This window comes from Cupressus sempervirens, chromosome 10 (genome assembly GCF_028749045.1).
Source record: "Cupressus sempervirens isolate cs-2001-9-10 chromosome 10, ASM2874904v1, whole genome shotgun sequence".
Classification (NCBI taxonomy): Eukaryota; Viridiplantae; Streptophyta; class Pinopsida; order Cupressales; family Cupressaceae; genus Cupressus; species Cupressus sempervirens.
This window is the reverse complement of record NC_143127.1, coordinates 754,177,139-754,426,142: the sequence shown is the minus strand read 5'-3', so window position 1 is coordinate 754,426,142 and position 249,004 is coordinate 754,177,139. Positions and strand designations below refer to the sequence as shown.

Genomic DNA, 249,004 nt, shown 5'->3' with positions numbered 1-249,004 from the left:
CATCACAACATCCCCGAAACCCTACATACCCCCCTATCGAAGATCTGAAAAAAGGTCTTGTAGGAATTTGGCATTAACTACAGGAAATTCAAATCCAATTGACAAAGAAAAATCCATCTTGATCGAAAATGAGGAATGTGAAGTAGCATGGAGGGAATGCCAAGACCTCGACATCTTCACAGTTTGGACCGGTTCTAACGATGATATGTTTTTTCTCTCCAAATGGCTCGAAGAATATTGTCGAGGCCAGGTAAGTATATCCCATTTCTCTGATAATGTCCTATTTTTGAATTGTTCAGATCAGGCTATTAGAAATGAATTTGTTAATGTCTTTGAATGCTTCTTTAATGGGCACATTGTCAAGTTTATTAAATGGAGTCCAAATTTTAGATTAGAAAATGCTGAATTTGATTACCCAATGTGGTTTAATATTCAGGCTTTACCACTTGAATTAAACCAGATTGAGATTCTTAAATTGATTGGGTCTCTTTTTGGTAAGTTCATAGGGTTTGATGCATCATTTGAATATCATAATAATGTAAAACTCTTAATTATAACTAAATTTAAACAATCTTTGCATTTTCATAAGAAAATTTCAACAAATAAAGCAAGTTATGATCTTGATCTTCATTCATTCAAGGGAGAGATTTCAGAAATTTTAAAAATTGAGGGGAACAATGGTTTGGGGTATAAAAATATCCCCCTCACCTCATATTTTTGAAGTATGTTCCCCATGATTCACAAGCTAAGAAAGAAGATGGGTATAAGATATGCAAATTTTAGTTCTGCTCTGGAAAAAAGTACAGATGAGTTACAGAGAGATAATCAGTATTTTGATTCTATGAATTCAGAAGTAAATAAAGACGGTTCAACATCTATCGAAAAGGTGAATTCTATTATTATTCACAAAGAATCCTTGGATCTGATAGAAAAGGAGGAGGTACCAAGGAAACACAAATTGAAAAAGCATAAGAAAATCTTCAAGTGTGGAGTAGAGGAATATGATAGATAAAAAGTTGAAGACTATTGGTAATGAAATTGCAACAAATCTACATCAACATCATTCAACTAGTAATACACAGGATTTTAATTCGGCTATCAAATTAAATAGGGATCAGAAAGATATCAACAACAAGAGTGAATTAGACACTTCAAAAAAGGAAGTACTCAGTATAGAGGATTTGGCAACCGTGCAAAACAGGATACCAGAGGCTCAAGAAAAGGATGATATAGTAGAAGTAGAAAACTCATTACTTTTTGCCCCAAAGACGGATAAATCTAATGAAACCAAAATATCTCAGATGGAAGGACAAATGATACAACAACAGGTGTAGGTTATGGAATTTGAAACATTGACTCCCACCACAAATGGAAGCAGCTTCTCATCTAAATTCTGGCAGACACCGAGTGATAACATAAGTTCTCCATTTACTCTAGAAGATGTATAGCCAGAAGTTATTGATGGTGGTTTAAGAATAAACAGTGCCATTATTAAAGAAGTCCAGGATTTTTTAAACAAAGATTTGGATACAGAGCCTACTATGGAAACTCTAAAAACAGAAGACAAGGACCTATAATTATTATCTGAGGAGTTGATTTAGGTTTTTAGCTTTGAGAATATAAACAATAGTTCACATTTACAAAGGGAGGTTGTAATCCAAAGAATTCTTAAGTTAGGTGGCAAGAATCATTCAGCAGAAGACCTCAGAAGGGACATATTAAAGATAGAAATGGAGGATAATATAGCAAGACAGTCCCTGAATAGTGGCTTTTTAACAGAGACAGATCAAGATCTTATCAAAACTGAAGAATATAACATGGAAGAGCCTAGAATTGATTATTTGGAGCAACTGAGAGCAATTAGTCAAATTATCAAGGAACTTGAGAATGAAGAATTAAATAAACAAGAGGTCCTCAAGAAATCTCCTGAACATAGCCCAATAGATATTACTCAGTAGCTTGGGATTTATATGAATTGGGAAGGCCCGAGTTCTCCAAAATATGGTAGGACAAAAGGCAAAAGAGGCAGGAGATCTCTGAAGGAATTAAGAGAGGCAGATGGACAATGCAGAGAACAACAAAAGATTGATAACTTACTTAATGTTGGGAAGGGGAAGTGCCTTCCCAAGGCACCATGAGGATCATTACTTGCAATGCTAGGGGTTTAAATGCCCCTAGCAAAAAAAGACTCATCAAACAAAACCTTATACTTTTAATTTAGAAATAATTTTAATCCAAGAAACAAAATTAAGTAAGACAGAAGGGTCAAGATTAAATAAGATGCTAGGTTTTTGGGAGTCTTGCTTTTCAAAATTTGTGGGTGCTTTAGGGGGTTTAGGTGTTATCTAGAATCCTAGAAAGGTAGATATTTGTTGTTTAGAATTTAGTATTAATTGGATGTGTGTTAGTGTACAGAATCTTAAAGCAAATTTGAAATTCATTTTAATTAATATTTATGGGCCCACAAGTCATGTTGGGAAGAAATTGGTTTGGGATGAACTAAGCTATGTTTTCCTTAAGTACAAGGATCACAACATTCTGATTGGTGGTGATTTTAATACTATATTAAGCTTAGAAGAGAAAGTTGGAGGTATGCAACACCTCCCTATTTCGTCTCTAGATTTTAAGTTATGGATTGAAAAACATAGTACGATTGATATTCTATTAAATAATGGTACTTATACATGGAAAAATACAAGGAAGGACTTCGCTTATATTGTGGAGAAACTAGATAGGTTTTTTATAATTGGAAATTTTGACAATCATAATTTCCAATCCTGTATCCTACCAATAGCAGGTTCTGATCATTTTCCTGTATGTTTTGAGCTTAGTGAACCATCTAAACCTATTAGGAATCCATTCAAGTGTGAAAAGATGTGGTCTCAAGATTCTAATTTCATTGAGAATATTAGAAAGTGGTGGAACCAAGCTAAATTTGAAGGATCAAAGATGTTTTTCTTTATCTCTAAACTTAAATTTTTAAAAGAAATGATCATAAGATGGAATAGAGAGCATTTTAATAACATTTTCAAAGTAAAAATGGATATTGAAGAAAAACTAAAAAATCTTAACCTTGAGGTAATTAAATATGGTATGAATAACAAAAGTTATGCATTAGAAAAAGAGCTTCTCACGAAACAAGAAGCGATCCTCTCCAAAGAAGAGATATTTTGGAGGCAAAAGTCTCAAGAGAAATGGCTAGATGAGGGTGACCAAAATAAAAAATTCTTTCACAACTCCACCATTCACAGCAAATCTAAGAACAAAATAACAAGTATCACTAATCATTTGGGAGTTCGTACTGATAAACCACATGAAATTGCTGATATATTCATAGCACACTTTCAAGGGCTATTAAATAATTATGAAGGATCTAATATTGAGGTGTAAGCAAAAATGCTTAAATTTATACCTAAATTAATCTTTGCCAAAGATAATAAAAAGTTAAATAAACCAATCACTCTGGAGGAAGTTTGATTAGTTGTTTTCAAGATGAATCCAGATAAATCCTTGGGTCCTGATGATTTCCAGGCCTTTTTTCTTTCAGAAGTGTTGGGATATTTTGGGAGAAGATTTATGGAAAGCCATTGAAGCATCTAGGAATGGAGGAGTTTTATTGGCCGAAATATTTTTTTCTTTTCTCACCTTGATCCCTAAGAAGGATGGACCGGAATATCTAGGAGATTTTTTCCCTATTGCTTTATGCAACACAGTTTATAAAATCTTCTTTAAAATTCTAGCTAATAGGCTTAAAGGTCTTTTGCCAAAGTTAATTTCTGAAGAACAGACGGGTTTTGTCCTGGGAATATCGATTTTGGATGGTATCCTAACTATTCAAGAAACTATCCACTCGACTTCTAAATACAAAGAGGTGTGTATGTTCATGAAATTAGATATTCATAAGGGTTATGATATGGTTGATTGGCATTTTCTTTGTAAAGTTCTCAAAGAATTTGGCTTTTCTCATCAATGGATTAACCTCATTTTCAAATTTATCTCCACTCCTAATATCTCGATCCTCATTAATGGAACACTCGAAGGTTTTTTTGATATTTCAAGAGGAATTAGACAAGGTGATCCATTATCCCCATCTCTCTTCATCATTATGGCAGAAGAATTTGGAAGAGTGATTGTAGACGCTTATCAAAATCATAAGTTATTTGGTATCATAGTTACCAGGAATATTCCTAACATGACTCACCAAAAATATGCCGATGACACAATCTTGTCTGGCAAGAGCTTTTTCTCTGAGGCGCTGGGTTTTAAGGATCTTATTCGATCTTATATGGATGCCTTTGGGCAAAAGGTGAATGAAAGAAAATTAGAGATATTTTTTTGAATACTAATCTGGATATGGAAAATCAGATCTGCAGGATAATGGGTTATAACAAGGGGATTTTTCCGTGTAAATACTTAGGTATTGCCGTAGAGAAGGGTTCAAAATCTAGTAAAGTCTGGTCGAATACACTTGAGAAGTTGGATAAGAAAATAGATTGTTGGAAAGATAAGTGACTTTCTAAGGTTGGTAAAACTATCAAAATTAGATCGGTATTATCAACCATTCCTACCTTTCCTCTTTCCTGTCTCCCTCTATCCAGGTATATGTTATCAAAATTTGAGACAAAGCTTAGGAATTATCTATGGAAAGACAATGAAGATGATAATAAATTAGCTCTCATCAAATGGGGAGTTTATGTAAACCCTTAGATTGTGGAGGTCTAGGGATCAAGAATCTGTAGTGGCAAAATGAATCACTAGGTGCAAAACTTATCTGGAGGCTATACTCTGAAAGAGATCATAAATGGGCCAAGATATTTTATAACAAATATCTTGATCCTGAAGATCTGTTGTCTCTATTCAGAATGAAGAATTTTCCAAGAGGGTCAGAATGCTAGAATTTTATGGCTAAATGTCGTAAATTAATCTATAATTTCTTAACTGGGGATGTAGGGTTGGGTGACAAAGCTTTATTTTAGGAAGACTCATGGGATGGGTGCTCCGCAATTTCCTCCTCTCCACTATATATTAATCTTAAGAAAAAATTGTCCTCTGAATGGGGTAATAAAATTAAGGATTATAAGATTAAGTTTGGATCGGAAGGATCCTATGTATGGACATGGAGGCTGATGGATGGTTTAGGACTTGATCCAAACTCAATTAAGACTTATGAGAAGATTGTGACGAGTAGGAAGATTAAATAGTCTAAAAGACCAGATGAGCTCATTTGGGCTAGCTCATTAGATGGTAAATACAATGTGAAGAATGGATATAAGGCTTTGGTTCAGTCTCATAATTGGAATCTAGTGGAAATTCCCCTTAGACTCTGTTGGGATGGAGTATGTCTCCCTAAGGTAGGATTCTTCTTATGGTTGGTTCTCCATAAAAGGATTCTGACTGCTGACAGATTGGCTAAATTTGGTATCTTTGGTCTATTGTGATGTGTGTTATGCAAACATAATAATGAAGATTTATATCATCTTTTGTACATATGTCCGTACGCACAAGTATGCTAGGATTGGCTCTGGTCTTGTCTTGGGTGGTCTTCTCCTTTGCCTCAATTTTTCCCAGATTTCCTTTCGGGATGGCCTATTAACATATCTCATGGAGCTTATAGTAAACTTTCGATTATTTTTCCTTCCATTATAGCATGGGAGATTTGGAAAAAGAGAAATCGTCATGTCTTTTAGGACCTAGAAATGAATCTGGAATGATTATTATCTAAAATAAAAGCTTCCATTGTGGAGGTGTTGAATTCTCACCTAAGGAAATCTAGTAAAGAAGAGGGATCATTCTCTTCCTGGGACAGTCTTATGAAAAAGAATTGGCCAAATCTTATTAATCCACGCCTTGTTTATTCAAAGAGTAATAAGGAGACAAGAGCTAGTTGTAGGTGGGAACCACCTCCTCACAGATGGTGCAAGTTTAATTTTGATGCAGCTGCCAGAGGCAATCTGAGTGAGGCAGGCATTGGATGCATTATGAATAATGACTCTGGCAAATGGTTAGCTAAGTTAGCTATGCCTATTCCTTCGACTTCGAACAATTTGGGAAAAGTAGAGGCTCTAAACAAAGGTTTGCAGTTATGTCTTAGCCTAGGTTTGACTAAGGTCATCATTGAAGGTGACTCTCAAATTATTCTCAATTTTGTTAAGAAGCGAGCCACCCCTAATTGGGTAATTAATTCTAAACTAGATGAAGTTCTATTACTCCTTGACCGTATTGAAGATTCTCATATTTGTCATATCTTCCAGGAAGGAAACCAAAAAGTAGATTGGCTGGCCAATAAATGAGTAGATGGTGTCACTCTTTAGAGTTTCAACAATATATAGTTCCTTTGATTAATGCTTTATGGTGGTAGTATCAGATCTAGTTGCATTCTAAATACTATTATAGTGATCTTGGACACTATGAGTTATGTTTGTTAGGGTTAACTTCCCATTTTAGCTTCTGATTGTTGTTTTTTGTCCTACATTTTTACTTTGTTCTCATTTAGTGCTTGTGGCACTCTCCCTCTTTTGTCCTTTTCTGCTTTGTCTTCCTATTGTAGCTTTGCATATTTTGATGTTGACCTTATGTAACAATAGGTTATTTTCCTTAGCTTGGATCATTTGGTCTTAAAGGAGGTACCAAGTTACTTTTTTCATTAATATGCAGAACAAATGGTATGTTTGTATTTTGATTATTTAGTCTTTGAAGGTTAGCTTGATGCATATGTTCTCATAAGGCTAAGGTTAGGTTTATATATCTATATGGTGATGGTTCTTGGATATTTTTTAAGGATTTTCTTGTTTTATTTTATTAATATCTATCATGGGTGATTTTTTCTAGTCCCATTTAATTTGGTTCTAATTATCCACCTTAGTTCTTAGTATATCATGGTTATCTTGTAAGGTGATTTCATACATATTCTTTATTATCATTATCTAATCTTGGTGTTTGATTAGCCAAAGGAGGGTTTATCTCTTTAATAATGAAGGTTGCAAGCACTTCGATGATCCACGATTTCAGTTTTTGTGGTGTCGGATAAGCATGTTCATTAAATATAGCCAATCTAATGGCGATTGTTAGGGGTATGCCCCTCATTGTAATGTACTTACAACGATGTATTTTATAGAATAGGTTCTCACTGGGGTATGCCCCTTTTAAGATGTAATTATGTTAGGAATTTTTGTCCTGGGCTAGATTGGAGGTTTTCTTCTCCGTTATTTCCTACTGTGCCCATTTGAACAGAGAAAAGCTGTTGTAACAATTTTATTTGAATTAATAAAATTAATCAAGGCCCTTGGCCGTTTACAGATTTTAAAAATAATAAAAATAAAATAAATTTTTAAAAAAAAATTTAAATTAAAAATGATAAGAAATACTATTTAATTTGAAATAAAAATAATTATTGACCAGATACATACATAGAATTTTAAAAAATTAAACTTATTACAAAATTTATATTTAAAACATGAAATACTTTTCAAAAATCTAAAATACCAATATTCCTCTTTATAATTTTAAAAACATCAATAATTTTAATTTGTATAAAATAAATTTTTAAATCCTAACTAAAAATAATTGTAAATTACTTCAAATCTATTGTGTATACCTTATACATATTTTAGAACTTCCACGAATCTTAGAAATGCATTTCATGTATGCTTTATCTTTCTCTCAAAAAATATCTGAAATGATGCTTCAAACATGGCATTTTGATATTTGAATGATAAACATTGTTTTCTATGGTCGCGTTCCTATTTTAGATTCATAACTCAATACATTATTCACTCCTTGCACTTACATTTTTTTATAATATTTATTAAAAAAATGAATGTTATTCTTGGAAACTATTACCAACTTATAAAGTTATAAGTAATCTTATATTTTCCCTTTAATATGTCCTTTATATCTAACCAATTAGAAGAAAGCATACATCATCAATCACATTCTTTTATTATTATGATCATAGTAATTGTTTTATTAATTTTAATGTTTGAATAATATTTCATGACCATGTTATTTTATTACACACACACGTAATTAGAACTTATTTTCTTTATTGAATTTATTTAATATTTTATGTATTTTTAAGAGTCCTTTTATAATTTCACTTAGTCATGTCCCTTTTATATTTATTTGGTCATATATTTTGTTCTCAATTAGAACCTTTTTCTACTATGTTAAAAAATCAATAATATTTTTTCCTTGAAATAAAACCCTTTGATGTTTGAAATGTGCTATCCATTAGTTTTTCTAAATGCACAAGCTCTCCAAATAGAAACTCATTGTTAAGAGATAACACATGATTTGTAATGTTTACTATATTTTAATATTTTTTTTGAGAAAAATAAAATGGTCATAGTTGCATATCCATGCCCCCTTTTTTCATATTCTTTGGATCCATATACTAAGTTGCCTCTGTATATTGAATACTACTCTATAATGTAGTGCCTACCCTCTTTCACATCTTTTCTGGACATTGTTGTTATTATCAGACTTTAATAGACTAGTTGTATGTTGATGGTTTAGTGGTATTGTTTTGACACTATCAGACATTATGTTATGGATTCAGTGGTTATATGATGAGATCATTTAGATTTTACATTTCATGCATACATGATGATCATTATACTGTTTTCAGTTATTATTGATGATTAGATGGTTGGTTTATTATCTTATGTGTTTTATTATGGATACTTACCCCATACTTGCATGTGTATGGTGTGTGTGTTTTCTTATTGTATGGCGTTTCTGATGTGGTTAAGGAAGGGAGTCGTAGTCACCTACTTAGTCGAGATCTACACGATGCACCACTTCCTGCCATTGTCTGTTTAGATTAGCATTATATATATATATATATATATATATATATATATTGTATGTATATTCATGGTTTTTCTGTAGGTTGCAGGTACTGGGTATCGACTTCCCTGAATTGCTAAGATGAGCATACCCTATTATACTATCTCAATGATAAGAGAAGGGAGATAAATTCTCAAGTCCAAATCCCAAACCTTTAAACCAATTGTCCTCGTGTGGTAGGAAAAGTATCTGGATATCTTACCCACCGAATGTCTCGGATGACATGATTTGTGATTTTTAACCCTTTAGACTGATTTTGAGTGATTTTCTCTATGATGGGTTTTCATACTTTATCTTGGAGGTCTATGGTGAATTTTCTATTAATTAAGTCTTAATAAATGGATTTAATTAATAAATTAATTATTTGAAAAAATTAATATAAAATATCATGTTATTTGATATTTTGATTGTAATTAATTAAACGTGAATTATTGAGGAAAATGAATTAAATAAAAGAAAATTAGAAAATTAAAATTAATAATAATAATAAAATAATAATAAAGTAATAAATAAATAATAATAAAAGTTATAAAAATTAAAATGAAAGTTATAAATATTTAAATGGAAATTATATAAAAAAGTGAATTGGAGTTATAAGCTTGCATGAGAATTAATGCACTTTTCTATTTCTCATGTGTCAACAACGTGGAGGTTAGTGCATCAATTAAGCACATGGTGTCTACAACTCTATGGCTCATCAGAAAGGTTGGAAAAGACACATGCTTAGTTGGTGACACCTTCTAGCTGTTTCTAGAAGCATTCTAGATGTTTCCTGAAAGCTCTTTATATTCAGGCATTCCTAGAAGCTTAGTCATAGCGTTTGGAGTGCAATTGGAGCATTGGAGGATTTGAGAATTCTGAAGAAGGGAGCTTGCTCTGCGAGTTTTTTGAGGAAGAGCGATTTAGCATCAGAATTCGGGTAGATTCTTATGTTTTTACTTATGCTATTTCCGCATCATGCATTTCTTGTCTTCTTCGTGTCTTCCATATGTCTTCTGAAGAATTTCATAATTTACTGTGCATTCTCAATATGGGTAGATTAATTTATTTGAGAGTTTTTATATGCATGGATCTAAAAAAAAAAACACGAGGCTAGGGTTGAAATTTATAGTCAAACCCATTAGATTAATTATTGGAAATTTTTGGAGATTAAAGGTCTATGGAGGAATTCTGAAAATTGAAGTTTGTATTCATATATTGTCAATTTGTTTACACACACACACACACACACATATGTATATACGCTCATATGCTATGATATTTTAATTTTGTATGTATATATATATATGTATATATATATATATGTATATATATGTATGTATGTATATATATATGTATGTATGTATATATGTATGTACGTATATATATATATATACATATATACATATATATATATATATATATATATATGTATGTATGTATGTATATATATATACATATATCTATATTATATATATATATATATATACATATATCTATATATATATACATATATACATATATACATACATACATACATATATATACATACATACATATATACATACATACATATATATACATACATACATACATATATATATATATATATATATATATATATATATATATATATATATATATATATATATATATATGTATGTATGTATGTATATATATGTATGTATGTATATATATGTATGTATGTATATATATATGTTTGTTAAAAAACTAGATGACATACCCGTGGGCGGAAATGTTTTAATAAACATTTTTCACAAATGAAAATCGCGTAGTGATTGTTAAAAGAATAAACATTTTTAAGCATTGAGTCGGGGTGGGACGACACCTGCACCCCATTGCGGACGCAGCGTACCCCGTCGCAGGTACTACGACGACAGTGGTACGTAGTACCACTGATGCCGCAAGCCCTGCAACCGCAGGGTCCTGCGTACCGGCGGTTATATTAATAATGTGTGTGTTGTTTTAAAAAAAAAAGTTTGCCATATTCGATTTGGCATTAATTGAATTTGATTAAATCGATTTTGTCAAATGATGAATAATTTATATATTCATATATGTATATATATATATATTTTTTTAATAAATATATATATACAAGTATGTATATAATATGCAAATATAATTATATGTTTTATAATTATGAATTTGTTAATTGGTATATATCAAGGGCTCATGATTAAAATTAATTGTTTTATTAAAATGGATTTGGAAGGGGAACGTTTGGATTGAAATTATAATTAAAGAATGGATTTGTATTTATATATAAATGTTCCTTCAAATTCTTTCTCTTAACTTGGAAACATAAATTGAGATCTCTACATTTAAATTCAAGTTGTAAACTTAGCCAAACCAAAACGTGTGTTTACATTGTGTATTCTTAATGCTACTGTTTTGGGTTTTGGGTTGACTAGTGTTGACCAGTATAGGACGTTTACCAGAGGCTTGGGGGTTATGTGATTGTGGTGACATGATGATGTTTTAATCTCGATCTTTATAAACCCAACCATGGTTATGTGATGGAATGCTCTATGCATTGGTTGTGATTACTGATTGTTATAGTTGAGAATCTTATGTATGAGACACTTGACTTAACCATTATTTTGGTCATCGATCAGTTATCCTTGGTTTATTTTCTAGTCACCATGATGGGACTGTTATGTGGATTTATTTTGATGATGTCATGATGTGACATGTTTGACTCAACCATTTTTGGAGTCTTCGATCAGTATGATTGAGATATTTTGGTTATTGAGAACCATTGTATATTTGATTATCAGTGATACTTCAGTTGCCAATAGAGAGCTGTTGTGTTCATGATTTTCTATGGATGTTAGCTCATGGAGATTTGATGCTTTTATGCATATTTGATGATTTTATGGATTATCTTTTGTGATTTTGAGATTTATGAGTCCATGAGCATTAGGGTAGGATATCTGCATGTAGTGACGGGAAGTGGCTTGCAATGGGGGTCGGGGCCCTAAGAGGCTGCCAGGGTAACTCATTGTAAGTTGGATTAATAAGTGATAACATTCACACCTAATACTAACTGAATGAACCTAAAAAGATCAGTGTTTTGTTCTCACCCATGCCTTGAGTGCTTGTATAGGCTAGGATGGGAGTAGTGAGACGCATGGTTGCGACCTTGCATTCCGTAGTATGCCTCGTTAGTATGAGAGGATACTAGTGGCTGCATGAAATCAGTATGGATCTGTGGAGTTTAGCTAACTGCCAGGGTAACTTGTAAGTGATAATTGCGATGACACTTTCTCTCTTGCATAGTAGGTTCCTACATGTCATTGTGTGCCTCTGGGATTAGATGTCAGATTTTGTGTTTGGAACCTTTGAGTTAGTATACTTTTAGGATTCCTGGACTTATAGAGATTTGTGCTATGTGATTTTGATAGCTTGTTTGGGACTTGAGATTATCTCCTCAACACGGTGGGAGTGGACCACTTAGGTACCACGCGGTCGGGTGGTAGTGTAATTTCCACTCTTATCATTTTGAGATTCATTGAGCTGATGCGTCCTTCATGATGGTGGATATGTATCCTTTTTCATTGATGATTAGCATATGTTAGATGATGTTATCTTATGCTTTTATTTGCATGTTAGATTACTTCTACATATGATGTTGTATTTATTAGGAGTGACATTCCTACTATGTAATATCGATGATCTCTTCGATGATTTGGAATGTTACGCATAGAGGGATGGCTAGGATCCACGATGGTCTAATGATGCTATTGACGGTTGGGAGGAACCGTGCACTTAGTTTATTATGTTTGATCTTTATGATGGATGTATATGTTCTCTATGATGTTGTATCATGTGATTATCTCTACTTTGATGTATCAGATGTACCTTATTCTATGTATGTATATTTTTGAGCTTGTCATACCCTGTGACATGTACAGTGGATGAATGAGCATTTGAAATGTAGTGTAAAAACATTGGACTTAGCATTATTGTTTCATATGGATGTAGTACTTGATGGATTCATGTATGTAATTCAACGTTAAGGGATCTTGAAGAATGTAATCTGTTATTTAAGTTATGTTTACTTTCAGATGAACATTGCTATTGCTTCCATTATTGTGCATAAGTTATATGTGATGTTTACTTTCATGAAAAAAAAAATTGTTTCTAAACTTAGTGAAAAGTCTAGGTTAATTCTTTGGATCCCTTGGCAGGGCATTACATATAAAATAATTTTTTTAGGTTTCATTAACTCATAAGATTAATATATATCTTATTCTCACCCTCCACATTTCAAAAAGTTAAATTTTCCTTCTAAGTCAATAATTGACCATCTTGGTTTAGGTCTAGAAGTACACAACCAAATTAATTTACTTTTATTAATTTGAATTGGAAAATTGAACTTTTAGATAAGACAAGGAAACAAGGGAGATAAAGAGAGAAATAATGATAAATATATATGAGGAGATAGATGGATAGTGAATGGATAGATTGATAGAGAGAATTAAAGAGAAATAGAGGAATTTGGATATAGATAGAGATGAACAAAATGTACTCTATCTATCTATTAACTATCTATCTATCACCTCATATATCTTTATCACTCTTTATCTTGATCTCCCTCATCAACTCTTACTATTTCTCTCCCTATCATTGCCGCTTTCTTTTTTGAGCTCCTTTCATAGCTATCCTCTTCTTTGTTTATAATTTGAGTGTGCTTTCTTTCTTTCCTTCTTGTTTTCTTGGTTTGCAAGTTCTAGTTTCACTCATGTTTTTTTGATCTCATAAACATTAATTCTGAGATACTATAGGGGTCTGATTTAGCAAATGATATATTTTAAAGTTGACATTTTAGCTGATGGCTTATTTTAAAGTTCACATTTTAAACTTATTATAATGAATTTTGCTAAAAATGTTAAATAGTCAAAGTTGAGTTATTTTCCTTAGTATGTGATAATTTAGGGAAGTGTGTCAAATTGTCGGATTACAAGAAAGGTAAGTCAGTCAGCTATTTAGCAACTAACATAATTTAGTACATCCAGAGTGATCTCACATGTACATCAAATTATGGGGATCAACAAAATAATTATGTCCACAGAAAAGTAGGAGAAAAATACACACTCATAAATTGAGCATCACTGTTTCTGTCACAACCTATCTTATCATAACCAAATTAATTAGTATTTCATTGCCACTTGTATTTTTGTTTAAAAAAGAATTATAATCTCTTATAAAATTATTAATTAGGAATAATATAATGGTTGAAAAAAAGAAGAATCAGTTACATAACTGAGTATATAATCTTACAACCACTCCAATGGATGAAGAATAACATGAGGACTTCTCACATGGGGAAAAAGGTCTGGACTTTGCTCAATTAGAGTTGAAGGGGAACTCGAGGCACATGAATGAGCTAGAGGAGAAAACAACCTTCAAGAAAGGAATAGTGTTATATACCAAGTTTTCCTGTATTCATACTACTCACTAATTCAATTTCTTTAAGTGCGATTAAATGAAAAGATTATATTAGGTATACTAGATATGGTTTTTGATTATTGGCATGAGCATTATTGAATTTGAAATGGACTGCTTGTCAAGCATTGTTTCATGTGTAAGATTATCTATTTTAACCATCATTAGGAACCCTTGGGCATAAGTTTGTGCATTTTTATATATGTGGTATGGTAACAATGGTTAGAAACGTCTCACAGTAGTTCCATGGTTAGGATTTGTATTAAGATTAAAATACCTATCTAGTTACACCTCTGCATACTTTTGGAGTGCCTAGATTCTTATGAGAGAGGATATACTTGTGAATTCTTGACTCTTCCTTTTAGGAGAACATACAAATTGGGATTATAGACTAGCTAAATGAACCATACCTATAGATCCCAAGTTCATTAATGTGTAGTCTCTCACTATTCTTTTTGGAAATTTATTGTGAGTTGCATGAGCATTGGGTTGTAATGCCATATAATGTTGGTGTCTCTCATTTACTCACATGCGTTGTGATTCTGAATGCATACATTACCACCGCAACTTGGTGAATATCTTCTCCTATAATACTAAAAGGATTGTGATATAAATACTATCAATTGGAATGATAAAATGGAAAGTCCATTTACAAGCCAACATTTTTTAGTATGACTATTGTGTGAATAAGTTGTCATCCTTTATCATAACTTGATTTGAATAAGCTCTAGGGATCTTGTGCATTGATTTATTTTATTTATTATGTTTTATATATCAAGTGGTTGTAAATTTAGTAAGCTTGTCAATTATTACTCAATTATGTTGATGGAACCTTAAGGATTGTTGTTCACTTTTGATATTATCACATGTTGTTATTGTAGCAATGGATAAAATCTGTAAAGGGAATGGATGCTTGATTAGAATAAGTTATGAATGCCTATGTGTAGATAGTGCATATGAAATGATAATGCACATGGAAAATTATGGTTAAACTTTGAAATGCTTTCTATTTCCTTGTGGACAATGTTTACTTCATCATGAAATATATGAATTTCCTTAATTACACTTGGAGTATGATCTTTGTAAAATTCCTTCCTACACATGCACCGCTACTTTAAATTGGGAAATATTTTTAGAAATACTAGTATTCATTATGTCTCTTGCAATGTTGTTAATAACCTTGAAACATTCTAGTAATCAAATGTGAATAGCCACTATTAGGTGTTGATAGAAAAACTCGGCCTTGTGTCTGTGAACAATCCTTGTGAGGCAAAGATGTTGTGTTTCATTGGCCTTGATAGAGGTTGTTACATGATTATATAATTAAATGTAGGTATGAGTGGTGTTTAGAAATGTCTTATTATTTACTACATTCTCCTCAAATCCATTACCTGGAATGTTGGTGATTGGGAGTCAATTGAGATGGGTCATCTTTTAGTTATAAACTGTAACTTTATAATCATAATCAGAATTGAATTTGCTAATGGTGGCAATAAAATGTTCTTATAAATTGGGAATCCCTTAATGCCCAAATTGTAATATGTTATTTGTGACACACATCACAATTATTTTCTTGAGACTATTATTGAATTCTTGCACATGAGATGGCTTAGATAGTACATGGTTAGTAGAGCCATACTCCTTTTGATTTTATTAAGAAAAGTAAATTTAGATTACTTCCTAGTTGTTTGAAGATTAAATATGATAGATGAAATTAGTTCCTTAAAAATTCTTGTGTCCTTAGTGTTGTTTGAAGTAATCAGATTTAAACTTTTTAGTCAATGTTTTCCTTTCATACATTCGATTATGTAACCATTTAATTTTCATCTTACTTAACATATTGGTTGGATATATGATTTGATAATGAGAGGTTTTAATGCATAATTAAGTATATGGCTTATACTGATTCAGTGATGGTTCTACATGACCTGTTTGATGAAGCCACATTACGAATTGCTTATGATGCTTATCTCATATAATTCACATGAAATCATGATGATTATGGTGCGAATTGGAAAGCAAGGACAATAAATTTCCTTGGTTATGATAATATGGATGTTGACCTAATTATGAGGTTTTGTGAGTGACTAAGTAGTTGTGAATAATTTTAGAACAAGACTCATTTTAACCACATGATTTCATTACCACTCTTGGTTTACCTGTTTAGACTTCTTCGATGTCAGGCTGGGTATCTTTCATTTCAGGAAAGATTCTGAGGAAGCTTAATAGCTTTGTGGTAGGGTAGTAAAGCACTCCTACAATATTCTCGCTCTTGTGTTCTTAGATAGGTTATGGAGCTTGTATCAAAATGGTCGACATAATCGGAATCACCTTGATAGTCTAGTAACATAATTTTGTTTTCTTTTAGACTTGAGCATATATGTATACGTATCACTTTAGTTTAATTTAATGATAATTAAGCAACTAACGTTGACTAGTCAATATTCAAATGACTTTGACTCCTTGACTTCCGCATATTATGGTGATTGTTGATGTGGCATTGGTTTTGCAGGGGCAGTCCTTACAGTTTCCAATGAATATATATTGAAGCTGCGATGTATTCTGAAATTGTTATTTAACAATAACATTGATACATCTTGGTGTTTTTTAAGAAAGCAACAATAATACTTCACACAAGAATCTAAGTTATTAAAAACATTTACAAACAATACATGGCTCATTTAGTGAGACCAGGGGCATACTTAATCCATTCCTACTTTGTGAAACTCCACAATGGATAAGTTAAATTTGGAGATGAGCAATACAAGATCTTGATAAGTAGGAGATATTTTCCACAAGTCAAATTGTGATATTGCTATCAGGGTTTAATTGTGTAGTTTTTGAGTCAAACTGATTGACCGATATATCATGAGTAGTGATTCACACATGTATCACAATAAGTGATCTTGCTTTAAAACTTAGCCAACTTTCTGCCATTGTAAATATTTCTTGATGTTGGCTTTTTGCTTTTCTCTACATAATACTGCCATTGTAAATATTTCTTGACGTTGGCTTTTTGCTTTTCTCTACATAATACTGCCATAATATCCAAAAAGAAATCTTGCCAAAGTGTCTATAGACATTAAAAAAAAAATGATTATAATAATTAATCTTGAACCAATTAAGTTTTTTTAAAATAAAATATCAAGAAATGTACGTACTTTATAAGATTCAAAAATCGAAACTAGAATTTGTGTTCACTTTTAAAAAGGCTATCGTAGATCTTATGAATTTAAGATTTCTTTATAATAAAAAATAGGAATTCGAATTTGCGTTCCGTTTGAAAAAAGCAACCAACAGAGCGAGGGACGCGGGTTTCTCCAACGGATCAATTTTGGTATTCGGTATTAATATACGAGGCGGACCGGAAATGAAAATAATTCAAATATTGTGCCGAAAAGCAGCTTGCAGCCAAGGCTTTCATCAATAGCTCCCATTATATTGTAGAAGCCGCAGGACAAACCTATTCCCCTTAAATTCAAATGCCCGTGACAATGTAGACAACTTTTGCGATAGATGTCCCTGTAGTTTACCCATTGCAATAGGAATTTGCATCTGAAAAGGATTTTATGTTGCAGCAGCAGAACCTCAAATGAAGACGCAAACTAGGGTTAGTGGCGCTATTGTTAAATCTCTCGCTAAAAGTTGTCCTAATCTGCAGCTGGTCGTTGCAGGCAGGAACAACTAAATAGCTTACAATACTGGTTCATGAATTCAGATTAAACATAGAGTATATGGTAAGAATTGGGTTACGTTTTACTCAATATCTAGGTGGTGTTGTGGAAAGATAATGAGGGTTTAGTATGATAGAGGTAGACACTCCTAAATTCAGGACTAAATCCAATTCCATCTCAGCAAAAGGTAGCTTATATCTGGAGGATGTTCGAGTCCGGCACTTTTTCAGAAACTTTAATAGTACGGTTCAAGCCTACACTGCATTGCACAAAAGAGTATGTATAACCTCATCCAATATATACTAGGACACAGTAAATTGAGCTCAGTCGCTGTTTACAATTCTTGCACAGCAATAATGGCTATCTACAGCATCACGTACTTACCACAAAGAACCACAAGATATTGAATCACCGTGATTGAATTCAATTTATTGTGTCCCGGCACTGTTTACAATTTTCGCACAATTTATTCGGATCCGATGGTGCTTCTCCGTGGATTGCCTCATGTACTTGCAGATGAGGAAGGAGAGTTGATGTTTTCTACGAAGACCACCACCATTACCACCACCACAGGAGATCTGGATTTGGAATGGGCCGGAGGTACCACCATGGCCACAGTCATATGTTTGATTAGGGCCACCCTCGGTTTCAACCGATTCAGCATCTGGCTACTGCCCGTTTCAGCGGTAGTGACCAGATGCTGCCCTCTTCCTACCGCCTCGCAGCGCTGTGGATGCCATGCCCACCGTTAAAATTAGTCAGAAACATCTCAGCATTGACTCTTGCCATGTTGCTGCATCGATCAGTTTGAGATTAGAGGAGAAGCAAGGGAGATGCCATTCACGCTCATATACCATGCTAACTGCATGATTCCCTGGCTTGCAGAGCACAATTCTTGCCCTGTTTGCGGCCATGAACTGCCGGCACAGGAGGAAGTATATGGTCGAGGGCAGAGTGAGAACGGCATTGGTCCAACCCCTGAAGAGGATGGGGGCCTTTATAGGGCTTTCCTGCTGGTGGTTTTGCAGTTGGCAGATTCTGCAGCCCCCGGGATAGCAGCTGTTCCACAGATGAGTTCAGCTGCTCCAGAAATTCCTCTGTAATATTTAGAAGAGGGTTTGCTTCAGATTTGGGTATCAGAGCAGAAAACCAAGCTCAAGGTAGGCGCAGCAATCCTCTGTCTTTCCTGTGGCCATTTCAACTATCCACTGTCCCATAGAAGCCTTGTGGATGAGTTGGTAAACAGATTTGTCATAGAAGAATTGCCCAATGGAGTGTGTGTGGCAAACCGTTCACAACAGTTGGATAGGCCCTTGGTATGCGGCCTTCCTCTGCGTTTAGAGGGGCAGCTACCTCGTATGATGTACTTTTTAAAGGATTTTCAAATAAAGATTTAAAACTTCAAAATTCAAGAGAAAGTCATCCAAGACGAATGCACCATGCGCCCTTACGACCTTCTTTGGTAAACAGGATTGATAACAAGAGTGATCAAGGACTACACTTGAAAGCAATCAGTATTATCAAGAACATTTATTAACATTCATAAACACTCGCATAATACCATGAGAATGTCTACTACAACGCATAACAATTTTGATTTTAAAATAAGAAACCCAAAGTACATCTCATTTCGTTTCCTTGCACCAAGAAAGCAATAGAGATTTTTCAATTTCAGAGATAAAAAGTGTACATACTTTACAAAATTTATCCCTCAATCAAAATTTCAGCATAGTGTTCCCTTATTTTTAAAACCGAAAAAGTCCCTTTACAAAGCCAAAAGGTGTCCTTATATAGACATAGAGGTTAATAACTACCTCTTCGTGGTTAATAACCACCTCCGAAATACGCAATTTTGGAAAGTTAATTAACCTCAAGAAAATTAACCTATACAAGGAAACTTGTAAAAACAAAACTTTAGCTAGAGTTCCTAAAGATGTTTGCATATACAATCATTGATTCTTCTAGCTACTAACTCTATCTACCCAGACACAATTTATCTATCTCGGAAAGCCCTGTAAGCATCTAGGATGATCATCATTGATTCATAGTTCGGAATGAACATATTTTCCATCCTGAGTTTGGCTGTGAAGTATCTCTCTTGAATTTCTTCTGACTCCTGTCGATAGGCTGAAATGTTACAATCTCCAAGCGTGACTGCAACCAGGTTAAGCTTCATCATAGTTTCAGCATTCGATACACGGTTCTCTATTTCTGAATGAATCTGATCGTTGAAGGAATCAAGGAGAATTTGACAATCAACATTCTGAAGATCACTTACTGGCACTCCACCTGTGATAGTGGAGATTAATTCATCTGTACTTTTTGTTTTCAGTTGCTCCAAAGAAGCTATTAGCTTTTCGAACTCGGTGATCCCTTTGTTGATGTTGACCACCTTCCAACCGACACTTTTACTCCAGATGCGTGTTTGATTGTCGCCTGGATCAGCAATAATCTTCTCAAGAAGTAGGGTGCTCGTATCTAACTTGGCCATTCCTTTTAATTCATCAGCTACTTTTTGCCAGTTGGATTTATGTTCCTTGCTATCTTCCAGCTCCTTAGAAATTTCCTGTATCTGTGTGATGGCTTTCCCATATATCTCTTTCACTCCAGTTATAAGTTTTGAAGCATCTTCTCTCATCCTGTTTATCCAAGCCTCGAGCATTACACTATGTGACTTTTTTTGGTCGATTCTTTGAACAACAGTATGATCTAGAATACCATCAAGACCTGTTAGAACCGGTGGAGTGACCACGACTTGGGTATTAGAAGGATTGCTGATTGAATTAATATAAGCCGCCATCATCTGAACTTGTTCCTTGAGTTGCTCCTTAGCTCTTTTCTCTTCCTTTGCCCTTTGCAACATTTGGGTAGCAATCACTTCAAAATTCTGGAACTCTCTTTCTGCATTAGAAGGACCAAGATCAACCTTTTCTAGGATGAAATCTGATTCAGATGCTTCATCAACAGTCTTTTCAACTATAGGCTTGGCCAATTCCACACACAAATTGCCTGAGGTTTTATCAATAGCTAACCTGGACATCACCTTGGTCTTTTTCACTTTAGGAGGCTTTTGAAGAATACTAGAGATCATATCAAATGGAGGTGGAACCATTTGAACAACTTTCTTCCTCTTCTGAAGACTATCCTGGAACCATGAATGTGTAACTTTTGAAGCTTGTACGGCACCTGTTACATTTTCAGCAACCATCATTAAGCCTTCTGAATTAGATAAAGGGTCATCTAACTGTGTGATGTCTATTATGGGCATATCAGGAGGAGAAAGACTCAAGTGAGGAATCGCTACATCACGAGGGGATGTAACCGGAACATGTGATTCAGCAATTTGGGGACTTCTTTGGTCTTTTTCATTCCTTCTACCTTTCATTCTTGTCCTTTTTCTTTTGACTGCAAACTTATCTAGCTGATTCAAATCTTCATCTTCATCTCGAGCACCTGTATCCGGTTGTTGTATCTTCTCACTAGAAGTTGCCTCTGTCGCCATTCGAGACGATTCCCCTATATTACTTCTCCTCTCTTTATTTTGAGATTCACCAGTTGCTTTTTCGGCTCTGACTTTACTGATCCGGTCTCTTGTTCTTTTAAGAACATAGGAAGACCTCTCCTTCAAGCCTTTTAATTCAGGAATTGACCAATCAATAGGAGGGAGCTCTAGCAATTCAATTTTCTCATAATAGTAAGGATCGACCAAAGAAACCTCATCGTCATCTATGCTTGTCACATCAATGTCCAACTTGAAGTCTATTACCTGTCGTACTGTAAGCCGCATCCAATCTCTCTTCCTGACTTTGAAGTCATTTTCACAATCCTCCCAAAAGTCTTCTAGAGCCGGGAAGTGACCAAGACTGGGATTTAACTTTAATTCATTCACTGCATAGCCCTTACTGTCATAAGGGAAACGCATCGTGTAAGGATGCAAATTTATTGTGGCAATAGATCTTTCAATGTTCCTGGCATCTGATGCAATGTCACAACTATAGTATTCGATGCCGATAGGAAAAGCTATTTCATCTATCCTCCTGTTCCTGCAAAGTTTATTGATTTGACTAATTTGCCTGCACATTTCAATTAAGACTAGTTTATCATCAACAAATCTAGGTAACATCAGCGGACATCCATCATAGGCAGCTAGCCGGATATAAGTAAACTTCGGAAATTGTATAAAAACACTTCCATATTTTTGTACTTTCATCGCTGCTTCTGGTGAAATCCTGAGTCCAATGTTCCCCTGAATTTCCCTTACAGTTAGCATGGTGAACGCATCATTCACTCTTCTGAAATGGTGTAGGCTATTATCATACTGAATTTGAGGAAGATGATTATAAATGATGGTTGCGTCATCATAAACGCCCTGCCGGTTAAGTCCTGGCCAACTTTTAGTGCTTGCAATAGCATAGAAAAGGTATGAAGTCATATAAAAGTAGTCATTTTCTTGAAGTCCCATGAGCTGTCTATGCAGTGAGTCGCGGATAATTTCAGCCCAATCAATGTATTGTTTTCCTTCACAGACCATATTAATGAATAGAAACATCCAACCTTCGAACTCGTGTGAATCCCGAAGACCAACGATCCTACTCAACAAAGTTACCATGTTCGCCACATCTTCTTTCAGTGATGATCTGTGAATGGATTTGCCTAATTGAGATTTTCCTCTTCTTGGTTGGAAGAACCACGATCTTGCCACAGTATTTAAACATTGGGTTTGATTGGCAGTAAAATATTCCTTGGCAGTTCTCAGGTTAATGCTGGCATATTGCATCCTAGTGGGCAATCGAAAAATGATAGCAATAGAGGCGGGGTCTAGACGGACAATTGCTTCATTGTTCGGTGAAAGAACTTCTCTAGTGTTGGGATGATAAGCCTTCATGCACTCCAACACTAATTCTGGGCATTGTACGGAAATGGGATGTCCGCCTGCTTGAGCCAAACCACTTTCCAATATTTTTCCAGCTAATGGAGTCTTTTCTTCATTTACAAGAGATGACCAGAAGTCTTGAAGGCAGATACTTCCTAAAATGGCATCACCGATATATGGAAGCGTACTTCTTAAAACAGGAGCATAATCCGGCCTCTGGTACTTGTACTTCATGGTTTGATTTCCAATTTTTCTTTCAAATATGGTGGATGTCTTCAACCCCGCACTGCACTCTTTATTTCCAGCTGAATTTGAGTGACGTAATTAGTGAGGCTTCCATGGCTACAGGTTAGGAACGAGCATTTCATTTTGTCAAACATTTTGCATGCTTCCCTAGCACTCTATATGTTCTGTTTGTGCCCACCACCTTTTTTTTTATCTTGGCATTACGTCAAACAAATCAGGGGCGATCTCAGGAGCTGCTTGCATTCCTCGTTACATGTCCATGGATTTGTATTTTGTCTTCACCAATACCCGAGCTAGATAGTTCTCCATTCATGTTTGCAGATGGGCGCTGTCCACAAATTATATTTTAAATGACTTTAGGAAATTTGAAATCGTTATGGGGCTGAGTCAATATGTTATGCTTTGGGTCTGCGGCTGGTACTGTACCTGCGTATTTTCAGACTTAGCAAAGGCAGTATAAAATCGGGTTTTAATATCATACCCACTGCTCACCAGTTGACGTGTTGGTTAAACAAACCAAAAACGCATTTGATTCTTCAATGTATCCTTCCCTTGCGCATGTGGACATGAGCATAGACTCCTATAGTATCGCTCAAGCACTCATGCGTGAGGTTGGCTGGCAGCGTGATCATTTGATTAATCACATTAACCAATGTGCATTTGAAATTGTGCCACGTTATGGCCCCATATGGCTTACGAAATTTTGAAGCATCTCCCACTGTGAAGGAAAGCCGCTGCTGAAAATGACCCCAATAAAAGTAGAATCGTGGGTTGGCAAAGCGTTGAATGAGGTGGTGTGAAGTTGTTTGATAAACGTTCTTACCCTGCACTGCACTCTTTATTTCCTTATCATTACGACACCCTCTACACCAGCATTTGCTACAGCTGCATATGCACAGGTCTGAATTGTTTGCATTCCAATCTTCTATCCGGCTGTTGCATTATTAACAATGTTGCATATGTCACCTTAATAGGTTAATAACTACCTTATAGAGGTTAATGAAAACGTATTTTTGAGCGTTATCATTAACCTTTTGAGAGAGGTTAACGAAAACGTGTTTTTGGGTGTTAACATTAACCCTTTTTTTATGAGGTTAAGAAAAACGTAGTTTTGAACGTTATTGTTAACCTATTGGGAGGTTAGGAAAAACACGTTTTGGGTGGCGATCATTAACCTTTAATTACTTGAGGCTCAGGAGTCGGATTTCAGCGATTTCAAGTGCTGTGCGGAGCTGCTAACGAGCAAGAGACATGGAGGCTTAAAGACTCGCAAATTTCACAGATAGAATGCTCAATTTAAGGCTTAAAACCAGACAAGTTTTAAATATTAACCATGGCTCATAAAATTGAAACAAATTTTATAGTCGGGCAACAGGATGCTAAAATTATCTTCCCTCTTTTCTTCTATGAGATACTTTTGTTTCTTGAACAGTGGGTTTACTTATTTCTTTATCCTTTCTTTCTCTTTCTGGTTTATAACTAATATCCAATTAACTTATTTTGCAATGCCTGCTTACAATCAACAACCTATCACCTCAGTCTTGTGGACCACATCATGCTGATGACAACACCTCAAGCTTGGTTTACTATACTTCCGGTGTTCCAGCTTACAGAACATAAATCTCTAATATATGGAACCTAATGCTTGTATCGTCAAATATAGTCACCTACCTCTGTTGAACTATATTCATCTTAGTACAGTTTGGCCTTTTCTTGATTTCTTTCCGAATTGTTTCTGCAATATCTCAACTTATACTTCTGTAAATATGTCTAGGCATGCTTTGTTTCTCCTTAAAATTGGATATAGCTAACTCAATAGGGAGAAAGGGATGTGCATTAACATATATTTCTTTCAAATAAGACTTAATGTGTCTAACATACAAGTTGCACAAATGCAAATGTTTCCTACTATGATTTTCAGTTGCTGCAAAGTGGGCTCTTCACATGTCCCCCATCATTAGACTTAATCTTCTAGCTTTTCTGGGCTCTTAGAATATCCCACATATCAGACTTAGTCTTCTAGCTTGTCTAGTTGTTTGTGTATGATCACTACTCTAGTTTTAGCCACAAACCCAGTGTTTTTTTCATGTGTAGTTGGAACCTTTGGCTTTACTGATTTAGTTATTTTGTCCATCATCACTATTGTTTTCTCAGTGTGTGGTTAATTATAAAGGCATGTCACATAACAATGTTTTTTGCTTAATAACCAAAAAACTTTTCTATATGGTGAGTACCTGTAATTCCCTTCTAGTCCTGTGCAGGGATTCTCCTGAATGTCGCTCCTGTTTTGATTCCCATCATCAACATCTGTGAGTTTATTTTTCTTGCTTCAAAGGCAGTGTAGTCGATATATGGTGGTCTCAAAGGTAGAAAGCAGACCCAAAATTTTACAACTAGAAGAGTAGATGCACCAGGTTATATTATTGACTATATGAACGTATGTACAACTATAAGTGAGGATGAAGGGGTCAAAATCGAAAGAAGTGGTCTCAATGGAGAAATGGAGTGCGCCTACTTAATTGTCACACCCAGTCTTGATTTCCTTCCATGTGTACTTATTTTAGTTTTAAAATTTAATCCTGTCACCAACTTGAGGTCCTAGAATCTAGATCATAGCCTTCAGTACAGCCACATCATTTATGTTATTTGCCAAATCTAAGCTGTAGTATTATGTTATGTGGTGTATATACTGTAATAATGTTTGCATAATGATCATTATTTGCTTGATGAATTTCTAAAGAGAATGTGTGTTTTAAGTATATCATTTCCTCACAAATTCTCCAAAATTTATGTTCCCTGCTATTAACAGTGAAATTTCTAGAATTGTTTAACTAACTAGATAAGACTAAGAAAGCTGCATCACCTATGAACCAAATGACCTGTAGGATGCCTCTGTAAATCTGGCTGCCAATATTACAAGACTTATCATGTGGCAGTTGGGATGGACGGTTAAGAGAAAAAAAATTTATTCATGCACTACCTATCAGTGATGTTTCCTTTTTAATTTTGCTCTGTATAGTGCATTAGAGAGGATGAGCTCATTTATGCTGATCATTCGGCCCGTCTCATATTTTTGACTTTTTTAACAGATCATGGAAGGAAAAACAATCACAAGGCAGTGACTGAAAAAGGTTTTTTTATCATCATAAAAATAATTATACAAGAAGCCTTACCATTCACCTTTGCAATCAGAAAATATCTAGGTTCGATTCTCCTCTCACATATTCATTCTATCTTTTTATATATTTGTGATAATTTTAGGATTCCTCTGGCATTTAAAACTATATTTTTGTCCTTAAATCACTCAGTTCAAGCAGTAGATGAGTTTGACTAGTAATTCCACATCCTATGGTTATGAACATCAATCATTTTTTGCATGATTTACTTATTTATCTCTGAGCTTGGCAACTGAGGAAAATCTGTACCCTACTTTGAGATGCAGATTATTTGATAATGTATTCAAAAACTAGGATGCATTTTTCTCACAATATTGGTGTGTATGTTATTTCCTTAACAGTTTTCTACCTTTACTGTATTTATTCTTTGGACTGTCAATTCTTTTTTCACTTAATTACTATCATCAATGTTTGAAACAATTAGTAAATCCATCTAATTTTATCTTCTCTTAAAATTAGTACCTGGATTCTTTGTATGATTATACCATATTGGATCTAAGGTAGCTAAAACATCTCCACCTTCCATTACCCAATAAGACCTTGGAAATGGTTCCACCTGAAACTGGTGCCATACTGACTCTCAAAGAGAAAAGAATTGTAGTGGAAGAGGTTGTATTTAGCAAGGGAGAGGTGGGAACGAGAGAGGGAGTAAGGGATTGAATTTAAAGTAGTAGAGCAACTTGGAAAATAGAAAATACTGAAATAACAATAGGTTTGCAAATGATGAAATGGTGTTTCAAACTGCATAATGAAATGGCTTTAGCCTTTTGGGATTGAACTCTCTGTACTATATTAAAGTGACATTTGATATTTCATGGAACTTAAATGCTACATAACTAATTTTGTAGGATAGGCTTTGTTGCTAATAATTCGTCACAGTTAGATGTATAAATGATTAATCTGTCTAACATTTTGAGTTTGAGATTGCTGACCTTTTCTAACAAAGGATTTGAGCCATGATATGGTGATGAAGGTGTGGATCCCACTGTTCATATGGAAGGAGCATTCCAAAAGAAGAATAATGTATGGTTCTAGAAACTGCAATTTCTACTAAGATGATCATATATATTTTATTTTTAATCTCTTTTGTGTATGTCACTGATACTAATATCACTGTTTAACTTATTGAACTAACATTTTTCTCAAAATATTTCATTGAATTACTCTTTTTTTGCTGTTGCAACTTTCATTCTTAAAACTGTTGTGTTGTTTATCAGACAACTTATATAAATGTATGTGATAATTGGAGGTGTTAATGTCCAGCAAAGACTTTTCAGTGAAAAGCTGTAGCTGTAGGAGACCCTGCTACGAGCACACCATGGATTTACCCTGAAGCGATAAACTGTATGCTATCTGCAAAAGCCTTTCTTTATTTTTTCAAGATATGCACTTGATGAAAAACATCCCATGTCAGTAAAATTCATGGCTGCAGTTACTTACATACATTTGTGGAGATAGAAGCTTTAATTAGCATATGTTGTATTTCTTTTGTTCCTGCTAACTGTTTTGAAATCATAGATTGTTTTATGAGCTTTTAACCAAACTTGGTGTAATTCTTTAATTACTAAATTTTGTAGGAGTTGCTTAGAGCCTGTATTGACTGTTTAGAATAATATTTGGTCATCAACATAAAAAGTTTTGCAGTCTTGAGTGACCACTTAACTGGATTAATTTTAGAATTTTTTTTAAAAAGAGGGGTAAACGCTTTGACCTGGAGCTATGAACCAGTGAGGTCACAAATGGGGGACCTCATCCCCATTAGATTTGAACCTTGACAGCAAGGATAACAACTCAGCAACTTAACCATCACAACATGCCACTATTGGCTAGGATTAATTTTAGAAATTACCTGAACTAAAAAGACCAGTGTAACAGGGGTGCGCGCACCCGTGTCAAAACCTTGGTGCACCCGGTGCGGGTGCGTCATGCACCCGAGTACCCCCGCCGGGAGTTTTTCCGCCGCCGCACCCCCGCCGCACTGGTCAAGCACCTGGGGGGGACGCGGTGCTTGGGTGCTTCCTGGGTGCTCATGGGGTGCTTCCTGGGTGCTTCCCGGGTGCTTGCGGGTGCTTCCTAGGTACTCACTTTGATATGGCTATGATACATTATTATTATTTCATTGTTTCATGCTATTCGGCTCATTGCCATCATGAGCATCTTTATGATATATGATATTCATAGAATCATATTTGAAGAATGAATTTTGAATCTTGCAACTTGAACTAAGTTAATTTGTTAAATGGTCATTAGTAATAGTTATGAGGTTTCAAGTTTCAAGTTTGAACTTATGGTTTGTGAATCACATTTCAATTTTCTCTATTCATTGTATTCAACTATATTTGGTATGTTAATGTTATATAATATATTGAAGTATCAGTTCATAATTAGCATTTTCACTCATATATATATGCTATGCAACCCCCTCCCTCCACTCCCCCTCCTCCCTTACCCCCCCACCCCCCCTCCGCTCCCCCACCGCCGCACCCCCGCCGTCCCCAAATTGAGGCTATTTTTTTCCCGCACCCAAAACTCGTCTCGACGTCCCGCCACACCCTCGCGCTAGGGTAACACTGAAAAAGACTAAATTTTTTTTGAGCTTTAGTTTTCTTGGGTTAGTTGTCAACTAATTGGCAATTCCATCCATAGAATATGAAGCAAGTCATCTTAGATTTTGGTGGTAGGACATGAGCTACTTCAATTACCTTTGATTATCCTAAACTAAGCCAATCCCATGAGCAATCTCAGTTGCAGATTTCACAATTCATAGTTTACCAATATATGAGTGAATTCAATTGGTTATGATTTTATATTGAATAATCTTATCTTACGGGCCCAATCTCATGAGCGATCTCAGTTGCAAATTTCACAATTCATAGTTTACCAATATATGAGTGAATTCAATTGGTTATGATTTTATATTTCTTACAATTATTTTACCACCTATATTTCATAATGAAATACTGTCAAATCACTACAAAACTCAAATTGGTAAAAGATAGTCAACTTATAAGTCAAAAAGACATAGAATAGTTAGTGTAGAAGTATTTAGCCATGCATCAGTATTTAGTGGGCATTACTTCTTTTACCTTCAAATTCAAAATTATCACAAATGTCGACCAAAGGTCAAAGTCCTAGGCCAATACTTGGTAGGTTTGTGGTATGAGAATATGATGCAATTTCATCAAATGTATTGAAATAATCTATGAAGCCGGTTTCACACCCTGCAGCCCAGATTTGGGTTTGGGTTCATGCAGGTTTGGATTTGTGCTTGAGTTTGTTGTGGGTCTGGGCAGGGTCTGGGTTTCGAATTGTGGGTCCATTTGGGTCCTTGTTGGCACGAATCCGGCGAACCTTAGAGGACCCGCATCAATAGGGTCCAAAAAATGAAATAAAACAACTTAAAATAAATTTTTTTATGTAAACCTAAAAGGAGCCTCATGAAAAATATTTCACTCACCTAATTTCTCATTTGCTCTCACATTTTGGTGTACCAATTGTGCAAGTTTTAAGAGAATGTTGTAGAGATTGTTTGTTCCAATGATGAGGATCTAGATATGGTAGCAGCTGGGGATGAAACCATTGATCCCTCATTGTTATACCCATTTGACCATTGAAGGGCATTTGATACTATGATCATTGATAAACTATTAAACACTTTCCATTTCTCATTATGTTTCAAACTTTATTATTTGTTGAACTACGCTATGTTTTGAAATTTCATTTGCAATTTAGTAATTCAGTGCATGATTTTCTTTACAATCATGAACATAGATTAATGAGCTGATATTTAATGTTTATCTTTGACATTTGGCATTGATCAATGATCAAGCAACATATATTCATACTATGAAATGACAAAGTTTGGCAATTATGCACGTTTCTCTTGTTTTTTGGGTGCATATAATGCATATCTATATAGATATATCTGCTCACAAATCCACCCACGAACTCAAATGGGATTTTTTCTATGTTGCCCTAAGTTTCCGGTACGGGGACGACAAGATAGGTTTCCGAGACGACAATTTTTTTTTGGCAATTTTGGGGATGGAAAACGGGGACGGCTATATATATGTATATATATACACGAAAATTTTAAAATATACATTGAAATTTGCAAATATACATGTCATTCATATGAAACTAAGCACAAAGCATGTCATTGAAACATTATAGAACCATAACATACAACATTTGAATGCCATCTAGGAAATAATATCCGATTTTAGTACTCAATTGTCAAAATGCATATCAATATCAGCAAACAATACCATAATGATAAACATGATAAATCTGAAAATCTAAATCTAAATATGCCTAAAGCTATACGCCCAAAGGCTAGATGGCTGCCATAAAGTAATAAGTATCAATGTATCATAATCATGTTCATGTTCAACATAAAAAACATAACATAGAAAAATGAAGCAGACTGCTGGTCCTCTTCTGCCTCTACCACATTTGGAGGGGTGGGACCCATCTCAGCAACCTAGTGAGGAGCCTTAAAATTATTTTTAATATTCACGTTTTAATTTTTTGCATTAAAAAAATTAGAAAAAATAAAATAAAATTTGGGGACGGTTGGCCGTACTCGGTATAGTTGGGGGACGTCTAGGCATCTCCTTTCCGTATCGGGGATGGCCAGCTGTCCTTTTTTTCTCTAGATGTCCCCAAGTTTCGGGGACGTCCCCTGGTAATTTGCTTTTTTTGGGGACGTTCCATACCCGTCCTCCCATCCCTGAGACATCCCTGTCTCGGAAACTCCTGTATTTTGGCCAGGTACGTGTCCCTAGGGAACATAGGATTTTTTTTGTCCGAACCAACAAACTCGAACTCAAACCGGAATCCATCCAAATCGGTGACTTAGGAAATAATGCATTGAATGATGTAATGTTGACAATTTTGAGGAAATTAAGGGTTTAGATTGAGCCATGCTATTCAGCATGATCTAAGTTATTAATAATCATGTTTCCCAGGTTAGTTAGGAAAAATAAAATTAGGGTATTACAACTGACATATCTGGAAAACTATGATAGCTTGAGTATTGGTGGGATAATTGATAGATGACGTTGAGATGCAGACAATTTTATAAATGAAGGTATCATTGACTTCTTGAAAATTAGACTTGTACTCGTGGTTGTCCCTTGATCGTCCAATTCCTTCTTATTGTTCCACTTTAAATGCATAGTGGACTTTCCTTTTTGGTGTGAATACTTAGGGCTGGAACACATATTGCTTATTATATTGGATTCTATTTCAAATATATAGATTCAGACATTGGCATTAGGGATCATTTTTGTAGCCAGAGCGAATTACTTTATCACTGAAACCTATATATGCTATGAAGTACAGTGGCTTCACTTCTCGCAAGACACCATATCATGAGATTTTCAGAACAGTGCTATCAAGTACATCGTCTATGCTTGATAGATGATGTAATAAAGAAATAATTACTTCTTTGACCTTCTATTATATAGTTGATCTTTGACAACATTGGTTACTTCAACTAAATCAATAGGTTTCAGTGACAGGATTTGAGCTACTTCTATCACCTTTACTGATGCTTAACTCAGTCAGAAATCATTGTAATACCATAGCTTAGTGATACAAGTCTAGTTCCTTGAAGTGATCTCTGTTGTGATTTCATTTCATAGTTTGCCAACAGTTATGGGTGTAGAGGATCATTTATGATGTTGTATATCTCATAATCATTTTAGTGCCTATATTTCTTAATAAAATACTGTTGAATTACTACTACGGTTAAATCGGTAAAAGATAGTAAACTTATTTAGTTAACAGAAGCAGTGCAGTCAGTGTAGAAGTATTTGGCCATGCATCATTATTTGGTGAGCATTACTTCTTTGGCCTTCAAACCTCTCATAGATGTCAAAGAAAGGTCAATACTTGGTAGGCTCGAGGTATCACAATATGATGCAATGAGATTAACTAAATTGCAAATATGCTTTGAATGATTTCACTTTTGACAATTTTAAGGAAATTTAGGGCTGAGGTGGTAGTAACCATGCTTCTCAGTATGGATTATGGAATTGATGATCATGTTTACCAGGTAGGCTAGGAAACAGAATTTAAATTCCTCTGCTAGTTTTGAACCAATTTTACTTTTTCTGTTTTCTAGCATTCAGAGAATAGGTTTTGGGGGTCAGTTCAAGAGTTTGTTTTAGTTTTATATGTTTCTTGTGTTGCAAAGTTCACAAAATATAGACTAGAAACATTTCTATTGACAACTGAATTAACATACAACAATTGAACTTGAACATCAAATGAGTAAGCGACATCAAGAAATAGGTAATTCAATCTGGCCTTTCGTTGCAGAAAACAATTTCTTCAAATGCATCCAACAGTTTTGCTTTTATGCTTTCATTTTCTGAAGCTTGATAAATAGATTACACAGAAGCAACCATAAATTACACAGCAGCAACCATAAATTACACAGCAGAAATGTTTCTTTGAACTCTGAAGATAAATAGCCGCTGGTCAAATACCATAGATGGGAAGACTGTTCCAATCTCCAATAGCAATGTAGTGTCCTGTCTTTTGACTATTTCAGACCCTCTGTATTATCTTCTAACACCTCCACAACTTGTTATAACCTTGGGTTTAATTCGATAAATGTTTCAAGTCTTGTGTTCACGTTCGATACTGCCCCCAACATTTAATCTTTCATCATGAAAGCTGCTAGGAATACAGTTAAGAATAAATAAACCTCTATTTGGGTTAATTGCCTGTCACAGCATCAATATCAAATCGTCCTCACAAGTGTTCTCCAGTGCTTATTAACCATTAAGAAAAGCAATTCACATGTATGACATTCAAATGAGCTTGCCTAAAGCTCCCCAATAAAACAAAAATGAGATTTGTCTTTTGAAAAACCTCATGATTTTCATCAAAACTTCAATTGTTTAATGAGAGTCCAAGTTGGAATCTGAATGACTCTGCCTGTACCAGCTAGGATAGATAGTTGCACTACTGAAACTGACCTCTAAGAAGGTTTTTGTCTTTCAGGGTCTCAATAAAAGGAAAAAAATAAAACTACATAATACCAAATGAATATACAAATCTGTTTAATAATCTTGCTGGGAATTTTCCAGAAAATTCAATATAAATCACTTTATAATTAAATAAATCTTATATCCATCAGAAGTGATTTATTTTGTTATTTGAACATTTTTGGCACCTAAAATCACTCTATCAACATCCGAACATTTAAAACTTTCCTTGCCAGTCCCAATGAGCTATAACACTAAGGCGCTTATTAAATAAGCTAATTATAACTAAGCAACCTTTGTAATATAATTGAATGAAAGTCAATTATATACCTGATTTGTAGAAACAAAATTGAAATCTGACTGCACTAGGGTGATGCTGATGATGAATAATGAGAATTGGTCTTTTTAAAAATAGAGAGTCTCTTTCCAAGAATCTTGTTGAACATATTAGAATCCAAAAATAGCTTTTGAATGTAACACAGACCCAGAAGGTTAGTGCCAACTATAAGGCAAGAGAATCCTAAACTAGGGAGTTTACAGAGAAAAACAGGGTATTAATATTGACATAGCAGGAAAATCATGATAGCTTGAGTGTTAGTGTGATAATCGATGGATGGTGTCATAATGATGTTAATCTGTAAATATGATGATATCATTGACTTATTGTCAATTGAATTTTTACTCCTAGTTGTGTTTCTATCATAGATCAAAATAGCACAGAGAAGTTGGCGATATACCGACTTCTCACAAGAAGTTTCACCAGGTGAGAAATTACATGTTTTTTGCGCCAAAATCTCGGCTGAGAAATTTGAAACTTCTTGCTGAGAAATTGGTGATATATCGCCGAGAAGTTGCAAACTTCTCTTGAGAAGTTAATGTTTTCTCTTCCTAGATTTCCTACTCAATAGGTTCTGCATTTTGTTCATGAATTGGATTAGGAATTTCCATCTCCACATGTGGTTCGTTTTCAGAAATTGATATTCTGTTTTGATTCATGAAATCAATCTCCTTTACATGGATGAAGTGCAAGCTGAGAATGAGCCTAATTTGGTTTCTTTTTCTCATTTCCAACCTCCTTTCTTCTTGATCTTGCTGAAGTTTTTGTTGTATCTTATCTTTTATACTTTCAGCCTTCAGGTTTCTCAGCACTATAGGTTGCTTCGTCATCATTGGAATGATATTCTGTTTTGATTCATGAAATCAATCTCCTTTACATGGATGAAGTGCAAGCTGAGAATGAGCCTAATTTGGTTTCTTTTTCTCATTTCCAACCTCCTTTCTTCTTGATCTTGCTGAAGTTTTTGTTGTATCTTATCTTTTATACTTTCAGTCTTCAGGTTTCTCAGCACTATAGGTTGCTTGGTCATCATTGGAATAATGTGCTTCCATGTTTTCCATCAAATAATAAGGCAATATTCTTTTCCATCTGTTTGTGAATTTTCTGATCTACCCACCAATTGGTAAACTTGGTAGCGAGCTTCATTAATGTTGTCAAATTTATAAGTTTTAGAACTAGACCATTTTATTGCAAGAAGATCTTCATCTTTCTCTTCTTCACATTATAGATGGGTACAATCTCCATCAGCTTATAGTTGGTCATGTGTAGGAAAACGTTCAAATGTCTTGATTAAGTTTACGAATATTCTTTACCACATTCTCCTTCTCTCATATTCATCTTAGCTGAATTGGCCCAAAAGTCTTCAGTTACTACTTTGTGCTTGTCTTCTTTCCATTTACCACACCAATTTGGTGATAGAGATCAAAGTTGGCTTTGGACTTGCAAAAATGGAAAGCTGGCTTTACAAAGACAGTTTGCTACTTGTAGTTTTCTTTAGAGTTTAGAGTCTCTGACTACATCAACATTCCACATGAGGATGCAATTTTGTTACTTATTTCATTTATATATATCTAGATCAATTTGTTTGGTTTGTTTACTCATTGGCTAACTCATTAGATGCATCTACTTATTGACTTTTACAAATAAATTGCATTTTTATTTAAATTTAAGTCATTTTCCCAAGAAGTTACTGATTTATCTCCGATATTTGCTGAGAAATTTTTTTTTTGCCTTGCCGATAAGTGGCAAAGAACGAGATTTTATACTATGGTTTCTATTATTAAGATTTCTTCTAATTGGTCAACTTTAAATACATAGTGGATTGCGCCTTTTGAATTGAAGTCTTACAAACATTAGCATTAGGGACCATTTTGGGAACCATAGTGAGTTACTTCATAATTGAAACAAATATATGCTATCAAGTATTATGGCTTTACTTCTAGTAAGACATTATCTCATGAAATTTTTAAAGGAGTGATATCAAATACTACTATACTTGATAGATTATTTCATAAAGAAGTGTTGTCCTCAATTTTGACATCTCAAAATTGAGGCAACCCTATGCAATTTCTCATGGATTTGAAGGTGCACCCTCTTTGTTTTAACAATGGTAACACAAAGATGTGCCCCCCCTACCTTTTGCCCCATGTCTTACAGACGGGGACACACCGGGGGCTTGGGGACTTTGTGCCCCCGTACCCAATAGTGCGACCAGATTCTGCCACCTTCGTCGAAGAGGAGGGGATGTCCTGGTGTTAACTATTTTTTGATTCGACTATTTATGTTCAATGTTCGATGTTCTAATTCAATGTAATGTTCAAGTATTTATTCTTTTACATCTTAATATCTTATATTGCAATACATCCTCTCATAAATAGCATTTTAAGTACTATATGTATAGTATATACGACCCCCCTGTCCCTTGCCACCGTCCCCCCACTATCCCCAAATTAAGGCCCATCTACCCCCCTGTTGCCCAAAGCGGTGTAACTATGGTTTTAACGTATTAGTAAAGTATTATGAAGGCAATTTGTTATCCTTGAATTGTACTATATATAACTTCATTCGTGTGTTTATTTTGAAGGTTTCGATCAAGTTAAATCCCCAAATGTTTGTGAGAGAGCTTTTATTCTTTGGCTGCAAACTATTTTTTTTTGGGTAAACTTTCCCCTTTTTTGTTCATTTTTCTTTTTGTTGTAGTTAGTTTTAATCTTGTTTTCCCTTAGGATAATAGCCCTTGGAATTTTGCTCATTTCGAGCTAACTTAGGTTTGAAACATAAGTTGCCAATTTTGATTTGGATATTGATTTAGGTTTGAAATTCATTAGATTTTTTTTTGGGTTGGGTTTGAATTTGTTTTGGGTTCGTCCATACAAGCAAAAAAAAAAAAAAAAAAAAAAAAAAAAAAAAAAAATATATATATATATATATATATATATATATAATACACACACAGATGCAACAACAAATAAGCTTATACACCACTATGCTAATCTTAAAGCAACATAGCAAAATACATCACCACATCAATGTTTCAGTGCAAAACCAATAATGTCAACATTAATAATCAGCTATCATTGATCAAATATCATCAAAAACCATGAAACAACTCATCATCATTCTACTTTTGCAAAGTAGAAGCACAAAAAGTAACACTAGAGGCCCATTTAAGACCAAGGTTGTGATTGTTTCCGTATTGTAAGATTCACACATTAGCTATTATATTGGATGAATCAAAGAAAGAAGCTTTGGATGAAACTAGATGAAGCCAAGAAAATAGGGTTTGGATATAGAATTGTCCATAGGAAAGGTCTCTTTAGATTTTGTTCAATCCATAGTTTTCTATACATGTTAGGCTATATGCATGATATATGGTGTATTTCATACATTCCATATTAGATGCGTGTCACTTTTATACATTCCAATTCCTCCTCTCGAGTAGCATTTAATTCAAATTAAATATGATTAGTAATTTGAGTCTAATCATGTGCTTGAGTCTAATTTGGTAAAAAAAAACCTTTTGAAAAATTAAATCAAAGGGTGTTTTTCAACCAAATTTTCTCAAAATTCTTCGAAACATTGTCCGAGTTTCTTTGCTGGAAACCAAAGCTGCCCAAAAGTTGTCTAGATTTTGGTAGGGTTCCTCTCAGAGAATTCCCAACAAAAATCGGTCTCTGCAGCAGACTTTTGACAAAATTTGACAAGGACCAGACTTTTGAGAGAATTGAACCATAAATTCCTAGGTCTAGGATAAAATTTGGTAACTCAGCGTGAAATAGAGTTGTCTAGCTCAAGTTATAAAGAAAAAGATGGGATTTTTTAAGGTGACAACACGTCATGTTAAAAAATCCCCCAAACGTGGGTTTTATATTGGCAATTGCACGAAATTATCTATGATATATAAAGTGGATTTTGACATCTATGCTAAAATTTCAGCTCATTCTGAGCTGATTTGACCATAGTTTTTAATGTTTTATGAAAATTAGCCATTTAAAGTCTATTTTCATATTACTTTATTGAAAACTATAGTTATTTATTAAATTTAATTTTATGGGACAATTTAAATGCTTAAAAGCGGAGTTTTTATCATTCATGGCACATATCAACATGCAAAACACCTATTAAAAACCCATTGCCAATAAAATTGAAGTCTTAAATACACATAGGTGGATTTTTTATGGGCAATAACACATTTTAATATCACTTAAGCGCTTATAAGTGGGAAATTTGAATCCAAAAGCACATGTTATTATACTTTAAATGTCCATTAATGTATTTTTTGACTTGAATTATGATTTAAATGCATAATGGTGGGAAATTTGAACCCAAAAGCACATGTATTTTAAATAGCATGTGTTTTTGCATCTTAAATGAGGTGTTTGGGCATGCTAAAGCATATGGTGGAGTTTTTGAAGTATTTTAAATCTGATATATGTATCGGGCTTCATTATTTTGTTTTTATGTTTAGAACATATTAATTCAACTGCTGTGATCATTGTATTTGTCTTCTATTGTTTGAGTGTGTGTAATCTGACCTTTATTGCTGACACGATTAACAAATACCCATTTTCTGCGTATATCTATTTGTTGGATACTTTTTGATTTACAAATATATATTGTATCTTCCTGGTATGTAATAATATGCTTCATTTGTTCCTTTCCTGTATGCACTCCATCTGATAAATCACATAACATACTTGGCACACATGTGAATAGCATTTCCCTCTGCTGCATAGGATTGACTTCTTTAAATAAATTGTTTGTATGTTCTCTGTTCTATGTGCTTATATGTATTTCTTTTTTATATGACAATATTGCTTCTCAGAAGGCTTTATTATCATGGTTTTCTCCTTGGTTTGTGATTACTCTTGATGGCATCAATCCTTCGTGTATTGCTCATCTATTTCTGAAGTGGTTGTCCATATTTATCTGATGAATAGTCTTCTGTGGTTCTTAAACTTTTTGTATATCTCTGCGTTTTCTGTTAATGCATAGGGGAAGTTATCCTTACTTATTCAAACACTATATATCAAACATGCCTGCTCTTGATGTCGTCAATTTCCATTGACTGGATGGTATACCCCTGCTGTGTTAAATTGATTGAATGAGGTTTGGTATCGCAACTTCCATCATTGTGTATTCAAGTTAACACGAAGACTACTACAACTGTTGTACATAAATATCATAGAATATTCTCACTCCATATTGTTGTCAATTTAGATCATCCTCTTCATAGTGTTATTAATGATATAATACTTGATATATTTTCATTTCTCTACGTGCTTCAAGTGATTCACTCCATACTCCAAACTAATCAACTTCTTGCTCGTATTTTTCTCTGCTTTGTTACCATTCATATGGTGTATCTCTTTGATTGGATGTCTTCTCTGATAATACATTGAATGTATAATAATGATTATGTTGTCCCATTATTATTGTATTAAACTATTCTTCATGATATCAATGATGAGATCTAACAACCTTGATATCAATGACAATAATTGTAACCATATCTTTGAACACCTTCAACATCAATGACAATGTTTCTATCAATTACTTCATTAATACTAGAAGCTCATAATGATGGGGAATGTAAAGGCAAAAGCATGTGCATTTTTGCTCGTAATTTTCTCTGCTTTGTTACCATTCATATAGTGTATCTTTTTGATTGGATGTCTTCTCTGTTAATTCATTGAATGTATAATAATGATTATGTTATCCCATTATTATTATATTAAACTATTCTTCATGATATCAATGATGAGATCTAACAACCTTGTTATCAATGACAATAATTGTAACAATATCTTTGAACACCTTCGACATCAATGACAATATTTCTATCAATTACTTCATTAATACTAGAAGCTCATAATGATGGGGAATGTAAAGGCAAAAGCATGTGCATTTGCATTCTAAAAACGCATCTTTACTTTCATTTGAACTAGATACTCATGCACTGGGTATTGGAGAGAAAAAGCATGTGTATTGGCATTTAAAAACCCATCTTTACTCACTTTTACGTGTCTTTTTTAATCAAACAAGCTCGGGTTGCAATTCTTGAGAGGAAAACATGTGTTTTTGACTTTCAAAAACTCGGTTATTTTGGGTGTTTTCAACAAGAACGAGATTTTGGAGCAAAGAGTCACATGATTCATTACCAAAATTTAATGTTTTTTGCCTCCAATACTGTCGTTTTTGCATGAAATCTCTCAAGGATCAATTTTGTCTCATCAAAAGTGCAGATTTGAATGGATTTGGTCACAAAACAGCCCATTTAGGGCACGTTTTGCCCAAAAAGCACCATTTTTGGCCTCTTTTCATCATCAAATTCAAACGCTTCCAAGGTGAGTTTTTGGGTATTGTTGATCATTTGCAGCTTGTCCATCATTCTTTTTAAGTTGCGTTTGATGCCCTAGATGCCATTTCTAATATGCATTGCATCATATATTATGTACAATTGCTATTTTGATGCGTTTGTAATCTCCAACTTCCTACACTTGGTAAGCTACAAATTTTGACTCAAGAATGCATTCCTTTTGCAAAGATTGTGTCAAGATTTGAAGCCTATTTTAACTCTCACTCTTTCAATCATTCTAAATCCAACAATCTCTTGGATCTAATTCAGATTGTGCACAAAGATTTGAAGAGACTTCTCTTGTTTTTTGTGATGTTTCGATGTCCGAGTGTGTGTTCCTATTGAATGCTTGAAATCTACTTTACCAAATGTGCACAAGGATTAACTAGATAGGCCGTATGATATTTGGTAGTGTTACTGTGGAGGTCGTAGATCAAATTGGGGGACCATATGGTAGCCTGAAGGCCATATGGCATGAGGTAAAGGTAGGTCGTACGGTGGTCAAATACTCAAGCCGTATGATAGATTGTTACTGTACGGTATGTATGGGAGATGATGTCGGGAAGAAGGAGAAGGCCATATGCTAAGAAAGGGATGGCAGTAGATGCCGTATGGTGGACTGTTCTGGCCATACGGTATGGAGAAATGCAGGCCGTGCAAATGGGTTATGCTGTGGTATGGAAGATGTGTTGTGTGTTGCGGATCTCTAATGGAGTACAAACGAAATGTGGGCTCAGTCATGCAAGCAGAACTTATAGATCCAAAATCGTGAAATAAAGCCAAACAAGAGATTGAACATGAATAATCCTTCAATCAATAATTGCCACAAGATGGTGCTCCGATTTGCCAGATCCGAGCGAAGTATTACATGCAATGGAGTGAGGGTTGAATCCCACCGAAATTGGACAAGCCAAGTAGGGAAGATCTTTCACTTCCAAAATGACGGCTAATAGAGAATCCCAATAGGAATTCACAATACAAAAGAAATAATCCAAATTGCATACCTAACAACTACCTACATGCCGTGCTTAAATACTTGTCGGAAAAACTTTTCGAGGGTGTACAAAGATAGCTGACCACCACACCTACCTACGGAAACAATTAAATTAAAAATGGGTCCTAGATATATTAAATCAATCGGCCCATTAACAAGGTTTAATTAAATACATTTATTTCGTGACGGGGACATTACAGTCCTCTTGTCCCAAAATTTGCTTGTCCTTAAGCAAATGCAAACCCGGTGTCGCAAACATTCCGTAATCAGCTTCTTCAGTTCTGAGTCAGGTACTAAGTAGATCTTATCGCCGAAGTAAATGATGTCATCGATAACTTCGTATCTTTCATCATGTACACAGCCATCCATAGTGTTCTTGGAGTACTCGACCAATAGATGGGCCCGCCAATTATCCAAGGAATGGGGTAAGGTGTTGACTGCCATGTTTTTACTTGTAGTGTCTGGGATCAAATCATGTTTAAAAATGGCCTGCATCTTCTTCATTGTGACTTCCCTCAATCCTTTATTTGACATCCCTCTTAGCAACACCTTGCCATCTGTCTTGAATGAAAAGTCCATCCTTTTGAAACTTTGGGTGTACTAGTTAAGAGTTTCCAACCACTAGATGCCCAATATGATATCAGTATCAACCAAATTTATGACAAAGAAATCATTTGTCATGGTTTAGTTTCCTATGGAAATTTGTAGCTGTGGGATCACATGAGTGCAAGGTAACAAGGTTCCTCCTGCAACCTTAACCTCAAATACTCCATGCTCAATTGCGCACAAGCCTTTACTAGTGACCAAAGATGAATTGATGAAATTGAGTGTGGTGCCACTATCAATTATGATTGAGACTCATTTTCCATGAAGTGTGCCACAAACCTTGTGTAAAGTTTCTACAAAATTCTGTTATGAATCAGACTTAGATTGTACCTTCTTTATGCTGCTTGTAGATAATCTTCAATAATAGTCTTGAATGAATGAAGAGATATAATTCTGGAAATGTTTTCCACTTCTGCAAGTTGTTTTAGGGCAGTATTGATTAAGGAGTAGACTTGTTTCTTGTGTGTCCTTAAACTTCAACCACACCCTTATTAAATATAAAGATCAAGGGGCATGTCCTTACAAAGGACATGTCTCTTCTAAAGTCTGCTTTGACTCATCCTGTAATGCGATGACTTTCCATGCAATTATTAGTTTAGTCCTAAACAAACCAAGGTGATCAGTTAGACCTTAAACTTGTATTTCAAGATAGGCGCCGATATCCATAAGAGGATAAGACAATGACTTCAGATCAATATAAAGCAAGATCAGATTAGAATGATCTGCTGTCAGATCAACGTGATTGAAAGTTACAAAATTAACACTCCCTCTTAACTTGATAATCATACTGAGAGATATCATATATAGCAACATCAATTAAGATGAACAAGCAAGGATTGATACTCTATATCTATCTGAATCTTCTTAGCATGTGGTATCATTAAACACATCATATTACTAAACCTGTAATATGACATATCACTGATACTAGTGATAACAGTACTGCAAACAATACAATACACATGATAAATCCGAAGAATAATTAAATTCTTCATTTATCCAAGTTGTGACTCATAGGTACTAGCATTGCTATATCACAACATGATCCTGAGTTAAGACCTACCAGAACATAGGATAAACTCCGGAGAATAATAAAATTCTTCTTTTATCCAAATTGTGACTTATAGACATAGCAATGTCTACATCACAATGTGATCTTGAACTCATCTAGATCTTACAGTAGAACTCTACTATCTAGCACATTATCTAAGAGATCGTCATCTCTCATAATGTCGTTCATACAAGTGTTCATTATCTCAGAGATTGTCAGCGCTAAAATAATGAATACAAATGGTGGAGCCCATAACAATCAATAGCCTAGCAATAAAATTATTTTATTAATAATTTAAAGAATACAAATGAATTACGATTCAACCATACCAAGTCTTATCTTGAAGTGATCTACCTTCACTCGAGAGAGAGGTTTGGTGAGAATATTTGCTGTCTGATCTACAATGCAAATGTATTCTAGTTTTACAATATTCCTGTCTACCATATTTTTTACATAATGGTAAAGAATTTCAATATGCTTGGACCTGTCATTGAAAACTGGATTCACAAAAAGCTTGATGGAACTCTGATTATCACAATGAATAATCGTAGGATTCATGGCTTGACCAAATAATCCCACAAGTAACTTTCTAAGCCAAACTGCTTCCCGAGAGGCCATCACTACTGCAATTTATTTGGCTTTTGTGGAACTTTGTGCTACTGAAGACTTTTTTTGCATATCCATGATATCATTGCTGATCCTAAATTGAAACAAATCGTGAAGTACTTTTTCTATTCTTAATACTTTTACCCCAATCTGAGTCTGTGATTCCATGTAAATCCAAGTCAGCTTTTTCATATTTGAGCCCAAGGTTAAGAGTGCCTTGTAAGTATCTCATAATGTGTTTGTCTCTTTGGCTCACATATAAACTGACTTAAGGCGTTAACAACATAGCAAATATCAGGTCTTGTATTTACCAACTACATAAGGGACCCAATCATCTATCTGTAGAGAGTAAAATCTATGGAAGGTGATTCTGCTACTGCTTCTTTAAGTTTATGTAGATTAGTTTCCATTGGAGAAGACATAGACTTGCAGTTCCATATTCCAAATCTCTTCAAGATATCTAATGTATACTTCCCTTGATTAAGTATAATGCTGTCAGAATTTTGCCGTACTTCCAGTCCTAGGAATTAATGAAGGAGTCCCAAATCTTTCATCTCGAATTCTCTGATTAGATCTTTCTTGCATTGATCTATGAGATGATCATCACCTGTTATTAGTAAAATCATCAACATATAGTATCAAAATTACCATATCATCTTTATCCTTTTTATAATATAGATTTGGATCGACTTCTGTTGTGAGGTTTTCACACTATCGCCCCAAAATTTTGGGGACCGGTCCCCTTTTTTTTTCGATTGCCTTGGCAATTTTCGGTCTAGAGGTTTCAAATTTGAAGATTTCACGTCTTGGACACCTTCAGGGCCAGTGGGGAGAGGGTTAGATTTATTTTCACCCGGTTTCAACTTGATTTTCCAGAGCTGCCAATTTCATCCTTAGGCCGAACAAATTTTAAAAGAGCAACACTTGGCAGGATAAAATTGTAAGTTTTGTACTTATTTGAAAATTTGGATATAATTGTATAAATTTGGATAATTTTCAAAAAATGAGATTTTTGTTAAATTTGGTCTTTTGGAAAATCTTAATTATTTTTTTTGGTGAAGAAAATTAATTTTTGTGATGGTGAAATAAAATTGCAAAATCGATTTTTGGCTCTGGAACAAATTTTATTTTATTTTTGTCAAAAAAAAGCTAAAATTGCTTAGCAAAATCGATTTGGGTAAAAATTGCAAAAAAAATGGCTTTAATAGATAAAAATTGCCTTGAAAACTTTTTGCCTTTAATGAAATTGGTAATTTAATATTGAAAAAATGGCTTTTGGTTAGCCAAAATCCAAATTTAATGACGTATTAATTACTAAACCCCCATTAAATGGAAATATTTAACACCTTTAGGGCATTATTTAATTTCTTTTAGCAATTTAGAACTAATTGGCAATTTAAAAAGTTAATTTTCATCATGGCAAAATTAATTTTGGTTAAGTATTTAATTGTGGGCCATAATTTTGCATTAATTATTTGTTTTTCTTTCTCCCAAGATCCAAGAAGAAAGTTGGGTATAAGAGGAGGCCTCTTTCCCATTTCTTCCTCACTTCTCACTTCTCCTTCTCAAGGTGTTGGTGATTTTGCAAGAGCAGATCTGCACTCTTCTTGCTTGCCGAAATTTGTGGGAGCTGAAATTTGTGGAAGGCGAAATTTGTGGGAGCCGAAATTTTTGGAAGTTAAAATTCTAATTTTTTCAAGAGGCTGTGATTTTTGCCCTAGGTTGGGTACTTTTATTTGGAGGTGAATTGCATGATAAATTTTTGATTTGCAAAGGGATTTGAAATTCTTGAAAGTCATATCCTAGGTTCCGAAAAGTCGCTGTAAGATTATTGGTTAAGGTGAATTTTCATCATCTAGACTTGCAAGGGGTGCTTAAGCTGACATCCATCTTTCGTTCTAGTCTAAGGATTGCTCCGCTTGGTTCTTCTTGCCTTTTGGTCCACCACTCTACCATCCTGTAATAGGGCAACGAGCATGGAGGATGGTAGTGCAAGTAAGAATCCCAAACGGTCGAACACTAAGAAAGACAAAGAGGATATGATGCCCAAAACTTCCTTCTTCTCGAAAATGAAGAGAATAACTGACACCAATATCGCTACAGTGGACATGATACGGATGAAGGACAGACTAAAGGAAGGACAATCCCTTTTGGCTATAGGTAGAGGTAATTTCAAATCATTTAGAGTTGCAAGGGGTCCTTAAGCTGACATCCATCTTTTGCTCTAGTCTAAGGATTGCTCCTCTTGGTTCTTCTTGCTTTCTGGTCCACCACTCTACCATCTCGTAATAGGGCGACGAGCATGGAGGATGGTAGTGCAAGTAAGAATCCCAAGCGGGCAAACACTAAGAAAGACAAAGAGGATATGATGCCCAAAACACCCTTCTTCTTGAAAATGAGGTGAATAACCGATACCGATGGTGGTACAATAAAAGGATATACAAAAGGCAGTTGCACATCACAACCCAAGCGTCGACACTTCCATTTCAACCATGATGAGCAACGTTGAGGTGGCACTTGATTTTGAGGATATCAGAGAAGAGGATGTCAATGAAATAGATTTTGGATCGAGGTTGGATGAGTTGGGGAAGGTTGCTATCAAGAAGAAGCATTTGGGCACCCTTTCCTCTCTCAATGCTTTTTTTTGGATTTGAGAAAGAATATGAGAAGGATCATGAAAAGATACTACAAGCAGTAAGCAGTGCGGCGAAGTCAGTGGAACTTAGGGCGAAGCACACACCTTGTCATCCTATGGAAGAAGTTAATGAAAGGCTAGCTAAGTTCATTGCCTTAGCTAAGAAAATGAAAGAAAAGGGAAGATTTATATTAGAAGATCATTTGATGTAAGCCCAAGTGGCAATTTCCCTTTCTTCTATAATAGGACAAGTGTCTATTTCTAATTGGCCACCATTTTGGTGTCTTCTCATTAGTTGCCACTTTTTGCACTTTTTTCATTGGTCCATTGATGAGGTGGCATCTTCTCATTGGCTGATGGGGTGGCAACCCTAATTAGGGTTTTGAGGATTCAATATGGATCGTTGATCTTGTTTTGATCTCCACCGTCCGTTGTATTTCTGGCCCCTATAAAAGGCCATTTGCTCTCATTTGTAAAGTGGTTGGAGAAATTGTTGCGAAGATAATACCAAAATTGCTCTCTTTTTCATTGTTGCGGTTTACATGTTGATTAAGAACATTGGGTATTATTGCATGTTTTCTACTCCCACTTAGTTAGATTTCTTTCAAGTTGTTGAAGTAAATTTCATTTCAAGTTGTTTAAGTGAAAGTAAAGTAGATGGATAGTTGTATTTTAGCATTGGTAAATGTTTGATAGGGATCAATACTAGACCACTAGCATCCTAGCGGCTGGTTGGGAAGCTTTGTGTGGTAAGCTAGTTTATTATTCCTTTGAATCATTGCACCTGTGGAAGTAAGGCCGCTGGTCAGCTCTCATTAGGTTCGATCCCTGTCCATTTGCTAACCTTCCATTCATAGGAGTAGGAGTAGAATAGTGAGTAGCTGAGTAGTTGAAGTTTAGAGAGAAGGAAGTTAGAGTATGTCGAGTATTAGAACACATCCACTCACCTTCCACCACCATCACTTTAGCATCAACATCACCATTGGCAGACACTTCCATCACCATCACTACCATCAACATTATCTGCCACTCGCATATTTCACAAACCCATCATCATCTCCATCATTCCACCAAAGTTCAAGTCATCCTCGAATGAATACGTAAGGCCGCCTACATGATTACCAGCAAATCACATCGATAAAACTGAGCGAGTATCCAATGGTGTAAGGAACATTAGAGCTATTGCTTATGTCTCCATGAGTAATAACTTTTCAAGAGAGGAGTTGCATGTTTGATATCCCATATTGAATATTCGAATCCTAATATGTTATGTAAGTGATACAAAACTCGCATCAACAACTTCATTTTTGGAGAATCCTAAGCTAGTGGGATACTTATCAATTCTTTCATACTGAACTTGTTTAAGCCCATAGAGAGCTTTCTTGAGCCTGCAAACAAAAACTTTAGGATCATGAGTTTCAAATCCTTCAGGTTGCTCCAAATGTACCTCTTCTGTAATCTATCTATTCAGGAATGCTGTTTTTACATCTATTTGATGTACTTTCCATCCCTTCAATGTTGCAATAGCTAGGACTACTCTTACAGATGTGTATTTGGCAACAAGAGCAAAGGTTTCTTCATAATCAATCCCTTCTTTTTGAGAGAATCCCTTGGCTACAAATTTGGCTTTATATTTTTCAATGCTACCGTCAGCAACATGCTTTATTTTAAATATCCACTTAGGAGAGACAATAGATTTTCCTTCAAGTCTAGGAACAATTTCCCAAACATCATTCTTCATAATGGATTGGTATTCTTTTGACATAGCACCCTTCCAAGCTGTATGTTTAATAACATCTGAAACATTGGTTGGTTCTGATTTAGACAAATCATTTACGCTTGCTGTATAACTTAAAAATCTTTTGCATCTTTTGCTTTCTCTGATTGTTCCAGATGGTGCAACAAAGTCTTGTGCTTTCTCTACTGTCTTAATGGCCCAAAGTGGTTTTTTCTTAGAATTTTGAGTTTCTTCAAGATTAAGATTTTGAATTTCATCTTCAATTTCTTCAATGTTGTCCCTCCGAGGCTCAGATTCAATATTTCTTCAAAAATTACATCCCTATTAAGTTCAATATTTTTCTAACCACGTATGAAAATCCTATATGCTTTAGATGTTTCACTATACCCTACAAAAACACCTTTCCTCCCAGAGGGTTCTAACTTAGTTCTCTTTTCTTTTGGAACATGTATATATACTGGGCACTCAAAAATCTTAAGATGACTTATATTGGGTTTCACCTTAGTAAAGACTTCTTCAGGAGTTTTATCTCTAAGGTAGGAGTGAGGACTTATGTTTTGAATATAGACAATAGTACAAGACGCTTCTGCCCAAAGATAATATTCTAGATTTTGATCAAATATCATAGCTCTTACAGCTTCTATAATTGTTCTATTCTACCTTTTTGCTACCCCGTTTTGTTGTGGGTTATAAGGAACAGTATACTCCCTCTTAATTCCTGTATCTTTGCAAAATCTTTTAAACAAATCTGAGGTACATTCCCGTGCATTATCAATCCTAAGAGTTTTAATTTTATGTCCTGATAAGTTTTCAGTTAAGGTTTTAAATTCTTTAAATCTCTTCAGGATTTCTTCTGATTCTTTGCACTTTAAGAAGTAAATCCAAGTTTTCCTAGAGAAGTCATCTATAAAAAGTATATAGTACTAGAATCCTCCAAGAGAAGGAACAAACATAGGTCCACATAAATTTGAGTGGATTAATTCCAAAATATTGTCAGTTTTTCTAGTGCTATCATGAAATGGACTTTTTGTGTTCTTACCTAGAGTGCATCCTTTGCATATGCTTGAGTGATCTTTATTCAATTTAGGTAGCTGAGTAACATCTTCTCCATAGTTGATAAGGTTTTGAAATTTAGATGTCTTAACCTTTTGTGCCATATTTCGTTTAGATCAGCAGCTTCATGAATTAAGGCTTGAACAGGTCGACTAGGTTCTGAATTTAATTCATACAAATACCCTTTTCTTTGACCAATCAATTTTGCTTTCTTAAATGAGGAGTTCTTAGCATAGGTTATGACTTTACTATTCATGAATGCAATATTATGTCCATCATCTTCAAGTGTTGTAACCGAGATTAGATTCCTTTTTATTCCTGGTATATAGAGTACTCCTTTGAGAAGAAGAGAACTACCCAACTTTAGTTTCAAGGTGCAATTTCCAATTCCTTTGACAGAATGTGCTGAATTATCACCGATGGTGACTTCGCCATTAACCTTTTCTGATATAGAGTCTAGTGCTTCTTTGTATCCTGTAATATGTTGAGATGTTCCCCTATCAATCACCCATGCCTTATTTGAGAATTCATTTGATAGTGCCAAATACAATACATGATTCTCAGGATCACAGATATCTTCTTCCCTAGTAATGTTTGTACAGTTCACTTGCTGTTTAGAATTCTTAGGGCAATTAGATCTGTAGTGTCCAACTTTTGGCATCTGAAGCATTTTATTTTGGATAGATCTTTCTTAGGCTTGTCATTCTTTTGATTACCATTTTTTCTTCTTGAAGTGCTTCTTCTTTCCTTTATAGGAATTTGTATTAATAACATGAAGTTCTTAATCCTCAGTTTTCAATTTTCTCCCTTTCTTAAGTTTTCTAGATTCTTCTTGAAGACAATATCTCTTAAGTCTATTGAAGTCAGGAAGATTATCTCTGGCACTTACTCCTTGTACGAATTTTTTCCATGAAACTGGTAATCCATCTATAGCCATTAGTGTTAGTTCCCTGTCATTAATGATGGTTCCTATACTTGCAAGTTCATCTCTTAGACTGACAACCCTTAGGAAGTAAGAATTCATCGATTCTCCCTTCTTTATTTGTATATGATTTAGTTGTCTTTTTAGTGAGAGAAATCTAGTTGCATTGTTAATCTCATATGCATTTAGTAATGCATTCATCATATCAAATGTTGTTTGATGTTTCGTTAGCATGGGTACTATATCATTTTTCACTCCATCTAATATGATCTGAATGGATTTCCTATTTCCTTTACTCTAGATAGTTTTATGAGGTTCAACAATAGGTTGTCTGGATGCTGAATCAACAAATTGTTTTACATCATTTTCTTCAAGAATCATCATGATTCTGTATTTCCAAGCATCAAAGTGTTTTTTCCCATCAAATTTGTCCTCAAGTCTGATTGTGTATGCCATTGAAGATTGAAGAATGATGCTAGATATATATCAAATCTGATTATTTAATTTGCAGAGCCTAGGTTCAACTACCAAAGCTCTAGTACCATGTAAAGTTTTTACAAAATTCTGTTATGAATTAGACTTAGATTATACTTTCTTTATGCTTGTTGTAGATAATCTTCAATATACAATCTTGAATGAATGGAGAGATATAATTCTGGAAATATTTTTCACTTCTGCAAGTCGTCTTAGGGCAGTATTGATTAAGGAGCAGACTTGTTTCTAGTGTGTCCTTAAACTTCAACCACACCCTTATTAAATATAGAGATCAAGGGGCATGTCCTTACAAAGGACATGTCCCTTTCAAAGTTTGCTTTGACTCATTCCTTAAAGTTGATGACTTTCCATGCAATTATTAGTTTAGTTAAACTAACCAAGGTGATTAGTTAGACCTTAAACTTGTATTTCAAGATAGGTGCCGATATGCATAAGAGGATAAGACAATGACTTCAGATTAATATAAAACAAGATCAGATAAGAACGATCTATTATCAGATCAGCATGATTGAAAGTTACAAAATTAACACCCTAAAGATACCACTTCTAGGCATTGTAGTGAGGGTAGCAATGGAACCCCCCTTTTGTATTAGGGCATTTATTCTCTCTTGCTAGGTAATTTGAATTTCTTCATCAGTTGCTGTAGGTATTTGTCCTTCGTCGTCATCAAGAATCACCTCGATGTAATGAATCTTTCCCTTCCCAAGTCAGCGATGATCAGGTCCCCATGGTTCTTTGCATGTGAAAAAGTTTTTTCCTCCGGAGCTCTTGCCGACAATCTTCATCAAACTGAGGTTTCTTTTGAATTGGCTCCTTTTCTTTGTCTTCTTGTGTGGATGGTGTTGGTGTAACTGCGTGAGTTTTGGAGGAAGATGTGGCTATGTCATGAACCTTCTTAATAGCTTCGTTGAGTGCACAAGGGTTGAACCCTTTGATCCAACCTCTTAAAGGCTCTCTCAGCCCATCCATGAATAATGCAATTCGATGTCTTTAAGAGATATTTATGATTAATACTGAGAGCCTTTGGAACTCAGTGATGTAGTTGTTTACCATGCCCATTTTCTTTAGCTAAGCTAGATCTTTGAAGTTTAGCTTAGGATCCTTCCCATCAAAACAATCAATGAGTCTCTTAGTGAACTCGACATTAGAGGTTACTTGGTCGTGACTGAGAGTGACCAATCCATGATGCCACCACCCATGCACCACTCCTTCGAGATGAAGTGCTATGACCTTGATTGCTTCCTCTGGGCATCAAATTGAGATGGAAATAGGTATCTGCCTTTAGAGCCCATTACTGTGTGGTAATGGCTCTAGATCCATCAAATGGTGATAAGTTTACCTTTCCGATATTTCTCCTGAAATCATCATACAAATAACTGTGATTTCCCCTGCTAGAATATCTCATTCTTAGATCAACATAGTCTCTGTAAGATATATCACCTTCCATATTTTTGTTTTGCCAATCTTCCCAAAGTTTTTCTTGCATTTCCTGAAAAGTGGGCTCTCTTTCTTTGCGTGGTGCTTCCGTCCTTGGAAGGAAGATGGGTATCGAGGGTCGAGAGCAAGAGGGTTCAAAATTTTTCCTCCTTGAAATCGAGTCGTTGCTATGCCCATTTTGTTCTCTTGTTGTCTTTCCCTCGAATAATTTTTTTAGTGTTTCCTGCATCAGCCTTTGGGTTTTGTTGATTTGTATTTGGTTTCTGCTGAGCTCTCTTAAAAGATTCATGAGTTCTGCCATAGGATTCTAATGATCTGCCATTCTACCAATAGGGTTATTTCGCCTTCTCTTTCGAGTATAAACTTGCATTCACTTCCACAAGCAAGCAGAATCAAAAGCTCTGATACCACTGTAATTTTCCAATGTCCAATTGAGTGTGTGTTCCTATTGATTGCTTGAAATCCACTTTACCAAACTTGCACAGGGATTAACCAGATGGGCTATATGGCATGTGGTAGTGTTATTGTGGAGGTTGTAGATCAAATTGGGGGATTGTACGGTAACCTGAAGACTGTACTGGATGAGGTGAAGGCAGGCGGTATGGTAGATTGTGACTATACGGTATGTATGGGAGATAATGTCGGGAAGAAGAAGGCCGTACGGTGACAAGGGATGGCAGTAGATGTCATACGGTGGACTATTCTGGCCGTACGGTATGGAGAAATGCAAGCCGTATGGATGGGTTATGTCGTGGTACGAAAGATGTGGTGCATGTTGCGGATTGTTAATGGAGTACAGACGGATGTTTGTTTAGTCATGCAAGCAGAACTTACATATCTGGAATTATGAAATAAAGCCAAACAAGAGATTGGACACAAATAATCCTTCAATTAATAATTGCCACAAGATGGTGCTCTGATTTGCCAGATCCAAGCGAAGTATTACATGCAATAGAATAGGGTGAGTGTTGAATCCCATTGAAACCGAGCAAGCCAAGTAGGGTGTAATGTCCCCATTTTTAGCAGGTTCTTGCATTTGGCCAGGTTAGTTCACCATCGTGACCCTCGTGAGCTGATAGTAGGATTTGAGGGTCTCACTTGTGTGGTTATAGGCTTTTTAGTAGCCTATGGTGTGTTTTGGCTCTGTTTGAGGGACTTAATATTTATAGTAAGTCAATATGTTGGATCCGATGAGCTCAGTTGAGTCAGAGGAGTTGGAGGATGCTCTTAGTTTTTATTTCGGGCTTCTAGTTTGGGCTCCAAGAATCTTGGACGGAATATCTATTTATAGTAAGTCACCCATCAGGTTCATTCATCGTCTTTCATCATCAAGATCACTTTGGCATTGTCAGATTTTGATTATGATGCTTCTTCAGTTGTTTTTGCAAGACGGGTGAATTATTATTCATCTAAATACGCTGATGTTGCTATTTTTGTTGGTGTTGTTGGTTGGTCACCTCAGTATCATAGCTCATTGAAACCTGGACAAAAAGTTTTCAATCATGGGAACAAGAAACAATGGCCTTATGTGTCAAAATTTGAAGTTATGGTGGAAAAGGTCATTTTTGGAGCCAAAAGCAATTAATAAATTAGTTTATAATGACACTGTATTATGTTTTAATGTTGTGTGTGAGAAGCTTCTTAAGTGAAGTTCATTTGGGAAACTTTGTGCCATTTGGAGATTATAAATATGAGCCCATTTGATGAGTAAAGCATCCGATTGATTATTTTCTTTTGTTGCCTGTGAAGAGTTTTTGAGTTTGCCGATTTCTTTGCCCTTGCTGAAGTATAAGGGTTTGGAATTAAGAAGTGCCTGGTAATTCACAGCTGAGGTATTGTGAATTAATTCTAAGAAATGTCTTAATTAAATTATAGTATTTCCTGACTGTTATGTACTGTAGTTGGGAATTTCATTGTGGTTGGAGAATTTGTGATTTGGAATGCCATTATTGTCTACTATTTGGAGTGATTATAAGAGGAATGTACTGTGGCTGTCATCCTTTTATTTGACAGCGATTTGAGACTTTGTGGAAGGTTGCAATCAATTATTGGACAACAACCATCAAGTTTTAGAGCACTTGCGATTATAAGCAAGGAGCATCTATTTATAAACTTGCAAGTAAATTGGATTATTTCTTGAGAGCTGCGATTCATATTTCATCTGTTAGAAGTCAACTTCCAGGATATAGCCGGATAGGGGTTTCTACAGAGGGAAGATCTTTCACTTCCAAAATGGCGGCCAACAGAGAATAACAACGAGAATCCACAATACAAAAATAATAATCCAAATAGCATAGCTAACAACTACCTACATGCCATGCTAAAATACCCATCGGGAAAACCTTTCGAGGATGTACAAAGATGGCCGACAACCACACCTACCTACGGAAACAATTAAATTAAAAAGGGGTCTGAGATATATTAAATCAATCGGCCCATTAACAAGGTTCAATTAAATACATTTATTTCACGACGGGGACATTACATTTTTGGTTGAAAGAGGTAACATCTCTAGATCTGACCCAAATCTGCCCTAAATTTTTTAATTTTGCATGTCTTGCATTTTGTCGAACACTTTGCATGCAATTGATTTTTTGGTGTCTATTGATTAGTTTGGGGTTTGTTTGTTTAATGCCAATGATGAGTGTTTATGATAGTCAATGAAAGAAAATTCTATTCCCCATGCATTAATTCTTATTATAACTTGCATCAGGTCTGATATAGGTTTCAGACTCATCAATTACTCAGAAAATAACACAGAGTGACTTTAATGATAGCCAAAATCATGTACAAGATATACCTAGACATGAGCTTATTTGTATGATGGAAACAATGGACAAATCAGACCTTAAGGAAGTGAGAAAATTGTGATATTCCTGTCAAAATAAAGTATAAATAAACAACAACAACAACAACAATAATATAATATTATAATGTTTAATATATCAAAATATCCTCATATTAAATATTATTATATAAAAATGATAAAATGTAGTGTAAAATAGGGACGTGTTCCCCCACCAAAACCGGGCCACACTCGAGACAAGGGGATGGCGTCTTAGGTCGTGCCACCTCTGCCGAAGGCGGCGAGACATTCCCATGTCCCCTGTGGGTGTGGGGGGCATGTGCGGGGTGAGATTGAGAGGTCTCTTGCCGAAACAAGATGGGGTACATTAAAAAAAAAATGCATTATTTTAATATTTTTTGGTCATATTTTTGTTATAATGGTATGTGGGGCCCATTCCTCTCTCCTCATTTGTTCAAAAGCCTTCTATTCTTCATTTTTTTCGCATTTGCATTTCTATATCTAAGACATATATATTTTAAATTTAAAATTATATAATTTGACACTTTCATTTGCTGATGTTCAATGTTCATTGTTTGTCATTTGATCATGAATCATGATGTTCCAGTTCAAAACTTTAATGCAATGTTCAATGTTTAAGTTTTTATATCTTTATATCTTATATTGTATAATTGTAGTACATCTTTTCATAACTAGCATTTTAAGTACCATATGTATAGTATATACACCCCTGCTCCCCCCGCCACCCTCTCGTCCCCCGCCGTTCCCAAATCAAGGCCCTTTTGTCCCTTCGTCTCGAAAACTTGTTCCCCTGTCACACAGGGTGGTGTAACTATGATAAAATATAATATTTTTAATAATCATAATATATAAGTGAATATATTGTGCCTTATATATAATAATATTTATATTAAAAATATTATTAATAATCATTTATATATTATTATTAAAATAATATATGTTATTAGAATAATATATATTATTATAATTATATTATTTATATAATTATTAGTTAAGAAAAGACACAACTTTATAGAAAAAAGACTATCGATACAAAATATTAACATTGAGAAAGGACCATGGAGAGATTGAAAAATATGGAAGAAATATGTATAAAATCAGTTTGCAGACAGGGTGAATGGAGAAAATTAAACTTATAAATTAATATCCTGTTAGGGAACATTACAATTGGTACCAGAGCTTGATCCTGCCATCCTGAAATGAAGGAAGAAGAATCCAGAGAGCTCTAATATTTATGATGCATATATGCAAGTCCATTGCTTCAAGCGGCATACCAATAATGCAGTATATCCTAGCAAGGTGACAGTCCATATGAGAGGAGGAAACTATTCAGAATATAATGATTGGAAGACTAGGGGAAAGAAAATAGATTTCAAAACATGCTGTAATTCCACTCAGAAGGTTGAATCCCCTGTCTATATGCCAACGCATCCACTCAAAACTCCAATGTTTCTTGATATGATTACTTCAAATAAGTATTTAAAGGATATTTAAAATCAGTATTATATTTGAATGATTGCTCCCAAAAAGAGCATGGTTATGCAATTTTGAGCATTACAAAAGGAAAATAAAACGTGAATTTTGATTCAAGTCAACTCTTGTCTCAATCAGAGGAGCATCAGACATGTCATACATTGAGTATATAGAAGACTCTAATTATCTTTACAAGCTACCTGATATGTATCATGTGAAGGAATGAAGTCAAAGAGTATCTATTTTGAGCAATGATTTAAAAGGTGATACATCTAATAAAGTATTTATAAAGGAACAGGTATTGGATATTTTTTTGTCCAAACTGCAAAATATAAATTCAGCATACAAGGAAGAAATTTGATATTTATCCAGATGTTACAAAATAAATACAACCTGCTGAATTGTTGGAGGAGACAATTCCGTAGATTGGTGAACAAGTGTTATGGAAGGATAAGTGTAACCAATATTTAATTACAAACATATAATTTGACAATTACATTCAGTATGAGAATTGCACAATATTCTAAAACCAAACAGTGATAGCTACAGAGGGAGGTCAATAAATCCATGAGAATAAGATAAGTGAAATCATATTTAAAAAGAGGAAATACACATGGACGGGCAAAAGGAATGGAAAGAGACTTTATGAAATTATGAAGAGGGACCCTTCATTGTTCTGGCCATTAATGAATGAAATAATGTACAGAACATTACATGGGAAGGAAGATATATAAAAAATACGACACCTCACATATGGTAATGAAGGCACTATAGCTACCTCACTGTGCAGTGAATATCCCACATGGACCCCACAAGAGAAGATAGGACAAGGGAAGTATATATTTTATTGACTGCATCTGAAAGACATTCATTCTCACCTGAAGATGTTATTAGTAGTCTGGAACAAATTTACAAAGAAATGCGGTTGTGCTAAACATAATAACGTGAACAAGTGGTTCATAATTTTTAAGGTGTGCTAATGAACTGTTTATTGGGAGGTGGCTGTGTGTCTGCCCGATAAAGGACAAATCAATCAGAGTCTTCATTATATGATGGCTTATGTTAAACACAAAAGACAAGTAAAGACTTGCGGGACAGCAAACAAAAAAGGAGGTTACTAAGCATCAAGCTAGTATGTATAGAATTTGTCTACATGTGCATTGTTCAGTTTTGACCTAAAGTGGTTTCAAAATTGTATGTCTTGTCTTTATTAATTGGTTTCAGATTATATGTCAAACTTGTCAAACTTCCTATCTACATACTGGCGGCAGAAATTTGGTGGAGCATTACGTAATACTGACTTTTGGAGAATAGTATAATAAATCATGGCAGTGCATTTGTTAAGGCCAAATATATTGATGAGAATGCCACTTGTCACTGGCAGTTGTAATGCTCATGGTTGACCTGTGAGCAAACACACAACATTATAAATGCACGCCTTAATTCCTTTGAATGGGAGACTTGTCTTCAGTGATGATTTATGATGTATACTATAGAATTATGATCTAGAGGAAGCAATTTTTCAAACAGTAGAAGAGTTCACTGGTGTTCTAATGATGCGAATACAAAAGTCTATTGCGGGATGTACTTCTTCAAACTGCATTCTCTAGGGAAACAAAACAAAAAACATCTAAAAGACAGTTTGATATTGTTGTAATATTGATCATTGTATGCTTTGAGTCTTGTACCTACATGAAAGTTAAATGTAATGTTGATGATATAAAACAAATAACAACCATTTTGAAATCTACATAAATTACACCACCAACATAGAAGGAAAGACATGCATCTTTGAGGTAAGTATGTTATTTATTAATCAATTCATTTAAATAATATCTATGCTCAATTCCATTATAAAACCTAGGCTACAAGGGATAAATAGGGATACAATATGGGAAAGGCCTGTATAAGTCCAGCCAACAAGTTATCTTGAGATGGGTAAAGGATCGATGCCCTTGTAGGATGCCTTGAGGATTAACCAAGATGAGATCAAGTTTCCTTGAGGTTACTCCAAGATGGGATTAAGGGCTTGGATCCACATAAACATTGAGGTGAGGTAGACCGTTGAGTTTGGAGTCAAAGCAACCTTTTGCATCTTAGCATTCTTTCCAGACTAGAGCTAATCAAAATAGAACAACCTTTTCAATTGACATATAGTTTATTGCTTACCTATAAATGTAGCCTTGGAAGAGAAAATTGTGTATTTAGGGAGAGGCTAATGTAAATCCAACCAATTGGTTATTCCGAGATGGGTAAGGATCATTGTCCTTGTAAGATGCCTTGAGGACTTGTCCAAGGTGAGAATAAGGGCTTGGATCCCCAGGAACCTTGAAGTAGATCGTTGAGTTTGGTGCCTAAGCAATATGTTTACATCCTAAGTGTTCTTCTCGACTAAAGAATGATAATAAGTGCAAAACAAAACAAGCACCTCCCATGGCCCCCAAGTAGGTCACCTTGTGTGGAATTATGGGATTGGCTTGGAATAAGTTATCTTGACTCATAGTTTCTTGAACTTATACGTACACATATATACTAATAATCACTAATTCTATCCATGTCATGTCCCCTTTCTAGAATGGACATCAGAGATGATAGATTTAGCCTATCAAGGAGTCTCGTAGGCTAGCAGTGGTGTTTAGAGACTCAGTAAGCGTATACAGTGTTCGGATCTGGGGTTTCAGATAGTAGGAGGGCAATTGAGAGCAGTTCCTTAATTGTAGGAGTTTCTTACATTTTAGGAGGTGGAGATGGGTTATAGTCTTGAGTCTCTATGAGATCATTCTATGGTTTTAGTTTCAGGAGATTCAGAGACGTTCCTATTTTTTAGGAGTATCCCTAATTTTGAGGGATGAGACTATCAGTTATTTCAGATTATCCGACATCAGTCACAGGAGGTGACGAGTTCAGTTTCACCTTGTAGAGGTGTTTTGGCTATCAGTTTGCTATTTGGGAAATATTTTAATATATTTAAATATTCTCCTAAGTTAGCATTTTAATAATTTAAATAAGGCTAAGTTATAGCCATTTTGGAGAAATAAAGGTTTTTTTGGCCTCATCTAGGTGAATATCCCTTGGTGTAATAGCTCGTTGGAAAGGTCTTGAACTTTTCTAAATATTTCTCTTTTGACTCAAAGCATTTCGGTGAACGGATTTCTTTCTATTGGGAAAAAGGTCATTTTTCTGGATACTTGACCACTTTAAAAATGAGAAATATATTATTTTATAACCCAACGCCACATGGGGACACTTTTAGGGTTCGAGCTAAGTTTTGGTGGGTTATAAGGAGGTAAAGACAAAGTTCGAAGGCATTATTGACATATTACATCTTGGATTTGTGTTTTGGGCTCTGATTGAGCTTTCAGCATTTGGGACGCCAAACCCACTTGCTTTTCTTGTTTGGGACGTAGCCCCCAAAACAATGGTCTGGATTCTTGCAGTTAGAAGCATCTTGGAGATTGTGCATTGTTTCTTCTAGGGAACGCAATACTGAGTCAAAGTTTTAGTTGGGGTTTGGATATTTTACCCACGTGTGGGCACTTTGCAGCTATACGGCCGTGTCTGACAGCCATCTACTTTCCACGTACAACATTTGAGAGCTAAATTCTGGTCGTAGCTTCCTTCTGCGCTCATATTTCACCTTCACGCCTTCAGGTTGGCTTTATTCTTGGTTGTAATCATCTGGATATTATTGTAAATCTTCATTTGGTTATATATTAGGCGTATATTCAAAAAAATCTGCTTGAAGCGACTTTGCTTTAAATGTATTTCGAATACATTCTAAGAACTGGTTCATGTTATTGTATTTCTGTTATTACTTATTGAAAAATCATCAAAAATATAAAACAATCAAACCCTTCTGCAACTTCCGTCTAGCTCTGCAAGAAAATTTTAATAAATAGGAAAAACAAATTTAAAAATATAAAATTACAGTAGATTGGCGGAAGAGATCCATCAGGGATCTTTCAGTGGTATCAGAGCCTAGAACCTACCAACCTGTTAGAAAAGAAATCAGTTTAGTTATAGGCTAAGTTGCCGATACGGGTTTTGGTTCAGGTACAGGTATGGGGTTCAGGTACGCGGGTACGGCAATTTTTTCTCCCTTGTGGGTTTGGGTTCGTCTATATATGTGTGCATGCATGTATGTTAAAACATAGAAGTTAAAAATGTAAAAGAAAAGTGGTACTCATAAATTAATAATGGCCAACAAAGTTATAAATAAAATAATTGTATTACTGATATAGTTTCAAATTAAATGCATTAGCAATTGACATCAATCCGAACATGATCAACAAACATAACTATTGGCTGGCTTTTACAAATCTATCAACAGTCATGTCCTCAGATCTACAAATAAAATAAAGTCAAACACTGACCTTCAAATGAATCAAAGTAGATTGCTGTTCACTACTGACATAAACTAAGGGCATTACATAAAAACAATTTTAGATTGAATAATATTACCAAGCTGTTGCAAGAGAGTATTTAAAGCTGATAGAAAGAACATGCCAATGAACAAATCAGAAATACATACATAAACTGACCTACCGCCCTGGGGTACATTCTGGGTGCCTAGGTTCACTCTAGGTGCTTCACAGAAGGACCCAAAAAGAACCCATGAAGTACCCAGGAAGAACCAGTACCAAAAATGTACCAGTACCAGGACCCAGGCATAAATAGCAGAACCCGGTAACTGAGGTTATAGGTCAATACCATGGCTAGAAATAAAAATGGGTGCTCTAAGGTTTCATCTTCGTTAATAAACACAAGTAGGATGCCTTTTGCCAAGACATTCAATGTTGCAGTTATGAGCAGCTACCATCAGTATTGTTCTCTTCCTAAGGAGATACACAACCTCCATTCCTTTACAAAATTTATGGGTGTATCTGAAGCAGATGATAACTGGGTATCTACAAGCTCCTTTTAGCAGCAAAAAGAGAGAAATATTAAATAATAATAAAGAAGCCATTGGTCACAAATTGGAATAGATTACAATCAGGGGACAAACCATTAGAGATGTTGGAAATGTGACACCAAGGTGTAAGGCCTATTCTGAAATTTGCAACAATAGTTCAAATCATGAGGCAACATTTATTTCAAACGAAGGTAATGATGTTGATGATGGTATTCAACTTAAGAATGGGATGACAAGTTTAGTATGCAGGCAGTCTGATTTTGAATCTCATAGAAGCCAAGTTGAAGACTTCTTTGAGCCACTTCTATCTAAGCATGTGAAGAATCAAGATGGGGTGTTGTTTGATGATTGGAATGAATGCATGGAGGAGGCTCCCACAACTCTGATTTGGGGCAGCGATAGCTTACACCCTCCTTGTAATATGGTAACTCTTTCACTTGGGAATAGCCATGAAGGCCCGTATGCAAGTGTTGGCCATGAGGCTTTCTACGATAATACACTTAAAGGGGTCAAAAAATAACTAGAACACATCATAATAATTCTGAAGTTCATAACAACAGTGACACAACTTCGTTACCTCAAGATGTGGCATCCTTTGGTCAAGAAGGGAACAATGATTTCTATTCTATATTTGAGGGTACACATGGTGCAAGCATGGGACGTGATGATGGGAATGGTACAAGTCATCATAAGCGTGATTTTGTGTACTTTGGGGTAGATGATATAAAACATTGTCAAAGGTTGAATAAATATTGGTTAGATAGAGCTATGCAAGCAAAGATAATTGCTGCCCAAGCAAGACAACGTCTCCAAAGAGTCAAAGAATGCCATAATCAGATAGATGATGCAAGGAAACAAAGGGAATTATCCATTAGAACTTTATTTCTTTCAAAGGAAGAAGAGGCCAGTGTTGATTTGGATGGAACAACAAGTAATACAGAGGGTCAGGATTATTTTGGTGAGTTTGCACAAGAGAGTAATCCAGACATAGGTATTTCAGAGGCATTGGGTGATGAAACATCATGTCATGATGAGTCTGATTTCTTGGACCATACCCTAGAAATCAGAGTAGTGTGTACTCATAGTGACATTGAATCCCAAGATCGTGATTCGGTTGTATGTGCAGACACATGGGGAGCTGACAAGAGTGAGCATAGTGTGGTGACATCAGTTTCGTCATTGACAGAGGAGGTGGTCTTAGAGGTACAAAGTTGCAGTACTATAAAGGATACATGCATTAGTGAATGCATACTGGATACTCCTTACAGCGATGTACATGACTCCGACACAGTATTCTACCGTAGCGCAGATTTAGAGGTAGTACACATGCCTAAGAACTATCATTTTCAGACTCCTCATCGCTTGATTAGACAACTCAGGGTTGATGATAGGAGGGTAGACATAGTGGTTGAGCACTTTGATGTCACTTGATAGATGTTATCTACACTTAGTTGGAGTGCTCTTATGACTGATGAGTAGGATAGTGGAGGATTTTCCATGTCAGATTTCCATGCTCTTCATAAGGCCATGGGGATATTGAAGCAGGACTTATACTATCTGTGTTGCGATAGTGTGCTCCCATCTTTAGAGGATAGGGTTATTGATTGTAGGTACTTGACTCAGCAGTTTAGGAGGATTGGTTGGTGGGACCAGCAAATGGTCCAACATTATGTCAAGCGGTTTCCGACATGGGCTATCACATCTATATCACAGAGACTTCATCCGGGATCATGGTTACAGGATGATGTGGGTATTAGCAGACATGATGCTTTGGATGATTATTACTTTTGTGGTGATATCACAGTGGTTGCAAAGAGATATGGCATGATAGAGGTTTCTAGTTATCCTTGTTTATACCTGATGGATGGGTGCTGGTTCAGATGGTGTGGGAATCCTGGTGTTGTCTTGTTTGACGCCTTGTCTCATAGGGATTCCAATATGTTACCACCTTGGTTGTGGGAACACTCTCATCTAGTGTGGGATCCTGGTATTATCTTGTGCAGTGCATTTGATTGGGCGATCCTTGATGTGTTGCTTCATTTCACACACCTAGGAGTGTATATTAGAGTAGCGCAACAAGAGTTTGTTCATTGCTTGTGGACAAGCAATCTTCGAGAAGGGAGGATTGTCATGTCCCCTTTCTAGAGTGGACATCAGAGATGATAGAGTTAGCTTATCAGGGAGTCTCGTAGGCTGGCAATGGTGTTTAGAGACTTAGTCAGGGTATAAAATGTTCGGATCTGGAGTTTCAGACAGTAGGAGGGCAGTTGAGAGCAGTTCCTTAATTGTAGGAGTTTCCTACATTTTAGGAGGTGGAGATGGGTTATAGTCTTGAGTTTCTACGAGATCATTCTATGGTTTCAGTTTCGGGAGATTCGGAGACGTTCCTATTTTTTAGGAGTGTCCCTAATTTTGAGGGATGAGATTGTCAGTTATTTCAGATTATTTGGCATCAGTCACAGGAGGTGACGAGTTTAGTTTCACCTTGTAGAGGTGTTTTGGCTATTAGTTTGCTATTTGGAAAATATTTTAATATATTTAAATATTCTTCTAAGTTAGCATTTTAATAATTTAAATAAGGCTAAGTTATAGCCATTTTGGAGTAATAAGGGGTTTTTTGGCCTCATCTGGGCGAATATCCCTTGGTGTAATAGCTCGTTGGAAAGGTCTTGAACTTTTCTAAATATTTCTCTTTTGACTCAAAGCATTTCGGTGAACGGATTTCTTTCTATTGGGAAAAAGGTCATTTTCTAGATACTTGACCACTTTAAAAATGAGAAATATATTATTTTATAACCCAACGCCACATGGGGACACTTTTAGGGTTCGAGCTAAGTTTGGTGGGTTATAAGGGGGTAAAGACAAAGTTCGAAGGCATTATTGACATATTACATTTTGGATTTGTGTTTTGGGCTTTGATTGAGCTTTCAGCATTTGGGACGCCAAACCCACTTGCTTTGCCTATTTGGGACGTAGCCCCCAAAACAGTGGTCTGGATTCTTGCAGTTAGAAGCATCTTGGAGATTGTGCATTGTTTCTTCTGGGGAACGCAGTACTGAGTCAAAGTTTTAGTTGGGGTTTGGGTATTTTACCCACATGTGGGCACTTTGCAGCTGTATGGCCGTGCTTGGCAGCCATCTACTTTCCACGTATAGCATTTGAGAGCTGGATCCTTGCTGTAACTTCCTTTTGGGCTCATATTTCACCTTCACGCCTTCAGGTTGGCTTTATTCTTAGTTGTAATCATTTGGATATTATTGTAAATCTTCATCTAGTTATATATTAGGTGTATATTCAAAAAAATCTGCTTGAAGCGACTTTGCTTTAAATGTATTTCGAATACATTCTCAGAACTTGTTCATGTTATTGTACTTCTGTTATTACTTATTGAAAAATCATCAAAAATATAAAACAATCAAACCCTTCTGCAACTTCTGTCTAGCTTTGCAAGAAAATTTTAATAAAAAGGGAAAACAAATTTAAAATTATAAAATTACAGCAGATCAGCGGAAGAGATCCATTAGGGATCTTTCAATTGACGAAGTAAATTTTGTAAATCATCTTCTTGATTTTAGTGAATTGTAAGGCATTAATCAGGAGTGCATGTATTATGTGTCTTCGTTGTGTTCACTTCGTGTTTTTCATGCATTCATGTGTCTACTTTGTGTATGCTTTGTGCTTTCATGCATTATAATGTATACTCCATAAATCCCTTACATCTTCATGTATCCAAGTATATGCTTTGTATATTGGCTCTACAAGGAAAAAAAATTCTTGCTTGAGGACAAGCAAAATTTGAGAAGAGAGGACTGTTATATACCCATCAAAATAGAGAATAAATAAATAGAATAATAATAATATAATATCAATTATGTTACCTATCAAAAAATAATAACATAAATAATGTCTAATATATCAAACTATTGAGAATTAAATATTATTATATAAAAATGATAAAATATAATATTCTTAATAATCATAATATATAAGTTAATATATTGTGCCTTATGTTAATAAGATAATATTAAAGATATTATTAATAATAATTTATATATTATTATTAAAATAATATATGTTAATAATAAATTATATATTATTATTAAAATAATATATGTTATTTTTTATTGGTAAATAATATATGTTATTAATATAACATATATTATTATAATCATATTATTAATATACCTCTTACTTATGAAAAGACATGACTTTAAGAGAAAAGACTATAGATACAAAATGTTATTATTGAGGAAGGACCATGAGAGATGGGAAAATATGGAAGAAATATATATAAAATCAGTTTGCAGACAGTCTGAATGGAGAAAATTAAACTAATAAGTTGATATCCTGCTAGGGGATATTACAGAAATGGGCTGCAAATAACTTTAGTAATGACTGTTGTAAATCTGAGAACAAACTGGTCAAGATACAGCCTTTAAATTGCTCCAAAATGCCCTCCAATAGATGTCCAAAATTGGAAATGCAAGACAGAGCCCCAAGTCAAGCAACCTTTCAAAAGACATGTATTTTAAGCACTGAAAATGAATGCCAAAGATAGTTAATAGCAGATTGAATCTGAAGATGCAGATTTTTAGTCAAAACCATTCAAACCTTAGTCGTCACTTTCATTGAGAATTTGCCAAAAATCAGTGTAATGAAAAAATTATGAAACTACCTTTAAAATGGTTTAAAAAATGCCATTAATCCATTCGCCCAACTTATATAATTTTATAAAATTGTCTGAAGTCAAATTTGCAATGAAGTCATTAAAACCCTAGCTACAAAATGGGTAGTCCCTTTGACCCCCTTTGTGGTCTTGTGGACATCAATAAAGTTATCTTATTTAAAACTTGATAAAATGGTGCCGATTTTCTCAATGGTGAATCCCTAGTGAACTCACCTCACTCGAAGTGTCAACCTTCTAAAATCTAAGGATTTTTTCGTTCTTAGATTAGGCTGCTACTGTTAGTCCAGCAACAATGGAGAAATATCAATATTTTCAAATGCTTATGACATGATCTATCCAAATAATGGCTGACACCTTTATAACCACTTTTCCACAAGAGGTAGGCTTCAAATCCCATTATTGTTTTTAATAAATTTTCCTCTTCTTCAAGTGGACTGCCCAACTCTAGGGAAAACAGAATTTAATAAGATCACCTTTTGCTTTATTTTCTCTAAATAAAGTCACTTAAAGACTTTATTTGATTATTCCTAAGTTGCAGGGTTCGGATTCCGGTATGGATGTGGGTTTGAGATTCGGGTTCGAAATTCATCTAATTTTTTTTGGGCTTGGGTTCGGATTTGTTTTGGGTTCATCTGTACAAAAACATATGTTTTTTAAAAATATGTATGTGTGTATATTATGCAACAAAAAATAAATCCATACTTGAATCTGCTGTTAGTAAAGGAACGTAGCAAAAATACACCACCAAATTTATGTTTCAGTTCAATAGGACATTAATTGCATCATTTAGCACAACATACAACTTGATACACTTGCCTTGTCACATGCATGGAACATATGGGGACAGTTGGAGAATGAAAGGAATTGTCAAAAGATAAGTGCAGTTATCTGAATTTTCATTTTGTATTAGTTAGAGTATTTCTAACCAGGCTATATCAAAAGGTGATACAAATTTGAGGTCCCAGATTCAAACATATCATATTTTTTTAAAGACATTCCTCTATTATCATCAATTTATATGTCACCTACTGTCAATTTGGATTTCCTTTATAAGCAAGTTTTCATTTTCATACACAAATGCATAAATGACATATAAACATATTTTTTGGTCTTTTTAGTAGTCACGATAGGGTTGAGAGGTCAAAAAACACTTTAAAATGTGTAAAAAAAATGTTTCAAGACCAAATTCAGCCTAGGTCTAGACAACAAATTCTTCAAAATTTGCTGCAAATTCTGCATAGGTTCCTTTGACAAAATTTGCAGTAAATTCACAGCTCTGCACTTATCTTTTGACAGGGAATTGTCAAAAGATAAGTGCAGTTATCTGACCTTTTATTTTGTATTGGTTAGAGTATTTCTAACCAGGCTATATCAAAAGGTGATACAAATTTGAGGTCCCGTATTCAAACATATCATATCTGTTTAAAGACATTCCTCTATTATCATCAATTTAGATTTCACCTACTGTTAATTTGGATTTCCTTTATAAGCAAGTTTTCATTTTCATGCACAAATGCATAAATGACATATAAACATCTTTTTTGGTCTTTTTAGTGGTCATGATAGGGTTGAGAGGTCAAAAAACACTTTAAAATCTGTAAAAAGATGTTTCGAGACCAAATTCAGCCCAGGTCTAGACAACAAATTCTTCAAAATTTGCTGCTAATTTTACATAGGTTCCTTTGACAAAATCTGCAGTAAATTCACAGCTCTGCAAGAGAATTTGACAAGGACTAGACTTTGTACAGAATTGAACCAGACTTTGAGGGTTGCTGGAGAGAATCTGGTAACTTAGGATTATTCTTTATTCCAAGCCACTTTATTTTTTATAATATCATTTTATAACAAGTGACTTTGTTTCATAATATTTTTAAGAGCTCAAAATAATTATTTTTTTCTCCTCGACAAACAAAAATAATATTATTTTCTTTTATTTCTCCATATGTCAAATGTATAGAAATATATCTAGAAGTAGCAAAACATTCCCTATCCAACTCGATTAGCCTACGGGAGTGGCTAATAGACTGACCACACAAGATATTGAGGTCACTTCAGAAAAGGGGACATGACAATTTGTGTATGATTGAAAAGTTTCTAGTGTTAAGTTTTATGGATCTCTAATAGATAAAACAATTACAATGAAATGGAACTCTTACTTGTACTATAGAAGAGCAGAGTATGTCTTCAAATGATGATGATCTCTTACTCATCTGATTCAGTAGCATCCTTTTATAATTCGCTGAGAATCTGAATTGTATGTTGAATGAGATCTGAATGCTGTATGTTACTGCAAGTTAGATTTACGTAGAATATATTGGAAATAATAATAAGATAATACTTATAGATCGTTGGATCTTGTGATGCCGTTTATTGATTACATTCCTCAGCAATCTGCTCCCTTTAATATGTAGGCGGAGAGTCATGACCCCTGTAGAGTCGTGACTCCACATAGAGTCATGCCTCTTCGGTGGCATGACTAACTGCCCATTAGTTAATACAAACTAACTAAAGTAACGAGCCCGATCTCAATACAATTTAATGAGCCCAATAACTCATTAATGTGCCGATATAAACAGCGATTTCCTTACTGCTTTAATATGCAGTTAATCATACTACCGATAGGCAATGTTTTGCAAACATATATTAATCTAGACACACACACACACATATATGCATATAGATTTAACAATCAATAGTAACATTATATCTATTAAACATAAACACATATTAGTACATCAGATAAACATTATCTACTCTATTGATGCTAAAACATTAACACTCCCTCATTAGCAAGGGAGAAGTAATACACCATTAGAATTTCAATATAGAATACTTGATTGCTTTATCTGATATTCACACAATGAAACAACTATAAGTCAGATAACAAACATCACCATGTTATGAACACTATCATAATGTATATTATAATCTCTAATTATCTAAAACAATATCTATTCACAATGGAAATGTTACCTATGATCTCTAATTGCTTGAAGCAATGTCTAGAGATGTCCATAGTGATAACATAAAATTTCATGATCTCTAATTGCTTGAAGCAATGTCTAAGATGTCCATGAAAATTTGTTACTCATGATCTCTAATTGCTCGAAGCAATGTCTAAGATGTCCATGAAAATTTGTTACTCATGATCTCTAATTGCTCGAAGCAATGTCTAGAGATGTCCATGATAGTAACATGAGTTCGTTATCTATGATCTCTAATTGCTCGAAGCAATGTCTAGAGATGTCCATAGTAACAACATAAGATTTCATGATCTCTAATTGCTCGAAGCAATGTCTAGAGATGTCCATGAAAATTTGATTCTCATGATCTCTAATTGCTCGAAGCAATGTCTAGAGATGTCCATGAACATTAGTCACACATGATCTCTGATTGCTCGAAGCAATGTCTAGAGATGTGCATGGTAACATGTCTATTACTTACAAGATCGTCACCTTGTAAATAATTGCCTTCTGAATAAATATGTCCATGAAAGATTGTCACCTTTCATTACATATATGATGCTACTGAACAACAGAATAGAAGCATAAACTCATATAAATTAAAATTTAATTTAATATTCAATATTGCAAATTAATTATACCAAGTTTTTCTTTGATGTATTTCAACTTCACTTTAGCAAGAGGCTTGGTAAAGATATTAGTTGTTTGCTCATTAGTACAGATGTACTCTAGTTGAATGATTCCTCGATTCACCATATCTTAAATGTAGTGGAAAGGAATTTCAATATGTTTGGAGCAATTATGGAAGACCAGATTGGTTGAAAGCTTGATGCAACTTTGATTATCACAATGAATTACAACAGGCTTCAAAGGTCTTTTAAACAAATCTGCTAACAACTTCCGTAGCCATATTGCTTCTCTAGCACCCAAAGAAGATGCAATGTATTCTACTTCGGTGGAACTTAATGCAACTGAAGTCTATTTTTTGTTGGACCAAGAAACCATACCAGATCCTAGATTGAAGCAATATCCAGAAGTACTCTTCCGTTCCATAGAACTGCTTGCCCAATCAGAATCTGAATATACATAAAGTTTGATGTTGACTTTATCATATCTAATTCCCATTCCAATAGTACCCTTAAGATTTCTCAAAATGTACTTAGTTGCATGTAGATGTATCTTCTTTGGTGCACACATAAACTGACTTAATGTGTTAGTAGCATAGCATATGTCAGGAGGAGTATTATCTAGATACATTAAAGAACCAATAATTTGTCTGTAGTAAGTAGAATCTGTAGGTTCAGATTTTATCATATCATCCTTCAATTTGTGTAGATTTACTTCCATAGGAGTAGCTGCTCGTTTGCATTCCATCATTCCAAATTTGATGTCGATTGTATATTTTCCTTGATTTAGAAGAATGTAGCTATCCTGTTGCCAGACTTCTAATCCAAGAAAGTAATGCAGTAGACCTAAGTCTTTCATTTCAAACTTTGCTGAGAGTTTTTGTTTGCATTTCTTTTTGAGATGTTCATCACCTGTTATCAATAAATCATCAACAGATAACACAAGAATAATCATATCATCACCATCAGTTTTGAAATTTAAATTAGGGTCAACTTCATTTTTGGAATATCCTAACTTCAGTAGATAGTTGTCTATCCTTTCATACCAAGCTCTAGGAGCTTGTTTGAGACCATAAAGTGCTTTCTTCAATTTACAAACATGAGTTTTGCTATCATGAGTATTGAATTCTTCTGGTTGCTCGATACAAACTTCTTCTTCAATCTTGCCATTAAGAAATGCTGTTTTGACATCCATTTGATGTACCTTCCATCCCTTGGTTGCTGCAATAGCTAAAATGGTTCTGACTGAAGTATATCTAGCAACTGGAGCAAATGTTTCTTCATAATCAATGCCTTTTTTCTGAGAGAAACCCCATGCTACAAATTTGGCTTTGTATTTTTCAATGCTACCATCAGATGCACGTTTAATTTTGAACAACCATTTGGAAGAAACGATTGATTTGTTCATTGCTTCTTTCCAAGACTAATTTGAAAGTGCTTCTTTAACATTAGAAGGTTCTGTTTTTATAAGTTTAGTTAACAATGCAACATAACATGATTGTTCTTGTTCTTTTGCTCTCTCGAATCACTTCATTTGGTTCAACCTGATTTTCCTCTATCATTTTCCTAGCCCAAAGTGGCCTCTTTTTATTATTGACATTTTCAAAATCTTCATGATTAGACATGGAGGAAGAAGATGGTTCAATGTTATTCTCCCTCTCAATTTCTGTTTGTTGATTTTCATCTATTTCGGGAATAGATTCAAAAATGGATTCGTCACTATTTCTAGAAATATTAAAGGCAACATCTTCTTCAAATTTTACATCTCTGCTAATCTCAATTGTCCTTTGACCTGGAATGAAGACTCTATACCCTTTTGTAGTTTCACTATATCCAATAAATATCCCCTTCTTCCCAAAAGGTTCTAGTTTTGTTCTTTTCTCTTTAGGAATATGAATATAAACTGGACCTCCAAATATTCTCAAATGACTTAGGTCAGGTTTAATGCCTGTGAGTACTTCTTCTGGAGCGGTGTTCTCTAATATTGAGTGTGGACATCTGTTTGAATGTAAACTGCAGTATTAGATGCTTCAGCCCAAAAACAATAATGAAGGTTTTGATCGTACATCATTGCTCTGGCAGATTCAACAATTGATCTATTTTTCTATTCAACAATTCCATTCTGTTGAGGATTATAAGGTACAAAAAACTTCGTCTTAATCCCAACAGCAATGCAAAAATTCTTAAAAATATCAGAGATGTATTCACCTCCATTGTCTGACCTTAGAGTTTTAATTTTCTGTCCTGACTGATTTTCAACTAAGGCTTTGAACTCTTTGAATTTTGATAAGGCTTCAGTTGATTCTTTTAGTTTCAGAAAATAGATCTAAGTTCTTCTAGAGTAATCATCGATGAAAATTACATTGAAGAAACACCCATTCAGAGAAGGTACATACATTGGACCGCAAAGATCAGTGTGGATCGGTTCAAGTATGGATTTGGATTTGTGAACACTTTTACGAAATGATTGTTTAGAATTTTTACCTAAAGCACATCCTTTGCAAATACTTAAATGATCAGATTTTAGATTAGGTAAACCATTTACAATTTTTCCTATGGATAACAATGCTCGATAGTGAAGGCGACCTAGCCTCCTATGCCAAATTTTAGTGGAATTTGAAGTTTAATGACTAAGAGCTAAGTTTAGATTCTGATCATTACAAAGTTTATAAAGACTTCCATCTCTAAATCCAATGGAAATGGCTTTCTTAATATTAGAGTTCTTGGGCCAAGATAGAACTCTGTCTTCTTGAAATGTAATTTTGAAGCCTTGATCAGCAAGACCAGAAATAGAGACTAGGTTTCTCTTGATTCCTGACACATATAAAACATTTTTGAGTTGTAGTGTGATTCTTGAATTTAGTTGAATTGAACATGAACCAATTCCTTTAATAGGGTGAGTAGAGTTATCTCCAATTGTGACTTCTTCCGAGGCTTGTTCAGAGAAGGTTTCAAATTTGTCTTTGAAACCGGTGATGTGTCGAGATGCTCCACTGTTTATAATCCAAGTGTTGTGGTTAGAATTTAATTCACTTGAAAGAGCTAAGAAAAAGGCATAGGTTTCTCTTTCTTCTTTCTCTACACTTTCTCCTTTAATTTCCGCTAAGGCTGCTTGTATTTTCTTCTTCTCAAGGCAGAAGATATGAGAGTGACCAATTTTATCACATTTAAAACATCTAACTTTGGACCAATCACGTTGTTTGTTTGATTTGTGATTTTTGTTTGATTCCCTTTTGTTATATTTGAATTTTCCTTTCCTGTTTGATTTCACATGAGGTGCTTGAATTTCTCCCTCTTGATTTGCACTTAGACTTCTTGAGACTAATCTAGATTCTTCTTGTGTGCATTCATTTTTTAATAAATCAAATTTGGGAAGTTCTGGTCGAGAGCTTAAACTTCGGATAAATGTTTCCCATGATAGAGGAAGACCTCTTAGAGCTATCATGTTGAGTTCTTTGTCATCAACTCGATTTTCCATAGTTGCAAGTTGATCCTTCAGTTCATAAATCCTTAGAAAATATGAAGTTATGGATTCTCCATTTTTCATTTTTATATATAGTAGATCTTGCTTTAGAGTCAATAATCTACTAGTATTTTTGATTTCAAATGTATCTCGAATAGTGGAGAACATTTCGAATGCAGTCTTAAGACTAGATATGGATGGAAGAATATGATCTTTTACAGAATCTATTATGATTTTCATTGCTTTATTATTATGTCTTTTCCATGTTACATTTTCTAGTTCATTTTCAGGCATGGATATATTTGATTCAATGTATTCCTCTAACTCCATTTCTCTTAATATTATTAATATTTTAATTTTCCATGAAGAGAAGTTCGATACACCGTCAAGCCTATCTTCTAGTCTCACATGATTCACCATTTTAATAATATAATTTTTAGGCCCTTTTCTATAAAATCTGAGTTTTTAGATTTTAGATTGTAATAGTTTTTCTTATCAAAAAAGTTTTGATACCATGTTAAGTCTTATGGATCTCTGATAGATAAAACAATTACAATGAAATGGAACTCTTACTTGTACTATAGAAGGGCTGAGTCCAAGTTAAGTGATGTAGATACCAGGATTGTTCGGTAGATGAAAGATGTTCCAAGTCCTATTCCGGGTAGGGAGGGCCTTTCTCGTTAGAGATTGCATGGGGATAAAGTTGAGGTCCGAGGTTGGGTGGTAAAGCCCCTAACAATGTTTCACCTCTTCCCAAGTTGTCAGATGAACAACAGACAAAGAAAAGCTGTACATTCAATTGTTTGTTGGAAATAGGTAATATCACTTTTATGATATATATGCAAGAACGTAAGATTAATTGAGTTAATTCATTGTTACAGTAATTTTACACTTGGATGCGAGAGATAGAATTATGAAATGTTTTTCATTTATATGAATATCGAATATGAGCATATTTTCTAATTTTGAGTTATTACCACAGTTAAGTAATCAGAAGGAAAGGAGTGACACAATGGTATTTGAAGCCCTAATTGATTTAGTGGTAACTGGAACCCTAAATGATCCAATGGTAATTGATGCCCTAATTAATACCATGGTATGTGATGCCCTAATTTTTAATATACTGGTATTTAATCGTAATCATCATTTGATTTTGAGATAGTGGTTTTTAGATGGTAATCGTCATGTGATATTGTTATAATGGTATTTGTAGACTAACTCGGGTGGTTGTAGAAGCATCCCTAGTTTTGATTTCGATCTCAAATTTCATGGTATGTGGTTTTTAACTTCTACAGTAATTTTCATTGATGGTATTTTTCAGATCTTAGTTAAGAAATTTTGTTTAATTGGTTTAACCGTCAATCCCTTTTCATATGAACGAAAATTGATTTAACTAACTTCCTTTGAAGATGAATTAATAACTGTAATTAAGACTCAGGAAAACGAGATGTTACAAACATCTATTGCATTGGTTAGCCCAAATAGCGTAACTGAAAATTCATAATTGATGCAGAGGGTGTTACAAGCTAGGGTGGTGGTTGCACCAAATGCTCGACCTGTCAATGCTAGATACAACCACTAGACTTATAGCGCATAGGAGGCGGTTAAACTATGTCACGAATCGTGAAGGGGATCATTGGCAATCAGTCCAACTATCCCCCCCTCAACGTTATCTAAGGAGATTTGAACCTGTGACCAAGCTTTGATAACACTTGTTACAAGCTAGGGTTGCTATTGCACCAAAAGATCGACTTGTCAATGCTTGATACAACCACTTGACTTATAGAACATTGGAGGCAGTTAGGCCATGTCATGAATCTTGAAGGGAAACGTTGGCAGCTAGTCTAACAAAGGGTTTAGTCTTCCAACTCACGCAAACAATTCTCAAAGAAAAACTGTTCAAACTAAGGTCATAACTAGCCTTTGCCTTTCTTCACTAGTCTTACTACAACACACCCAACCTAATATCTCAACACCCCAACCTCAGCAACACCTTAAGGCTTGATACCCAACTTCATCCATCCAAAATTTGAATCAAATAGCCATTTCGTAGAGGTACAAACTGACTGGTTGCGAAACAGTGAAATTAGTCTAGTAGCCCTGCCAGGCCTGTTTTATTGAATTTTCTACAGACTTTCTCAAATCACTAGACAAACTAATCTGCTTTTCAGATACCCTTTTCGAAGTTATTCAACATTCTCCAAGGCTAAGTACCACTCCTTTGGATCAACCTGACTCTATAGGGCAATTTACTATTGTTTGAGGCCTAGTTAGGCCACTTCTACAAAGCAAATACTCTCAAAAGTTGGAATCTAAAACCCAAACTCACCCTGACATCTCCATATGTTACCAAACTAAGGATTTTGGGATTAGTTTTCCCAGATCTGTTCATTTAATAAGGTTTCAACCAAACCCTCACCAAATAGGCTCTACAACTGGGGCATCATCAAAACTAAGCCTCCCTTCACTTTCAAACCCAACCAGAGAAGGACTACTCACCATGCCTTCAACTTAACAAAACATAATCCATCATAAAATAGCACGCTTGTGTGGACGGATTGATCAATCAAATAACTGCCCCCCCCCCATTTAATGCACCTTATACACTCCAAACTGCACATATCCTGGATAATCACAAATAAACACCTTCACAACTGCATCAAGGATGTTAGTAACATTATAATATAATCATTAGAGGTCCACCCCACAAGAAACAACAGATAAATAAAGTGGGATGGTCTCAATTCATTTGAAATTCACAAAACTAAGAATTTCAGTGCTGTCTTCAGGACAGTCACGGAATCAGGTATCAAAATCCCTATAAATGTGATCAACTGGTTTTGCAAAGCATCAATTAATGCTATTACACCATTTGTCAATGAGTCCAAACAAATTCAATGAAGAGTCAATCAATAATGCATTCAAATATGTCAAAAATCTCTTGATTTTTCCAATTTGCTGTAACAGTCCGTACAACCAGATATTGATTTCCACCAAGACTCTTCCACTGCCTATTCCAATAAATTTTACATGCTTTATAGACCCAACAAAGCCTGTTTGAACTGACACAACTACCCTTTGGCTTAACAACCATAAAAGTGTTTAGTTTCCCAACTAGCTGTTGGCATTTAAATTCAGTTTTGACAATTTCCCTCCAAATACAAATTTAACCATTTTTAACCACTTCAAGGCAACCAAAGGCCTTATTAATATCCAATATGATGAAAAACACCTAACTAAAGACTCTTAGACCTAAAACTCTCATATTTCTATCATTTGGTCATATTGACCATTATTACATCTTTTAGGACATTAGGTCCTCTAACTCAACTATAAAAATTATCACATCTTGAGGTCATTTAAGGCTTGTTTACATCATTTCAGATCCCTTGGATCTTGTAGCACACATTCCATTCCATTTTCTCTTCTTAGGTCTGCAAGGATCATCAGGTGCTTCTGCACCATACTCACCCCCTTATAAAAAACACTTGTCACAAGAGTAAAAGGGTCTTGCTCCTCAAGCCACCTATCCTCCTAGACAATCCTCTGTTTCTTGGCTTCCCATAACACATCTGTTGCAATAACAATTCCTTGAACATTAGTTTGCAAAAACTTTTTCAGAAGCCCCTGCTTAGGACAGTCAATCTCAGACTGCTGCTGCACCAATTCATCTGTCTTTTTGAGGCCCAAATGACCCCTCACATCAGTCATCCGTGGAGGACAATCTCTGTAATTTTCCTGCACACCAATAGGACAGTCTATTGTCCCAAGTTTCACACTATACTTTACCATCATGTACTGCAGTTCTGCCCTTGCCTTTTTCCTGTCGTCAAACTGCTTCCCTTGATGCATACTGTACCTTGCTTTATTATTTTTTACCCCATTGTTCAACACTTTGTGTCCCTTTTTCCTGAGGAACCTACGAACACACTTTTCCCCTCTAAAGCAAATAATGTTACGATCATACAACTCGTCATCATGCAAAGGGGTAATGTCATGTCCCCTAATTAGGGTAATATAGAGGAATGAAATAAATAGTTTTAATTATTTTATATATATATATATATATATATATATATATATATATATATATAAAATTATTATAATAAAAATATATATGTTATAATCTCATAATTATTAAAATATGTTTAAATGATATAATATATTATTAAAGAATAAATAATAATATAGTATTGATAAAATATGTTACCGATGTAGTAACTGATAAAATAAAAAAGTCAAACTAATATTAATAAATAAAATAGTAATAATAATAATATAAAGTCAATAATGTTTATTATCATATTATGATATTGCATAATATATTAATCTGAGAATTAAATTTAATATTTAGATTAATAATCTAAATATATTATGTGGTATATGCAATAATATTAATATTAATATTATAATAAGAAATATAATTAATTGTATCTATATTATTCATATAATATAATCATATTAATGATTATATTATCAGTATAATACAATTATGAAGAGACACAACTTTTCATATTTCAAAATATATAAAGGAGTATTGAATCTCATGAAAAGATATAGAGGAGGATATCAGAAGAAAATATGGAAAATATATGCAGTCAGAATTATAAACTAATGTCTTAATCAGGGACATTACAGTCAACATAAATTGTTTACCATCTTTATGAACAATATAAAAATTAGCATACCCATCATGTAGAGTTCTCCATAGGTACTGCCAAGGCCTTCCCAAAATGATATAAAGACTAAGGCACTCCGTACATAACACGCTAGAAGACTAAGGCTCATAGTAGTCTATACTCTCCTACAAATACGCCTAAGATAAGTCATGGAAGACTCTAGAGCCATCCTCTCTCCTTGTGTTTGAGGCTGAACCTTAAGGGCATCCTCATTCTCATCCACACTCACATAATTTTCATCATCAAACTCAGATCCATCACTCCTAGCCTTAGGGTCCTGCACTCGGTCTCGTTGCGTTGTAGCCTCCTCGACTACCATCACTTCTGCCTCTGCCTCCCAATCCACTTGATCAATCCACTCCACATCTTCATCACTGAAGACAGCATCAACAATCTCTGTGTTCCACTTTGCATGTGGATCAACAGTCTTGAATACAATTGGTGATATATCAGTGCCCTGAATCTGTCTATGGAGAAGGGGAAGGTTGTAGTGAACAAAGACAAGATCATTCAATATTTGCATAAACAATGGAAATGCAAGTAAGTTTGTAGAAGCCTCCTCCAAATGCTTCCTTTAGCTCCTCTCAATACTTAAGTGCAAGCTACAAAGTTGCACAAACAATCAACAATCGATATGGGAGAGTCAACTAGTTAGGTAATTTCACTCTCAAAACCCCAATACTCTTATCTAACTCTTTTCTCTCTATCACAAGCATCAACAAAGGATGGAATGACCTTTTTAGGTAAAATAGATGTTATACAAAGCACAAACAATTCACTTAACCCTTTATTTTATTAGTATTTACACTTTATCAGTTATGCTGCTGGAGAGAGTCCAGAGCTCAGGACTCTGCGAGTCAGGAGAGTCCTTGGACTCGGCGAGTCAATGGTGACTCTGTCGAGTTCGAGGCCGGTTTGATGGACTTTGGCTCGGATTCAGTGAGTCTTGCTTTGACTCGCAGAGTCCCGGAACTATGGTTGAAACCCCTATTTGGCGGTAACGCAAGAGGAATGTCTTGAAAAACCTTTCTTTTTTGATATCCAAAATGGATTGAACTTTTGTATTCTAGGACTCCCTACAATACGAATGAAACATTTGACTACCCATACTATTTGATCATTTTAAAATTTTTGCTCAAGCCTCTTAGCTGAAACTTCCATAAGACCCTTATTCCCATGTTTTTGGTTCGGGTTTAGGGGTGGATCCACATACGAGAACCTAGTTCATGGATTCATGGATTTTTTCCCATTATGTTTGTATGGGCTAGCGTGTATATATATATATATATGTGTGTGTGTGTGTGTGTGTGTGTGTGAGTGTATATATGCATTATCTATACCAAAGAATAAGAGAAATATACAAAATTGAACACTAAATCATTTCATACTCTGAATCTATGAAGCTTGATCATCGATCAATGCCAAATGTCAAGACTCAAAGATAAACATTAGAAGTTTAAATACTTGATCATTGATCTATGCCCACGATTCTAAAGAAAATCATCACATTGAGCTACTGAATTACAAAATGAAAATTCAAACTATAATTAATTGAAGTTCGAAACAAGATTCAATGTTCATGAATCATGAAAAAGCTCATCATTGTTCAATCATCAAATGGTTTACCAAAAAAATCCGGATTAAAAGTAATAATAACAACAATTTTTAATTGAGTTTGGGCCTACTTATTTCAATTTGGGCTATGAGTCCTGGGGTCCACGCAGAATTCCGCCATGTCTACACAAGATCCCCCTAGGTCCATGAATCCGAAACTGGTTTGTATGCATGCCCATTTCAAGGGTCCAGGGTTCAAATCTAGTAACGTAGCCTTATTCAATAACTTGCAAGACTATCACCTCCCCATTATGTTGAAAGGAGAGTTCTATAGTTTGGTGGCTTGTAAAACTACTTCCATATCCATATTGACTACATAAAAATCACCCTTAATTTTGTACTCTCCCATTATTAATCCATCCAGGCAACCTTCTTGATGCATGATAGAATTGTTCCCCTTGCAACATTAACATCAAACCCTTCAATTTTCTCAGTATTCAATTTCAACTTTTCAACTACTTCATCAACATAGTTATAGGTGGCTCCTCAATCAATGAGAATCACTAGCTTTTGTCATTTCAAAACTCCTCCAAGATGTGTTGCAAGTGTTCCTCCGTAAACTCCTCCTTAGTGTGCTTGCTCCAGCTTTTCTACCTCATTCACTAGTTCAACTTCATTACTTTCTGAATCTTAATTTGAGGCTTACCTTTATATAATGTATTTTCCCTTTGCCTAGACATATGTGGTCCAACTGTTATGGTTCACGACATTTAAAACACAATTTCTTCCTTTCTAACTTCTTAGATACCTTAGTTTGACTTGGGTTTGGTGGTGGTGCCTTTAGGAAAGTGTTTAAAAAAAAGGTTTCTTAGATAGAACAGGAGGTGTTGCTTCTTGTTGTGAAAGCTATCAGTAGTCACTTAATCTTTCAAATTGGCCGGGTTGAATGCTTGGTTAGACCTTCAACAAAGAGAACAATAAGATGTCTTTGTATCATATAAGTTATCATCACTACAAGCTTCTAAAATTTTGCCACATAGAGTTCTACCTTTTTTCCCTTTTTCAGCATCTCCCTTTGCTTTCTCAACGGTTTACTTCTACCTACTTTCCTTGTCCATGTCTCATCCTCCAAAAAACACATGCGTGAAAGTTTTACATGATCCATAAACCAATAATATTGCATACAGATAGTTAAAAACAAGTCAGTGGTATAAGCATGCAATGCCATTTTTTTCAAGAAGTAATTATACGATGTCCTCCTATGGAGATATTAAATCTTCATGCAGATACATACTACCAGGATGCAATCAAACAAGAACTCAAAGAAGAGAATGATATCATAATACAACTTAATCTTAACATATTGCACATTGTAAGACTCAATTCAGCTAAGTAGAAACTCAATGCAAAGTATAAAGGCATAATGCAAGTGATATATGGGTATGTTGAGGATCATGGTGGGCCAAACTATACCCTTAAGTAGCAATCTAAAACCAGCAAATCAGGTTTATATCAACTTGACATGCAATTTTGAGCTAGTTATGAAAATTATATTAAAACATTGTAAGAATAAAATTTGTAGGAAATTGAATGTAGTTTCTAAACTACTAGGCCTTATCTGAAAATAATTTAGTCTTATTGGTCAAAAATATGTATTTTAATCAAAGTAACGTGAATCGGAATCGGCACGGTCGTTTCGAATCGTGAATCGGGAGTGAATTGCCGATGAATCGGCAAATTTGAAAAAACCCTTTAAATGTAAAGATTTAACAATTTAAGACTTATTTCATGCACCCTTTATTGAATATAACTTAAAAACACTATAACATCATCAAATAGAATCTAAAATACATAAACATGAAACATAAAATCCATCACATACGTAACTATGTTATCATTATGTACTAAAATGTAAATTGTATGCTAGCTGAAGTAAATAAAAATCAAATGATCATAATGATTCAAATCATAGAATCAGTAAGATGAAATCATGAAGATCTATAAGACATCAAATCATAAATGTATGTATAAATCTAAGATGAAGATCCATGAAAGTTTGAAACATATGTCTATCAGTGATTCAGTATCACTATCAATATCTATACAGTGTAAACAAAATATAAAAACAAGGCTCCAGCTCAAGCCTCATCATCCTCATCATCATCCTCATCATCATCCTCTAGCTCTGCTGCAGCCTCAACCTCAGCCTTTGAGTATCCAGTTTGCCTATGAGAAAGGCGTGTAAGGTAGGTCCTAGAGGACCGTTGAGCCATGTCCCCTGCATGGGCAATGGGCTCACGAATAACATCGCTAGGGCCTGCATCTGTGCGTGCGCGTGTGCGTGTGCGTCTACCAATGCCTGAACGTGCTCTAGCTGCCTCCTCTGCCCTGGTCACAGCCTCGGCCTCTACATCCACTTGGTCAACCCACGCGCGGTCTTCCTCAGTGAAGACTGGGTCCATGGTCTCTGTGATCCACTCTGATTCTGGATCAATCTCCTCCAGAATGATCGGAGAGGAGTCAGCGCCCAAAATTTGTCTGATCCTAAGATGAAGGTTGTAATGAACAAAGGCAAGATCATTCAACCTCTGCACTGTCAACCTATTTCTCCTCTTCGAGTGGATGTGCTCGGACATGGACCAACTGTGCTCACATCCAGAAGTGCTGCTCGGTTGACTTTGAATGCGGATGGCAATTTTTTGAAGGTTTGGGGTTGTGGCCCCAAACATTTGCCACCATCTATCTAAAATAAGGAAAAAACAAAAACACTTAGTCTCATTTACAAATTACAACTCTAAAATTAATGCATTATATAATCAACTTTAAGTTTAGAATCTAGATTCATGAACATTGAATATATTATTTAATTTTTACCTGGCTGTAGTGTTGTCTGAGCATTTATGGCCATCCTGCCAGAGAAAAGTGGCCCCTCCTTATTGTTGAACTGGTCTAGCTCAACAATCGTAGCAGCGCTATTTTCATCGCTACTCAATCTCTGAATCACTGTGTATAAGCCAGTGAGAACCTCTGCATCCGCCTTGAAAACTCAGGACGGAAACGAAATGCCGGATTCAGATAGTAAGCTGCTGCGTGGATGGGTCGATGGAGCTGATTCTACCATCTCCTATCGATGATGTCCCAAATAGGGCCATACCTCTCCTGCACTCCTGCATATTGGGCTCTGATGGCCTCCTTGGCCCTATCCATGCCCTCATAAATGTAGCCCATAGAGGGTTTCTCCCCATCAGCAGTTCGTAGCAAAGCTACAAGGGGCTCAGTGACCTACATATAAAGTAAAACAAAAAATTTGAGTCAAAACTTAAATATAAAATAATATAACTTAAAGTAAAAGCAAAATACTAAATGTTAAATTGCAATAAATTTACCTTAAGGATTTCTCTAGTGGGTTTCCAAAAACCATCCTCATCAAACATGCAATCCGCCACATCTAACCCTACAGTGGTTGTAGCATAGGAAGAGCAAATCCACTCCTGCCCAACAAACATGCTCCTCAATCCATCCCTTGATGTCAACAAGGACTGCAAGGTGATGAAATTCGAGGCAAACCTTGTGATACTTGGGCAAGCTAACTCCTTGCCTTTTGTGTACTTCCTCATTGTGCTAAGGACAAATGCATGATTATAAATGAATTTGCATATGTTTTTTGCCCTCTCCACACATGACTTGACAAACTCAAGTTTGCCAATTTCCTCCAACATGAGGTCAATGTAATGTGCCGCACAAGGGGACGAAAATATGGTGGGGTGCCTCTCCATCAAAAGTTTACCTACAACAATTTTAAGTCAATTAGAAACTCAAATTTCAAAATTCAAATAAATTTATTTTCAAAACTTGAAAAGTTAAAAGTTTACCTGCTGCAACATAATTTGCTGCATTATCCGTCACCACCTGGATCACATTTTGTTCCCCCACCTCTGCTATAACTTTCTCAATAGCCTCACATAAATATGTGGCATTTTTCACATGTGCGGAAGCATTAATGGATTTTATGAACATGGTATATCCTACAAGTAACAAAACAACGAATTATAATATTAAATGGATCATTAACGAATTAGCATTCAACAAATCAAAATTTACAATTATGTATGTAGGAAAGTAGAATGATCAATCACCTCCACAGGCTACAAGAAAATTGAGGAGTGTTCTATTCCTCCTATCGGTCCAACCATCAGTCATGATGGTGCAACCCTTTGCAATCCATTCCTTTCGGTTCTCCTCGAGGTCAACCCTCATGTCCTCTACCATCTCATCCAGGAGGTATCCGCTCAACTCAGTCTCAGTTGGGGCTTTAAACCCCAGACCACAAATAACAACCGCATCTATCATATTCTGCCAATAAGGAGCCCTATCACATATAAAAGTTTAGATGTCAAAGACTCAAATTATAAAACAAGTAGATATAATTAAAGTTTTACTTTTACTTTTAATTTTAACTTTAAAGAAAACAAAGAAAAAAGAATCAATTACCTGGCTGCAATAAATGGAATGTTGCAAAAGTACCAAAATTTGCATATCTCTTTTCTAGCAGCATCATGAATCTCCTTGTTCAAACCCATGCCCTCAAGCGTGGGTTGGGAACCAGGAGTAGTGCGGGGCACAAAGTAACTATCCATTCTGTTTTTCCGCACTCTAGGCTGCAATAGGTTGATGTGGGACTCTGTCTCAGTATGTGACCGACTAGCACTAGCACTAGCACGAGCACTAGCATGAGCAGAAGAACTAGGATAAAAAGGAGGCCTAGAAGAACCCTCTCCAACACAACCTACGGATGCGGAAGCTGATGCAGATGCAGATGTGGATGCGGTTGCGGATGCGGGAACATGGGAGCCAATACCCCTTAACCCTTCAACTTGCATTTTCCTCTTTGCTTTGTCTTTTTCAATTTTTTCTAATGCCATTAAGCAAGTGCATTTTGCCTCAGGAGTTTGGTGAGTGCAAACTGTAACATCGTGTCTAGGTATAGCAGCAATGTGGAATTTCAATCTATAAATACCCCCGGAAGTTATTTTTTCTTTACAAAACATGCATTTTGTTTGATATTTGGTTCTTCCAGGAAACTCTTCATTATATTTCCAACATTCATCTTTTTTACCCATTGGAATTTGCGAAAAACGAGAGCAAAGGCTGCTGCAATAAAAGAATTTATGTAAAATATCAAAGTTTGAAGCTAATAAAAATTAGAAAACAACAAGCCCTAGCTTGCAACTTAGTAAAAATAAAGAACATTCAAGATTTACACTAAAATTCTTGAAAATTATAGAAATTTAACAAAAAACGCATAATACACTAAAAATTTTACAAAAAATGCATAATACACTAACATGGAAGAAAAAAATAAGCACTTACCTTTTGCAAATGAGTTGAGGAGTGTTGATATTGGCTCCTTAATGCTCCCAAAGCAATTGATGGGCTCCCCAAATGGCCTGCTGATCTCTTTGGTGCTCTTCCTTCTTGCCGGTTGGAAACCTATGGCTTTTCTTTTCTCTTTTTCTCTCTCACTTTTCCTCTCTTGTACTCATGCTTAACAAATAGAAGGCCCTTTAGGGTTATAACAAAGAGAATAGGTCAAAAACAAAATGAAAAAAACAAGTGATTTTTTTAAAAATTTCAACTTCCCTTTTTACATGCCACGGGCGATTCATACCCGATTTTTACAGGCGATTTTGGCGATTTTTACATGAATCGCCTGAATCGGCGATTCAGGCGATTCATGGCCCAGAAATCGGCGATATCAATACACGATGCAAAAAAAATCGCCCAGCATGAATCTGGTCGCGGAATCGCCGATTCGGGCGATTCTCGTTACTATGATTTTAATGCAGTAGTACAAAAATTTCAAAACATAAATAAGTAAGTGTATGTTTAACTGCCTTAATCACAATCATATAATAATACATTTTTATAAGATTCTAGATATAAGAAGTAGACTCATGCCTGGATGTGACACATATTTTTGGATATTTTTATTCCAAATTTATTTTTATGAATTTTTTGCTACAATGTTTAAAGAAATAAAAAAGGCTCGTGTCTGACCACCTTAACTAATTCAAACATTACCAATTTTTTTAAAATTATAGTAGGTGAAGCATAGAATGTGACGTACCTTTTGAATTTCAAAAATGTTTTATGATTTGAAAGTTATAGCCATTTTTCAATCAGTATGTAAATCAACACTATAGATATTTTCATTTAAAAATAAGTAATAATTACTTATCAAAGTCATATTCTGACAACAATTATATTGCTGGAAAGCTGAGAACATCCTTAAGAAACCCTTTATGTATTAACAACTTCGGTCATATTAAAAGTTGTTAGGTACCTCCTCGAAGTTTGGAAGTCACCTAAATGGGGAAAAATCATGTTTTTTGAGTTGATCAAGGAGATTTGGTGATTACCAAGTCTAATCGGATATTTGATATATCTCGCCTAAATATGTAAACAAATTGAAAATGAAGGGAGGGGATTGAAAGTTGAGGAAGGGTTCTCATTATCCCCTCCATGATCCATGTGAGGTGTTATAACTATTACTAATGGTATTTTTGTTCAAGTGTGTTATAATATATTTCTATTATATTATATTCTATTATATTATAATATCTTATATTATATTATAATATGTTATACTAAATTATAATATATTATAAATTAGATTCTATTCTATTATATCATATTCTAATATTAAAATAAATTATATTAGATTATTTGATACAACATATGTCCCTAGGGGTCCTGGGAATCCTAGAGACATATGTTGTCATCAAATGTGTCGAAAGGGGTCATAGGTTAACCTATGACCCATTTTGACACATACGCTCAATTAGAATATGTCTCTATGGGTCTGAGGACCCTTAGGGACATAGGTTGTGATGAAATGTGTCGAAAGAGGTCATAGGTTAAGCTAAGACCCCCTTTGAACCATACGATCAATTAGAATATGTTCTAGGAACACATGTTGTCATCAAACGGGTCAAAATGGGTCATAGGTTGAGCTATGATCACTTTTGACCTATACGATTAATTAAAATATGTCCCTAGGGGTCCTAAGAACATATGTTTTCATCAAACATGTTGAAAGGGGTCATAGGTTGAGCTATGATTCCTTTCAACCCATACAATCAATTAGAATATGTCCCTAGGGGTCTTAGGACTCATAGTGACATATGTTGCCATCAAACATGTCGAAAGGGGTCATAAATTGAGCTATGACTCCTTATGACACATATGATAAATTAGAATATGTCCCTAGGGGTTCTAGGACCCGTAGAGACATATGTTACCATCAAATGTGTCAAAAGGGGTCATAGGTTGAGCTTTGGCCCCGTTCAACCCATACAAATTAGAATGTCCCTAGGGGTCCTAGGACCTGTAGGGACATTTGTTGTCATCAAATGTGTCGAAAGGGGTCATGGGTTGAGCTACGACTCCTTTCAACCCATAAAATCAATTAGAATGTATCCTTAGGGGTCTTAGGACCCCTAGGGACACATGCTGTCATGAAATGTGTCGACCCATACGATTAATTAGAATATGTCCCTAGGGGTCCTAGGACCTCTTTGGACATATGTTGTCTTCAAATGTGTCGAAAGGTGTCATAGGTTAAGCTATGACACCTTTTGACACATATGATCAATTATAATATGTTCGTAGGGTTCCTAGGACCCCTAGGGACATATATCGTCATGAAATGTGTCGAAAGGGGTCATCGGTTGAGCTATGACCCCTTTCGACACATAGGATCAATTAGAATGTCCCTAGGGCTCCTAGGACCCTAGGAACATATGTTGTCATGAAATGTGTTGAAAGAGGTTATAGGTTGAGCTATGAACCCATTCGACACGTACGATCAATTAGAATGTCGAACCCTTAGGGACATACGTTGTCATGAAATGTGTCGAAATGGGTCATAGGTTGAGCTATAACCCCTTTCGACCCATATGATCAATTAGAAGCCCTCAGGAGATATGTTGTCAGGAAATGTGTCGAAAGGGGTCATAGGTTGAGCTATGATCCCTTTCGACCCCTATGATCAATTAGAATATGTCCCTTGGGGTCCTAGGACCCCTAGGGACATATGTTGTCATGAAATGTGTCGAAAGGGGTCATATGTTGAGCTATGACCCCTTTCAACCCATATAATCAATTAGAATATGTCCCAAGGGGTCATAGGTTGACCCATACGATCAATTTGAATATGTCCATAGGTGTCCTAGGACCCCTAGGTGATGCAGAGCCACACCTTGGAAAACTCAGGAGGAATCAGTCACTCAACTGAGTTGCTTCAAGGGGCATCTACAACCTTCAGGATCACACACTAAAATCAGATTCAATAAACAAAACTTTGAAAATAAAATCCCCCAAAATTTCTTCTTGCTGCCTCCGGATAGACCTGCACTCAGATATGAATAACTTTCGAACCAAAAAAGATTTACTCAATCCAACCATTGAGATTTGGCGTAACTAGGTTTCAAACAACATATAAATTTTTTAGAGAGATCCAACGGTTCAAACCTGAGATATTGACTACGCATCAGAGTACATTTTTCTGCAAAACATTGCTTCTTGCTGTCTCTAGATAGACTCGTGAACAGACATGTATAACTTTTGAACCAGACAATATTTTCTCAATCCAACCATTGATATTTTGCGTAACTAGGTTTCAAAGAACATATAAAAATTTGAGAGAAATCCAACGGTGCATTTGGGAGATATTACTGGATTCTAAAAATCATTAAAAACTCCACCTACAAACTAAAAAAAACTATTCTAATTTAAGATCCACACACCTGGTCCTAGGTGGCTATATCTGGAGAGCTTATCGAACTGCTACTCTAAGTATGCCACCACATGTAGGACGTTATTACAAACTTCAAAAAGTAAAAGCATTTAAAACATAACATTAAATTCCCTATTACATTTTCAACAATGTTGCCTCTTATAGCGTTTTTCTTCTCTACCACTGCAGCATACTCCCCTATGGAATGAATCTCAAGTCCTCTTGAGATGATGTGCTGTAGAAATGAATCTCATTCTTCTTTCGAACTTTCCAATTTCTTTGAACTAGGATGAGCATAATATCCAACTTCTCCACCTTGTAGCTTTGATTCTTTAATGCTGTAAATGTCACAGAAAATTCTCCAGCACGATTCACTATACATGAAATCTGCATCCCTGCATAAACATTATTAGAAGAAAACATATCATCAGCATTAAGATTATTTGAGTTCTCTTTTTGAATATGAGCTTCCTTATACACCATGTAATGTGCATCATATCTATCTTCATCAATAGTACCCATAAACTTATCTGCTTCTTGACTATCAACCAGTTTCACATCTTGAATCTTAAGAATCGTATTTATCTCTTCTTCCTTTATTAAACATTTATCAGCATCTTGATCTTCTGTAGTAATCTCACTTTCAAATATCTCTTTCTTATTACAACTTTGCTCAAGAACAATAACAATATTGCACTCTTTCCTTTCTTCTTCAAGTTGAGTTTCCATACTACCGCCATGCCTTTTCTATTCTCCTACAATGGCTGCAAATTTTTCCCATAAATCAGATTCTTCTTCAGAACTTGCTGTTACACATTTCTTAGCTTCATCTTCATGCCATTCCTCTTGACATTTTTCTTCATTATGCATATTTAAGGCTTCATCAGTTGCCTCCAAAATCTTTTCCATAGGAGTACCTTCCAACATTGTGCTCTTCTCTATTTCCAAAGGACACATTATTGTTCCAATCACAAATTGTTCACACTCAAATCCCATAGGACTTGTCTCATTACTGCTCTCACCAATAGTTACTTGCTGCACTTCTTCTTTCTGCATTTTATTTTCTCTCAATTTAGCTTCATTCTCATCAAGTTTCCTTCTCAAACTTTTTATTTCCTCTTCTATCTTGCTTACCTCTTCTTTTTGTTTTCTCATTTCTTCTTCCTCTCTTTTCTTCCTTTCTATCACTTCCACCTTCAAGTTTGAAGACTCCATCTCTGAATTTTCTTCCTCAGTCTGATTTTCAGCATCATTCTGTAATTTGTCTTTGAGTACCGGAACCAGTGCAAAGAGTGGGCTCTTCTTTTCTTTCACCTCTTTCAAGAATTCTTTCTTACCCATCACCATAACTTTGGCTTCTGCAGCTTTGGATTCTTCTTGACTTGGCTCAACTAGAGGTATCAATTCAATGACCTTTCCATTCTTTGTAATGGTATACGTATTCTTCAATCCATCATGATGTGCCTTGAGATCATATTGCCAGGGTCTGCCGAAAAGTAAATGGCATGCATCCATATTAACAATATCAAACAATAATCTATCCTTATAGGCTCCAATCTGAAATTCCACCCAAGCTTGCTCTTCTACTATAGTCTGTTGTCCTTTATTTAACCAAGATACTTTGTAAGGATATGGGTGTTGTATTCTTGGTAGCTTTAACTTTTCCACCATTTCAAGAGACACAAAATTTTCTGTAGAACCAGAGTCTACCAGTACCTTACAAACTTTTCCCCCAGATTTACAGGTAGTTCTGAAAATGGACTTCCTTTGTGGTGGTTCTTCTTTGACAGGCATTTTCAACAGTGTTCTCATCATAAGTGCTTCCCCCTTTTCTGGATAACCATAACTGTCTAAATCTTCTTGTAAATCCGCTTCTTGTGCCAGGTGTATTCTTCTTTCACCATGAGTACTAGAGCTTGCTTTTGCTGGACATTTGTGTGCCATATGACCTTCCTGATTACAGTTGTAGCATCTTATTGGTCCATTTGTCCTTCCTGGTGATCTTCCTCTGAAATTTGGCCTTCTACCTGTGAAACTTCCTCTGAAATTATCAAACTTATTATCTTCATTATGCATCTCCGTTTGTGGCTGAAAATTTGGACTCCTTCCGCTAAATGTACCTCTTCCTCTGAATGGTTGTCTTTCTCTGCCTCTGTTATTATTTTCTTGTCTCCTTTTGATTTTCTCTTCCACCTTTAAAGTCAACTGATAGCACTTAGCTACGGTGTTAGGACTCAGCAACTGCAACTCTTCTTGTATGTTCATCCTCAAACCATTTAGGTATCTTGCTACCTTGATACTCTCAGGTTCTGCAAATTTTGACCTTAGACTTAACTTCTGAAATTCTTCTGTATAAGTACAGACATCCATATCCCTTTGTCTGAGATTCTGCCTTTTCTGATGCAACTGTACCTCATAGTCTTAAGGGAGATACGTCTCTCTTATCATTGACACCATCTTCTTCCACGAACAAATTTTTTTTTTATCCTCCTTTACCCTTTCTTCTTGCACAAAATTCCACCATGTAAGGGCTGCTCCCTTCATTCTGGACTTAGCCAACTTAACTTGCTGCGACTCTGAAACTTTCTCACATTCAAAATGATTCTCTAAGGCTTCAATCCATTCCAACACTAATTCAGCGTCCATCTTTCCTGTAAACATAGGTAACTCCACGGGTTTTCCTCCCAAAGCCTTTAAAGCTTTAAAAAATGGCTTCTCGTTCTCAGATATTCTATCTTCTTCACTGTCGGGTACGTCTTCCTCTTCTTCCATTTCTTCTTTCATTTCTTTCTTCTCAACTATATTCTGCATATATTCTAACTTACTAGCTAGTTCTGCCACTATCCCCTTCAACTCTCTATTCTCTTTCTGGATAAGTTCTTCTTGCTCCTCGACTTTCTTCACTAACTCTGCATTGGTCACCATCTTGCTTGACCCTATTGAGGAATCTTGATCAGGGGCGTTCAACATATAACTTCACAACCTGCAACTCTCAAGCTCTGATACCAAAAATGATGCAGAGCCACACCTTGGAAAACTCAGGAGGAATCAGTCACTCAACTGAGTTGCTTCAAGGGGCATCTACAAGCTTCAGGATCACACACTAAAATCAGATTCAATAAATAAAACTTTGAAAATAAAATCCCCCAAAATTTTTTCTTGCTACCTCCGGATAGACCTGCACTCAGATATGAATAACTTTCGAACCAGAAAAGATTTACTCAATCCAACCGTTGAGATTTGGCGTAACTAGGTTTCAAACAACATATAAAATTTTTAGAGAGATCCAGCAGTTCAAACCCGAGATATTGACCACGCATCAGAGTACATTTTTCTGCAAAACATTGCTTCTTGCTGTCTCTAGATAGACCCGTGAACAGACATGTATAACTTTTGAACCAGACAATATTTTCTCAATCCAACCATTGATATTTTGCGTAACTAGGTTTCAAAGAACATATAAAAATTTGAGAGAAATCCAACGGTGCATTTGGGAGATAATTACCCATGCACTGAGACTAATTTTCTGCAAACATACCGAATTCGACCCAAAACTAAAACTTTTAATCTTCTGCAAACTATCAACTTGTTTCCAGTGAGAAGATAAGAAAAATCCGTTCAAAACTCAGACCATCGAAAGCTTGCACAAAGACAAAATAAAAAAAACATTCCATATCTCTCCAAATTCGATTCATGTCTTACATAGCCGACTGGCTTTCTTTTAAAACTGATTTTCTTTTTCCTATTAAAGGATGTGAAACGTTTTCTTCTTATTTTAGAAAAGAAGAATGTCTTCTATCCAAAATAAGGATAAGAATCTGAAACGTTTTTCTACCAATACTAGACAGTCGTTTTCTAAGTCAGGAATATTCCAAAAACTGCCTACTACCTATTATTGGATTCTAAAAATCATTAAACACTCCACCTACGAACTAAAAAAAACTATTCTAATTTAAGATCCACACACCTGGTCTTAGGTGGCTATATCTGGAGAGCTTATCGAACTGCTACTCTAGGTATGCCACCACATGTAGGACGTTATTACAAACTTCAAAAAGTAAAAGCATTTAAAACATAACATTAAATTCCCTATTACATTTTCAACAATGTTGCCTCCTATAGCGTTTCTCTTCTCTGCCATTGCAGCACTAGGGACATATGTTGTCATGAAATGTGTCGAAAGGGGTAATAGGTTGAGTTATGACCTCTTTCAACCCATATGATCAATTAGAATATGTCTCTAAGGGTCCTGGGACCCCTAGGGACATATGTCATCATCAAATGTGTCGAAATGAGTCATAGGTTGAGCTATGACCCCTTTTGACCCATATGATCAATTAAAATATGTCCCATATCTTGTCATTAAATGTGTCAAAAGGGGTCATAGGTTGAGCTATGACCCCTTTCAACCCATACGGTCAATTAGAATATGTCTTTAGGGGTCCTAGGACCCTTAGGGATATATGTTGTTATCAAATGTGTTAGGAGGAGTCATAGGTTAAGCTATGACTCCTTTCAACCCATACAATCAATTCGAATATGTCCCTAGGGGTCTTAAGTTAGGAATCCTAGTGACATATGTTATCATGAAATGTGTCGAAAGGGGTCATAAGTTAAGCTAAGACCCCTTTCAATCCACACAATCAATTAAAATGTCTCTAGGGATCCTAGAACCCCTAGGGACAAATGTTATCATCAAATGTGTCGAAAGGGGTCATAGCTTAACCTATGACACCTTTTGACCCATATGATCAATCAGAATATGTCCCTAGGGACATATGTTGTCATCAAATGTGTCGAAAGGGATCATAGGTTGAGCTATGACCCCTTTCAACACATACGATCAATTAGAATATTATAGAATATAATTCATATTAAATGTTATAATATAATATAATATAATATTATATTAAAATGTAAAATAATATAAAATAACATATTTTAGTATAATATATCATATTATAATTTAATTTAATATAATAAAGTATAATAGGAATATATTATAACACACTTGAACAAAATTACCATTTGTAATACTTATAACACCTCACATGGACAATGGAGGGGATAATGAGGACCCTTCCTCAACTTTCAATCCCAACCCTCCTTTAGGCGAGAGATATCGGGTATGATACTCGATATTGTACTAGTGAACTTTTAAAAAAATGTGATTGTGGTCCCCTTGCCTGAGACATGCAAAAGTTTAATCGCATTTTCACAGGTTTTTAAAGTTTTGTAGGGAAAAGAGAAAATTTGGGGCCCATACTTTCAGAATGTGGTCCAATCAGTTGATTAGGCGTCCTGAATTGCTTACACTATGGGGAGTAGGAGTAGGTGAAAGTCCAAACGAAAGAGGAAGGCGACGAATGAAGGAATTGAAGAATATAGCACAAAATATAGGGAAATCCATCGTAAAAAGAGACAAGGTATGTTAAATCTGAATGAGTTCGAGCCCGTAACACTAGTTTCCAATGAAGATTATGTTGAATTTGATAATATGAATCAAGTTAATTTTGTGAATGACAATGTATTAATTGAAGAGGAAAAGGGAAAACATAACAATTGAGAATGATAGTGATAATGTTGCAAATGAACCTTACATGTCTCCTCGTTACAATCAAAATGAGGTTCCTTGTAATGAAGAGAGACAAATAATAGACCCTAAACCTGGTAGAACAACAAAGTGATTTTTTATTAATGAGGCCATTTTGAGCACATTGGAAGGGAAGAGATCACATAGAATGGTTTGGTTGTGGGCTTCAAGACTAGATGAACAGTTTTTTGGCAACAAGACATTGGTGGAGCAATGCCAACTTTTTGTGCAATTGTTAAAGATGCAAAAATCAAGACATGCTATCGAAATTGAAAATTCGTGTGAGCAAGAAAATGGAGAGAAATGCGATTATTGTAAAGAATCTTTTCAGTGCTCTCAATAGCATAGGAAAAAAGCGTAGGGAAAAGGACAAGACAACTGCGCGTAGGATTATTACAACTTCCTTGTCAAGTCATCATTTGAGGAAAGCGAGATTTATTAGACAAACTTTTGTTGACTTAAACATAAGTTGTATGACTTTTAGTAGAACTAGTTCAAAGAAGAGAGAGACTTGACGATCCTCTTCAATTGATAAGTAGGAGATAATTTCCACAGTAAGTCAAATTGTGATATAGCTATCAATTGATGAGCTTAAGGGGCTTTCTAATGAATGGTTCATAAGGCACAACACTTGGTGAAGGTTTTGCAAATGGGGTTGCAAGCTTTGGGTTTAAACATGGAGGAAACTCTGTAGTTAAGCGCGCTCAGGCTGGAGTAGTACTGGGATGGGTGACCTCCTAGGAAGTCCCAATGCTTCACCCCTGTGAGCATCACCTAGATCCAATGAGTGCTAAGTGTTCCATTTATTCTCATTAGAGATGGATTCATTTTGAATCACTACTCATGAAACATGGGTCAATGAGTTTGACTCAAAATCACTCAGTTAAATCCTAATAGCAATATCACGATCCTCTTGAAACTGATGCATGGGCTTATTGTCACAGACTTCCACATTTTGATAAGAAACTAAGAGGGTGTGAAGGAACAAATTGCACAATTTTGGCACTCTAGCTCAAGAGTGTCACCAAATGCAAAGGATGTTTTGAAGTTGAGAATTGGCAATAAAGATAGTACCTCGCATCCAAAACATTATTCGAAGGTAAGTCAAACAATGTTGTTCAAATAGTTTTGTGAGACTAATCCAGCATTGCATATATCACAAAGGGCTTTTGAATCAATGAAGCCATTTTATTGTGTGCCTCTTAAGATTCAAAATACATGTTGCAAATATCATGTTGAGTTTTCTATGCACCATGAAGTATTGTACTCTATCTATTCTGCCTTGCATACAAACAAAATGTTGGAAATTTGTGGTGCTACTTGCCTTCCAAAATCATCAAGATCGTTACTAGATCAATTCTTATGTCCTAGAGATGATGGTTGTTTCTTTTATAGAAATGATTTCTTAAATGAGAAGTGCTTACAATGTGGCGGTTTATCAAAACTCTTGACATGTTTGCATGAGGGTGCGAAGATAAGATAAGATAAGGTAATATTAATAATGTCTAGTGAAAGACCACAAAAGTGTCCGAAAAAAAAGCGAGAAGCAAGAGGACCAAATGGTGTCTGAGAAAAAGTGAGAAGCAAGAGCACCAAATGGTGTTCGAGAAAAAGTGAGAAGCAAGAGCAGAAAAGCCAAGGCAAAGAAATTAGAAAGACTTCAGTTTCAAAGAAGGTTTATGAAACAGTGAAATACACATTGAAGAATAGAGGTGAAGGCTCTAGATGTGAGTTGGTTGCAAAACAAATTTGTGTGTGGTTGATTTTATTTCGGATTTCAAGGAAAATATTTTTTACAAGTATGCAAGGCATAGTCATAGGTTTCAGTAGTTGGATCAACAATTTAGAATGTGCAGGGACACTTTCCCCATTGGCACTATTATATCAATTGTTGACTTTGCAGATAACTATACATTACAATCCCAAAATGAGACACAATTTGAATATTACAACTCCATTCAGATTGTTATTTTTGTCAACATAACATATAGACATGCCCCTGATAGTGCGAAAGATAACCAGAAGATAATCAAAGAGTACCACTTTTATATGAGCGATGATAGATCTCACTCTCACGAGTTTGTCCAACATTGTTTCGAGAATTATTTTGAGTTCTTGCAAGAACATGATATTGCTATGGATAGACATCTTAGTTGGTTAGAAAATTGCACAGGTTGATTCAAGAATGCTCGATTTTTTTATTGGTTGTGTAAAATTCATGTAAAGATGGCTGAACCTCATATTTGGAGCTTTTTTGAGTCTGGACATGGGAAAGGGGAGCATGATGGAGCAGGGGCATGGGTGAAGTGAGCTCTAGTGAATGAGCAAATGAAGATTTCAGCAGTAGAACTTCTTGATTCTCATGCCATAGTTGATTGGTGTACATTTCCATTATTACAGGGGGGGACTCTTGATTCAGTAGTGCGTAGATTCTTTTGGTTGGTTGAGGAGTGATCCTTAGCTAATAGATTGGATTGTGCTACAATCATAGATTCTTCAAAGATCCATTCATTCTGTAGCTCTGATTGTAGTACATGGACCATTTGGACATGACAACTAGCTTGCTTTTGTCCTAGTTGTTTTCAGTGTGATTGGGATCATTGTGAGTTGGGTGAGTGGGTGGATATATGTGCTCCACATTATCTTACTCCATTATCACTCATGCCCTCTATCAGAAATGATGACATGGACAATTTTGTTGACCATAATCATCTATCAGATTTGCTTCAGCAAGGGCTGGTGATGCAGTGCAAGGCAAGAGAATCCCTAAAGGAGATGTCTTAGCCCTCGACAAATAACCACACAACGGAAACAATATAACAATGCAAGATTTGATACCAATTCACAATACTTTATTAATAAAATAACTGTTACATGCAATGCGCCTGGTTGTAAGGCCTTCTGGGTTATGGCCAAATACAATAGCAATTATAATAACAGTTCTGCAAGATCCCTCAAGATCCAACCCAAAACCCAAGCTAGTCCAGATCCACACAGTGGTAGAAATCTCCACGGAAGATCTAAACTTGTGCTCGTAAACCCACCAAGCAATCTCCTTGTTTTCCAAGCCTCAGCTACTAGCTCTTCTTAAAGTTTGCTCCTCTACCACATCCTCTTCTCCAAGTTGGATGATTATTGCCTTAAGACTCCACAAAACCCCCTACTTATACCCAACTAAGCCACAAGTTGGCCTAGTATGTTAAAAATTAAATAAACCCTTGCATTAAATGCACATTGAAGCCACAAGTCGGCTTACAACAGAAATTAAATACATACGACCAAATTAAATGCCAAGGTCGGCTTAAACTAGAAACCAATCACAAACAACTCGGTCGAAGCAGAAACCAAGACATGGACGGGCATCAGAAAACCATTGTTGAGTATTAGCAAAACCACCAACCATAGCCGAGCTCACACAAGCATCGCCAAGCACCAATATGTGCCGAGTCCTCTAGCAACCGAGCCCCTTTATTGACTGAGCTACTCGGTCAATATTTCAACCAAGCATCATCGAACCATGCAATATAAGCCGAGCTCCCAGTGTATGCCGAGTATCTTTACTAACCAAATGCCACCAGGAAATGACCAAGCAATGCTTCTCCAACCAAGCACCTCGGTTAACACTGCAACCAAAAAACTACTTAGTAATGACCAAGCCACACATCTTCTTTAGCCGAGTCCCTAACTCCAAGGCCAAAACACCCCAACATGCAGGATTGCCAACTACCCCAAGATGCTCTTGCATCAACAGATCTTTGCATTGGTTGCACCACAAGGGAATGATGAGAAATCAGATTATTGGTTAACGCTTTGTGTAAGAGGTAAAGAAAAGCCTGCACAATTGATTACAGACGATGATGGTTTCACATATCTTACTGGTTCATTTGTTGTTGCTGAAATATGGTTGTGGACATACATGCTTAGAAAGAATGGAATTCCTACATTCAAAGACTATGACAAGCACAAAATAATTCTTATATATTCACATCTTATTATAGCGGCAAATGTGAAGTTGTTGAAGCATCAAGGAAGACCAAAAGTAAAAGAACTTTTTGCTATTAGTAATGCTGATCACAGAGCCCTATTGGAGACCCTCAAGTAGAGAATGACCCTTTAGAAACACTTCACTAGATAATACTAACTCACAACAAGATTTCATATGTTCTTTATATGCTCTAAATTTAGTTTCATATGTTAATTATATGCCTTTACTTGTACTTAATAGTAAATGCCTACAATACTAACATTTACTATGATATATATATATATATATATATATTGTAAGGCAAAAGTAGTGAACCACTATATAAATATATTATAGTAACTGGTTTAGAAGAGCTCCAGAGGGAAAGAACCAGAAAGAAAACCCTCCTTTGTTACTCATAAAGTACAATATGAAAAATTCTGGATAAAACCAGAGCATCTCAAATCTTGACCTTATAAATGGTCACACAACTTTTCTATGCCAAAGACTACAATGAACTTTAATCAAGGCATATCCTTATTGAAACCTAGAGAGCAACACTTCACAAGTTACCATTAATGAGCTGTCTCAATGCTTACACCATTTAGCACCTCATTTACTAGAACCATCTCACTTCCTTCCATACAACAAAAAATACTGTCTGAAAACTGAACACCAATCTGAAATGTTCATGAAGTTGAGGAAACTTTCTTAATCATACAGCCCACATAGATCCATAAGGAAGAGGAAGGTGAAGATCCAAAAGGATCCAAATCATACCATGCTGATTCCCACTGTATACAAAAACCCAAGCTGAGCATACAAATTGCAAAATTTAAATGTGACTGCCATTTTCCCAACAAATCTGACTGGCAATACCCAACAACAATTGTTGATCATATTCTAACCAGACATTAATCTGTTAAGAGCAACCCATATGTGCCACAGTTTTAATGATGAGAAGAAGTAGAGTGGGAATCCAGTTGCTGCTCCAAATTCACAATTTGTTCTAGTCCAGGAAAGTCTTTAACAGATAGATTTGCACTAGTTGAATCCACATATAGACCATTGGCACCCCGATTTGCCAAGAGATCTGCAACAACATTACTTTCTCTAAAGACATGGGATAAATGACAAGCTTCAAATGAATCTAAAATGCTCCAAATATTGATCAACACGTATCTGAATCTCCAATTAGAAATATTTATGTTAATGCATGCATTAATAATAATAGTAGAATCACCCTCCACATGCAGTTTGCCAATGTTCAATTTCTTAGCTAACACAAGTCCATTGGATAATGCATATGCTCTTGCCAACTATTGGTACTTGGTGGTAATGGAAGACACTTGAATGCTACAATTTTCCCCATGTGATTTCTTAAACACATACCACAACCCGACTTCCCAGGATTACCTTTAGAAGAGCCATCAAAATTAACCTTTATAAAGCCAAATGTTGGGGGCTACCATTTAATAGTGGATCTATCCACGCCTTTGTGGGCTGAAGAAGAAGCCATGAATGGAGGGATAACTATATGCCTCCATTCTTTAAGCAAAGAGTTATCCCACTGAGTAAAATTGTAATTACGAATCTTTCCCTTGACATTGAACAAACAAGTGATCAACATCTTCCATCATGACATAAAATACATAGTAAAGGTTGAGATATATATAGTCTGTGAGGTCTCTCACTGGTTAGAATCCTTTTTCAAAGAGCTAGCCACACAAAACATCTTGCCTTCGGAAGAACCACTTTGTTCTAGCAAAAAGAAAAAGCATGCTTCCTTTCATGAAGTTGTTCCGTCAAAGTTAAAGCCCTATAACCAGCCTTAATATTGTATTCCCCGCTAGTTGAAGTGCCCAAATCAAATCATCCTTTTTATTTTTGAGAAATATCTTACGATTTGATAGAATTTTGGAAAAACTCAATTTCTGATCCTTAGAAATTGGTAGATCAAATGGGTCTTTCCAAATGTAGATCAAATGGGTCTTTCCAAATGACACTGCCTGAAAATCTCCCAACCGCAAGTACATAGTCAATTAAAGAAACCCCCCGGGCGGCTTTGGTAATCTCAACATCAGATAATTCATTATGGGCAATAAGAGGACGAAAACCAGACCAAGAACCTTCCCAAAATTTAACCGATTCACCATTATTCACTTCCCAAGATACTAAGTTTGTAATAAGCACTCTTGAAGATACCAAAAAATTCCACATTGCTGATCCATTTGGAGGATTAGACATTGCTAAAATTCGAGTGAGGTCATGATTATCTAAATATTTTCCTTGCAAAATCTTGCACCATTTTCTCTCTGGTTTCCAAAACATCTGCCATAGTAACTTAGCTCTGAAAGCAACATTCCTCTTACTTAAATCATGCAAGCCAATTCCTCCTATATTTTTACCAGTTATCATTTCCTTTATTGATACCAAGGGGATTTTTTTCTATCAGTCAGGTTACTATTCCAGATGAAATCTTGAATTAGTTTTTCAATTTGTCTAATATTACCAGCTAGGGCATTAAGGACTGACATAGTATAATTTGGTATGGAAGGTAGCACTAATTTAACCAACATGATCTTTCCTGATAATGACAACCATCTATATTTCCACGAGGAAATTTTCCTCCTAATTTTATCCACTATTGACTTCCAAAAGATGGCTTTTCTGTCTCCAATAAAAAGGGGAATACCCAGATATAAAGATGGTAATACTTCCTGAGAAAAGCCTAGAATACGAAGCAGCCTTCGGGTAATTGCTTCATTAGTGAAAAATATATAAACTTTTGACTTGTGTTCATTAATCCTTTGTCCAAGACAAAGTTCTTTTGATTTCTTTCGCTTCTTGGACAGAGGCACGGCCAAATAAACAAAGTATCATCTGCGAATAATGAATGAGTAATAGCAAAAAATGTGCCCTCAATTGGTATGTGCCTGATCAACTCCCTCATTATACTAAGCCTCAGTAGCGTCATTTGCTAAATATCTACAAGCAGAAGTGATAGACAGACCATCCCATGATAAATTAACTACAACACCCAAAACCCTCTTATACTGCAATTCGAATAAAAGTTCAAACAAGATTTGAGTCTACCCCACTAGGAACACCTGATAAGAACTTGAGAGATTTTAAATACAACGAATGCTTATTTTGAAAAGGAGGCAGAGGATTAAGATTCAAAGCCATTCGTTTTGAATCTGAACTTATCTCCATTAAATTTAAAGAACTTGGAATTACCAACATTGACTGCTCAGGTACTTGGCCCTGGAATGATATTCCCTTGGAAGTAGATTTGCAAATTTCAGGATTTGAAGAATTATCATTACAAACAACTGTTTCGTTTTGCCAACCCTGACATTGATAAGTAAAGCGACCCAAAATATCCTCATGCAATTGTACAATAGCAACATCGTCAATTTTAATTGGTTGTCTCCATGAACCCCAATTTGTTTCCATAACTAACTCAGATGGTAAAAAATTGGTCAATCGAAGTAGAATGCAAACTCTGATTGAGCGACTTAAATCCTCAAAAGGAAGCAAGTCATGTTTCAAAAATATCCCCAACTTGTTGGGTATAATTTTCACAATTTTTGGATCCCTGTATTCAACTGGTAACCAAGGAAGGGATATCCAAAATGGCATATAGCTACAGATTACTGGATCAGGGAAGAAATGTCATATCCCCTATATGAAACCCTAATTTTAATAATTAATAACGATAATAAGATGATATTTTTAAATAATAATATTATTTATAGTAATAAATAATAATATGTCAAATCTAAATCTATAAATTAATAATTAATTTAATGATAAATATAATAGTATAAGATAAGACATACATATAATCTGGAATATCTCATGTTTATAATATTGTATCTAATTATATTAACACAATTACACTTCCCTTAAGAGTCCTGACCACTGAGGCATTCCAGTGAGATATTAAGGAACAATCGTGAGGCTGGGAAGAAAGATGAGGGATTATAAGGAAGGAGATGACAGATAGAAGAGAAGCAGACTTTGTATAAGGAACTAAATATCTTGCAAATAAGGGAAGGAGCGGCCAGATACTGAAAGAAAAGATATAAATATTTCAGAGGGATGGGTAAAGGAAGATAATAAGGGGAAAAGGAAGAAATCATAGCAATGAGATGTATGAAAAATATATTACAAACAGACATGAAAAACCAATCGGAAGGCATCAATATACGATCATAAAATATATCTGTACATTACCAGTCGCAGCAGAAATACATCTGTAGATCACTATTCGAATGAGAGAGATACTGAGGTACAAAGTAATACTGAAAATGAGACTGCCTGTTGTTGTGAGGTATACACGTGATGTTAGGCTGTCCATTCCAACTACTTCCCTGTCACTATCTATGTGGATACTCAAGCGGAGAATGCATGAAGAACAAATCAATGAAGAATAAAATAATAGTCGAAGAAGAGCTAATGACATGGAGAAAGGAAACATTGAGAAGTCAATAACAACAGATAACAATCAGGATAAGACTAACATATATATAAGACAAGCACAAGTAATACGCAGGCCAAGAAATCAAAACAAACATCAAAGTGAGAGCAGATCATCTTTAATCACTGCTTACGCAGAGTAAGCAGAAGTAAAAATACAAGTAAACATAGATACTAGCAAGTAATATTGAAGTGAAGGAAAGTGAACTGATTGAGAGGAATAATGAGAAGTTAATAGGAAGAATCCAGTGCATGTGTGACGAGTACGGGAGGAGTTAAAGCCAAATAAATATTAATCCAACACTAGTCAATCTATGGAGCATGACAGTAAACTATAATCACCAATATAGAACTATAGGAAATACTGAACATCAATTGAGACTCACAGATAAACACCAGATAACGAGGGCCTTGATATTCATAATAGAAAATTATTAGTGAATCACAAACAGAGAAAATCAAGGATAGACAATGGTAGTAGAAAAAGAACATGGTCTAGTTTAGGAGCACAAAATTATTACTAAAATGTATATGATCATAATGCTAATAAAGGAGATTCCTTCATCATAATGGTATATAAGAGGAGAACTTTATAGTTCTCATAGAGGCCAAGTCAAAACTTGGTAGAGGGCATCCATTTTTGGATGTCGAGCTTCTCTTGGAGAGAGCTCTGAGATTAGAGGGCATTCTAGAATGAATGTCGGGATTCCTAATAGGAATTCTAGAGAGAGATTTGTAGAGAATCTCTTAGAGGCAATATATATATTGTAGTGGTCAAACATATGCATATGTCAGAGATAAGAGACTTGGTAGAGGTGGGATCTCTACCAAGTAGTGTTACTAGAGATCCCAAAGAGGCCTAAGGGAGAAGCTCTTTTTATGACAATTACCTAATTGAGACATAGTTCTCACCAGAGGGTTAGGTGATTGGAGAAAGGATCTCTCTTGAAGGATTAGGAAGGGTAGTTGGGGTAGTATTTAGATTAGTATTTACTTAAATCTAATGTTTTTAATATGTTTTGCATACAATTTTCGATATTGTACTGACAAATGGTTGCAGGTTACAGCGTTCGAACTTACAACGGAAAATGGGGAGATTACAAGAAATTAGGCAACCATGGAATTGTAAAGATACCCGACCCTTTAGAGAACCAACTTTTGCATTTATGTACACCATCTCTATAAGTTTTAGATTGAAATAGTGTAATGAAAAAGTTGGCCTCTGAATCCAAAAAATGTATTTCCTTGACCCCTGCCCATTTTAATTTGGCCCACTGTAAAAGATCATTAATATGCAAGTAAGAGTCACGGAATTTACCTAAAAAAGCTATTTCTTTAAGAAGTGATACATGCGGCAAGAGCAAATTATCTGGAAAGCAAATCATATTCCTCAACTTTGTTTCAGCAACACGTCTTGCTGCTGGGTTTGGATTTGGATTGAAGGGGGCCCTAAGCCTTTCTTTCCTAGTTACTAAATCTTTAACAGAATCATTTCCCAATACATACAAGGCAGCGAAATACCATTAGAGATGGATAAGAGCTTTGGTTGTGCAATCCGCTTATGTTTCATTGGGGGAACATGGGAGGATATATCTCTCACCTCAACAAATATGTCTATAGAGACCATTGGATCATTAATTTTCTCAAAGGCCACTGGAGTACAAGGAGGGATTCCATAGCAAATGTCAAATACCGGTTTCTTGTTATGATTTGGATTGAAGGGGGCCCTAAGCCTTTCTTTCCTAGTTACCAGATCTTTAAGAGATTCATTAACAGATCTCAAAGGCCACCGGAGCACAAGGAGGGATTTCGTAGCAAATGTCAAATCCTGGTTTCTTGTTATGATTTGGATTGAAGGGGGCCTTAAGCCTTTCTTTCCCAGTTACCAGATATGTCTATAGCAACCATTGGATCATTAATTTTCTCAATGGCCACTGTAGTACAAGGAGGGATTCCACGACAAATGTTAAATAGTGGTTTCTTGTCATGATGAGAATAAAACCTATGAGCTTGAGTAGGATACTGTTTAAGATCTTTCCTCCCATATTCATAGATTTACCTATCATAAACACTATTTTTCCTTCGCCTCTAACAGTCGATCGATTTGCCTTGAACTTTTTTTTTTTCTTTCGATCCTTATCCCTCCAAAATTGAAACGGTAATATACTTTGTTTTCCTTGAGCCTTATGCCCTTGAAGTCTAGTATCACGAACATTGTGATTAATACGCTTCTCATGAATCAGCCTTGGTAATGGATCACATTGCTTTGATGGTGCGGTTTTACGGTTGAAAAGGAATTGCTGCTGTCCATCTTTATTGCCAATATCATCTCCCTTTTGAAATCCACCAAATTCAGTTTTCTTGGAGTTCTCATCGTTCTCAAAAGAACGACCCCACCAAACATTACCAATCTTGTTAAGATATAGCTCCTTCCCACCATACAATGGCTGAATCTTTTGTGCCCTAGAATTATCAGGCACCTCTTGAAACTCTTTCGATCCATATGAACTCGCAATATTGACCTTCGACTCCTGAAAATGAAATCTGGGATTAAGAAAAAAAGGTTTAGCCGGTTATACAATAGCCTTCCTACAATAGCCAGTTATACAATTTGCTATCAACAAATTGACGCTTCCCCACCATGTTCCTTTCTGTAAATGTGAATTTCTGAAACTGTCTAACATTTTTCGCATCTTCCTCCTTTGGTCTCATTATTGCAACTGAGCTCTCCTAATTTAATAAATAATTGCCTGTAACATTATAATTAAGTTCCCTATTTGTCATCTATGAAATTTTTTTAACTTTTATTTAATTAAATAAAATTATACAATCCCTAGCCCTATTATCGAGCAAAAAAAGAAATAGTTAATAATTAATTGTATTGTAAATTTGTGAATTCATTAGAGTGTAAGTATTTACGCTTGTGATATAAAAATAAATAACATTCCAGATTTCAAGTGCAAAGGAAGCGAACTATAGAGAAGAATATTGGATAGGAGAATGAAAAGCAATGAAGGAAAGTGAGAAAGAATATGTAGATAGAGAAGAGCATTCTATTTGACGTAGCGAAGGAAGATAATTATAGCTACAAACTATCAAACGATAGTTTTGAACAATTTTTTAGGGCTCTTGAATTAGATTTGGCCATTTCCATAAGAAGATTCAACATTTGGGTAAATTAGAAGTTTACTACGATATTGAATTGTAGGTTTCTTCAATAGTAGTCGTGCATAAAGATAGAAATAATTTTAAGGAGCGGAACAGAGACAATTCTATGATAGTTTAGTCTTTAGGCGTTTTGGTAGTTGTGTACATATAATATGGTTATATCAATGATATACACAAGGACTTTACTATGCACAACGATGTACATTGCGTACCTTATGTTCCACATACATAACTTTGTACGACAAAGATATACTCATATTTATATCATTCAGTTGTAATTATGATGAAACACTTGAAATGTTGGAAATATGAACTCATTGATTTATTATATCTAAGGTTCACTAATCTGTGTTTTCATATTAAATAAATTAATAATAAATTCTTATGGACATCTATGTAACCATTTAGCCTAATAGTCCGTATTGGACAAAGGTTGATCAAAATGGTTAGAGTAGTCATAGTCATTAAATAACATGGAGGGAGCATAAAAATCATCTTTTTAGTTCATCTAATTAATATTGGTCATGTTTACAATGTTCGAGTGAACCTGAGTGATACCACTCTTTCGACCACGGAGAGCCTAAAACGTTCGCGAGCACCTCAAACCAGAGCATCTCCAAGGTGCCCTAAGCACGTTTGGGTTGCGATCTTTTGATGCTTGTAACTTGAAACTCGTGAGGCCTATCAAAGAACTGTGATATTGATGCCCACAATAACCTCTCTTAGTTATGGGAGATTCAATTTTGTTTGAAATTGGCACAATGATCTCGGTCAATGCCAAACCACAATGTTCCTTAGTGAATTGGTGCACCAAAGCACAACTTTAGAATTGTTCATCATGGGATTGTTTCGTCGGCGTCATTAGCTCCGGATGGATGTGTGAACTTCAGTGACACTACTGTTTCGATCACGGACAACCTAGAAATTTCGCAAGCACCCCAAACCAGAGTGTCTCCAAGGTGCTGTAAGCACGTTTGGGGTGCTATCTTTCGACGCTTGTAACTTGGATCTCATGAGGCCTATCGAAGAATTGTTAGATGCTAAAGGACCATGATATCGATGCCCACAATAACCTCTCTCCGTTTTGGGAGACTCAATTTCGTTTGAAATTGGCATAGTGATCTCGCTCGATGCCAAACCTCACAGTGTTCCTCAGTGAATTGGTGCACCGGTGTTCAAGTTTCAAACCATTCTTCGTGGCATCGTTTCATCAGCGCCATTAGCTCTGGATGGCTAGGTGAACCTTAGTGACACCGCTGTTTCGACCACGAAGAGCCTAGAACGATCGTGAGCACCTCGAATCAGAGTGTCTCCAAGGTGCCCTAAGCATGTTTGGGCTGCGATCTTCTGACACTTGTAACTCGGAACTCGTGAGGCCTATCGAAGAATTGTTAGATGCTAAAGGATCGTGCTATCGATACCCACAATAACCTCTCTCAGTTTTGAGATATTCAAATTCGTTTGAAATTGGCACAACGAACATGGTCGATGCCAAACCTCACAGTGTTCCTTAGTGAATTTGTGCACTTGTGTGGAACTTTCAAACCTTTGTCATGGCATCTTTTCATCGGTGCTGTAAGCTTTTGATAGCCGGGTGAACCTTAGTTATACCACTGTTTCGACCACGGAGAGCCTAGAACAATTGTGAGCACCCTGAGTCAGAGCTTCTCCAAGGTGTCGTAAGCACGTTTGGGCTACGATATTCCAACTCTTGTAACTCGAAACTCGTGGGGCCTATGGAAGAACTGTTAGATGCTAAAGGACTGTGATATTGATCCCCACAATAACCTCTCTCAATTCTGGGAGATTCAATTTTGTTTGATATTGGCACAACAACCTTGGTCTATGCTTGCAAATACCCTGAACTAGAGTGTCTCCAAGGTGCCCTAAGCACATTTGGGCTGCAATCTTTGGATGCTTGTAAAACGGTGATATCGATAAACTAATACTAACTCAAAGGCTAGCTAAAAGTGTACCGATATGGCTCTAAGTCCTTTCTTAATCTATAAAAGAAATCTTTACTATTGGGGCTCAAAGACTTCTAGAAGTAAAGTATTCTAACTATTTTGTGAATCAAGAAAAAAATATTAGCTACAGTCAAAGCTTCTAGTCTTGATATTTCTACAATCGCTCTGAGTCAAAGCTCCGCCTCCAGTTGCTTCTTAATTCTTTTTATACTCAATTATCAAGAACACAAGATCACATGAATCAAAGATAACATATGCAAATCATAGACAAAGCTTCCAATTCACACAAGTAACAATTGCACTCAATCAAAGTTTAGTTTCAATTGCTTGTTGGTATTCACTTTTCTATCAAAACAATGCTACACAATCAAAGTTTTGTTGACACAATTTCTCCAGAGCTCTCTTGCATACAAAATAAAAGATGATTTTTACAATGAGAGAACACTCCTTTATATAGGCTCAGGAGTTGAGAAAAAGATGGAGGAAAAAGTGAGAACAACTCAACCAACTTTGACCTAGTCTAACTGGAAGAGAAATTATTGGATTACATGTAACTACACATGCAATTTGCATTACATGTAATTACATAATTCCATGCAATGCATCCTCTTTGATCTACAAACAGAAAAATAAAAATAAAAACAATCTTAAAGATTGTTCTTTAGTGCCTTGAATTTAATGACGACGTTACACATTGTAGGAAGATTTGAAATATCCATTGTCTTTGATATTGCCTCTATTCTTATTGCATCTGCATATGCTAATTGCACAAGTTTTGGAATTTGATGATAAGTAATCTCAGAGATGCTTGGCTAAAGACTTGTGTAGAACAAATCTATTCATTGTATGGGTACTGAAATCATCAGAATCTAAATCAGCAGTGACTTTGATTCTATGTTACCCTTGGTTTCCAGGACGGGGGGACATGGGGACAGGGAAACGGGTTTCCGGGACAGATTTTTTTTTCTTGGAGCAGGGAACGGTAGGGGACAGCAGTGGGAACAGCTATATAAAAAGTAGGGAAAATTTAAAATATACAGGGAAATTTTAAATATTCATATAAAAATATAGATAACGCATGATTATATAAATTATAGAACCTTAACATATAATGTTTGTGTTAAATAATTTAACTTTAGAGTTCACATGAGAGTGGAAATCAAACAAATTATCAAAACTGAAACATTAATTTTATGGGACAGCCAAGGGAAAGGTTTTCGGAAGTTTTCGAGTTTCCAGGATAGGGGGACGTGGGGACGGGGTTAATTTTTTCCGGAAATGCATCCCTGGGTAACATAGCTTTGATTGTATAGTCTGAAGTCATCCTTTTAACTGTAATCAAATTAATGTGTTTATCAAGAATTTGACATCCCATTTTCTCTAAGTCATATGTGATTCCTTTTTCTATTGCCTGGTAGTCTCCCAGACTTTATTGCAACTTTGTCATGAGCTTTCTTAGTGTCTCCTCCTTGTAACCAATGAGCCCATGACATCTATAAAATATTTCACAAGATGGAAGAATGTCACATGTAACCATGACATCTAGATCAAATTTAGCAATGTCATCCTAGTCATTAAGAATTCCTTTCAAAGCGTCAGTTTCTTGAGTCAAAGAAGAAATCAAGTTTTGTTCCATTTCATCCATGTTTTTGATATGCCTAAGGACTTTAATCGTATCTGTAATAGCTTGAACTCCTTCAGAAATGATTTCTCCTATCCAAGACTTAGCAACTTCTACTATCCTTCTCTCTCTGGATGTCTGAGACACAATAAAAACATTTTGCGAAGATTGTTGCTGAATAACTTCATTTAAATGAGCAACCTCCTGCTTGAGCTGATTTTTCTTTTCCCATAATTCATGATTGCTTTTTGATGGATTGGCAAGTGTATCTTGAGCATCCTGTAAGCATCCTAGTCTTGACTACTTTTCGATCTCTACCTTGGTGAACTTGTAATCCTAATGGGTAAGTTCTTCAATAGGCTTGTCCACTAGTGGCTCAACAACCTCTAAAAAATCAACCAAGATCCTTGAAACAATCTTACCTTTCAAAGATTTGGACTTAGTTTTCTTAAGATGAAGGTCATTTGGGGTATGAAAAACTCTCTCCTTTTCATTGTAATTCTACTCAACCAAGCAGGTAAACTGAAATCCTCACTTACGAAAACAAGTGCAATAGGGACAATTGGCATTGATCTTGATTGTATTTTTGTGGTGACCGAGCAAGATTCCATTTGCATAGCTGAATTCATAGGTGCATGATGAGAAGATTCTGTCATGAACAACTCAAAACTTGTTATGGATGAATCAAGTTGAGAAACTTGACCTTCTGTGAGAGTTGGAAAATCCTTGAACACATTCTCCAAATGTTCACATTGCTCAACTATTAAGATGGTAGGGGCTACTTGAGATATAGGAAAAGTCGATGTATTTACTTCCGAGGCTGGGATGGAAGGCGTGAAAAAGTGGAGAAGGAATCCACATCATCATTTATCACACTTAAGAAAGGTGTTTCCTGCATAGATGGCTTCTGAGATTGTGAAGGCTGTGGAGGAGAGATAATCATGACTTCGCATTCCTCTTCTTCATCCTCTTTATTTAGTTCCTCCTTAGATTCTTCCTCTGACTATTGAACTAGTTTAAGGGTCTGAGATGATTACCCTTCAACTTGAATTTGAGAGATTTCTTTACATCAGAAGAAGCATCACCTTTACCTGTGATTTCCAACTGTGACTTCCTTCCAATCGAAACCTAATTTCGAATTAATTGAGACCTTTAATTTTCAACCACTCATTAGTGTCTGCCAAGATGGATTGAAAACGATCCATGATAGAAGTACTTTCTTTTCGTTGCCATTGAATAGGAAAAGGGCATCGTCTATCAAAATCAACTTGATGATATTTTGGATCAAGAATATTGCCATCATCTTCAATATGAAAATCAGACGGGATCTTGAGCTTATTAAGATCAATGATTTGCTGCAAAGTCAATCTGCAGTAATCCATTCTCATTATATCCAATTTTGACTGCATATCAATCCAAATATCTTCTATATGATGAACATGAGTAAATGCCCTCTTGATTTGATAATTCATCTCTCTATAATCAAAATCAAATCTAGCTTTGAATCTCTTCAATGTGAGCAACTGAAGTTCTGCTTCCATGGCTTTTTCTTTGTATACAAAATTGATCATATAACGAACAATTACCAGGGGTTTGATAGAAGAAATACCAAAGTCGAGTCTATGCAGAGAATGCTGATTAGATCAAACCCCCATGAGTTGTTTGGCCAACTCCATAAGAATGACCTTGTTAGTGACATACCTAGGTAAGGTATATGGCTCTCCTTTAAAGTACCCAACCCTCAAATAGGTAAAGGTTGGAAATTGGATAAAGATACAACCATACTAATTTATTTTATCCCAAGCTTCATCAGATACCCTTTTAACAAACAATTGCCTATCAAACAAACACCAAAAATGTCCAATGAATGCATCCTGAACTCTTCTGTAATGGTGCTTACTATTTGTCAGAGTAATCTGATAGCAGTATTCCCAAACTAGAATTTGGAGATGATCTGCCTTGATAGAGAGTCCAGAAAAAGATCCCATAGCAGCAACAATATAAACAAGGTAGGAATTCATTTAAAAAGGTGCTGAAATTCCCACATTAAGTAATTGCTCACAGAATGCAGTGCTGATTAGTTCTCCCCAAAAGATGTGTTCTTTGTTATTCATGATTTGAAAAATAAATTTATAAATCCATGGTTCAAAATCACTGGATTCTTTAAGACCACATACTTTGCTAAGAAGAGTAACTAAGTCGTTGTACTCTAGCTTAAAATTGGATCCATGAATAGTTTTTGGCCATCATGAGAAATTATTGCTGTTGGAATCCAACCAATATAGATTAACATGCTTCTGATAATTTCCCTTATTCGCATTCCAAATCTCCAAAGATGACTCTTTGGTCAAATCCATGCACTCTGCACTCTGCGACACTTTGAAAATCTGCTCAATAACCTTTTGATCAAGGCTTATACTAACATCACCATCAACATCCTTGATGGTTTTTGACTTTGGACTGAAATGCTTTGCACATCCAAGAACAAACTCTGGTTCCAGAGCAGCCATGGGAAATGTGGACACCAAATGAATATTACTCCTTTTGATGCGTTTCGTTTCATGACTAACAGGAGCTTCTATCCTTAGTAGGAAATCAGTCATGTCCACATGCCCGATGTTTGTATCTGACACATTATCAAGAATGGACGTGCCTAAGATGAAGTTGCACGAGCCAACTCTTTATCATATTGGTATTTCATTTTACCTTTAGATTTTGACGGTGAGGGCATCTCTTGTGCTTGTGCTGCAACATGAAAATTCCAAAATGTGAACATATCATCAGAGGAAATTGCCATAAAACATTGATTCTTGATCAACAACAAAGGTTCAAAGTATGGATTAGACACTTCGAAGATCCAATGAGATGATCTCAAAAAGAGACATCATGCATATGTAGAGGATGGAAAACGGTTGGTGGAGAGAAAGAAAACATGAAGTGGGAATGAAAAGTGACAGATATGCTTTGAGACATGAAAGTTGAGTGCATGGAAAGACATGCAAATGAAAATTTTTGACTTTAAAAAGTGACTTTGAGTCAAAAATGGGTTTTTAAGATGTCATTGCACTAAAAGTGAATTTCATGTATATGTGACATGTAATGAGGAATGGGAAGTGAGATGACATGTGAATGCGGATGGAAGATGAGCCTACATGTAATCACATGTAAAAGATGAGATGCAATGCATTATGACATAGAAAGCGAAATTACATGTAATTTTCTCATGAAGTCTAATTGCATATGAAGAAATGAATGCAATGTGCTTTAGCATGAAATGGTAAATATAGAATGAAATGATGCACTTGCACAAAGAGGTGGAAGGTGAAGTGAAGTGAAACATGCTCAAGTTGTTGGGAAAGAACTTGCAACTTCTTCAAAATGAATAAAAACGGAAACGCAAACAAACAAAACACAAAAAAAAACATAAAACATACCTTTGGCATAAGACTCAAACATGTCAACAAGCAAGCTACATCAATATGCAAACTCGAATTTGGAATTTGGGAAAAAACTAAAAGCACGGAAATGAAACTTTTCATAATTTTTAAAGGGAAAATGCACTTTTCATGACATCTATATCAACAAGTGTGTAATGTCAAGCTAAAAAATGCATAAAATCAGCAAGATAAGCATGAATTAATTGGCAGTAAGGAAAATGTCCACTTGATGATTATATGCCAAAAATGAAGGAGAAAGAAACTCCAACTTTGAAAATCTTGAAACAAACTTAAATTTCTTCAACCTTGCAATGATGAATATAATTAATGAGCTGCAAAAGAGGCATTTTTCATGTCCAATCCTAAAAACGTGGTCAACAACCTCCAATGAATGTAGTGTTTTTGGCAAAGTGCATGTGTAGAACCTGTTTTTGATAAAAAACGTTGTTTCAATAGGGCATTACATGCAGCATTTTTCACCTTACAATGCAAAAACGTGAGCCTCAATGGAATAAACAATAATCAAAACTCCAAATCGACTGTTTCTTTGGCAAAAAGTGGGTTCTAATGGCCCAAATCTGAGCATTTTTGTCCAAAATGTGGTTTCAAATTGCATTAAAAGAAACGCTTTTTGCAAGAGAAAACAATGCCTAAAGCATGAGAATACATGGAAATACAAAACTGCCCCTAGAGGAGAAGATTTCAAGAGTTTTCATGGAGAGATCTGGTTTCTACATGCAAAAACGTGGATTTGGAAAGCATATGCATGGGTCAGTTTTGCCCTTTGATGCAAAATCAGGTTCTCAAGAGGCAATAACATGTATTGACAAATTCAAACTCACTCTAGAGGTGCATATGCATGTTTTAGAAAGATGTCTTTGGCTTCTCTTTACTAAACGCACTCTTGAGGTGCATATGCATGTTTTTAAAAATATGCATATTGGTAAAAAACGTGGTCTTGGGATGCAAGAGCTCTTTTTAAAACATGTAAATGTGCTGGCCTTTGTTGAATGCACTCTTCGAGTGCATATGCATATTTTGAAAACATGAAATATGCTTGGCGCATTCTTGGGAGGTCATTGCATATTTTGAATCAAAGGCATTTTCATGCTTTTGGTTCAAAAGCTCACTCTCTAGATGCATTTGAAATATGCAAATGGGTGTAAAGGTTAAATTGCACAACTTAAGTGATTTAAATAAGCAAATGTTCATTTAATTTTTGAAAAAATATTACTTTTTAGGCCATAAATAATATTTACACTATATGTTTTATCATATAACATGCAAATATTATTTAAAAAGTAATATTTATTAGGTTGTTTATATTCAAAACTCAAAAATTAAATTAAACTATATAGTTTATATAGTGACTTAAGTGAAATAAAAAAGCAACTCGACTTAAAAATATAACATAAAGTGCTTTATAGTTACTTTAAGTGAAAAATCAAAAAGTAACTCAACTTAAAAATATAACATAAAGTGTATTTAAGTTATATTTTTCAAAAAGTGAATGTCAACTTCAAAATATAATTGTTACTCAATTTTCATACATGTTCAAATAGAGTAAAAGCATACATGTTTAGCACTCTCAAGTTGTATTCAGAATTGCAAAAAAGAAGCATTTTATTCATTTTGAAATAGTATACAGTGTTTTTTGGTACAATTGATGTTTACAAGCGAGGAATGAAGATGCTCAAAGTAAATTTTCCTCACACATTTGACTGTGAGAGTAGTCTCTATCTACTGATATATATTCCTACTCTACTGAAATGAATAACGTGAAAGAAGAATAAAGAGAGGAAAGCTCATGGGCATTGGTCATTGCTTGTAATGATTGGTCGAGTTGCATCCACTCGCGTCCATCTGTTTGATGCCTTGAACCGCATCCTTTCCATGAATTTGATCCCTGCATTCATAAAGAAAGATAGGTTAGATCTAATGGATCTAAGCAATGCTAGTACTTCACTTCACCTCACATTCACAGTCCTAACATGCTACTCATCTTAGCAAACTAAAGACATACATCAGGAGAGAAAGAGCACAATCATGAACAAAAGCTTTAAAGGAACAAGTCATATTTGATTTGAAACCTTTTTTTTTTTAATATAAAAAAGGTCAAACATTAAAGGGACAAGTTGAATAGGCTTGAAAGCGTTTGTTTCAGACAAAGTAATAGGGCTGAAAACATCAAGTTGCAGAAGGAGAATAGTGCAAGGTGCTAACAGGATGAGTTAGAAATGTAAAATAAGACTACACTTAAGAATAAAATATTCATGTTTGTACAACAGGAAAGAAGTATATGGAAGATATGAATAAAGTTTGTTGATGAAGCTAAACATATATGTTTTAAATCAGATTGATATACACACTTTACTCATTATTGCTGTAAGTTTGAAAACTTAGAAGCTGTCCAATTTTGAAGTAGACAAATATAAAAGAAAGTTTCTTCAGATTTTTTACAATTTGCAATAGAAATAGGAATATGGCAGGAATGTTTCAGAAGATCACGAAAAAACTAAATAGCCATTGTATTTAAAGAATGAATTTAAAATCTGAAACAACAGGTCTTGGCTGAAGAAAGAAAAATTTTCATACAAGGAAACCAGAATGCTACAAGAATCATTAATGTGAATTTCGTAATAGTGATCATACTAACAGAAGAAAATCAAATCTGAATGAAGGAAATAGGATGGAATTGAGGCACTCACGTGTATATGTGTCAATACCTACAAGTGCTAATAAACAAAATTGAAGTTGAATTTTTGACCTTTAACCTCCAATAACAAAAAGATTTGTTACAAATAATTGTTGGTTGAACAAAATGCAGGTCTAAGTTTTGCATCAGCAGAGGAAGAAATATGGACAATCCAGTCGTTACATTCCAGAAAAGGGTAATTGAAGAAGAAAGCGTGAAATTCACAACATAAGTCTCTTACAGAGTGATTGTATGTATAATACCAGTAAAACAAAATAATTTCTATATTGGTTTATTATTCAAACAACAGATAACAAGAGATAAAGAAACTCACAACAATTATGGTATTCATGGCATAGAAGAGAGATACAGTTTTAGAACTTGTGGCATTTGAAGTAATAAAAAAGAACAATAGCAACTGCACAAACGTCCATCTACAAGTCACGAAATGGAGAAGTCACTAGAAATTCATGCCATAAACCAGCAGGGAAATGAACCAATAAAACCCCATTTACAACTAGGTATTCACGGCTTGAATTTCATAGTAGCTCATTATGAAATCTTACACATATAAAAACCCAAATCTGAAGTAATGATAGAAGATCACACTAGTCACAACAGAATAATGTCCATGAGCATCAATAATGAAGGAAATGGAGTCACGGTAGGAGACCCAAAAAGCAAAATGGAGTCACGGTAGGAGACCCAAAAAGCACAATGGAGTCATGGCAACCATCAAACTAATCTGTGAGGAGAATGAGCATGGAGAACAGTGGAGTGATGGCGAAAAACGTAAGGAAAAAACCCAGAAATGTAGTAACAGCCAACAAATATTGAAGGAAAAGGAGTCACGACATCATAGAAACTCGTGCTTTGAAGTAACAACCGAGCACTCACAACAAAAACCCACAAAATAGTAGAGAAACTCACGACAAACGTCAAAACAGCCCAGCACATAGGAGAAATGCAACCACACCCAGGACAAGAAGGAAAAACTCCAGTTTCCTGTCCATGGTGAGAGGACAACAACAAATATGAAGCCATGGCAGAATTCAATAGCTGAAGTTTGCAAATTTCCCCAAAACAATGGTGTCTAGGGTTTGAAGACTTGCGTTCCAAGAAGAATCAAATCGAATAGATAGATAAAATGCCTTCTTTCATGAATTTCTTGCTTTTTTAATGTTATATCAAATTACATGAAGATTTTGGGTCCGCAAGTCTTCCTTTTATAAGGGAGTTGTAATTTTATTAAAGTTATAGTGTATAACTTAGCTCTAAAGTCTATATTATTGTTTAATTACAAACCTTATTGCATTGTTATCATTTTTATAATAATTATTAATTCAATTGATATTTGATAAATCAACTAATTAATAGTAAATATTAAAATGCAAAGGTCGTAAAGTGGAAGATTAAAATCATAAAGGAAAGACAAATCTAAGACAAAGCTATTTTTAGACTAAGTGGAGAGAAGAGGAATGTGCATGTTTAAAATGCCTAAGTTCGAAGGTGGACGTTCAGTGACTATTTTTGGATTTGCATTTCAGACTTACGACTTTGGAGTCAATTATGGAGCTATTTTTGGCATTTTCAATCTTCTTGGACTTGTTTGCATGCATGTGTGGTCAAGGTACAGCTTGGAGTGCATGAGATATATTTTTGGAATTGTTAGGCTATTCTTATAAATAGTTAACCCATAATTTCGACCCTCACTTGCTGATTTTGTGGGAAGGTGTTGTTGAGTTTGTTATTGTTATATACCCCTCTTGTTCAGATTTTGGGGGGTTTAGATTTTGAGAGGAGAGAGATGTGCATGTGATATTCATCCTTGGTATCATTTTCTCGATTGTTTCGAGCTATTATGCAGAGATATTGTTATTTGGGCCTTTGATTGTAATACAGTTTTCATTGGATTCAAGTTTTGGAGTGAAGGATTTGGTTGTATGCTTTGTGGTGATTGATGTTATTTAGTTGTGTTTTATTGATAAACCTTTTAAATTATGTCTCATTTTGTATCTCCCATGTTTGATATCTGTTTTCATAGGTTTTGAGATGTGTTTTTTTATTGATATATTCGATTTTGATTAATTTCCTTTCGTATATTCATATTCTAACCTTCTCTTAAAATATTGATATGAATTATCAGTTCTTTCAAGCTTGGTTGTCGTGATTATCTATCGAAATATTTCATTGTGTTGCGAGTATAACAGTGTTTTGTGTTATCAATTCTGGTGTATTACCTTAGTTTTCATCATTTAGGTTTTCATTTTTCAGGTTTATCTCTACCCTTTTCCATACAAATTTCACGTCTTCATTAGCATAGGTGAGATACTAGATATATTAGACAAGAACCGGCCTAGATTCCGGAGGTTCAATCAGGTCATATGTTACCCAGAACCTTTGGTTGATCCAGTGTTTCTCCAAAATTGCTAAGGGTTTTAGGACATAAAGCAAATTAGGGTGCAGATTTTGGAGATAACAATAATATGATATTTTAAATCATGCAGTTGCCCCTGGAAAGTCCACCTTTTGGACACTAAAATGATCATATCTTTTGACTTCCAACTCCGATTAAGCCCTAAGATATACCGAATCAAAGGGAAAACTGAAAGCAATAACTTGAGCAAAACCAAAGGACTAAACCAACAAACATACACTCAAAAATGAGAAAAAAGACGTTGAAGGCATCAAAAGTCAAGCATATGTTCGACAAACAGAAAAATGAAAAAGACTTGATGAAAACCTTTAGTAAAAGGGTTCATTATATCAATTGGGGTCAATTGATTGAGCAATGTTATCCAATTAAATAATGAACTAAACTTAGAGAAATGCGAAACTAAGTTGAAAAGTTACCTACTTTTTGTGGTGACAAATGCAGGACAACAAACCACCAAGCTCTTAGCTTGGTTGTGGCAAAAGTAACTCCCTTGTTTCCAATGTGGCAAGAGGGAGCTACTCTTGACACCCTTGGAAAAAGTTCCCTAAAAGCTAATCAAATGAAAGCATAACATTCGATATCATAAGATTGGATTAAATCATGAGAATGCAATGCATGCTCCAATACAATAAAAACAATATATATCTATGTATATATGAATATTTGTACTTATGCATACTTATATATGTTTATATATTCATGAGTACATAGAGCAACATAGACCAAATGCTAAAACATCGCATTTATATTTTTGCAGGTGGATACATATTTTATACATGTATCTATTATATATACATATAAACAAAAAGTATGAAATGCAAGGATAGTTAATTAATGATTACTAAGGTTGTTATTAAAAGTGATAAGGCAACCAAACACTTAAGACAACTACACCTCCTTGGCACTTAGCTACTTGTTATCTCTTGAAATTACACCCTCATTAAATTTGACAATAATTTAACATTTCAAGAGAACAATGGAAACACTTCTAAGCTGTGGGTGAACTATAGAAGAAGTGAATCTCTGGGTAAGGCCGGCTCCTAGCTTTCTCACACTGCAAAAACTATTGATTTTCTAGGAAAAGGGGAGAAAATAGATAGCTTAATAGGAAAGATGAAACTGAAAACTAAAACAAAAACTTTATACGAAGGTGAACAGCTTCATACAGACACTTAACCTCAATTGCAAAGAGCGAAAAGTCACAACTTATTATGGATCCTTTGTGCATAAATATTTCATTAACAAGTATGAATGATGCAAATACTATCAAGGAAAAATGATTTTCACAAGTTAGCATTTAAAACACTTCTACAACACTGCTAATAACTTGCACTAAAAGTCACTTGCAGAAAGATGAAGGTAATTGAGATAGAAACTACAAAACAAAATGCTTAAAAAGAAAAAACATTTGTAGTTCTTGTTTCATCAATCACATGACATACTAAATGCAATAATTAGTAGGATTTAGAACTCTGCAAATAGAATAAGACCTGTTGAATATATCGATTTTAAATGCAAATGAGTTACAAAGAAAATGATGCCAAAAAGACTAAGGATAGAGAAAAATAACAATCACTAAGTCCTCTCAAATCACTAATCAGAACTGAACTGAAAATGAATTCAAAACTCACTTAAAAAATCACCAACAACCCTTGGGGTCAGATGCTAGAAAAAAGCCTAGAAAAGAGGGCCTAGAAACTTCCATAATAAAGTTCCACCCCTGAAAAATATCCACTAAGTCATAAACACCCTTATGACTCACTCTGAACTGTCCACAAAACACTCCAACTGGCCATGAAGACTTCTTAACTGACAAGACAAGGTCAAACTCGACCTGTAGCCTCCTACATTCCCTGCACATGTCTTCAAACTGACTCATAACTCACAACATCCCAATAAATGGAAAATTACACGTCCTTTTATCTTTTAAATGCATTTAAAAAAAAAAAAAACAAATTTTAAATAGTTTATAAATACCATTAAATAGTTTATTTTCACGAAGTGATAATACATTTAAAGATATGACTTAAGATAATTTCCTAGGACTAAGATATTAAAACCCCCCACACTGCAAAAGTTTTAAACAAGAAACTTAGCTAAAATAGATTAAAAATCCCAATCAAATTCCCCGGATTCCAAAACTTATGAAATCCGACTTGTGGGCTCATTTTATCAACATTGAGTTTTCAAACCCAACTCATTTTGGCATTCACGAAGGTTGGAGAAGCTTCCTCGGCTAGGGTTTGAGGAGAAAGTTGCAGCGCATTTCCATGATATTGAGACATATAAGGTTCAGCTGCTACTGTTTATCTGATTCTTTCATCTTCATTTGCTGTTGACGGCTCTTTGCACTTGATATATCGTTTCCTTTTGTTGGAATTTGAATAGGCTTTAACTATTGTTATTTCCTCAACAAGTTTATAAATCTGGAAACAACATTAACACTTCAAATTTGGTATTCAGCCGCTTCATTAATTCTCATGCGGCTTTGGATCTTCTAATTGTTTTTGCTTTAAAAAATCTGAAGTTTCTTGTGCCGCCATTAGTGAGTTTGATGGTTTTCTCTTAACATTGCCTTTTCCCTCAGTGAGTTCGTGCCTTCTAGAGATGCCATTAGTGTTTGAAATTTGTCATTTGGCTGCCACAACCTTCTAGCTGGTAAGATTTTCCTCAAATGCAAAAAGAATTGATACTTTTCTAGGTTTAAAAAAAAAAAAAACTGGCCATGGCTTTGGAGCCTGTACACGTGTTCTTCCTTTTGCATTGTATTATTTCACCCATATCTATGTGGGTTTTCTCCTTCATTAGCTATGATATTTCATGGCTGTAGCTTTTGTCATTTCTAGCTGTATTCTGGAGTTGAAATTTTGATGCCGTATCATCCTAGAGGGTAAATCTTATACGATTTTGGAGATTCTTTTGACATTTCAGGTAATTTTTCGCTTATTAAATTCTATTATTCTCCTTGCAAATTTGTGACTTCTATATCATTTTCGCTTGCTAGAATTTGAATAGGTTTTAACTGTTGTTAATTCCTGTTTCTAAATCTGGTTACTTTAGAACTTGACGATGTCCCTCTGGTGATTCGACCCATAGATTGAAGTGTGGAATCTAAAATTATTGTTCTCTGTCCATTTTGGTATCTGATGATATATCAAAGAACTCAGAATTTATGACTTTTCCGTCTTTACTTCTGTTTATTTTGTTTCCTTTAGCTGTTGTTTATATCCCTCTCAAATTCAGTATGACTCATTTACTGTTTTGTTTCTCACGTGATGATATTAATCATTTATTTTCAGATATATTGCTTCGAATGAGTTTACCAAAGATTATTTTTCACAAGAAAATTTGTTAGGATTCAAACTGCATGTCTGGTCTCCGATAGACTATCTTAGTATCCTTGCTGGATTGTTTGTTCATGGATTTGCTTGCTTTTATTGCTTTATATTTTGCTCAGATGTCCATGAGTGTACTATTATCACCTGTAACCTTCAACCATTTCTATGCGGTTTCCCATGTATGTCTCTTTGCATTGGGTTTTGATAATCATGTAGCCTTTCAGTGTTTTGTAGGGATGGCACACTTTGTGAAAACTGTTATCAACATATTATTTTCCATCTTCCTTGATGGTAGGTGCATCTCTCTGCATATAATTTTGATTGCAAGACAATGTTTCTAAAGCTTGCTAGCGTCCATCCATTCATAATGCAAGATCAGCAATTTTATTTCCACTTTTGCCAAGACTAGTAGCACCTTTGACAGTATTTAGATGATCTGAGCAGTCTTCTTGATGCAGACTTGTAACTTGAATAGGCTTCCTCTTCTTTTTATTTCATTGGTTGCACTTGATCTTTAAATGTCTGATTTCCTGTTTGTTACCATGTGTATATTTCATTTCCAAGTTGATTCTGAAATATTGCAGCTAACTGTAATGTTTCAGACTGATGTAAATCTGTCCCTTTGATATCCTTATTGTACTTTCGATCAGCTTTGATGCTCCAATCTCTTATAAGCATGCCGGGCTCAATAACCCTTGTGGGAGCTTACGGTTATATCCATGTACTTTTTAAGAGATCGGATGCTGTATAGGAAACAAACATGTTAGGAAAAATAGATCAGGATTTTGTTTTTTGGAGTTTTTATATGTAAATGCATGTGTGGGGCAAGGGGTGAGCTCGTTTGTCATTGCTTAGATCATTTTGATCTAACTCATTTTTTGCATTTGTAGGATCTGGAACGGGAGCATGGAAGGTTGGAACAAAAGAAGCGAGCGTGTGGGCAACCAGCAACAAGAGGGTCATTCCAGGCAATGGCTGGCACCTATGAACCCTTTTGCTTTTGCGTTATTTCTTTCTTGACTTGCATTTATATGTAAAAATCTGATTCTAACTTATTTTTTCTTACTAGTTAGTTTCATGGCTTGTGTGAAACACTATGGACATTTAATAAATGAACTTGCATTTTCAGAAAAGCATGTAGTACTTGTTTTATATGTTTCTTTTTTGGATAATGCTTTTCGTCATAAAATGTAATCCATTAAGTATGAAATATCAAGTGAAATCATTTCAGCAGCACGACCTTTTTTTTTTGAACTGATAGGTCAAAAAGATAACACTACTAATAGCCCCTCTTAAGGAACTGACAACATTTGTGGTTCTAGTTTGGATTACATTCATGATTTGTACCATTTGTTTGTGCCCTCCTACGTTGATGATATTCTTTCCCCGCTTGCGAGATGATTCACCTCTTGCATCCATTGACACAAGTGGATTAGATATCCATGTCATTGATATAATCTCAACTACCAAGCTAATCATAAATTTGCATCAACGATTCATTTCCTATTTCCATATGAGATAATATTATTTCTTTTATAACAAAATATACTTTGGAATCCACATAACCAAAATTAATAGAAATTACATTTCTAATCTCATTAGAAAAGTTTATGAACATAATTTAACTGAAATCCACTTACCTACCAAAGTCACATTTCACAAGAATTAGTTATCATGGTTATAAAATATTAGGGTAACAAGGAAGGGTGGTAAAAAGTCGAACTTGGACATATTAACATGGGAGAACTTGATTCCTTGCAGATGACTAGGTGCCACCTCAACATGCTTATTTGTCAATGTTTGTTTCAACACCAATTCTTCATCCTCCCCACTTCATGTTTTTTTTCTTTATCTTCATCTTGCACATGCTGATGTTGATGTTGTCACTTGCATTGTTTGTTCACCATCATCTTCCATGCAATCATTTTTGTCTTTGAATCTGATTTGCACCCAATTTTTGCCCTAAAATTTTAAACTGATTATAGCCGTTGAACCAAATTATTTCTTCATGTTCATATGAAATTGAATTAGTTCATTATAGCCATTGTTATAAAATGTTAGTTATAGCCGTTGCTTATTCCTTCATGTTCATGTGAAATCGAATTAGTTAATTATAGCTGTTGTATCGATTTAATTATCATATGAAATTAAGTTAGTTAATTCTAGCAGTTGTATCAATTTATTCCTGATCATGTGAAATAGAGTCAGTTAATTATAGCCGTTGTATATATATATATGATGAACAAACTCCTAACAGTCATTTGATGATTTTAAATTAACAATTTATAAATCTTGAATTGATGTCTTGGCAAGAATGTTGTTTTGAATGATTACAGGATGAAGATCGGAGAGAGGGGAAGCATTGTGAAACAAGGTCATCAGAAGGAGATGGTTATATGGTTCTGTCATCAGAAAACGACAGGTTTGACGTAAAAACCATCCTGGCAAGGTTATTAGGACTTGACAACATATTTCATGGTGGAACCGCATGAGTTATAAGTAAAAACGTTATAATAAAACAATGTAAAATAAACATAAGATTTTACCTTTAAGAATTATCAAATATTAATATCATTTAAATATTATTTTATACTCTCAAATATGATCATATGTAAATAATACTAAAGTGACACCATTACATTAAAAACATTAATGCAACGATGCCACTTTCCATTACGTACACATAAACATAATTAAGAAAATAAAATAATTATAAATAATATTAATTATTTAAAACCTTTTCATCATCTTTTCCTTCTCAAATTTTCCCTCCTTTCTCTTCTTTATTTCTAGCCGTTTTGAATAAAGATTTCGAATATGATCTTTGTAACTGATGGTAGCCATAAAGTTTGGCTCATGTCTATAATATGAAACCTTTAAATGTATCTCGGCATTCATTCCTATCTTTTGGCATTCATTTTCTGCTCTCGGCTTTCAAGCCATTTTACTTTCGAACGCTTCCTGCTAGCATACAAAATAACTTGCAGTGGCAACAATGGATGTATACTGAGCTTATGGCTGAGTGATCTTGCCGCGGGTTGAAGAACTCACTCAACACCCGAGCCACTTAGTAACAAGGTAGAGTCACGTAAGAAATTTTATTGCGTTTCATAGAAACTGCTTTTCATTTCTTCCATATTTGATTTTGAATATGCAATCGCTCCTGTAGCAGATGTATATGTTCATCATCTTTCATTGCAAGTATGTCGTATTTTCTTTTATGATAGTGACTATGATTTGTGATTGAAGCCAATCGTTTTTACATTTTCAGTCTGCCTTTTTATTAATAGTGAAGTAAGACAATGATTGAAGTCGGCTATAATCTTTTCAAGTTCATTATAACCTTCTAAAGATCAGTCGATTGCCATAGCAATGTTCTTATTCAAGTCTGTTATTCTTTATAATATCCGAATATGCAACTTTCTGAATACTCCTTGAAAGGCTATCTTCTTTGATAAAATTTATTATGCAATTTGATATAATGTTTGATAACTGAGATGCGCTAATAAACCAGAGCACCGAGGAGTTCACCAGGCTAAAAGCCAGAATATGGTGAAGAAGGTGCAAAGCATATAAGTAAAGTTAATTTGAAGACACCACAGAATCACTGGCTTGATGGCCTGAATATGGTGAGGAGGTGTAGATGAATCTGTAAAAAAACAAGAATGATATCAGAATCAAATAAATAATAAATTAATTAATGCATTAGCTCATGCAAGTTCCACATGTGAAATATGTTGTCAAGTTGAGTGGTGGAGATCGGGTTGTGAACCCACAATTTAAAATCCTTGGCCAGGGTGGAATTAGGCAGACTTGCCAGAACAATTGATCTTGTTGTTGTCCAGACGCTTCAATTATTTCGTTGAATAACTGTTGGGACCTCAACCCATCTGGATACTCTGATTGCTGGATCAATGAACATTTCAAGCTCGACCTTAGGGTAGGGAGGGCTGTTCTCTTAAGTTAGAACCTGTGGGGATAAGTAATGGTCTGCGGCTAGGAGGTTAAGCCTATGTTAATGCTTCTCCTCTCACCAAAGCTAGAGCTTGGACAACCAATAAAGAAAATCACAAGATAAACTATATGTTCTTTAACCTTTGTATGTTAGTTAATGCTTATCAAGTTGAAGATCTTTTCCTTTAAAATTAGTTGCTACAGCTACGAATATTTCAGTTTGAAATTCCTGGCAAGAATGTTTGCTCTCTCTCTCTCTCTCTCTATATATATATATATATATATATATTCTGCTGAAACCTAGAAGTAGTTGAATGATTACATCTGATATTTACTTTAGCTGATTAAGTAATTTAATTATGTTTCAATTTGTGTTCTTGGTAAATTCAGCATTGTAATTAGATTTATTTCAGTTTATATAGCCGTTGGAAATCTTAGTCATGAGATTAAGGGTTAGAAATCAGTTAGTTTAAGACTGAAATTAGTTAGTAAAAATCCGTATGTTACACATCTTGACTTTCCTTATTCCACGAGTATGTATATTTGCGATTTGATCATCACTCTTGGTTGAGGTTTTCGAAAAATTTGGATATACAACATTGATCATTTTATCAGTAAGGCAAAATGTAAGCAAGGCACCTCATAATCCTTTCCTCTACATCATTGAAGTTGTGATGTCCCTTTTCCTTCATGTTGCTGGGTCCTTCCTATTGATCTTAGATATTGAGATAGCATTTCTCCAACTGTCGATCTTATTCACTTTCCTTGCTCTTTGAATTCCCCTTCATGTGTTTATTGACTTAGGCCATTGCACTTGTATTTCCAGTTTTGGTCTCCAATCTAACCTTCTTGCTTGATTGATAAACCACTTGCGACTTCTCTGTTGATGTTTCCATGTTGACATTGATGTTGTAATCATCTTCATGCATGAAATACTCGACCTCGAACATCATCCTTGTACATGAGAAACTCAGCCCCATGTCATCTTCTTGATTGCCATCTTCATTTTGAAAACCATCTTTTTGTACCTCTTCTATGCATCAACTCTTGGAAAATAAGAGGAGCCAATCTTGAAAGGAGCCAATCTTTGAGTACTCTAACACATTATTTGTAAATTCATCCCCTAGAATCCTTGACATCCTACTTTCAACGTATTGGCCTTATGAAATAAATTTTTGTTTTTGTGATCTAATTTCTGATTGTTGTGAGTTTCATATGCCTTATTTTTGTTTGATATTGCTTTAACACTTTCAGAAAAAGCATACTTCTGACATAATTTGCACTTTTTTCAATCAGAACTTCACCTTTCCATGATGGAATTTAATGATTTTACCTGCTGGAACTTTCAAATATCTCCGAGCTTTACAAGAACATACCCAGATTTCGGATATAATTTGCACCATTTCATACATATGATTAGAATACCTTGCCTTTTTCTGAGTTTAAGCAATCTTGTCCTCCTATGACTATTGATAAATGGCTAGACACAACCTTCAAGTTCTGATTTTTGTCTTTGCCGTTCTGACTTTGGTCGATTTGTCTTGTAATTTGCACTAGATTGTGATTGAGATGAAGGCATATTTTAATGTCCTCTCTTTCTTAGCGTTTAAGTAATGATCATCTTGCTAACCTTTCTTGTTTACTTCCAAAGGCTAGAGCAAATTTAATAAGGCAATAAGATGAGAATTAAATATGAAGGGCAAGAAGCTAATTGTGATTGAGATGAAAGCATATTTTAATGTCCTCTCTTTCTTAGCGTTTAAGTAATGATCATCTTGCTAACCTTTCTTGTTTACTGCCAAAGGTTAGAGCAAATTTAATAAGGCAATAAGATGAGAATTAAATATGAAGGGCAAGAAGCTAACTCACAAGTCCTATTAAGTTATTTTCATGCCACTTTAAATGATTAATGGAAGGGATTTAATATTTTATGTGGAAACTCTATTGTTTGCATCTCCTTTACATTCCCAACAATGTATTTGCATCTCCTTTACATTCCCAAAAGGCTGGCTTTCTCAAACACTTAAACATGTGAATTAATATCACCAAACAAGCTGACCTCATAGTATGTTTCAATTTCACTTAATGATGGCGATTTCATTGTTTAGTTTTCCTTTTGTCTTTTGAGGGGTTGAAATTCTGACTGTTGTTAGGATTTTACATTGAGTGACTTTTGTAAGCCTTCAAGATTGGGTTGAAAATCAGCTACCTAGACGGAATTTTTTTAAATGCAACTCTTATTTTCATTATCTGTTTGGAAATTGATCCAATTGGGGGTTGGGATTTAGACATTCATTAAGGATTTTCATTGAAACTTTCCTCAACGAGGGGTTCAAAATCCAATCCTTATTGGAAATTTTTCTTGTGTTTACAATTGCATACGAGGATTGAAAAGGGGAGATTGGAAGTTCACCTTTTGCTAGGATTTTGATTTAATTGGAATTTTCCATGTTGGTTTGGATTTTCATCAAGTTGAATTGGAATTTTCATGCTTGTTCAGACAACTTTCTATGTGCTGGTCAGAATTTGATGCTTGCTCAGAATTCACTCACAACTAGGGTTTGAAATCAGAGGTTTATTTGAAAACTTCATGGAGATCAATTTGGAAATCAAAGGGTTGTTTGGATAAGTGCTTAAGATTTGGTCGGATATTTGATAAATGTTTGGAATTTTTCCCAATATAGATTGGCCTTGACCTTGCTTAGGAACTTTCATCACCATTTAGGTTGGATTTTCACCATGCCTTGGGATTTTCCCTCAAATGCAAATCGGAAATCGGGAATCTGTTTGAATAAGCCACCGAAGCTAGATTGCGAATTAGGTATTCTTTAGGACAATATGCTTCATTTAGGTCAGAATTACATGCCTTATTAAGACAACACCTCTTCTAGGTATGAAATTAGACATCTGATTGAAACTTTGCCCTTACAATTATCTCTTCAAATGTAGATCAGAAATCCCATTTTTGTTAGGAATTTTGCTTAAGAGTGTAACAAACGGATTTTCATAACAAAATAAAGGCGATCTAGAAAGAGTTTTCCTCATTAGATTATTGAAAAAATATACTGAATTCCTTTTCATGGGCCATTAACTGCTTTTAACTACCGACAATTAACTAAATTAACAAAGCTCAACTGAAATAACTATATCAATGTTCAACTGAAATAATGAATAACTGTAATATCTATAATAACGATTAACTAAATCAATTGCAACAATGATCAACTGTAATAACTATAATAACAATTAACTAAAATAACTGTAACAATGATCAACTGTAATAACTATAATAACGATTAACTGAAATAACTGTAACAATGATCAACTGTAATAACTGAAATAACGATTTACTATCTTTCCATACATATAACTAAAGTAAATGCTTAACATGAAAAGAAGAAGAACATACAAGTAATATCCGGTGAGTCTTTAGTTGGTTGTGCAAGCCTCAACTTTCGGTAAGAGGAGAAGCATTGACTTAGGCTCTACCTCCCAACCTCGGACCATATTTATCCCTACACAATCTATTGATTAGAAAGACCCTCCCTACTTCGGGATCGGGCTTGGGATACTTTTAGTCCAGCCACCTAAGCATTCTGGTGTTTAGAATGTCTGCATAGTTATGGACGAACATGTCTGAATAACTGGCTCTACTAACATCAAGTGATCATAGATGGCAAACATGCCTTAAAATGACCTTGGCCAAGGTTTTCTGATGGGTTGACTTACCCAATCGCCACCGCTCGACTTGACAACAGGGGAACAATAATATGGACGAGCATCAGCTATTAAATGAAATTAATTTAGATTTATTGTATCATATTTGACTTTTATTTCCATATCATTGCAGATTCCATCTTACCTCTTCACCTTTTCCATGGCTATACAACCGGTGAGTCCTAGGTGCTCAGATCTCAGAGCAATTGAATCTGTCCATTGATTCTCAATTGATTCATGAATATTATATGTTTCTAGCTTATCACAATCTGTGATTTGAAGAATGTGTTCTTTAAGACTTGCAGATAAAAATCATTTGATTGTGATTTCCAGTGGTATAAATAAATCATGATTTCATAACAAGGTTACTTTGCTTTTATTTTGCTATAAACAACTCTAACTTAGAGAAGGTCTAACCTATGATATTAAGCAAGATGTTTTGCATCATGATATAAACTGTAGCATATTGCTATATAAATTGGATTGCTGTAACAACTGATAAAGAAATCATATTGCAATGTTGGATTTTGGATAACCACATAACCTAGTATAATCTAAAAGAATGGAGTCTTGCTGGATGCTCAACAACCCGCCTCACTTTTAACAGAAAAGGTCTTGAATGCTAGTTCCCAGTATGAATAATGCTTATGATTTCAGCAGAACATTAGTATAACAAGGAAATTGTGGAAGGAAAACAATGCAATGGTTACTAGATGGTAACTGCAGAGATATCGGGTGCTATGAAAAAATGTGGTCGGGTAAAATGGAAGAGTCGGGTGATAAACAAGGAAGTCGGGTGATGGGAAAATCATGGCTTTTGCCTCTCTTGACTTCATAATATAAAGAGATTATATGTCTCTTTGGCTTCCAAGAAGCTGTAACATAAAAGAAGAGACTTAGCTCTTGGACGTCAAATAAATTTGCTAAGTGTTCAATCGGTTTCTAGCAAGAAAAAAATGAATAAATACGGAAAAAGATGGAAGGTTATAAATAAAAAATAATTATGGTTTATATCTATCTACATGCACATAGATATACTTATGAGGTGGCATCATATTATTATTAAAAAAATAATATTATGGCGTCACTTTATTCTTATATCTGTGTCTGTACATAGGTATATATTATAATGATGTGGAGAAAAGATCAATCAAAAACCTTTGAGGTACGTATTATTTTGAATTAAATTAATTTATGTTTTAAATTGTTTATTTAATAGCTCATGCGGGTTTGTCAATTGTATCCTGAAGTTCAAGTCGCTAGGTCCTTACCAAGGCAATTTAAGGTCATACCTGTCAACCTGATAATTGGACTAAGCTAGTATCCCATTCTGTTGATCCTATTTAACAATGCTTCCCCCCTTCATCTTCTCCTACAATCACCCGTCCAATATTTCCACGATAATAACAAGTTCCATAATAATTTTCATAATAACATTTAATATAGATAACAAATTTAATTATTAACCATAATTCCAAAATCAAGCAACTGCTAAACATCACATGACAAATAATGGATAATGACCATCTTTATTAAACAGTTAACATAATGAATACAATGGATATAAATAACTACTTACTTCACATGATTATGAAAGAAAAATCCATTCAAGCTAATGGCTATGAATAAATTTAAAATTAGGTCAAAATTTGGGATGTAACAAAGAGCAGATCAAAAATTTTAGTCATTTCACAAGTGTTTGAAATTTTTCTTCAAAGAAGACCAGACTTTCACTACTTGTTAGTATTACTCCTTAAAAGGAGGTCAAATATTCACTCCTCACTTGGAACATTCATTGGAATCAGATCAGAAATCAGGCATTTGTTAGGAATTCGTTCATAACTGAAATAATATTCCTTAAAATTGTTTGGAATTCCTTGCAAGACTGGGTGGAAATTAGACTCATGTCAGGATAAATGCTTGGGGCTGAACATCAAACTCAGCCTTATACAGAAAAAAAGGTTGGAATTTCTATGTTTTCTTGAATTTCTTATTGAGAAAACTTTATCATGTCTAAGAAATTCATCACAAGATGGCCAGAGATCCCTCTTTTGTTTGGAATTATTATTGTCCTTTTTACCGGATTCCTGGATTCTCTCAAAATGTCGAGCAAAGTCAGAATTTTGTCACAAGGATGAGTGCCAAGAAGCGATTGGAAATCTCGTGGTGTTTAGGAATTGTCACAAGGCAAGTTAGTATTTTCACACTTGTTTTGATTTTCATCCAAGACTGAATGCATTTTCTTGATACTTAAGGAATCTAATAAAAAGGAGGTCGTAAACAAGAAAGGACTTAAGGAATCTGATCGAAAGGACTCATCATTCCCCATTTTTCTCAAGGGACCAATTTCTCACATCATGCAGCTATAAGGTGTCCAAATTTTGTACCTCATTCACTTAAGACTTGTAAAAATCGATGCCAAGCTAAGATTAACCTAAGAAAACCACTTTAAGTACGAAGCAAAAAGAGGCGGTCCCTATTTGCAAAGGGGTGATGTGCAGAAAGGTCACAGCAAATCATTGTCCAGTGAATGGTTGCCGCCCCATTTAATACCTTAGTTTCTTTACTCCTGCTAATGATCCTTAATCAAGTTGTTGCTTCTTAAGTTTTTCTAATCGCTATTTTTGTACATCTCTGCCTCTTATTAATTGTTAAACTGCTATTTCTAGTTATTATATTGTTGGCATCTATTCATTTACTAATCGTGTTTCTAATCGTTGTTCTCTGGACTGATTATTTCTAGGATATTGACTTATGCTCTCCTCCTTTTAGAATATTTTCCTTGTTTTATATCTCCTCAATGTACACTTTGCCCAAGGGATGTGACTCTTCAAAGATTGGTGACTACTAAGAGATGTCCCTTGCAAATATAATTTTCCTTTTGGAATTAAATTTAAATGCAATAACAATGATGAGGTCAGCCCACACAAAGGCTAATTTAGATGGTGCCAAATTAGGGCAAGGTAGGTTCATCATACTTGCTACAATTATCTTTCCTATGTTTGTATTTATGTAGCTGTGATTTCTTTCAGATAAGCGGGGCCATGGCATTCCTCGCCTCCCAAAATTGTTCATCCTCAAGTAGTGTTTGTGTTCATTGAATCCAACTAAATCCTTAGAGTTTTAGGGTGTAATTAGCTTTTGTTGTGCAACAATAGAATGTAGAATTGCCATGGTTTGTAAGGTTCTTTTACTCCTGTTTTGCATTACTTTGTAAATGGTTAGGTTGGCCCAATGTTTTCTCATCATTGGAGGCATCTCTTAGTATAATGGCAAAGACTTATCTATTATGATGAGAATTAGAATCATGAATTGTTGTTGTTTTTTTATAATTGTTTGTCTTCTTTCTTTAGACACATTGTATATGATCTCATCTAGCTTATTAAGAATAATTCCCTATTTCTTTAATGGGTAAACGATTCATTACTTTATAATGGAATCTCTTCATAGGTGGTAGGAATTGGGATCTCTTCAGAGGTGGTAGGAATTTACTAATACTATTCTGGATTTAACGTATGTTTTTGGCACGTTCATACCAATATATACAGCTAAAAAATAGAATTAAGTTTAGAATGTGATGTACCAAAACATATGCTAAACAAAACCATTGCAAATATCAATTTTTGAAACGTATCATTCTAATTTAAATTCTGGTTTTGTCTCCAAAAGATCGAGCTAGAATCTCACAATAGATAAGTTCAGAGTTTGCTAATCAACAGCTTAGGTTTTAAAAATATCTGAAAGATCAAATTAGAATCCCTAAACATTTTGGCATTTAAAAACACAAATCCCAGATATGTACCAACAAGAGATTTGTTTCAGAATTTGGTTCCAATCATTTCGCATCTGGAATTGCCTAGAAAAGGCTAATGATTCAGCAACTTAGTTTAGGATCATAAACATGTGTTTTAATTTCTATATTGTTGGCTGACCACATTATTTATTATTAATGGGAGTGTGAAAACTAGGAATTCATTCATTGAATTCCCTGGTCTGTTTGGTAGTTATATCCTAAGACAATTGAAAAGTTCATGATTTTGACTGTATAAGAATAGTGATAGATTACTATGTTCAATCATTTTCTGAACCTTGAGTCAGTTTGTGGTAAGTATTGTTTAGGGTTAGGAAATGTAAGAGATCTTGCTACCAAGAATATCAATTTCAACCCTAGATGCTGATTTACTTTTCATTATCTACTTTTCTTGAAATATACATCTAGCATATAATGCATGAAGTATACACATGAAATCATTTAGTGCATAAATCATTAAGTGTATACATGAATTCACTTAAGTTACAAGGCATACATGTGAATACACATATTGCACAAGCATGAAATATACACAAATACACTTAAGTTATGAAGCATACATGTAAATTCATGCAGTGCACAAAGCATGAAATATACACATGAATACACTTATGTATAGTTACATCCCAAATCTTGGCTCAATTTGAAAATGATCATATAGTTATTGAATTTCATGTGAAATCAGTTGACAAGTAAAATTAGTTATGATAATGTGAAATAGTAAGATTGTTAATTGTTATATTTCATATGAAGTTGGCATGCTAGTTAACCGTTATGATGATATTTAATGTTATCTTAGAAAGTTGGTTACTCAACATGAATTCATGGAACGCAAAATGGTGGTTTATGAATAATAACTGTTATTGTAATTATGATTATATTGAGGAATATGATATTATCATGGAGAATTTCTTCCCTGCAGGAGCACATCGAAGGGAAGGAAGCATTGCCAGAAAGGAGTTGGGAATGGGGGCACTACCTACAATTGAGCAAATAGGTGAGAGTCTTAAACCACTACGACTGAGGATGAAATGGCTAAACAAGCAAGAAGTACAAAGGATGATCGTGAGCTCCCAAGTTAAATTAAAAACATTATTAAACTCAAATAAGAAATATTTCCTTCTTTATAGTCTCAATGTACCTTGTTATGCTATCATGTCTTAGCATAATACTATCATGTCTATATTCATATTTGTGTGGGTATAAAATGTGTACGCATGTGCACACACATATATACATATATGTATGCGAATCCTAATATTTGGTGTATACATACATACATACATATATGTATGTATGTATGTATTTATGTATGTATGTATGTATACATAATTACATATTAAGGCTACCCATACAAGCTTGAAAATAAAAGGTGCGACATTATTATACTAAGGTTTATTTGATTTTGTTATTGCCACCCTTGTTCTTTTGCTTTCACACCTTGGTTATGATTCTTTCTCATTAATTTAATTACCTTTAACGACTACCCTTATGTTCCATCACCTTTATGGCATCGGTCAATACTATTTTCTTACTAAAATCTGCATTTGAAGATTGTGCAACGTTTCCTTGCCAACCTAGTCTTGGCGTAACTGAGCATGCCATGATGGTCTTTACCTTTCTTGGCCACTCTTCTAATTGCATTATATATGCTCTCCCCTACCGCTCGGGCGTTCCCTTCTTCTTTACACATTTTCGCACGACGGTTTCTTCTTTGTTAGCTGTTTTTCCTTTGCTTGATCTCAAGCAAGAGGGTGGATATAAGTCAAAAGTTGTGTTTTGTTTATGCCAAATTTGTGAATTAGTTCACTGTTACACTTTGGATGTCATTGGAAGTTTGAGAGCATATGAGTATACTAAATTCATATATCCCAAACCCTGCCAACTAAATCAGGTCATGCTCTTTGTTTATTTGCAGTTCATCATGCTTATGTTTGAAATCTGAACTTGCCATTGCTGCTCAGAGTCGAGCCATTTTTATTTAATTAAAAATCTATAGTTGGATGTAATAGTTTTCAATGCATTATTTTGATTTCAATATGCTCTATGTGTGATAAATTCTAAATTCAAATTTCATATGATTTGACATGAGTGCTGACCCATACAAGGATATAATTAATATATCCCTGAGATGGGATACTGCTCAATATGTTTTAAATATTGATCATAATGCAAGTATAATCCACTTATGATGCCATAGACCAAAACTAGCATGAAGGATGACAAACGTATAAGTATTTATGAAACACAAATCATATTATGAATCTCCCAGGTAAAGAGGACCAATATGGTCGAGATGAGGGGAGAGAGATAGAGTTAAACAATCCCACAATGGAAGGAAGACAACCAATAATAACATTCAAATTCGGTAACCAATTTAGCTCATGGAAATCCTTGTATGGATTCTTGTTGTCAGGTTGAGCGGTGGGCCTTTCTTGATTGAGATTGTATGGAGATATTCAAGGTTCCGCAGTTGGGAGGTTAAGCCCTTGACAATACTCCTCTCCACCAGATGCCAAGACATGCACAAGGCAGAGATAAAATATGCATTCAAACATCTGCTAGTATTTGATATTTTACTTGTATGAATTTGAAATTACAAGTTGAAGATATGTTAGATTGATTAATATCGTTGAATCGGTTATTCCCTTCAGTGAAATTAGTTTCGTCTTCAATGTAATTAGTAAACAATTAAATTAGTTGATTTCCAATTGAACATGAAATGTATCTGTATGCTTGAGATAGGCTTACTTGATGGATGTTATAACTGTCCTTTTATGTGAATAACGAAAATGAACATATTTTTTAATTATATTTTATTGCCATAATTAGCAACGGGAAAGAAAAGGGATGATACAATGTTATTTGATGTGCTAATTAGTAGTGGTCATTGTGATACAATGATATAACTCTAAGTTACTGATACGTTTGGGAAAGAGTGGGATGTGGATGCTGATGCATTCTGGTGCACGAATGCAGGAGGATGCTGCTAGGAATCTCATCCTTCTCCTGTGGATGCACACAGGGTGCTTGTGAGAGCATCTGGAGAGCATCCAGATTCTTTGAGTGGCCAGTCATTTAAGTGACTTCATAAAACATGTGCTTAATATGTTTTTTAATTTTTTTTAACTCCTATTTGCCTCACAACCCTAAAACGGCCCTAAAAAGGGCCATTCATTGCCCATTCTTCCCACTTTGTTTGGAGTTGGGCTCTCATCTCATTTGGTCTCCATTGTGGCATTCTGAAAGCGAGGTCATTAGTTTTGAAGAGGATCATTCATAGGGTATCTATTGAGCTTCCACAAAGGACGATTGAGCATTCGATCCATTTCATGAGTTTTTTTAGTTATTTTTTTTAGATCTTCATGAATTTTTCAAGTTTTAGAAGATTTTTCCAAGATTTTTCATTTAAAAAGAAATGATGGAATAAGTGTAGCCATCTTTTTTTAGTATTTTTGTATTGTATATTTGCACTTGTATGTTTCATGTTCATAGTTTTTAAAAACATTTCTAAGTTAATTTTTTCTATTTTCTTATGAGATTCATAGTTTCTATTGTGCAAGAAAGGCCACTATTGATAGTCAATGTTTAGCAGCAGGGCAAGAACGAAGTGATAACTTCAATACTGATGTGGCATCTCCATTATGGAAACACACTACAAGATCATCATAGGTTTCCGGAGGTTGGTCATACATTTGGAGATGCAATGTATGTCACAGTAAACTATTCAACAATTCATATTCTCGGGTCAAAGCTCATTTTATGGGCCCTACTGGTAAAGGAATAACATTGTGCAAGGGAAGTAAAGATGGAAAAAGGTTGAGCGATGCATAGTTAGCCGAATTCATAAAAAAACAAGAGGTTGCTGATCATTTAGTGAGCAAATAAAAAACAAGTTTGTACAAACCTTCATCTACAAAGAGCAAAGTGAACATGCCCACTGATCATGTTGTATCCTCCAAACATCCATTCTTGGAAGTGGGAGAGGAGGATGATGAAGTAGAAGTTATTACCCGCAAAAGAGGTTCGTTGGATCAAGCATTCAAAATGGAGGCAAGAGAGATTATTGATGAAGCAATTGCACATTTCCTTTATGCCAATGGTCTTCCTTTCAATTTGGTAAGATCGCCATATTGGAAGGACATGGTTGCAACCATCCTTAGAGCACCAACTGATTACATTAGCCCCGGGTTTGAAAAGGTGCGTACTACTCTTTTGTAAAAAGAAAAAATTTCTATAGACAAAGCTCTTTAACGAATTAGGACATCTTGGAAAACTTACGGCATATCTATTGTGTCCGATGGATGGAAAGACACAAGAAACTGATCACTGATAAATATGATTGCAATGTCCCCCAAAGGGCAATGTTTTTGAGGGCTATTGATTGTGAAGGACAAGTTAAGGATTCACAATTCATTTCTAGAATTGTCATTGAGGCAATAGAGATGGTGGGTAGAGAAAATATGGTCCAGGTGGTCATAGATAATGCCACAAATTGTAGGGGTCCAAGTGCTTTGGTTGAGTCTTGATACAACCATATTTTTTGGATACCATGCACCGTACACTCTCAACTTGGTCATGCAACAAATTGACATCCAAATAGATTGGGTGAAGCAAATATGCCAAGAGGGAGAGGAGATACAAATGTTTGTGACAAACCACCACATGTCACAATTTATATTCAGAGCATTCTCCAAGTTGGAGTTGTTGAAGGTAGATTTAAAAATGTAATTGCTTAGGTTCATTTATTTATTTATTTGGAATAAGTTTTATATTCATGTTTAATTATGAAATTTCTTGTTTATAACTTCGTTTTGTATTTGATGTCATATTGTCAAGTTGCTTATAGGTTGTTGATACTAGATTTGCATCTCATACTGTTGTTTTGAAACAACTCCTCAAGATGCAATCAGCACTGGGCCAAATGGTTATTTGTAACCAATGGGCTATATAGAAGGCTTCAAATTTAGAGAGAGCCTTAAAGGTCAAGGGTATGATCTTGGATGAGCATTGGTGGACTTGTGTGCAATTTGTATTAAATTTCACCAAGCCTATCATGACTATGCTACACTTTGCAGATGCACCTTGCTTGGGGGATTTGTACGATGGCATGGACACCATGGTAGAAAGGGTAAAGCTTTCCATACAAGCACATGAGACTAACCCCATAGAATGTGATGCCTTGTGCAAAAAGGTAGAGGATGTCATTCATCATTGTTGGGAGAGGATGACTAGCCCATTGCACCTCCTTGCATATGCCTTATGTCCAAGGTGCTATAGCCAGGAAATACTTGCTATGCCAGCTAGAATTGGACCATATGTGGATGAAGAAGCTGCTACTGGGTGCTACACTGCATTTGCAAGACTTTTCCCACATGATGAAATATACAAAATTTTGAGGCAAGAATTTGGCTTATTTGCTTCATGATCAAATCTTACTCCTTATGCAATAAAGGACCAAAATGACATGGGAGCTATCACATGGTGGTACATGTATGGTCAACCATTCAAGCATCCACAACCCCTTGCAATCAAGATCCTCTCACAAGTACGTTTTCATTTATTTATTTATTCAGCAATTGTGTTCTACACTTTAGTGTTTAACATTCTCTAATTTGCTTTCCATTTGTATTTTAAATTTTAAATTTTTATGAACACTATTTAGGTTTCAAGTTCTTTTGCTGAACGAAATTAGAGTACATACTCCTATATCTATTCATTGAAGTGCAACTCGTTGAGCTTAAGGAAACTTGAGGACCTGGTTTATATACATACTAACTTGCGTCTTTTGTCATATAAGGAGAATGGATACAAGGAAGGGTCAACCAAGCTTTGGGATGTTGCCCCTGAATGTGCAAACTTGGATGCAACACATTAGTATCTTACTGTGATGACAGATGATGATGTTGATAACATCATAACATGTGCATCTAGCACAATTGGAACCATGCATGGTTTAAATGAACTTGCAAGTGTTGCAACAGGAGGAGATGATGAGATTGTGGATTTGTTTGAGAACCCTTATGACTCTAAATGACTGAACTTGATTTGTGAATCTTGATCCTTGACCCTTGATTGATCAACATTGAACCATGAACTATGTTTTGATTTTGTAATTCGAATTGCATTGAAATCTTGAACTTGAGTAATTTACCAATTAGACATTACTGTTATTCCAATTTGATTATGATAATGATTAAATGAATGGTTTATTTTTGTATGTTTCTTGTATTTCTTTGCATACATAAATTATAGTTGACAACTTTACATATATAAATAAATAAATAAATAAATAAATAAATAAATAAATAAATAAATAAATAAATAAATAAATAAATATATATATATATATATATATATATATATATATATATATATATATATATGGACGCACCCAAACACATCCAAAATCTCCCAAAAATAAAATCCACGCATCCATGCGTCAACACTCGCATGAACATCAGAATTGGAATCGGTAACTTAGGTATAACTTTTGTTCACTATGTAGTAAATGTAGACTAACTTGGGTTTTGCAGATGCTGACCTAGGGGGATTTTGGTTTTGGAATTTAGGGTAAATTGAAAATCCTCAATTTAAATTTATTGGTGATGCCTTCAATTCTTAGGTATGATTTGTCACTTAAACTGATTGTAACCTTTAATCTCTCTCGTGTGAACATAACTTTTAAAACTGCCTTCTCATGAATGTGAATATTTGTATTTTGATGTTATGCTAGTTGTTAGCTAAGATGCGAAAAAAGGGGTTGTTACATATGATATTAGAGCTCTGGGTTCGACACTACATCTTGGGCCCAACACTATTCTAAAGGGGCTAAAAATGTAATGTTGAATGAGATAGGATGAATATTTATTTTGAATAAATGAATAATTTATAATGTAAGTTGGAAAATCATACCAGATATTAATGAGGAATTACAAATTTTTGACTGATTATCTTACTCTTGATTTTTTTTGAACACTGGAAATTCTCTTACATGAGCTATCGGTATGAGAATTGAACTAAAAATATTGCGAGTGTCTACATGAGTATGATAGTAATATGGAATTGAATATCCCAAAAACATAATCAATTCAAAGTGATGCTGAAGTGGGCACAGGTACGGTAGAGTAAACACAAATGAGTGTGTATTTTGCTTTTGATTTTATGATATCATGTAAGCATTTTTTCTGAAATCATTGAGATATAGGAATCATAGACCTTGATTTTGATCATGGCTTAGATTTCGAGACAAATATGAGACGAGATGATTTCAAGATGCTATATATATTATATATTTGGAATATTCTCGTAGTGTTTAAAATTGTAGACCTCATCGAGGACGATGAAACACAAGGGGGAGGGTATGTTACATCCCAAAGTTTGGCTCAATTTTAAAATGATCATATAGTTGTTGAGGTTTCATGTGAAGTCAATTGACAAGTAAAATTAGTTATGATCATGTGAAATGAGAAGATGGTTAATCTTTATAATTTCATATGAAGTTGGCATGCTAGTTAACCATTATAATAATATTTAATGTTACCTTGGAAAGTTGGTTATTCATCATCAATTTATGAAAACTGAAATGGTGGTTAGCTGTTATGATGGTTTATGACTAATAATTGTTATGGTAATTATGATTTTATTGAGGAATATGATATTATTATGTAGAATTTCTTCCTTGTAGGAGCATGTCGAAGGGAGGGACGCATTGCTAGAAAGGAGTTGGACATGGGGCCACCACCTACCATTAAGCAAATAAGTGGGAGCCCAAAACCACGACGACTAAGGATGAAATGGCTAGACAAGCAAGAAGTATGAAGGATGATCATGAGCTAACCAATTAAATTAAAAACATTATAAAACTCAAACAAGAAATATTACCTTCATTATGTGGATGAGTCTTAGTGCACCTTGTTATGTAATCACGTCCTAGCATGATAATATTGTGCCTATATTCATTCTTGTGTGTGGTATAAAATGTGTACGTGTATACAAAAACACACACACACACACACATACATATATGTATGAAAATCCCAATATTTGGCATAATTTACACACACACACACACACACACACATATGTACTTGTATACAAGCCTACAAATTAAGGCTACCCATACGAGCTTGAAAATAAGAGGTGAGACATTATTATGCAAAGGTTTATTTGATTTTGCCAATGCCACCTGTTGGTTATCAAAATCACTGATTAGAAACCTACGAGCCTTGCCTGCTCGATGCTAGGTATCTAATTGGTTTTGGCCAACGTAACAGGAAAAACCTCTGCTCTTTAGGTTCCGGTGGACCAGGGCCTGTTTACCCAATTCAAAACTCGGATGCAAGATGCATTGTAGCGGATTGCAAAACAAATTCCTTCAACTGGCAAGCGTTAAGGAAAACCTCTAGATTTGTGATATATAACTTCAAATTTGGATTGTTTATTAGAATTGTATTTTGCTGAAAGAAAAAATATTAAAATGATTGCTTAATAAAAGGTCTTTAAAGAAAGAAGATGAAAAATTGCCAGCATTCGATTTATGTAACTTTGAACAAATTCATGACCAGTGTCAAATTCCAATTGGGTAATAGAGTCAAATATATATATATTTTTACATACAACTTAATAATATTGATAATGTAAACTTTTCTTAAGAATTCACTAATTATGATGCCACAAGCTGTTATATTTTAACGTATCTCAGACCTGTCTATTATGCTTTAACCATTGATGGACACAATAGATACAAATAACAGGAAAGAATTTATATCTTATGCTATTTTGTATTTGTCAGATCTGAAGAACAATAAACAACTTAGTGTGCTTATCAAATTAGAGAATTATAAACAAACAAATGATCAATATTACAAAGGACGAACTATATGTATTCCAACTCTAAAACAATAGAAATCCTTGCTATTTTTATTTGATGGATAAACTATACTGAAGAGACTTAGCTTCCTGGAACTCTTTTCAGCACAATAAGGTCCACCAAATGTCTGAATCAGTGCTTAAAAGATTACAATCTCTATGCTTGTTTCAGAAATCCAACTTCTCCTTTAAAATAAAATGAATTTCAAACATGTATGCGTAATGATGACAAAGCTCTTGCCTTTTCCTTTTGAAAAAATGAATCCTGTCTATTCTATCTCCCTTTTTTCTTATTACATCTTATATTTATAAGGCAAAAAGGGGTATCGGTTTCCTTCCAAATATCGCACCCCTTCATAACAATTAACTAATCTATGATAAACACAAAACTTTAACATAATTTAATCCTTCCAAAAATCAACTGGCGGTGTCTATAGTTTCCACGGCGCACTCAGCTTGAAAAATCTTAATCTTTAAACCTTTGGCGTAGCCTTTACTCCTTGCGTTTTCCTTTCTTTCGACTTCATTCCGAATAATAGCAAGGCGCAAGTATTCTGATGAGAATGAATTGCTTTGGTGGAAGCTTCCTTCACGCGTGTACTCCCTGTCGCTAAAATATTGGGCAAGCCGAGTATGAAGATCCCTACCCTAAAGTGATGACCAAACTTCTGGATCCCGCAAACATGCCAATATTTCCAGCAGTGCCATCTATAAGAATGTGAAAGCTCCCAGGATGCTACCAAATACGTTTTATACAGCAACTTCATTCGCATAAGTCTAAGGATTTCCGTGCGTGTTCACTGATTATATTCTCCAAATAGTATAACACTCGGCCCAGGCATTTCGTGGCTCCAAACTGGAAGGGCTTTTCTGCTGCTACATGGTCCTGCAGTCTCAACACTCCTGGTTTGGATAGACTTCTCAAACTGCCTCTCAAAAATCTGCGAGGATCATTCTATGCATTAATTACATTCCTTCAATGGGACTGTATCAACCTTCCTCTTGTGAACCCTGTATACCTACAACCAAAACATAATAACATTAAACATGTAAAATATATTAATCAAATCTCCTATCATTGCAAATCTCCCTGCTCCAGCATCTCAATCTTATCCCTTGACTTTGGCTGGAAATGTACCACCACACTATACAGAAATATTAGCACCTTGCTCCCATTTACCATATGAAAAATCTTATATCAAAATGTTTGCTTTTGACAGAAAAGAATAAACTCATGGTTGGATGATAGATATTATGCAGAGTATTAATAGTGTCTTTCCCTTTTTGACTGCCAGTTACGAGAGCATCCAACCCGTTACCCCCGCATGACTAGGTAACAAGATGAGGAAGATGAAAGAATCAGAAAATAGAATATCACTGTAGATGTCTATGATATATTATTATGACTGTCCAGAAATAAGAAGGCTTCAACATCTTGGAGATGCGACTTGGTTGAACTAAGGCAGTGCAAGAATTTGCAGAAGGCAATAATCTCCCTACTAATACCTCTGGTGGCTGATCATTCAAATCTTTCAAAATTCTGTTCAGAATAACTCACATAGAAGAATATTCAAGGTTTAGAAAATAAAAGTTCTGAGTTATATAAACTTCCAAACTCTCCCATCATCATATTTATTATTCTTTGCTCAGCAAATTCCTGTCTGCTCCTGATTTTCTATCTGCTATGTCATGCTCACTTCCTGATAATTTCATTCCATATTATATTGATCATATGTAGAGGCAACTCCATTGGCATACAACAATGTGCATGAGACAGATACTCATGAAGAAATATACTCAAACAAATGGAGATTTTGATTTTGTGAATCAGGGTTCCATTAGTGGCTCTTGTTGGGGACGTATGCTCCCTGTGAGCATAACGAGATCTTAGTTATCTCTGGATGAGCAGACCTGACGACAAATTAAAGGAAATCAGTTTGTGGATTCACACATAAAAATCTAAAAAAAGAAATGAAACAAAAGAAAGGAGGAAAAGAATAACAAAGAAAAGTAGAATAGCTTCCCTTTCAAGTTTACTGAAAAAATGGTTTGAGATACTGTCCATGAATTGGTAATTCCTGAATATGACCATCTGTATTCTGCAAAAGATAAGATTGTTCTCCTGCTTTATCAGAAATAATAAATGGTCCGAGCCATAAGGCTTCGAACTTTCCATGCTTACCTTTGTCTTGATCCCTAGCATTCCATTTTAAAACCCAGTCTCCTACCTTAAAAGATCGGTTAGAAGATTTTTTATCATGAAGAAACTTGACCTGCTGTTGCTTACTTATATTTCGCTCTTGCGCTACCCTTCTTACCTCATCCAGCTCAATCAAAGCATTTAATCTATTTTCCATAAAATTAACATCCTCTAATTGCTCTTCGGTAACAAATTTGTAAACAGGTAACAAGTTATTTAAGGGAAGCTTGGTCTCTTTACCATAAACAAGATTAAATGGAGAGAAACTTGTTGACTTCTTTACCGTGATTCTGTCTGCCCATAATGCCAAATTTAGCTTTGAATCCCAAGTGCGTTTATTATTTTCTAGCATTCTTCTGATAATCTTCAGAATGTTTTTGTTGCTAGATTCCGCTTGTCCATTACCTTGGGGGTGATATGGAGATGAGTATGAAACTGCAATACCATACTTCCTGCAAAACTCAAGAAATTCGTTAGACCTAAAACACATACCATTATCTGCTACGATTTTTTGCGGGACTCCAAATCTAGTCAAGATATTTTCCATAAGAAATTTAATAACCACTTTGCTTGTTGACTGCCGAGTAGGTATAGCTTCCACCCATTTAGTAAAGTAATCGGTGGCTACTAAAATCCAGCTATGTCCACCACTTGACTTTTCACTTATTTCTCCTATAAAGTCAATCCCCCACATTTGGAATGGTTCTTCCGCTTGTATTGTCCTTAATGGGAGAGCACCATCATATTTTAATTTACCGGAGAATTTTTGACAAGCTTCGCATTTTCGAATATAGGAATGGCAATCCTTGAAAAGTTGAGGCCAGTAGTAACCTGCTCGTAATATCTTATGTGCTGTAGTCCTTGCAGAGAAATGACCCCCACAAACCCTTTCATGTATTTCCTTAAGAATAACCTCTGATTTCGCAATATCTAAACAAAACAATAGAATCCCATCCTGATTTTTCCAATATAAATCACCCTGAATTAAAACATATTTTGCAGCTTGTAACTTAATGGTCCTTTTTTGATTCTCATTCAAATTATCTCTACATTTAGTATGCTGCAAATAATACACTATATCTGTGTACCAAAGGCATCTCCCAATACTAACTTTAGCGTGTTCCTCACTAATTTGGTTGACCTGCACAACCTCTAAATTTGACTCTGCCATAAGCTTAGCTAGACCCTGCCCTCTAACTAATTTGGTAATCTGAATGTCCACATTGAATTCTTGGATTTGATTTATCCAATGACATCGTCTTCCAGTGGTTTCAGATTGTCTGAATATGTCTTTAATGGCAGCATTTGACACATAGGCGATAACTTCAACCCCTACTAAATAAGGTCGAAAAGATTTAATTGCTTTAACCAAAGCATAAGCCTGTTTTTCATTTATATCATAATTCAATTCAGCTGCTTGTAAACTCTTGCTAAAGAACGCAATTGGTTGCTCATATCCTTCATCGTTCTTTTGTAGCATGACCGCGGCTATGGTATGGTAAGAGGCAAATGAAAATAACTGGAACGGCTTCTTAAAGTCTGGAGACTTTAGAACTGGGGCTTCTTTGATAGCTTGCTTTATCTTAGAGAATGCCCCTACACCCTCACTATACCAAGCAATTTTTGCACCCTTCTTAAGCATCTTAGAAACAGGTTTAACAATTTCAGCAAAATTAGAGACGAACCTTCTCACAAAATTTATTTGCCCAAAGAAAGATTGGATTCCCTTAGTCGTTTTAGGTATCTGAATGTTATCAATGGCTGCTACCCGTTCGGGATCAATTCTAACCCCATCCTTGGAGACAATATGACCCAACAATTTCCCTTCAGTTACCCCGAATTGACATTTTTTAGGGTTCAAAGAGATTCCAAATTCAAGGGCCCTTATGAAGGTCTTTTCTAAATGCTTACAATGGTCTTCTGCTTTCTTTGAATAAGCAGTAAGGTCATCTTGGTAGACAACCATGATCAAGTCAATCAATCCATCGAAAGCAACATCCATTGCCCTTTGAAAGGTAGCCCCTGCATTCGTTAACCCAAAAGGCATCCTAGCATAGACATAAGTACCCCAAGGTGTGGTAAAAGCAGTCTTAAATTGTTCGGATTCTTTCACTTTGACTTGATTATAACCCGAGAATCCATCCATCATAGATAGTAATTCATTACCGGTTACCTTTTGTAATAAAATCTCCATGTTAGGTAATGCATAATTGTCCTTAAGGGAAGATATATTCAAATTTCTAAAATCTATACATAACCGTATATCTCCATTCTTCTTTCTAACTGGGACTAAATTCGAAACCCATGTAGAATGCCTTATAGGCTTTATAATTCCAGCGTCTCTTAATTTGATGAATTCATCTTTCATTTTTGGAGCTAACGTTGGATTTATCGGACATTGTCTTTGTCTAAATGGTCTGGCATCGGGTTTAAGAGGTATTTCATGCTGAAACAAATCCTCCCTATATGCTTTAAGCTCATCATAACTCCAAGCGAAGACATGTCTATATTTTCTTAATAAAGCAACTAAGTCAGCCCTTATTTTTGATGACAACTTCTTCCCTATGTAAACCCTTTTGGGAGAACTTTCACTTCCCAAATTTATTTCCTCGATTTCATTTTGGATTTTGGTAGATCTGCTATTTTTTGGACTTTCTTTTTCGTCAAAGATTTGTTCTAAAGCAACTAGACCTTTTGGTATTTTATTGGTTTTTAATTGCATTATTTCCTTTCCAAACAATGTTTCCTTACCGTCTTCTTCTTCTATGTACCCATTCCAATCAATGAATTGATTTTCATAATCTTTCTGGCAAGTCAAAAATTTAACGATATCGTTATCGTCCTCAAAAACTTGCCAGTTTTGAACATTGTCTGGTATAGAAGGTCTATTTTTCATTTCAACCTAAATAACTTCATCAAATGGAATATCCATCTGCCTAATAGCCAGATTAGCCATTATATCAGCTAGGTAATTGGTTGATCTATTGACCCATTTGATTGAAAAGGCATCAAAGAATTCTATCAAATCCCATACATAGTTCCAATATTGTTTTAATCTCGGGTTCCTAGTTGAAAATTTATGCCTAATTTGTGAAACAATTAAATTTGAATCCCCTAAAACAGCAAGCATTTTAATCCTATATGCTTTTGCAATACCAAGACCAATGACTAACGCCTCATACTCAGCAATATTATTAGTGCATTCAAAATTTAGTAACAAAGAAAATTTAAAAGTTTTACCCAACAGCGAAACAAAAATAACACCAACCCCATTTCCTTCCTTACTACACGCGCCATCAAAAAAAATTTGCCAAATATCATTACAATTTTCTTTTACATAGATTGAAAATGGATCAACAATCTTAGAAGTAGATTTGGTTATACTTACTTGGAAGTTGTCCATGTCCGAATGACAAAAGTTAACCTCGGGATCCGAAATGTAATCTTCAACCAAGTAGTATGACTGGGGTTCCCTTTCGATTCGTATTTCCTTGCCTCCCAAAGGTATGGTAGCATAAGACATATCTAACTGCACATGACCTCCAACCAAATTTGACCATTGCCTAGATAACAACATACCATAATTTGTTGATATTTCAACTACTGTAATGTCAGTTCTGTATGATATATGCGGAAATGATGGAAAACAAAATTCAACATTTTTAATTATTCCAACTACAAGTACAGATCTGTTATCCATGGCATAACATTTTCCAAAAGGAGTATCAACTTTAAGTCCTATTTCCTTCATTACATCAGCAGACATAATATTGACTGTTGTGCCAGAATCAATCATACAATTTTTTACCAATTTATTGTTTATCAACAATGTTAAATAGAAAGGGTCTACTTGATTTGTCCTCTTATTTAATGTTGTTCATAGATACACAATAGGTGTTTCTTCATTATTTTTAACATCATCCTTATTGTCAATATCTTGCACACTAGACAATATCTTCACAGTTTCCTGCCTGTAATCAGAAAATTTCATCATATCCATTAGAGGCACAGTAATCTTTAATTGAGATAAAGCATGACTCATAGAACTATGACAATCAGATATTTTTTTGCCATTAATTTGCACAACTGGTTGCTTGGTAATTTTATAAGTTTGATTACCTTCCTTTTGTTTGGTTTGAGCTTGATTTTCAGGCTTCTTAGACGCTTCAATCTGCTGCTGATTCCTAACAAATATACCAGCAGGAGTCCCTTGATTAGCATTATTTTCTTTATTCCTTCTTTGATATGTATGTTTAGCGTGCTCAACTGCTGCGATAGTATAGGCTCTTCTTTCTTCTGGCGTTAATCTACGAAAGGTAGGATTGTCTTCCTCATCCGAAAAGATTTGTTGAGTACATTGCTGCTGGTTAGAGCCCCTATAATAATAATCAGCATTATGATCTTCATCCTCAAAATCATCTTCATCCCTTCCCCATATTGGTTCAGATGATATTGTGTTGACTACGGGTTGTTCCTCATTTTGATTTCTTTCTTCAAAAATAGCATGTGCAACGATACAATGATTAGGATCGTGGGACAGCCTGCACGCATCACACCATGGGCCATCATCAACAATATTCACTTTCTTCAAAGGATCAGGTGTATCTTTAGCATGAGTTGGTCTCTCCGGTTTTCCATCCTTCCAGTTTGTGTTATAAGGCATATCATGTAATCTTACTCTCACATTTCTATTAAAGGGTGGCCTCTCACTTCTACCTTGTTTGACTTTTATCTCTTTTAACATATCCATTATTTCTTTGAGTTCATCCTTCTTAGGATTTTTTGGATTATATAATTTGGGAAGAAGATGGTCACGTCATACGAACTGAGCAATGGAAATCTTTACAATTATCTCCACTACTATTCCTACAACATGGTTATTCAGATAACTTTATTAAAAGATATGAAGGCAAGAGAGACGTTTGAAAGAAAAATAGGTTTTATGCTAATGAGTTTGTTTCATGTGCAGATACAAGTATGAAGTTTAAGGTTGTTGAAGGATCTTGCATAAATTACGCACATGAAGCCTTTCGACTAAATCATGTAGAAGCCAAGACTGAAGGACTGAGGAGGCTATTTAAGGGACACACAAATTACAAGCATGAAACTTTCTGGTCAAATCATGTAGAGGTAAAGACTAATGACACGGGGAGATTGTTGAGGGGGCATACGTAAATTACAAGTATGAGACCTTCTAGTTGAACCATAACGAAGGTTTGAAGACAGCTGGTCTATTACTGTTTAGCAGGAAAACACCCCTGAGAGGTCACCAAAAATGGTACCAATTTAACATACCTCTTAAATTGCTATGTTATGCTTGCCTTTATACTAAGCTGAGTGTTTTAAGTTGATGAGCATACATATTATAGAATGGAATGGATGTAGAAAGTAAAGTACGAAAATCAGTAAACAAGAAAAATTGATCATTTTTATTCGAGATACAAGCACCAAAATAGTAAATTTTATTGAAATATTCAAAACTGTTTTGATAAGGTACAAAGTGTTCAAATTTTAAACAATACTTAATACTATGCATTCAGATACTGCACAAGCATTCTCAACTCCTAACATAATGTCTGAATAAACACACTTTATAAACATAAAAGTACTGATAAGATAAAGGGAAAAGCCTCCATTGTTTGAATGGAAGAATCATTGTTTTGGATGTTGAAGGATTGAGTCCGCATCTCCATCTTGGAATAGACTTGGAAAAATGAAAGAAGAAGAGGGTCAGTTCATACGAACTGAGTAAGGGAAATCTTTCCAATTATCTCTACACTACTGTTCCTACAACATGGTTATTGAGATTACTACATTAAAAGATATGAAGGCAAGAGAGATGTCTGAAAGCAAAACAGGTTTTATGCTAATGAGTTTGTTTCATGTGCAGATATAGGTATGAAGTTTTAGGTTGTTGAAGGATCTTGCATAAATTACACGCATGAAGCCTTTCGACTAAATCATGTAGAGGCTAAGACTGAAGGACTGAGGATGCTATTGAAGGGACACACATAAATTACAAGCGTGAAACCTTTTGGTCAAATCATGTAGAGGTGGAGACTAATGACATGGGGAGACTGTTGAGGGGGCATATGTAAATTACAATTATGGGACCTTCTAGTTGAAGCATAACGAAGGTTTGAAGACACGAGGAGATTGTCAAAGGGACATACACATGTTACAGGTATGAAACTTTTCAATCGAATCATGGAGGAATTGAAGCTTTATAATTATACAGGTAGGGAATAAAGACCTTTCAGCAAGCATAAAACAGAGACAAGAACATATAACTTCCAAGTTTTCTTTTCAAATTCAGAATAAGCAAGCATTTTAAACAATCACGGCATATGCATCAGGAGAACATTGCACAAGATGCATTTTCCAAAATAAGCAAAATAGGCAGCAAGCTACAGGTGGAGTCAAGCATTGATCGACAAGGTTGTAAAGAGAGGAATGTGAATATGAAAATAAAAGTGCAAGGATAAATACAATTGTGAATTGGTGATGGTAAAGAAACAAGAGTATGAGTTGCAATCAAGAAAATACAGTAATATTGCGGGGCGTATTTTGGGCAATTGAGAAAGAATTACGACAAACGATTTTTGGGTTATGACCAAAATAGGGTGATTTAGGTAGTTATGCAGGCAGAATCCGTAGAAAAATAGCGGAAAAGGAGATATCAATGTTTTATGAGAGCATCATTTTCTGAATTTTACATCTGTTTGTAATAACATTCTATCATGATTATTGAAGACAAATACTAGCAAATTGAATATCTACTGGAGAAGTTTCAAAAAGCAATGATTTTATACTACATTGTCACAAAGGAGGAACATTTCATTTATATATTTGTTAGGATAACATGTGTGTGCATGACTAGAAGAGTACAAATTCAAAGATCTATGATATATGCTAGCAGAAATCAGATAATTGGATAAAAAGAATCTGCAGCTATAAGTAATTTATGAGTTAAAAATGCAAATTCAGATAAGATAGATGAGTAAAACAAGGATAAAAGACAATGTAAATGCCAAAATGTTGTAAAATATCTCCAGATTTCTAAAAAATAGAGATTAAATCCACGACTCAGTTAAAAACCAGTAAACTACAAAAGAGAGCTTCATGTTTATCAAATAAAGAACTTACAGCTACTTGGAAAATTCATGGCAACTGTAATATTACTAAAGTTTGAATGCATGGAGTTCACACCAGTAGTCTTAAAGATGAAATGACAACAGATTCATGGCATCCAAGGAGTCAAACTCAGTAAGAAGAAGTCATCCAAATAGAAACCCAACATCCATGTAAAGCAGTCATGAAGATGGGGCCATAGAATGAAGAAAACTGCAATAGCTGCTCATGTATCAACAACCCAATAAAACCCTCAAGAAGAAGAAAGAAGTCAAGCACAACACCCAGCAAGAATGGAGTCTAAATGTCAATAGAGCCGGCCATGAAAGAAGCTCACGCCCAAAACCAACATAAATGATGACCATACAGCTTATAGAGAAAATGAAGAAAAATGACGTCCAGTCAAGAAGAAAGCATGGAGAAAATCATAGGACCAGCAGATATGGCGGCTAGGGTACTACTCCTTTTCCCTTTCTTTCTTCCCCTGGAAAAAAAATGCATCGAATGAATGACTTTCACCTTTGTTTTGATTTTTTGAAAATGCTTAAGCCTCATTTGATATTATTTCGGGTCTGCTGTTAGATGGTAAAGTTAAAAATCGTTTATTAAACATATTAAAACTATACTCATTGAAGGTTTTTTATGTTAGTAAATAGTTTTATTATTTATTTTGTTCTAAACTATATAAATGGGAATTATTATGAAAATTAATTGATTTATTAATTTATCAATTAATTCATTAATAGTTTATACTTTGGACAAAATAAAATAAAATAAAAAAATAAATAATTATTATTTGCATCAATCATGTAATTGATGTGAATAGGTTGATATTTATAAATCAATTTGTTAATGTTAAGTGAAATGCAATAATAATAATTAAATAGGGAGTTAAGGTGAGTTTCAAATTTTTAATGCCTAAATGCAAGGGGAGAAGTACAATGTCTATTTTTGAACTAACAAGTCAAACTCTAGATTGTGGAGTCAAATATGGCGCAGTTTTTGGAGGCTAAGGGCTGTTTGAGTTTCCCATGTAGTGATGAAGCACTTTAGTGCTATTTGTGATGATTTATAGAGTAGTTAAGGCCAGTTTTGCATGCAGTTTATTATGGGAGCTTGTTTTATGCATACTTTGCATATTTTTGAGGATTTTTACATGATACATTTTTGGGTTCATTATGAGATCCGAGTTAGGGTTTTATGCATGATTTTCAGGAGCTAAAGGCAGTTTTCCAGTTATCTATCAGTTGGATAGGTGGTTGAGAGTAATTTTCAGGGGCTTCTTCATAGTTTGTATCATTTTTGACTTTGTTTTCTAAGCATGATCTTGAAATCCGAATTAGGGCTATGAGCTCTATTTATCGTACATTCATCTCATTATGAGGGATCTTCTTTCAGATTCAGATTTTTGCGCATTGTAGATTTTGAGTTGATTGTAAGAGCAATTTTGTAGCAGAGGTTTTTCAGCATTAGTCATATAGATTCAACGATTTTTCTCATTGATTGTCGTGCAATATTGTGGATTCTTTACTTTCATGTTGTGTTCGCCTTCATTTAAGTTATATTCCTTATTGCAGATTTGAATCTTGACACATGTGATTACAGGTCTTTGTTTGTGTCCATTGTTCTTTTTGCAGAAAATTGGTAAAGTTTAGGTTTTCCTTTCAAAGCAGAAGATTCTGGTCCTTGCATAGAATCACTTTTGTAGTTGCGTGTTTGTCTGAGTATTGTGAATCAATTGTGCCTTGCATAATTTGTGTTGATTTGATTAAAGTTACATTCAAAATCATCGATGTATCAGCTCATTTAGGTTAGTGTTTATTATTGGTCATTCACTTCTCATTCCTTATGTCGCATATAATTTAGGTTTTAGGTGATCACTATTTAGGAACTGACCTAGCTTCTAGAGATTAATCGCTCGTTTTAGGACAACCCACCACCCAAGAGAGTTTCCATGTTTCAACAAGATGGCTAGATTCTGAATGTTGCTATAGGTGCAATCCTAATTCACAACAGTTTTCTGGCACGCCCAATGGGACAACGAACTGCTTCACAGTTCTCTGAATTACAATATTTTACTGCTGTTTTGGTATGAACAACAATATTTCAGCCTTTTTTAAGGTATTTTATTAACACTTGGCGACTTTGTTTTGAAGGTTTATTGCAGATACAGTTGCAATTTTGGTGATTCTCTTAATGAGAAGAACTCCCAGAAGGTGAATAAGAGGAAGAAGAACACCATTGGTTACAAGAGGAAGGTTTGCTTCACCATCTGGATGAGATTTTTTAGCATTTGAATATCTTATAATTGAATATCAGCCAGCAAATTCTGAGGAATCTGAGATAGCTATTGAAAATATTAGTTTTCTTGAAGATTTAAGTGTACGTGATAATTCTGAATCTAAAGTACCCATTTTTGAGGAATTACCAAAAGATCAATTTGTTTTTTCAGCATCTACAAGTGGTACTACAGCTGCTGTTAAAAGTTTGAAAACGTATTAGCGAAAGGTAAATCAACTTGTCCAACCCTTATTACCATTTATAGTACAGCAACAAGTATCACCAGTTCATCAAATGATCCGAAATTTTCCATTTATAGTTTTTAACACTGACAGCTCTTTAGAAATTACTGCTCATCATGATTTTCCACCAGCAACATTGAAAAGTGTACCATATTTTACTGGTGAAAATCACGTTTCAGCAGTGAAGCATATCAATGTTGTAGCTACTCTTTGCGGATTACATCAAATTCAATATGAGGATGTGGCCTTAAATTTATTAGCAACCTTTTTTAGAGGAAAAACATTAATTTGGTTTAGAAGTTTAGCGGTAAATTCAATTGCTTCATGGGACACATTGGGAAGCTTGTTAATCAACAAGTTTGAAGATAAGTCTAATAATCTCTCTTTGGTTGAACAGTTGACTACCATCAAAAGACATCCTAATGAGCATATTTCTAATTTTAACTTTCGTTTTTAGCGAACTTGGGACAAAAATGCAGCATCTGTTAAACCTTCTAATGATTATGCATTCTTATTTTATTTGGAGGCTTTTAATAGTGATATTTGAATTATGATAATCTATGGGAGGACGTACTTTGCCTGATGCATTTGATATTGCTGTAAGAGCTGAAAACAACTTAATACAAGCCGACAAGCTACCTCCTAGGCCTCCAATGCCTTATTCTACAGAATTACAGCCAATTGTACCAATTGTTATACCACTGTTCGCTATAATTCCACTTGTACCAGCATTACTAGCATTTAATGTGCAAGTTGCAGTAGAAGAACACACTACTACAAGTCCTATCAAAGAGCTAAAAGAGAAGAATTTGGACTTAATGGAGAAAAGTGATAGCATGATGTGAACTTTGTAGAGTTATGAAAATGAAATAACAAACTTGAAAAGGCAACAAGGTCAATACAATAGGAATAATCAAGCTTCCTATCAGGAAAATAGGCAATTCAATCAAGCTTCAGGATCAAACCAGCAAAGACAAGCTCAAGGACAACAAAGAAACTATGGTCAAAGAGCTAACCAACCCTACAATTATGCAACTCCTAGTAATTCTAAAGAATTGGTAGTTGTTCCTCATAACAACTATGCACATAATGAGGAGTGATGCAATACTTGTAACACTGGTTATTTTTGGCTTGATTGTGTGCATGTGCTTGAGGCAAGAAGACGAGATGTTCTTAAAGGACAGAAAATAACTACTCAAGGAGAAGTTCATCATGATCAAGTGCATCAACAAGGTAACCCGGATGCTACTTTAATAAATTTTAACGAAGATGAAGCTGTTATAGCAGCAAATTTTGATTAAAACCAAGTTTGGAGACCTGTCTCAGCGGGAACAAGGTCAAAGCCCCAGGCTACAAATGTGCAACAACGAGTTGATAAGGCAAAACAACAACAAGTTAACACTGATAACACTCAACTAGGACCTTGAAATGTGCAAAAGATGCAATATGTGCCAAAAGGACAACAAGGATAGCAAGTGCAAGCGCAAAAGGCAAAATTACAACCATCACAAAAACAAAAGGAGTTTGTTGTACCAAAAAATCAGTCTGAGATTAGTACACAAAATTTCAATATCGTTGAGCATTTGAAGAAGACTCGTGTTCTTGTTTCCATGTGGAATGTTTTAGCACTCCCAGGTCAAAAGGATATGTTGTAAGAAACATTACAATCACTTATCTTATCTGATAATGCTTTAGCATAGCAAACTCCTAGAGTTCTAATGGCTGCAAATGCTAGTACGTTACAACAACCATCCAAGATAGTTAAACCATCACCTTTTTACGTTATAGTCATAATAGGCAAGTACCTTGTTCATAATTGCATGATAGATTCAGGTGCTACTAGCTTAGTTATGCCAAAGAAAATTGTTGATAAGCTAGGCCTTAAATATGAGCCAATTAAAAAGGAGGTAGTTCAACTAGACGGGACAACTATTGAGACAATTGGAGTTATAAGGAACATGGATTTAACCTTGCATTCTTGTCCTAGTTTTTCAGTTCCTATAGATATATACATCATTGACTTACCTCCCTATTTTTCCATATGTTTATCACATGATTTCACTACTAAAATAGGGGGTTACGTGTTTGTAGATTGGTCTCACATGCTTTGCCGCTCTAGGTATGGTATTAAGATCACAATTCCATCTGAACCTATTGCTAAGGATTGCATTGAACATAATATTGTTACTGCTGAAAATGAGACAACTATTTTATTTGATCAAGAGGAAATTAATGTTGTTCATGAGTCCAAAATGCAGATAGATGATGTTCTTGACATATTATTAGATGAATGGGCTGTTGAAAATGCTGAATTACAGAAAAACAGGTTGAAGAGCCAAGTTTGGGCAAATATAATATTCATGAAACTACTGATTTTTTGCCAAATGTCATGAAAGGTGCAGATTTAAGTTCGAAACAACAAGGTAATGATGTTAGGAAATTATTTTTTGATGGTTCACGTAGCAAAACAGGTGCGGGAGGAGGTTATATGTTGATTTCACCAGCAAATGAAAGGTATTATGCTTCTTTCAGATTTACTTTCAGCTGTATTGATAACATTGCTGAATATGAAGCACTTGTAAATGGATTAAAATGGGCCACAAAGCGAGGTATCAGTTGCATGCAAGTTTTTGGTCATTCTGAGTTGATTGTTAACCAGGTTAGAGGCATCCATGCTACTAAAAATGATCTGCTGAAAAGTTATAAACATGTTGTGTGAGATTTAATTGAAGGTTTTGAAGCATTTAATTTACAATTTGTACCTAGAAATCAGAATAAACATGAAGATAGACTTGCTGCAATTGGTGCACAATATGATATACTGAAATCAGTAAAAATAAAGGAAATACTCATGTTAAAGTTATTATCAGGCCTGCTGTACCAAATAATGCTGAAAGTTAGCAAGTTTTTGAATTTAATCAGCATATTGTTAATTTTTGAAGAGAAGTTGAGTTTTCTTAGCCTAACCAGCAGAAACTGCAGGATCAATATCAGGATCAGATTATTCAATTAAGGACAAATAAGATGCCTAAGGGTTTAGTAACTTTAGAATCCATTTTTAATACTAATGATCAGTTTAAAAAAGATAAATCCAACTTACAGATCAAGGAAGAATACTATGAAGAAATTGAAGTTGCAAAGGATAAAAGGTTGAAACTTGGAAAGGTATGTACTCCTGAAGAGCGTCAAATTTTTGTAAATTTATGTCATGAATTCCACGATATTATTGCTTGGAATTATTCAGATTTGAAGGGTTTTGATCCTAATATTGCTCAACATAAAAAGTTAGAACCTCTTATGATGAAAGAGCTGGATAAGTTAATTGAGAGCAATATTATATTCCCTATCAAGTATACTTCTTGGGTTTCAAATTTGGTTCTAGTTAGGAAGAAAAATGGAGAAATCAGATTGTGTGTTGATTTGCGTGATTTAAACAGAGCTTCATTGAAATATAGACATCATTTTCCTTCAATGGAACAAATTTTACAAGTGGTTTCAGATTCAAAATGGTTTTTATTGTTGGATGGTTTTTCTGGTTATAATCAGATTTTAGTCAAGGAAGATGATAGATTTAAAACAACATTTACTACCAAGTGGGGAACTATGACTTATCAGAAGATGCCATTTGGTTTATCAAATGCAGCTGCAACTTTCCAGAAAGCAATGGATAAGGCTTTCTTGAACTTAATGTACAGGTTTGCGCTTGTATATCTTGATGAAATTTCTATTTTTTCAAAGAATGCAGCAGATCATTTTCAACACTTAAGGGTGATATTTGAGAGATGCTAGGAATATGGTATATCTTTGAATTCAAAGAAAAGTGTTTTTTCTGTTCATGAGGGTAAACTAGTAGGATTCATTGTTTCTGAATAAGGTATTACTATTGAACTTGAAAGAGTAAGTGCAATTCTCGTTTGACCACTTCTAGCTCATAAAAAGAGACTTCAAAGTTTCTTAGGTAGAATTAACTTTGTAAGGAGATTTATGCTGAATATTGCTAAATTACTAACACAATTAACAACTATGCTAAGAAAAGGTATGGTTTTCAGTTGGACAAGAGAAGGTAAACGTAGTTTTGAGCTGATAAAAGAAGCATTAGCTGCTGCCCCTACATTGTTAAATCCAGATTTTGCGAAAGATTTCATATTATATGGCTATGGAAACATTGATTCCATTGTTGCCATGTTAGTACAACAGAATGACGAAGGTTTTGAACAATCATTCGCATTTTTCAGTCAAGGACTTAAGGATCATGAACTACATTATACTTTTGTTGAGAAACATGTTCTTGCGGTTATAAGAAGTTTGAAAATGTTCAGACTTATGCTTCCAAATAATAAGATCAAACTAATGGTTGCTCACCCTTCTGTTAAGGATTTCCTGCTAAATAAAGAACTTAATACTAAAAGAGCAGGTTGGATCACAAAAGCAATGGAATATGACATTGAAATCAATGTAACCAAGCTGGTAATAGGCAAAGGTTTATGCGAACAGCTTGTTGGAAATGGAGATAATAATTTAATTAGTGATGATGATGCTGTTTTGGCCTTACTAGATGATGAACAACCCACTGTCCACAATATTCAGAATGATTATTTAAAGACACATTTTTGGGTAAGAAAGTGTAGGCAATGTTCAATTTTTGCTGGTAAAGAGAAGTTAGCAGCGTTGCCCTTGCAGCCTATTCAGGTGGACCAGCCATTTATGAAATGGGGTCTAGACTTTATTGACATCATTAATCCACCATTAAGTGCACGTCATAAGTGGGTGTTGACAACCACTAATTATTTTACGAAATGGACTGAAGCGGTAGCTCTTAGAGATGCGAATGAAACCACTATTTTAAATTTCTATGAAGATTTAGTTTGTAGATTTGGTATACCAGATTCAATTATTTCAGATAATGCGCTTGCATTCACAAGAAATAAAATTGCAAAATGGGTTGTCAAAAAGGGCGTGTATTTGAATACTTCATCAAATTACTACCCACAGGGTAATGGGCAAGCTGAATCCACTAACAAGAATCTGATTTGTATAATAAAGAAGACATTAGAAGGGAATCAACGTTCTTGGCACGAAAAGTTGAAATCAGAACTATGGGCTGATAGAATAACTCCTAAAAGATCAATTGGTATGTCTCCTTTTACAATTGTTTATGGTAAAGAAGCTAGATTACCTATCTCATTTGAATTTTCAGCATTAGATTTTATGCATCAGTTAGACATGATTGATGAAGAACCTATGACTGTAAGGCTGGCTCAACTCACTGAATTAGAAGAGAAAACAAGAGGTGCTTTGCAAAAGATTGAGCATCATCAAGCTCAAATGAAGAGAACGTTTGATAAGAAAGCATCTCCAAAAAATTTCCAGCTAGGAGACATAATATTAAAATGGGATGAATTGAAAAGTAGACCTGGAAAGCATACAAAGTTCGATGCCATGTGGATTGATCCGTGGGTAGTACACCACACAATGCTTTCCATCTATCTACACTTGAAGGAGAGGAGTTGGGAATCCCGGTTAGTGGAATTCACCTCAAGCAATGCTTTCAAGGTATTTTTCAAATTTCAATAAGTGCCTTCGCACAATAGAGTAGAGGTGTGATTTAGTTTTCAGATTTCAATAAGTGCTGTTTGAGCACATTCAGATTCAAGTTTCAGTATGTTAGTTGTTAGTTGTTAATAATAATACTGGAAACTACAACAAATCATTATCAATCTGCCATAAATACATGAGATACACATGACATAAAGCATGGAATAAATTCTGATGCCTTGAATCATACATACTCCATGGGTTCATAACAGATTCATGATGACATGATATAGTTTTCAGCCATTCAACTATAAGGAAATCAGCGAACATTCAGGCATATTGCTGGTATAAATTATTTTTGAAATACTCTCAGAAAAATAGCAAGTATAAATTCTAATTTTTAAATTATAGTTGACTTGAATAGTATCTTGACGCACAATAGTGATATGATGTATTATGCATCATCATACTAAACTGATATAACATTGTATAAAAACATGAAAATACTAAAATAATAGGAGGTATGGTCACTCCAAGACAACTGGTATATCACCCTAGTACAATCATAAATGAAACTCTAGATTACTATTATGATGCAAGGTACAGATTCAAGTTTAATAGTTGAAGTTTTATAGTTGTTTTCAATAGTTTTTTCAGTCAAATCTGCAAGATGTCATAACAGGCAACAACTATTAGCCCTCACAACCAGGATACGATTGTTATGCTACGGAAAAGAGATCATAAAACGAATCCATATTCATCTATTTGCTATGATACAACTCCATCTTGGTTATTAAAACAAATAGCTATGGGATCCTATAGCAACTTACAGATTTGTTTTTAGTTTTCAGTTTCAGTTTCAGTTTCAGATTGGTGTGGTGAGGTGTGTTTATTTCAACAATGATTTTTAGTTTTTCAGTTTCATAGTTTTCTAAATTTTTGAGAAGGTTCAATTTTCTAAATGTTGAAGATAACTCTATGCCCTATGGATTTGTATAAGACAATTGGTCTATTATTGTTTAGCAGGAAAACACCCCTAGAGGTCACCAAAAATGGTACCAATTTAACATACTTCTTAAATTGCTATGTTATGCTTGCCTTTATACTAAGCTAAGTGTTTTAAGTTGATGAGCATACATATTATAGAATAGAATGGATGAAAAAGTAAAGTACAGAAATCAGTAAACAAGAAAAATTGATCATTTTTATTCGAGATACAAGCACCAAAACAGTACGTTTTATTGAAATATTCAAAACTGTTTTGATAAGGTACAAAGTGTTCAAATTTTAAACAATACTTAATACAATGCATTAAGATACCACACAAGCATTCTCAACTCCTAACATAATATCTGAATAAACACACTGTATAAACATAAAAGTACTGATAAGATATAGGGGAAGACCTCCATTGCCTGAATGGAAGAATCGTTGTTCTGGATGTTGAAGGATTAGTCCGCATCTCCATCTTGGAATATACTTGCAAAAATGAAAGAAGAAGAGGGTCAGTTCATACGAACTGAGCAACAGAAATCTTTCCAATTATCTCTACACAATTGTTCCTACAACATGGTTATTCAGATAACTGCATTAAAAGATATGAAGGCAAGAGAGATGTCTGAAAGCAAAGCAGGTTTTATGCTAATGAGTTTGTTTCATGTGTAGATACAGGTATGAAGTTTGAGGTTGTGGAAGGATCTTGCATAAATTACACGTATGAAGCCTTTCAATTAAATCATGTAGAGGCTAAGATTGAAGGGCTAAGGAGGCTATCGAAGGGACACACATAAATTACAAGCGTGAAACCTTCTGGTCAAATCATGTAGAAGCGAAGACTAATGACATGGGGAGACTATTGAGGGGGCATACATAAATAACAATTATGGGACCTTCTAGTTGAACCATAACGAAGGTTTGAAGAAATGAGGAGATTGTCAAAGGAACATACACATGTTACAGGTATGAAACCTTTCAATCGAATCATGGAGGAATTGGAGCTTTACAAGTATACAAGTAGGGAATAAAGACTTTTCAGCAAGCATAAAACAGAGACAAGAACATATAATTTCCAGGTTTCTTTTTCAAGTTCAAAATAAGCAAGCATTTTAAACAATCACGGCATATGCATCAGCAAAACATTGCACGAGATGCATTTTCCAGAATAAGCAAAATAGGTAGCAAGCTAAAGGTGGACTCAAGGATTGATCAGCAAGGTTGTAAAGACATGAATGTGAATATCAAAATAAAAGTGCAAGGATAAATACAAAGTGAACTGGTGATGGTAAAGAAACAAGAGTATGAGTTGCAATCAGCAAGAAAATATAGTCATATTGCGGGGTGTATTTTGGGCAATTGAGAAAGAATTAAGACAGACGATTTTTGGGTTATGACCAAAATAGGGTGATTCAGGTAGCTATGCGGGCAGAATCCGTAGAAAAATAGTGGAAAAGGAGATATCAGTGTTTTATGAGAGCATCATTTTCTGAATTTTACATTTGTTTGTAATAAAATTCTATCATGATTATTGAAGATAGAATACAACCCTCATGGCATGCACAACAACAAAAGAAATGCAAGATGATACAGGATACTAGCAAATTAAATATCTATAGGAGAAGTTTCAAAGAGCAATGATTTTATACTACATTATCAAAAAGGAGGAACATTTCATTTATTTATTTGTTAGAATAACATGTTTGTGCATGACTAGAAGAGTACAAATTCAATGATCTATAATATTTGCTAGCAGAAATCAGATACCCGGATAAAAAGAATCCGCAACTACAAGTATTTTATGAGTAAAAAATGCAAATTCAGATAATACAGATGAGTAAAACAAGGATAAAAGACAATGTAAGTATCAAAATTTTGTAAAATATTTCCAAATTTCTAAAAAATAGAGATCAAATCCATGACTCCTAGTTTAAAACCAGTAAATTGCAAAAGAGAGCTTCATGTTAATCAAATAAAGAACTTACAACTACTTGAAAAATTCATGCCAACAGTAATATTACTACAGTTTGAATGCATGGAGTTCACACTAGTAGTTCTGAAGATGAAATGACAATAGATTCATGGCATCCAAGGAGTCAAACTCAGTAAGAAGAAGCCGTCCAAACAAAAACCCAACAACCACTTGAAGGCAGTCATGAAGATGGAGCCATAGAATGAAGAAAACTCCAATAGCTGCTCACATATCAACAACCCAATAAATCGCGCAAGAAGAAGAAAGAAGTCAATCACGAAACCCAGCAAGAATGGAGTCTAAATATCAACAGAGCCGACCATGAAAGAAGCTCATGCCCAAAACCAGCAAAAATGATGACCATATAGCTCACAGAGAAAATGAAGAAAAATGGTGTCAAGTCAAGAAGAAAGCATGGAGAAAATCGCATGACCAGTAGATATGGCGGCTAGGATTCCACCCCTTTTCCCTTTCTTTCCTCCCCTTTCCAAAAAATGCATTGAATGAATGACTGCCACCTTTGTTTTGCTTTTTTGAAAGCCCTTAAGCCTCATTTGATATTATTTCGGGTCCGCCCTTAGAAGGTGAAGTTAAAATTATTTATTAAACATATTAAAACTATACTCATTGAAGGTTTTTTATGTTAGTAAATAGTTTTAGGTTTTATTTTGTTCTAAAATATTTAAATAGGTATTATTAAGAAAATTAGTCAATTTATCAATTAATTGATTAATAGTTTATACTTTGGACAAAATAAAATAAAATAAATAAATAATTATTATTTGGATCAATCATGTAATTAACGTTAATAGGTTGATATTTATAAGTCAATTTGCTTTTTTTTTGGATTGGTAAATGGCCAAGGCTTTGATTATATTTATTAATTCAAATTACTAATTTACATCCGCCTATCTCCATTCAAATGCGCACTGGTAGGAAAGAACAAAGAATAAAACCTCCAGTCTAGCCTTGGACTGATGTCCTTTATTATTACATTTATAAATCAATTTGTTAATGTTAAGTTAAATGCAATAATAATAATTAAAAAAGGAGTTAAGGTGAGTTTCAAAATTTTAATGCCTAATGCAAGGGGAGAAGTTCAGAGTCTATTTTTGAACTGACAAGTCGAACTCTAGAGTGTGGAGTCAAATATGGAGGTATTTTTGGAGGCTAATGGCAGTTTGAGTTTCTCATGCAGTGATGGAGCACTTTAGTGCTATTTTTGGCAATTTATTGTGTAGTTAAGGCTAGTTTTTCATGCAGTTCGTTATGAGAGCCTATTTTATTCATAATTTGCATATTTTTGAGGAGTTTTACATGATACATTTTTGGGTTGATTATGAGATTTGAGTTAGGGTTTTATGCATGATTTTGAGGAGCTAAAGGCAGTTTTTTAGTTATCTATTAGTTGGACAGGTGGTTGAGAGCAGTTTTCAGGGGCTTCTTCACAGTTTGTATCATTTTTGAATTTTTTTTTTCTAGGCATGATCTTGAAATCCGAATTAGGGTTATTAGCTCTATTTATTGTACATTCACCTCATTATGAGGGATCTTTTGGATTCAAATTTTTGCGCATTGCAGATTTTGAGTCGATTGTAAGAGCAATTTTGTAGCAGAGGTTTTTCAGCATTGGTCATATAGATTCAGCAGTTCCTTCTAATTGATTCTCGTGCAATATTGTGGATTGTTTACTTTCATGTTGTGTTCGCCTTCACTTAAGTTATACTCCTTATTGCAGATTTGAATGTTGATAGGTGTGATTACAAGTCTTTGTTTGTGTCCACTGTTCTTTTTGCAGAAAATTGGTAAAGCTTAGGCTTTCCTTTCAAAGCAGAAGATTTCGGTCCTTGCATAGAATCACTTTTGTAGATGCGTGTTTGTCTGAGTATTGTGAATCAATTGTGTCTTGCATAATTTGTGTTGATTTGATTAAAGTTACATTCAAAGTCATCGGTGTGTTACCTAATTTAGGTTAGTGTTTATTATTTGTCATTCACTTCTCATTCCTTATCTCACATATAATTTAGGTTTTAGGTGATCACTATTTAGGAACCGACTTAGCTTCTGAAGATTGATTTCTCGTTTTAGGACAACCCACCACCCAAGAGAGTTTCCATGTTTCAATAGGATGGCTAGATTTTGCCTCTTGCTATAGGTGCAATCCAGATTGACAACAATAACTAAGCGTGCTGTGATGGTCTTTATCTTTCTTGGCCACTCTCCTTATTGCATTATATATGCTCTACCCTGCCACTTAGGCGTTCCCTTCTTTCTGTTGGGTGTACATTTTACAACCGACAGCTTTGTGAAAATCTAGTTGCAAAATGTGATGAATAGCCACAATGCATGAGGCAAAGTCTCTCTTACCACAAAGGTAAGGCTCCCCTTCTCATTGTTCCTTGGATCAACTCAAGATAAGAAAGAAGTTGAGTGATTTGTAAGGGATGCTACCAATATTCTTTCCTCTTATTTTTCAGGAAAGAATCCACTTACTCGCGGAGCGAGTAATGGGTAAGATGAAATCTCTAACCACACTTCTATCTAATAGTTGGAAACGGTGATACCGATAAACCAACACCAACTCAAAGGCTGATTGAAAGTGTACCCCTTTTGCTCTAAGTTTTGTTTGTCTAATTTATAAGAAAAATCACTACCATTGGGGCACAAAGACTTCCAGAAGTAGATGATCTCTATTCTATAACTTAGTTTTAGTTTTAATCTATTTTATAGGAAAAACCTCTACCATTGGTGTGCAAAGACTTCTAGAAGTAGGAAAATTCTAACTATTTTTCGTGAATTTGAGATGGTAACACAAGCTATAGTCAAAGCTTGTAGTCTATGTATTACCACATTCGCTCCTAGTAAAAACTTTGGCTCTGATTGCTTCTTAACTCACTATGCTCTATTATTGAACACACAATAATAACATGAATCAAAGAAAATAGGCATAAACTATAGTCAAAGCTTCTAATTTGCTCTATCACAATTGCTTCCATTTAAAGCTTTGAAATTTGTACTACACAATCAAAGTTCTGCTTGCACAACTTTGGCAAATCTTTCTTGCATACAACAAAAGATGATTTTATAATGAGAGGGCACTCCTTTATATAGGCAAAGGAGTTGACAAAAAAAGTGGAGGAAAAATTGGGAGCGACTCAACCAACTTTTACCCGGTCAAACTAGGTGAGAGAAATTATTGGATTACATTTCATAAGGATATGCAATTGATTTTCTCCAACTACAAATATGAAAACTAAAGAAGGAAGAAGACAAAAGAGAGTTGAAACAATCGTAGGGATTTTTTGAAGGGCCTTGTACTTGAGGATGCAATCTCGGATGATCACATGATTGGGAGTTCCTGTATTTCGTGCCATTGTATTCACCTTGATAATCATGGTGTTGTGTCTTTTGATAGCCTCTAACTCTCTTTGATGAATTGCTCCCTGTCATTAGAAAACTTGATGTGACCAAGCTTTTTCCTGTTTGAGTTGTCATGCATTATCCTTTATAGATTGGTGGATTTTGAAGTCTCTGACACTTTGAAAACCTTCTTGATGGTGTCCAGATGTAAACTCTGAACAATTTTCCATCAACACCTTTAACTTTTTTTGTTTTTGTGAAGCAAAGTTCTTGGCGCGTTCTTACAAGAACTTAGGTTCTTAGACAACCAGTGGAAAAGTGGAGACCAAATGAATTTCTGCTTTGTTTGAATCAAAGCATATCTTCTTGATAGGATGTCTCTATTCTTTGAAGAAGTTTTGACACATCTTGAAGAGTGTGCCACTACATGAAGATGAAAGAATCTTCCAATGAGATTGGATCTGTGAAAACTTTGGGATTTGAGTTTTAATGACAAATCCATGAGGAATGAGTGTTTGAAGTATAGATTAAACACTTATGGAACACATATGATAACTGGAAATGAATCGGAAAGCATAAGTAGTTGGGTGGAAAAGGTCAAAATCAGACTCTCAAGGGTGAATTGTGTGTGGGAAAAGATGGGCTTTTGTGGTTATGGCCAAGAATGAAAGTTGGGATGTATATTGAAAGGCTGAAATGCGATTTAGGGAGATGAAAGCATGTGGGAGAAACATGAGTCCTATGTAAATTTTTTGAGAAATGAAGGCTAGGCACATGGGAATGTGTGCAAATGATGACTTTTGACTTTTTAAAGAGTGGCCTTTAGTGAAAATCGGGTTCTCTGGATGCAATTACATGTAAAGTGATTTACATACAATCGCAACTTGATGTGAACATGTAATTGGGTTCGGAGGGTAGAAGTGCGTGTGAGAATGAAGAATGAGATTACATGTAGGTGCGCATGGAGGATGGGATTACATGTAAACGCATATAGAGAATGAGATGCAATGTGCTATGATATGTAATGATGGATGTGGAGTGAAATGATGCATTTGTATGAAAAGGTAAAAAATGGAATGAAGTGAAATGCACTTAACTTCTTGGGAAAGAACCGACAACTTCTTCGAAAAGAAGAAAAACAAAAAAGCAAGAAAATAATCAACGAAGAAAAGCACAAAACAAACACATACCTTTGGTCTTGGACTCAAACATGTCAACAAACAAGTTGTTCTCATATGCAAATTCGAAATTGGATCTTGGCAAAAATCCAAGCATGTGATAATGAAGGTTTTCATCTTATTTAAAGAGAATTTTCACTTTACATGACATATATTTGGACAAATGTGCAAAAGCAAGCCATAATATGTAAGAAAATAGCAAGATAAACATGAATTAATAAGCAATGTTGAAAATGTCTACTTACTTGGAGATCAAAGAGCCAAAAGTGGAAGATTAGTAGGTTTAAATAATGAGTCTCCTCCAAATTCAAATCTTCAACCAACTATTTTTGCTTCCTCCAGACTTGCAAATAATGGATGGTAATGAGCAATCAATGAGGCATTTTTAATTTGTAATGCCAAAAATATGTTTTTTAAACTTTGATTATTCAAGGCGTTTTTGCAATCTTCATATTCTTGAGACAATTTTTTGGCAAAAATGTGGTTTCAATTTGTAGCGTGAATCGTTTTTGGCAAAGAATGTCAAAAAAGTGATCTCCTAAAGCAATAGAATGCATCTAGGCTGAAAAAAGACCATGCATTGGTGGTTAACGCAAGCTGGAAATGCCTGAATCTGGGCATTTTTAACCAAAACGTGTCCTTGAAAGGCAATGAAGACAATGTTTTTGCAAGGAGATTCAATGTCTAGAGCATAGGAATACATGGAAATGCCAAAACAACCCTCTTGGAAAGGATTTCATGCCATGAATCAAGCAAAACTGAAGATTTTAACCAAAAAAGTGTTCTTGAGGAGCAAATGCATCGACGTTTTGCACTAAGAAACCAAAATTGGGTTCTTAGAATGCATTTGCATGTGTCTCAAAGGTAAAATAACATTCTAGGAAGGAGATTGCATGTTTTAAATTACATGTATTTGGCTTCTGTGCAAATCGTATTGTTGGAGTGCATTTACATATTTTAAAACTTGCATTTAAATGATTAGATGCAAATCGCACTCTAGGAGTGAGAGTACATGTTTAAAAAATTCGTCAAAATAATCCTATAGTGCAAAATGGCGCTCTAATGGGGCATTGCATGTTTTAAAAAGGCTTAAAGATGCACATTGCACCTAGGAGACTTATTGCACATTTTAAAATGCATGCATGTACATGTTTAAGAGTTTTTAAAATGCCTTTTAAGTGCAAAATTGTGGTGTCTAGAGGCATTTACATATTTACATGTAGAGAGGTTAAAAGACATGCAATTGCACAGCCTAAGTGATCAATTAAGAACGTCTAATTATTTATGAGAAAATATCACTTAATTGGACCAAAAATAATATTTGCATATGAGAATCAACATATTATGAGAAATGCTCTAGGCGTTGAATCTCATTGCAAAAACATTGTCTTCATTGCACATTTTAAAATGCATGCACGTACATGTTTAAGAGTTTTTAAAATGCCTTTTTAAGTGCAAAATCATGATCTCTAGAGGCATTTACATATTTACATGTAGAGAGGTTAAAAGAAATGCAATTGCACAACTTAAGTGATCAATTACGCACATGTCTAATTATTTATAAGAAAATATCACTTAATTGGGCCAAAAATAATATTTGCATACGAGAATCAATATATTATGAGAAATGCTCTAGACATGGAATCTCATTGCAAAATCGTTGTCTTCATGGGCTTTCAAGGGCATCTTTTGGTTAAAAACGCCCAGATTTGGGCATTTCCAGCTTGCATGAATTTGAGTCGATTGATTGATCAGTATTAGCCAATTAAATAATGAACTATCTCAGAGAAATGCGAAACTAGTTGAAAAAGTTTTGTACGGTTACCTACATTTTGTGGTGACAAAATACAAAACAACACTTTAAACATTTTTGCACCATAGACTCTTCCTTGTTAGTTGTTTTGCCTCTGCTCAATCTCAAGCAAGAGGATGGATATAAGTCAGCAGTTGTGTTCTGTCTATGCAGAGTTTCTGAATTAGATCAGTGTTACATTTTGGATACCATTGGAAGTTTGAGAATATAGACGTATACTAAATTCATATATCTCAAACTGTGCCAACTGAATCAGGTCACGCTCTTTGTTTATTTGCAGTTCACCATGCTTATGTTTGAAATATGAACTTATCGTTGCTGCTTATGGCCGGCCCATTTTATTTAATTAAAAATCCATAGTTGGATGTAATAGTTTTCGTTGCATTTTGTTGATTTTGATATGCTCTACCTGTGATAAATTTTGAATTCAAAATTCAAATGTTTTGACATGAGTGCTGACCCATACAGGGATATAATTAATATACAGGGATAGTGCTCTATATGTTTAAAATATTGATCAAAATGAAAGTATAATCCACTTATTATGCCATAGGCTGGAACTAGCATGAAGGATGGCAAATGTATAAGTATTCATGAAACATAAATCATAATATGAATCTTCCAGGTAAAGAGGACCAATATGGTCGAGATGAGGGGAGAGAGAGAGAGAGTGGAATAATCCAACAATAGAAGGAAGATATAATCAGTAATAACATTTAAATTCAGTAACTAAGTTAGCTAATGGAAATCCTTGTATGGGTTCTTGTTGTTAGGTCGAGTGGTGGGTTGTTACTCTGGCATCAGGTTGCTTATTGACTGGTTAGTGGTGTCCTAGGCCTAATTCCAGGGTAGGGAGGGCATTTCTTGATTGAGATTGTATGGGGATATTCAAGGTTCCGTGGTTGGGAGGTTAAGCCTTTGACAATGCTTCTTCTCTCCACCAGATGCCAAGACATGCATAAGACATAGATAAGAAATGCATTCAAATATCTGCTAGTAACAGGTATTTACTCTTATGAATTTGAAATTACAAGTCGAACATATGTTAGATTTATTAATATTGTTGAATCAATTATTCCCTTCAATGAAATCAATTTCCTCTTCAATGTAATCGGTAAGCAGTTAAATCGGTTGATTTTCCAATTGAACATGAAATGTATTTATATGCTTGAGATAGACTTACTTGATGGATGTTAAATCTATCCTTCTATGTAAAAAAACGAAAATAAAAACTTCTTTTAATTATATTTTGATTGCCATAATTAGCAAGGGAAAGACAATTGATGATACAGTGGTATTTGATACCCTAATTAGTAGTGGTTTTCACAATACAGTGGTATAATTTTTGTGCCCTAAGTGGTAAATGTGGACTAACTTGAGTTTTGTAGATGTTGGCCTAGGCGGATTCTGGTTTTGGAATTTAGGGTAAATTTAAAATCCTTAATTTAGATTTATTTATGATGTCTTCAATTGTTAGGTATGATTTGTCTATTACACTTATTGTAAGCGTCAACCTCTCTTGTGTGAATGGAAGTACAAAGCATACATGAGGAATGTTCTCATGGAGTGAACATGCTTAAGTCTGTCAATTGTGAAGCAACCACAAGGCATACACGTAAAAAGTATGGAATGAAATACACGAGTAGGAATGCTTATGTTAGAAACGAAGTAGTTAAGGGGCACATTCATATAGAAATGCGATGTTTACCTATTTGAATTTATTTTTGACCTATTCAAGAAAAGGGTTGAATAATAAACCCTAATTATATGGCGGTTAAAGTAGGTTTGAATTGCAAGCTAGCAAGATTATGGTCTGATATCAATTGTGATGTCACCTTCCTAATTTGCTCCGTATAGAATGCTAGAGTGGGGTCTTTCTCACGCACAACAAACCTTATCTACCCAAGAATGGAATTGATGCACTCATAAACCTCTTCAAGGCTAGGAGTATTTGCATCTCCATATATAATCGCCTAGAACATTGGACTAATGATGGAGACTATGAAATATATTGATAACACCAAAAATCGAATCCATTGACTATACTATAAATAATAACTTGCCAACTACATTGGTGCCTAAAACAAGCTTTGTAAAATAGTGAGTATTAGAGAAAATTACCATATCAACTTCAAAAAGGGATATTAGACATGTTATAAATAATGGAGGTTAAATGAACATCTAACATTGGCATCTTGCTAGCTAATTTTTCTCCAAAGGTTACCTAACCCTAGAAATACACACTAGCAAAATGGTAGGAGACATTATAGTCTATCATACCCAAAATTACTTGTGCTAAGTAATGTCAATACATATGGTGCAATATTTGCACATTCTCCCAAGTTGCAAGACCAAACCGTACTATCTAGACCAATTATTGCAATGGAGGGTATAATATGAAGAAGGTGGAATTTGTAACATGTTGATGATACTCTTTTTTCTAAAGGATACAAACAACATTGCAAAATATATTTACCAATATATATATATATATATATATATATATATATGGTATAGAAATGAAAATTGCGACAACAAGAAACATTATATTGTTATTGGTTCCTATGGAATGAGCCTCAAATGGTCCCACAAAACATATGTACAAAATGAGAAGGAATGGAACGATGTGGGCTTTTTTAGAAAATTTTGATAGTTTAGAACTCCCTATAGGAGCAAGCTAACTATCCAAGGAGAAGATGGATCAATCACAAAACTTGGCAGAAGATGCAATGAGGTAGCTCAAAAGACTTGAAGAACCCCAAAATGGCACAAAGAAAATGGAATTGCTTCTCTTTTTAGTAGTATGAGAGTCAAGGATGACATGAAATGATAGAGGATTCACTACATACTTGGAATTGGTAACCGCAACCTGTTGTATATAAAACCAATTATTGTATATAAAACAACTGTGGCTAAGGTAGGTAATACTATAGGCACTTAAAAACATGTGGAAGTCATTTCCAAAGGGGTAAAACAAATTTTGATGAGGTGGGCATTTTTAGAAAATTTTGATAGTTTAGAATTCCCTATAGGAGTAAGCCAACTATCCAAGTGAGAAGATGGATCAATCACAAAATGTGGTAGACGGTGTAGTGAGGTAGCTCAAAGACTTGAAGAACCCCTAAATGACACAAAGAAAATGGAATTGTTCCTCTTTTCAGTAGCACGAGAGTTAAGGATGACACTAAATGGTAGAGGATTCACTACATAATTGGAAGTGGTAACCACAACATGTTGTATATAAAACCAATAATTAAGCAAGAGAGAAAATGAAAGAGAAAAAGAAGGTTTGAGCAATTACTATTGGAAGTTGAACAACTGCACTTAAGGTAGGTAATGCAATAGGCACTTGGAAACATGTGGAAGTCATTTCCAAAGGGGTAAAACAAATTGCAGGATTTTAAGAAGCGACTAATGGCGACTACCATATGTAGGGAGGAAATCTCATTTACAGAGAAAAGACAATAGTGCACATGCCTTTAGGAGAATGTTGAATCATATGTAAATATAGAGGGGATATGCTATAAGAGGACCACTTGGCCATACACAGAAAATTGGGAAAAGCGGTACGAGTATAACAATTGATTATACATTTAGTTATTTCATTGGACATGCTCATTGGTGGCATAGATTTTGTACATCAAGCAGAGAATAGAAAAAACTAAGACATGGGAGGAAGTAACAACTGTTCTACATATATTTTCCTTTAGTCCAGACCACTAAATACATTCCACAGTAATCAAAATAAAGGAGATTGCATTTAATTTGAAACTAGATTATATGATAGAATTATTGGAGCCCTTATCTCCACCCGGGAATAAGAAGGCATATGGAAGTACCACAAATGGTTAGACCAAGGATCAACCAAAACAAGCGAAAAATGATGTTCAATTCAACAAGAGATTAAGGAAAGACATGACCTAAACATAAAGATACATCATGGAGAGAGGGAGATGGATGAGTCTATTGAACCCAAAGAGAAGTAAAACAATAAACCAATCAAATTAAGGGAAGAAAATGTCTTGAAAAAAATGAGATCCATCTCTAACAGTACCTTAATTGCTTTTTGTACTTCATCCTTCTTGCAGTTAGGATGCTTATAACGTGTTCTAATGACCATTTTGCACTTTCTTACAACTTTATTACATGCCCGATCCCCCTCTTTGGGGTGTCATTCTAGGTGAATACTCCCTAATATAGTGCAATTTTTTGATAGAAACCTCCAAATGTCAAGATGGTAACTACTCTTTTTCTGATTTGAAATAGTAGAAACCAAGGCATTACAAGGAAGTTTTCTGCCCTCTCACCTTGATTATGACTAAAAGATCTTTCCATCCTCTTAAGTGATACTACAATGGCACCTCCATTTGATATTCCTCTTAGTACTATCCTTTTTGCCCACTAGATTTGAACCTTTTCTCTAGTTTCCACAAGTTGATGGAAAATTACACAAGATAAAACATACAATGCATTCCTAATATCACATCGTTGTCTCCAATATTGACCACATAGAAGTCATCATTTAACTCACAATTCCCCAAATGTATGATTGGATTAGTAATCTTACATGTACAAGGAAGCTTTTACCCATCAACTTTCATTATTCTAAACCCATCACACCCCTATATTTGCAAGCCTCCCAATGTCAATCAATCTTATTACTCATTGTCCCTGTATTATACCTCTCGCCTTGAATGCGATTCCTTTTTGGGCACTGGTGTGTTGTGCAATGGTTCCTTTATGCTTTGGCTCCATGCCAAGATGAATTCTCATTTGCACTACCCTCCATATCAGACTGATGATCTCATGTTTTTAATTATGATTCTCTCTTCCACAAAATTACTTCAACTTCTTGGCTTTTTCTTTCACTTTGCATTTACGAGAAGGGTTCCAAGGATCTCTATAGTGGAAGCACACTTTTTCCCATAAAGATCATTAAGCTACTCACTATCCAATCTATTGGTCTCATCATGTGTCTATTTGATTCCCTATGAAGATGTTTGTCAACATCATTAGATAGAGCTTCTTTACCTTGGACACATCATCAGTGTAGAGGGGGTGAGAGTTGATTCTAAGAAGATCTAGGTTATTCTTAAATGGTCTACCTTTACAAATCTCCCTCAAGGGGTTCTTTGGTCCATGCAGGTTCTACAAGTGGTATCTCACAAACAACTCCACTTAAGAACTTGACCAAGAAGCAAGCTTTTGCTTGGTTTGATTTAACAAGAACTATTTTGAGCACCTCAAAGAGTTGATGTCTACATTCTTTGTGTTGGTGATGCCACATTTCTCCAAGCCTTTTGAGTTGGAGAATGAATCCTCAAGAGAGGGCCTTACAAGAGAAACACTCTATAGCTCTTGAGAGGTCTAGGGAGGACTTACTCAATCCATAATAGAGAGATGTTGGCTATCATGCATGCCTTTGCAAAATTATGTAATAACACCAAAAATCGGGAGAAAACAATTGAAATAAAAATTGTAAATAAATACTAAAATATATATTTTTGGCAATAATAAAATCTATCCTTTATGATTTTAATCAAAATGATAGTAAATAGACAATAAATAAATAAATAAATAAAGTATAGAATGAGTCAAGCAAATGGTATAAATATTATTGTAATAATTAATATATCATTATAATATATTATAGATTTCAATATAAAACAACCATTAATAATTGAAATAATCTACAATTATAAATAAACAAAATTAATAAATATATTAAACAACAAACTTATCGACTCAAGTAAACATGTAAATATAATAAATAAAACCATTATAAAAACATTCTTTTAACCATGCTATCGAATGCAGAAATATGGATCACGGCCAGTCCCGATGGTCGTGACTTTTGGCGAGCAAAGATATTTACATATTGGGATCAAGGGAAGGAGAGGAAGGAAAAAAAGAAGCACGGATGAAGGAAGACAAAACAAAAGGAAGTAGACTCCTAGCCAATGACATATACAAAGATCCATCTTTGAATAGTCTACCTCACTTCTTCACCACTATAGGGATGACGGATAGAGCAGGACGTGGAATAAAATGGCGAAGATTAATTACATCATCCAGGGTCGCCAAACATTTAAGCTCAGCCAGGAGCAACGTAGAACCTCAAGACGCCATAAATATTTCGGGAGAACGCAGATGGGATTAAAGAAATACTAAGGATAAAGAATGACTCTCAAATTTACAATGGCTATGGAATATCAAGGCAGAGATGAAATATCTCTGAGAAAACCTCTAGTAGTGAGGACCAAAACATATTCATATGTTGTTATGAACATACCAATGGTAGTTCTTTAAGGCTTAGAAAGAGAGAAATCTCTCCTAAGAAGGATGAATGTATTTGATCAATCATTCATAAGGCTTAACGAGAGAAATCATGAGATGATGGCACTTAGTGGAGAGTCGTTCCATATTGGAACCACAGGAGGCCCTCCCGTAGGAGCTGAGTGTCGGATCATGGCCTCTCCTTAAGAAGGGGAATTAAATTAGGGGATAAGATATATGTTAGATTTCCTTATGTTTAATTAATAATAATAACTTTTGTGTACTAACACCTTTGCAGGTCCATCTAAACTAGAGAATTTGCAGATTTCTCATCAATCGCACGACCAGGGACATTACAAATTAAGACCATATTTAATTGGCATCTTAGACATTAAATAATGATGAACTAGAAGGATCTTAGAAACATGCAGTGGAAGAGGTTAGGAGGCTACAAGAATGCAATTTAGTTGTTGATGCACTTTTTAGGAGGCCTCACTTATGGTGCATGAGCATCCTTGGGTTCATGGTAGTCTTGCATCAACGAAAAATATATCCTTTTAGTTTGTTTTTGTGTTTTCCATGACATTCTTTCGATTTGGCTTATTGCTATTGCAAACCCCATGGAATGTTCTAGACATTATGTTTTACCTTAGTCTAGGTTCGCAACTCAATATGATACATTGCAGTAGATATTTCTTAGGTTCTTTCTTGGGTCTGTGTCTTCTTCACATTTAATGAATAGTTTGGAAGAAATGAGAAGCACCCCCAAGGAGGTAAAAGCAAGAACCAAAAACCAAAATCTTCAAATTTTAGGAGGTATATCCCTACTTGTTTGATTGTTCTATCATAGTAACTCCCTCTAAGCATTTTGAAACGCCCAAACTCAATAAATACCTTACCACCTATTAATTTGAAGTGGGAAGAAATGCGAAACTCTCTCAAGGAGGTAAAATAACACACCAAAACTAGAATCTTCAAGTTTTAGGAGGTACGTTCTTACTTGTTTGATCGTTCTATCACAATAACTTCCTTCCCCAAGCATTTTGAAATGCCTAAACTCTATAAATACCCTTGGGGAGGGGAGATCCATTGCACATATAAAAGAGCTCTAAATGGATTGCCAAGAGGTTAACTACAATGAAAATTTCCTCATGTGCCTCTTCCCAAATAATCTAGGAGGGTCTGTTTTAGTATGGTTCTACAATATCCCATATGACACGATCACAACATTTGCAGATTTATCACAGAAATTTGTGTGCCAATATGGACATCTTGCAGAGGACAAATTCTCCCTCTTAGATCTTTACAATGCCAAGCAAAAAGGAGATGAAATCTAGCTGATTTCCACCAAAGTTAGAAAACCCTTGATACTAGAGTTGCATGCACGCTTCTTGAAAAACAAGGTGTTAAAATATTTATTAACTAACTCATTACATGTGTATGAATTGTCTCCACACATGCAAAAAATCAGAGACAAAGAATTTTACATCGAGATGGGTCTATTAGAGTATGGTACAATCAAGCATTACAAGAAATCACACCATGATAAACACAATTGTGACCATGAACAAGAACAAAAATGCTTTGACTATTGGAGCTACATACACCATACACGTCCATGTTGTTGTTGTTGTTACTAAGCCACTTGTACTAATATCTCAACAACCCACCTATAAACAACAAACCTTCAATAACAGCCAACACCTTTGGTAACAATGTATCAACAATGAGCACCTACTTACCAATAGCCAACAAACCAAACAAATGCAATATCTGTCACTTGACGATAACAAAATAACCGTTTCCAAAACACTCAAAAGAACACTTTCACCCCTCTAGGTGAAACACTAGATGTTACTTTCCATAGAATGGCCAATTCCAATCTCGTTGTGTACCCGCAAACTTAGTGTTTTGACAAGTCAACACCCAAGCTTGTATGGTATGAGGAGAACAAATATTGTGATTATCACTGTGTTAAGGGATATGCAACCGCAAAGCACATGAAACTCAATCAGTACATTCATAACCTAATAGACCGTAAGATCACTATTGATCCTCCTACACAAACCTCATTCATTGTTTGCTTGCAAATATAGGAAAATGTGTTTCCTAAACACAACAATAGCAAAGGTCCTATTAACCTTGGTCAACCACAAAAAGATCACAGAAAGAAAAAACAAGGTGACTATAGTGATGGTGAGGATTACACTATATGCCACACTAACTATGACAAATTTGTTAGTTGCATCAATCAAGTCGAACTCACGATAGATGTAATCTATGTAAAAGGCATAGATTATCAATGTGCAGTCACTACTCTATGAGGGAGGATATTTATTGTCGGTGTTATCACTGCTTCTTCCTTTGGTGCACAATATAACCTCTTGGAACGCCTTGGGAATACGCTTGCACAAATCTCTATCTTGGATCTTTGCACATCATCTGTCCTTCAAAAGATCCTAAACAAAGACCTTTAAGAATCACATGTCCTACATATATCAATGTCACTCCATTTCAAAACCTTGTGTGACATCTATTTGCATCATATATTGTTTTTTTCAAACCTTCCAACATGCCATCTATTGATCCTTACAACAACCTCCCACTTCGCATTTGCCATAAAATTGGTCATGATAGCTAATGATTCATCCCTAAGCCTATATACTTTGAAGTTTATAAAATATGTGGGGTATAGTGAAAGAAATATCATGCAAGGGATCATTACTATTAAGGTCTCTGATAGTTTGGAATATACCTCTAGAGGTACCATTTTATATTCCATCAAGTTGGGCGTGATGGTTTAGGACACAATGTGCCTCGTTGATATTGTCTTCCCCTACAACATCCTCCTTGATCATCCTTGGATTTATTCAATGAAGGTCCTTCCCTCCACACTTAATCAACATCAAATTTTTGCATCAAGGCACTAAAGTCACTATTCACTCTAATCCACAAACTTTTGCATGCTACCGTGCTTTGGAGTCTTTATTCCCCTACTCAAGCCATTGCCTAGGAATTGACGTTGGCACTACTTTTGCTAGTTTGTCTATATCCCAACAAGATCTATACACCATCCTTGCATCCACCCTCTCTTCTATTAAGATCAACATCTTGGGTTGCGGAGAAGACAACCTACCAGGCACATTTACAATTGGGGCTATACCCCTTAATAGATACATTGGGGGGTATTATGTAAAGGCCCACAAGAAGACAATGAACCCCAACCTAAGAATCTCGGCTCCTAGACATTACTATTCAATATCATTCTAAACAAGAAAGAGATGAAAATGGATATCAACCAATGGTTACACAAAGATCCCCCACCTAGAGAAAATCAAATCCTTGGCTACTTTGACAACAAATATTAAAAATCACAACGGTTAGCCATTAAACAATGGAACCATCAAGGTGGTGGTCTAGGCCACGAAGAGAATGGGATGAAGGACCCACTTGAAGCTCATCAATAATTAAGGAACGAAGGCCTTGGATTTGGCCAAACCCCGAGTGTGGACACCAAAGTGCCCCATAGTTACCTCTTAGATAGCCCAAATGACACATTTGAGATTGAAGACATCCCTATAGAGAAAATTAAGAAATCTATTTCGACCTCAGCAATTATGTCCTCAATCAACTATCCATTAACCTTATAGACCTTCCTCTCATTTATCCCAAACTCATAGATTAGGACCAAGTATCACATATATCGCTGAGTTCCAAGCGAGGGAAAGGTCCTAAGATTCATGAGGGCAACAACACAACACAAGAACCGTGAGAAAGATTCTACACATGTCTACAAACTATACTCGAGGGCATATTTGGGGAAGACGAAGTCTTTAACCACAAAAATAAAATAAAAGATCAAAAAGAACAACATGAGTCTTTTAGTGAAAACTCCTCTTTGACACTTTTTGACTTTGAAAAACTTAAAACAAAGGGTGTATCTTCTGATGAAACTTCTCTGAGACGCTAGAGGATGAAGCTCTCCTCTCCCACTCTTCTATGACTATGAATTTGAAAAGTCATCCATCATGATCAAAGAGACAAATCCTTTCAACTTGGGAAGAAAGAGTATTTGAGGATCACATATATAGCAACATCATTGGACAAGGGAGACGAGGGTGAGCAAATGAACCTTTTCTAGGAATCCACTATCAACTTTGCATGCTCTTATTATCACATGCTTGGATTGGACCCCAAGCTAGGGGTTCATCATCTTGTTGTTGATCTTAACTCTGAGCTAGTTAAGTGGAAACTCTACAAGATGCATCTAAAGGTGGCTTTGTTAGTTAACGAAGATCTAGAGAAACTCATACAAGCCAAAAGAATTCGCACCATTGACTATTCAGAGTGGATTTTTGACATAGTTTCTCTATCTAAACCGATAGAAGAGATCAAAATATGAAAACTTTTGGGATCTCAATAAGGCTTGTTCAAAGGATGACTTTCCCTTACCAAACAGTGACATGCTAGTGTACCTCACTACTAGACATGATATTCTCTCTCTAATGGACAACTTCTTTGGCTATAATTTGGTACACAATTCAGAAGATCAATATAAGACAACATTTACAACCCAATTGGGTACCTTCTGCTACAATATGACACTAGAATGTAGGGGCTAGATACCAGAGAGCCATGATAGCCATATTACATGACATGATCCTCAAGACCCTTGAAGATTATATGGACGACATCTTGGCTAAATAAAAAACAAGACTGGATCACTTCAATGTCCTAGGAAATATATTTGATTGCCTTCACAAGTATGGGTTAAAGTTCAACCCAAAGAAATGCATCTTCAAAATCACATCTGGAAAGTTCCAAAGATGTAGTGTATCATGGATAGGTATAATTATTTACACCAAGAAGGTCAAAGCTATAACATAGATGCTTGCTCTCAAGATTTTGAAGAAGTTACATAGTCTACTAGAAAAGTTACATCCTGTTCGAATATTCATCTCACAACTTGTAGATAAATGTTAGCCATTTACGAATTTTCTACGAGAGGACACCTATTTCAAATGAGATCTTGTCTGCTAATGTAGCTTCAAGAAGATCACAAAATACCCAGTCAACTTGCCCATCCTCATATGACCTATGTTAGGGCGTCCCCTCATCTTGTATATCTTAGCTATTGCCATAGCATTGGGGGCACTTCTTGCTTAACGTGATTAGTCATATACTCTATTAGTCATACTCTTGTTTGCTATGAGCTCAACTATACACCAATGGAAAAGCATGCATAGCAATGGTCTTCATCGCTTAGAAGTGTTGACACAACGTTCCCAGTTACATAGTGAAGCTAATCTCAAAGGCAGATCTTCTCAAGTATCTACTCTTTCTCACAACCCTTACAAGCCGTATGGCTAAGTGTGTCACGCTCGTCAATGAGTATATTTAGTACATAGATAGAAAGTCAATCAAATGACAAGTAATTGTAAATCAATTGGCTAAGGCACCTTTGACAGATGTGTATCCCTTAGTCATTAAATTTATAGATTAAAATTTATGCATGGTGGAGGAAAGCCTCCTTAGAAGCTATATTTCGATGGATTATACAAAAATCACAGATTAGGAGTAGGGATTCTATTTGTCAATCCTCAAGGTGACTACATCCGAAAATCATTCAAGTTACGCTTCCAATGCACAAATAACATTGCAGAATACGAGGCTCTCATCTCAAGATTTAGAATGACCATTTAATGGAACATCACAAAGTTACAAGTGTTTGGTGATTCCTAACTTATTATTAAACAAGTCCTAGATGAGTTTTATACATAGGATGACAAGTTGTTTTCACACAGTGCATTGGTAGACAAGATGAAAGAGCATTTCCTGAGCCTACAGTTTATATAAGTGCCATTATTATAGAACAAATTAGAAGATTCAATGGATTTTATTAGATCGATTCTTGAAATCCATCAAGATGCATCACAATATGAATTTTCAATGGAGTAACTATACACAGCCGCTTATGAGAATCTTGATGCTAAGATGGCGTAAGTCTTGGGTTGTTCTAAGACCCCATGGTACCACAAAATTCCTGCTTATCTAAAAAATTGTATCATGTCACCCATCTCACAAACACACAATGCTAGAACCTCATTTGTAGAACATCCTGCTATACTCTTGTACCCAACACCCTATGTTGTTGAGGTTATCACAATAACCTCTCTAAGTGTTTAGATTCAAATGAAAGCACTTTTCCTTTATAAGAGGTCCACACTGGAATTTGCAGTACTTATAGTAGTGCCATGGTCTTATAAAAACAACTTCTCAAATGAGGATATTATTGGCCTACAATGGAACATGATGCCTATGATTTTGTCAAGAAATGTCTACCATGTTAGAAACATGTAAATTTGATTCACTCTTCAACACAGGACTTGATCCCATTGCACCACCATGACCCTTCTCATATTGGGGCTTCAACCTCGTTGGTAAGATCACTCCCCTCTCCTCAAATGGACATAAATGCATCATCTCTGCTACTAAGTACTTCATCACAAATATATGTAAATCCCTATATGAGTAATTGCATCTTGAGAACCCATTTTTGGCTAAGGGTCACTCTTTAAAGGTCAAATTTTTCATGTGCTCAAACATTCGTTCCTCAAAGCGTATTCATAAGACCACACTTTTACCTCATGTTTCCAACTTCTCAGGTCGTATTTCAGCATTTGCATATACCTTTTAAGATCAATACACAAGAATATTTGAGTATTTAATCCATACTCCAGGCATATTGTCCTTCATTAAACCTTTGTTGCTGATCAAGAATCAACATTTTTATCGAAGCGATATCCTGTGATGATGTGTTTACATTTTGGAATTTTCATGTTACAGCACAAGCACAAGAAACACCCTCATCCAAAAAATCAAAAGGAACAACGACATATCAATATGACAAAGAGTTGGCTCATACAACTCCATCTCAAGTCACGTGTATTCTAGATAATGTGTCTGATACAAAGATCATGCATGTGGACATTGCAAATTTTGTTGCAAAGGATATAAGTTCTTGGCAATCATGAGATGAAATGTATGAAAATGAGTAATATTCTTTTGGTGTCTACATTCCCTATGGCTGCCCTAGAACCATAATTTGTTCTAGGATATGCAAAGCCTTTCAGTCCAAAGTCTAATACGATCAAGGATGTAGATGGTAATGTCATCATTAGCCTTGATCTTGAGGTTATTGAACAAATTTTCAAAGTACTGTAGAGTGTAGAATGTGTGGATTTGACAAAGGAAGCATCTTTGGAAATATGGAATGAAAACAAAGGAACTTATCAGAAATATGTTGATTCATATTGGTTGGATTCTAAGAGAAGCAATTTCTCAAGATGGCCTAAAACCATTCACAAATCTAGTTTCAAACTGGAATATAAAGACTTGATTACCCTCCTCAATAAAATATGCAGTCTCAAGGATTCTAGTGATTTTGAACCATGGATGTACAAGTTCATTTTTCAGATCATTAATAATAAAGAACCTATATTTTGGGGAGAGCTTATCAGTGCTGCACTTTCTGAGCAACTACTCAATGTAGGGACTTCAACACCATTCTACATGAATTTCTACCTTGTTTACATCACTATTGCTGTGGGGTATTTTTCATGACTTTCAACCAAAGAAGACCGTTGTCAAGTTCTAGTCTGGGAGTACTATGATAAAGTTACCTTGAGAAATAGTAAATATCACTGTAGGAGAGTCCAAGATGCATTTTTTGGACATTTGTTTATTTGATAAACAGTTGTTTGTCAAAAAGGTGTCTGATGAGGCCTGGGATAAGGTTGGAATTTGCTATCGGCAGAATCATTCTAATGGAGTTTGCCAGGCAACTCATGGAGGTACAGTCTAATCAAAACTCTCTGTAGAGGCCAGGTTTTGATATCACCTTTGCCAAACCTTTGGTAATTGGTCATTACACGATCATTTCAGTCTACAAAGCTAAGGCCATGGAAGCACAACTTCAGATGATTACATTGAAGAAGTTCAAAGCTAGATATGACTTTCATCACCGAGGGATGAATTCAAGAATTAAGAGAGCACTCACTCATGTTCATTGTATAGAATGCATTTGGATTGATATGCGGATAGAGATGGATATTATGAAGATGGACCACAGGCTAACATTGCAACAGATTATTGATCTTAATATGCTTGAAAGGCTATTTAATCTCCAATTTGAAGATGATGGTAATATTCTTGGTCCAGAATATCATCAGGTTGGTTGTGATAAACAATGCCCTTTTCCCATACAATGACAGCAACAAGAAGGTGCTTCTGTCCTTGATTGATTTCAATCCATCTTGGCAAACACCAATAAATGGTTGAAGATCAAAGGTCTCAAAAGGGTGAATCCCAAGATGGGGGTAGATTGTGAAAGTTTTGGTCTACTTGGAAGGAAGTCATAATTAGATGTTGTAGGCAAAGATGGTGCATCTTCATCAGATGTAAAGAAATCCCTCAAAGTTCAAATTGAAAGGTGGAAAATGATTTAAATCATCTCAAACACCTGTACAAGCTCAAGAATCAGAAGGAGAATCCGATGAAGAACTTGATAAAGAAGAGGGGGAAGAAGTCATATCATATCTCCCTCGCAGCTTACACAAACTCAGAGACCATTTATGTAGGGAACACCTTTTTTTGGGTGTAATAGATGACGATGTGGATTCATTCTCCACTATCTTCACACCTATCCTGACATGAGAAGTAAATACATTGACACTTCCTATATCTTCAGCGGCTCCTCCCATTTTAAAAACTGAGCAATTTGAAAATTTGGGGAATGTGCTTGAGGATTTTCCACCCCTCACGAAAATTCGATTTTCCCAACTTGATACTTCCATGATTGGTTTTGAGTTGTTTATGACTGAATCTTCCTATCATGCACCCTTGAATTCAGCTGTGCAAATTGAGTCATGCATAGTCACAATAGAGATACAATTAGGATCAATGCCTATGGTCACCACTGCACTTGTTTCCGTGGATGAAAGTTTCAATTTGCTTGCATGGTGGAGAAAGATTACGATGAAGAGAAGAAAGGTTGTGGTACCCCCAGGTAACTTTCCTGTTAAGAAAACTAAGTCTAAATCTTTGAAAGATAAGATTGTTTCTAGAATCGTAGTTGATTCTGAGAAGACTAAGTTTGTAGAAGTTGCTGAGCCATTGGTGGACAAACCATTTGAATAATTGAATAGTTCTGGTTACAAGTGCACCAAAGTTGAAATTGGAAAGCCATCAAGACTAGGTTGTTCACAAAATGCTCAGAACGCACTTGCCAATGTATCAAAGAGTAATTATGAGTTATGGAGAAGAAAAGTCAGCTCGAACGAGAGGTTTGTCATTTAAATGAGTTCGTTCAACAACAATCCTGACAATATGCAGTTGTTACATCCCAAACACCTAGAGAAAAGAGGATGGTAGAAGCCGCAAAGTCTTGGTTTGGGGAAGTCATTTCTAAAGGAATACAAGCCATTATAGATATGGTCAAAGTCCTTGGATGTATTAGAGATATGGAAGAAATGTTACATGATTTGATTACATCTTTGAGTCGAGAAGCTAACACTCTAAAAGAAATTCTTAGTGTTTGGTATGAGATTGCCAAATCTAATTTGGACGACATGGTCACATGGGACATTATTCCATCTTGTGAAATGTTCTACAGATGTCACAGACTCATGGGTTATTTAGGAAGAGACACTAAGAAAACTTGTAACAAAGTTGCAACCAGTCTTAGAAGATTGTCAGGCAATAGAGATTGGAATCATGTGCGACTTTAGAATATATAGTTAGGGTCATTGCTTATTTAGATTCTAAAGATTTTGGTTCTCATATAATGAATAAGTTTGCTTTGTACAAAATCCTTAGCAAATCACTTACATGATTCTCTCGTGACTAATTCCAAGGTTGTGAAATTAGCATTGCCAATGCAGTAAGAATATAAGCTATATCAAAGAGAATGGAGATTTCAGATCTTCCTATAGTGTGTGATGTCATCATCAAATTGAAGACACTAAAGAACAATCTTTAAGATTAATATTTGTTTTCTTATTTATGTTTGTAGATTGGAGGGTATGTATTGCATGAAATTATGTAGTTGCATGTAATACGATTTACATGTGCTTCCAATAATTTCTCTCATTAATTAGAAAGGGTCAAAGTTGGTTAAGCTGCTCCCACTTTTTGCCCCTTTTTCTCAAATCCTTTGCCTATATAAAAGAGTGTCCCCTCATTGTAAAAGTCATCTTTTATTGTATGCAAGAGAGCTTTGGAGAAGTTGTGCAAGCATAACTTTGATTGTGTAGCACTATTTTTAAAGGAAGTTGGAAGCTTTGACTATGATTTGCATTTGTTATCTTTAATTCATGTGTTTTTGCATTCTTGATAATTGTGTATAAATAGTTAGGAAGAAAGAGCCAAAGCTTTGTCTGGGAGCGCTTGTGGAGATATATAGACTAGGAGCTTTGACTGTGGCTGGTATCCCTTTCTTAATTCACAAAATAGTTAGAATTCTTTACTTTTGGAAGTCTTTGTGCCCAATAGTAACAGTTAGTCTTATACCGTAGATTAAGACCAGACTTAGAACCAAACTGGTACGCTTTGAGCTAGAGTTAGTTTATCGGTATCACCATTTAGAACTATAGATAGAAGTGCAATTCAAGGTTTCATCTTGCCCATTACTCACTTTGTGGGTAAGTAGATTCTTTCCTGAAAGCTAAGAGAAAAGAATATTGGTAATACCCTTTCAAATCTCTTAACTTCTTTCTTACCTTGAGTTGAATCAAGGAATGGCGAGAAGGGGGAGCCTTCCCTTTAAGGTAGGAGAGACTCTATCTCACATGCTGTGGTTGGTCTACCTATTTTGTGACTGGATTTTACTAAAAACAGTCGGTTGCAAAATATCCACCCAACAGTTTTTTGGTGACTTTGTTGGGGATATGAACGCATTTTGAAGCCGCTTGCATTCGTTTGAAATTCAATTCATTGTTCTGATTGGCATTATAGGTTATCACATTGACAAGTTTTGAGCGCATATATTCAAGTAGAAAGAAGGTTGATAGTTCATCAAGTTCAGCCGGATCATTTTGGGCTCAACAAGCTCGCTTTGATTTTCTTACAAAGTCCCTTCTCTTTCCCACACTACAAGCTACCCTCCTGAAAAGAAGGCTGCTATACCAAGTGAAGATTCCTAGTTTTTCCTCAAACATCTTATTTCTGCTGCACAGCTAAATCTTGCTACTCATACTACCCATACCGAAATTATCAATATGGCTGCTAGTCCACAGGGAGCAGCTTTTGGTCCATTAAATCTTGTAGCACCCTTGCATGCATTACCTCAAAGTTCTCGTAAGAAGTTTTCCAAATTCTATTGGGGTGGAAATCAACACCCAGATGAGCACATTAAAGCTTTCTACATTGTTGTAGGAGTGTTTGGCTTTCTACTGAGAGCTTACAAGGTATAACAGTTGATTTGTTCTACAAGTTGGAACCCAATTTCATCATGGATTGGGCATCTTTGTAGACCAAGTTTCTTGAAAGATTCAAGCCTGTCGAGGATGAGCATACTCTCCTAGCACAACTCACGCAAATGAAGAAAGAAGCAAATGACAGAATGCGAGAGTTTATTGCTAAATTCAATAAATTAGCCAACCTAGTTCTTGCTGCTTCCTAACCTAATTTTGTGAACTTGAAGTATTTTTTCATCAACACTCAACTTCCAGAAGTCATCTTTTTGCTGAGAAGAGCTGCTCCTGCAACTTGGACTCTTGCACAATCTCTCGCAACTGAGATTGAAGATGATTTGATACTTGCAGGAAAAATTCGTAGAGGTTCCAACTAATTTAAGAACAAATCCTTTTCAGAATCTTCTTCATTGGGCACTTTTGATTCACTAGTATAGAATTTAGCAAACAAACTTCTTGAACTTAAAAAACAAATATCACAAGGGTCATTTGGAGCTCCATACAAGGATATTCCAAGGCGACCATATCTTAATGTTGCAAATAATAATGCAGCCAAAAACCAGAATAAGCCTCCTCCGGAGAGGCTTGCACTTGAAGCACCACCAAGTAACTCGACTGCTAGTTACTTTGAAGCTGATCCAATTGGTGAAAATCAAGAAGAATATCCTTCTGAGCATACCTCTTCTCTATATCATGAAGATCACCAAGAAGCTGGCAACTCTACTATTGGGTACATGCAATACAATGATGAGGATCATGAAATTAACTTTGCACAAGCTTGTGTGGTTAGGACGCATTCACAAACTAGGGTTGCTCAACAACAAGAAGAGGCTGAAAAGAAGTTGGATGCTCCTCAAATGCCCATCACCATTGCAAAGAGGGGAGCAACTCTACCAAGCCTACCTAATGATCATCTCTCTAATATAGGATGAATTATGGATGACTAGGCTGCTCTTGAGGCCACACCTGTAGAGGAACAAGTAGCACTGGTTCTCTTTCTCCTCGCCCTTGTTCAGTCTACCCATTTGTTAGTTCTCTCCAAAATTTTATCCATTAGTTTCATCAAATTGTCAATTGTTGGGCCTTGTGGGGGAGTAGAGACAGTAGGCGTACCCTTAATCTTCTTCTCATATGTGGAGGGAGTCAGAGCAGTACCATCAGCCATTATATCATCAACATTAATATTTACATTGTATAGCCGAATTTTTTCAATTGTAAGCCTAGAGAAGAACTTCTCCTTTGATTGAAATTTATATGGCAATCCGCCCAATAGTCTTCAATGTTTGTCAAATGCTTAAAGCTTACACCGAGCTGCAAATTGTTCTTTATATAGTCCGCTGGATCAAAGTGGAGTTGTATAACTTCGTAAAATTGCATCTTTTATTTTCTTTCGAAGGCTTTGATTAAGCTCTTTGCATCTAACCTGGATGCACATGAATACAGTCCAACAGTGATCATAAAAGGGATCCCTGCTTTTCTTACAGCTCCACGTAAGTTACTCACCTCCAAGATCTGCCTACAAAGCTCCATGAGCACAATTCTATCATTAGGGTACCTAGGCAACCTCCATGGGAAGTCATCAAAGCCAACTATTCTCAGGTATGAGAAAGCCAAGAACTGGATAAAACAACTTCCAAATTGGATAACCGTGAAGATGGCTTCAGGGGAGAATCTCTGCTCTGAGCATCCTTGCAATTCTCTGCATAGCCTCATAGTGAAGGAACCTTTAATCTTCACAAACTCCTCATAGATTTTATCAAGTTGCAAATAGGGATAGAAGTCATAGACTTTAATCGTTTCATCATATTCCTCAACATGAGGCAGGCCTGGCCACAAGTGATGGGTTGCCAAAGTGTATATAAGATATAAATACATATAAAACTGCTTGAAGGCTTGGGCTGAATTCAACCAAGTAGTAATTTAATCAGAAATTATCTAGGCCTAGTCTATGTACTGCCCATATGCACAGATTGCTTGCACCAAGAAGAAATGGTGCTCAATGAAGTTCTAGACTTCTTTTTTTCCTCTTAATCTTAGTGGAAGGGCCAAGATATATACAATCTCTCTTTTCAAGTTTGTGTGAAAGAGGGTCTTCGAAACTTTGTTCTTTTTGCTCCTCGGGGACTAGAACCAAGCTCCCATGAAAGTGAGCAAGAAAAAGTTTTCCGACATCTTTATTTGCTTGGTCTTCGGGTCGTAGTGTGTAATCCACTCTTGAATCAATTCTAGTGCCTAGATTGCTACTGAGAACCTTGTGGCCTCTACCAATCCACTCTCCTTTAGCTTCTGAGTAATTGGGTGAATAGGTTGAGCATTCAATCTTCTGTGCAACTCACCAAGATTATAAAATCTAAGGGAAGTATTAGTGGAGCTCTTCAATTTACTTTCAAGGCTATGCAAACGATCATAACCAACCGTTCCAACTGTCATTGCTATAATTGATGCTTAGAGCAAGAAGAAATTCACACTGAAATGAAAATGCACATTGCAAAATGGAGAACTGCGATCACCCACTTTCCGATCTTTATGATTTTCAAATTTGATTGTTGGGCTTATATTTGATCTTTGGCTTCAAATTTCCAGGGTTACACAAGGAGTGACCCATTAAATTAGGAATGACTTTTAGTAACATAACAACCGAATTCGCCATTAAAATGGTAGGTTAACGGTTAAGAATGACATCATTTTTATCAAATCTGCTTTTAACAGAACTCTGTACAATAGATCTCATAAGATTTGTGTTTTTAAACCTGAGGTAGTGAGTGATTTACTTTTCCAATTTCCTTTGTTTATCAATCTTCGAAAAATACCTTCTCTATGGGGGAAATCCGGGATTATGTCAGGGACATATCAACTGGGCTTCCTCTTTGAGCGACATAATATGAGCATCTCCATAAGAATATTCCTTCTTTTTGATCAAGCCACCACCGAAAGTATACTCTTACTTCGCTTGTTGGAGGAGAAGCAGTTGAAGTGCTTTTTCGATTGGAGACACAACAGAGGTGTAACTTCAATAAAGAGAACAGTCAGCCACTTTTCTTTAGGGAAACTCAAAAGATGGTTCTCTTCCACTCATAACTCCTTCAAGAACCTCCGAAAAGAAAAATCTCCACATGCACGCCCCATGGACTTAGCCGAATTTGCACTCTCCAAGAAAATGGAAAATCACAGTCGCTAAAACCAGGGCACACCAAAACTTCTTCCTGACAATGTTAACATTTAGTCTTTTCTTCATCTTGGGGAAGACTTAGGAACTTCATGTGCTTCTAGCAATCTACTCCTTAAAATCTTTTCTTCATATCCCTTTAAAACCTTGCGGCTAGAATAACTTTCCTTGGTATTTCAAAAACTCCTTGGGAGCACTTTGCCTCTAGGCTGAGGAGCAACAGAGTAGGTGAAACTCTGATAAGGCGAACACTTAGATAAATCTTGATAAGCTGAAAGAGATTTTTCTCTCTTCTCATAGGGGAAGATGGTCAAGGACATTCCCAACCCACCTAGGACAATAGAGACCATGACGCACTCGAATTATGTGAATCTCGCACATTTGATCAGAGGGGGAGCTGGAACAGTGGAACTCCAAAATCTCGGGTAAAGAAGGAAAAGAGGAAGCTGATGAGAAGAGAGCATCCTAAGGGAAAACCTAGACTCGAAATATAGAATTATTTGGATTGACTAGATGCCAAGCATGGAGCTTAAGAGATGGACAAATATAAAGGCAACGCAAATGCATCCAAAGTAAAACATAAGTCACAAGAGAACATACTCCGAATGCACCGAAGTATTAAGTAAATAACTAGCACCAACCTCAAAAGTGGAAGTAGAACATCTTTGTACACCTGTCTCCAGCAGTGGTAAAGGTAGCTATGCCTCCCAACCACATGGTACCTATATGCCGACATCCGCCATGCTTAAGGAGATAATAACCCAACTATAATCATATAACACAATCACCCTTGGCTAATGCTCATGCCAAACAAAATATGATACCAACATCTATATGATCATGGAGACAATGTAGTACATCAGGTCATGTTAGACCCACTAAGGATAACTATGTAGGGACTCAAGTTGAGTTTGAGTTGCTTGGCATTAGAAAACCCAAGCTATATATGGTGCAGAACGAATCCCTCAGGAAACCATCACACTGTATCCTTACAACAACTTTTGCAGAAGACTGCAGAATGAACAGATAGATTAAAATAATTAAATCAATGATAACATTTCCATTAAACTATTAAATCACAATAAGTGATTACTTCATCGACTACACGGACTTCTAAATACATAGACACTTCACTATTCTAGTTACAAATGCATAATGAATTTGGATTTACCAATTAACCAGAGGGTTTATTATTCAATTAAACATGATACATCGCCCATATAGGGACGACAATGGCTCAGTATGAACAATCAAATCACTAACTTCATGTGCCACTGCCAGGGATATAAGTCCTGCACAATAAACAACCCAATAAGGTGTAGATGCACGATAATAATATAACAAAAGCAATAGTATGCAAAATCGTGTAAATAATCATTTAATTAGTTTCATTAATATAATCTATTGAAATCATTCATTTGCACTATAATAAAAGTTTACTGCAAGAATGATGTAAATATTCTTAGCATAAGCACATCATGATAAATCCAACAATATATATTGATAATCCTTAACCATAATCTCATCAATCAAGCATAAGCATAAACAACCAGCTAAGGCAACAATAATCAAACCACCTCAAGGGTGTAGACCACTCACGGGTTACAATCATGATCACTTATGAAGCAAGAATATCAAGGTTGCATCCATCAAGATGACTTAAAAAAAATCAAATGGGAGAGGCACTACATGCATGGAAGCATATTGAGACAACCTATAGACATATTTGGTGAACTTCATGTTGTGTGCATGCCATGAATAATGGACTCAAAGATATGGGAAAGAGCGACTAGATTAGAGGAGTGGTTAATGATGGTAGAGAGGTGTAGATGTTTATCTACAATCATCATACTTAACATGTACTCTTCATGGGCTTTGCGAAGGAGGTGTTCCTAAAACCAATTGAGAACAAGTATGCCTCATTACTTTCTCCTAGAGAGAATTCTTGAGTTTCAAGAGCCACTACAACTTATGGTTAGGACACATGAATGGAAATGGTGGGTAGAGTCCAAAATAGAGGAGGGGAAGAGGGTGAAAGAGACAGTAAAGAGTGACCAATTTTGGGCTGATGCAAGATACATAGTCTTCATTATTTCTCCAGTTTTTGAGGTTATGGTGATGGAGATTCACCTACACTTGGAGAGGTTTACAAGTGCATCAATTCCATGTTTGGTCAAATGCAAGCTATTTTGTGTGAGAGGGACCCAACTCTAACATTCTATATGGAGCACATTGAGCCTATCATTCGCTGTAGGTGGAAAAAGTTGAACACTTCTTTGTGCATGGCTTCCTATGCGTTGAATCCTAAGTGGTACATTCCCAGTCTTGGTGAAGTTGCATCACTTTAGGATGATGAGGTGAAGGTCATGTTCTTCCGATGCATTGGGAAGATGTTTGATGATGAGACTAGTGCTTAGATTTGCTCATAATGGATAGAATTTTGCACTCTCACAGGTGATTTAAATTTTTAATTCAATATTCATCACTATTAGTATCTAAAGATTAGTAACATTATAAAATGAAAATTTTAATTAATTAATAATTTTACTCTTGGGTATGTTTACGAGACATGACATTATGTTTTAACTTATCTTCTAAGATATTCTGATTTGGCCAAATGGATCTTAGAACTATGGCACAAAAGCATCCCAATAGTAGTTGCATTTCTTATTTTCACAGAGATCACTGCAAATGTAGTTGCATTGTCCTTTTTGGTATTTGCTTTCCAATGGCAGCCATCTCTCTAATATAGGATGAAGTATGGATAGACATGTCCCTTTACAGGACATGTCTATTCATTAGTATTTAATTAATATAATGACAAATACATATCTCATATATATATATATATATCTCACACTTATATATATATATATATATATATATATATATATATATATATATATATATATATATATATATATATATATATATATATATATATATATATATATACATATATATTTGCAGTATAGTTTATCCAACTAAAGCTACCAAACATTAACAATCCCTCTTAGCTAGGGGCATAAACAAGATATATACACTATGAATAACATATTGCCTCAACATAAAAAATGGTGTTTGGAATGTCAACTCATTTGACTTTCTAGTTTCCTGAGTATCAGCTCATTTGATATTTGAATGTCAATTCATTTGACATTTGAATGAAGTTATTGTAAGATCATCACCTTACAATAACTTTTGTAAATACAAGTGATAATCATTTGGAAGTCGTCACTTCCTCATGATGTACACAGGTGATAGGCCCATAGAGTTATGAACAATATTCATAAAATTAGAACCCTCTTAACTGTTTACAATTTATTGATCATTGGAGAATCCTTCTCCACATGATCTACTTCCTTTGAGTCAATACGTCTGAGATCACTGAAGTTTGACAAAACCATATCCTCTATCCACTCTCTCTCTTTCATGGTTGCATCTAATGAAATGTCAAGCTCCCTCTGAATCTCAATCTTCCTCTAAGTCGTAAATCAATTTTCATTTTTCCTTCAATAACATTCTCGAGAGAAGATCAAGGCAAATAGCTTTTATAGTAATAAAAATGATCTTTAATAATTATTCTTAATAATATTATTAGTTGTAAGAATATTATAAATTTGATTCTATACTTAATTCATGATAAATTTATTCTATTCTATGTAGTTATTATTAATCTGCACCTTACACGATATAATATATATCGTGGTCTTTAACTTGACCAAATTCCTTTTTTTTATATAAAAGAAGTGCCTAAACTTAATACTTACTTGTATCATTTCCTCTCCATAGAGGAATCGCTTTTATGATTGCTAAATATGTATAGTTTGTAGATAATATTTTATTTTCATATTAATCTCTATGTGTTTGAAATTCGCAAAGGTGCTTGTATGTAATGAAATAACTTGCACAAATAATATGAAATATTATATAAATACTTGATAATAAGTGAGAGTAACAGGCCACTTCGAGGGGGCAACCTCCAAATATCTCCAATGAGAACACACTTCACAATATGATCTTGAAATAAGACTCACAACCTCCTATATATACTTAACTATGCTTAGGTTGAATAGACACAGCCCTACATAACACCTAGGCCAACCTACCTACCTAAATAATAATATAATAATGATAACATGATTTAATTAAGGATTAAGATAGCCACAAGTTGACTATTTATAACCCTATATACACCAATATTAAGGGCATAGCATGCCCCCTCTCTTGGAAGAAGCATTGTCCTCAATGCTAACCAAGTGTGGATTCTTTTGAATGAACTCCTCATCCTCCCATGTGGCCTCTTCAACTAGTAAGTTCTTCCATTGGATGAGATATTGAGTGAGGGTTCTATTCCTCAGCTTCTTCATGCGTGTTTTAAGAATGCACTTTGGTTCCAAAATTATTCTCCCTTCTTCATCAAGCTCTAGTAGCACTGTTTGAGTAGGAATATTCTGCCTAATTACCTTCTTCAAACAAGAAACATGAAAAAATGGATGTATCTTTGTTGATGGTGGCAACTCAAGCTTGTAGGCAACACTACCAATTTTTTGCATGATTTGGTATGGTCCATAATTTCTTAGAGCCAACTTATTATTCTTTTTTTGTTGCTTCATTGAGATTTGTTTATAAGGCTGCAATCTCAGGATGACTTAGTGCCTGACTTCAAAATTTCTTTCACTACGATGTTGGTCCGCTTGTTGTTTCATTTGATTCCGTGCCATAGCTAAATTCTCCTTGAGTCCTAAAAGTACCTGTTGTTGATGAAGCAAGTGGTCCTCTACTGTCTGAACTCTTGGTGACACCTTTAATGATGATGTGATGGAAGGAGGATGATATCCAAAAAGTGCCAAAAATGGAGACATTTTTGATGAGTGATGAAAAGAAGTATTATACCACCATTTTGCAAGAGGTATTTAATCTACCCATTGAGATTGTTTTTCTGAAGTGAAACAACATAGATATCCTTCCAAACATTTATTAACAACCTCAATTTGCCCATCCGATTGAGGATGGTATGAAGAACTGTGAGCCAATTGAGTACCCAAACATGAGAATAAATCTTTCCAAAAGTGACTAGTAAAGATAGGATCACGATCACTAACAATAACCTTAGGTGTACCATATAGTGTTTGGATATTCTCCAAGAAAACTTTTGCCACGATACTTGCTGTAAAAGGATGTGATAATGCAATGAAATGTACATATTTAGTGAGGCGATCAACTACTACCATGATGACAGTATGACCTTTAGATATGGGAAGCCTTGTGATGAAGTCCATGGATACCTCTTCCAAATGTTGGTTAGGAATAGATAAAGGCTACAAGAGACCTGGTGTCTTAATTGTTTCCCCCTTATTTCTTTGACAAACCAAACACTTAGCCACAAATTTTTGAACATCACCTTTTAATCCTTCCCCCAAAAAATCTTGCTTGACTCGATGATATGTCTTCAAAAATTCTGAATGACCACCAATTGGGGACTCATGTAGTTCTTTGAGAATCTTGTGTTTAAAAGTGGAAATCTTGGAGAGATACAAGCGCTCTTTATACCAAAGAATATCCCCCTTTAAACAAAACTTATTTGAACTACTAGGGTCACTTTTTATTTTCTGGATGAGATTACTTGTTGCAACATCATTTTTCCACTCTTCTTTGGCTTCTAAGACTCAATTTTCTTGTAATATTGAAAGGGCACAGAATAAGGCTATTTTTTTTTCATCCTTCCTGGAAAGTGCATCAACCACAATATTTTCCTTCCCTTTCTTGTGTACAATTTCAAAGTCACATCCCAACATCTTAGTGACCCATTTTTGTTGCTCTTCTGAAGATAGTCTTTGTTCCAAAAAATATTTTAGGCAATCATGATCTGTCTTAACCTTGAAGTGTCGACCCATTAAATAAGGCCTCTGTTTTTTAATTGCATGAAGGGTTGCTAGCGTTTCCTTCTCATAAATAGGTTTGAGTTGATTTTTACCTTTTAATTGACAACTCTCAAAAGCAATTAGTCGATCTTCTTACATGAGAATTGCTTCTATCCCATTTCCAGAAGCATCACATTCCACAATGAATTCCTTAGTGAAGTCTGGAGTGGAAAGCACTAGAGTTGTACACACAGCCTTCTTCAATTGCTCAAATGCTACATTAGCAGACTCATTCCAATGAAAAGAATCCTTTTTCAATAGAGTGGTAAGGGGTACTACTATATGACCATAATTCTTCACAAATCTTCTATAGTACCCTGTCAATCCCAAGAAACCCCTCAGCTTCTTAATGGTTTTTGAAATAGGCCATTCCATGATAGCCTTAATTTTGTTAGGGTCCACCTTTACTCGTTCATGTGAAACACTGTGTCCCAAATATCCACCTCCTTAAGAGCAAAAGCACACTTGGATGGCTTAGCATAGAGTTGATGATCTTCGTGTAATTGTAATGCTTGATCTACATGCTGCAAATGTTCTTCCCAAGTCTTGCTATAAATTAATTTATCATCAAAAAACACTAACACAAACTTTCTCAAGAACTTCTTAAAAATGGAATTCATCAAACTTTGGAATGTAGATGGTGCATTGGTAAGACTGAATGGTATCACCAAAAATTCATAATGACCCTCATGAGTTCGAAATGTTGTCTTGCAAATATCTTCCTCAATTTGAATTTGGTGATAACTCGATCTAAGATCCAACTTGGTAAAATACATAGCTCCATTTAATTCATCTAGAAGATCATTGATGACTGGAATAGGAAACTTATCTTTAATGGTGTACTTGTTGAGCACTCTATAATCTGGACACATGCGCCAAGTTTCATCCTTCTTACGCAACATCACAATAGGTGAGGAGTAAGCACTTTGGCTATGCTTGATAATTCTTGCCTCGAGCATTTCCTTAAGAATTTTTTCTATCTCACGTTTTTGTATGTGTGGGAACCTGTAAGGCCTGATGTTTGGTGGCTAGTTCCCTGGAACTAGTTGTATGGCATGGTCATGATGCCTCTTAGGAGAAATTCCTTTAGGCACATCTCCAAGAATCATTGAGTGACGATCAATCATTGCTTGTAAATTTGGATGAGTAAGAGCATTAGATTGAGAGACTTCTAATGAGCATAGCTGGGCCACAAATCCATCCGCTCCTTTCTTAAGAAACCTTTGCATTTGATGAGAGCTTACCATCTGTGGGAATTTTGCCTTCAATCCCCTTAGCTCCATTACCTTTCTTTTTGATTGAAATCGCATGAATAGTTCTTGGAAGTTCATCTCAATTGTTCTCAATGTTGTAAGCCATTGTACTCCCAAAACAATATCTGCCGCACCCATGGATATCGCATACATTGGGGTGTCAAGTTGATAATCTCCCATGGATAATTTGATGCTATGACATTTCCCTAAATAACTAACTATGCCCCCATTTGCAATCAAAACTTGAAACTCTGGGGATGGATATATAAAACAATTTATAAGAGTTGCCAACTTTTTGTTGATGAAATTATGAGTAATACCTGAGTCGATCAACACTATTACTTTCTACTTCTTTAAGAAACCCACTACTTTGAGAGTTTGTGGTGTACTGAAACCTGAAAGTGCATGACAAGAAATGATTGCTTGAGAATCATGTGATTCCTCACCTGATTCCCTATCGTCCTCTGATATTGGCTCATCCTCTTCTTCCTCACTTGGACCTTCAATATAAAACCTTCTCATCCTGTCTTCATATGATTGTCGCTGCGTGGTCATTGAAGTGATTGTCTTTTTAATATTAAGGACGACGGCTCCTTTACATAACTTTGCACATACTTTCTCATATGGTGTCTTCACAGTTGCCATATAAAAAATGATTCCTTCTATCCTAAAAGACAATTTGTAAGATCATTGTTCTTCTTGAATCGGGCTCCATCAAACTTTATATGTAGTTGTTGGATGACTTTGTTTTATCATTGTATAACATGGTTCATATTTTGTTTTGATACCTTGTATTTCAATTCCACTATAATATATCACTGCTGAAGACATCAATCAATTACTTTTCATCTTGCTGCTATAAATTGATAGTTCTTCACTCACCGCATAGAGGTTACATGTCTTTTTAGTCGATTCTCTTGTACTTTTGTAATATGCTGATGTAACTAAGATATGCTGCATCTTTTTTTATTTATATCTTTATCAAAACATAAATATTGCTATTATGTTTATTAATAAAAGCGCTGCATGTATATTAAATGACACGTGTATCTGTTCAGTTTTATCAATCTGTGTAATGTCCCTTCCTATCAAAGTCCTCTGTATCACGACATGATATTGGCAGATACTGCTACAACTATATGAATATGAAATTATTTTTTTAATTGATCTGATTTCATTTGTATATTATGATTTAATATTACATTGTAATTAAATTATATTCATATTATAATCAAGTAATTGATATGAAATATTACATCAATAATTAATTAGATATTATTATATATATTATTTTATTTAATTTATTTATTATTAATTTATTGTATTTAATTCTTTATTATTAGATTTTAATTTAGAAGGTGGGGATATCACAGTCGTAAGGAGACAACTGATGTAATAAAATTGTTGAGTATAATATAGGGCGTTGAGATGTAATCTAAAGATATATCCTTTTCCTCGAATAGATGTTATTCAATCTGATCATCCTCGTATGCCACATGTTCTAAATATTGATCCCTTCTGAATACTTCCTGAGAGATGTCTTTGGAGATTATATCATTGAGAAATATCTACATTATCGATCAATTAATTGGAGCTAAATGAATGAGATAGATAAATGATATTGATGTGAAGGCTACTACATCTTTCATGCCTGACAATGGGGGTTACTTGTACACATTGTGTAATATGTGGTGTGTGACTACTGATTTGACTATATTCATGTTTGACATTATCACCATCCCTTGCTATGCGATAAATGAAGACCAGATTTGCAAATAATTTATCTGATGTTCAGCATCTCTTTCTATTATCTTCCTTCATCATACTAGTTCTATATATTCCTCCCAATTTTTATACCTCTTTTTTTCCATCATACTCCGCTCTAGGTAACCTGTAATTTCTCCCCTAAGCGTATGGACAATAACTCTATGTATCTTATACAGGATCTCTAATTTGTATGAATTGTGCTGGAACTTCCTTCTGAATTGTATTCGCTTAGGTGCTAAAACCGAGTTTACTCTCCACTAAGGTTCCCGTTGGATTCCAGATGTTATTATTCTCACAGCTTCACAAAAGTTATATTATCAATTTGTGTTTTCTTTGACAGTATATGAAATCATACGATGTTTAGTTCTTTAAATTTGCAGCATGACTCTAATACCATGTTATTTTCCCTGAGATCACTGCAAATATAGTTGCATTGTCATTTTTGGTATATGCTTTTCAAATGACAACCATCTCTCTAATATAGGATGAAGTATGGATAGACATGTCCCTTCACGAGACATGTCTATTCATTAGCATTTAAATAATATAATGAGAAATAAATATATCATATATTAAGATATATAGTAAATCTCACACTTATATATATGGTATATATATTTTCACTATAGTTTATCCAACTAAAGCTACCAAACATTAACAGTGGTTGAAATGCCATGGCTCACAGAGGGCAAAGATTACCACACTAGCCACCCGATTCATTTCTCAAGTTCGCAGTTCCTCATCTTTATAACCTATTTGGGTTTTCTTGCTTGCTATTTCAGGTTTCTAGTTCCTCAGCTTTAGAGAGGAATTGGTCTACATACAACCTCATCCTCTCTCCTAAGAGGAACAAACTTATCTCTAAGATAGTGGAGAAGCTAGTTTTTGTACATAGTGCCTTGCGTATGGCAGAGCTCAAGACACATGGGTACAAAGAGAGCCCAACAACATGTTGGGATGTAGAGCCAAAGGATCGAGCTCAAGTTGATGAGGATGAGGATGCAGCGAAAGCTGACGTAAGGCTGGCTTGTGTTCCTTTGACAAATCTGGACGAGGAGGCCTCAGATATTGAGTCTAGTGGTTCCAATGACAAGGACTTTGGTATTTGAGATGATTAGTCATTAGAGGCATCCAATTGACACATTTTGTCATTTTGATGTGTTGCTGATTTTAGATTTTGACATTTTTACATTTGTAGAACTTTGTAGTTCTGAGTTTGTATTCACTTTGAGTTTGATACTTTGATATTGATCATGATTCATTATATCATGCCATGATACTCTCGTTATTCAATTATTGTGATCATGATCATCTTTAGCCTTTATGATACTTAATATTTACTGCATATTTGATTACTATGTTACTATGTTTAATGTTGCCACGTTCAGTGTTGAATGGATTTTGTTCGTTTTGCAATTTTGCTATGTACAAACTTCAAATATCTTGTATTTGATGTATTATACTCAAACATCTTTTCATAATTAGGATTTAAAGTTATACATCTACAGTATGCAGTCCCCCCTGCCCCTCCTCGCCCTTCCCCCCCAATACCCCTGCCACCATCCCAAAATTGAGGCCCTTTTTTTCCTGCACCTGAAACTTGCATTGCCACACCCCCGCACTGGTTTTACAATGAATATCTTCTTGTGTTGAACTCAAAGCGCAGGAGAGGAAACCCATTCTCTTAAGAGTTGATTCTGAACTCTTCATAGTTCTATTGATATATTGATTTCACTTGCTAGATGACAACCCGGACCTTGTAAGTGAATTTGGATTCTAGGAATTGGAGATGCAATTTTGGGATCCAGCATGTGCTCGAACAAAGAACCTTCTAAATTATGTAATTAATTATTGGATCCTTTTTATTCTCTTTTAATGTAGAGAGAAGTAAATTAAATTAAGGGCCCAAAGTAATGCCTACAAAGATAAATCTAACACCCTCATGTTACATCCAAATTATGATTTCAAAAATTGAAAATTTCAAGAGCAGCTTTCAAGGATGAAAACACTTACTGGCATGTTTTATAGGATGAAAATATTTTGGAAATTGTTGCTTTGATCAGGGACAAACTCCTCATACTTTCACGATTAGCTAGTTGCGAATTCCATAGGCCTATTGGGTCAATTATAAACTTCTGGATACAAATCCGAGTTGGCAAGAAATTTCCTTGATTTGGACAGTGCCATCTATTGGAATTGTGTGTGTGCGCATGTTGCACAGTCAGGTCATTTCACCTTTATTACTGAATAACATCACCTCATTTACTCATTTTTTAATCAGATTGTATTTGTAATGGTTTACAAACTGAAATTATTGTTTGTTTAGCATTAGTTGCTCTACCTTCCTGTACTTCATATTATACATATGCGATCTGATTCTTGATTAATTTTTTGTTACGTACTTAATGGCAAAGTCTCTTTCTGGGGTCTAATTGAGAAATCATTCATTTGCTTCCACCTACTTACTCCTATTACTGGTTCCTAGGTACTGTAGTCTAGATTAATAAATTTAGTTGCAATTAGTACATGTTGCTGTCTATTTTTTGTTTTTGTTTTTTAATGGAGGTCTTTCACAAAATCATTTTGGTCAAGATCCCATCCTTTTTCAATGTCAGAGGCTTACATTTAGCGAGACTTGATCCTGGTGGGCTCTTTAAGAACCTTTCAACTTCACCAATAGACCAAGGGCCCATTGTCAGTGTTGTCATTTTAATTAATATATTTCATAAAATAATAAAACCTTAGTAATTTATATACCATCTTTCTATTTATTTTTCTGACAGCTTGTGCAAGGGTTATTTGACACAAACTACATTTTAATAAAGTTTGCAACTGTCCCTGAATGTTGTGTTTGACACACTAAACTAGATTATATTTTGTGTGAATGGTGTGGCTGTTTGAGAGTTATCTGCATAGAAATTTAAATTAGAGTCAATATTGTGCCATTCATGATGTCTTCTGTTACAGACTAAACATGTTTATACTTATTTCACAGGCATTGACACTCTATAAAACTCTATTGTAGCCTGCATTAGCTAGGGTCTAGTTGGACTCGTCTCAACTTATTTCTTAGTATTTTTTTTTTTTAATGAAGTCATCTATAAGCTACCAATATATGATTTTCCTTTCACAAATTCATGTGGAAGTCATGCATGAAAATATGCTTATTTACCAACATCTAGATGACTGAAGTAATTTTATTTCTTAGTATTTATTTTATTTTATTTTTCATTAAGTCATCTATAAGCTACCAATATATGATTTTCCTTTCACAAATTCATTTGCAAGTCATGCATGGAAATATGCTTATTTACCAACATGTGTATGACTGAAGTAATTTTACTTATGTAACCAAATAAGTACTCTTGATGCTTAATTTTCAATTGGACCTGTCAAGGATGGAGACACTTGATCTCGGGAGGAAAACCTCTCGAATTGCTGTCTTGGTTGATGCCAGGACCCCTCAGACCAACTATAGCTTTTGGATGCAATTTATGAGCCAATTCCAACAAATTTATAATTATTTATCTTCCAAATTTGAAGATTGACAAGTTGATGCTGCGCCATGTCATTGCAATCAACCCTACCAGTTGCAGTGCAGTTAGTTATCAGTTGCACAGTTTTTTAAAATATTAATTGAATATTCATCACCCAACTTTCTGTACGTTATCGAATTTTGTAATTTGGCGAGTTATGGTAATTGTGATATTGGAGAAGGTCTGAAATTAATTATGATCTAATTTTCCATTGGACGCTGTCAGTATTTGTCACTAATATTTTCTGGAGTTGTACAGCCACTTAACACAAAGTTGTTTTCTTCTTGTAAAGAAACAAAATTAGAAATCAAAATAAGAAGGGGAAATCGGATCCGAATTATTCTTATCCGCAGGTTATGAAGGCTGCAAGTTGGGTGTGGTGCGTAGATTTCAATACTGCCCCAGAGCCCATCATCTTTTTCAAGTTTTATGTTATTGCTTCCATGTCCCTTATCATTACCTATGAAAAATTAGATTATTTTGGATTCTCTCTGGCATAGTCATGTCACCTAATGCTAATGATTCTATGGTGGTTGTTGTGTCAGATAAAGTTTGTCTTACTATTAAGGAAGAGTGCATTTTGTGAGGCTTAATTTGAGCTCTGATGGTGGGCTGGAAGAGTGCATCGAGTGCTATCTAAGATGAGTATTTGTGGAACTTTGTGATTATTCTTAAGTGAGAATCATGGATACAATATAATGTTCAATATATTTAAAAAAATGCTGATTTTTGATTTGTTAAATGTTGGAATAGTTTTTCATTACAATATGAAAATAAATCTAGTTTTCTTTTTTCATCTTCAATTTTATCATGTCTTTAGAAATTTCATGGTGGGAATTGACATTAGCTACGAAAAGGCCATTAAAAACAAAGCTTTATGAACTTCATAAAATTTATGAGCCACAAGAAGATGAAAAAATTAAAGATTTAACATTTCTATCATCGCAAAAGTAGGTACAAATCCCAATTTGAGGGGTTTTCAGATATTGCAAGATTCACTGTTGTTATTGTTTCATTTCATTTTTCTTTTACTTCATCTTATTTTAAAACAAATTTTGTTGTATTGAGTTAAATGAGAGATTTTTAATTCCTTCCAAGGAAGAAACTATTGTCAAGGACAACATAAAAAGTGATTAAAATTTTCTCAAAGGACCAATCAAAATAAACTTTTTGTTTTTGATTAAGAAAAATAGGTTTTAAAGGGTGCCTGAAACCCTGTATAAAGCTTAAGATTTTCAATAAGCATAGATGCAAAAGTACAACAGACAAAAGAGGAACTGGTCACCCCTCAAAAAAGGGGTAACCACGGTGACAGAAAAGCTTATCACCAGCCAAAACAAAACATCCAGTTAGGAGGCCAAAATTCGAACAGAAAGATCGGCCTCCAAAAAACCAGGCACTACAGGGGAGCTCATGATTTGCCCTTTGGTTTAGAGCCTCCCTTGCATGACCAAAGATTCATTTCTAAAGGAGGAGCATAGGGTTTAGATTTCTTTCTTTTTACCGTAGTCCAACCATCGTCCACCTTTGCTACCTCAGCAATCTAATCCCCAGAAGAAATTGAAGAGTGGAAACCAGAGGAAGCAGAAGCAATAACATTCTCCCTAGGAGAGCTTGTAGACAATTGGTCCCCAACAGGAACAGGAAGAGCAATCGATATAGGGGCAGGGGCAGGAGAAGGAACAGGGTCCAGACCAGAAGTTCGGACTTCCTCAGCGACCACTGGCACCGAATAATCAACGGTAGGGTGAAAGTCATCCACAGGTTCGGGGGACACATCCATGTTCTTAAGCACTGTATAGTGCTCAAAAGAGGTCCCTAACCACCAGGAAGTTGGTCGCCTTGATTTGGTCTTCACAACAACACAATAAGCAACAATGTGACTTGTCATGTGACATTTTTTTGAGCAAAAAGGGATACCTTTGTAATCCAACATTTGGATCCAGAAGCCCCGCAAGGAGGCCAAACAAATCTTCTCTGGAAGGCCCTTTGAGACATCCATCTCTACAAGAATTTGTGCACACGTCAAGTGGAGAACATTAGAAGTGTCCGAGTCCACATAAAAAATCACCAACAACATCCCCAATAGCTTCCAAAACAAAATCTAGCCAGAGATGCATTGGGAGATTCAAAAGTTGGACCTAGATAGGAACCTTGTTAAAGGATTCTGTAAGTGAATCAAAATCCATATGCCACGGTTTGGCCATAAGTGGATATCTATCCTGCCATGAAAAACTGTTATCACACAATTGTCTTCCTATCTTTAGCACTTGCAAACTTTACTATGAAGAATCCTTTAGCATTCGGAAAGATTTGGATACCATGGTCTAAAATTGGTTCCGAATGCTTGGAGATCCAAGTATGGAGATCAGCAAGAGAGGGCCAAAAACTCCAAAAATGAAAAATAGCAACGAGAGAAGAGAACTCTTTTGCCGTATTGAAAATATCATCAACTATTTCTTGGTCTAAAAAAACCTTACAGGGTTTGAGACACTTACAGGGGAAACTTCACAGGGACAAGAAGGTCCAAAAAAAAAAGTGGCATGAGGGACAACACCATGTAGACCAGTTTCAAAGGCAGCCACGTTAGCAAAGGAGGCAGTCCTACCCCCAGAAGACACAGGGGAGGCTAGCCTAGGAGACCCTGCAACATTGGGAAGAGCAACCGAAGGAAGAAGGGCGGAAGGAGGAGAATGAGCGTCGACAGGAAATTCAGGTGGACAAACCCTTACCCCCCAGAAACTGACGTTGCAATTGATGAATCTGCAACATGCTCAGCGGCTTGCACAACAACAATAATGGAAAGATTTTTAAATTTGGTTGGAGGGCGCCCAAACAAGGAGGGTGGAACAATAGAGATGAGAGCCATGATGCCACATAAAATAAACCTTTTGTTAAGATGTATCTTCTAATTACTATTTCCATTAATAAAGTTGCATATTCTTTAACAACCATATTAATTAATTTAGACATTTTTGTTGTTCATTTATTGGATGTAGAAATGGCTTGAGGAGGTGAAAGACGGTGAAAGAAGGTGAAAGACAATCACTATTTTAACATTTCTTCAACAAACGATTCAAAAAATAATTAGCGACATCTTTAAAAAATAGGTTTATGCGAGTTTGAACTTGATGTTTAGTTACATCCCTATATAAATTAGGGTTGTTGGTAGCAAGTAGTTTGAAATATTGTTCATACACATTCAAATTAATAAGACAATGTTGACACTGTTGCAAATTCCTAAAGCCATCATTTACCACTCACCATGGCTTGCTGGCATGTTCCTTTGAAGAATACCGTCTATGAGTGTGAATTTGTGTAGAATTGCATGATGGGTGTTTGTAAGAACCACGTCCTACTCAACAATTGCCACATCATACAATTGCTAGAAATGAGGAAATAAACAAGTAAAACTCTAGTTTGAAAAGTCAATAATTAGGTCATTTGTTATTATTAGGGATTAATAATTTGTTTACCACAACAAAATATAATTACATTGCATTATCTAAGATTCTGACCTACACATCATCCATCCATAAAAATGCATGATTAAATAAATACATTAAGACCATTATAGATACTTTAGCCATTGTACACAGTTACATCATAATGATCATCAAAAGATGATTGTTTATATTACATCAAAATTACAGCTAAACATGATGCCTCCAACATGTGTCCATCTGTGAGTCTTGGTCTCCAAAGCCATTGGATGTTGTCCATCCACTATTTGAGACAAGAATGTGGCCTAGGTATTTGTACCACGTCAACCACGAAGTCTTTAGTTCCCCCAAGGTCCTTGCTAACACGAAGAATGCCCTGACCTTGGCACAAGAAGCCTAGCAACTTGGAGCATACTACTTTCCACATATGTCTAAGTAGCCTAATCATAAAATATGGTAGGGAATATAAAATAACAACATATCTAATCATATGTAGTGAAATCAATAAAGCATATTTACTCATATGCAATGAAATAAATAAAGCATTTCTACTCATATGCAATGAAAATAGAATAATGACATATCTACACATATAGAGTAAATAAAATAGCTTGGCCAAGCACTTTTATGAACCAGAATTAGCTGATAGAAGAAACGAGACATACTAAATCCATTCTAACAATACGTGTGGGTAGAGAGAAACAAAGCATTTAGTATCTATCACTAACCCTCCCATTTAAAGCCACATTACACCCAACTATAAGGAAGTTTTGTTGGAAGCATGAATGTCGATGATACTTCTATGGGGGAGTATTATAGAAACATGATTAGATCATTATCATGATGATATGTTAAATTCATGATTGTATTTGTCATTGATGTCAACATAGCAGTTTTCTATTGTATTTGACAGAAGAACAACATAAAAATCAAGTTGGTAAGGACAGATCGTTGAGCATTTTCACTAAGCGAGCTTAAAGCGAGATACTACTAAGTGTCTAGTATATGTAGCTAACCTCAAAAGCATAAGATATTAAGTTTGGAAGAAGTTATGCAAGTTTTGGTGAAGACTGTTTTGAGATAGAGTTTACAGAAGCATGTTCTGGTAAACTTGTTATATCTCTTAGCATAATTGATATTTTGAGAAGTTGAAGCTAAAGATGTGTAGAAGACATTCTAGAGAAGACGTGGCTAAGCTCGCTCGTCATATTGTCACGTGCATGGAAAGTTATTCAAGTTTCAAGGCGAAAGATCAATGTTATCACTAAGTGTAACATGTTCTTAATGAGTTCCTATAATAATTAATTAAGAAGGTGTAATAGCTGACTCAAGGAATTATTTTATGGATTCGGTATAAAGGAAGAACATTTTCCTTTATCATGGATGAGATGTATGAACGATTGCAAGAAGCACGAAGAGTGGAATGCAAAGATAAGCAGAGCAGAGTGAAGTTGGAGAAAATTTCATTGTCGAGGTTTTATTATGAGATCCAAGGTTTTATATTTGGATCTGAGGTCTATGACCTAGTCTACAAGGTTAGTCAGTGATTGGTCCGGTTGACAGGACAGAGGAAAGAGGTTAAAGCACAATACAAACAATTATTTTGCAAGGAATAGTTGAGAGATCAGTTGGAAAGTGAATTTAGTGATCTTGCCCTAGAAGCTATTTGGAAAGTGGCTCCTTCTGCCTTCTACAACTACTAATAGAATTGGCACAATTCCTAATAGGGTTGGAATCTCCTAATAGGTATCCAAAGTCTCCTAACAGGGACTCATATGTACTAAATGTTGTAATAGACTCTTAATAGGGCCCATCCTCTAACAAGGAATATTTATATTAGTACGTCATCTTGTGGCCATCATTCCCACCGAAGTTTTCCTCTGATCAAGGGTTTCCTTAGTTAACAAATATGGTGTAATTGTGTATGTGCATTTTGCTATGGTTGCTATTTACTTTGATCGAATGGTTAAGATTAATTAAGGTTGATAATTGTTTTAATTGGATAATTGATTCACCCCCCCTCTTAGTTATCTTGGTGGACTATTATTTCCAACAATTGGTACCAGAGCATTAGGTTCGTGAAGATAAAGTTTAACAACTTTAGAAGATCCATGGAAAACATATTCAGAAAGGATAGTCCGAAGTTTGATGGAACAAATTATGATGAGTGGAGGATAAAGACGAGGACACATCTGCTGTGTATGGGTCCAAGATATTGGATCTTGACAAAATCAGGAAAGACAATTATTGCTGAAAGTGCTTTGGAAACTTGTATTGAGGAAGAGAGAGAACTTTTCATGTGCGACATGAGAGCTAGAGAAGCACTTCTTAAAATTGAGTACAACCAGGTAAAATCACTTAATATTTCTCATGAGATTTGGAAAGCTTTGGAAAATAGTTTTGAAGGTGATGAACATTCTAAGAAATTGAGGCTAGAAAGCTGGATTTGTGCATTTCAAGATGCTAAAATGATGGAAGAAATCAGAAATCACTGCAGGTATCTGATCTCAAGGAGGACCCAAGGAAGATGATGAGGTGATCTTGAAGATAGTGAAGAGCTTAATGCCATCATTTAAGCAAGCAATTCAAATGATACAGTTGTTGATCTCTTGTACCAAAAATTTCACAAATGAAACATTACTTGGGAGACTTGAAGCAGTTGAGAACGAGCTTAGACAATCCAGAGAATTGACCAGAACAGAAATAATTTTCAGTGCCCTAAACATTCGACCTAGTTTATCAAGGAGCACAAGTGCTAGAGGAGATTTTGCTAGTAGTTGTAGATCTAATGAGGATAGAAAGATAGAAGGAGGAGTAGCCCTTCTAGTAAGCGGAGGAAAAGATGGTAAGAAAATCTTTAAATGTTGGACTTGTAATGAGTTTGGTCATTATGCATCTAAGTGTGCTAAAAGAGAGAAAAAATATGAAGGAAAATTGAAACCTAGAAGAGATAGAGATTGTTTGTATGCAAATGAAGAAGATGATTATGATGAACAAGTAGTAAGTGCTAGTGATGATGAAATAGGATTTGTAGCTATTAAAGAAGAAAATTCAGAGAAAATGTTTGGTATCACAGGTTGAAAAAGAAATATTATTGAATAATCGATAATGGTTGTTCACATCATATGACTGGTGATATGAACAAGTTTGTTGACTTCAAAAGTCGTGATGGAGGCATTTTCATAGTTGGAAACAATGTAGCTTACCATGTTAAAGGTATTGGATCTATAACTCTTGATGGTAAGACTAACACTAAGGATGCATATTTTGTTGATGGTTTGAAATACAATCTTTTGAGTGTTGGATAACTAGTGGATAAAGGTTATCAGTTGCAGTTCACAGAGAAGACATGCATGATTAGAGACAAAGATGGAAAGGTAATTGGAATAGGAACCAGATTTAGAGGTAATGTATTTTAGCTGAATCCCACTAAAATGACATGTTTGGTTGCAAAGGTAGATGATGGTTATGGCATAAGATATTTTGTCATATGAACTTTGACAACATTGTGAAAACTAGTAGTATGTTTGCAGTTAGAGATTTCCCTAGGATTGTAAAGCCTACTAACACAATTTGCAAGGAGTGTGTACTGGCAAAGCATACTAGAATTTCTTTTTCCAGCAAGAAGTTTACTACTACAACAAAGTTGGAGATTGTACACACAGATCGTAGCAGTCCCACAAAGACTAAATGATTCTATGGTGAAAGGTATTTCATGATTATTGTTGATTACTTTTCTAGAATGATGTGCGTTGCATTTTTTAAAGAAAAATATGAGGCATTTGATAAGTTCAAGATATTCAAGAATAGAGTTGAGAATGAATCAAGTATGAAGATTAAATGTTTAAGATCAAATAGAGGAGGAGAGTTTACTTCAAATGAGTTTAACATCTTTAGTGAAGCTAATGGAATCAAATGACAATTTTTAGCTCTAAGAACCCTTGAACAAAATGACATTGCAAAGAGAAGAAACAGGTCAGTAACAAAAGTAGTAGGAGCTATGTTAGTTGAGAATGATGTATCCAAGGTGTTTTTGAGAGAAGCTATGAATGCAATAGCCTACACTATGAATAGAGTGCAAGTTAGGAAAAACACAATTAAGACCCATTATGAACTATGGTTTGGTCACTCACCTACAGTTAAGTATTTCAGAATTTTTGGTAGCAAATGTTACATCAAAAGAGATGATGATGTTGGTAAATTTGATGCTAGAAGTGATGAAGGTATGTTTCTTGGTTATTCATTGAAAAACAGAGCTTATAGATGTTATAATCTGAGAACTAAGACTATTATTGATAGTACAAATGTAAGATTTGATGAGAAATTTAGGATACAAGAAAGAGTAGTTGACTACAATTCTAATGATGAGAATGTTGTTACTAAACCAAGGAATGATGAACTATTTTTTGATACTAATAATGATTTGCAGAATGAAGGTGAGCAAAGGTAGGAACAAAGTTCAAAACCTTCAATAGAGCTAAGAGTTGAGATAACAACTCCTACTTTTGGTAAGAATATGACAAAAAATCATCCACTAGAGCAGATCATCAGAAGCATAGATAAAGGTGTGATGACAAGAATACTAATCAATGAAGAACTTTGTCTAATATCTCAAGTTGAACCAAAGAATGTAGATGAGGCATGTAAAGGTGACAATTGGAAGCAAGCTATGAAAGAAGAATTGAATCAGATAGTGAAGAATAAGACGTGGGAGTTGGTCCCCATACCAACAGACAAGAATGCGATAGGAGCAAAATGTGTATTCAAGAGCAAGATGAATGAACCGGGTGAAGTTGTAAGGAAAAAAGAAAACTTAGTATGTAAAGGTTACTCACAGCAAGAAGGAATATACTATGACAAAGTCTATGCTCTTGTGGCAAGAATAGAAGTAGTAAGGTTATTCTTAGCCTATGCAACACATAAGAAATTCAAAGTGTATTAGATGGATGTGAAGGCAACATTTCTGAATGGAGAACTTGAAGAAGAGGTGTACATAGAACAACTTGAAGGTTTTCCTTTAATAGATGACAAGGATATGGTGTGCAGACTGAAGAAATCATTGTATGGCTTAAGGCAAGCACCCAGAACTTGGTATGCAAGGTTGGACAAATATTTAACAAAGCTTGGATTTAGCAAAAGTATGACAAACAGTGATCTATATTGGAAAGAAATAAATGATGGATTGATGATTTTGGTAATATTTGTTGATGATATCATATTTGGAGGAAATGATGATAAAAGTGACAAGTTTGTAGAAGAAATGAAGAAGGAATTTGAAATGAGCATGATAGGAGAGATGAAATACTTCCTAGGATTATAGATTGTGCAGGATAAAGAAGGAATCTTTATTTATTAGACTAAGTATTTGAAAGATCTACTAAAAAGGTTTGGTTTGGAAACATGTAAACTAGTTGGAACACCTATGTTAACTAGACAAAAGTTATCTACAAATGATAAGACACCTACTGCTGCGCGGAAGAAGTACAGATCTATGATTGGAGGGTTGCAATATTTGACTCACACAAGGCCAGATATAGAAAATGTTGTTGGAATTGTTGCAAGATTTCAAGTTGATCAAGTTTGGATTGTGGTATGATAGATCTAATGATTTCACTTTATATGCTTATATTGATGTTGATTGGGCAGGTAGTATGAGTGAAAGAAAGAGCGCCAATGGTGGAGCCTTCTTTCTTGGAGGAAGATTGGTTTCTTGGTTAAGCAAGAAGCAAGACTATACCTCACAAAGTACAATAGAAGCAGATATGTTGCACAACAAACAATTGTAATCAAGTTGTTTGAATGAAGCAGATGTTGACAGATATAAGGATAGAATTCAGTGAACCTATTGTCATACATTGTGATAACACAAGCACAATGAATATGTTTAAGAATCGAGTGTTGCATTCTAAGACTAAGCACATTTCTATCAAATATCACATGTTGAGAGAGAAAGTTGCAGAAAAGGAAATTAGATTGAAGTATATAAGCACCAAAGAGAAGATTGCAAATATTTTCACCAAGCCTCTTCCCAAAGAGACTTTTGAGTATTTGCGAGGTATGCTAGGGGTTATTTCCCTTCCTACATTAGAGTAGATGATGCAAGAGTGCATTAGTTTGGTGTTACAGAGCACTATTGTTTGTTTGGACTGAGTGTTGATGCTTCCTATATGGGGAAGTATCTATGATGGATAGAGTCATCTAGGACTCTTGTTGGATATTATTTTGAATAGTGTCTTTGGACACCTGAGCAAGTCAGAGACAGTTGTTGTAGAGACTGATGGTTGCTGAAACCTTTGACATTGATGTCAATGGGGGAGAGATTACATCATTAAAAATAGTTTGATATAGAGTACATTGAGGCATATCAATGGGGAGAATGATTGAAGAAGAGGATTTGAAAAGAAAGGATAACAGTCTTTTACAGTTGGTATTTTTGGAACTAGATGTTTTTTATCTATGTTGCCATCAATTCCAAATGGGGAGATTGTTGGAACAATGAATGCTGATGATACTTCTATGGAGGAGTATTGTAGAAAAATGATTAGATCATTATCATGATGATATGTTACATTCATGACTATGTTTGTCATTGATGTCAACATAATAGTTCTCTGTGGTATCTTATAGAAGAACGGAAAAATCAAATTGGTATGGGCTGATCGTTGAGCATTTTCACTAAACAAGGTTAAAGGGAGATACTACTAAGTGTCTAGTATATGCAGCTAACCTCAGAAGCATAAGATATTAAGTCTGGAAGAAGTTATGCAAGTTTTGGTGAAGACTGTTCTAAGATAGAGTTTATAGAAGCATGTTCTAGTAAACTTGTTATATCTCTTAACAAAATTGATATTCTTAGAAGTCGAAGTTAATGATGTGTAGAAGACATTCTGGAGATGATGTGGCTAAGCTCACTCATCATAATGTCATGCATACGGAAAGTTATTCAAGTTAGAAGGTGAAAGATCAATGTTATCACTAAGTGTAACGTGCTCTTAATGAGGTCCTATAATAATTAATTGAAAAGGTTTAATAGTTGACTCAAGGAATTATTTTATGGATTCGGTATAAGGAAAGACATTTTCCTTTATGATGAATGAGATGTATGAATGGTTTCAAGAAGCACAAAGAGCAGAATGCGAAGATAAGAATAGTATAGTGAATTTGGAGAAAACTTCATTGCCGAGGTTTTATTGTAAGATTTGAGGTTCGTGACTTGGTCTACAAGGTCAGTTAGTGATTGGTCCGGTTGACAAGACAAAGGAAAGAGGTTAATGCATAGTACAGAAAATTATTCTGCAAGGAATAGTTGAGAGATCAGTTGGATAGTGAGTTTAGTGATTTTTTCCCAAATTTTGTTTGGATAGCAGGTCCTTCTGCCTTCTACAACTCCTAACAGGGTTGGAATCCCCTAACAGGGATTGAAAGTCTCCTAACAGAGACTAATATGTACTAAGTGTTGTAATAGACTCGTAACTGGGTCCATCCTCTAACAAGGAATATTTATATTAGTACATCATCTTGTGGGCATCATTCCCATTGGGGTTTTCCCTCTAATCAAGGGTTTCCCTAGTTAACAAATCTGGTATAATTGTGTATGTGGATCTTGTTATAGTTGCTGTTTACTTTGATTAAATGATTAAGATTAATTAAGGTTGATAATTATTTTAATTGGATAACTGATTCACCCTCCCCCACCCCCCCAAGTTATCTTGGTGGACTATTGTTTCTAACAAGTTTAAAAGTATTCATAGGGAAAATTATCTTTAGAATGTAAACTTGAATTACCATGTACACTATTTTACATAGGTAAGAATCTAAGCAGGTATGAAGAGCAATATGAATTTTTGACATTTTCAACAAGGTAAGAGTACATTAAGTTCAATCTTAAAGGAACACATCGTACATCAATTAAGAACTATGTGCACTTATACTTAAAAAAAATCAATATGACTTTTAGTAAAATAAATTTCAGTGGTAGTTTAGTAGATTTCAATGTATAAAGAAAAGTGCACTCATCCAAGGAAGAACAATTCCATGTTTAGTAATAACTTCAAAAACTGAGAGAATGTGCCATTAGGCACTTTTGGGATGGTATAAGATTCCACAGGCAATACTCTAATTTAAGAGTTAATGTAAACTAATAATAGATACTACATATCAACAAGGAATTATAATAACTGCTAGATCTTAATAATATCTCTCAGTTTACACTATCTATACATATGCATTTTCTCAAACCATATTCAAATCAACTCAAAGAAGCTTTACCCATACACTTCATACTACTCTACGATGTTTAGAGCTAGCTCAACATTTATGAAAATGAAATTTATTATAATCCAAAAATAACAATACTCAACTCTGATGTCTCCTAATTTATGTTTTATCCTTTGGAACATTATTATATTGCTTAAGAATTCAAGATCTTTCTTATACCACAAGGAATTCATATGTGTTCTATCACTATCTTATAGAGACAATAATTTATTATGTTGACATGGTACAACTCTTTAGATTTAATATTCTGCCTATAAACCATCTAGTGTGGAACAATCATCTTTAATTTTTAATAGTATTTCGGTATTATGAAGTAAATTATCAGAGTGATTGTTGATAGTATGGTTGTTAATCAAGGACCTTATCAGATACAATTCTTTTGAATCAACAATGTTACCAGAAGACAATTCTTGTGAATCAAAGACATTAGCAAAATATAGTTATGGTACTTGAATAGTTTTCTTGTCTTTTAATTAGTTTCTACTCTGGATTGCCTATAGCGGAACACGATGGACAATTTTGTGACGCTATATTTCCAAGGCAAGTCTTATCGTATCCAATTCATAGTTCTAGTACAGGCATTAGAAATATTTATAGAATCTTTCAAGTTTATAGGCATCTGACTCTTGTTATTCTACTCATTTCAAGATAGAATCCCACACAATTTTGAAATAAATGTGACCCTCGTTAAGGGTATTCTAAAATCCTGTCAATAAATTTATTTCCATAAGCTTGGTAGTTGACAAATGGAATTCCTACAGTCTAATAGTTGCATATGGTTTCTTGTTTTAAATCAAAAGTATGTGAGAAATCAAGTTTCCTTTGCAATTATTTTTACCGTGCTTGATGAGTGGAGTTTTAAAATAGCTCTGATTACTTTGCATAACTTGATCGTATTGACTAATGAAAAGGCCCCATGTGTTAATGTTTTGATGATAGTGCCAAAATATTGAGAGATTCTAATTTGCATTGGATATTGGATTGAAAGACTTTACATTATTGGGCTATAAATATATATATAAAGAGGGCACCTACCATATTGTGCTAAAGCTTTTCTTGAAATAGCCACTGGGTGGTTTACTCTATTGGTAAGTATGTCATGTAAAGATCAACAAAGCTTTTCTTAGAGTGTATGACACAACACTATCTCATGCAGCCACACTCAAGCCTAGGGATAGTAGTTGTAGCTGACATGTGTCCTAATGAAACATCTATTCTCATTCAACCAAACTCTATATCAACATTCAATTCTAAAAATTAACGCAACATTTATAATTTGTTCAAGCGAAGAAGACAAAGACAAATGGGAACTTGGTTGTTTATTGTTGACAATATTGCCTCCAAGCCTGTTTCTTATCCTTTCCCTTCCAGTCTCCTCCAGTGCTTTGTGCATTTTCTCTCATCCAACATAACAATATGTATTTGTTTAAATCTTTAAAAAGTAACTAGCCTAATTCTTTCCTCTATGACACTTCCTTTCAAATTTGGTATATATTCTTCCCCCAAAGGTTGTTGAAATATTTATTGCAGTAGGTTGGCTGCCCCTGGAGCCAAATGCCCACCTACCACACTGACGGTTTGCAACAGTCAGAAACATTGAATACATAGTAGGTGAGTTTGAATTTGAAAAGAGAGGGAAACATTTTTTGCAAAGAGACAAAAGGAATGAATCTGTTTCATTTGATTAGTTAGAGTTGCAGAAGAGCATAGAGAAGGATTGAATTAGTTGTAGAGCAGAGAAGTGCAAGAGCATAGAGCAAAGAAGGAAATCAATCAGCAAATAAAATCAGAGTTCAGAAGACAGAAGGGTTTCAGCTTGGTGTTTGTAGTGCACGTGTTAGATCTTTTGTCATTCTGTAAGTTATCATTGATTTGACTTGTGAAGTAGTGATTACTTCAAGCATTGTTGTATGCAACCATTAGAGCTGTAGGTTTAAAGTTTAAAGTTTTCCCAGTTTGAGGATTTTAGTGTTTTTATGGTTGAGGCCGAATGCTCCCAAATTTTGTAATAGTTTTTATCTTATTTGAATAGAAAGCAAGCAAGCATACTAAAATCTATTGTTCTTCTATTTATCATTGCATAGTATTTTGCATTTGAGAAGTTCATAGTTGAAATCTTCATCCATCGGCTCTCTGCATTTTAATGGCAATCTGGTATACTGCTCACTCACTCTAGTCTTTGACCAAGTTCTATCTTTGTAGTTTGTACCAAGTTCACTCGGCATACCTTGTTGCCAAGCATCATCTTGCAGTGGTGACCGAGCTCACTCGACATACACTATTGCCGAGTTTCCCTTGTGTACCAAGTTCACTTGGCTTCTTCTTGTGCCAAGTTCACTCGACACCCTCTACCTATGACTCGACATCCATTGGTGCTGAGTAAAATTGACACTCGACACCTTCTTGTGTCGAGAAATTTTTTACAGTTGTGATTTATTTTTCACATGGTATCAGAGCTTCGAGGCCCCACATCCATAGTGAGTTAGGGCATTTGTTTTTTTGGGATATTTGACATGGTAGGAGATGCAGGAAAGATATGTAGCCACCATCATTTAATGGACAAAATTATGATACATGGGCAAAGAAGATGAAAACCATAATGGTAGCAAATGATTTATTTGAGTTTGTGATAAATGAGTTTAATGATGTTACAGTCCCAACAATGTATGTTGCCCTCTCAAATCCACGAAAGACTCAGTTGAAAGAGTCAAGGAGAAAGGATGCAAAGGCATTAAGTCTTATGGAGGCAACAATGACAGAGACAATTTTTGCCAAGATTGCAACAACAAATTATGCAAAGGAAGCATGGGATATCATTGAGACGAAATTCAAGGGGACTGATAAGGTCAACGTAGTAACGCTACAGATGATCAGAAGGGAGTTTGAAAACTTTCAGATGAGGGACAATGAACCTATTGCAGAGTTCAACTCATGAATTTCCAGTTTGATAAACCAACTCAAATTAAATGGAGAAGACCATGATGAGCAGAGGATTGTAGAGAAGATACCGAGGAGTTTGCCTAAGAAATATGGCAATCTTGTCATGACCATAGAGGAAGCAAAGGACCTCACCACATTAACCATGGATGAGTTGATGGGAACTCTTCAAACCCATGAGCACCGTATAAACATATCAGCAACAACTTCCCAAGAGCAATCTTTCAAGGCTCAAGAGAATTCAAGAGGTTGGGGGAGAGGAAGAAATGGCTCCAGTAGAGGCCCAAGAAGTAGAGGTTGTGGAAGGAATGATCAAAGGAATGCTGGTGCAGAAAGCTTAGGACGAACTAGCAACCAAGAGGGAGCAAGTACCTTTCAAAAAAATCTAGAGGAGGTAAGAAGAATTACAACTCAACAAGAGCAATGTTGAATGCTACTACTGTCATAATTATGGGCATTATGCAAGTGAATGCTTGAAGAAACAGGGTGATCAGTCAAAGCAGAATGCTAATGTGGCTGATGTGAACATGGAAAATGCAAACAATCCCATAGCCTTCATCATGTGCAACATCAGTGGAGAAGGCTGCCCTGTGGTACGGTACCTAGACAGCGATTGTAGTAATGACATGAGTGGTAATAAAGGTTTATTTTCTTTCATTGATAAGACTCTTAAGTCTGAAATTAAGATGAGAAATAATGGAACCATTCCCATAGTGGGCAAAGGATCTATCATGGTCTGCACCAACCAAGGTGAGAAGAAGGAGATACAGAATGTGTATTTTGCCCTTGGTATGAACCACAATTTGATGAGTGTTGGACAACTCATTCAAAATGAATACAAGGTGCTGATGGAAAATGACAAGTGTGTCATTCATGAGAAGGATGAGAGTAATAGATTACTTGCAGTAGTCCAAATGACAAAGAACTGGATGTTCCGGTTGAAAATAGAGACATGTTTCTCTTCTCAAGTCAGTGTTGCACCTCCCAAGCATGCATGTACAACAGTACATTAGCAATCAGCTCTTAGGAGCGTGATTGAAGACCCCTCCAAGCTTTGGCATCTCAGGTATGGACATCTTGGTTTTGCTGGTTTAAATTTGTTGTTCAAGAAAAGAATGGTAGATGGTTTGCCAAGCATAGTAGAGTCCTATGATAAGTGTGAGACTTGTATTTTGGGTAAGCAACATAAGCTTCCCTTTAATTTTGGAAATTCTAGAAGGGCTAGAGCACCATTAGAATTGGTGCATTCAAATTTGGTAGGCCCTATGCAAACTACTTCTATTGGGGGGAGTACTTATTTTATGACATTCATAGATGATTTCAATCGTAGGACATGGGTGTATTTTTTGAAGAATAAATCTGAAGCATTTGAAAAATTTGTTGAATTTAAAGCCTTGGCTGAAAGAGAATGTGGACACTATGTTAAGGTCCTTAGATCAGATAGAGGAAGGGAATATATCTCCAATATGTTTGTAATTTTTGTAGGAAAAATGGCATAAGAAAAGAGCTTACAATCAGTTATACTTTGCAGCAAAATGGAGTGGCTAAGAGAAAGAACATAACCATTGTTAAAATGGCTAGAAGCATGATGAAAGCAAAGGGACTCCCAACTGAATATTGGGGAGAAGTTGTAGCAACAACATATTTGATCAAAAGGTGTCCTACAAAATCAGTTCGTGACAAGATACCTCTTGAGGCTTGGTCAAGGAATAGATGGACAGTTGAACACTTGAGAGTGTTCAAATGTGTAGCATATGCACATGTGCCTAAAGAACAAAGGCAAAATCTGGATGAAAAAGGTGTGGAGTGCATCTTTCCAGGGTAAAACTCAAAATCAAAGGCCTATAGGTTATATGATCGAATTGACAAGAAGATCATCATCTCAAGAGATGTGGAGTTTCTTGAAAATTAATCATGGGATGGCTCGGTAGATGAATACTCAAGCACTTCAAGCAAAGTGCCTACTATCAAAGAGGAAGAAGATGACATTGGTGATCACCAAGATGATGGAGCAACAAATATAGATTACAAGCAAAGGCAAGAAGAGAAGCAACCCTTAACATGTCGAGCAACAACTCCAAGCACATCAAGACAGCCCCGAACTAGTATGCAAAACAGTAGCAGCAACAATATTGAAAATCCAAATCCCACTCTCACCTCCCTATTGCCAAGAAAGACTAAGAGTCTAAGTAAGATATACCAAGAAGAAAAGTATGATGAAGATTATGATAAGAGTGTAAATTTTGCACTATTTTCTCACAGTGATCCTGATCCAATTTATTTTGAAGAAGCTGTGAATGAAGAGAAATGGTGTAATGCCATGGATGAGGAAATATATGCTATTGAAAGAAATGAGACATGGGAGCTAACTACTTTTCCTCCTAAGAAATAAGTAATTGGAGTGAAATGGGTATACAAGACTGAGTGCAATGTTGAAGGAAAAGTACATAGGCATAAGACAAGTTTAGTGGTCAAGGGGTACAAGCATCAGTATGGCAAAGATTATGATGAGACATATGCCCCAGTTGCAAGAATAGAAACTGTGTGTGCTGTCATTGCAATTATAGCCCAGCACAAATGGAAGGTATATCAAATGGATGTGAAGTCTACCTTCTTGAATGGTGTATTAAAGGAGGAAGTTAATGTGGAGTAGCCACCTGGTTATGAAGTTGCAGGTGAAGAACACAAAGTGTATAAATTGAAGAGAGCTCTATATGGACTCAAGCAAACTCCACGGGCATGGTACAATAGGATTGACTGATATTTGATGAGCAATGGCTTTAGCAAAAGCGATGGTGAGCCCACACTTTACATCAAGGCAACAAATGGTAATATGTTGATTGTTGTCTTGTATGTTGATGACTTAATCTTCACTAGAAATGATAATTTCCTAATTGGTGAGTTCAAAGAGGCCACAAAGAATGAATTCAAAATGAGATTCAAAATGTAGAATAGTAAGGCAACTCCAACAACAACAACAGTAGATCTAAAATTGAGCAAGGAAGATTGCATCAAAATTGTGAATTCAACACTATATAAGAGCATGGTTGGAAGTTTGATGTATTTGACTGCAACTCGGCCAGACATGATACATGCAGTAAGTTTGATTTCCAGATTTATGGAAACACCAAAGGATTTCCATTGGCAAGCGGGAAAGAGGATCCTAAGGCATCTGAATGGTACCAAGGTATTTGAGATATTGTATACAACAAAAAATGATTTCAAGTTGGTTGGTTACACTGATAGTGATTGGGATGGAAGTTTAGATGATAGGAAGAGCACTTCCAGATACATGTTTCGTATGGGATCGTGTGTAATTTCATGGGCATCCAAGAAGTAACTTATTGTTTCTCAATCCATAGCAGAGGCTGAATACATAGTAGTGAATGCAACAGGATGTCAAGCTATTTAGTTAAGTAGGATCTTGACAGATTTGAATGAAAGGCAAGAGGATGGAACCACAATTTATTGTGACAGCATCTCTTCAATTGCATTATCCAAGAATCCAATCTTCCATGGGAGAAGCAGGCATATAGAGATCAGATATCACTTCATCAGAGAGTTGGTGGAGAATGGAGATATCAAGATGGAATTTTGCAAGTTTGAGTAGCAGCTAGCAGACATATTTACAAAGCCATTAGGCATTGGAACTTTTGTGCACTTATGAGAGTCTTGGTGTAGTTGATTTGGATCAAGAGTGATCCTTGGTTTGTTTTTTGTTTGGCTCGAGACAAGGGGGAGTTTTGAAATATTTATTGTGGCTGGTTAGTTGGCCCTAGAGCCAAACACCCACCTACCACCCTGACGGCTTGCAATAGTTGGACACATTGAATGCACGGTAGGTGAATTTGATTTTGAAAAGAGAGGGGAATGTTTTTGGCAAAGAGACAAAAGGAATGAATTTGTTTCATTCGATTAGTTAGAGTTGGAGAAGAGCAGAGAGAAGGATTGAATCAGTTGTAGAGTAGAGAAGTGCAAGAGCATAGAGCAAAGAAGGAAATCAATCAACAGATCAAATCAGAGTTCAGTCGACAGAAGGGTTTTAGCTTTGTGTTTGTAGTGCACATGTTGGATCTTTTGTCATTCTGTAAGTTATCGTTGATTCGACCTGTGGAGCAGTGATTGCTCCAGGCGTTGTATGCAACCATTAGAGCTATAGGTTTAAATTTTTAAGTTTTACCAATTTGAAGATTTTAGGGTTTTTCTGGTTGAAGTCGAATGTTCTCAGATTTTGTAATAGTTTTTATCTTATTTGAATAGAAAACAAGCAATCAAGCAGGCATACTAAAATCTATTGTTCTTCTATTTATCATTGCATGGCATTTTGCATTTGAGAAGTTCATAGTTGAAATCTTCATCCTTTGGCTCTTTGCATTTTAATGTAGTCTGGTATATTGCTCACTCGGTGTAGTCTTTGACCGAGTTCTATCTCTGTAGTTTGTACCGAGTTCACTTGACATACCTTGTTGCCAAACATCACTTATAGTGGTGACCGAGCTCACTCGACACCCACACTGTCGAGCTCACTCAGCATACACTATTGCACAGTTTCCCTTCTGTGTCGAGTTCACTCGACTTCTTCTTGTGTCGAGTTCACTTGGCACCCATTGCTTGTCACTCGACACCTCGTGTCGAGAAATTTTTTAGGGTTGTGATTTATATTTCACAAAGGCAAGGTTTTGTAAATATTTAATTACAAACATTTCTTACAATTAGTTTGGGTTAGTTGTTGCTATCCTATCATGTACACTACAATAATAATAGCAAGTCCTATGACATTTCCAATGCCTAAGCAACATGAAATTAATCAACTTAGTTGAACACCAAATATGTATAGTATTTTAGATTAAGTGATAACTTTGACCAAAATTTAATCATTGTTATATTCTCTCTTTCCATCACATTTTATCAACCAGGGAGTAGGATAGAAATAAACTGCAAGATAGGATTTAAATTAATATTCTCAAATTAAAGTGGTGTATGGACTGCTTAAGATATTCGACCATCCCCTTCTAAGGAGCTAACATCCTCTACCTTGACCACACCCCTACCTTGTCAAACCTATAACCACTCGACACTTTCAACAACAAACGAGTCAGTATCCATCATGAATCGTTATCTACATGAACATTATATTATCAAGCAACATTGCATAATTATATACATAATGAAATGAAACATTCCCATAAACTTATATCTATGCATCAAACTAATCATTTAATCATACTAATTAATGCATCACAAAGTTTTCTTTAATCACAAATTAAGATAATCAACATAACTTTTCCTTAATTAACGTCCAAACAAAAGTTGATCAAGTTAAAGTCGACTAGATCGTCACATAAGAAAGTAATCTAGGAAAGTGGAAAGGTGAGATGTGACATTCCTCCCCTCTAGGAAGATGCATCGTCCTAATGTGAAATCAAAACAAAAGAGCACAGAATATATCCAAAACTAATGACCAACTGAAACAAAACAATCTAATAAAAAAGATGAGGGAAAGATTTTTGTAAATTCTTCATGTCCTCCTAGGTGGCATTGTCCACCCCAAATTGGTCCCATTGGACCTTATATTAGAGAACATCCTTGCCTTGTACCTTGATGGTACATTGCTCAATCAAGCACATGAGACACATTAGGGTGATAAGGCTTAAGAAGAGAAACATGAAAAAAATATGTATGTGAGCTAGCATGGGCACTAGAGAAAGCTGATATGTGAAAAGGTTGATAACCTCTATCACCTCAAAGGGGAACATGAATCTTGGCACAAGCTTTGAACTCTTCCCAAATGAGATTGAGCCAAATCAAAATCATTTGCTCTTCCATCTCTTTGAACATTTCAGGACTAATAATAACCTTGACCCTATCCCAACTAATAAGCATATAACACTTACGTCCATAAAGGGCCTCAAAAAGATCCATGCCCAAAGAAGAATGACAAGAGTTATTATAAGGAAAGTTCACTAATGGAAGGTACTCCTCCCATTTTTATTGTTGATCCATGTAGTACACACACAACAAATCCTAAAACACCTGCTTGACTCTCTTAGTCTACCCATCTATCTTAGTGTGGTAAGCGATATTGAAATTTAGACGTGTACCTAAAGTTGAGTTCAAGGTTGTTTAGAACCTTAAGTCATTAAGGTGTCCCTATTAGAGATGATGGTTTCTGGTATAGCATAGAGTTGAATATATCATGTACAAACTTCCTATCCAAAATAGGTGATCCATCCTTCAAACTTCTAGGAATGAAGTGGGTTACCTTAGTCAATTTATCAACTACGACCAAGATAACATCATAATTGCATCAAGTCAAGGGTAGTCCCTGCACAAAGTCCATGCTGACAACTTGTCATTTGTACTGGTGAATCTCACACAAGTAAAGAAGTCATATAGGATGGATATGTTCAACCTAACACATTGACATTCCAAACATTGGACAATATACTCTATCACATCTTGCTTGAGTCATGACCAAAAAGTAGAGTGGCCTCACATTAACCATCATTTTATTCACCCTTGGGTGCCTTGAAAATAGAGTTCAATGCATCTCCTCAAGTACCACTTTTTGCAACCCTTCACAGCTAGGAACATATATCATACTTTGGTATTTTAGTAAACCATCTTCATCAAAACAGACCATCAAATCACAAATCAGATGAGTCGGTATGCAATGTCAATTTCACTCATTCATAATGGGTGTCTCCAGGGAGATACTGTAGATTGTACTCCCTCATGTGGGTCCTAGAAGTAGTGATAGTAGTGATTTGTCTTCTACGACTTAGACCATCTACTACCCTATTCTCTTTTCCCTTAATGTACTCAATTAAAAAATCATGCTCACTAAGGAATTCTAACCATCTCCTCTGGGTGGCATTAAGGTTGGGTTGAGTGAAGATATACCTCAAACCCATATATTCAGTCTTTAGTTGAAATGGCTTTCCCAACAAGTAATGTCACCACATCTACAAAGCTTGTACTATTGTAGCCAACTCCAAATCATCCAGAGCATAATTCACCTCACATTATTTGAGCTTTCTGGACTCAAAGGCTATAACCTTGTCGTCAAGCATCTATACGCCACCAAGTCCATCCCTCGAAGCATCTGTTCTCACAACAAAATATCCATTTGGATTTGGTATAATCAAGATGGCAGTGAAAGTAAGCCTTTTCTTTAACAATTGAACAACCTTTTTACACACTTTAGTCCACTTGAATCTCTTACACTTTGGTTGGAGGGAAGTAATAAGTGTTGCAACACATGAAAATCCCTCCACGAATTTTTTGTAATACCTAGCAAGCCCCATAAGACTTCGAACTTCACTTCATTATGAGGAGTTGGCCATTCAATAATGGCTTCTATCTTCACGGGGTCCACTAAGTTATACCATCCACTAATAAAATATATTCTAAGTATTGTATCTCTTTTTGATAGAACAAATACTTGGAGAGCTTTCTATACAATTTTCTCTATCTAAGGCATTGCAAAACCATGCACAAGTGTTCTTCATGCTCATCTAAATTCTTTGTTTATATCAAGATGTCATCAATAAATATCTCTACAAACTTGTCAAGATAGTCTTTGAAGACAGTAATTATCAAGTTCGTGAAAGGGGAAGGAGCATTTGTCAGTCCAAAAGGTAAGCCTACAAATCTGTGATGCCCATAGCTCATTTTGAATGTATTTTAAGGTATGTCCTCATCCTTGATCCAAAGTTGGTGATATCTGAATCTAAAATCAATTTTGGAGAATACAAATGCTCCCTTTATTTGATTAAAAAAATCATCATTTTGTGGGAATGAATATTGATTCTTAATGGTCACCTTGTTTAGCATATGATAATTGATGCACAATCTTAAGGTACCATCCTTCTTGACAAACATTACAAGAGCTCCCCAAGGTGATACACTAGGGCAAATGAAAAACTTATCCAGAAGTTCTGATAGCTATGTGTTCAATTCATACATTTCTATGGAGGTCATATGACAAGGAACCTTTGATTGGGGTTTTGCGCCTAGCACAAGATCGATAGAAAAATGGAGCTCCCTCTTAGGAGGTAGTTGAGGCAAATCATCTGGGAACACATCTTTGAATTCCTACAAAATGGAGTTATCCTTTAAACGAGGTGGTGTCTCTTCCATGTTTTTGACATGAGCAACATATAACTGACACCATTTTCTCCTTGTTTTCTTCAATTGTGTTGTAGAGATTTGTCTTTGTTCAAGTGGGTGTTTGACACTATTTAGTATAACTGAGTGACTTGAATCAAAGACACATTCAATTACCTTACCTTGTCCTAAAAATTAACTTAGGCTTTATGTTCACTTAGCCAATTGATGCCTAGAATGACATCATAGGAGCCCAAAGGAGCCACATAGAGGTTGACCTGTATTTAGAAGCTAGGGGGTTCCAACTCACTATAGAATAACCATTTCTCTACCTTTTGCTCAAACCGATTACCATACTCTATAGTCCAAGGTTCTACCATAAAACTAGCCCTATTAGGTATTCTAGCTACAATCTTAGGGTCTAAAAAGCATTTTGTAGCACTAGTATCAACTAGAATTGAAATAGTGTAACCAAAAAGTTTACCGGTCATCTGTATAGGAGTGGCTTGATAATCTTCCTCCATGTGATCAACTGCAACATGAATGTAATGCTGAGGTGAAGAATCTATTTTGTTAGATTGTTGAGGGCATTTAGTGACAAAATAGTTATCCCCACATACAAAACATCTCGTTCTTGATGCTCTGCTCTCATCATTCTTGTTGTTTTTATTTTTTATTTATTCCATTCCATCCATTTCCATTCCTATTATTTCTATTATTTTGGTCCCTTCATGTTTCAGCTTTTTTGTTTCTTTCTGTCCTTCTTCTCCTTGTCATCCTGATATTTTCTATCATGCTGATATTTCTTTTTATCATTTTGGTTTTGATAGGATTTCGATGAAGCTACATGCTTTAGTCTTTGTTTCTATTTAAGAGCCTTTTATAGTGCAAAATCGGTCATCTCAGGTTCTTGCATTTTGACCTCATTGTAAATCTCAGGTTGTAGGCCCATAATAATTTTTTGGGTCCTAAATAGTTCGTGATGCTGATAATGAGGAACACAGTTAACTAAATGATAGAAATGTTCATGGTATTGCATTAATGTCATGTTTCCTTGTACTATCTTGTAAAAATATGATGACTTTTTATTGTAGAACAACTAAGGTAATACTTTTTATCGTACTTAGAAATTGCCACATCATACAATTGCTAGAAATACTGAAATAAATAAGTGACACCCTAGTTTGAAAAATCAATAACCATTCCATTTACCATAATCATAGATTAACAATTCAAATGTTTACCATAGCAAAATGTAATTATATTGCATAATTTAAGATGCTGACTTGCACGTCATCCATCCATCAAAATGCATGACTAAATAAATACATCAAGACCATTATTGATACATTATCTATTATACATAAATACATGATAATTTGATCATCATAAGATGATTGTTTACATTACATCTAAAGTAGAGTTAAACATGATTCCTCAAACATGTGTCCATCTACGACTCTTAGTCTCCAAACCCATTGGACATTGTCCATCATCTATCTGAGATGAGTGTGTGACCCAAACACATTCACCACACAAACCACAAAGTTTTTAGGTACCCCAAGGTGCTTCTTGACACGAAGAATGCCCCAAACCTGGTAGAAGAAGCCTATCGATTCAGAACAAGAGGATCAAATGAATATGATACAATCATAAAACATATTACTTCCCACTTATGTCTAAGTAGCCTAACCATAGAATGTCGTAGGGAATATAAAATAACAACATATGTACTCAGACAATGAAATCAATAAAGCATATCAACTCATATGGAGTGAAATAAATAAAGCATATATACTCATATGCAATAAAATAAATAAAGCATATCTACTCATATGCAATAAAAATAGTATAGCAACATATCTATACATATGAAACCAATAAAATGACTTGGCCAAGCACATTTATGAGCTAGAATTAGCTGATAGAAGAAACAAAACATATGAAATCTATTCTAACAGTACTAGAAGGTAGAGAGAAACAAAACATATTGTATACATCTCTAACCCTCCCATTTAAAGCCACATTACACCCAACCATAAGGAAGTTTAAATATACTCATAGGGAAAGTTATGTTAAGAATGTAAACTTGAATTACCATACACACTATTTCACATAGGCAAGAATCTAAGAAGGCATGAAGAACAAAATGAATTTGTGACATTTTCAACAAGGGAAGAGTACATTAAGTTCAATGCCAAAGGAATACATAATACTTAAATTAAGAACTACGTGCACTTATACTTAAAATAATTCAACATGACTTCTAGTAATATGAATTTCAGTGGTACTTCAAAAGATTTCAATCCATAAAGAAAAGTGCACTCATCCAAGGAAGAATAGTTCCATGTCTAGTAATAACTTCAAAAAGTAAAACAATGTGCCATTAGGCACCCTTTGTATGGTATCTGATTCCACAAACAACACCCTAATCTAAGTGCTAATTTGAACTAATAATAGATACGACATATCAACAAGGAATTATAATGACTCCCAAATCTTATTAATATCTCTTAGTTTCCACTATCTATACATAGGTATTTGCTCAAACCATATTCAAATGAAATCAAGGAAGTTTTACCCATACACTTTATGGTACTCTGCAATGTTTAGAGTTAACTTGACATCTATCGAAATGAAATTTATTACAGTCTAGAAACAACACTTGACTTTGTTGTCTCCTACTTTATGTTTTATCCTTTGGAACATTAGCATATTGATTAAGAATTCAAGACCTTTGTAATGCCCTACCCAAAGATCCTTCAAACAAGGATGAAATACAAGCCAAGATAATTTTTTTTTAAAACAAGTATGAGTGACATGACAACATCAGACACGGATCACATAGATGGCAACAAAAGACTTAACTGCCATCTTGACAACCAACGAATCTCGAAACGCCACTACCTGCACTAACACACACAATAGCAAAAGAAGCCCAAAATGACAACAACACAAAGAATCTAAGATCTGTCAAGGCATGTAAAATTAAGTAAACCCAAAGGTTACTAGAATCACCAAACATCGATCCACGAAAACCAGCGGAGATGCCCCCTCTTTTTCGTGGGAGGACCACAGACTAACAGATTCTTACACGAGGATGTGCGACACATCACACGTGGAAATACCTTCTATGCGAGGATGTACACCAAACAACGCGAGAAAGTACTTGGCCAAACAGCCAAGACACCCAAAATTGGTGTTGGGTTTGGTGTGAGAAAGTGCCAACGACCACACGAGGAAACCCAACACAGCACGCGAGATCATGCATTCTCATGCAATAAAGTACAATTTCGCATGAGAATCCAAGACAACATGCTAGAAAACAAAAAGGTAAAAAGATAATAAATCAAATTCCTCCATAGTAGGGAGTATCGGATCCACATCTTGAGGTAAGGACACTCGAACAATAACTAAAAGACAGAAAGCCAAAATTTGAATCTAAACGAGTAAATATAGCAGTAAAGGGAAAGTATAGAAGGTAACATCGCAGTGTACTAAAACAACATCGCAATAAATTGAAACAACATCACAATGTATAGAACAACCAAACTAAGTACACGATTGATGGGGACACAACCCAAGCATAGAATGGACACAACAGGAAAAGGGAAATTGTATTAATTGTGAAAATAAGCTAGTACATTCAGTACAGAGAAAATAGACTTCATAACATGCCCTATGGGCTTACAATAACATAAATCTGGAGATAATTTCTCCGAACTTTCGAGAGGCATAACTTTTGAACTGTAGCTCCGATTGACAAACCGTTTACATTTTAGGAAAGCTCTCATAGCGCTCTATAGCCTTATGGACAGGCTTCACTCGTCCCCCATTTTTCGACACTTTTCAAGGTCATTTAATGCCCCTAACTGACTTTGAAGCATTCTTAGGATGTCTCCAAAACCCGAAAAACTGGGATAACTTTCAAACCGTGGGGCCTTTTGACCTGATTCTTTTTCTGGAATGCTCTAAATTACAATTACATTCATCTGGCCAATTTACACCTCCTAGTTCACCAAAATGATGGCTCAATTACATACTCCTATTTTTTTGGCATTTACACGTATCCCAAGGTGTTCAAATACTCTATCCTAGAACACTGATAGTGGAACTGTGAGAGTTGGAACCTTTATTTGACCCAAATGGGTATCCAGAAATGAAAACACGTGAAACAGAAACTAAGTCTAAGTAAATTTTTTTTGGATGACACAGGATTGGCCTTATACCTCTGGATGCTCTTGCATCAGACACCCAGGGTAGATTGAAAAGTGACCCTATCACTTTATGAATGGTGGAGGAAATCCCAAATGGGAAACCTCAGCTGCTGAAATCCACATTGAGTCCTCGATCGGGCGTCCTTTCCACTTGACCAAATACTCTTCATACTGCCTGTTTTTGGTACTTCTACCTACACGATGATCTAGAATGTCTTCTATCTCCTCTTTCTTAGAAGCAGGAATTGGTCATTGCTCTAACACCAGCTCCTCATCTGCACCATCATCATGATACTCTATTAAGTCTACAATGTTGAAAATAGGAGAAATGTGAACACGATTTGGCAGCTCCACCTCATATGCATTTCCTGAGTCATGTTTCTTCAGAATTTTGCATGGGTCAAAGTTCTTCATTTTTAGCTTGTTGTAAGTACCGGCTAGAAATCTTTCTTTTTGTAAGTGCACCATGACTAGATCCCCTACTTGGAATTCCTTATGTCTTCTCCTTTGATCAACCCTAGCTTTATACTCTTGATTCATCTTGGTAATGTGTGCTTGAACCTCCTCATGTAGATGCTTGATATGTTTGGCAAATTCTTCAGCTTCAGCACTTGTCCTTTCCCCTTGCTCTATATTCCTCAATTCTGGTGTAGTCCTTGGGCTACTTCCATATACAATTTGGAATGGTGATTTTCAATACTCCTATTTATAGAGTTATTGTAAGCAAACTCTGCTTGTGGTAGAATCAAATCCCATCCCTTGGGCTTATCCCCAACTAAACATCTCAGCAAATTGCCCAGACTTCTGTTTACCACTTCTGTTTGGCCGTCAGTCTGTGGGTGATGTGTGGAACTGAATTTCAAATCTGTTCTCAACTTTTTCCACAATGTCCTCCAGAATTACCCCACAAATTTAGTATCTCTATCAGAAACTATACTCTTTGGAAAACCATGTAGTCTTACCACCTCTCTGAAAAACAAGTTCGCAATATGGATAGCATCATGAGTCTTGTGGCATGGAATGAAATGTGCCATTTTGGAGAACCTATCAACCACCGCAAATACTAAGTCATTACCGTGTTGTGTCCTTGGCAATCCAAGAACAAAATCCATACTTATGTCCTCCCATGGCCTTGATGGAACAGGCAATGGCTGATATAGTCCAGTATTGTGACTAAATCCCTTGGCAACTTGACAAACCTGGCAACTCTGTACAAACTTCTTCACATCCTGTGAAATCTGAGGCCAAAAATAATATTCTCTAAGAATGGCAATGGTCTTATCTTGACCAAAATGTCCTGCCATCCCTCCGCTGTGTTTCTCCTTAATTAGATCTTCCCTCATGGAACTCCTTGGAATGCACAATTGACTACCCTTGAACAACATGCCATCCTGAATCAAATAGTCTAACCACTTGATTCTATCTACAACAACAGGCTCTTTACAAGCTTTCCATGCTTCAACAAAATCAGGATCCTCAGGGTACAAATTCTTGAGTTCATCAAACCCAACTACTTCAACCTGCATTATTGTAAGCAACAACTGTCTCCTACTTAGTGCATCTCCAACCCTGTTAGATTTTCCACTTCTATGCTTCAACATAAATGTATAACTCTGCAAGAACTCTACCCACTTCATATGCCTCTGATTAAATTTACCTTGGCTATTTAGGTACTGTAATGCCTGATGATCAGTATACAAAACAAATTCCTTTGGAAACAAATAATGCCTCCATTTCTTTAAGGCCTGAACTATTGCATAGAACTCTTGATCATAAACAAAATACTTCTTCTTTGCATCATTCAATTTTTCACTAAAATATGCAATAGGCTTACCTTCTTGGCTTAATACAGCCCCAATAGCACTACCACTAGCATCACAATCCACCTGGAACACCTTTCTAAAATCTGGAAGTGCCAACACAGGTTGTTCTGTCACCTTCTTCTTCAGCAATTCAAAACTTCTCCCAGCTACTACAGTCCATTTGAACTCTTTTCTATCCCCTCTTATTGTGTCAGTTAGGGGTGCACATAGGCCACTAAAATTCTTAATAAACTTCCTATAAAAACTAACCAGACCATGAAATGATCTTACCTCAGTAGTAGACCTTTGAGTAGACCATTCCAAGATGGCTTTTACCTTCTCTGGATCCATTTTGAGACCTTCAGGTGATATAACAAACCCCAAATAGACTAACTCCCTTTTTGCAAAGATACACTTCTTCAAATTAAATAACAGTTTCTCTTCCCTTAACCTTTCAAGGACACTACGAATATGCAATAAATGTTCTTCCAAAGTCTTGCTGAAAATTAAAATATCATCCAAATAGACAATAACAAATCTTCCCAAGAACTTCTTAAGTACCTCATTCATAAGCCGCATGAAGGTGCTTGGGGCGTTTGTCAATCCAAAGGGCATGACTAACCACTCATAAAGACCCTCCTTGGTCTTGAAGGCTGTTTTCCACTTATCTCCTTCTCGAATCTATATCTGGTGATAACCACTCTTGAGATCTATTTTTGTGAAGTATTGAGCTCCACTCAAGTAGTCCACAAGATCATCCATTCTTGGCAAAGGAAACTGGTATTTGATGGTTATCCTATTTATAGCTCGAGAGTCTATAGACATCCTCCACTCTCCATCCTTCTTTGGTGCGAATACTGCGAGTACTGCACATGGACTCAGGCTCTCCTGAATCAAGCCCTTCCTCAACAGCTCCTAAACCTGTCTGTTTAGCTCCTCTGTTTCAGTAGGAGTCATCCTATGAGCAGCCTTGTTAGGAAAACTTGCTTCTGGAATCAGATCTATTTGATGACTGATTTGCCTTACTAGTGGCAATCCTTCTGGAACATTATCAGAGATAATATCTCCAAATTCACCCAGTAAATTTGAAACTTCAAGTGGTATTTCACTACTACCTTCTTTATCTTTCCTAGGAATCAAATCATAGCACAAACGCTGATGTTTCATTCCATCTAAAAACTTCCTTCCATCAACAAGGCAAATCCTAGCACTACGACATACCTTTTCACCTTCCTTTTTCATGGGCTTCAGTTTGTGGCGAACTCCATCCTTTGTTAGAGAGTATGTGTTTGCATGACCATCATGTACTGCATGTCTATCAAACTGCCATGGTCTACCCAACAATAGATGACAAACATCCATAAAAAAAACATCACAGAGAACTTCATCATGGTAACTCCCAATTTTGAATTTCACGAGACATTGTTCACTTACTAGGACCTTATGATCATCTTTTACCCAAGCAATCCGATAGGGTTGGGGATGTCTCTCCCTCTTGAGCTTCAGCTTAGAGACCATCTCTTTTTATACCAAGTTATCAGTGCTACCACCATCAATGATCACGCCACAACATTTATCCTCACACTTGCATCTAGTACGGAACAATCTCCTCCTTTGTCCTGGTTCAATCTCACCACTTAGTAGGACCCTTTCATTCACCAAGGTCTCTCCTCTTTTTGGATCCTCTGAATGTGATGATTGTGCATCCTCATCCACATGAGCAACCCTAACTTGGCCCTCAGCTCTCCTATCTGTCCTTCCTTGTCGTTGAGGGCATTCAAAGGCACGATGACCTTCTTCATTGCAATGGAAATAGGTACCATGGAAGCGTCCTCTTCCTTGTCCACGTCCTTTACCTCTTCCTCTTTGATTTCCATAGTCTTGATCACGGGAGCGGTTGAAACCCTCATTCCTCTAGTTCCTGCTAGTACCCACATCTTCAGTTTTCTCTTGGGTTTCATTTCGACCTCCAGATGACCTACCGCTTCCCCTTCCTCCTTGACCACACCCTCTTTGTCTCCCTTCAAACCTCTTATTCAACTTCTCTTCAACTCGTAGAGCAAACTGGTATGCCTCTTCAACGCTGGTCATTCTTACCAGACTTAATTCCTCCTGGATGCTAGCTCGCAACCCACTAATATAATGAGCAACCTTCTCCTTATTTGCTTCTGCATGCCTTGCTCTAATCAAAAGTCGATAAAACTCCTCTGTATATTCTTGGACTGATCTTCCTGCTTGCTTTAGCCCATGCATCATTTTAAACAAATCAAGCTCGTAGTCCACAGGAATGAACTGCTTCTTTAATTTGTCCACCATGCGATCCCACCTTGTGATCTTCTCCTTTTCTCTTCTATTTCTTTCCAATTGAACCTCTTGCCACCATATTTTTGCATGGCCTTTCAGTTTGGCCTTTGCAAACTTAACCCTATCTGGTTCCCTGATATCCTCATACTCAAAGTATTCTTCCAGTTCATTGATCTAGTCGATCAACTCATCTAGTTTCAGATTTCTTTAAAATACACCCACATCAATTGTAGGTCTTTTCCCAAATTTAGTAATGACCCTAAAAAGCCTTTCCTTTGCCTGATTCAGAACTTCCCCATCAAATTCCCCTTCTGGTCCAATTTCTTCTTCTTCATTGTCATCCTCACTGTCGTCACCTGCGGCAAGATTTGTTCCTCTACGAAGCTGCTCCTGCAATGCTTGTACCTGCCTTTGGAGGGCTCTAACCTCCTCAGGATTAACAGCTCCGACCCTTCCACCACGTTCTCTTTGTGGAGGCGTCTTCTTAACTCAAACCCACAACCACACAGTCTTGGTGCAAACTGTCTCACAGTCGGCGCTCTGTCTACACACTCAGGAAAACCAGCTCTGATACCACTTGATGGGGACACAACCCAAGCACAGAATGGACACAACAGAAAAAGGGAAATTGTATTAATTGTGAAAATAAGCTAGTACATTCAATACAGAGAAAATAGACTTCATAACATGCCTATGGGCTTACAATAACATAAATCTGGAGATAATTTCTCCTTTCAGTACCTCCTCTCAAACTCCACTCCGAACTGCCTTTTACAATGCCAGAAATGTCCTTAAATAGACCCCGGAGGGTTAAGAACTAGGAATACATTCTAGAAAGTGCTAGTAGGAATCCACCGACCAAGTAGAAGGCTCCAGAAGCCACGTTAGAAGTTGGTGCAAATCTAGAAGAATCCAAAAATGGTAACTGAACTTTCGGGAGGCATAACTTTTGAACCGTAGCTCCAATTGACGAACCGTTTACATTTTCGAAAAGCTCTCGAAGCGCTCTATAGCCCTATGGATAGCTTCGCTCGTCCTCCATTTTGTGGCCCTTTTCGAGGTCATTTAATGCCCCTAACCTGACTTTGAAACATTCTTAGGATGTCTCCAAAACCCGAAAAACTGCGATAACTTTCAAACCGTGGGACCTTTTGACCTGATTCTTTTTCTAGAATGCTCTAAATTACAATTACATTCATTTGGGCAATTTACACCTCCTAGTTCACCAAAATGATGGCTCAATTACATACTCCTATTTTTCAGCATTTACACGTATCCCAAGGTGTTCAAATACTCTATCCTAGAACACTGATAGTGGAACTGTGAGAGTTGGAATGTTTATTTGACCCAAATGGGTATCCAGAAATGAAAACACATGAAACAGAAACTAAATCTAAGTACATTTTATTTTGGTGACACAAGATTGCCCTTATACCTCTGGATGCTCTTGCATCAACGATTCCTCCCAACCATAATAGCATCATAACGCCATCATGGACCCTAGCCATCCCTTGCGAGTAACATTCCAAACTGCCAATCAGATTGTTGGTACTATCATATGAGGACGTCACTACTAAAATGTCTACAACATAAGCATAAGGAAATTTGACATGCTAGAAGTAAAGCATAAGATAATTCTACAAATCAACTCATCATCTAACATATGCTAAACATCATATAAGGAAATGAGTCAATAATAACATCATCTAAACATGATATACAAGCATTCCAATGAAAGCATACTCCGGAACCCAAAGTACCAAGTGAAAACATCCAGCAACAATCGCACTAGGACAAAAGGTCGTCTTTGTACATGGGTCCCTAGTAGTGGAATAGGTAGTTACGCCTCCCAACCATGTGTGACCCGTAGGTCCACTCCCGCCATTCTAATGGAGATAATGATCCAACCACAAACACACAAAAAAAAATGTCCATGGCTAACACTCACGCTAGACAGTATGATGACTGAACCAAGAACATAAACAATGCATAAACTACAGGTCTTGGGTAGACACTCAATGGGCTACTAAGTAGAGGTTGACATCATGGAGAGTCACTTGGCATTGACAAGCCCAAGCTGGTACTGACAGCTCTCCACTTCCCAACGGAAGGAGTAGATCTTGAATCCTTTTTATTATCTTTAAGTTTTACTACCACCCAATGTTTTATTTAGTTATCACTTGTTGACAAAGCTTCTGCACGCCAACCCTTGGGAAATAGACACTGAGCTGTGGAGATAGAAGCCCCTCCATATGTTACCCTACCCTACCCATGCTCATCCAACAATGAGTGCCTGTAGGCATGCATATTCCCAACCGAACCCCAATGATGACAACTTTCTGAAGTACCACAGAAGATCGGGCCTCACATGTTATCTGAAAAATATATGTGCACGTACTCATGTGTGGCGTACCACCATCATGAAGATCATAACACAAGGACTGGATGAGAACACAATGCAAAAGTACACTCAACCAAAAATAGACTCGAGAGGAAAGATGTGACACACATCCTAATGCAACATAAAAGTGTAACAATGGTTTGATTGTCATCCAAATGGATGATCCAAGTCCACAATCAAACTCATGCCAAGAAAACTTGATAAAACAAGGTGGCACACAAAACGAGGTAAAAACACCAAAAATTGTAAAGCTTTGAAATTAAAACCCATTTCATCTTTGGACACAAAAACCTTGCAAATCCAATAATATTTGGGTTTGGACACCGTATGCTAAAACAAAAAGCATAACAGAGCAAAACCCCAAAACCCCATCCCAAAAACAAGGAAAATGTTCATACCCAACCAACCGGGCCGAACCAACAAATATAAATGGAGGGAAACACTAGTTCTTAGCCTCCCAACAAACTGCTACTAGAAACAAAAGTTTAAATGAAGCAGAAACAAGTGAATGGGAAAGCCCTACCAAACCACAAAAGAGGCTAAAACTAAAAACAACACAATAAAATAAATCTCCTGCTGAAAGTGCCAAAAATCATGGCAAAGCAAGGTCTACCTGAGTTGAATCCAATGACACTGACCTTGCAAAGATCCCATCGTCACAGTTCTCACAATTAATAGAAACACGATCCTCCAAAAGAGCATTCTCAAAAAATCTCTCAAATTTGTATTTTGCAAAAGTGAGAAGTGAGAAAACAAATCCCTTTTTCAATACTTATTCACTTTTTTTAGTGAATAGTCGATTAGGGCAAATAGGCAGTTAGACTAGCTAGACTTCGAATCGACCCAAAGGAAAATAGGTTATTCCTCGTAAGGGGAATTCACCTAAGGCAAAGCTGCCAGAAACTAAATTAAATAAGATTTAAAGCCCAAAAACCCAAAATCACAGAAAAACCCTGAACAACTTTCACGACAATGCGAACCTTTAAATGCACAGACACGCTTACTGGTCTAATCACATAATGCTAATGAGTTCAGATTTAATAATCACCGAAAGGTTTAATTTAAATAATTAATAAGGATACGTCAACCATACAGGTACAACATTGGTAAAATATGAATAGTTGAATCACTAATTCCATGTGCCATTGCCAGGGATATAATTCTTGCACACTAAAACACATGATCAAGTGTAATTACATATAATAAAATAGCTGAAACAATAAATGCATTAAATAACTAATTTAACCATTTATTCGATTATACCTAAATGATCCATTTACATCACTCACATTCTCATAAAACATAAAGAGACAAGAATGAAGTAAATAACCATAGCATAAAATCCATCACATAACATAATCAGAAAATAACTCCAAATACCAAAAAATTAGATATCATCATAGACCTACTATCATCTCAAAATGGCATCAACATGCAAATATGATAAATTGAACAATGTAGTAGTATAGCATCTATGATATTGAATCAAAGTATAACATTTGACCCTCAGGTCATCTCAAAGTACATATAATAAGAGTATCAAGTATCTCTTGAATTAAAATAGACAAGGTACAAACTACAAACACAAGAGGCACTACAACATTTCTTATACCACAAGGAATTTATATGCGTGCTATCACTATCATATCAAGATAGTGACTTGTATTGTTGACATGGCATAAATCTTTAGGAGTAATAATCTTCCTAGAAACTATCCAGTGTGGAACAATTATCCTTAGTGCTTGACAGTATTTCAATATTACAACTAAATCATGAGAGTGGTTGTTTACAATATGGTTGTAAATCAAGGACGTTATCAAAATATAGCTCCTATGAATCAACGATATTATCAGAAGACAATTCTTGTGAATCAAAGATGTTAGTAGAATACAGTTAAGGCACCTAAGCAGTCTTGTCATCTTTTAATCAGTTTCTACTCTAAATTGCATGTAGCGGAACATAGTGGCCAATTCGATGGAACTATAGTTCCAAGACAAGTCTTATCATGCTCAATTCACAGTTCTAATGCAAGCATTAGAAATATTTTGGGAATCTTTCAAATTTATAGTCATTGGAATCTTGTTATTCTAGACATTTCAAGATAGAATTCTGCACAATTTTCAATTAAATGTGACCCAATACTTAGCTATATTATTTTATGGCTAGCGACATTTGAAAAAAAAACATCTTTAAGGGTATTGTAAAATCCTATCAAATAATTCATTTCCATGACTTCGTATAAAAATATTAATAGTTGCGTATGGTTCCTTGTTTTAAATCAAAAGTATGTTAGAAATCAAGTTGCCTCTACAATTATTCTTACAAAATATGCTCGATGAGTGGGGTTTTAAAATAGCTCTAGTTACTTTGAATAACTTTGATTGTATCGACTGATGAAAAGGCCTCATGTGTTAATGTATCGATGCTACTACCAAATGATTAAGAGATTCTGATTTGCTTTGCCATTGGGGTTGGATATTGGGTTAATAGACTTCGCATTACTGAGTAATAAATCTATTTAATGAGGGAAACTACCATGTTGTGCTAAAGTTTTTCTTGGGATAGCCATTGGGCGGTTCCCTTTATTGGTAAGTATGTCATGTAAAGATCAACAAAGTTTTTCTTAGAAGGTGCGACACGAAACTAACTCATGTAGCCACATTCAAGCCTAGGGAGAATAGTTGCAACCAAAAGATCTTATTGACATATGCATCTTAACGAGACCCGACACCATCTATTCTCATTCAACCAAACTCTATTTTATCATTAAGTTCTAAAAAATAACTCAACATTTATAAAATTTTCAAGAAAAGAAGACAAAGAAAAATAAGAACTTGGTTGTTTGTTGTTGACAATATTCCCTCCAAGCCTATTTCTAGTCCTTTCCCTTCCATTCACCTCCAGTGCTTCGCGCAGTCTCTCTCTTCCAACATAACAATATGTGTTTGTTTAAATCTTGAAAAAGTAATTGACTTAATTCTTTCCTATAGGATACTTCCTTTCAAATCTGGCATATATTTTTCCCCCAAAGGTAAGGTTTTTCAAATATTTAATTATGAACATTTTTTACAATTATTTACAGTTAGTTGTTGCTATGTCATCATGTACACAATAATAATAATAGTGAATCCTGTAACATTTCCAATGTCTAAGAATAATGAAAGTAATCAACTAAGTTAACACCAAATATGCATAGTATTTTAGATTAAGTGAATAACTTTGCCCAAAATTTTATCAATCAGGGAGTAGAGTATAAATAAAACACAAGATAGGGTTTAAATCAACATTCTCAAATCAAAGTGGTGTGTGGGCTTCTTAACATATCCGACCATCCCCTTCTGAGGAGCTAACCTCTTCTTTTTTGACTACACCCTTGCCTTGTTGAACCTGCATCCACTCAAACACTCACAACAACAAATGAGTTAGTATCCAGCATGAGTCAGTATCCGCATGAACATCATATCATGAAATAACATTGCATAATCATATACATAATGAAATGCTACATTCACATAAACTTATATCTATGCATCAAATTAATCATTTAAATCATATCAATTAATGCATCACATACTTATTTAACCCCAAAATTAAGATAATCAAGTTAAATTTTTTCCTTAACCAATGTTCAAGGAAAAGTTGACCATATCGCCACATAAGCATGCATTCTAGGAATGTAGAAAGGTGAGATGTGATAGTGTCTTGTGTATAAGTATGACATATAGTGGATTGTTGTTTGCTCCTATTGAATAAAGTGAATGCAAATCAGCATGCAAAATAAACTATATTAACTTGATTAGGTATTACCATTCTATTTGTCCATAAATTATTTTGTACATACTTGTGTACCTGCTTTGAATGTAGTTGAGCTATTATAGTTATAAATATATTTTCTAGGGTTTTGTTTCTTCAAGGACATGGTAGCTGCATAAAATTTTGATCAAAATGATATTGGCATCCTTATTAAAATATTTAAAATGGATCATGTTTATATTTTTCTTTTGCCTTACATTTATATATTTTAAATAAAGAAATATTACAAATTTATCTATGCATATTATGTGAGTAACCAATAAGTGGCTATGATATAAATTTTGTGTGCATTGTGCACATGATTGGTTCATTATTGATGTAGTTAATGACTTTTGTTCTTTTGGTTGTTGATTGATGTGCAATGTAATCAAAACAATTTCAATTTTTTTAATATCATTTCTAGTTGTACTTTATATCAATATGTTATCTATTTGTATTTAAATGATTTTCTTACAACTTTATAGCACACCCGAGGCTTTATGTTTTGGTATGCAAAATATTGTGCTCTATTTCCTAGCAACTAATAAGTTTGTGTTGTCTATTTTTATAGATATAAGGTTACTTGTTTCTCCAAGAAATATTATAGTTTTTTTTAGTGAAGTAGATATTTCATGTATACCAAAATATTGGCTTTTTATGTAAAGTAATGACTTTCTTACAATTGTTTGGAGAAAGTTATTTGGCATGGCTACTACTGGTCAAGCCATAAGATTGCATAAGAAAAGAAGTTACAAGATGCACACCAGTTGTATGAAATAAAAGAAAAGGTCATCCTTGGTGAGCTCTTATTTTCAAACCATTTTCAAAAGATTTTAACAATTAAAATAAAAAATTGTTGAAGATGATAGGCTCGTGGATTTAGAAGACTTATGCAATGTATAGTATAGGAGTTAAAAATGCCAGTTAACAATGTCTAATTTATAATTTTTATTTGACTAAGAGAAGATTGAAATGAAATGCTTGTATATCACTAAGCCTTAGGTTATATATGTAACTTTGTATCTTATGTTCATCTCGTACTAATATTTAAGTATTAAGCGAATAAAATCCTACCAAAAGATACCTTTCAAACAAAAAATATAATCTAAAAAGTTATACACTAGAATGATCTAGAGCCAATAAAATTATAATAAATTATTAGTCTAAACTGGACAACAATAATCAAATTTTAAAACTAAAAAATATTCTCTTTTGATAACAATTTATCCCATACAAATTAAAACAAAATATAGAAACCCTTTAAGCATAAATTTGAAGAAAAGATTCAAAAATAACAACAATAATGAAGTAAGTTTAAAGTATATGAAAATACCCTAAAATAAAAACAGTAATCCATTTCTAATTTACCATTAATTAATAGACATGTCATATACATTAGTAATTGCATTTCCACACTAATTTTGTACTCTTGGAATAATTCCATCCAATAATTGCAACTTTTATCATCTTTGATTAATGTGTCTCATTACATTTCTACAATGTCAATAGACATGCAAGATATCTATAAGATTAATCTCATTGATAGACATGACCGATACCCTAAGCTAGATCCATTAGCATATATTTTCCTAAGAATTTATGAGACCAATCAATCTACAAAGTTGGGTAAATTTACACTAGTAGTTTATCTGTGAGCTTAACATGGAGCAACTTGATCTCAAAGTTGCAGAGTCACTTAAGCTTTTACTCTAGTTTCTACTATGGGACAATGTGCCTTTCTTTTGTTGCTTTTTTGTGCTTGCTCTTTGCTAGTTTTGTTTGGTTCAAGTTTGTCAAGTTGGTCATTTTTATTTTTCATGTTGCAAGCTTTTTTTGTGCTATTGTGGTCTATGTTAGGGCTTACTCTTATGTCTACTGTAAGCTTGTAAAGACTATCTTTTCATAGACTTTCCACATAGGCCAAAATTCCATCAATTGCAAAAATTCAAAGACTATAGTAGACTATATACAGTCAAATCAACAAGTCATTGAACCATTCAATTAATTGTATAGAATTTACATAGTATTTTTATCTACATGTCGAACAAAAAGATACAATAATAATTGCATTTTATAAGCCAAGTGTTGACAAAATTGTCAAAGACAACATGCCATCACATGGCCATTTCATACCATAGTCAAGAAGTTCACCTACATGTTAGTTCAATACAACTAGATAATACATGATAGCATAATCAAATTTGGTATACATTAAAAGTCATCATAGAGAATGTTGACTTGTACATTGAACAATTGTAATGAGTACACCACATAAGAACACACTCACAAAAGAAACAAATATATGAATATAAATGCCATCAAACCTATATCCATCCACATGCATCCCTGTCTCAACATTCAAACATCATCCAATTACCATCTTGAGATGGGAGTATGGCCTAAGTGATTCTACCACCCAACCACATAGTACTTAGCTCCCCCTTGGTTCTTCTTGACACAAATAACCCTTGATCCTGCTCGAAAAGCCTAGAAACCATGAACTAGTGAGTTAGAAGGATTTGGCACAATTGTATAAACTAATCTACATGTAAATATGCCAATGAAAAAAATTAAACATGGCTGTGAGAGGGAGAAGAAGCAATAACCATGCAAAGAAACACATGCTAATACCATCTTTGGCCAATGCATTTAACACCAGTCTTTATTGACAAGTGAAAAGAAAGTTACAATATTTTTTTTTCTCCCCTATTATCCCACAATGATCACCCTTCCAATGTAGCATTTTTCACGGATAGGAAACTCTCTCTATTGCCAACATAATCTCATCAAGAATTCACACAAGGTAAGGAAAATTTATTTCCCATAGTTTGCACACACATTGCATATTTAAAAAAAATAGTAAGCAATTCATCTCCTGAAGTTTCTCTAGTCATATTACACCAAAACAAAACAAAACCTCGTTTAACACATTCAAAATATATCCATGCAATATAATTGACTTGTAAAGTATCTCGCAAATTTTGGATATTTTTAAACAAGTTATTCTCACAGTATACTCATGTAGAACACAGTAAATACTAGAACATTACTTTCTAGAGCTTCAAACTTATTTCAACAACAAACAAGGGCATGATGGTTTGACAAACCTAATAATCACCCATTCATACTTGAATATAAGTTTGAACACAATTGTCTCTTTTGTAATTGGTTATATATCATAACTGGAATTGTTATGGACATATAGATTTATCAGCTCCCTTACAAAAAAAGAATAAAGAAATATAGATACATCCAGTTGGGTACAATTGAATTTATACCACCCAAATGTTAACTATTTCACAACAATAATGATCTCTTATATCATAATGTATACACAATAATTTGTAGTTTTTAAGAAACAATTTGAATGTTTGAAAATTGTATCACATAGATTTCCAGATAAGACTATTTCTAATTTTGTTTTTCCAACAGAGAGGAAGAGTACATCACTAATCTATTCACCTATAGGTTTCATAATTATTGTTTTGTCACAAGTGATTGACGTTGTCAAGTTTCAGATATACACAATGGTCTTCTTTGGACCCCAAGTTTTGGCTATACAAAATAGTCTTCTTTGGAGCCCAAGTTTTAGATATATACAATGGTCTTCTTGGGAATCCCAAGATTTCATTCAAAACATTATCACATCAATTAAAAACAAAAGTAAATCCAATTTCATTGACTATGGTCTAAGCTCAGTGAGGAGGAAGCCCATCTTAAGAACGATAGGAAAATAATGCTAACATATTTTAAGCTAATCAAGATTAACATATTGCAGGATATAATGTACATGCATGCCTCAGGAAGATTGAATACACTTTCCTAGTTCTTTGTGTAGATCACCCAATTATCATTTAGAAAAAAATCTTATATAATTGAAAGCACATTCACCACCATTCCTATGAAGTTTCACATAAGTTAACTCCTAGTGTTATATACATAGAGCATGGTTCAAAGCTAGTGGCTACCTTTGAAAATAAAATTTCTATTATGAAAGAAACTCCAATCAACAAGGAAGTAACAACTTAAGTAGATAGTGTACCAAAAACAAAAGAGTTTATTTAAGTGCATAAACTAGTCTGTATGCTAGCCTAAATCGTGACCCAAACTTCCTCATAACTGAGCTAGAATACTCATAAAAATCTCGAAAGAATGATCACACATGTACTAATATTTGATCACACATATATTTACAATTGATCATTTTTTAGTTTTCTTGGTTATAGATTGTGTGTAAAATTTATAACAAAATGTAACTATGTGAGTGTGTGTTCAAAGCTAGATTTTCCATTCTTACCACAGTTGAGGAGATAGCCTCCTCTACATCAACAACACTCTCATCCTCAATCTTGCAATCACTTAGTCACTCGATACTAATTAACTAAAATAGCATCAATAATCAAAACCATTGAAATCATATCACAATTCATTTATGATTATGTTTTTACATGATGACATGTAATGATAGTGTTACATATAGCATCTCTATACATCAAATTATACCATCAACATCATGCACCATATCAACATGTAAGATGAGGTACCAAGTATATCATCATGATATAGCAAGATCATAAACATTATCAAAGCATAACATCTAAAACATTATGCATTGAATCAACCATGAAGGGTGTAATAAAATAAATAGTCACATAGTTGAGTGTATCCAACAATATTTACTAAAAAGGTCTACATCTAATAAAAATAAAATACAAAGTCATATAGTCAAATGACATATATCGACTAAAAACAAATAAATCTATAGGTGAGGTCTATCGACCAGGTTGACAGTGTCAAATTGAATTAGTTATCCTCAGGCCCAGATGTACGTATTTAAATTTTAATAACTTCAAACAACTCAAACAATCTTATGTAATAGCTCGGTCAATATAACATCTCATTAGTAAATCAACTTTTTGTTCATTAGCTAACTCATTGTTATGTATATGTGTAACTAATAGTAAATAAAAACAAATGGAAGAATAGTATGTATAAAGTAACATTCACACAAGTAAATGACACCAAGATTTAATGTGGTAAGCCAATTTAGGAAACACACTAGTAACATGCTACCAACATTTCACCCATCTAAAGTGAGCTTGGTTAGGAGCTAATCCTATTAAAGGTTACAAAATACATTGTTAGGTGTGATCCTGTTAAAGGATTTAATCACCCTGTTAGGAGTAGCCTTTTTATATGACTCTAGATCATTCCATTAGAATGCCCCCTTGATTAAAAGATTTGCAAAATGACTGTTAGGTCAACCTTGATTAAAGGATTTTGACTACCATAATGATTAGAATGTAATAGTAGGTTTGATCTGTAAAATACAACTCACTTTGCAAATTCAAATCTCGATTCCCTTAGTTATTAGTTCATTTATTGACCTTCACTATCATCTCCATCACTGGTCTTCTTGACATCCTTTTAAGCAATTACACTTTACTAATCTCTTCACTTCTTCTTTTGCTACTCTTCCCTTCATAGGATTTCACAATTAAAAATGAACCAAACTTATAAACATTCTCTGATTACTCCTTACATAGGTAGCTTTGATCCTTTACCACTTAAACATCACCGTGGATCTTAGGGTTAGGTCAAATTCATCGAATCCTTCCATCATTATTTTCTTCTTCTTCCTTCTTAACACTTCTATAAAATTTTGATCAAATCCTTTCTATTGATATGATAACAAAATCTCATCATGCATTAAATATTTCACCTCATAAATTCTTATCTTTCACACATTTTGACCATTTCAAAATTCCAACTATGTCGGCCTCAAAACTTGATTCTTTTAGAAACTGTTATTTTGTTAATACTCAAAAATCATTGTGTCCTTTTGCTCGATCATCATTGGATTACTTGTTTGTTACTCACACTCGACTTCAAGTAGCTCACTCAGTCATAAATAATACTTGACTAATATTGTTTGCTCAACTTCTTCTTAAGTTTGTTAATCTTCTTCTCCATTTGCTTCATTGACTAACCAACACAAGTACTTGGTCAAGCTTAGAGTTCTACTCAACTTTTTGTCTTTTCACTCATCCATCAATTCACTTATCTTCTTTAATTCATATATTTGTTAAACAACACATTATCTTGTCAATGACTAACTTATCAAGTGTGCATTCTAATTCCACGATACTTAAATTCTCTTCTCAATACCTTGCTATCTCCTCTTTTCAAATCATCTTCATCAATCAAATGATACGACACTCTATACTATTAGCAAATGTCTTACCAGTAAGGTTTGACATCAATGGAAACATAACAATTGTTCCAGTTGTAGTTTCCAATGATCTCCTTCTTTGGAATTGATGGCAAGGCCTTCTAGTTGCCATACAATCCAAATGTTTTTATTATAGATTCCTTTGTGTTTGTGTTCCCTCTTTCTTATTTTCATTTTGATTCTCATCTCTGCAATCTCTGGATGCTCCCCTTAACATGCAGTCTAGTAGTATCACTATATGTTTTAAACTTCTCCAGTGGTATACTACTCCCTCTTTGCTAATAGTGTCTTCTTCTGTTAACATCCTCTCCCTCAACTTATGATAACTGCAACATATTCTCCCTTTTTCATTCATATATTGGTTGGATGGTAATTGTCATATCTCCCTCTTTTTGGATGGATACTTAGCAATATATTATCTCTCTTTGACAACAATGCCAAAGACATCATCCTTATGCTTTTTACTCTATACACATCATCCTCATGTCATTGCTATGCTCGATGTAGAAATGTCATTCCATTATTCATATTTCTTCATGGCTCCATGCAACTCCATCTATTCATATGCCTATTTCTTCTTTTCACACCTTTAGTGTGACCTACATCAATCTATAATATATTTTAATTATAAAACTTATGCAATAGTGCATATATGTGTATTTTGTTTCAAGTAGAAAAATGAACCCTAACTTACCTCTTAGTTACTCAAAATCATCCTTAGGTAATGACTTAGTGAATATGTCAACTATCTAGTATTTTGTGTTCACATATTCCAATCTCACTTCTCTGTCTTGCACTAACTTTCTTAAGTTATGATACTTGATCTCAATATGTTTAGTCTTTGTGTGCATTACAAGATTCTTTGGTATGTTTATAGCACTTGTATTATCACAATAAATAACATCAAACTTAGTAATCTCTTCCTTCATTCCTTTCAATAATTTCTTGATCCACACAATTATAGAACAATTTACAACTACAACAACATACTCAGCTTTTGTTGTGAATTGAGAAATACAATTCTGCTTCTTGCTTGTCCACGAAATCAATATCCTTCCTAGAAAGAAAGCTCCTCCAATTGTGCTTTTTCTATCATCAATATTGTCTACCCAATTTGCATTTGTATAAAGCTTTCATTCAAACTTGTCACCTTTCTTGTACCATAGTCCATAGTCTTCTATTCCTTCAGATATCTTAGTATTCCTTTCACTTCCATAATATAATTTTCTCTAGGATTAGAAAAAAATCTAGCAACAATATCAACTGCTAATGCAATGTTAGGTATGCTATGCACAATATACTGCAATTTTCTAATCATTGACATGTATAATATTTGATTCACCGCATTTGAATCATCATTCTTTGAAAGGTTATGTCCTATCACGATAGGTGTTCTAGTTGGACTTGAGTCTTCCATTCCAAAAGTCTTCAATATCTCCTTGATATAGTTTTATTGTGTAATGTAAATGCCTTTCTTCATCTGATAAACTTGCAAACCAATAAAGAACTTGATCTCTCCAAACATTAACGTCTCAATTTCCTTTTTCATTTCATTAGAAAATAACATACACATCAAATACAATCATTGAAATATGATTTCATAAACAATTTTTTTAGCTAGAAGTATCTTACTTTCAGATTCAATCCTCAAATATAGATTGCTAATGTCATTGGTTCTTGTAAAACCAATTTTCACCAAATAATTGTGTAACCTTTCATACCCTGCTCTATGGGATATTTTAAAACTATATAGAGCCTTATGTAACTTACATACTATATTCCTCTTTCTTGGGTCAACAAATCCTTGAGGTTGTTTAATGTAGTCTTCTTCCTCTAAGAAACATATGCAAGAAAAAATTTCACCCCTTCCAACCTTGCAAGTTAGGATAAATTCTCACCATAGTCAACTCCTGGTGCATATCCCTTACAAACTAGTTTTTCTTTGTTCCTTGTGGCTTCACCTTTCTCATTAAGCTTGTTTCTGAAAACCCACTTAGTTCCAATCACATTCTTATCTTTTGGTCTGGGTACCAATGTCCATGTTTTGATCTTTTCAATTTGTTCAATCTGTTCATTCATTGTCTTGATCTAATTTTCATTTTCCAAAGTATCTTTGATTGAATTGGGATCAACTTTATATAGTAAGCATGTATCATTCTTTAGTCTTCTTGTCATAACTCATGAATCTTTGTCTCTAGTGATTTGATCTAGTGTATGATGTCTTCTCACATACTTTTTCAAGACATGTTTAGGTATTCTCTCTTCTTGTTGTGGTTCACTTTCTTCATCTTGTTCAACTTCTTCATTTGTCTCTAGTTGTAACTCAATATTGTCTATCTGATTATCAACATTATTTTTCTATAACTCAACTCCTATAGCCTAATGATCGACAGTCTGATGATGCTTAGAAGAACTCTTCTGCTGAACCTTGGTAGTGCCTGACTATTGATGCTTGTCGACCTCTATCTGTGGTATAGGTAAGGTGCTAGGTTCACCTTCATACACATAGACAAAGCTTATGTAATCTTCAATCTCTTTATTGCATTCTTATTCATTCTTTTTTTCAAATTAGTCAACTCTAGCATTTACACTTTTCACAATTTTTTTAGTGTTATAATTCAAACACTTATAAGCCTTTCTTTTAGTGGAATATCCTAGAAAATGCCTTCATCACTTTTTTCATCAAGTTTTCCTTTTCTTGCATCATCTAATACGTAACATTTTCTTCTAAATACTTTGAAATGATTCACATTAGGTGCATAGCCATACCATAGTTCAAAAGGTGTATTTTTTGTACCTTTTGTTACTTGAATTTGGTTTAGAGTGTAGACTACAATACTTACAACTTCTCTCAAGTACTTCTGTGAAAGATTCTTCTCCATCACCAATGTTGTTGCACTATTCATAATGATCTATTCCTTCTTTTAGCTATTCCATTTTGTGGTGGTGTTCTTTGTGCACTCATTTGTCTCTTGATTACTTTGTCATTACAAAATATGTTGAACTCGTCTAATACAAATTCACCTCCTCTATTTGAGCTCAAGCACTTCGAACTCTTTCCTATTTCATTTTCAACTCTAGCTAAATACTACTTAAACATTTTAAATGCATCAAATTTTTCTTTAAGAAACATCATAGTCATCATTCTAGAAAAGTCGTCAACAAATATAATAAAGTACTTTTCACCATAGTAGCTTTGCACTCCAATAGGACCACATAAATCAATATGAACCAATTCCAAAGTATCAATAGAAGAATAAGTCTTTCTCTTGAAACTATACTTTGTCATTTTACCCATTTGATATTGTTTGCACATCACTTAATTAGGTTTTCTAATCTTAGTAATTCTATAACTCTTTCAATCTTAGTAATACTTACCAAATTATTAAAATTCACATGACATAGCCTCTTATTTTGTAACCAATTATCTTTTTATTGTGCAAATAGACAAGTAGCTTCAGATAGGTCTAGATAGAATAAGTTACCTTTTATTTTTTGTCTACTTCCAATTAGTTCACTAGCAGTATCATAGATCTTTTCCTTCATGTTCTAGAATTCAACTCAATAGCCTAAATTGATAAACCATGTCACACTCAATAGATTGTACTTTAGTCCATCAACCCAATATGCATTATCACATATAATCTTATCATTCAATATAATTGATCCTTTACCTTTCACATAACATGGTGCATCATTTCCAAACTTAACACTGCTTCCATTATAATATTCTAGCTTCTCATACTTATATCACTTGTCATATGGTGTGAGCAACTACTATCAATTATCCATCTATCATTCTTACTCATATTTGAAATCAATTCATTTTTTCTCATTTCATCATAATCATCTTTAATTGTAATATAAACAACTTATTCATCATGATCATCACAATCACTATCAGAATTATCTTCTTCAACAATGCAAGAAGATTTCTTACCTTTATCTTTGTAGTCTTTGTTACCTTGGTTGTCTCTATTTGCTCTCCCTCCTTGGTAGTTGAAGTCTTTCCTTTCCACTTTTTCATCTTTGTCAAGACATCTAGTAGCAATATGAGCACATGTTGTTACATGTAAAACAAATAAAAGGAAGTTTACCTTTGTATTTGCCTCTTCCTCTTGGTAGCTTTCCAGTAATGCTTTGAGTTCATCAAGATAATCATCTGATTCTCTGTCACTTTCCATATGTCTTCTCTTCTTATTTTTCTTAGATTCATCAAGGGTTAGTAGAGATTTAAAACAAGATTCAACACTGGTAGGGGAATAATTATCAAAATTTGACAACTCAAATGTAGTGAGTCTACCAATTAGACTCTCCAAGGTTGGATTATTACCAGGTGTAAAATTATCTATACCTTACTTATCATAGTCTCATTAGATATGATGCTTGCAACTACTCTAATAGCATTCATAACCTCCTTGATTTGGCCACAATATTGTGCAATAGTCTTACCTTTCATTTTTGCTGTGGTCTCACAACACACACCCCATTTTTTCATGAAAACCCTCTTGAAGAACTCAGTCAAGTGTCGTGGTTGATTAGGACCTTCTTCTAATTCTAGGTCAGTCCCCGACACCTAGTCAGACAATCACGAGTAGTATCAGAGGATAGAAAATCATGTTTTTTAGCTTAGAATATAGAAAGTGTGGAGTTGTGCACCATGCACACTTTCTCAAATGTGCTTGGTTTGCAACATACACACTTGTGGATGTGCTTACCCCCAAAGGTGCACACATTCACAAGTCAAATCTATAAATAGACCCCTTGTCTTCATACTCATTTTCATTCATCAACCGAGCACCACAACTCTGCACCTACCTAAGCTCCACAACTCCGCACATCCACAACAATACA

The 249,004-nt window shown here is 35.1% G+C and overlaps 2 long non-coding RNA genes and 1 pseudogene across 2 annotated transcripts; all 3 read left to right on the top strand.

The window, feature by feature from the left end:
* The first annotated feature begins 17,684 nt into the window (after positions 1–17,684).
* Positions 17,685–121,322, top strand: LOC149536072 (uncharacterized). Its single transcript, XR_016357010.1, has 4 exons — positions 17,685–18,248; positions 27,241–27,290; positions 27,531–27,611; positions 121,077–121,322. It is a non-coding gene; the product is annotated as an uncharacterized LOC149536072 (long non-coding RNA).
* On the top strand, positions 18,410–19,390 carry LOC149536073 (uncharacterized; annotated as a pseudogene).
* Positions 121,323–200,005: 78,683 nt separating the features above from the next.
* LOC149536071 (uncharacterized) lies at positions 200,006–201,414 on the top strand. Its single transcript, XR_016357833.1, has 2 exons — positions 200,006–201,015; positions 201,182–201,414. It is a non-coding gene; the product is annotated as an uncharacterized LOC149536071 (long non-coding RNA).
* Positions 201,415–249,004: the final 47,590 nt, after the last annotated feature.